We start from the raw sequence: 277,873 nt of genomic DNA on the forward strand, positions 1-277,873 counted from the left end.
AATCCCCCATGAGGAGATGGGCTGCCCAAAACCCTGTCAGTTCTGACTTTAACTGCCTACTTTTTTTTGCGATAGTGGCCCTTTAAGATATGGCCACTCATTGATTAACTGAATAGGAAGGGAGAAAAAATTCTGACTGGTGTTGACTAGTCTTCATGTGGGATTCTCAGGGCTTTCTTGCTTTGTTTTTCTAAAAATCAGTTTCTCAGTTTAACTGGCAAAATACAGCAAAATCCCCGTTATCCAGATTTCAGACGAAGTCTAAACTAACCGCTGTGCCTGCGGGGATAATGGGGACTGTGTTTTGAGGGTTTTGCAGGGATTCAAATACTTTCCATGCCTCCAGCGCCATAATCTAACCTTCCTGCAGCTGCTAGTGACTCCAGTCTCCGGCATCCGTACCCGGCTCTCAGTGCATCACGTGACCCTACCCAGGTCAGGTGACAGGCCCGGAGCCGCACACAGTATGCTGGAAAGCCCGGGAGCTGCAGGAACGTTAGACAGCGGCGCGGGAGGCTCGGTAAGTATTTATTGCTGTACAGGGGGGGGGGGGGGGGGGAGGTTGGTACTGTAAGGCCTGACAGGTTATGTTCCCAGTCAGTCTCTATGCCCAAATCTAGTGCTGCAGCTCTGAGCTCGGCACACATATTCACCTATAGACAAGTCCACGCTTGAACAGGACTCGTTATTTGTCTCCTGACTTTGGTTACCCCCAGGTCTTAATGTGCAAGACATGCAAACTGAAGTAGAGGAAACAACAACCTGTCAGAACCCCAATGAGGCTAGTAACACAGTTCAGATAGTTCATAAGTATCACACAGGGTGATTACCTTGATTCATGAGGATGAGGCCCTCTGCGTCGATTGCCAGTAATGACAGATGTATGAGGGTCAGGCAGTGACGGACTCAGGCAGATTAGCGAGAGTTCATGCAAGACCACATGCAACATTATTCAACAGATGGTGAATGTTCCAGGCAAGGAGAGAGTTCATGCAAATCCACATGCAACGTTATTCAACAGGCGGTGAATGCTCCAGGCAAGGAGAGAGTTCAAGCAAGGATCACATGCAAGGTTATTCAACAGGCGGTGAATGCTCCAGGCAAGGAGAGAGTTCAAGCAAGGATCACATGCAAGGTTATTCAATATGCAAGGATTAGTTCAGGCTTACTCAGAGTGTCCAGTAACTTAGCAAAGGTCAGTCCAGGCAGCAAGCAAGGGTTATCCAGGAAGCAAGGCAAGGGTTAATCACAGCAGACAGGAATCGTCAATACAAGCCAAAGGTCAAGATCCAGTAATATCAATAAGTGAGTGTGAACCAAACAACTAGCCACAGCTATGCTTATCACGAGCGATGACTGGGAGCACTCTGCAGGTTTAAATACAACTTTCAACCAATCAGTGGACAGCCACACTCTGCACATCCAATCACACAGTGTTCAGCCTACCTAGGTGTCAGCTGTAACGTCAGCTGACACCATGCTGTCAGCTGACCGAAATCAGCTGACTATTGCTTACATTTGTAGAAGGCGTATTGCGGACTCGTCCTCCGCCTATCAGCATGTGCGGTTTGCGTCTCAGCAGTGACGTCATCAGTGGGGAACAAGCGCCGAGACCTGGAAGCGAAGGATTCCACCCGGGTCTCGGCGGAAACTTCAAGAGCAGGCAAGTTCCTTATAGGTGCTTTTTAGTTTGGTTGCCCAAGCAGCCGGCAAGCACATGTTTGGCATCAGGCGATCCCCACCAGTGCCGGGCATCAGGGACATTGCTGTAGTGTGCAAGCGAGTAGGAAGACCTGCGGGCATCTTTGTATTGATCCTTTCCAGGGAGCGCTTTTGCAAAAAATTAGGGAAATACTAAAAATCCCCATGAGGAGATAGACTAGTCCAAATCCTGTCAAATTTTTACTACCTAAAGTAAGCGACAGGAACACCGAAAATAAAAGTAATTCATAGAGTATTTTACTCTGGGAGAAACATGCATCTTATATATATGTATACACGTGTTTTTTTGTAAGTTATTTGTGTCGCAGTGGCCCTTTAATAAGGGAGAGATCAGGGAAAACTGTTTAAGTATTTGTGAAGCCTGATAAATTCCATTCAGAAGAAAGTTAAATTCCTTGTACTGTATCTGATGATAATATACACTCATACAATAATACTTAAAGGACTTACGAGGCTTGTTTGCTCCCAAAAAAATAAAAAAAGTGAGATACCTGTGTCAGCTTGTGAGGCACGGAGGACGCCGTCCGCGCCCTCCGTGCCGTTCCGCCGGGTCCCCGCCGCTCAGTATCCCCCCGAACGTCCCCCGACCGCACGGCCCGGGTCGGGATCTTCAGCCTCCACAAATATGGCCGCCGCTGCGCAGTCCGCATAGCCGCGAGTGCGGCTGCGCAGCTCTAAGGCCAACCCCCCGATCCACGCTACAGGAAACAGCCTGTTACGTGGATCGGGGGGTTGGCCTTAGAGCTGCGCAGCCGCACTCGCGGCTATGCGGACTGCGCAGCCACGGCCAGCTCCGGCGGACATCTTGGTGAAGGTTGAAGAGCCCGACCCGGGCCGTGCAGTCGGGGGACGTTCGGGGGGATACTGAGCGGCGGGGACCCGGCGGAACGGCACGGAGGGCGCGGACGGCGTCCTCCGTGCCTCACAAGCTGACACAAGTATCTCACTTTTTTTATTTTTTTTGGGAGCAAACAGGCCTCGTAAGTCCTTTAAGTATTATTGTATGAGTGTATATTATCATCAGATACATTACAAGGAATTTAACTTTCTTCTGAATGGAATTTATCAGGCTTCACAAATACTTAAACAGTTTTCCCTGATCTCTCCCTTATTAAAGGGCCACTGCCACAAAAATAACTTACAAAAAAACACGTGTATACATATATATATATATATATATAAGATGCATGTTTCTCCCAGAGTAAAATACTCTATGAATTACTTTTATTTTCGGTGTTCCTGTCGCTTACTTTAGGTAGTAAAGATTTGACAGGATTTGGACTAGTCTATCTCCTCATGGGGGATTTTTAGTATTTCCCTAATTTTTTGCAAAAGCGCTCCCTGGAAAGGATCAATACAAAGATGCCCGCAGGTCTTCCTACTCGCTTGCACACTACAGCAATGTCCCTGATGCCCGGCACTGGTGGGGATCGCCTGATGCCAAACATGTGCTTGCCGGTTGCTTGGGCAACCAAACTAAAAAGCACCTATAAGGAACTTGCCTGCTCTTGAAGTTTCCGCCGAGACCCCGGCGGAATCCTTCGCTTCCAGGTCTCGGAGCTTGTTCCCCACTGATGACGTCACTGCTGAGACGCAAACCGCACATGCTGATAGGCGGAGGACGTGTCCGCAATACGCCTTCTACAAATGTAAGCAATAGTCAGCTGACTTCGGTCAGCTGACAGCATGGTGTCAGCTGACGTTACAGCTGACACCTAGGTAGGCTGAACACTGTGTGATTGGATGTGCAGAGTGTGGCTGTCCACTGATTGGTTGAAAGTTGTATTTAAACCTGCAGAGTGCTCCCAGTCATCGCCCGTGATAAGCATAGCTGTGGCTAGTTGCTTGGTTCGCACTCACTTATTGTTATTACTGGATCTTGACCTTTGGCTTGTATTGACGATTCCTGTCTGCTGTGATTAACCCTTGCCTTGTTTCCTGCTGCTCCGCTGTGATTAACCCTTGGCTTGTTTCCTGCTGCTTACGAGGCCTGCTGCTCCGTGCCTCACAAACTGACACAGGTATCTCACTTTTTTTATTTTTTTGGGAGCAAACAGGCCTCGTAAGTCCTTTAAAGGACCTCTGTCTGTCACGAAAATCTTACAATTTTAAATACATGTAAACACATACAAATAAGAAGTACGTTTCTCCCAGGGTAAAATGAGCTATAAATTACTTTTTTCCTATGTTGCTGTCACTTACAGTAAGTAGTCAAAATCTGACATTACCGACAGGGTTTGGACTAACCCATCTTCTTTTGGGGGGTTCTCAGAGTTTTATTTTTAAAAGCACTTTCAACTGCTCCTTCCAACTGCCAAATTAGTGTACAGCGAGCAGGCAGGCTGGCCAGCATCTTTGTATAAATCTTTTTTTCAGGGAATGTCTTTATAAAGAATAAAGGCCATGCTGAGAATCCCCCATGAAGAGATGGACTAGCCCAAAACCTGTCGCTTCTGTCAGATTTCTACTACTTACTGTAAGTGACAGCAACATAGGAGAGAAGTCATTTATGGCTCATTTTACTCTGGAAGAAATTAACTTCTTATTTGTATGTGTTTTTAATTTTAAGATGTTCGCGACGGTTCCTCTTTAATAATACGGAAGGAGATACATACCGTCTCTCCCCCAGAATATAAGACACTGTCTTATATTCTTTTGCGGTGAGAAATATGTACTAGGGTTTATTTTCAGGGGGGAGTGGCTTATTCTCCAGAGAGGGGTAGACGCTTTGTGTATGGGGAGGGGTGTGGTCTCTTGCCACACCTCCCTTGTGGCTCCGTCCCTCTCCGTTACGAGTAACTTCTCCGGTGTATCGGCGGCATAGTACTGATGCTGTAAGGGCGCCCTTTGACCCTTATGCTGACGCTACATGCAGTAGGCTAGTTCGGCTCTGCGCTGGCGCTCTCCTCTTGTCATAATCAACGTGCACCTGGAACGCATCAGCCGGGCGCACATGATTACGACAATAGCACAGCACTAGCGCAGAATCCGCCTTGCGTACTGCGTCAGCGTGAGGGTCAAAGGTGGAAAAGTAACAGTAGAATCCCTTTATAAGTAAACAGTTCACTATATCAGGGCCCTTGCACACCGAGGCAGGGTGGTGCGGTAAGTCTATGGAGACTTTCATACTGCCACGGTACAGTGTGGTGCAACAGAAGTGACGTTCTCGCCACATCCCCAACGCTGGTCCAAAACTACGTTACCTTGCGTCTTCTGCTGCCGACGGTGTCGGCCCGGAAGTCATGTTAGTTTATGGCGACTCGTGGATTTTTAAAAAAATGACGCATGCACGGAAGCGTATTTTTAAAATATGCTTCCGTGCACTTCCGGATACCGCGAAGCAGGAAGTGACGATGGCGTAGTGGTTAGCGCTCTCGCCTTGCAGCGCTGGGTCCCTGGTTTGAATCCCAGCCAGGTCAACATCTGCAAGGAGTTTGTATGTTCTCCTCGTGTCTGCGTGGGTTTCCTCCGGGCACTCCGGTTTCCTCCCACATCCCAAAAACATACAGATAAGTTAATTGGCTTCCCCTAAAATTGGCCCTAGACTACAATATATACACTACATGATACATACAGAGACATATGACTATAGTAGGGACTAGATTGTGAGCCCCTCTGAGGGACAGTTAGTGACTAGACTATATACTCTGTACAGCGTTGTGGAAGATGTCGGCGCTATATAAATACTAAATAATAATAATAAAGTGATCTTAAACGCACATCATTTCCTGCTCGGCCCAATGACAGATGGGGAATACCGCATAGTAACGCGGAATTCCCCCAATGCCTGTTTTTGGCGGTGCGGTGCACTACCTGTGAAAAACAGTGCAGAAAACCAATGAAGCTCCAGCTATTGCATTGCAGCCATGCACAAGCAAGTCACAGATGATAGGCCGTTCCCTCAGTTCAGCAAGCGAGCACAGACAGCGTCTAAGCTAGATCACAATCATGTTTAATAACTTACTGCATTCATATTGCCATCAGTTCTGCCCAAATTTCCTGTGGCCTTGTAGCTCACACATCCCCAAGACATCAGCGATCCACCACCATGTTTCACAGTCGGCATTGTGAATCTTTCATCATAGGCCTTGTTGACTCCTCTACAAATGTGGCGGTTATGGTTGTGGCCAAAAAGATCAATTTTACCTTCATCACCCCAAATGACTTTGTGCCAGAAGGTTTGTAGCTTGTCTCTGTGCCATTTTGCTTATTGTAAGCGAGATACTTTGTGGCATTTGCATAGAAATGAGTTTCTTCTGGCAGCTTTGGCCATGCAGCCCACCTTTTTTCTTATTGTGCGTCTTGAAACTACCACACTACATTTTTTTTTTTTAGTCCTGTATTTCACCAGTTATTTGTGGAGTTTTCCTTCCACCCGAAACAACTTTTCTGACAGTTGTGGCTGAAATTTTAGTTGATCAACCTAATTGTGGCTTGGTTTCAACAGAACCCATAATTTTCCACTTCTTAGAGTTTGAACACTACTGATTGGCATTCTCGATTCCTTAGATATTTTCTTATATCCCTTTCCTGTTTTATGTAGTTCAACTACCTTTTCCCGAAGATCCTTTGACATTTCTTTTGATTTCCCCATGACTCCAGAAAACATCAGTGCAGCAGTGGATGAAACATGCAAGGGTCTGTCAGGACTCAGGAGTCCAGAAACTTAGTGATCTTTAATACAAACCCACTAATTGCAAGAAAACAGATCACAGGTGAACAGCAAGAAGTTGGCAGTGCTAGCCACAAGTAGGCTTACATATTTGTACAACAGGAGCAAATGGCAGCGCTTTCAAATATATGAAGTGAGGGCCAGTGCACACCTAAAAGCACTAGTGTAATCGCAAAACGCTCAGCGCTTTTAGAAGTGATTTTTTTCTAGTGATTCTAGGCATGTGCCTAGCGACTTTCTATTTAAGCCTAGCAATTTTGGGAGCGTTTTGGTGTAGCGATTTTATATTTTAAATACAGTAGAGCTGCAAGTGTACTTGTTTTGTATAAAAAAATGCTTGGTAGATCGCTCTGATCTAGCGATTTTCCACTTTCCTATACTTAACACTGAGGCTGAATTGCCTCGGAAATCAGCAGAAATGCTGCAGGACCTGCGTTTGCGTTTGTGAAAAAATCACATCGCTCTGGTGTGCTCAGGGCCGTATTTGGACTTTTTATCGCCCAAGGCCAATGTCACCAGCCGCCCCCTTTCAGTATAGGTAGCGAGATGACTCCTCCCCCTTCCCTCCAGTATAGGTAGCCAGATGACCCCCCCCCCCCCTCCAGAATAGGTAGCCAGATGATTCCTCCCCCCTTTCCCTTCAGTATAGGTAGCGAGATGACTCCTCCCCCTTCGCTCCAGTATAGTTAGCCAGATGACCCCCCCCCCCTCCAGAATAGGTAGCCAGATGACCCCTCCCCTCTTTCTCTTTAGTATAGGTAGCCTGATTACCCCTTCCCCTCACCCTCCAGTATAGATAGCCAGATGACTCCCTTAATCCCTCCCTATCACACTCCCCCATTTTATTACAGCTTGCCTCCACACCGCAGCAGCCATCACGTCTCCAGTGTAGTAGCTTCCTCTTTCCCTCCATCACCAATGCTGCCCAAGTCCGTAGCCGCCGGCCACAATGCCAACGTGCACAGAGCACAAGGTGGCTGTTGTACAGGTGGCTAGCAGCAGAGTACCGCGGTCAGGTGCTCACCTGATCTCCCTGCATTGCAGCATTTGTATGCTTGCAAATGCTACACCAGTTTAGTCTGGTGCTTCGGTGCCATTGCTCCTGTGGTGCCCTAGGCCATGGCCTAGGCCTAAATCCGGCCCTGGGTGTGCTCCATCCCATTCAAATACATTAGCCAAGCGCTTTTTAAAAGCGATCAGAAGCGCTCTCTGTGTGCACCAGCCCTCAGGATGCTATTGCGGAGGGAAAGGCGAAGAAGGATACGCGTGGCAAGGCCCGCACAGGCGCAGTGGTCTGCCAACTTTAAGTGGGTGAAAACGAAACTAGCTGGTGGCGAGAGATTGGAGGATCATGGAGGACCGGCGTGGGACAGGACGGCTGCAGGGGGCTGGTAGAAGCCCTAGGTAAGTGAAACTCTTTTTTTTACTTCTCTTTAGATTTCCTTTAAAGTGGTCTGAAAGTCAGCATTTCTACTAAGTTCTAAAAGATTCCTTACAGCTTTAAAGCTACTATCCCAGAAGTAAATTGTAGCAGAACATCACTGAAATGGTTAACTACTTTCGGACCGAGCGAGTGCGAATCTACGTCGGGCAGGGGGCGCTGCGGTCCTGACCGGACGTAAACTCTACGTCCCATTGACCGCGCGCCCCTGCCCGTCTCCGCCGCTCGGTCCGCTCTGCCCCCGCCGCAATGTGCTGCCCTGCCGCCTCTATGTCGGCAGAGCACTGTGAGCCGGGCAGGAGCCGCTTTCATTGGTTCCTGGCCCTGTCATTCATGTAAGCCGTTCCCATTGGCTTACATGGAGTGACAGGGTCAGGAGCCAATGAAAGCGGCTCCTGACCGGCGCACAGCGCTCTGCCGTCATAGCGACGGCAGAGAGAGCAGCCTGCGGCGGGGACAGGGCGGCGTGTTCATCGGGAGCGGCGGATCATTGCGGCGATTCGCCGGGAAGCGGCGATTTACGGGACCAGCACCCTCTGGTCCTTAAGGGGGCAGAGGGTGCTGGTCCAGAAAGGGTTAAACAAAATACTTTGTCCTGCTATTCAGCTTCAAATCTGCATCCAAACTGGAGATAACATTGTCTTTTTTACTTGTTAAATTCAAATGTATCAACACTGGAATGTAAACAAACACTCTCTGAGAAGCTGTCTCTGCTTCAGTCACACACAGAGTTCAGAACAGCTCATTAGAAGATTTTCATATATAATAAAAAGCAGTTATAATAGAAAAATAATAAAATGCAATGACAACTTTCAGGGCAAGATAAACTACACTTTGGAAACGTGTAATTTGTAAACAGACAATACTATTTATGCACAAAAGTAAATATGATAACTGTATGAGTAATAAAAGGTAGGAAAACACATTTTTATTGAATGTTATGTCAGAGTTTCCGACCACTTGAAACGGACGCGGTTTCCTTGATCGCAGTCTCTCCGCCTTGTGTGCCCTGAGGAGGCGATGTCCCCGTGTCTCTGTGCTGCTGCCAGAGGTCTGATAATAATAATCTGATAATCCCTCCAGCTGCAGGTTGGTATTTTTATCCCCGCATGCCGGAATATAACAATGTGCGGCGTATCGGAACACCCTGACCTCCGGCGATGTCTGGACATCGTGTATCGCCGGTGAGGATCGCGTTCTGTGCGGCGCTGGCATAATGATCAGATGTGAGGGGGTCGCCCGGCGCTGTGTGGCGCATGACCCTGGCTGGGGCGCAGGCTGCTCTCATTGTGTCTGAATACTGCAATTATTGCCCAAGAGGCTCATCTCATTATTATCAGAGGAGGGAAGCTGAAGATGGATTCCTGAAAGCAGAGGAGGCCTCTGACAATACTCATGTCACAGAGTTCCCTCTCATTCAGCAAGAGTACCTGTCTCTACAGCAAGCAGACGTGACCAGCAGACACAGGGGAAGTCAGTCTGTATCACGGCTACTTTATGATGGTACTAGATGATGGCCCCGGCGTTGCCCGAGTATATATTTGGCTGATGTTGGCTCTGCCCACTTTTTCTTTCCCAGATCCACAGGTTCTAATAATCTAGTCATACCCAGAGTCCACCTGGACACTTTTGGTCCTAGAACCTTCAGTCATGCCGCTCCTACATTATGGAACTCCTTACCTCAGCAGATCAGGACAGCTCCATCTCTGGATGTGTTTAAAGGGGCACTATGGCGAAAATTGTAAAATTTAAATAAGTGCAAACATCTAAAAATAAGAAGTATGTTTTTCCAGAGTAAAATGAGCCATAAATTACTTTTCTCCTATGTTGCGGTCACTTACAGTAGGTAGTAGAAACCTGAAAGAAGCGACAGGTTTTGGACTAGTCCATCTCTTCATAGGGGATTCTCAGGGATATATTTATTTTCAAAAGCACTTAGTGAATAGCAGTTGCTGCGTCCAACTGCCAAAAAACTGTGTAGCGAGCAGGGAAGCTGTGCAGCATCATTGTTTAAATCCTTTTTAGGGAATATCTTTATAAAGAATCACCTCTCCTGCTTTGCTCTGGTCTGCCTGAATTCCAGAGATCCCTGCATCTCTCTCACTTGTGCAACGTGTGTGTTATGTCAGCATCTGTCACCTGATGATACTGTCCTCTATATGATGAGAGGGGACAAGCATTCTGCTGTGAGAAGAAAAATATACGGGCTCAAGTAGCAGAACTCTTGAGTTCCCGATTAGTTTTTTTCATGCAGCACGCATTCATGGGCAGGAATTAGCAGCTTTCCCCCTCCCTGACTGATGTTAGTTTATTACTAGTAGGTCAGTGCTGTTAAAGACCTCAGATCTGTTAAATTTATGGCTTGTTTTTATTCTCCTAGAGAATGACAGCAACATTCTTTGTGCTACAGTTTAACTCTTTCCTGGCTTTTTTTTTGCCAGCAAAACATTGTACTGTGTTAGCCATCAGTGAAAGCAGAATGTTTTGAAACAGAATGACAACTGTGTTACATTTATTTATGTTTACAAAACAATCAATGCATCTCCTGCTGACTTTATCTATAGCTGTGTGCCTTAACATCTTGTATACAGGAACAAAGCCTAAATACCGCTCAATAGCCAAAGGCTGACTGTTTTTCTTTTGTGCTGCTCTATGTGCCACTAGTCAGGTCTTCAGTAGACCAGACTAGCCGCGCACAGAGTAGAGCTCCCTCCAGCAGCTGGAAGAACGGCGGTAAGTCTACGCCCGCTGTTAGTCGCCGAAATTTCAAAATACCAAAGGGGAGAGCCAGGAAGGGGGGCCCCAAGGTGAGGGAAGGTGGGGAGACTTCTCCCCTTCCCCACGCCGTGCACACCGCCCCCTTCACTGCGCTCCTCCCCTCCTGGGGGACACCTATACACCTGGCTACATACTGGGGACTCCTATAGACCTAGCTACATACTGGGGACACCTAAAGACCTTTGCTGCATATACTGGGGACACCTATAGACCTGGCTATACTGGGGACACCTATACACCTGGCTACATATACTGGGAACACCTATACACCTGGCTACATATGCTGGGAACGCCTATAGACTTGGCTGCATATACTGGGGACACCTATAGACCTGGCTATACTGGAGACACCTATACACCTTGCTACATATACTGGGAACACCTATACACCTGGCTACATATGCTGGAAACACCTATAGACCTGGCTATCTATACTGAAGACACCTATAGACCTGGCTACCTATTCTGTAGACACCTGTAGACCTGGCTATCTATACTGGGGACACCCATAGACCTGGCTACCTATTCTAGGGACACCTATAGACCTGGCTATCTAAACTGGGGACACCTATAGACCTGGTTATCTATTCTGGGGACACCTATAGACCTGGCTACTTATACTGGGGACACCTATAGACCTGAATACCTGTACTGGGAACACCAGTACACCTGGTTACTTCCACTGGGGATACCTTTAAACCTGTTACCTATACTGGGGCACCTATTTTTGGGAAACTGCTGCCAGATTAACTATTTTTGGGGAACCGCTGCTGCCAGATTAAGTGTATTTTGAGGAACAGCTGCCAGATTATGTGTATTTTTGGAGAACCGCTGTCAGATTGTGTATATTGGTGGAACTGCTGCTTCCAGATTATGTGTATTTTGGGGGAACCACTGCTGCAAGATTACATGTATTTTGGGTAATCCGCTGCTAGATTATGCATATTTTTGGCAACCGCTGCCAAATTATGTGTATTTGGGGGAACCGCTGCTGCCAGATTATATTTTGGAGGAACGATTGCCATATTATCTGTATTTTGGAAGAACCTCTGCCAAATGGTGTGGATTTTTGGTGGTGAAACGCCAGACCTTTAACACCACTGCTAAGGTCATGTATATTTTGCCCCACCCATGACCACGCCCACATTCTGTTGCGTGACCACACCCATTTTTCAGGAGGTTTTTGTAAACTGTATAAAATATCTGTTGTCAGTAAATTGTTATATATATATATATATATATATATATATATATATATATATATATATCTTACTCTGTAAAAAAATAACATGAAATGTGGGCGACATTGGTAAGGGGCCCCATAATCTCCTATTGCCCGGGGGCCCCATGAGTTGTCAACCCAACCTGCCTTGATTAATTGGGAACAGCTGTTTTAATCAACTCAACAGGTGAAAAATAGCAGCTCTCTTTAGTTGGTTTCTGGACAGTCATGGCTAGAGGTGGGTACACATGTCAGATAAAAGTCTTTGGAAAATGAAAGATCACAGACCAATTTTATCCCCTTCCATGTAGTATGAGAGCCATACTCTACACAGTCTATTCTATGGAGCTGAACTCCCCATCAGACAGAAATCTTTGCAGAGGAAGACTTCTGGTCTTCTGTGTTATGATCAGATGAAACAAAAATTGCATTGTTTGGTCACAATGCTGTTTACTTCATTTGTTGTAAAAAGGAGAAGCCTTCAACACAAAGAACACCATCCTCACTGTCAAACATGGTGGTGGGAACCTAATACTTTGGGCGTGGTTTTTCAGCCAATGGACCAGGGAACTTAATCACAGTAAACGGCACCATGAAAAAAGAGCAACACATGAGGATTCTCAAACATCAGGCAGTCTGTCGAGAAACTTGGCCTAGAGTCCAGTGGACATTTCAGCATGACAATGACCCAAAACACACAGCAAACGTGGTGAAGAAATGGTAAGCAGACAACAACATAATGGTTTAGAGTGGCCCAGCCAGAGTCCTGACTTGAATACAATTGAGAATCTGTGAAGGGGGCTAACGATCAGGTTGACGGCTACCTGAAAGATTTGGAGTTTATTGCTAAAGATGTATGAACAAAAATACCTGTGGAGACATGCAAAAAGCTGGTCTGCAATTATAGTCATGTCACTGACTGTCCTTAGAGGAGCTCACAATCTAATCCTACCAAAGTCATATGTCCTACGATATTATTATTATGAATTTATATAGCATTGACATCTTCTACAGCACTTTACAGAGTACATAGTCATGTCACTGACTGTCTTCAGAGGAGCTCACAATCTAATCCTACCATAGTCATAGTCTAATGTCCTGCCATATTATTAATATTATCATTATTATGTATTTGAATAGCACTGACATGTTCTGCAGCACTTTACAGAGTACATAGTCATGTCACTAATTGTCCTCAAAGGAGCTCACAATCTGCTGCTATTTATCCTCTTAGCAGGAAAGCAGAGCCACAAGGGGGCAGGCTTGGGCTTGAAAAGACATCACAGAAGATTGACTAAGCTATAATCATTGCAGGCAAAGCCAGACTGAATGCTCAGTCGGGGATTCTTATCAGGGCTGATAACAGGCAGATTTAGCAGTGAAGAATGAAACAGAGAGCAGGGTAGGTGTTTACTGTCATGCCCCCATTGATATATATGGTAAAATACATGAGGGTGCATCATCTCTGGTTCTAAGATTGTGATTTGCCATGTGGGGGCAGAGGGGAGTGAGGGTTGCCCAGTAGGTTTGCCCAGTATGGAGCCCAAAAAATTCTGATGCCGGCTCTGAAAGATTTTTTCCAAGGAGCAGTGCCGCACTGGGAGGTGGAAAAGCTGAGGAAATCCACCTTCTGGCCAAGCAGCAGTAGCCCTGTGTTATCTCTCCCAACAGAAAACTGTGGCAAGTCTTCACTGTGAGCAGCAACACCTGATTACTGCTGCTTGGCCAGCAAGTGGATTTCCTCAGCTTTTCCACCTCCTAGTCTGATACTGCCTAGGAGAAAACTTATAAGAATATGTGATTTGAATAAGGGCCAGTACTTCTTTCAGCCACAAGGTGGCAGCTTCAGTGCCGATGAAAATAAGACAGAAATCAGCTGTAGGAAGAAATAACAATGGCAAGGCTCTATATTCAGTGTGTGTGTTACTGCAAGCATACAGAAAACTTGTAAAGGGCTCAGGATAGGGGTAATAGAATACCAGTAGTGTTACAGATATTCTACTACATTGATATAGTAAAATATTGGTAATATTTATTGATATTTTACTACAACCTAATCCAGGCATGGACAAACTTGGCCCTCCAGCTGTTATTATTATTTATTGTATTTATAAAGCGCCAACATATTACGCAGCGCTGCACAATACATGTATGCAATGATAGAAGGATGACAGACATAGGGTTATACACATAGAACAAAGTTATACATGCAAATTGTACAAAATACATGATCATGTGATATGGGCTGGTTAGGTAGGCCCAGTAATACAAGTTCAGGCTGTCATAGGACAGGAGCACATGATCCTGTAGATTACACTAGGGAGTGGAGGACCCTGCCAGAGGCTTACAATCTAAAGGGAGGGGTGGAAACACTAGGTGGGGCTGTTAAATATTCCTTAGAGAGTTACTGTGTGGTAGGAGGTGGGTAGGCCATCATAAAGAGGTGGGTTTTGAGGGCTTGCTTGAATGTGTTGAAAGAGGGAGCAAGTCTAATGGGTGCTGGAAGGGCATTCCAGAGGGTGGGGGCAGCTCTTGAGAAATCCTGCAGGCGGGCATGGGAGTGTAAAATGCGTGGGGTGGTGAGGCGAAGGTCGTTGGAGGATCGGAGGGGGCGACCTGGTGTATACCTGTGAACAAGCTCACAAGAACTGTTATGAACTACAAGTCCCACAATGCATTTGCCTTTATGAGTCATGACTGTGGCTGTCAGACTCCTGCAATGCATTGTGGGACTTGTAGTTCCTTAACAGCTGGAGGGCCAAGTTTGCCCATGCCTGACCTAACCTCTCCCTACTCTCACACAGAACCCTCCCCTGGTGGTGCCTAACTCTTAACCCCCCTCCCCCCCCCTCCCCATTGGTGCCTAAGGGCTGGTTCACAAGGGGCGTTTTTGTGGAGTTTTTGTGGCGTTTACGTAGCGTTTCAGATGCAGCGTTTTTGGGATCTACCGCCGTCCCATTCAAGTGAATAGGAGTGTTTAGAGCTGGCTTTTGCAGGCTTTCATGAAAGCCTGGCGGTAGATCCCGGCGTTGCGTCTACTTCGAAAGCAACATGCTGCTTTCAGAGGCAGTAAACGCGAGGAAACAATAGCAGAGACCAGAACTGCTAGCCTTGAACGCTTCCAAAAAGCCTTTAAAAGCTAGCTTTTAAACGCTGGCGTTTAAACGCGGCGCCAAGAAAAAGCTCAGCAGACGCCCGTGTGAATCAGCCCTAACTCTTAACCCACCTTGTATCCCTTAGGGCTGGTTCAGACAGGCGTTTTTGTGGCGTTTAACGCGGCGTTTCAGACGCTGCGTATTTTGGGATCTACCGCCGTCCCATGCAAGTGAATGGGAGCGTTTAGAGCTGGCTTTTGCAGGCTTTCATGAAAGCCTGGCGGTAGATCCCGGCGTTGCGTCTAGTCTCGAAAGCAACATGCTGCTTTCAGAGGCGGTAAACGTCAGGAAACAATAGCAGAGACCAGAAATGCTAGCCTTGAACGCTTCCCGAAAGCCTTCAAAAGCTAGCTTTTAAACGCTGGCATTTGAGCGCAATGCCAAGTGAAAGCTCAGCAGTCGCCCGTGTGAACCAGCCCTTAGTGCGGTATTCCCCTTCTGGCATCCGGTCAAACAGGAAATGACACGCGCTTCCGGTCACTTCCTGTTTCCGAAATACAAAAGTGCATGGAAGCGTATTGTAACAATACGATTCCCCGCAATGCGCGTTGCAACGTCGCCGCGTCCAACATTTTTAAACTGACTGCGTCGCCATAGACTTAAATGACTTCTGGTCCGCCGCACGTCAATGCAGAAGTGCGTCAGATTGAGCACTTCCGGGGGACCACACCACACGTTATATGAAAGCACCCATAGGCTTTCATTACCCTGCAGTAGCAGTGCGGTAAATTGCCGCAACGCACTGCGCCAGTGTGAAAGGGCCCTGAGTGTCAGCAGTTTCTTTAAATCTTTACTTAAAGAGACTCTGTAACAAAATGTTTAGCCTTATTTCTTCTATCCTACATGTTCCTATAGCTGTTCTAATGTGCTCTGTCTTACTGCAGCCTTTCCTAGTTGCACAGTGGCTGTATTATCTCTGTTTTATGATCTAATCTTCTCTCCTCTGTCGGCTCTGTCGGGCTGAGGCAGTCAGGCTGAAATGTGCTGTGCTGCTTGTGATTGGATAGAAGCCTTACACACCCTCTCCAGGCCCCCTGCACACTCTGTATGATTCACACACTGAGCTACTCACTTGCTATGTCTTTTGTTTGTAAACACTGGATAAAAATGGCAATTACAAGCCAGGATTGCAGCAGGGAGAGGCAGAAACAGCACAGAGGGGATCAGGAGAACATAATGAATAGAATGGTATGCTTTTTATTGTAAGAATTTTACAGTACAGATTCTCTTTAAAGCCCTGGTACACCATCATGAATTTCTATGCCACTGCTCACTCAATTTCATATTTGATGCAGCTGTTCTAGAGAAATCCCCTTTGGAAAGTCAGTCACATGACCCAGAGATCTGTACACAGAGTATCGGGCTGCCAGGAGAGTTTGAGCCCCGGTACAGTGGGGTTGAGGAGGTTCCGGGAAGTTTCAGAATTATCCTGCCTGTTCAGTAAGCCAGCACCTATTCAGTAAGAGACCTTAGGCAAGTTTCCCTAACACTGCCACTGCCTATAGAGCGCGCCCTAGTGGCTGCCGCTCTGACACTTTGAGTCCACCAGGAGAAAAGCGCAATATAAATGTTATTTGTCTTGTCTTGTCTATCCAGAGGATTCCCTCTACTGTGGTATTTATTATTCTTTCTTTCTTTCAAAATAGGTTCACTTTAAGGCTTTAAAGAGGAACTCCAGTGAAAATAATGTAATAAAAAAGTGCTTCATTTTTACAATAAATATGTATAAATAATTTAGTCAGAGTTTGCCCATTGTAAAATCTTTCCTCTCCCCCATTTACATTCTGACATTTATCACATGGTGACATTTTTACTGCTGACAGGTGATGTCACAGGAAGTAGCTGCTGCTTGCTTTTTTGGCAGTTGGAAACAGCTGGAAACAGCTGTTATTTCCCACAATGCAATGAGGTTCACAGACAGGAAACTGTCAGGACCATGGTCCTGACATCACACAGTGGGAGGGGTTTCACCACACTATTAGCCATACAGCGCCCCCTGATGATCCGGTTGAGAAAAGGAAAATATTTCTCATGGGAAAAGGGGTATCAGCTACTGATTGGGATGAATTTCAATCGTTGGCTCTGGTTTCTCTTTAAAGCAGATTTAAAATAAAAGGGACATCATTATCCGCATCTTGTCTTTAGGATCATTTTAAAAAACTCCGCAAGTTGAAAGGGGTTTGGCTATCTCCCCTACTGATTTTAGTGGTTGTACAGAAATCTTTCCGCACAAAGTATTAAACTGGCGGCCACTATAATAGCGGTTACTATTTGTAGCCACTATTTTCTATGTGACTATGACTAAAGACTAGACTTGTCCGAAACATCTCAGCTGGTGGTTACACTCTCCCAGCCATCCTTGTGTGTGCTAGAAGCAGCTGGGAGGTGATGGCACAGACACAGACCTTCCTAGCGTTGTAATGGATCCATTTTCACAGATCCGTTACCTAAAAAGTGCCAATTTTGAGGGAGCGATTAAAGATATCAAAGGCTGGAGAGTGACAGATGAGTAATTGTTGAATAGGTTTTACCTGAATCGTGTCCTTCTTCACAATTTCCCCTTCTGGTTAAAAATTCTGCCAGGACAATTGATCATTAATCCAAACCTCAATGTGAGGAGAACCTGTCTGGAGAGAGATCTCCACTTACATACCCATAATAATACCAACAATATTTGTAGAGTGCTTTCCCCCCACAGGTCAATAACTGGTGTGTGTGTGTGGGGGGGGGGGGGGGGGATCAAAAAGAAAATGTCTAGGACCGCCTAGGAAATGTCTAGGACGCTGATGGGCGTGACTGCGGCGGCAGCCCCAGGACCGCCTAACGCCAATTCCTGGGACGTCAAGTCCTGGGGCCGGCTACTGCAGGCAATCGCGTATGTGCATGCATCTGCGCTTGGGAGGCGGAGCTCCGACCCGCCTTCAGTCTCCCAGCGGCGATCGCCGCTTGGGAGACTGTAAGACGGCGAAACCGCCGTCATTTTACTTAGTACAGCGTTGCGATCTGCAGCAGCGATGTACTGGGGACAGCCGTGTGACACGGCTGTCTTCTCCATAGGTTGAAGCCTATGGCAGCCGATCACGCTAATTGGCTGGCGGGGGGAGGGAGCAGGGCAAAAAGAGAAAAAAATACACACATTTATTTAAAAAATAAAGAGATAAATATTTATCAAAAAAAAAAAAAAGCATCTGGGGGGCTACCAGGCCCCACCAACAGAAAGCTCTGTTGGTGGGGAGAAAGGGGGGAAGGGTGTGCTGAGTTGTGCGGCCCTGCAGCTTGGCCTTAAAGCTGCAGTGGCCTATTAAGCAAAAAATGGCCTGGTCACTAGGGGGGTTTAGCACTGTAGTCCTCAAGAGGTTAAACACCTCCAGGGATGGAGCTGTCCTGGGCTGACTGAGTGTGGGACAGAATCTGACTCTGAAGGTCTTGAGGTGGATTCTGGGGATGTCCAGATCATTAGATCCTCCTAATGTAAAGTTGTGGGTGATATGATGCAACTCCAACAAACGTTTCAGTTTGTCACAGGCTAAATTGTGTTTGGAAGTGTTTTCTAGTTTGGAAAAAATTATTGTCCTCTAAAGGCCCATCTACACCATACAATTTTTTGTCCGATTCGATTCAATCCAACATGTCCGATCGGGATTCGATTCGATTCAATTTGCCATTGCAAAACAATGGCAAACTGAATAGAATCGAATCCCGAACGGAGATGTCAAATTGATTCGAATTGAATCAATGAATCGAATCGGACAAAAAAATTGTATGGTGTACCAATATCTAGATATAACTGTATTCCATTTCTGCATGGTTTTTTGCTTCCCTGATTCAACACAGTCTCCAGTTCAGCCCTCCTCTTTCTGGGATCCAAAATAAAAGTTCATGGCTAGAACCAAAAAGAAAAAAAATGAAGTAGACAAAGATCAGGAAATTCTTCTTGGGCTGTTTTGGGAATATCCCTCCCCCCAACCCCTTTGTGGCTGGAAAACGTGCGCGTGAGTGAAGAGATCGCTCGCCACTTTCAAAACATCCGCACATTCCAGATGTTACTGATTATATTGTTTTTAAAGCAAAGTATCCGGAAGTCTGGTAGGGAAGAGTGATGGACAGCTGTGCCAAAGGCCTGCAGCCGTGATGGGGAGGCCTGGTGCATTCTGGGCCAGATGGTGCTGAGAATAATCTGGTGGAGGCACTAGTTCACCAGCTATCTCCCATTGTTTTGCCACATTTTTCCAGATTTGCTGCTACATTTCTCTCTCCTTTGATGTCCTTTTAAAGGACCACTGCAGCGGAAAAAAAAAAGTAAGCAGGTAAAATCTGACAGAACCGACAGGTTTTGGACTAGTCCATTTCCTCATGTGGGATTCTTGGGATTCTCTTTGTTTTCAAAAACATTTCCTGAACAGCAGTTTAACTGCCAAAATAGTAAGACACCAGCCAGCTTTCCTACTCACTTGCACACTAATGTGTCAGTTAGACAATTGCAACTGCTGTTCAGAAAATGCTTATAAAAACAAAGAAAACACGTAAAATTCCCCGTGAGGAGATGGACTAGCTGAAAACTTGTTTTTATCATATTTCAACTGCTTACTTTTTTCCCTGGAGTGGTTCTTTGAAAAATGGTGGAAGATCAACTTATATAAAAGACTGGCAGGATACAAGAAAGAGGGCACAGCTTATAGCCTTCTGTTTTCCTTATAAGGGAAATGCATTATGCCAAATCAAGGACAGTGGATTTCGAACGTAATTTCCTTGTGTTACGCAATGACAATAAAGTGCTTGAATCTTGGAAATTAACACCAAAACAATGAAACATTAATAAGTAGGCTTTATAATTTAGTGAAATGTTTACCTAAGGGCTGGTTCATAGATTTTAGCTCTGGCATACTTCAATGCATGTGTCATTAAGCAGAGACAATGAAATAGTAAAAACTTTAAAATTAGATTTATATATATATATATATATATATATATATATATATATATATATATATATATATATAGTCATTTTTAGAAGAAGGAGTATAGATACAATTGTTTATCTCATCATTTTTCCAACTCGGATGTCCTTTAAAGGATACCCGAAGTGACATGTGACATGATGAGATAGACATGTGTATGTACAGTGCCTAGCACACAAATCACTAGGCTGTGTTCCTTTTTTTCTTTCTCTGCCTGAAAGAGTTAAACATCAGGTATGCAAGTGGCTGACTCAGTCCTGACTCAGACAGGAAGTGACTACAGTGCGGCCCTCACTGATAAGAAATTCCAACTATAAAACACTTTCCTAGCAGAAAATGGCTTCTGAGAGCAAGAAAGAGGTAAAAAGAGGAATTTCTTATCAGCGAGGGTCACGCTGTAGTCACTTCCTGTCTGAGTAAGGAGTAAGAAGTAAGCCATTTTAATCATTACATTATTTTCACTGCAGTTCCTCTCCTATGCAAAAATGCATATTCCCTTAAAAATCACTCTGAAAACCGCAATGCAAAATTTCAATGGCTGCGCGTTTAGCAATTGTGGTTTGCAATGTGAATCCGGTCAAAAGGTTGCCACACACAATACAATAATGGTTATTTATTAAAGGGGGACTCCCAGATGCATCCATAACCCCCCCCCCCCCTCCTCCCAGGTATTGTTGGTCTCCACTTCCTCCCCGGGCACCGGAGGTGGTGAAGAACGCTTTGTCAATGGATTGGACAAGGGCTCTGGGAAGTGGCGTAGCAATAGGTGGTGCTGAGGTAGCGACCACATCGGGGCCCCTGTACCGGAGGGGCCCAACTTCATCCATCCTTGTAGCTTTTTATTGGTGCTATGCTGGTAGTGAACACCTCTATATGTGCATTGCATTGTGGTAGTCCTTAACCAACTGTTTCCTTACTCTAAAAACACCTCTCTAACACTGCAGCTGTCCTTGATAGGATTTGGGGCTCCATATCAATAGAGTGCATAGGGCCCCATGTAAAACTCCCACTGGGGCCCCAAGCTCCTTACTTACCGTACTTAAGCAACTGGTTCTGGGGGACAAGGGGAGGCTTGGCCGCCCCTCTCCTCCTGAGCTGCCCAGACCCATACCATGGATCATGCGGGCTGGTATAGCTCAGGGTACGAAGCCCCATGCAACCAGGGCTCTGCATTCTGGCTATCCCAACCTGTATGGGGGCAAGAGGTTAAAGAGGCTTGGGAGAGGGAACTGCATGTCATTTTTTTTTTATTTCCCACAAAAAAAAAAAAAAAAAAAAAACATGGTCCAAAAAAATAGGTAAAGTTGCCAGGGATCCTTATACAGCCATATTGTGGCTGTATAGCGATCCCTGGCCAAAGCGTTGCCGCTTCCACAGGGTTTTCAGGGGGGTCAGTATGCACTGCGTATGAACCTCCTAAGAAACCACGTCATGAAATTCATTTCTCCTTTTTTTGACACATGTAAATTTACACTACCGTTAGGTTTGCTACATTATCTGTCATTTACCGCATTTAGATATATACGTTTTTCCTACTGTAATTTTAAAATCGATTTTCTCCAAAACTATTAGGTCTTTTTGCAAAAAAAAAAAAGTTTTCTTCTTGTTCTCAATGTCCTCCTTAAGGGACCACTATCGTGAAAATTGTACAATTTAGAATACACGTAAACATATACAAATAAGAAGTATGTTTCTTGAAGTGTAAAATGAGCCATAAATCACTTTTCTCCTATTTTGCTGTCACTTACAGTAAGCAGGAAAAATCTGACAGAACCAACAGGTTTTGGACTAGTCCATCTCTTCGTGGGGGATTCTTCGCATGGCCTTTATTATTTCTAAAGAGACAATCCCTGAAAAGATTTATATAAGATGCAGACCGGCCCCCTACCTGTTTGCACACTTTTTTGGCAGTTGGGCAGAGCAACTGCAATTCACTAAGTACCTTTGAAAATAAAGAAAACCCTGAGAATCCCCCAAAAGGAGCTGGGCTAGTCTAAAAACCTGTCGGTTCTGTCAGATTTCTACTACCTACTGTAAGAGACAGCCGCATAGGAGAAAAGTAATTTATGTCTCATTTTACTATAGAAGAAAGTTACTTCTTATTTGCATGTGTTTACGTTATTTTAAATGTTTATGATTTTCGCAATAGTGGTCCTTTTAGGAGACACTGTAACAAAAAATTCATCCTTTTTTCTACTATTCTACAAGTTCCAAAACCTATTCTAATGTGCGCTGGCTTACTGCAGCACTTTCTACTATCACCGTCTCTGTAATAAATCAACTTATCTTTCCCCTGTCGGATTTGTCGCCCTGTGTCTGGAAGGCTGCCAACTCTTCAGTGTTGTTGATCTGTTATGTACGCTCCCCTTTATGCACACTCCCGTGTGTGTTATTTAGATTAGGCAGCATCTCTGCTCTCTTGTCAGTGAGAGAAGAGAGCTGCCTTTTACAAGCTGGATAAATCGTCCTCTGAGCTGGCTGGGCTGTCACAAACTGAGGAATTACAGACACCGGCAGAGCCGTCTGCAGGAAGAAACAATCAGCCTGTCACTCTTCAGTGGATGAGAGCTGCAGGGGGAAGAAGGTAAACACACAAATGATCTCTTGAGATTCAAAAGGAAGGCTGTATACAGCCTGCTTGTGTATGGATGTATTTTCCATGTGTGGACATACTGTACATCAACCTACGTCCGGTTTTAGTGGCCATTTTCTTTGTTCATAAACAAACTTTTTAAAACTGTTTTTGACTACTTTTAATGCGGCGGGGAGCGGCAAAATTGTGTCAGAGGGGAATAGGAGATGTCCCCTAACGCACTGGTATGTTTACTTTTGTGTGATTTTAACAATACAGATTCTCTTTAACATACCCTGCAAATTTGGTATTTCTAGCACGTCCGGGGGATTTGCAATTATCTGCTATAGTCGGCAGCCATTGACTTTAATGCTAACTGCTAATGGCGAACTGTTCTGGCCATCACTAATCCTGATATAAATGTCCTCGCTCATTTTTTCTCCTAGAAACTGCACTGTCATATCTAGCTTGCATTGTAAACACGTGAGCACAGCATCAATGTATTTCAGAAGCTTTTTGTAATGATCTGCTCAGCTGCCTGTGCAGGCAGGCAGCTTTTTGACCATTGTTCAGGTCTGCATTCTGCAGGTCTCTGGAAGAGAGACCTTTTGTCAGTTTTTCAGCTTGCTGTTGCTGAGGAATGTGCATACGTTTGTCATGCAAATTGCCTAGCCACATCCCTTGTAGGCTTGCTCTATATATACCATGTGATATCACAGACCTTGGCTGGTCATAAGGATTCTTCCTGTGAAACACTCTGGAGAGTGTCAGCCTTGCTCATTGTTTGAATATCAGCTTAGAGTAATTCCTGGGACAGCCCTCGGCAGGTTCCCTAGTGCAGTTAGGATTGCTTATCTGTTTTGTTTGTCTGTTGCGATTGTCCTGTCCCAGCGGTGGTCGACAGGAAATCGTTCTGTGTGTCTGGGTGCTAACCAGAACAGCGGTTGTTACTGGTAGCCCCTTCTGATCTGTCTTCCTGGATCGCACTGGCCTCTTTTCGCTGGTGCTGTGGATCCTTCTGGTCTGCTACTCTGTACTTGGATCTCACTAGCATCTTGCGCTAGCGCTGTGGATCCTTCTGTTCTGTCTTCCTGGATCACACCAGCCTCTTGCGCTAGTGCTGTGGATCCTTCTGGTCTGCCACTCTGTACTTGGATCGCACTAGCATCTTGCGCTAGCGCTGTGGATCCTTCTGTTCTGTCTGCCTGGATCGCACTCGCCTTGCGCTAGTGCTGTGGATCCGTCTGATCTCCATCTCTCTGTCTCCCTGGATCGCACTGGCCTCTTTTCGCTAGTGCTGTGGATCCTATCTCCCGCCTGTTCCTGTTTTCGTGTGTCTGTCTTGTCTGCTACGAACGCTTGCTGGAGGCTCGGTGAGGTAACCGTTAAGCAAGCGCTCGCGTCCTCTGTTTCATGTTTGTCTGTCGGTGGTTAGTTAGGCGTGCTTGTCTGTATTGTGCTTATCACGTGGAGACCGCGCATAAATGCGTGCACTGTTGCGAATGAGTGCGGTGTTAGCGTTTAACTAGCGTTTGTTATTTTCTGTATCTCCTCATTGTATGATTTGCTGTGCCTTTGCTACTCTCGTGCTCTGCCTTGCTGTAGCCTTGTGTCACGTCTGGCGATCGCACCTCTCGTGATCGCATTCCTACTTCATATCTGCTGTGGTGTGTGCACCGTCGACTAGTTTGGTGCACACACTTACAATCTGTCTCTGTGCTCATTCTCAATCGCCTCTCTTGCGATTGCGTTTCTTCCAATCGTACAATTCCTGTCTGGCGTGTGTGGTAGAGCAGAGGAGCTGTTCCTCTGCACTCCACAGCTCCACCTGCCGACAGGAATTTCCTTTGCACCTCCATTGCACCTTCTGCTGGGTTCCCGCAAATTATACGTTTGTGGAGGATTTCCGCAGTGTCAGCGCACATCCTGTGCGCTGATCACGGAGAGAATTCCACAATCGTTACAGTATGACCAGCCAAACCAAAATTCCCAGTGTAGAGGGAATTTCTGATTTGTACGATTTTGTCGAGTATGGGTCCTGTGTCTTTAAGAGCTTTAAAAGGCTAAACTCAGAGACCAAAGCGGAATGTCTCTCTGAATGTGTGAGGTTTTGCCTGAATCCCACCTTTCAGATTACTGATCCGTCCACGTCGGCTCTTCAGTTTGCCTATGTGCTCTTAAAAGGCGATTTGTTCACCTGGGCGTATGATGTGCTAAAAAACAATTCTTGGAATGATAATCTGTATCAGTTTCTTGCAGTGATATTCTCTCACTGGTTTAAACTGCCTGGCTTACCACCTGCTCTGATTGAATGTGTAGCTGCTGATAAGTCAGCTGATCTTTCCCTACCATATGTTAATGAATTGGTGCTTGCAGGCCAATCTGCTGATTTGGCTTGTCAGCCAAAAGATTCGTTGCCCATAGCAACCACAAATAAAGAGGTTATTTCTGTCAAGTCTGAAATGTGCAAAACCATTCAGTATGAAAATGATGTTTACAACGATGTTGTTCCGTCTCCGGGTTTTTTGCCTCAATACAAAGCTTATGTGGATCCTACTATAGGTAGGATCGCACACTATATTAAAGCGGTTAAAAAATCTGTTCTTGTTCCTGAAATCCACCCATATGGAGATTATCTGGATACTGGCCTGTTTGAACCTCCATTTGCCTCATGGGACATTGGGGCCTTGATGGAGGAATTTGATTTTGATTGGAAAGCCTTTTGCGATTTTTACATCGCAAAAAGCGAAGATGTCTTGAATGATTGTCTCGATTCTATGTACCTTTTGATTGATTCCGATGAATGTGACGAGGGTGATGTGGATCTGATGATTTATGTATGGCAGACGATTTTGGATGAGTTGCACACACACCAACCAATTGATTCCAATAAAGAGACATCGTTGTCGGATGATTGTTCCTGCCTTTCTGGGGTAAAGCATGTGAGTCGTGACATTGTTCGATCTGAAGTGAGTGGGTGTGCCACTGTGGTTGATTCCTGTGCGAATCCTGGAGGATTCTCTCCTGACTGTGTGCAGTTTGAATCTGTGCGATCTGATGCCTGTTTCTCTGATGTTCCTGCAGATTGTGATCAGCATGAATGTGCCAGTTTTCTCAAGGATGTGTGGGACCCTTTATCATTTAGAGACAGACCTTTAAGATCTTCCATCTGTGATTCTGCCATGGGGAAAATTCCTAAATTTTGCAGCATCAAAAGTAAAATGAATATGTCTAATAAAGTTTTTCCTGATGTTGTCGCTATTTCTACTGCAGATGCGTCTTTGTCTCACCCTGTTCACACCTGTAAGGGCTCGTTGCCTGGTGACAGTTGCTCCAGTATTTCTGTCCTGAACACCTTACAGTCTGCCCCGCAGATCGCGGAGGTTTGTGCTATGGAAGTGTCAGTTTCACAACCTAAAGCGATTTTTGATTCGCAGGTTTTACGTTCTGTCTCCTCGGATTCAACATCGTTAGTCGAGTCTAAGAGTGAGACAGCGCTTCGGTTTTGCAAATCTGACTCTGAAACATCTTTGCTGGGTCCAGAGAAGCTTTCTCTGAGCCTGCCCTGTACCATGAATAACAATATGATGTCCAATCACACTGACATTTGTGAGTCCCTTTCTTGTTCTGAGGAAAATGCTAATTCTGCACCCTGTACTCTGGATGAGTTAATATGGCCTTGTTTAGAGTCTCCTGCAGTGTCCCTAGAGGCTCATCTAGGTATTGCTACTATACTCACCTGTTTTTCTGCAGTTTTTGAGTTGCAAGCTAGTTTGACTGCTACGCAGACTTCTGGGTGCAGTGAGATTAAAGTTAGGGAGTCAGTGTGTGTTCCAGTAAATATTCCTGTACGTTCCGCTCATGATGATGAAATTCAGTCTCAGTTTATGGTGGAACCTTCCCTGGGACATCTGCCCTGTCCACAAAATAAAGTTCCAGTTTTGCCCTGTAACATGGATAGTTCAGAATCCTTCTCAGAAAACTTGAAAAATGATGTTCCTGGGGTCTTGTCTGATGTCCTGGAGACCTCCGAGTTCCTCCCAAAGGGTGCAGAACTTGTAGGAGATGTCTCCTGCCCCCCAAGTCCTTCTGAGGTGTTGCCCACTTCAGTAGGCATTGCTGTTGTGCTAAAAACAGGGAACACCAAGAGCCCCAATAGTGTAATTTGTACTGGACAAGGTGGCAATAAGTTTGTATTGCTAAATACTCACAAGTCAGGGTCACCAGCAGGCAACCACTGTAAAGGCAGGTGGGGAGATTGTCCGGACCCCACTCAGGATTAAGAAGTCGCTCTCTGTAGACAGGAAGATAGGGTAGCAACCCTCCACCAAGGGTGAACTCAAAATTGTATACAATGAACAGAGGCGCCAAAAGTAGAAGATTAGATTAAATGAGCTTAAAAACCAACTTAACCACCCTGGCGTTCTGATTAAATCGCCAGGGTGGCTGCGGGAGGGTTTTTTTTAAATAAAAAAAAAACTATTTCATGCAGCCAACTGAAAGTTGGCTGCATGAAAGCCCACTAGAGGGCGCTCCGGAGGCGATCTTCCGATCGCCTCCGGCGCCCAGAATAAACAAGGAAGGCCGCAATGAGCGGCCTTCCTTGTTTTGCTTATATCGTCGCCATAGCGACGAGCGGAGTGACGTCATCGACGTCAGCCGACGTCCTGACGTCAGCCGCCTCCGATCCAGCCCTTAGCGCTGGCCGGAACTTTTTGTTCCGGCTACGCTGGGCTCAGGCGGCTGGGGGGACCCTCTTTCGCCGCTGCTCGCGGCGGATCGCCGCAGAGCGGCGGCGATCAGGCAGCACACGCGGCTGGCAAAGTGCCGGCTGCGTGTGCTGCTTTTTATTTGATGAAAATCGGCCCAGCAGGGCCTGAGCGGCGACCTCCGGCGGTGTTGGACGAGCTGAGCTCGCCCAGACCGCTCAGGTGGTTAAAGGGAAGGTTCAAGCAAAATAAAAAAATGAGTTTCACTTACCGGGGGCTTCTACCATCCCCATGCAGCCATCCTGTGCCCTCGTAGTCACTCACTGCTGCTCCAGTCCCCCGCTGGCAGCATCCTGACCTCGGAGGTCGGCGGGACGCATTGCGTACATTTTTACGCATTCCCGATAGTGCAGGAACATTAACGCATTCATTTTTACGTGTTACTGGTTCAATGCGTACATTTTTACGCATTGAACCAGTAATGCGTAAAAATGTATGTGTTAATGTTCCTGCACTAGCAGGAATGCGTAAAAATGTACGCAATGCGTCCCGCCGACCTCCGAGGTCGGCAAGCTGCCAGCAGGGGACTGGAGCAACAGTGAGTGACTACGAGGGCACAGGATGGCTGCATGGGGCTGGTAGAAGCCCCCGGTAAGTGAAACTCATTTTTTTATTTTGCTTGGACATTCCCTTTAAATGGCAAAATTGAAGCAGGAAGTGGTGGTCTTACCTCCCTCAAACAGACACGACAACGACTGCGATTCAGACAGTCAAACACATTTATTAGGAACTCCAAAAAGAAATGCAACGCGTTTCGCAGGTTCAACCCCGCTTCATCAGGCAATATAGGGAGGAGTATCAAACAATCTGCACAAGGATTCAAATTAAGCGCCTCTGTTAGAGGCGCTTAATTTGAATCCTTGTGCAGATTGTTTGATACTCCTCCCTATATTGCCTGATGAAGCGGGGTTGAACCTGCGAAACGCGTTGCATTTCTTTTTGGAGTTCCTAATAAATGCGTTTGACTGTCTGAATCGCAGTCGTTGTCGTGTCTGCTTGAGGGAGGTAAGACCACCACTTCCTCCTTCAATTTTGCCATTTAAGTTGGTTTTTAAGCTCATTTAATCTAATCTTCTACTTTTGGCGCCTCTGTTCATTGTATACAATTGCTGTTGTGCTGACTACCTTTGCAGCTCTGATGGAGCTTCACGCATGTGTAGTCAATGATGATATTGCAGTCACAGAAATTTCTGAATTTGAGTCCAAGTCTTCTTTTAAAAGACCAGTGCCTGTGGCCCCTACTCGTGATGAATTTATACCCGGTCCTGGCTTTGGTTTTCTCGTATCAGACTCTGAGGTTGGCAGTTCCCCAACATGTCCTGAGGTTTCTCCTGTGCTGGTGTACCCCAGTGTGCTCTGTGACCCAGAAAGCCCAAGTGTGCCTCGGTTACCAGCGTACTCAGATGCTTCCTCAGTGGAGACATGCTCTGATATGGCCTGCCTGGTCGCATGCCCAGAAGTGGTCCCGGAAAGTCCTGATCTTGATGGGTGTCTGGGTAATTCTGAATCTAGAATAATCATTGGTTCCATAGGGGTTCTTGGCGGTTCTCCATGTGAGCCTGGTGAGCGTTCTGGCCTCTTGGGATCTCTGCAGGGCTCCAAAGGGTTTTGGGAGATTCCGGGAGAGATTTTGCTTGATACCCTGGATAGGATCAACAGTGGCTTTTGTTTTGAAAGAGACACTTCGAACAGGTATTGTGGCAGGTATGGTATCTTTGGACGCTCCTTGGAAGGTGGTGGGTATGGTCTGGAGGGTGTCGATGGCTTCTTCTCTGGCATTCACAGTCCTGATGGGTGTTATACTGAGACTGGTAGTACTGATGGGCATGTTTCGGTGGCTTCTGCTTCCGATGAGGTCGGTTTCGGGTGGACTGACTCTGGAATTGGACCTTGTCGGGCTGTCCCGACCTTCATGAGTCTTCGGTTGGAGTCTTTTGCTAATAGCAGTTTTGAGGGTCGTCTGGAATTCGACCCTGGAGGGGGGGGGGGGGGGTACTGTAATGATCTGCTCAGCTGCCTGTGCAGCCAGGCAGCTTTTTGACCATTGTTCAGGTCTGCATTCTGCAGGTCTCTGGAAGAGAGACCTTTTGTCAGTTTTTCAGCTTGCTGTTGCTGAGGAATTTGCATACGTTTGTCATGCAAATTCCCTAGCCACATCCTTTGTAGGCTTGCTCTATATATACCATGTGATATCACAGACCTTGGCTGTTCATAAGGATTCTTCCTGTGAAACACTCTGGAGAGTGTCAGCCTTGCTCATTGTTTGAATATCAGCTTAGAGTAATTCCTGGGACTGCACTCGGCAGGTTCCCTAGTGCAGTTAGGATTGCTTATCTGTTTTGTTTGTCTGTTGCGATTGTCCTGTCCCAGCGGTGGTCGACAGGAAATCGTTCTGTGTGTCTGGGTGCTAATCAGAACAGCGGTTGTTACTGGTAGCCCCTTCTGATCTGTCTTCCTGGATCACACTGGCCTCTTTTCGCTGGTGCTGTGGATCCTTCTGGTCTGCTACTCTGTACTTGGATCGCACTAGCATCTTGCGCTAGCGCTGTGGATCCTTCTGTTCTGTCTTCCTGGATCGCACCAGCCTCTTGCGCTAGTGCTGTGGATCCTTCTGGTCTGCTACTCTGTTCTTGGATCGCACTAGCATCTTGCGCTAGCGCTGTGGATCCTTCTGTTCTGTCTGCCTGGATCGCACTCGCCTTGCGCTAGTGCTGTGGATCCGTCTGATCTCCATCTCTCTGTCTCCCTGGATCGCACTGGCCTCTTTTCGCTAGTGCTGTGGATCCTATCTCCCGCCTGTTCCTGTTTTCGTGTGTCTGTCTTGTCTGCTACGAAAGCTTGCTGGAGGCTCGGTGAGGTAACCGTTAAGCAAGCGCTCACGTCCTCTGTTTCATGTTTGTCTGTCGGTGGTTAGTTAGGCGTGCTTGTCTGTATTGTGCTTATCACGTGGAGACCACGCATAAATGCGTGCACTGTTGCGAATGAGTGCGGTGTTCGCGTTCAGTTAGCGTTTGTTATTTTCTGTATCTCCTCATTGTATGATTTGCTGTGCCTTTGCTACTCTCGTGCTCTGCCTTGCTGTAGCCTTGTGTCACGTCTGGCGATCGCACCTCTCGTGATCGCATTCCTACTTCATATCTGCTGTGGTGTGTGCACCGTCGCGGGTTGGCGACTAGTTTGGTGCACACACTTACAATCTGTCTCTGTGCTCATTCTCAATCGCCTCTCTTGCGATTGCGTTTTTTCCAATCGTACAATTCCTGTCTGGCGTGTGTGGTAGGGCAGAGGAGCTGTTCCTCTGCACTCCACAGCTCCACCTGCCGACAGGAATTTCCTTTGCACCTCCATTGCACCTTCTGCTGGGTTCCCGCAAATTATACGTTTGTGGAGGATTTCCGCAGTGTCAGCGCACATCCTGTGCGCTGATCACGGAGAGAATTCCACAATCGTTACACTTCTGCAGAGGGGTGAGATGTATTTCCTTTCTCAGCCTCGCATCACACTGAACTGCCCTCAGCCAATGAGCGAGGAGCAGGAATGTAAAGGGGAAATAACAAGCTTCCCTCTCCTCTGCAATGTACCAGAATAGAGCCAGGACGACTGAAATAAGATTCATTACAGCAGAAACATTTAATATTGGAGTGCTTGCAATGCAGACTGCATGTAGACTACATAATAAACACAAAGCAGTAGGTAAATAAAATTTGATTTTGTGTCTGACATTCCCTCTTTAACCTCCTTGCCGGTTTTCCCGACCTGAGCTCGGGGTAGAAAAAAGAAGCTATTAGCGGTGATCCCGAGCTCAGGTCGGGGTATGCATTGCAGAGCTTTACCTTTAGTTGTGGAGTCCCGCACGCGATCTCGCTGCGCAGCAGGACTCCAGCCTCTCTCCCCGGCAGTGTGGGGTCTTTCCCTGGCCGCCGGGATCCCCCATGTCCCCGCTATTCTTCCGGGGACCCAGCAGCCAGTTAGAGCAGCGCAGCCGTGGTGGTGGCAGCAGAGCGGTGGTGGCAGCGTGACGTCATCGGGGGCGGGGCTAATATTGAAAACGAACTTCTCTATATTAGAGAAATATAGAGAAGTTCGTTTATATGTATATTAGCGCCATCTTGTGGGCAAAGAGAAAACTGCAGCACAGGAGCCCAGGAAGGTACATTTTTTTTTTATTTTGCTGCAGATCTCCCTGCCAGAATGATTTTTTTCAGGTTTTAGGGTCTGAAAGAGTGGAAAAAAATTGCACCGCTTTTAGACCCTAAAATCTGGAAAGAATCAGACCGCCAAGGAGGTTAAATAACTTAGTAATGTTTCATTCAACAGCTGAGATCTAATTGGATGCTCTGGGCAAGCCTTCCATGCTTGCTATAGCTGGCCTTGGACAGGTGATGATAAATTAGCTCTTCAGTCTTTCGGGGAGCAGAAAATGTTGTGTTTCGTGATCTTTCAAAACAAAAACACAGGGAAAGGACAAAGAGTGTTTGAAAATTAAATTTCCAAAGCTAAAAAAATAGGTGGATACGTTTAATTGATGTACCGCGGAGTCCCCCTTTACCATCTCACCTGGCAAGAGAGAGAGGCTCTCCTAGCCCCCAAGATAAATGCCATAGATGTTTGGCGTCCTGAAATTAGGAGGAAAATCTGTGATTCTGTTATTTGCTTGTTTTTTTCAATGACCGGTTCTCAGATCTGAATGAAGATAAATAATTACTGTAAGGGCTTTCAGAGCATCCGGAGCAATTACCCACAAGAGCTGACAAACACTCTCGGGCCGCTCTCGCTATCCCCGGCGACGTGCGGCGCATGCCTCAGCGGCTCAATATTAATCCTGCGCCACCAAAATGAGTCATTTTCTATTTGAAAGGCGGAATCCTCAGCGGGAGCTGACTCACGGCTGGAGATCTGGCTGCAAGCTGGGAAAGCTGCCGGAGTCAAAACCGCACAAAAGGCTGAGAGGCGGCGGCCGGTCGGGACTGATCTGCAAATGTACGATATCTAATTATGTAAAACAGGCTGACGGATCACGAGGCCTTTTACAGAACCAACTGCCTTAAAGGACAGATGTGCTGGCGAGTCGCGTGCTACGAATAGCCGCATAAGTAGCCCACAAACGGTAACGGTGGCCGTACATCAGGCTAGTGACATCACCTCCGCTGCCCGATAAAAGATATACTGTATAAGAAGGCGACGGATCTCCTTAGTTTACTTAGTTACAGCACAGAGCCCGGCCTGAACCCGAAGCCTGATCATGCTAGTGTTGGTCATATGCATACGGGGGCAGTTTTGAAAACTATAAAGTTGCATTTAGCAGATCACCTGACCCGCCCATTTCCTCCCTCTACTGAAGACAGATCAACTCTTTGTTGCCAGCACTGGAGATATAGCATCATCTTCCTGTACCAGTTCCATCCAGCTTAGTGATTAATCATGTAATACAGCATTTAACCCATCCCACATCCTCTCCAGTGTTATTTAAAAACACCCCAATTAACTCTCATCACCCTGCTTAGCCTGCAGTGACAAACCATTTCTCACTGTTCTTTAATTTAACAGTTATTAGAAATGGAAGGTGTGAGAAGGGTTAAATACTTTACTACAATCCAAACTTGTGCGGGACTGGACAGAACATGAACATAAGACTCTGCTGGGCTGTTGCGGCAGAGTTAATCACAAAGAAGAGGTGGGGTGGACTATAACTACAGGAACATAAATCATCCGCTTGCCTGGAAATGACCATAATTGGTAAGCCCTGCCTCTGCATTGTAGTTTGTTGCTCTGTTCCAGCCCCCGACTGTGTTGCTGTGAACTGCTGGGGTTGGCCACAGATCTCCAGACTTCTCGGCAGGCTTCAGGAAAAAAACACTGTTGAGAGGTTTTTTTTAACGGGGGCAAGGTTTACCGATTATGGTAATTTACCGGCAAACAGAAGGGGAGGTCCCCTCCTGCTTCAAAAGGTCCACAATCATACCAGTCCCCAAAAAACCAGGGAACACGGAGCTCAACAACTTCAGACCTGTAGCTCTGACCCCCATCATCATGAAAGTATTGGAGAGGCTAGTGCTGGCCCACCTGAAGCACTCCACCAGCTCCCTCCTCGAACCACACCAGTTTGCCTACAGGGAAAACCGATTAGTAGACGATGCCATCAACGTCAGCCTGGAACACATCTCGGAACATCTTGACAGACCAGGGGCCTATGCTAGGGTCCTTTTCCTGGACTTCAGCTCAGCTTTTAACACCATCTGTCCAGACATTCTGATCGACAACCTTGCACATCTTGGGGCAGACTCCCTCCTCTGCAGATGGGTAAAGGACTTTCTCTCCAACAGAACACAACGGGTCAAGCTTGGCAGTCGCATCTCCAGCGAGAGAACCACCAACGTTGGTGCACCGCAGGGATGCGTGCTGTCTCCACTACTGTTCTCTCTGTATACTAACAACTGCACCTCGGCCTCTGACTCTGTCAAAGTTATCAAATTTGCAGACGACACCACGCTTATCGGCCTCATCGACAGAAACGGGGAGGACGCTTATCGAAATGAAGTCACGAAGATCTGCACTTGGTGCAAGGACAACAATCTCGTTCTCAATACTGCAAAGACCGTGGAACTGATCGTGGACTTCCGAAAACTCCACCCTGCACCCCTACCTGTGTTCATCAATGGGTCCGAGGTCTCCAGAGTTCAAAGTGTACGGTTCCTAGGCACAACCTTAACAAGCGACCTCAAATGGGGACACAACACTACCAGAACTCAGAAGAAAGCACAGCAGCGGTTATTCTTCCTACGCCAATTGAAGAAATTCGGCATGTCACGGGAACTGCTTACCAGCTTTTACACCGCGACCATCGAATCCATCCTCTGCTGCTCCATCATCGTCTGGTATGCCGGTGCAACTGCTAAGGATAAATACAAACTCCACAGAGTGATAAATGCAGCAGAAAAGATCATCGGCGCCCACCTGCCCTCGCTAGATCTCCTCTACTCCACGAGGATGAAGACAAGGGCCTCCAAGATCTTACTCGACCCCTCCCACCCGGGAAGACGCTACTTCGAGACCCTTCCACTGAAACGCCGTTTCAGATCCATCCCCTCCAAAACCACTAGGCGCATGAACACCTTCTTCCCCCAAGCAGTTCTCCTGTTGAACTCACTGAACTCAGGACGCTCTGGCCCCCAGAGCATCCCTCTCTCACAGCAGTAAACTCTGACTAGAAACATGGACTGTCACATCTGTAAACTCTGACCTCCCAAGACTCTAATCGTTGCTCTATACGTTTGTTTGTTTGTTATATGTTCCTGAACTGCCACTTGCTCTATACGTTTGTTGTTATATGTTCCTGAACTGCCATGCCATGTGAACCACAAGCAATTCCGGGCACACCTAGCGGTGTGCTTGGCGATAATAAAGATGATTCTGATTCTGAACAGCTGATTAATATTCCCGTTCATTCACCAAACCCTAAAGAGGAACTATAACTAAGGATTGAATTTCATCCTAATCAGTAGCTGATACCTCCTTACCCACCTTTTCTCAAATAGATCATCACGGTGGTCTGTATGGCTGATATTGTGGTGAAATCTCTCCCACAGTGTGATGTTCTGAGGTTAGGTCCATTTTAATAAAAATATAATTTAAATAGGGGGTGGTTTCTCCAAAATGACAACTATCCTGGTATGTCAGACTTTCAATTTGGTCACGACCACTACCAGGCTCAACTCAAGGCTTCAGGAGCCGGGTCTGGTCGCACTTGTGACTGCTGCGACCTTGGGCCCTTTGCCCTGATGTCCCATAAGTATAAACCTTTTCCATAGAATTGGTGGCCAGATGTGCACCTAGTAAAGTTAGCAACCTATAGGTGCCCAGTATAGCTACTCAGGTATAGTTGCCCCCAGTATAAGTAACCTGGTGTAGGTGCCCCTACTATTGGTAGCCAGGTATAGGTAGCTGAAAGGCTGACTATAATGGAACAGGAAAAAGGGTGGGGTGAGCTGAACGCTTTAAGGGGCCCATACACCTAACGATTTTCCTGCCGATATACAGCAGATTCGATCACTGTGATCGAATCTGCTGTGAAATCGTCGCACAAACGCTGACAGAACGATTGATTTCCATCCGAAATCAAACGTTCCCGTCGATCCGTCCGTGCGGAAGATTTTTCTCGATCGCTGGAGGGTCGGGAGTGCGTCGATAGCGGCGTTCGAATGCCCAACGACCGACACAATACAGCGGAGATACATTACCTGTTCCGGCCGGCGCAACTCCCCCGGTCTCCGCTGTCTTCTTCTCCGCCCCCGGGCTCCAGCCTCCTTGAACTTCCTGTCCCGGCAGGAAGTTTAAACAGTAGAGCACCCTCTACTGTTTAAACTTCTCCTGGACAGGAAGTTCAGTCAAGCAAGCCAGACGGACCGGAGACCAGCGCGGAGAAGAAGACAGCGGAGACCAGGGGAGTCGCGCCGGCCAGATCAGGTAATGTATAGCTGGCGGGTGGCAGCTTCAAAGATTGTGATCGGTTTCATGCTGAAATCGATTCACAATCTGTTTGCAGTAAAGGCAGCCATACGATCCTTCTCTGATCAGATTCGATCAGAGAGGGATCTATCTGTTGGTCGAATCTGATGGCAAATCGACCATTAGTGGGATTTGCAATATAAGTGGAACGATGACCCAGGTAGGTAGGTGAATTGGGTTGGGTAGGGAAGTTGCTTGAATGTACTTGGACGGACAGGTATATGGCATGGTAAAGCAAAATGGACTGAAGGGGTTTGTAAATTGGTGGGATGAGCCAGGTAGCTTGGTGAGGTCAGGTAAATAAATGGGACTTGCCAGGTAGGTGGGGTCAAGGGAGAAGGTGGGATAGGTGAAGAATGTGGGTAGGTGGGGCCAAGAAAGTAGGTGCACAGGCTTGAAAAGTGAGTAGGTGGAACCAGGTGAGCAGATAGGATGGACGAGGAAAGGGCATAGGTGGGGCCATATGAGTAGGTGGCATGGACAAGGAAAGCCAGTAGGTGGGACTAGGAGGCAAGGGACAGGTATGTAGAAGGGATGGACCAAGAAAATGAATAGGTGGCTGCAAGGGAGTATCTGCAATGTGTGTAGATGGAAGTGACCAGAAAAGTAAATAAGCAGGGCCTGAAAAGTGGGAAGAGTGGCTATCTGAGTAGGCATAATGAGTAGGTGTAAAAAAACTGGATGTGGGAACAAGTGAGTAAGTAGGATGGGCAAGGTAGGTGGGACTGGATGAGTAGGCGGGTCACACAAGTAGGTAGCATATGATGCATGAAATTTGGGTGCCGGAGAGCCGTGGAAATTTGACCACCGCCATAGGCGCCCACAGAAATATTGTATTCAGAAGGAAATTTGGGAGCTTGAAGCACCCAATGAATGGCAGGCCAGGGCCACCCACTAGGGAAACTGCGGTTATATAAAGTGGGTGCTTGCAGTCTCCAGTTTCCCCAACTCCCAACAAATTTCCTTCTGAAACCGATATTTCTAAGGGCGCCGATAGTTACTATTTTTTGGTGGCAGGTTTGCTGCGGGTGTGGGAGAGGCGGTTAAGGCTAGGAGTCAGGAAGGGAGTTTGTGCATGGGGATGGTTAAGGATAGGTATGAGGAAGGGGGTTTGCATCGGGAGATCTATTTAAGGTTAGTCGTAAGCAGGGCCGGCCCTTGGCAGAGGCCAGAGAGGCTCCAGCCTCAGAGCGCAGTGTAGGAGGGGCGCACAACTCACTCAGCTATCGTTCCCCCATTGTGTTTTAAGCAGAGAGAAATAAAAAAGGGCACACATGGCAGTGACTGCAAGCCAGATAACTAGAGATTAAGATGTTAGGGGTGTAGAGGCCCTGGGGCGCCTCTTAGTCTAGTAGCAGTGTGTGATGGCTGGCCTGGGAGGGATGGAGGGGCGCACTTTGGTATCTCAGCCAGAGCAGGGACAAGGTCCTCCAGCACCCAAGGCTGAGACACCAAAGTGCGCCCCTCCATCCCTCCCACCCCAGCTGTCACACACTGATTGCTATTAGACTAAGAGGGCCACAGGGCCCACAACCTCCCCAACACCTTAATATCTAGTTATCTGGTGTGCAGTCACTGCTATGTATCCCCTTTTCTTATTTCTTTCTGCTTCATACACAATTAGGAATGACAGCTGAATGAAATGTGCACCCCCTCCTACACTGCGCCCTGAGGCTGGAGCCTCTCCAGCCTATGCCTCGGCCCGGCCCTGATCTCAGCCTTGGGTGCTGGAAGACCTTGTTCTGGCTCCGGGCGTCAGGAAGGCTGTCTGTATGTGTTGGGGTGGAGCAGTTAAAGTTGGGTGGGGAGGTTTTGCTGTACTAAAATATTGCTGACATTTCCCACTGTAAAATAGTAGAATATCGGTAAGTGTACGGATATTCGACTGTTTCCCAGCGCCCAAATGTCATGGCGCCTTTATTTTGCGTATGCGGTAGCATAAGCCAGGTAATGGGTATTTGTTACAAATTAGCGGTCACGACCAAATTGCAGTGGCCGCGTTGGTCTATAAAGTTTCCCGCTGCATAACCTCGACTAGACCAGTGCCTAAATCTGTCTCCTCCCACCCACTTTCCTGGAGTTGTACTAATGAACCTATGAACTTCACCCTCCCATCATTCCAGAGACAGGAGAGGCCAGTCCTACCAATGGTATATACAGAGCCGGGACAAGGTCCTCCAGCACCCAAGGCTGAGACACCAAAGTGCGCCCCCCCATCCCTCCCCCCAGCCATCACACACTGATTGCTATTAGACTAAGAGGCGCTTCAGGGCCCCCAACACCTTAATCTCCAGTTATCTGGCTTGCAGTCACTGCCATGTTTCCCCTTTACCTATTTCTCTCTGCTTCAAACACAATAGGGGAATAATAGCTGAGTTGTGCGCCCCCTCCTACACTGCGCCCTGAGGCTGAAGCCTCTCTCGCCTCTGCCTCGGCCCTGGGTATATATAGAGTGACCAGATTTTTGTAGGTCCAACCTGGGACAGGGAGGGTGGGTGCAGGGGGGGGGGGGGGGGGGGGGGGCGGCGAAAAGTGGGGAGGACTGAAGAGTGCACAGCGATGAAGCCTGGGGGCGTGGCCATAACATTGTATGGGCGGAGCTAACGTAATTATGTAACACCGAGGCATAAGAAAGCAGTGTTTATGCCATGATGTGGACAAACGAGACTTTGCATCATGGGTGTGCAGAAACTGTGTGATGCTAATAGTATACCGTAACCACAAAGCAGCAAACATAGCCATCTATGACCATTAAATAATAAATGCAGTAACAGTTACCCCGGACACCAGAAACTAAATGCAATGGGCAACATGTCAGCACAAAATAAAAGCAATGCGGGCAAACATGTCAGTACAAAATAAATGCCATGCGGGCAACATGTCAGTACAAAATAACGCAATGCGGGCAACATGTCAGTACAAAATAAACGCAATGCGGGCAACATGTCAGTACAAAATAAACGCAATGCGGGCAAACATGTCAGTACAAAATAAACGCAATGCGGGCAACCATGTCAGTACAAAATAAACGCAATTCGGGGAACATGTCAGTAAAAAATAAAAATGCAATGCGGGCAAACATGTCAGTACAAAATAAACGCAATGCGGGCAACATGTCAGTACAAAAACGCAATGCGGGCAAATATTTCACCAGAAAAAACTGCAATGCGGGCAAACATTTCACCAGAAAATTACTGCAATGCGGGCAAACATTTCACCAGAAAATTAACGCAATGCGGGCAAACATTTCCCCAGAAAAGAAACGCAATGCGGGCAAACATTTCCCCAGAAAAGAAACGCAATGCGGGCAAACATTTCCCCAGAAAAGAAACGCAATGCGGGCAAACATTTCACCAGAAAAGAAACGCAATGCGGGCAAACATTTCACCAGAAAAGAAACAATGCGGGTAAACATTTCACCAGAAAAGAAACGCAATGCGGGCAAACATTTCACCAGAAAAGAAACGCAATGCGGGCAAACATTTCCCCAGAAAAGAAACGCAATGCAGGCAAACATTTCCCCAGAAAAGAAACGCAATGCGGGCAAACATTTCCCTAGAAAAGAAACGCAATGCGGGCAAACATTTCACCAGAAAAGAAACGCAATGCGGGCAAACATTTCACCAGAAAAGAAACGCAATGCGGGCAAACATTTCCCTAGAAAAGAAACGCAATGCAGGCAAACATTTCACCTGGAAAAGAAACACAATGCGGGCAAACATTTCACCTGGAAAAGAAAGCATTTACTCACCTGGCAGAAGTCTCCGGCCTCTGGCGCGCTGCTCCCGGGACCACCTTCCTCCTGCTCTTCTCTCCCGCGCTGACAGGGCTACGGCAAGATGGCGCCCAAAGCCCTGTACTGGAGACACAAATAGTCTCCAGTACAGGGCTTCGGCAGCCATCTTGCCGTAGCCCTGCTCGCCTGCCGGTGTCGGAACAGACACCGGAAGAGGAGACTGGAGCGGGGCTGCGGGCAATGAACTGGCACGGCGTCTATAGACGCCGCTGCCAGTTCAGGAGTATAGAGTGGCCAGAGTCCCGAGGCCGGGACGTCCCGCTGCTGAAAGCGGGACGTTTCCTGGGACATCATGCTGCCTGGGACAGCGGACCCCGAATCCGGGACACGTCCCGGGCAATCCGGGACGTCTGGTCACTCTAGTATATAACACTCTCCAACAGCCTCTGCTGCTCTGACACCTGTTGCGACGTCACAGAGAACTCCCCCGAGGAAATAACGAGCTGACAGCCTCTGCTGCTCTGACACCTGTTGCGACGTCACAGGGAACGCCCCCGAGGAAGTAACGCGCTGTGCTGCCTCTAACAAGCTTCTGTCATCCCAGCCTGAGGCCACGCCCCTTTCACGATCCTCCTCCCCTAAGACGCGCGCTTGCCCCTCTGCGTCACGCCCCCTCCGCCCGGCTCTCTTGTCTCCTCTGCCTGCTGTCACCGTCGGGACACGCCCACGCCCCGCCCTCTCCTGGCGCCGCAGCCGGGCAGCTGATTGGGCGAGAGCGGTGGGCGCGCTCCCGTGCACGCGGTGCGGGGATCTCCTGAGTGTGGCGGGTGACGTCACGGTGACGCAGCGGTCGGTTTCCATGCTGCCCGGGTGACGGCGGCCGCCATATTGGCGGAGAGGAGGAGGAGGAGGGATGAGGAGCCTCTCCGAGCGGCCGGGGCTCAGCATGGAGCGCGCCGGACAGGTACGGCCCCGGAGCTGTGCGCGTGCCCGCGTGTGCGTGACCCCCTCCCCCTCCTGTGTGTGCGCGCCGTATACACATCCATCACCCCTGTGCTGCACGGCTGTGCCCCCCTCTCCAGACAGACCTGTCCTGCTGTCCCCCTGTGTGTACATATGTGTCTGTCTGCCCCCTCCATGCCTGTGTGTACAGTATATATGCCCCCTCCCCCCTATACATACATACATCAGCCCCCCTCACCTGTATATGTGTGTCCCTTCATACATACATACATGCCTGCAGTCACCTGCTGCCCCCCTGTGTGTACATATGTGTGTCCCCCCTCCATGCCTGTGTGTGTACAGTATATATGCCCCCTCCCCCCCCCCCTGTACATACATACATCACCTGTATATGTGTGTCCCTTCATACATACATGCCTGCTGTCCCTGTGTGTACATATGTCTCTGTCCCCTCCATGCCTGTGTGTACAGTATATATGCCCCCTCCCCCCCCCCTGTACATACATACATCACCTGTATATGTGTGTCCCTTCATACATACATGCCTGCTGTCCCTGTGTGTACATATGTCTTTGTCCCCTCCATGCCTGTGTGTACAGTATATATGCCCCCTCCCCCCCCCTGTACATACATACATCACCTGTATATGTGTGTCCCTTCATACATACATGCCTGCTGTCCCTGTGTGTACATATGTCTTTGTCCCCTCCATGCCTGTGTGTACAGTATATATGCCCCCTCCCCCCCCTGTACATACATACATCACCTGTATATGTGTGTCCCTTCATACATACTTGCCTGCTGTCCCTGTGTGTACATATGTCTCTGTCCCCTCCATGCCTGTGTGTACAGTATATATGCCCCCTCCCCCCCCCCCTGTACATACACACATCACCTGTATATGTGTGTCCCGTCATACATACATGCCTGCTGTCCCTGTGTGTACATATATCTCTGTCCCCTCCCTGCCTGTGTGTACAGTATATATGCCCCCTCCCCCCCCCCTGTACATACATACATCACCTGTATATGTGTGTCCCGTCATACATACATGCCTGCTGTCCCTGTGTGTACATATATCTCTGTCCCCTCCCTGCCTGTGTGTACAGTATATATGCCCCCTCCCCCCCCCTGTACATACATACATCACCTGTACATGTGTGTCCCTTCATACATACATGCCTGCTGTCACTTGCTGTCCCTGTGTGTACATATGTGTCTGTCCCCTCCATACCTGTGTGTACAGTATATATGCCCCCCCCCCTGTACATACATACATCACCTGTATATGTGTGTCCCTTCATACATACATGACTACTGTCCCTGTGTGTACATATGTCTCTGTTCCCTCCATGCCTGTGTGTGTACAGTATATATGCCCCCTCCCCCTCCCCCGGTACATACATACATCACCTGTACATGTGTGTCCCGTCATACATACATGCCTGCAGTCACTTGCTGTCCCTGTGTGTACATATGTGTCTGTCCCCTCCATACCTGTGTGTACAGTATATATGCCCCCTCCCCCCCCCTGTACATACATACATCACCTGTATATGTGTGTCCCTTCATACATACATGCCTGCAGTCCCTGTGTGTACATATGTCTCTGTCCCCTCCATGCCTGTGTGTACAGTATATATGCCCCCTCCCCCCCCCCTGTACATACATACATCACCTGTATATGTGTGTCCCTTCATACATACATGCCTGCTGTCCCTGTGTGTACATATGTCTCTGTCCCCTCCATGCCTGTGTGTACAGTATATATGCCCCCTCCCCCCCCTGTACATACATACATCACCTGTATATGTGTGTCCCTTCATACATACTTGCCTGCTGTCCCTGTGTGTACATATGTCTCTGTCCCCTCCATGCCTGTGTGTACAGTATATATGCCCCCTCCCCCCCCCCCTGTACATACATACATCACCTGTATATGTGTGTCCCTTCATACATACATGCCTGCTGTCCCTGTGTGTACATATGTCTCTGTCCCCTCCATGCCTGTGTGTACAGTATATATGCCCCCTCCCCCCCCTGTACATACATACATCACCTGTATATGTGTGTCCCTTCATACATACTTGCCTGCTGTCCCTGTGTGTACATATGTCTCTGTCCCCTCCATGCCTGTGTGTACAGTATATATGCCCCCTCCCCCCCCCCCTGTACATACATACATCACCTGTATATGTGTGTCCCTTCATACATACATGCCTGCTGTCCCTGTGTGTACATATGTCTCTGTCCCCTCCATGCCTGTGTGTACAGTATATATGCCCCCTCCCCCCCTGTACATACATACATCACCTGTATATGTGTGTCCCTTCATACATACATGCCTGCAGTCACTTGCTGTCCCTGTGTGTACATATGTGTCTGTCCCCTCCATGCCTGTGTGTGTACAGTATTTATGCCCCTCCCCCCCCCCTGTACATACATACATCACCTGTATATGTGTGTCCCTTCATACATACATACATACATACATACATACATGCCTGCAGTCACCTGCTGTCCCTGTGTGTACATATGTGTCTGTACCCTCCATGCCTGTGTGTGTACAGTATATATGCCCCCCCCCCCCTGTACATACATACATCACCTGTATATGTGTGTCCCTTCATACATAAATACATACATACATACATACATACATGCCTGCAGTCACTTGCTGTCCCTGTGTGTACATATGTGTCTGTACCCTCCATGCCTGTGTGTACAGTATATATGCGCCCCCCCCCCCCCCCCCGTACATACATACATCACCTGTATATTGGTGTCCCTTCATACATACATGCCTACAGTCACCTGCTGTCCATGTGTGTACATATGTGTCTGTACCCTCCATGCCTGGGTGTGTACAGTATATATATGCCCCCCCCCATACATACATCACCCCCTCACCTTCATACATACATACCTGCAGTCACATGACCTTACCTGTGTATGTACAGCATATATATGTCTCCCTACACACACACCCACACCAGCCCACACGCCTTATACCTGTGTATGTATATATGTGTATGTATATAAGTGTAACAGGAGCCTCAGTCTGTATATCTCTGCTGCAAAGTCAGGCATTCCCTCCATGTTGTACCGCACAGGCAAGGGTGACATCCAACTCTGTGAATTTGTGACTTTATGATGTAGATATCACGTGATTTCTTTGCTCCATGGGAGCTGGAATTAGCAGGGACTGGACTGGAACCAGGCACAAGGATAATTCGGTATAATAGGAACCTTAATGATTATCTGACGGCTTTACTAATAAATCATCACTTTTCCCAGTCTTAGTAGCTCCCTGCAAAGTTCTGGTTTTGCCCCCCAATTTCCATTTACAAATGTATTAAAACCCAGCAGTTCAAGAGGGCGCTGTCTACCAAACCATGTTAGTGGATCCCTGCGGACTTTCTTGCCGGCTCACCTCAATTATACTAACGCCAATAAAGGCATAGAGTGAGAGCTTGCACATTTAAACACAACATATGATCCAATATAAATATACAACATATGATCCAATATAAATATATAACATTGCCTAGGATATAGTACACCAATGTAATCCAAGAAAAAGATATCCATGTAGCAAAGCAATAGAATAATGCTGACGTACTCTCAAATAATCAATAAGTAAATGTTTATTGAACAGGGACGCGTCCCATAAAAACAATTAAAAACAGATAGCCGGCAGGGCTCAGTGGCTAACAATACCATATAACATGAATAGAGTCATAAACCAAGACTGGGACAAACGGGGTAGTCTATATATATATATATATATATATATATGCATCACCATCAACAATTGCCATAAACCTAGGGCGCAATATATATAATACAAGTCACTGACCAGTGAAGCATGAACAATGAGAGAATAAGCAAAAAGATCTGCTAATAGGTGGAAAACGTTACACCTAGGATAAGACAGCAAAGGATCCCCCAGAGAAGGGTAGGAATTATTATAAAGGTGGCCACACACCATACAATTTTTTAAATATCTGTTCAATTTAAGAATTGCAATCAATTTTTCTGACTGATTGTAACATTTCAAAAATCTGACCAATGTACCACACACCTATGTTCAGTTTTTCCCCAATTATGATAAAAATGATTGGAAACTCTGACAAAATTGCTTGGGTGTGTATATTAATAAATTGGCAATCTAACACACACCATACAATCTTTAGAAAGATTGAAGAAAAATATCTGGCATTCCGGATCGATAAAAATCAAAGGAAACGGAAAATCCGATCAGATTTTTCAGTTGAGTGAAAAAAAAGCTTTCGATTTTTTTTTTTCGGGAGGTCCGATCGTTTTTTATCGCATTGCCATAAAATCGGATCATTTTATTGTATCGTGTGTGGCCACCTTAAAGTGAACCAGAGACGAAGCGCCCTCTTACCATATAAATCTGTGGCAACATTAGAGAAAACACACACCCTGCTCTCTGTTTCATTATTTACTGTTCAGATTGCTTCTAATCAGCCCTGATAAAATCCCCGACTGAGCATTCAGTCTGGCTTTGTTCAGCAATCTTTATAGCTGAGTCTGTCTTCTCTGATGTCTTTTCAAGCCCAAGCCTGCCCCCTTCTGGCTCTGCTCAGGAATTATTATAGCTGAGTCATTATAGCAAAGCCAGACTGAATGCTCAGTCAGGGATTTTATCAGGGCTGATTAGAAGCAGGCTGAACAGTAAATAATGAAACAGAGAGCAGGGTAGGTGTTTTCTCTAATGTTCCCACTGATATATATGGTAAAATACATGAGGGTGCTTCGTCTCTGGTTCTCTTTAAGACTTACCGCAGATGTCCCAAGTAACCAACAACAGTGCCGCCCCTCACATGTATCTCAAACTACATTGCTTCATCAGAGCGTTTTATCCTATCTTTTTGCTTATTCTCTCATTGTTCATGCTTCACTGTTCAGTGTCTTGTATAATATATATTGCGCACTAGGTTTATGGCAATGGTTGATGGTGATGCAATATTAGACTACCCTGTTTGTCCCAGTCTTGGTTTATGACTCTATTCATGTTATATGGTATTGTTAGCCACTGAGCCCTGCCGGCTATCTCTTTTGAATTGTTTTAATGGGACATGTCCCTGTTCAATAAACATTTATTAAATATTTGAGAGTACTTTGGTATTATTCTATTACCGGAACTTTGCTACACATTTAAACCCTCTATTTCATGAAAAATATGGCAAAGATGACACAGTAAATGTTGAAGCTGAGAAATGAGTTCCTATTTCTGAAAAATGGATGCTTATTTTGAATTTGATGCAACATAAAAAAGCAAATTTCAAATAAGAAGCAGCAGCTAACTGTAAGGGCTCGTTCACATTGCGTTCCGCCTGCAGTAGCGGTCGCATTGGGGTTTTTCGGTCGCAATCTTTTTTTCAAGTCCCGGCGCTTGGGTGGGCGTTCCGTTTCTGCGATGAGCGCTTTTCCCGAGTAATTTTTTTAATTCACTCTCTGACGCAAGTCAGGAAGTGAACTCTTTGACCCGGAAAATAATAAATACAATGTATTTATTCTTTAAAACGTGAATGCAATCGCTCCCCAAAGCAATTTTGTGAGCGTTTAGCGCTCTTCCTATACCTTCCATTATAGCAAAATCGCCCCAAAAATGGTCCAGGCACCGCTTTGCTGAACGCACAGCGCACAAACCGCGCTGATATATCTTACAGACATTCATTGCACAAGCGTTTGGGGGGCAATTTTGAAAATCACTTGCGCTTGAAAAAAAGGGCAAAAACGCCCCCTGGTGTGAACGAGCACTAAATGTTTAGAAATGCTAAAAATAAATAAATAAAATAGACACCTGGAGGAGCATCTCACAATTGTTTTATTTGGCAACAAGTCAGTAACATGAAAGTGCATAAAAAGAGCTCCCCAAAAAGGGCTGCGTGTTTCAATGCTAAATGTGGGGAAGGGTACACCAGTCTGTGAAACCCTAGGCAGGCAAATGCTGCAACTATGTAATATATCATACATGGCAACCCAATAACAGAATAATAACCTTTAAAGCGGAACTGTAGAGTGAAATTAAACACATTGTTTCACTTGCTTCCCCCAGCAGCTGTCCTGTCCTGCGCCAGTCCTGCCCAAGCCTCCGTTCTCCCGCCGCCGCTCCGTCCCGTATCTCGACTTGTAAGTCGAGGCCAGCGCAGCCCCGCCAAGTCTATCCTTTCTTCGTGTTCCCCTCTGCAATAGCGGGGAACGTGAAGAAAGGATACGCATGGCCAGAGCCGCGCAGGCGCAGTGGCCCGGCGGCGAAACCGAAAGTAGCTGGCGGCGGGAGAACGGAGGCTCGTTGAGAAGCAGGGCGGGACAGTACAGCTGCTGGGGGCTGGCAGAAGCCCCAGGTAAGTGAAACAATGTGTTTATTTTCACTGTACAGTTCCGCTTTATATAAAAACATTTCCTTTGTTATAGCTGATACAAATCCTGCAAAAAATCTGCAGTGTGTCTACTTCTTGCTTTCATGGAAGCAGACATAGGGTTAACATCCTGAGTTTACAAATTAGCTGCTCTGCCAAGGCAGTCAGCTGACACAGCTGAGAGATCAAATTACATGTGTGATTAGTCACAGATGAGGGTGGGATTAAATAGTCTAAACTCCCTAAATACATACAGGGTGCCTTTCTCTCTGTTTTCCTTCTGTCCTGTGCAAGAGTTCAGGTCCACATTAAAAAGTTTAGAGCCTAGGTTCTTAACAAATGGTAGGCATAACCCAGGGGGTACTTTGCTTGGGCTCGGGGGTAATTGAATTTGTCATTGTCAATCCCTAGCTATAGCTTTTGATATTAGAAACAAGATACCTCATATGTCAACACATCTGTATAAGTAGGTGTAGTTAGTTAAAGGATGCCCAAGGTGACATGTGACATGATGAGATAGACATGTGTATGTACAGTGCCACATCCTCTGTTTTGGAATCATACCTATGGGCACTGTACATGTATGCACAACAATCGCCCGCAAAATATGACAAAATACACACATGACCCTTCTGTGCCTCATATGTCCCGGTGTGAGTTTCTTGTCTGTCTGTCTGTCTGTCTCTGTCTGTCTCTGTCTGTCTGTCTGTCTGTCTGTCTCTGTCTGTCTGTAACTTTAAGGGACAACTGAAGCCAGAGAGATATGGAAGCTACCATAGTTATTTCCTTTAAAGAAATACCAGTAACCTGGCTGTTCTGCTGATCCTCTGCCTCTAATACTTTTAGCTAAAGACCCTGAACAAGCATGCAGCAGATCAGGTGTTTCTTAGCTGCATGCTTGTTTCTGGTGTTATTCAGACACCACTGCAGCCAAATAGATCACCAGGGCAGGCAGGCAACTGGTATTGTTTAAAGGATACCTGAGGTGACATGTGACAAGAGATAGACATGGGTATGTACAGTGCCTCGCACACAAATGACTGAGCTTTGTTCCTTTTTTTTCTTTCTTTGCCTGAAAGAGTTAAACATCAGGTATGTAAGTGGCAGTTCCTGTCTGAGTCAGGACTGGGTCAGACTACAGTGTGAAACTCACTGATAAGAAATTACAACTATAAAACACTTTCCTAGCAGAAAATGGCTTCTGAGAGCAGGAAAGTGATAAAAAAGGGTCAATAGTTTATGGATTTTAGCTCTGGCATACTTCAATGAATGTGTCATTGAGCAAAAACAATAAAAACAGTAAAAAACTTAGAGACTCCGTAACAAAAATTGCATCTTGTTTTTTATCATCCTACAAGTTCCAAAAGCTATTCTAATGTGTTCTGGCTTACTGCAGCACTTTGTACTATCACAGTCTCTGTAATAAATCAACTTATCTCTCTCTTGTCAGACTTGTCAGGCTGTGTCTGGAAGGCTGCCAAGTTCTTCAGTGTTGTGGTTCTGCTATGAACTCCCCATTCCAGGCCCCTCTATGCACACTGCATGTGTGTTATTTAGATTAGAGCAGCTTCTCTCTTCTCTCTTATCTTTTACAAAATGGATAAATCGTCCTCTGAGCTGGCTGGGCTTTCACATAGTGAGGAATTACAGACAAGGGCAAAGCTGTTTGCAGGAAGAAAAGAGCAGCCTGAAACTTCAGTGCATGAGAGATGCAGGGGGAAAAAAACACACAAATGATCTCTTGAGATTCAAAAGGAACGCTGTATACAGCCTGCTTGTGTATGGATGTATTTTCTATGTGTGGACATACTGTACATCAACCTACTTCCTGTTTTGGTGGCCATTTTGTTTGTTTATAAACAAACTTTTTAAAACTGTTTTTAACCACTTTTAATGCGGCGGGGAGCGGCGAAATTGTGACAGAGGGTAATAGGAGATGTCCCCTAACGCACTGGTATGTTTACTTTTGTGTGATTTTAACAATACAGATTCTCTTTAAAGTAGATTTAAAGAGGAACTCCAGTGAAAATAATGTAATAAAAAAAGTGCTTCATTTTTACAATAATTATGTTTAAATGATTTATTCAGTGTTTGCCCATTGTAAAATCTTTCAAATCCCTGATTTACATTCTGACATTTATTAAATAGTGACATTTATACTGTTGGCAGGTGATGTAGCTGCTGCATGTTTTTTTTGGCAGTTGGAAACAGCTGTAAACAGCCATTTCCCACAATGCAACAAGATTCCCAGACAGGAAACTGCCAGGAGTACCATGGTCCTCAGAGTTTCTTGTGGGAGGGGTTTCACCACAATATCAGTCATACAGCGCCCCCTGATGGTCTGTTTGTGAAAAGGAATAGATTTCTCATGTAAAAGGGGGCATAAGCTACTAATTGGGATAAAGGTCAATTCTTGGTCGGAGTTTCTTTTTAAACATAAAATAAAACTATGGAATATTTAAAAAGTCATTTTTAGGAGAAGGAAGATAGATACAATCATTTATTTCATTAGTTTATTTTCACCCCGGGAAATAAATATGGCAGCCTCCGTACTCTTCTTGCGTCAGTTGTCCTCTAAGTCAATACAGCAGGTGTAACTTTGCTAGGGATGCTTGCTGGCATACTAATAATATCAATCTTAATAATTTTCAATCCAAATCAGTTTGGTTTGGAGATTTTTGTTCATTGGTGATCCCAAACGATCATTTCTGATCATTCATACGAATAATAGTATGTAAACGATCGTTCAGCAAATTGTTGTACAAAATTGCACCACAGTGTTATTCAGACGGCGGACAATTGGAAGTCTAGGCAGTCTCGCCTGCGGGCAGAGACTGACGATTTGGTGCAGATTCAGGCTGCATTTGGCCCTAGTGGAAATGGGCCCTAAGGGCCATGGTCTGCATCGGTGTGTCCAGACACACCCTCTGTGATGTAATACTACATGGGTCGCTGGTGTAATGTCTGATTGCGCTGCCCGGAAGCTCCCTTCCACACTGAGTAGCACGCATGCTCAGTGTGAAGTTAATGATGCTGCTGGAGGTAAAATACTTAATATCTCTGCTTCCACACATCATATACTCCCCAAATTTTCAGGGTAGGGAGGGACCCCCTAGATTACAGAAACCTATCTGGGGAGTGTAGGATGTGTGGAAGCACTTTACAGAGTACATAGTCATGTCACTGACTGTCCTCAGAGGAGCTCACACTCTAATCCTACCATAGTCATAGTCTAATGTCCTACCATATTACTATTATGTATTTATATAGCACTGACATCTTCTGCAGCACATTACAGAGTACATAGACATGTCACTGACTGTCCTCAGAGGAGCTCACAATATAATCCTACCATAGTCATAGTCTAATGTCCTACTATATTATTATTATGTATTTATATAGCACTGACATCTCCTGCAGCACATTACATAGTACATAGTCATGTCACTGACTGTCCTCAGAGGAGCTCAACATCTAATCCTACCATAGTCATAGTCTAATGTCCTACCATATTATTATTATGTATTTATATAGCACTGACATCTTCTGCAGCACATTACAGAGTACATAGTCATGTCACTGACTGTCCTCAGAGGAGCTCACAGTCTAATCCTACCACAGTCATAGTGTAATGTCCTACCATATTATTATTATGTAGTTATATAGCACTGACATCTTCTGCAGCACATTACAGAGTACATAGTCATGTCACGGACTGTCCTCAGAGGAGCTCACACTCTAATCCTACCATAGTCATAGTCTAATGTCCCACCATATTTTTATTATGTATTTATATAGCACTGGCATCTTCTGCAGCACATTACAGAGTACATAGTCATGTCACTGACTGTCCTCAGAGGAGCTCACAATCTAATCCTACCATAGCCATAGTGTAATGTCCTACCATATTATTATTATTATGTATTTATATAGCACTGACATCTCCTGCAGCACATTACAGAGTACATAGTCATGTCACTGACTGTCCTCAGAGGAGCTCACACTCTAATCCTACCATAGTCATAGTTTAATGTCCTACCATATTATTATGTATTGATATAGCACTGACATCTTCTGCAGCACATTACAGAGTTCATAGCCATGTCACTGACTGTCCTCAGAGGAGCTCACAATCTAATCCTACCATAGTCATAGTCTAATGTCCTACCATATTATTATGTATTTATATAGCACTGACATCTTCTGCAACACTGTACAGAGTAGAGTACACTGTCGTGTCACTGACTGTCCTCAGAGGAGCTCACAATCTAATCCCTACCATAGTCATATGTCTATGTATGTGTCCTGTAGTGCATGTATCGTAATCTAGGGCCAATTTAGGGGGAAGCCAATTAACTTATCTGTATATTTTTGGGATGTGAGAGGAACCCGGTGTGCCCGGGGGAAACCCACACAGACACGGTGAGAGCATACAAACTCCATGCAGATACCGGTAGTGCCCTGGCTGGGATTGGAACCGAGGACCCAGTGCTACAAGGCGAGAACTCTAACCACTATCACAGAGCCAACATGCTGCCATTTGATGTTTTCGTGTTGGAGAGGTTTACCCGCTTCCTTTCAAAATGGTGACATAAACATCAATAAAACCCAGAAGCAGACACAGTGGAGACTCTAGGAGGAAGGGTTCCATGGCATGGAGGGTGAGCGTGCATCTGCTGTCACTACACACAGCAGCACTCCGCTCGGATGTGATCCAGGCCTTATATAACGCGCGCATGAGTCTTATTATCCTGCCATTCCTTCCCTGTATACACGGAGCACATGTGGCGGTACATCCTCCTCGCGGCTGATAATCGCGGCGTTACAGAGCGCAGAAGTGTCAGGCGACACCCTCACCCTGTTATGTCGGTGTTGTCACACTGTTACCTAACGGGGTCAGCAGAGTGTCAGCGCTGTGCAGCCTTATTCAGCGGCTTCTGCCTGCCGTCTCCAATTCCCTGCAAACTCCCTGACAGATTATTAAAGAGTGCCTCCGGAATAAGAGACAGAGATTGTCATGTAAAGCTCTGCCTAAATGTCCATACACCAGTCGACCTGCCAACCAGTTCTGAGCAGAGCAGTTATATTCAGTGCAGGAGATTTGGGCGCAGCCGGCGCCACCATAGGCCGAAATAGGAATTACGTCTATAGTGGCGTTCAGTGAGTAACTTTGGCGCCGTCAGAAGACGGAGCAGAAGTTACATTTTAACACAATAATTCGGCCTCCAGCAATAGCAGGAAATGGAATTACATCATTCCTCCACTATCCATGGCGGTCTGGAGGGAGAATAGTATTTAATGCCGCCAGGACTTGTGCAGGAGCAGGGTAAGCCGTGTAACGGCTGTATCCTGCGCCCAAGTCTCCCAGCGCCACATACATATGTCCGCGATCTGAGAGGGATCTACACTGCACACACTGCACTTTGATTTCCAATAGATTTCAGCATGGAATCTATTGAAAATCGTCCCGCTGACATCTCTGTGCCCGTGTGCAGTATTAAAGGCTAACCTGTCACACTGGCAGAAATCCTGGCCGCCTCTTGTGTCCGAGTTCACAGCGAGCACCTGTACCATGTGACGCCGGCTAATGTAGTGACACGGGGAGGCCGGGATTTGCACCATGTGGAAGATGAGCCTTTAACACTGCACATGGGCACAGAGGGGACACATATACACTTGGGGGGACACCAGCTGGGGGATCCATCAGTCGTCAGGAAATTAAGTCTCTGAGATTTGGTGCTGTACAGAGAGTCACTGAGATTTGGTGCTGTACAGAGAGTCACTGAGATTTGGTGCTGTACAGAGAGTCACTGAGATTTGGTGCTGTACAGAGAGTCACTGAGATTTGGTGCTGTACAGAGAGTCACTGAAATTTGGTGCTGTACAGGGTCACTGAGATTTGGTGCTGAGAGTTACTGAGATTTGGTGCTGTACAGAGAGTCACTAACATTTGGTGCTGTACAGAGAGTCACTGAGATTTGGTACTGTACAGAGAGTCACTGAGATTTGGTGCTGCACTGAGAGTCACTGAGATTTGGTGCTGCACTGAGAGTCACTGAGATTTGGTGCAGTACTGAGAGTCACTGAGATTTGGTGCTGTACAGAGAGTCACTGAGATTTGGTGCAGTACTGAGAGTCACTGAGATTTGGTGCAGTACTGAGAGTCACTGAGATTTGGTGCTGTACAGAGAGTCATTGAGATTTGGTGCTGTACAGAGAGTCATTGAGATTTGGTGCTGGACAGAGAGGCACTGAGATTTGGTGCTGTACAGAGAGGCACTGAGATTTGGTGCTATACTGAGAGTCGCTGAGATTTTGTGCTGTACAGAGAGTCACTGAGATTTGGAGCTGTACAGCGAGTCGCTGAGATTTGGTGCTCTAGAGAGCGGCACTGAGATTTGGAGCTGTACAGAGAGTCGCTGAGATTTGGTGCTCCAGAGAGCGGCACTGAGATTTGCTGCTGTAGAGCGATCACTGAAATTTGGTGCTGTACATAGTCACTGAGATTTGCTGCTGTACAGAGAGTCGCTGAGATTTGGTGCTGTACGGGAGAGTCTTGTGGTTACAACCATGGTGGCAGAACACAGCTTCTCTGAGGAATTTAGTTAAAGGGCAACTGAAGTTAGAGGGACGTGGAGGCTGCCATATTTATTTTCTTATAAGAAATACCAGTAGCCTGATTATCCTGCTGATCCTCTGCCTCTAATACTTTTAGCCATAGCCCCGTAACAAGTATGCAGCAGATCAGGTGTTTCCGATATTATTGTCAGATCTGACAGATTGGCTGCATGCTTGTTTCTGGTGTAATTCAGACACTACTGCAGCCAAATAGATCAGCCGGGCTGCCAGGCAACTGGTATTGTTTAAAAGGAAATAAACATGGCTGTCTCCATATTCTTCTCACTTCATCTGTCCTTTAATGCTTGCCATATGTACACATTTTAAAAGTCTTCCTAAACTGTCAATTTAAAAATGTTCCTTTTTGTTTCCATGTAAATCTTCCAGCTACCGACCTCGATAAAATCCATCAGTTAGAGTTGGATTTTTGCACAGATTTTTTTTTTTTTTTTTTTAGCTTGTCTTGGCTCCTGTTGCATGCAACAGGAGTCCCGGTCTGCAAGGCTATTAGCCCCGTGCACGGAAAAAGCGTAAGTGCCCTAAAGCACCCCCACAAAACGTGCACGAGTAGCCACGGGCCCCACAATACAGCAGGGCCCTTCCGGTTGTTCCCCGAAGGGAACCTTCCCCCTTTGCCATCGGCTCAGGGGGTGGCATCCTCCAACACCCGAGGGGTTGAAGGATCCTGGAGTCCTCCGAGGAGGACCCCTACTGTGCCCAGTGGTTACCCACAGGGCCTGGCCATGTGGCATCCCACATGGTCGGTGGCTCCCCCGAGAGGGAGCCGGGTGGGAACCGAAGTCCCCGGTGCCAGCAAGCTGGCCCCGACCTTGCGGCCGGAGTGATAAAAATTCCGCACTCTCCCTAGCCAAAAGGCCGGGGAGCTGCGTTAGTCAGCAATGCATATGGGCAGTACAGACCAAAGCACCTTACTCCGCCTAGGATCTGCCACATCCTAGGTTTTTTCAGGTGCACCTGGAGCGCCACTTCCAGGGGCAGTACGCCTAAGCAAAGCCCTCAGCCCTTCAGCTTCGATCATGGTAGATCCATTCAGTGCAGTTTCTAGGCTAAAATGCACCCAGGGCGAGGGTGTAAAAATTGCGCCCCCCCCTAGGTTAGATAGGTAGGTGCCTCTCAGTATAGGCTAGATTAGGTAGGTGCCCCCTAGTATAGGCTAGATTAGACAGGTGCCCCCCAGAATAGGTTAGGTTAGGTAGCTGCCCCCCAGAATAGGTTAGATAAGGTAGCTGCCCCCCCAGTATAGGTTAGGTAGGTGCCCCCCAGTATAGGTTAGGTAGGTGCCCCCCAGTATAGGTTAGATAGGTAGCTGCCCCCCAGTATAGGTTAGATAGGTAGCTGCCCCCCAGTATAGGTTAGATTAGGTAGCTGCCCCCCAGTGTAGGTTAGATAGGTAGCTGCCCCCCCAGTGTTGGTTATATTAGGTAGCTGCCCCCCAGTGTAGGTTAGATAGGTAGCTGCCCCCCAGCGTAGGTTAGATTAGGTAGGTGCCCCCCAGTGTAGGTTAGATAGGTAGCTGCCCCCCAGCGTAGGTTAGATTAGGTAGCTGCCCCCAGTATAGGTTAGATAGGTAGCTGCCCCCCAGTGTAGGTTAGATTAGGTAGCTGCCCCCAGTATAGGTTAGATAGGTAGCTGCCCCCCAGTGTAGGTTAGATTAGGTAGGTGCCCCCCAGTGTAGGTTAGATAGGTAGGTGCCCCCCAGCGTAGGTTAGATTAGCAGCTGCCCCCCAGCGTAGGTTAGATTAGGTAGGTGCCCCCAGAATAGGTTAGATAGGTAGATGCCCCCAATAATGGAGGGGGGAGCCGCAGGGAGGGCAGCCCGACCTCTCCCTCCCTCTCCTCTCCCGGGCGCCCTCCGTGCTCCCCCCTCAGATGCAGAGTTCGTGAGCAGCAGGGAAGCGCTGTTTAGAACTCACCGGCTGCCTGGCTCCAAGCGCTGCTCTCTCGCCGCTGGTCTCCTCTCTCTGTATACATACTGATACACGCTGCTTCCGGCTACAGGAAGCAGCGTGTATCAGTACGTATACAGAGAGAGATAGAGGAGACCAGCGGCGAGAGAGCAGCGCTTGGAGCCAGGCAGCCGGTGAGTTCTAAACAGCGCTTCCCTGCTGCTCACGAACTCTGCATCTGAGGGGGGAGCACGGAGGGCGCCCGGGAGAGGAGAGGGAGGGAGAGGTCGGGCTGCCCTCCCCGCGGCTCCGGCTCCCCCCTCCATTATAGCGCCCCCCTCCCAACAGCGCCCCGGGCGGCGGCACGCTCCGCACGGGGCAAGAAACGGGGCTGGATCCATTCAATCAGCCCCTGAGAATTATGAACCAGGACGGACACCTTTACTAGAGGAGCTGAGGGGTAGTCCAGGCCCTCTGTTCAACTCGTTCAAGGCGTCCTCCCCGGGAAGGACGAGCCCGGGTTCCCAGTAACATGCCTCCCAAAAACCTCAAGAACAGATACTACACTTGATCTTAGCCAAAAGGCCGAGAAGCGATTTTTGCACAGATGCTGTCCTTGTACTCGATCTCACGATTGCAGATGAAGTGTGTGGCTAGCACGATGATTGCTGTAAATTGGTGTAAGCTGACCCCGTCAGTCCCTTGTGTGTGGAACCCGCCGCGCCATTGGCTACAAGTGAAATGTACTCTGTAATGATCCAATAAGGATGCTCAATGGGATGCTAAGAATTCTGAGCCGATGCCAACTTTAGGCAAATGTCTGCAGCTTAGTGGCGGACTAGTCAGGTGCAAACTGAAAACATTTACATACAATTAGCATATCATTTGAATTAAGTTGAAACAATTAGCATCTCACTGACCATTCTTCTCCTATGCTAGGGCCTGTACACACTGCTGCGCTTGCGTTGCGTTTTTAAAAACGCAAGGTCTTTTGAAAAAGAATGAAAATCGTGATGACTTGTACACACTGGTGCGATGCGTTTTTAAAAAAACGCAAACGCAGTGCCTGCTGCGCTTTTTTAAGCGCAGCGCATGAAAAACGCATTAAAAAGCGCTTGCGTTTTTGCCTGCGTTTTTCAGAAGTCAGTATCCCAGAAGACTCTGCAATGTCCTGATTCCTGTTGAAATGTAAACTAGAAAAAAAAAAAGGATTCTTTAGCCAATCAGCAATTACAAGAAAAACGCAAACGCACAAAAAACGCAGGCAAAAGCGCATGCGTTTTTAAAACTACAGGCACTTTAAAAACGCATGCGCTTGCGTTTTTGCCTGCGTTTTTCAGTGTGTACAGGGAACCTAAACTGAGAAGGATATGGATTCTTCCTCTTAAAGGGAACCAGAGAGGATCAAGTATACATACCTGGGGCTTCCTCCAGCCCCATACGCACGGATCGCTCCCACGCCGCCATCCTCCGCTTCCTGGATCCGCCGGTACCGGGCCCGTCACTGCCGGCGGATGCGGCCAATTCTCCGCATCACAGGGGGCTATCTCCATACAGTTACGCGTGTGGCTGCCTACTGTGCAGCCGCATGCGTACGGGTATGGAGGGAGCCCCTGTGATGCGGAGAATTGGCCGCATCCGCCGGAAGTGACGGGCCCGGTACTGGCGGATCCAGGAAGCGGAGGATGGCGGCGTGGGAGCGATCCGTGCGTATAGGGCTGGAGGAAGCCCCAGGTATGTATAAAATCTTTTTCTATTTTAAAAATGCATTCCTCTCTGGTTCCCTTTAAAATAATACCAGTTGCCTGACTCTCCTGCTGATCCTGTGTCTCTAATACTTTTAGCCACAGCCCCTGAACAAGCATGCAGATCAGGTGCTCTGACTGACGTCAGACTGGATTAGCTGCATGCTTGTTTCAGGTGTGTGATTCAGCCACTACTGCAGACACAGAGATCAGCAGGACTGTTGTTTAAAAGGAAACCACCATATCGCTCTCAGTTAAGGTTGCGTTTAATAGACACCATTTGGTGGGGGAATTCATCGTGATTTGGTCTCAATGAATAGATTGTCAGTGTTCCCAGAATCCTCCTTGTCTGTAGGACAGGTTCTCTTGTGCGTTCAGCCAGAACTCCCACATTAGGCTTCACTTTTCTATTTCGGCCAATCCCCGGAGATCCCCGTCCTTACCGCAGCCATACTCCATCATGTGCAATCAGCGTAATGATCGCTTGTACAACGACGAACGAATGATATTGGCACGATGAGAAAATCCAACAGGACGGATCATATTGAACGACAATCTTTACAAAACTATAGTGTGTACAGTTATCTGCCGCGCACGATCGTTCTAAGGGTCAATGTGCCTGCGTTGGATTTTGCCCAGTTTCCATACTTCCTGTGTAGCGCGGCCCGTAACGATTGTTACATTACAAATTTCAAATAAACTTTTCTTGCAAGTTAACTATCATATATTTGTATTTATTGTAACCCCATGTTTGTGTTGTTTTTTTTTTAAATAAATATGTACGCAACATTTCCCTCTGATCGTTCTTTTCTGCGAGAACGATCGTTAAAATGTGTATGATGATTGCTGCATCCCATCGTTGCATTCCAATCGTTCCAATGTTGTTCGTCTGGTAACTATTGTTCCTTGTAAACAATCGTTATCGTAAGTGTGTACGTACCATAACTCTCCTCTGCCTGATTGCGTATGCATTGCCCACCCTTCACTATAGAAAGTGCATGATCTCAGCATGAGAAATACTGGCCAATCAGAAAGGAACAGAGGTGTGTAATTGGAAACCGGAGAGTAAAATGCTTCAGCCAATCAGGCTGCATTAGTGAAGTCTGAGGGGAAGTAGAGAAGCAAAAAAGGACAACCCAGCATGCCCTACAACTTCCTTTTTGTGTACCAAATTTTCTGTGTACCAAATAAGAGTCAGGTAAACTGGGGAATGATCATTTATACACAAGAAAAGTAATAGAGATTTTAATATTTGGATTGCCTAGTTAGCATCCTTATTACTTGTTTACCAGATAAAAATAAAGAATTCATTTTTTATTTTATGCCCGACAGTTACACTTTAAAACAGACCTCGAAGTGCCCAATCACCATGAGATGCGCGCCGCTGTAGTGTTTGCCGCCGTTGCTCCGTGCAGCGATCTGATGGTACATCTGTTTACATTACAGCGAATCTTCTTTATCATATGAGAGGTGTCTGATTTCTCAGGCAGCTGTGAGCTCCCCCTCCCTGATGACACGTGTGTGTGTGTGTGTGTGTGTGGGGGGGGGTTAATGACCTACGTGGGGGGGGGGGATCGCAGGTAAGAATGTGAGATATTTCTTCCGTTCCTATCGCTCATTAGCATTTATCAAAGTGCCGAAAAGGAGAAAAAAAATCTTCTGTAAACTGCAGAGCTGTGGAGCCTGTTGTCTTGCGCTGATGTTATCTCTGCTCAGAGCTTCTGCGCTGCGTCTAACTGACAAGACGGACGTCTCAGACAAAGGGAACTATTTATATACAGTACATCAGGCAACTGTAGATGGCAGCTATAGATCTGGCTTTCTCTGCTACAAACAAAGCAAAATAAAACGCATGACAAAATCTTCTTCCCTGTATGCCAAGCTGCTGCAGACATCGATCATAAGATCCTAAATTCATCCGATCCTTAAAGGACAACTGTAGTGAAAGGTTTATAGAGGCTGCCATATTGATTTCCTTTTAAACAATGCCAGTTGCCTGAATCACACACCAGGAACAAGCATGCAGCTAATCTTGTCAGATCTGACAATAATGTCAGAAACACCTGATCTGCTGCATGCTTGTTCAGGGGCTATGGCTAAAAGTATTAGAGGCAGAGGGTCAGCAGGGCTGCCAGGCAACTGGTATTGCTTAAAAGGAAATAAATATGGCAGCCTCCATATACCGTTCACTAAATTTGTCCTTTAAAGGGGTTCTGTAGCACTTTCTAAAAACAAAAACTGTTACCTGGGGCTTCTACCGGCCCCCTGCAGAAATCTTGTCCTGCGCCAGTCCTCAAGAATCCTCCATTCCCCACCGCGGGTCACATCCAATTATTCGTCTGACTAGACGAATGTCACTGCAGCTGCGTGGCCATGGCCGCATGCGTCCTCGCTTCCGCTTGCATCTCCAGGAGCTTACCGCGCAGGCGCAGTACGAGAAAAGACAAATTCTCGCCTGATCTCTGACCCCTTACCCTTATTCTGGAATAATCTCTGACCCCTTACCTTAGTGGTAGTAAAAGTGCAGTGAAACAATCGCTTTTTTTCTTCTGACACTTGCGAACATCCCAGAGTGAAGTCAGGTGATAATTGTGGTCTGTAAGATAAGCTGTTGTATATTTATACATCCAGTACTCATGGTGACAAAATTAGTTTCCTTCAAATTCAATTAATTAGTATTAGTCTGTATGATTTCACGCCAACATCAGGCCTGTGTGAAGGTAAAAGTCACTAAGCCGTGGCGCGACACTGAGACTGAGAACACCAGAATGTAAACCATGAGACGAACCGGCCGGTGATGGGCTTATGGACTGTGCCATGGCTGGTCACTGAGACTGAGGACACACAGGCCGGTGATGGGCTTATGGACTGTGCCATGGCTGGTCACTGAGACTGAGGTCACACAGGCCGTGGTGGGCTTATGGACTGTGCCATGGCTGGTCGCTGAGACTGAGGTCACACAGGCCGTGGTGGGCTTATGGACTGTGCCATGGCTGGTCGCTGAGACTGAGAACACACAGGCCGGTGATGGGCTTACGTACTGTGCCATGGCTGGTCACTGAGACTGAGGTCACACAGGCCGTGGTGGGCTTATGGACTGTGCCATGGCTGGTCGCTGAGACTGAGAACACACAGGCTGGTGATGGGCTTATGGACTGTGCCATGGCTGGTCGCTGAGACTGAGGACACACAGGCCAGTGATGGGCTTATGGACTGTGCCATGGCTGGTCGCTGAGACTGAGGACACACAGGCGGTGATGGGCTTATGGACTGTGCCATGGCTGGTCGCTGAGACTGAGGATACACAGGCCGGGATGGGCTTATGGACTGTGCCATGGCTGGTCGCTGAGACTGAGGACACACAGGCCGGTGATGGGCTTATGGACTGTGCCATGGCTGGTCACTGAGACTGAGGACACACAGGCCGGGATGGGCTTATGGACTGTGCCATGGCTGGTCACTGAGACTGAGGACACACAGGCCGGTGATGGGCTTATGGACTGTGCCATAGCTGGTCACTGAGACTGAGGTCACACAGGCTGGTGATGGGCTCATGGACTGTGCCATGGCTGGTCGCTGAGACTGAGGACACACAGGCCGGTGATGGTTTATGGACTGTGCCATGGCTGGTCGCTGAGACTGAGGACACACAGGCCGGGATGGGCTTATGGACTGTGCCATGGCTGGTCACTGAGACTGAGGACACACAGGCCGGGATGGGCTTATGGACTGTGCCATGGCTGGTCACTGAGACTGAGGACACACAGGCCGGTGATGGGCTTATGGACTGTGCCATGGCTGGTCACTGAGACTGAGGACACACAGGCCGGTGATGGGCTTATGTACTCTGCCATGGCTGGTCACTGAGACTGAGGACACACAGGCCATTGATGGGCTTATGGACTGTGCCATGGCTGGTCACTTATACTGAGGACACACAGGCAGGTGATGGGCTTATGGACTGTGCCATGGCTGGTCACTGAGACTGAGGACACAAAGGCTGGTGATGGGCTTATGGACTGTGCTATGGCTGTTCACTGAGACTGAGGAAACACAGGCCGGTGATGGGCTTATGGGCTTTGCCATGGCTGGTCACTGAGACTGAGGACACACAGGCCGGTGATGGGCGTATGGACTGTGCCATGGCTGGTCACCGAGACTGAGGACACACAGGCCGGTGATGGGCTTATGGACTGTGCCATGGCTGGTCACCGAGACTGAGGACACACAGGACTTTGATGGGCTTATGGGCTGTGCCATGGCTGGTCACCGAGACTGAGGACACACAGGCCTTTGATGGGCTTATGGACTGTGCCATGGCTGGTCGCTGAGACTGAGGACACACAGGTTGATCATGGGCTTATGGACTGTGCCATGGCTTGTCGCTGAGACTGAGGTCACACAGGCCGTGGTGGGCTTATGGACTGTGCCATGGCTGGTCGCTGAGACTGAGAACACACAGGCCGGTGATGGGCTTACGGACTGTGCCATGGCTGGTCACTGAGACTGAGGTCACACAGGCCGTGGTGGGCTTATGGACTGTGCCATGGCTGGTCGCTGAGACTGAGAACACACAGGCCGGTGATGGGCTTATGGACTGTGCCATGGCTGGTCGCTGAGACTGAGGACACACAGGCCAGTGATGGGCTTATGGACTGTGCCATGGCTGGTCGCTGAGACTGAGGACACACAGGCCGGTGATGGGCTTATGGACTGTGCCATGGCTGGTCACTGAGACTGAGGACACACAGGCCGGGATGGGCTTATGGACTGTGCCATGGCTGGTCGCTGAGACTGAGGACACACAGGCCGGTGATGGGCTTATGGACTGTGCCATGGCTGGTCACTGAGACTGAGGACACACAGGCCGGGATGGGCTTATGGACTGTGCCATGGCTGGTCACTGAGACTGAGGACACACAGGCCGGTGATGGGCTTATGGACTGTGCCATGGCTGGTCACTGAGACTGAGGTCACACAGGCTGGTGATGGGCTCATGGACTGTGCCATGGCTGGTCGCTGAGACTGAGGACACACAGGCCGGTGATGGTTTATGGACTGTGCCATGGCTGGTCGCTGAGACTGAGCACACACAGGCCGGTGATGGGCTTATGTACTCTGCCATGGCTGGTCACTGAGACTGAGGACACACAGGCCATTGAGGGCTTATGGACTGTGCCATGGCTGGTCACTTATAGTGAGGACACACAGGCAGGTGATGGGCTTATGGACTGTGCCATGGCTGGTCACTGAGACTGAGGACACACAGGCCGGTGAAGGGCTTATGGACTGTTCCATGGCTGGTCACTGAGACTGAGGACACAAAGGCTGGTGATGGGCTTATGGACTGTGCTATGGCTGTTCACTGAGACTGAGGACACACAGGCCGGTGATGGGCGTATGGACTGTGCCATGGCTGGTCACCGAGACTGAGGACACACAGGCCGGTGATGGGCTTATGGACTGTGCCATGGCTGGTCACCGAGACTGAGGACACACAGGCCTTTGATGGGCTTATGGGCTGTGCCATGGCTGGTCACCGAGACTGAGGACACACAGGCCTTTGATGGGCTTATGGACTGTGCCATGGCTGGTCGCTGAGACTGAGGACACACAGGTTGATCATGGGCTTATGGACTGTGCCATGGCTTGTCGCTGAGACTGAGGTCACACAGGCCGTGGTGGGCTTATGGACTGTGCCATGGCTGGTCGCTGAGACTGAGAACACACAGGCCGGTGATGGGCTTATGGACTGTGCCATGGCTTGTCGCTGAGACTGAGGACACCCAGGCCGGGATGGGCTTATAAACTGTGCCATGGCTGGTCACTGAGACTGAGGACACACAGGCTGGGATGGGCTTATGGACTGTGCCATGGCTGGTCACTGAGACTGAGGACACACAGGCCGGGATGGGCTTATGGACTGTGCCATGGCTGGTCACTGAGACTGAGGACACACAGGCCGGTGATGGGCTTATGGACTGTGCCATGGCTGGTCACCGAGACTGAGGACACACAGGCCTTTGATGGGCTTATGGGCTGTGCCATGGCTGGTCGCTGAGACTGAGGACACACAGGCCGGTGATGGGCTTATGGACTGTGTCATCAGCATTTCACGTCTGTACACTAGGAGGAAAGGTGGACAGATACATTGCAGGATATACAGTCTGTCCAATCTATGAATCAGTAGAGACGATTGTAGGTTGGAGCTCCTATGACACCAGCTAGAGCAATAAGAAATCAGAATAAAATCACAGCGTTTGTGTTTGTGTAGGTAGCTCGTCTTGTATCTGTATGTGTCTCTGTTTGGCAGCAGGGAGAGAACTGGCACAAGGTGGCAGCAGTGAGAGAAAAAACATCATGGCCCATCTGCAATACATTTTTTCATCCAAGTGATCTCCTATGAGGTCATTTTCATCTTCTCTTTTAAATAACTTTTAAGACTTTTACAATTGAAACAAATGCCCAAAAGATGGTAAACAAGTTCTATCAATTTTATTTGGAGTATATTCTTGCTTGCTGCTGGTTTAAAATACTTTTTATGGCAAAGTGTGAAAATATCTCCTAGGAGAAAAGTTAGGAGAAAAAGCGAATCGCATATGGGCCCAGGCGGCAGAGAGACTTGGCACCAGGTGGCGGTGGGAGAAATGGCACCAGGTGGCAGAGAGACTTGGCACCAGGTGGCGGTGGGAGAAATGACACCAGGTGGCAGAGAGACTTGGCACCAGGTGGCGGTGGGAGAAATGGCACCAGGTGGCAGAGAGACTTGGCACCAGGTGGTGGTGGGAGAAATGGCACCAGGTGGCAGAGAGACTTGGCACCAGGTGGCGGTGGGAGAAATGGCACCAGGTGGCAGAGAGACTTGGCACCAGGTGGTGGTGGGAGAAATGGCACCAGGTGGCAGAGAGACTTGGCACCAGGTGGTGGTGGGAGAAATGGCACCAGGTGGCAGAGAGACTTGGCACCAGGTGGCGGTGGGAGAAATGGCACCAGGTGGCAGAGAGACTTGGCACCAGGTGGCGGTGGGAGAAATGACACCAGGTGGCAGAGAGACTTGGCACCAGGTGGCGGTGGGAGAAATGGCACCAGGTGGCAGAGAGACTTGGCACCAGGTGGTGGTGGGAGAAATGGCACCAGGTGGCAGAGAGACTTGGCACCAGGTGGTGGTGGGAGAAATGGCACCAGGTGGCAGAGAGACTTGGCACCAGGTGGTGGTGGGAGAAATGGCACCAGGTGGCAGAGAGACTTGGCACCAGGTGGTGGTGGGAGAAATGGCACCAGGTGGCAGAGAGACTTGGCACCAGGTGGCGGTGGGAGAAATGGCACCAGGTGGCAGAGAGACTTGGCATCAGGTGGCGGTGGGAGAAATGGCACCAGGTGGCAGAGAGACTTGGCATCAGGTGGCGGAGGGAGAAATGGCACCAGGTGGCAGAGAGACTTGGCATCAGGTGGCGGAGGGAGAAATGGCACCAGGCGGCAGAGAGACTTGGCACCAGGTGGCGGTGGGAGAAATGGCACAGTTCTATTGTTCTGGTTTCTCCTAATTTCACCAGGTGATTTGGAGCTTTGTGTGGCCTGTATCAGTGTGAGGTGTGGATGGCTATAGCTCCATTGCAGGAGAAGTAGAGGTGTTCTATTGTAGAGAGACAGAACTACCATGAGTTCTGTAGAGGGAGGAACCGGACAAAATGTCTCCCCTACTGATAAAGATTTGGCAAGTATACTTAAACTCGATACCCGAAGTGACATGTGACATGATGAGATAGACATGGGTATGTACAGTGCCGTTTTATTTTTTTTTCTTTCTCTGCCTGAAAGAGTTAAATATCAGGTATGTAAGTGGCTGACTCAGTCCTGACTCAGACAGGAAGTGATTACAGTGTGACCCTCACTGAAATAGAATAGAAATTCCAACTATAAAACACTTTCCTAGCAGAAAATGGCTTCTGAGAGCAAGAAAGAGGTAAACAGGGGAATTTCTTATCAGTGAGAGTCACACTGTAGTCACTTTCTGTCTGAGTCAGGACTGAGTCAGCCACTTACATACCTGATATTTAACTCTTTCAGGCAGAGAAAAAAAAAAAGGAACACAGCATAGTTATCTGTGTGCTAGGCACTGTACATACACATGTCTATCTCATCATGTCACATGTCACTTCGGGTATCCTTTAAAGAGGAGCTGTTAGGTATAAGGTCTCAGAGAAAATAAACACATATATCAGTAGCTAAAGATTGGCTGTACTTACATTACATATGCATTTCACTGTCCACGTTTGGATTTCACAGAATTTGTATATAGTATATGCAGAGATAGATGCTCCTGACAGCTCATGGCAGGCTCCATGTTTTTCTGTCAAATGTGTCGTCATGTCCTGCCTGCTTCCTGATCACAGAAAAGCTCGTACTGAATAACACAGTGTGCAGTGAATATTAATGAGCCATGTGGCTAGGAACAATAGCTGACTCCTGCAGTGTACTCTGCCCAGAGATTTATCAGTGCTACGCGCTGGACTGATTACAAGCTGCTGTAACGTCTCATTAGCAGCCGAGGGGAGGGCCCCAGAATGCTTTGCAGTATAGTATGCGGCTTGTGTCCTCTTGGGTCTATAACAGCTTTGCTGATAAGCACACATCAAAGGTAACTGAGATTTTTATCTTCACTAATGGCTTTTTGGCTTCCTTCTAAACTGTTTAACACAGGAGAATAGAGGTTTAAATTAGCTTCTGCCGGCGGATCGTTGGTAACCAGTCTTATCACCCGAACGATAGTCTGTACACACGTCGGATTTGACACGAAAACGTCCGAACGACGGAACGTTCAAACGACGGGTTGTTCGCTAAAATCCGACGTGTGTATGGGCCTTTACTCTTTAAAAAAAAATCCAGGTGGGCATACATGGTGCAATCAAATTGTTGGATTCTTATGATCAATCAAATGATTGAATAGTAAAATCCAGCAAAACTGTTTTGAGAGGTGAAGACAAGTATGGCCATCCAATATACCATTATTTCCTGTGCTTAGAAAGTGCTGATCGGAGCAGGATCATCCAACAGGCAACCTAGGCAGGTGCCTGGGGCCTAGTGGGTGTCAAGCGGCCCACCTGCCAACTTCCCTGACCTCTGTCCACGTTAGCTTGCCAAAAGGCCCACAAGGGGGTACCAAATTTACTACCTCGCCTAGGACCCCGTCTCTGGTGCTGATATCTTGTACAGCAAATCGAGTATTATTATTACCAATATATTTTAATATTATTATGGGATATCTTCCTACCAAATAAACATTTTCACCTCGGTGGAAATGTGGGCACACTGCCCCAACCTGCTTTCTACGTAGCTGGCAGTCAGTCGGAGTTTCCCATGTTCCTATAAATAGTTATGTGGGAGTTAATTCCTGAGGTCATGCTATAGAGAGCTGCCTCCGTGATCACATCCGGACAGCAGGTGTACCGCCGATAGCATCCGCTCGAGCCCTCACCTTCACACGTCGGCTATTTTCAGCCGATAGTGTCTGCTCGAGCCCTCACCTTCACACGTCGGCTATTTTCAGCCGATAGTGTCCGCTCGGCCCTCACCTTCACACTTCGGCTATTTTCAGCCAATAGTGTCTGCTGGAGCCCTCACCTTCACACGTCGGCTATTTTCAGTCGATAGCGTCCGCTTGGCCCTCACCTTCACAAGTCGGCGATTTTTAGCCGATAGCATCCGCTTGACCCTCACCTTCACACGTCGGCCATTTTTGGCCGATAACTTCCACTCGGCCCTCACCCTTGCACATCGGCTATTTTTAGCCGATAGCATCCGCTTGGCAATAACACGTCGGCTATTTTTAGCAGATAGTGTCCGCTCGTCCTTCACATGTCGGCTATTTTTAGCTGATAGCGTCCGCTCGGCCCTCACCTTTACACGTCGGCTATTTTTAGGTGATAGCGTCCGCTCGGCCCTCACCTTCACATGTCAGCTATTTTTAGCCCGTCTTTGAACTTGTGCAGACATATTCTTATATCTCCTTAGTCACAGATCCCAGGAAAATGACATACATGAGGCTTTGGGTGTATCCAGTGTGTCGGCGTTGTTCAGGGAGAGGAGGAGTAGATACTTGGAACGGTTACAGGGCCGCACTTCCCCTGGCTTGCTGAGATCGCGCTGAGACGGGTTCCCCGACAGGTGGGTGATCAATCGATAGACCTCGTTCAGCCGCGGCTGCCTCTCTCCGGGATTCACTACCTCAGGTTGTTGTCAGTGCGCTTTGCTGCTCGTTCGAAGCTTTTAGGACTGGAATAATTTTCCCTGCTTTTGCTATTCCATCCGATGGAATAATTAACTTTTTATATGCCACAAGAGGGATTGCAGGTTTGTTTTAATCAGTCGTAGGCCTGGGAGCCGCTAGTGGCCTTCCAGCAGAGATTTATGCTTTCTAGGAATTGCGATTCAAAAACGCTTGGCATACTGGAAGTAAGGAGCGCAGTAGCGATTACTTAAAGGGGCACTACAGCGAAAAGCTGTAAAATATGTGCAAACATATAGAAATAAGATGTACATTTTTTTTCCAGAGTAAAATGAGCCATAAATGACTTTTCTCCTATGTTGCTGTCACTTACAGTAGGCAGTAGAAATCTGACAGAAGTGACAGGTTTTGGACTAGTCCATCTCTTCATGGGGGATTCTCAGGGATATATTTATTTTCAAAAGCACTTAGTGAATAACAGTTGCTCTGTCCAACTGCCAAAAACTGTGTAGGGAGCAGGGAAGCCGGCCAGCATCATTGCTTAAATCCTTTTTCGGGAATATTTTGATAAAGAATAAAAGCCTTGCTGAGAATCCCGTATGAAGAGATTGACTATTCCAAAACCTGTCAGTTCTGTCAGATTTTTACTGCCTACTGTAAGTGACAGCAACATAGGAGAAAAGTAATTTATGGCTCATTTTACTCTTGAAAAAATGTACTTATTTGTATATGTTTGCACATTTTAAATTTTCCAAGTTTTCCCTGTAGTGCTCCTTTAAGGGCTCATTCACACTTGCATGCGCTGCTGTCAGTCGTGACGCACCGCACATATTTTCCGCAATGCATGATCCATAGACTTTCATGTTACCATTCTCACTATAGCGTGTGTTGTAACGCGGCCGGGAACATCCCTAGTGCGTGACGTGCGTATCTTCCCATCGTGGTCGATTGCATTGAAGCCGACCACGTATGTCATTTAGCGCACTGCGACGCATGCTTCTGTGCATTGCAGTACACACACAGTCGCCTTCCTACAAGCATTACTCCACTGTGAGTGAGCCCTAAGGGAGAGCAGAGCTCAAAATCACTCCGGAAAGCTTTCCATTTTTATGTGGCAAAATAGATCTCAAAATAGGTAGTGTTTTTGAGTGTTTTGCAATTGTAAGTGGGCCGCAGACTACAGTATAGTGTTTTTAACATGAGCATTTTTAAAGGGGAACTGAAGAGAGAGGTATATAAAGGGTGCCATGTTTATTTCCTTTTAAGCAATACCAGTTGCCTGGCAGCCCTGCTGATCCTCTGTCTCTAATACTATTAGCCATAGCCCCTGAACAAGCATGCAGCAGATCAGGTGTTTCAGACTCTAAAGTCAGATCTGACAAGACTAGCTGCATGCTTGTTTCTGGTGTTATTCAGATACTACTGCAGAGAAATAGACCAGCAGGGCTGCCAGGCAACTGGTATTGATTAAAAGGAAATAAATATGGCAGCCTCCGTATACCTCTTACTTCAGTTCCACTTTAAGATCATTTGTAGTTTTTTGTATGTTTGTGTGTGTGTATATATGTGTGTATGTATATATATATATATATATATATATATATATGTATATATGTATGTATATATATATATATATATATATATATATATATATATATATATATATATATATATATATATATATATATATGTATATATATATATATATATATGTTATATATATATATATATATATATATGTTATATATATATATGTTATATATATAACTTTTAGTGTTCATACATAAACTGCACTCTGTTTTACTAATAATTTGTAATCGCATTAATCCATTTAGTAGTGGTTGTAGCTAAAGTTAGCCATACACTTAAAGGTCAACTGGAGCGAGAAGAATATGTAGGCTGCCATATTTAATTCCTTTTGAACAATACCAGTTGCCTGGCTCATCTATTTGGCTGCAGCAGTGTCACACCAGAAACAAGCATGCAGCTAATCTTGTCAGATCTGATAATAATGTTAGAAACACCTGATCTGCTGCATGCTTGTTCAGGGTCTGCGGCTAAAAGTATTAGACGGAGGATCAGCAGAGCTGCCAGGCAACTGTTATTGCTTAACAGGAAATACATATGGCAGCCTCCTAATCCCTCTCAGTTCAGTTGTCCTTTAATGTGCTCATTCATTACTAAATTTTCTCTTATGATCGACCAAACCATTCGAACATTTGATTGGATTAAGGAAGAATCGATTATGTTCTGCTTGATCAATGGAAATTGGCCAATATCTGGTCGAATCAACCAATTTGTCTGATCGGGCAGGATCAGGGCCGGATTTACCATAAGGCACTATAGGCACGAGCCTACAGGCGCCTGATGATGGAGGGGCGGCTCACTCCCCTCCCTGAGCTCCTCCCTCTCTTATTCCCTATGCAGAGTCCTGATGAGGGCAGGAGGGAAATGAGATGTTACTCACCCTGCTCTCGGCATTCCACTGACGAGCTCTCCCTTCAGTCAGGGGCACCTCTAGCTACTTAATACTGAGGGTACCTCTGGCTACCTAATACTAAGGGACAAGTGTAGCTACCTATGACAGGCAAGGGAAGTGGAGAAGTGACAGCTGGGACAGCCAGCATGCTTGCGGTGCGGTTCGGCGGGTGTTTGTAGGTGCATGGAGGGCAGAGTCTAGGATGCCAGGACATCTGTGCCTATAGCTCCTGTGATGTAAATCCGGGCCTGGACAGGATGGAAGATATTGGTCGATCAGAAAGGAATCGGCTACGGTTCTCACGAGTTTGATGGACACAGAATCGATTTTTTAGTATGAAGGCACAACATCATTCAGATCAGTAGTGAAGGAGCATTGCATGGGATCTCGCTTGTAGCATGTGGGCCTCTAGTCAATCGACTTTTAATCAACTACGCTGTGGTTTATCGCCCCAATAAAGTCAACTACTTATTTGCTTGATAGGAAATCAGGTAATGTATGGCTGGCTTTTCAGATTGCTACCCAATGAGATCACAATCTGATCAATGAGAGGTTTTTTAAGGAAAAGGTTCCTAGCAGATGAATTCAAATCTGCATGGAAATTAACAAGAAAATGAATGAGTTTATATCTTAAAGTGTACCCAGAGTGGTAATATTAGCTTCCCTCCATCCTAACAATGAACTGTAGTAAAAATAACATTGAATATATTTGCTGATTGTCTACAGTATTCATTTATAAATGATTTAGTCCGTGTTTGCTCATTGTAAGATTTACATTCTGGAATGTATCACTGGTGGTGACATATTTTGTCCTGCCAGGTGTTCTGTACAGAATGTTCATTACTGAGAGTTCTATGCACACAGGGGGAGATACTGCTTGCTTGGCAGTCGGAAAGCCATTATTTCCCACAATGCAACGAGGTTCACAGACAGCAAACTGTCAGGACCATGGTCCTGACATCACACTGTGGGAGGGGTTTCACCACAATATCAGCCATACAGAGCCCCCTGATGATCTGTTGGAGAAAAGGAAAAGCTTTCTCATGGGAAAGGGGGTATCAGCTACTGATTGGGATGAAGTTCAATAATGAGTTAAAGGGACCTCGAGGTGAGAGGGACACGGAGGCTGACCTGTTTATTTCCCTTTAATTAATGTACGTTGCCTGGCTGTCCTGATGATCCTCTGCCTCTGATATTTTAAGCCATAGCCCATGTTCAAGCATGCAGATCAGGTGCTCTGACTGAAGTCAGACTGGATTAGCTGCATGTTTGTTTCAGGTGTGTGATTCAGCCAGTATTGCAGCCAAAGAGATCGGCAGGACTGCCAGGTAACTGGTATTGTTCAAAAGGAAATAAATATGGCAGCCTCCATAGTTTTCACACCTCAGGTTTTTTTTAAAGTTCCTCTTAAAGAGAAACTCCAACCTAGAATTGAACTTTATCCCAATCAGTAGCTGATACCCCCTTTTACATGAGAAATATAATGCTTTTCACAAACAGACCATCAGGGGGCGCTGTATGACTGATTTTGTGCTGAAACCCCTCCCACAAGAAGCTCTGAGTACCGCGGTACTCTGGGCAAACTGCCACAATGTAACAATGTTCACAGACAGGAATTAGCTGTTTACAGCTGTCTCTAACAGCCAGAACAGCTAGGAGCAGCTCCATAACCTGCCCACAGTAACAATGTCACCATGTAATACATGTCAGAATGTAAATCGGGGAGAGGAAAGATTTTACAATGAGCAAACACTGACTAAATCATTTATACATAATTATGGTAAAAATGAAGCACTTTTTTTTACTACATTATTTTCACTGGAGTTCCTCTTTAAAGGTTGGGAAAAAAAGCTAAGATTAACTGTTTAACGACTGCTTAACGCCGATCGGCGCGAGCAGCGCAGCAGCCTCAGGACCACTAGGGGCGGAGATTGCAGGGGATTCCGCACGCCTAAGCTCCGCTCCATCATCAGCCTCCCAGCGGCAATCGTCTCTAGGGACTGGCAGACGCCGAAACCGCCATCTAATAACACTGTACAGCGCTGCGATCTAAGGCAGCGCTGTACTGGGGACAGCCGTGTGACACGGCTGTCCCCCTGGGTGGCAGAAAAGTGATGGCTGAAGCCTATGACAGCCGGTCACGCTGATTGGCTGGCGGGGGGAGGGAGGGCTATAAAAATAAAGAAGAAAAGACCAAATTTATTTAAAAATAAAACTAATAACTATTTATAAAAGTAAATAAATAAACATCCTGGGAGCGATTATAGCTTACCAACAAAAAGCTGTGTTGGTGGGCAGAATGGGGGGGACGGACCCACTTGTGTGCTGAGTTGTACGGCCCTGCAGCTTAAAGCTGCAGTGGCCTAATTAGCAACAAATGGCCTGGTCACTAGGGGGGTTTAAAGGATACCTGAGGTGACATGTGACATGATAAGATAGACATGTGTAGTACAGTGCCAGGCACACAAATAACTATGCTGTGTGTGTTCCTTTTTTTTCTTCTCTGCCTGAAAGAGTTAAATATCAGGTATGTAAGTGGCTGACTCAGTCCTGAGTGTGTCCCTCACTGATAAGAAATTCCCCTTTTTACCTCTTTCCTGCTCTCAGAAGCCATTTTCTGCTAGGAATGTGTTTTATAGTTGGAATTTCTTATCAGTGAGGGTCACACTGTAGTCACTTCCTGTCTGAGTCAGGACTGAGTCAGCCACTTACATATACCTGATACTTAACTCTTTTAGGCAGAGTAAGAAAAAAAGGAACACAGCCTAGTTATTTGTGTGCTAGGCACTGTACATACCCATGTCTATCTCATCATGTCACATGTCACTTCGGGTATCCTTTAAGACCGCGGCCCTCAAGAGGTTAAAACCCGCCATCCACTAGGTGTCCTTTAACCTCTACATTACATTAGATATATTTCTGCATTCTATGTATCGTAATCTCCTGAACAATATTATCGGTGTAATCTCTATTCGCATTTATGATTGGTTTGTTCCCGGGTTTAGTGATTGTTGATGTTAGCGCTGTAATGATGTAGAAGTTGAATGAATGCGGCATTCGTTGCGGTGAGGCCGTGCGCAGGACGTTGTTTGTTCATCAGAGAAACATCCACCTCACTCTGCGCTTATCAAACAGTCCTTGTCTCCAGGCAACAGCCGAATACTGTGACAGACAAGCTAAACAAAATTCTCTAGTTGCCATAGAAAAAGTAATTAAGAGTTGGGTGAAGGTAAATGTGACAGGCTCATTGATTCGTACAGGATGGAAGCTTATCAGTCTCTCCCATCGAGGGCGATCGCTGAGCTGCCTCTACATGCCTGTCAGCGATGGTAGAAACATGTGACAGTGTCCTTGTCTAAAGAGGCAGAACTGTAAATCTGCATGGGGCAATTTGATTTGGGGATTACAGATCAGTTAAAAAGGAAGCTGCCTATTAATTCATCTACTGGAAATTGATTATTATTATTTAGTATTTATATAGCACCAACATCTTCTGCAGCGCTTTACAGAGTATATATATAATGGCCTCAATTCACTAAGATCATGCTGGAGATAATAAGGCAAGAGAAAACTACCTCCACACAGTGAGAGAGTTATTTTACCTCTTAATTTCTTACGTTACCTCCTCTGTAGTTAATTTACCTCCTCTGTAGTTATTTTCACACGCAGTTCATTAACAGCCTGCCTTTAACTCTGGAGTTATTTTAAGGATTGGAGAGTTAACTTAAAGACAGAAGAGTTAACTTTAGGCTTGCCTGAGGTAAAATGTTTCCTGAATACTACATGCCTTATCACCATGGTGACAACTCTAGAAGAGTTATTACAGGCAGGAGATAAGCTTAGTGAATTGAGGCCATTGTCTTGTCACTTAACTGTCCCTCAGAGGAGCTCACTATGTCTGTATGTATGGTGTAGTGTTTATCGTAGTCTAGGGCTAATTTAGGGGAAGCCAAATAACTTATCTGTATGTTTTTGGGATGTGGGAGGAAACAGGAGTGCCCGGGAAAATCCACACAGACACGGGGAGAACATACAAATTCCATGCAGATAGTGCCCTGGCTGGGATTCAAACTGGGACCCAGCGCTGCAAGACGAGAGCGCTATCCACTACATCACCGTGCTGCCTAAAAGCACTGACTCCAAATACCCCAACATTTCTCAGACTCCACAGCCTGAGCAGGGCTGCCAGGCAACTGGTATTGTTTAAAAGGAAATAAATATGGCCGCCTCCATGTACCTCTCAGTTTAGGTTCACTTTAAAGGACAACAGTACTAAGAGGTATATGGAAGCTGCCATATTTATTTCCTTTTAAGCAATACCAGTTGCCTGGCAGCCCTGCTGATCTTCTGCCTCTAAAACTTTTAGCCATAGACCCCGAACAAGCTTTCAGATCAGGTGTTTCTGACATTATTGTCAGATGTGACAGGATTAGCTGCATGCTTGTTTCTGGTGTTATTCAGACACTTCTGCAGCCAAATAGATCAACAGGGCTGCCAGGCAACTGGAATTGTTTAAAAAAAGAAATAAACATGGCAGCCTCCTTATTCTTCTCACTACAGTTGTGTTTTAAAGGACACCCGAGGCAAAAATAAAGTAATGTAATAAACCATTTTATCTATCTTCCTTCTCCTACAAATGGCTATTTAAGATATTCCACAGTTTTATGTTTAAATCTACTTTTTAAGTTTTAACTGTTTTATTATTTTTGCTCAATGGCACATTCATTGAAGTATGCCAGAGCTAAACTCTATGAACTATTGAACCTTTTTATCTCTTTCCTTCCCTCAGAAGCCATTTTCTGCTAGGAAAGTGTTTTATAGTTGGAATTTCTTATCAGTGAGGGTCACACTGTAGTCACTTCCTGTCTGAGTCAGGACTGAGTCAGCCACTTACGTGCCTGATATGTAACTCTTTCAGGCAGAGAAAAAAGAAAAGGAACACAGCATAGTTATTTGTGTGCTAGGCACTGTACATACACATGTCTATCTCATCATGTCACATGTCACTTCCGGTATCCTTTAATGTTCTCCCGGTATTTTTTTTCCAGCCACGTGCAAGTTTGATTGTCCTGTTAAGGTGCACATTATACGTTTTGGCATGCATATTTGTAATGTGCGACACGCACATAGCAAGTGCATAAAGCGCGCGCTGTCTTATATTCAGACTAAGTGCGCTATGCAGCAGTGCAATACGCTATCGCGCTGCTGCATGCATTTTTCGGCGCAGCACAAGTAGTAGTGAGTGGGATAATCAGCGCAACGCACGGCAGCACAGATGGCGTGTGATCACAGGCGTTGTATTACAAGCACACAGCCATCTGCGCATTGGTGTGTGAATGAGGCCTAACGATACAATATTTCCCTCAGATGCGAAAAGCCTCGATTTGCAGGATCGAATTGCACAGAAAACCACACAGCATGTGGTTAAAATTAAGGTGAAACGATTCTATGGTCCATTGGAATACAGAATTATGTCGATCAGATTGCTTGATTTTACAATCGTATCTGAAGAGAGAAGGAGTCTTTGAATCAGCATGATACTGTTTACTAGAGACCATGTAGCTGAAGACAGGAAGCGCTCTAATCCACCCATTTAAGGGAACAATCGATAATGACCTTTCCAATTACTCACAATCCTGCAAATCTGATCGAATGATCGCATCCGAGGAAAATATTGTACTGTTAATAAGAAGCTTTAGCACCACGTCAGTTTCTCCTTTCCTATTGAACTGTAATTTTGTGTATTTTTTTGTATCATCTATGGCAATTTAAAGTGAACCAGAGACGAAGCACCCTCATGTATTTTACCATATACATCAGTGGGGACATTAGAGAAAACACCTACCTTGCTCTCTGTTTCATCCTTCACTGCTCAGCCTACTTGTTACCAGCCCTGATAAAATCCCCCACTGAGCATTCAGTCTGGCTTTGCTCAGGGATCATTATAGCTGAGTCTGTCTTTGATTATGTCTTTTTAAGCCCAAGCCTGCCCCCTTGTGGCTCAGCTATAATGATTCCTGAGCAAAGCCAGACTTAATGCTCAGTCGGGGATTTTATCAGGGCTGATAACAAGCAGGCTGAGCAGTGAAGAATGAAACAGAGAGCAGGGTAGGTGTTTTCTCTAATGTTCCCACTAATATATATGGTAAAATACATGAGGGGGCTTCGTCTCTGGTTCACTTTAAGGCTTGAAATGTTATATTTCTGAGAAAATAGACTTGTTCAGGGGCTATGGCTTAAAGCATTAGAGACAGGATTAGCAGGACAGCCAGGCAATGGGCATTATTTGAAAGCGAATAAACATGTCAGCCTCCATACACCCCACACTTCGGGTTCCTTTTAGACAATGATCCTCTGCCTCTAATACTTTTACCCATAGCCCCTGAACAAGCATGCAGCAGATCAGGTGTTTCTGACTGAAATCTAACTGGATTAGCTCATGCTTGTTTCAGGTGTGTCATTCAGCCACTACTGCAGCCAAAATGATCAGCAGGAGGGCAAGAAAGGAAAGTGGTATTGATTAAAGAGAACCTGAGGGGGTTCTTGGGTGGGGGCAGATGGGAAACAGAGGCATGTTTTCTGCCTCATGACACGCCTCTGTGTCCCCCCACTGCTTCTCTTTACTCCCCCCCCCCTTCCCACTGTGCTATAGCCACCCCTCCCTCCCCCAGGCGACATTATTTGTCGCCATCTCAGAGGTAAACACGGGGTGAGGGATTTCCTGTTCAAAATTCCCACCAGGGGCGTTCCAGTTCCTTGGCCACTCCCCCGCCTCCCTGCACGCTGTGAGAGACGCACAGTCTCTCAGCGCAGCGTCTTGACCCAGAAGTCACAAAAGTGAAAGTGGGCCATTGCGGCCCACAGGAGCGGCCGAGACTTGCGTTTTCTGCGGCTATCTGATCCACTCAGCCAGTCAGTTCTACCTAACCTTAGAAGGATTGGATTTTTCCTTTTAAAATAATACCAGATGCCTGACTCTTCTGCTGATCCTGTGTCTCTAATACTTTTAGCCACAGCCTCTGAACAAGCATGCAGCAGATCAGGTGCTCTGACTGAAGTCAGACTGGATTAGCTGCATGCTTGTTTCAGGTGTGTGATTCAGCCACTACTGCAGCCAAAGAGATCCGCAGGACTGACAAGCAACTGGTATTGTTTAAAAGGAAACATCCATATCCCTCTCAGTTTAGGTTCCCTTTAACAGTTATAAGAAATGATGAGAAGATTTTTAAATACATTTCTTTTGATAAGTATGCTTCTAGATGTGATATCCATTTTTTTTCCTTTTAGTAAAACAAACCCCATAAACTGCATTCTAGTCCTTCATCATGGGTTGAGTTGAAACATATATCTTCGAGGTTAACGCGCCTTATAATAGTTTTATACTTTTTACCAGCAGTAATTACAGTGATATATATACATAGAGGACACTGGCCTAATAAACGTCATGGTTACTAAATATAAGCAGTAGGTGGCATATTCCGGGCGGAGGGACGATACACATGCAGCACTTATTCTGCTGTCACGGACAGTGGCTCACACTCCAGGGACAGATTGGGTGTTCCTCTTTTGGAACACTTGTCAGAAGCACTCCCATTCCCTGTGCGCTCCCATTTCCTGTGTGTTTGCATTTCCTGTGCGCTTCCATTCCCTGTGCGCTCCCGTTCCCTGTGCTCTCCCATTTCCTGTGCTCTCCCATTTCCTGTGCGCTACCATTTCCTGTGTGTGAGCAGTGTGGCTGCCTGCGCTGAGACCTACACATCACTTCTCAGCAGGTGTTCAGCGTTTCCTATAGTGTGGAATTTGGGGACACCATGTTAATGGACACCTGAACGAGAGGTATATGGAGGCTGCCATATTTATTTCCTTTTAAAGAGACTCTGTAACAAAATTTTCAGCCTTATTTCTTCTATCCTATAAGTTCCTATACCTTTTCTAATGTGGTCTGGATTACTGCAGCCTTTTCTAGTTGCACTGTCTCTGTCAGGGAAGAATGTGCTTCCTCTGCTGTGATAGTGAGAAGTTATGCACGCCCCCTGCAGGCCCTGTGTGTGAGAGCTTTGTTTATCCCTCACAGACAGGTCTCTGCTCTCAATTTCAGCATGTCTGAGGGGGAGGGAGCTGCCCATGCTGAGAAACTGTAAGAATTCCTGACTGGAGTGCAGAAAATTGTAATAAAAACTTGTAGTATACTGTAACATGATCGCTAAATAGATAGATAGATATCACTTCCTGGTTAGCAGCCATGTTTTTTGTTTGCAAACACTGCCTAAAACTGGCGATTAAAAGCCAGGATCACGGCGGATACGGCAAAGAGGGATCCAGGAGATCACAGTGACTCGATTGGTATGTTTTTTTATTGTATAAATCGACCAGTACAGATTATCTTTAAACAATGCCAGTTGCTTATTGCGCAAAAGGATCAGCGCATCACCAGGCCGCTTCCAAATGGCCTACAATCAGAGGTGCGCTGAGCCCCCCCAGAAACGGCAAACGCACCTTGAACCCGCACCTGGTGATGCGCTGATCCACCTTTTGCGCAGTTTTCAATATTCGATTTACTTGGTAGCGCACCCAGGCTATGCATATACATAGGTTAGGATTTGGTTAGTGTTAGGCCCCTCCCATATGAGGATGACTTCTCCGCAGTGGGAGGGACGAGTACTTAAAGAGAACCCGAGGTGGGTTTCAAGAATATTATCTGTATACAGAGGCTGGATCTGCCTATACAGCCCAGCCTCTGTTGCTATCCCAAACCCCCCTAAGGTCCCCCTGCACTCTGCAATCCCTCATAAATCACAGCCACGCTGCTGACAAACAGCTTGTCAGAGCTGGCTGTGTTTATCTCTATAGTGTCAGTCTGCTGCTCTCCCCGCCTCCTGCAGAACTCCAGTCCCCGCCTGCCTCCCTTCCCTCCCTGCTGATTGGAGGGAAGGGACGGGGGCAGGGACCGGAGCTATGCAGGAGGCGGGGGAGCAGCTGAGACTGACACTACAGATGTAAACACAGCCTCACAGCACGGCTGTGATTTATGAGGGATTGCAGAGTGCAGGGGGACCTTTGTGGGGTTTGGGATAGCAACAGAGGCTGGGCTGTATAGGCAGATCCAGCCTCTGTATGCAGAGAACATTCTTTAAACCCACCTCGGGTTCTCTTTAAAGAGAACCAGAGATGAAGCAACCTCATGTATTTTACCTTATAAATCAGTGGGAACATGACAGTAAACACCTAATCTGCTCTTTGTTACATTGTTCTCTGTTTAATTTGCCTGTTATCACCTCTAAGATAAGAATCCCGACTAAGCAGTCGGTCTGGCTTTGCTACAGAATAATTATAGCTGAGACTGTGTTCTTTGCTGTCTTCAAGTCCAAGCCTGCCCCCTGCTGGCTTTGCTCAGGAATCATTATAGCTGAGTCATTATAGCAAAGCCAGAATCAATGCTCAGTCCGGGATTCTTATCTCAGCTAGATAACAGACACTTTTAGCAGTGAGGATGGAACAGAGAGCATGGTAAATGTTTTCTCTAATGTTCCCACTGATTTCTATGGTAAAATACACAAGGGTGCTTCGTCTCTGGTTCACTTTAACAAGTTGCATGCAAGCTGTTACAGGAAACCAACATCCTCCAGTGGTAGACAGGTTATGTGTATGCTCGGTGTGTATTTTATCTCACGAGTGGGGCTTGCACTCTTTTGCAGGTAGGCACTCGTCTGTTTTTAAGTAGCGCTGTTCATTTCTTTGCCCAATACCAGTTGCTTGTCAGTCCTACTGTCATACTGGCTGCAGTAGTGTAAGAATCACACACCTGAAACGAGCATGCTGCAAATATTGGTAGGTGTTTGGCAGAAACATCTGAAGTGTATGCTTGTGTAGGGGCCATGGCTAAACGTATTAGGCTACATTCACACCGGCACTCAAAGCATTACGTTTTGTGTAACAGAACGAATCCTACCTAAAGCATATAGAATCCGTTGACGTCTGTCCATTCGGAATGGATCTGTATCAGCTATTCCGACAAGCTGAATGCGTGATAATTCCAAGTCAGCGGGACTGAGCAGATGTCATTGGATGCTGACGGAATCAGTGGTAGCCTATGAGGATGTACGGCGTCCGTTCTTGCTAGGTTGCTTGTCGCATACGGATCCTTCGCCGCTGCTGTCACCGCCACCATTTGGGTCCCTGCATGGAAGACATGCCGGTATCCCGCTCCCTGACCTCCATCGGAAGCAGCAGGCTCCTGTTGGTTTGCAATGAACCAATAGTAATTGTCCCTCCCAAGGAAGGATTTTCATTGGTTCTCTGAGTGGTGGAGGATTCCTATTGGTCTTTTGTAAACCTATGGGAGCCTGATATGTCTCATTAGGGCTCTGGGATCAGTATACAGGCGTTTCTAGCATGCAGAGTACCCGAGAGGCGAATAGCTGCGAATATGACGAGAGCAGCATGAAAACCAGATGAAAAAATGATGCCAAACTTAAAGGACCACTATCCCGAAAACTGTACAATTTAAAGCCCACCTGAAGTAAGAGAGATATAGAGGCTGCCATATTTATTTCCTTTTAACCACCCTGGCGTTCTGATTAAATCGCCAGGGTGGCTGCGGGAGGGTTTTTTTTAAATAAAAAAAAAACTATTTCATGCAGCCAACTGAAAGTTGGCTGCATGAAAGCCCACTAGAGGGCGCTCCGGAGGCGATCTTCCGATCGCCTCCGGCGCCCAGAATAAACAAGGAAGGCCGCAATGAGCGGCCTTCCTTGTTTCGCTTATATCGTCGCCATAGCGACGAGCGGAGTGACGTCATCGACGTCAGCCGACGTCCTGACGTCAGCCGCCTCCGATCCAGCCCTTAGCGCTGGCCGGAACTTTTTGTTCCGGCTACGCTGGGCTCAGGCGGCTAGGGGGGCCCTCTTTCGCCGCTGCTCGTGGCGAATCGCCGCAGAGCGGCGGCGATCAGGCAGCACACGCGGCTGGCAAAGTGCCGGCTGCGTGTGCTGCTTTTTATTTCGTTAAAATCGGCCCAGCAGGGCCTGAGCGGCAGCCGCTGGCGGTGTTGGACGAGCTGAGCTCGTCCAGACCGCTCAGCTGGTTAAGCAATACCAGTTGCCTGGCTGCCCTGCTGATCTTCTGCCTCTAATACTTTTAGCCATAGCCCCTGAACAAGCATGCAGCAGATCAGGTGTTTCTGACATTATTGTCAGATCTGACAGGATTAGCTGCATGCTTGTTTCTGGTGTTATTCAGACACCACTGCAGCCAAATAGACCAGCAGGGCTGCCAGGCAACTGGTATTGCTTAAAAGGAAATAAATACGGCAGTCTCCATAACCCTCTTGCTACAGTTGTCCTTTAAAATGTATGTAAACACAATCAAATAAGAAATAAGTAAAATTACTTTTCCTCTACGTTAGTGTCACTTCTAGTAGGTAGTAGAAATCTGACAGAACCGACAAGTTTTGGAGTAGCTCATCTTCTCATGGTGGATTCTCAATGTTTTCTTTATTTTCTAAAGCACTTAGCGAACGGCAGTTGCTCTACCCAACTGCCAAAAAAGTGTCAAGCCAGCTGGGAGGCTGGCCAGCATCCTCTATAATAAAACTCAAGTGTCTCTGCATCCCATGTCCCTGTGTGTGTGTTTTGTAGCACTGCGCATGTGCAGGGAGGGACGCAGAGACACTTAAGGGGAGTCTGTGAATGCGAGTGCGTGCGTGCAGTGGACGGGCACGCTCAGCAGGCGGGGTGCGCGCGCGCAGAGACAGACCCAGCCCATTTTTAAACGGGCTAAGGTCACTAGTCTTTCTATAAATCCTTTTCAGGGAGTGTCTTATAATGGCCAAGCTGAGAATCCCCCATGAAGAAAGGGACTAGTTCAAAACCTGTCAGTTTTGTTACATTTCCACTACAAACTATAAGTGACAGCAACATAGAAGAAAAATAATGCATGCCTACTTCTACTCTGAAAGAAATATACTTCTTATTTCCATGTGTTTACATGCGTTTTACATTTTACATTTTTTTGTGATAGTAATCCTTTAACAAACTGATCCATTTAAATGGAAAACTGATCAGTATTCTTGGGTCATTTTGTCATCCGGTTCAAGTGTGTATCCAGCCTTAGAAGCAGAGGATCAGCAGGACAGCCAGGCAATGTGCATTGTTTAAACTGAGATAAATATGGCAGCCTCCGTATCCCTCTCACTTAGATGTCCTGTAATGTATTCTAGTGCTGGGATCTCTGCTTCTCCGGGTTCCCAGCTCTTTCACGTTCCTCTGCCCTGCCACGTGTGGGATAAATGCACCGTCATCTCTTTGTCACCGGACCGTGGGTTGTGGCTATCGTTCATTGCGCTCTGCTGGGTGGAGATGATTGGATAATTGCACACTGACATCACACTGCATCCTGGTAATTAACTGCTTCATTGCCAGGGAGCAGTATGCAGAACTGTCACTTACTGCCATTGTGGCAGACAAAACGCAGACCGTGCTGGCCACTCATCTCCTGCAATCTAATCACACAGCAAAGCGAATTGTGGAAAGACATATTCACCTAATATTGTGTCACCGTACCTGCCACAGAGGGGGACACCGTACATTTATTTCTGTAATTCAACTTAAAGGACAACTTAAGTGAGAGTGATCTGGAGGCTGCCATGTTTATTTCCTTTTAAACAATACCAGTTACCTGGCTGATCTATTTGGCTGCAGTAGTGTTTGAATCACACCAGAAACAAGCATGCAGCTAATCTTGTCAGATCTGACAATAATGTCAGAAACGCCTGATCTGCTGCATGCTTGTTCAGGGGCTAAGGATAAAAGTATTAGAGGCAGACGATCAGCAGAACAGCCGGGAAACTGGTATTGTTTAAAAGGATAGTTAATTTCCGACAGGTCCGATCTGATTTTGATCGTTTTTTTGATTGAGTTTCTTATAGAAGTGAATGGAAATTGATTAGAATAACGATCTGAAAATCGATTGGCCAGTAAATCTGCCGAAAAAACTAATTGTGTATTCCCATCCTACATGAAATAGGAACGCTTTGCAGGTGTTTTGGAAGAATTCGCTGATCAGAATCTGACACTTTGAGCCGAGAACAGTGATCTGCAGACTTGGCTCTCCAGCTGTTAGGGTGCGTTTCCACTTAAACGGCGGGTGTCTGCGAGACGCGAGCCGGCTCTTCCGGGTCTGCAGGGAAAGCACACGAGTCCCATCAGCCGTCCCATGCATGGCTATGGGATCCGCAGTCTCCCGTGCCGATTCGGATGCAAAAGCCGGCCGAATCGCTAGCGGCAGCGATTCGGCCGGCGTTACCATTGCACCCTATGGCAGAGTTTCCCCACACTATTCGCCTGCGGGGAAACTGCGGATTCGCGGCTGTTTCCGCTGAAGTGGAAACGCGCCCTTAAAGAGAACCTGAACTGAAAATTAAAAGCCAAAATAAACATACAGAAGTCATACTTACCTCCCGTGTAGTCTACTCCTCAATCTATTTTTCCTCTCCTGCGTCCTGTTTGTCCACTGTGATCAATGGAATTCTCCATCCTCCATTTTGAAAATGACCATTACACCATAACAGCTTTCTGGTCAGCACACAGTTAAACTGTAACATCGCCCACTTGAGCCATAGGGAAACATGGACACATCAGTTCTCCTCTCAGCTGTAACTGACAGCAACTGATATATAACTGACAGCAACTGATATATTTCAGTTCTGACAAAATGTTGTCAGAACTTGAAGGGATCACTGTCAGAAGAAAATGGTGAGCTTCTGAGAGGAACTGACAGCGAGGTAACTATGTATGTTCATTTGAAGTTACCTCATGTGATTATTTTAAATAATTTCACTCAGTACAGGTTCCCTTTAAGGAACTACAAGTCCCACAATGCATTTGCCTTTTTGAATCATGACTGTGGCTGTCAGACTCCTGCAATGCACTCTGGGACTGGTAGTTCCTTAACAGCTGGAGAGACGAGTTTGCAGATCACTGGCCTAGAATATTGACCTTTTCACAATAGTCTAATGCTTTGAAATTCTGATTCTGGGGTTCTCATAAGCTCTGCTGTAAGCCATAACCATCAAATGTATAACAAATAAAGGCTTGAAATATCTCACCTTGCATACAATGCGTCTATTTCATATATTAGTTTCACCTTTTGAGTAGAATTGCTGACATAAATGGACTTTTGCGCGATATTCTAATTTTTTTTCGAGTTTCACCTGTATGTCTCATGCTGGTTCCGGCGCTCTGGTAATCGTCTGCTTTATACCCCTCAGCTGCAGCCCTCATTAGCATAACACGTCTAGCACTGATATACCCATTTCCATTAACCGGATATAATACACCCTCTACCTCTCAGGTTAACAAGTATAAAGACATAATGAGGATAACCAGGGTGACTGTAATAACATAAGCACTGGAAATAAAGACTCCGTAATTACCCATAATCGCTCGCTGCATATAGCTATCCCACGGATATTTCTGTACTATAAATCACATTCATATGTAACACTGCAGTGAATATCCCTATGATTGGGGTGGTTATACCTTCCCTGGAAAAGGGTCATTGGCCAGCGTTTGACGGGTTTTAGGAAGCTGCCGGAGGGGGAGGGGTGAATGAAATATTGTTAGGTGGAAATGGAGTCCGCCAAGCTCATCGCACCCCCCCCCCCCCCCCCCCCCCAGCTACTGCAACACTTTTATATTTGGTATTGCAGGGACAGGGCCCCCAACTCTATCGTCCATCATGACTCCTCTATCCATCTCAAAACTCATCTGCTTCTTCTTTGGGAAAATCTCTACAAGGGCCCCTACCACCACGCTCCATGTGCTGCTTCTCTCTGCAGACCTGAAGACTGGCCCCTCCCACCACGCTCCATGTGCTGCTTCTTTCTGCAGACCTGAAGACTGGCCCCTCCCACCACGCTCCATGTGCTGCTTCTCTCTGCAGACCTGAAGACTGGCCCCTCCCACCACACTCCATGTGCTGCTTCTCTCTGCAGACCTGAAGACTGGCCCCTCCCACCACGCTCCATGTGCTGCTTCTCTCTGCAGACCTGAAGACTGGCCCCTCCCACCATGCTCCATGTGCTGCTTCTTTCCGCAGACCTGAAGACTGGCCGCTCCCACCATGCCCCATGTGCTGCTTCTCTCCGCAGATCTGGACACTGGCCCCTCCCACAACGCCCCATGTGCTGCTTCTCTCTGCAGACCTGAAGACTGGCCCCTCCCACCACGCTCCATGTGCTGCTTCTCTCCGCAGACCTGAAGACTGGCCCCTCCCACCATGCCCCATGTGCTGCTTCTCTCCGCAGACCTGAAGACTGGCCCCTCCCACCACGCTCCATGTGCTGCTTCTCTCCGCAGATCCCGAGACTGGCCCCTCCCACCACGCTCCATGTGCTGCTTCTCTCCGCAGACCTGAAGACTGGCCGACTGGCCCCTCCCACCACAATCTATCTGCTGCTTCTCTCCGCAAACCTCAAGACTGGCCCCTCCCCTTCACAATCCATCTGCTGCTTCTCTCCGCAGACCTCAAGACTGACCCCTCCCACCACTATCTACCTGCTGCTTCTCTCCGCAGATCTGAAGACTGGCCCCTCCCCATCACAATCCATCTGCTGCTTCTCTGCGCAGACCTCAAGACCCTACCACACCACACCTCTACACTGCCTGCTCCCATCGCTCCTTCTCTGCTGCCCCTCTCTGTACATCTCTACACTGACTCCTCCCACCATTCCTCATCTGCTGCTGCTCTATGCAGATCTCTTCTCTGCCTCCTCCCACTGCTCCTGCATGATTATGTTTGGAAATAGAAAGTGGGGTTGGGTGGGAGTGACTTGGCCTACTGTATTTATATGAAGGGATGTTCTTTTCAAAGTGGTGGGAAACTCTGCCTAAGTATTCTATTTATATTTGAAGATGTAATGTGCGTGTGTGTGTGTGTGTGTGTGTGTGTGTGTGTGTGTGGGTGGGGGGGGGGGGGGGGGAAATGTTTTGCCTAATTATGTTGGGGATTTGGAAGGTCACTTTGAAGTTGCTTGCTAGGCAAAATAACAGATACCCCTGCTTTAGATCGTCATCTGGATTGCCCTGTGTTATACTTTATACATAGATTTGCCATTTCCACTGGCTGTTTTTTCTTTCCCACTAAAAAACGTAATGTGCTTTATACTGCATTGTTGTAATTATTCTGTGGCTGCTGAGAGCAACTGGCAGTAAACCATTATCAGCTGCAGTATGATGGCCTGTCTGAGTGGCACAATATTAAGCTGCAAATGTCTGTAGTGTAAGAGCTGGTGCACACTCGAAGCGCAAATCGCTAAAATTGTGATTTTGCCGCTATTTCTCATTCCGGTTCGAGAGAACGAGAATCCCATCACATATACTAGCTGATGGCCCGGGTGGGTATTTGGCTGGTGTTGGCTCCGCCCACTTTTTCTAACCCTAACACTCAATTATTCAATTACTCAATGACCTAGTTTGTGAGCTTTGCGGCCTTTGGCATCAATAATTTGCATTGAAATGAAACAAATATGATTGCTGTGGCTCCACCCCCTTTCTGAATTTGTACCCCTGTTACCCAATGACCAATTGTACCAGGTTTGAGGCCTGTGTTATTAACGGTGCAAGAATGGCAGCAATGAAATATTTCCCTCGAGAATCAACAGGTAAATTTTGATTGGCTTTTGAAGTCTCCACCCACCTTTCTGAATATTAATCCCAGTCACCCAGTGACCAACTGTGCAAAGTTTGAGAACCCTGCCATTAACAGTGTAAGAATGGCTGCTGTTTATATTTTCCAGTGAAATTTGTATTTGTCTCCGCCCACTTTTTGGTTATGGGAATAAAAAGGTACACACACACACACACACACACACACACACACACACACACACACACACACACACACACACACACACACACACACACACACACACACACACACACACACACACACACACACACACACACACACACACACACACACACACACACACACACACACACACAATTCCGGGGTTCCCCTGTAGCATGGTCTCCTTCCTGTTGGAACACAGTATAGGCTGACAGATATGTGCTGGTTCCGGGGTTTCCCTGTAGCGTGGTCTCCTCCCTGCTGGTACACAGTACAGTCTGGCAGATATGTGCTGGTTCCGGGGTTACCCTTTAGCATGGTCTCTGCCCTGCTGGCACACAGTACAGTCTGGCAGATATGTGCTGGTTCCGGGGTTTCCCTGTAGCGTGGTCTCCTTCCTGTTGGAACACAGTATAGGCTGGCAGATATGTGCTGGTTCCGGGGTTTCCCTGTAGCGTGGTCTCCTCCCTGCTGGTACACAGTACAGTCTGGCAGATATGTGCTGGTTCCGGGGTTACCCTTTAGCATGGTCTCTGCCCTGCTGGTACACAGTACAGTCTGGCAGATATGTGCTGGTTCCGGGGTTACCCTTTAGCATGGTCTCTGCCCTGCTGGCACACAGTACAGTCTGGCAGATATGTGCTGGTTCCGGGGTTTCCCTGTAGCGTGGTCTCTACCCTGCTGGTACACAGTACAGTCTGGCAGATATGTGCTGGTTCCGGGGTTCCCCTGCAGCGTGGTCTCTGCCCTGCTGGCACACAGTACAGTCTGGCAGATACGTCCTGGTTCCAGGGTTACACTTTAGCATGGTCTCTGCCCTGCTGGCACACAGTACAGTCTGGCAGATACGTGCTGGTTCCAGGGTTCCCCTGTAGCATGGTCTCTGCCCTGCTGGCACACAGTACAGTCTGGCAGATACATGCTGGTTCCGGGGTTCCCCTGTAGCGTGGTCTCCTCCCTACTGGCACACAGTACAGTCTGGCAGATACGTCCTGGTTCCAGGGTTCCCCTGCAGCGTGGTCTCTGCCCTGCTGGTACACAGTACAGTCTGGCAGATATGTGCTGGTTCCGGGGTTACCCTTTAGCATGGTCTCTGCCCTGCTGGCACACAGTACAGTCTGGCAGATATGTGCTGGTTCCGGGGTTACCCTTTAGCATGGTCTCTGCCCTGCTGGTACACAGTACAGTCTGGCAGATATGTGCTGGTTCCGGGGTTTCCCTGTAGCGTGGTCTCTACCCTGCTGGCACACAGTACAGTCTGGCAGATACGTGCTGGTTCCAGGGTTCCCCTGTAGCACGGTCTCTGCCCTGCTGGTACACAGTACAGTCTGGCAGATACGTGCTGGTTCCAGGGTTCCCCTGTAGCACGGTCTCCTCCCTGCTGGCAAACAGTACACTCTGGCAGATACATGCTGGTTCCGGGGTTCCCCTGTAGCATGGTCTCCTCCCTGCTGGCACACAGTACGATCTGGCAGATATGTGCTGGTTCCGGGGTTACCCTTTAGCATGGTCTCTGCCCTGCTGGCACACAGTACGATCTGGCAGATATGTGCTGGTTCCGGGGTTCCCCTGTAGCATGGTCTCCTCCCTGCTGGCACACAGTACGATCTGGCAGATATGTGCTGGTTCCGGGGTTACCCTTTAGCATGGTCTCTGCCCTGCTGGTACACAGTACAGTCTGGCAGATATGTGCTGGTTCCGGGGTTTCCCTGTAGCGTGGTCTCTACCCTGCTGGCACACAGTACAGTCTGGCAGATACGTGCTGGTTCCAGGGTTCCCCTGTAGCACGGTCTCTGCCCTGCTGGCACACAGTACAGTCTGGCAGATACGTGCTGGTTCCAGGGTTCCCCTGTAGCACGGTCTCCTCCCTGCTGGCAAACAGTACACTCTGGCAGATACATGCTGGTTCCGGGGTTCCCCTGTAGCATGGTCTCCTCCCTGCTGGCACACAGTACGATCTGGCAGATATGTGCTGGTTCCGGGGTTACCCTTTAGCATGGTCTCTGCCCTGCTGGCACACAGTACAGTCTGGCAGATACGTGCTGGTTCCAGGGTTCCCCTGTAGCACGGTCTCCTCCCTGCTGGCAAACAGTACACTCTGGCAGATACATGCTGGATCCGGGGTTCCCCTGTAGCACGGTCTCCTCCCTGCTGGCACACAGTACGATCTGGCAGATATGTGTTGGTTCCGGGGTTCCCCTGTAGCATGGTCTCCTCCCTGCTGGCACACAGTACGATCTGGCAGATATGTGCTGGTTCCGGGGTTACCCTTTAGCATGGTCTCTGCCCTGCTGGTACACAGTACAGTCTGGCAGATATGTGCTGGTTCCGGGGTTTCCCTGTAGCGTGGTCTCTACCCTGCTGGCACACAGTACAGTCTGGCAGATACGTGCTGGTTCCAGGGTTCCCCTGTAGCACGGTCTCTGCCCTGCTGGCACACAGTACAGTCTGGCAGATACGTGCTGGTTCCAGGGTTCCCCTGTAGCACGGTCTCCTCCCTGCTGGCAAACAGTACACTCTGGCAGATACATGCTGGTTCCGGGGTTCCCCTGTAGCATGGTCTCCTCCCTGCTGGCACACAGTACGATCTAGCAGATATGTGCTGGTTCCGGGGTTACCCTTTAGCATGGTCTCTGCCCTGCTGGCACACAGTACAGTCTGGCAGATATGTGCTGGTTCCAGGGTTCCCCTGTAGCATGGTCTCCTCCCTGCTGGCAAACAGTACACTCTGGCAGATACATGCTGGTTCCGGGGTTCCCCTGTAGCACGGTCTCCTCCCTGCTGGCACACAGTACGATCTGGCAGATATGTGCTGGTTCCGGGGTTCCCCTGTAGCATGGTCTCCTCCCTGCTGGCACACAGTACGATCTGGCAGATATGTGCTGGTTCCGGGGTTACCCTTTAGCATGGTCTCTGCCCTGCTGGTACACAGTACAGTCTGGCAGATATGTGCTGGTTCCGGGGTTTCCCTGTAGGGTGGTCTCTACCCTGCTGGCACACAGTACAGTCTGGCAGATACGTGCTGGTTCCAGGGTTCCCCTGTAGCACGGTCTCTGCCCTGCTGGCACACAGTACAGTCTGGCAGATACGTGCTGGTTCCAGGGTTCCCCTGTAGCACGGTCTCCTCCCTGCTGGCAAACAGTACACTCTGGCAGATACATGCTGGTTCCGGGGTTCCCCTGTAGCACGGTCTCCTCCCTGCTGGCACACAGTACGATCTGGCAGATATGTGCTGGTTCCGGGGTTCCCCTGTAGCACGGTCTCCTCCCTGCTGGCACACAGTACAGTCTGGCAGATACGTGCTGGTTCCGGGGTTCCCCTGTAGCACGGTCTCCTCCCTGCTGGCACACAGTACAGTCTGGCAGATACGTGCTGGTTCCGGGGTTCCCCTGTAGCACGGTCTCCTCCCTGCTGGCACACAGTACAGTCTGGCAGATGCGTCCTGGTTCCAGGGTTACCCTTTAGCACGGTCTCCTCCCTGCTGGCACACAAAACAGTCTGGCAGATGCGTCCTGGTTCCAGGGTTCCCCTGCAGCGTGGTCTCTGCCCTGCTGGCACACAGTACGATCTGGCAATATGTGCTGGTTCCGGGGTTCCCCCTTAGCGTGGCAGTCTGGCGGTGGTGTGGGGGTTTGCTGTAATGTTATCTTGTGTGACTCATTGATTTCCAAGCATAGTAATCTCCTGATTTATTGCGGCATAGTGAGATTGCTAATGACCATAATTTGCTCTGCAGGTGAACGGTATGAAGATGGTGGATGAGCCGATGGAGGAGGGGGAGCCGCTGTCGCCCTTTGTGAGTAGCAACAAGTCCCTGGCACATATTTTCCTATTTAAACAGGCATATATGCACTTAAAACAAAATGACTGGGTAAGGTGTGCTTTTGAGAAACGTATTTATACCTTGACGAGTCCCTAGTCTCTAGCAGCAGGTATCCGCTGTATAAAGCAGGCTTCTACTGACCAATGATGGATGTGGTCACATGATCACTGTCTTCCTGCTACTTAAAGGGAACCAGAGAGGTTGGGGGGAAGCTTTAATACATACCTGGGGCTTCCTCCAGCCCCATAGGCACGGATCGCTCCCACGCCGCCGTCCTCTGCTGCCTGGATCCGCCGGTACCGGGTCCCGTCATTGCCGCTAGTCGGCCAGTCGGCCGGCGGACGCGGCCGATTCGCCGCATCACACGGAGCTCCTTCTATACAAGTACGCATGAGGCTGCCTGCTGTGCAGCCGCATGCGTACATGTATGGAGGGAGCCCCTGTGATGCGGACAATTGGCCGCGTCCGCCGGAAGTGACGGGCCCGGTAACGGCGGTTCCAGGAAGCGGAGGATGGCGGCGTGGGAGCGATCCAGGCTTATGGGGCTGGAAGAAGCCCCAGGTATGTATAAAGGCTTGTTCTTTTTTTTTCAGCCCGTTCCTCTCTGGTTCCCTTTAATCAAGGAGGGGACAGTGTGTGCTGTCAACAGGCAGGCACTGCATCTGCTTCATGCTTGAAATAGGGTGGGGCCTTCAGGCTGCTGCACACAGTAAGTCCCCTTTTTTTCCCTCCATAGTTGTACATTGTGAAAAAGCTTCAGTTTTTCAGCGTATAGTGTGAAAGAGGCCATAGGGAAACATGGGCACTGGACTGCGCATCAGTTGCCCTTTCAGTTACAACAACTAACAGCAACTGATATAGTGTAAAAGGACCCACAACACTGGCCTCTGGGTGGAGCATCTGAGCTCTGAATCATAGGTAACCACCCACTGCTCTTCGGGTGTTGTGCTCCCATCATGCTTTGCAGTGTAGCAGAAGCAAGTCTGGACACCATTGCAGTATATTCAACAGGCCTTTACTGCTTATGTGATAAATCTGGAAAATGGGGCCAAATGACAGACCGGACACCAGGTGGAGTCTTGATAAAATCACTATTTGGAAAAGGTGTAGGGCTGTGGAGTCGGTCCAAAAATCCACCGACTCCGACTCCTCAGTTTAGGATTCCTCCGACTCCACGACTCCGACTCCTCTAATTTGCATATTACAATTTTGTTGATTAAAAGTATGTAACATGAAATTCGTCTCTTAACTGCCAACGCTTAGGAATTTTACAAGACAACTGAAGTGAGAAGGATATGTAGACTACTATATTTATTCCCTTTAGACTAAAACTAGTCCTTGGTAAGAGTACTTGTAAAAGGTACAAACCGGAACAAAGAACATCTATCAGGCCCTAGGCAATGTAAGTGTGGGTACATGTAAGCATGATGTGCAGGTACTCTACAGGGGAATGAGGAGATTGTAAACAGACAACACCTCTGTGTTCAATGTGCACAGCATTCTCAGTGGATTCCCTGAAGCTCTGTGGGGAGTGCATATGTAGAGTATAGTACTACTGTGTAACAAAGTAAACCTGAGACAGATGAAATTAAAGTTTTATACATACCTGGGGCTTCCTCCAGCCGCCTTCAGGATAATCAGTCCCTCGTTGTCCTCCTCCACCACCTGGATCTTCTGCTATGAGTCCAGGTACTTGAGCCAGTCAGGCGCAGTGCGCATGCACACACTCCGCCGCCAGGAGCATACTACACCTGTGCAGCACTATTGCGCAGGTGCAGAATGTTCCTGGCTGTGGGAGCAGCATGCGGCCGGACAGCGCTGACTGGCTGAATTACCAGGACTCATAGCAGAAGATCCGGGTGGTGGAGGACAGTGAGGGACTGATTAGCCTGAAGGGGGCTGGAGGAAGCCCCAGGTATGTATAAAACTTTACTTTTCATCCGTCTCAGTTACCCTTTAATTTGTAGTCACCAAACCAAATTTTAACAACATATCAAATTATTTGATTTCATCAGCAAAGGGAGTGCATACATTTGCATAAATCAGCATCAATGCAGAATTATTTCCATCTCGTTGACCATCTCTATTAGTGACACAGCTACACATCAGGCTTTATTCTTACAGCATAGATGTTATTTAGTATATATGTTACGGTCAGAACCCGAAGTGTGGCCACTTCGCGTTCTGGCCAGCCACTTCGGGTTCTGGCCGGCCAATGTGCGAAGTGGCCGCAGCGCAGCGGCCAATGTTAGAAATGGCATGATGACACATAAGTTAAAATGTATTTTATGGCCGTCACGCTGCGGCCAAATGTATTAGAAGTCTCGCACTGCCTCCTCTCCTCCTCCCCCCGCCTCTCTCATCTCCCTGCCTCTATACAATATACGGAGCAGCCGGCGGGGACACGCGTATCCCCGAGAGTCGTTCGTCGCGGCAGGGGAATCCTGCCGTTCCTGCAGAGCGGGTGCTGGCAGAAGCAATGTCTGCAGCCTCCCCACTCTGCTGCCCTGCTGCAACGAACGACTCTCCGGGACCCGCGTGTCCCCGCTGGCTGCTCCGTACGTGGTATAGGAGGCAGGGAGAGGAGAGAGGAAATTGACCAACTTCCGCGTGTGTCCCCGCCGGCTGCTCCGTATGTGGTATAGGAGGCAGGGAGAAGAGAGAGGCGGGGGGAGGAGGAGAGGAGGCAGTGCGAGACTTCTAATACATTTGGCCGCAGCGAGACGGCCATAAAATACATTGTAACTTATGTGTCATCATGCCATTTCTAACAGTGGCCGCTGCGCTGCGGCCACTTCGCACATTGGCCGGCCAGAACCCGAAGTGGCTGGCCAGAACGCGAAGTGGCCACACTTCGGGTTCTGGCCGTAACATATATAAGAGATTCCTGTGTACACATCATATATACAGTCACAATCAGATATGTATATCTGTCCTTAAAAATACGGGGACTGCTTTTTTTGAAGCAGCACAAGTAACTAATTTTGATTGGTTTATTTCATTTTTGTGGACTAAGCACAGCTATTACTGTATATATACTGTATATATACATTATTTTTAATGACTATTATCTGAGAAATAGAACATTTTATCATATTTTCTATTTTAATTACAGTTACAAATTCATTAGGAGTCGGAGTCGGTGCATTTTTTCCCGACTCCGACTCCTACTCCAGGCACCCAAAATTGCACGACTCCGACTCCACGACTCCGACTCCGACTCCACAGCCCTGTGTGTGTGTGTGTGGGGGGGGATGGAAGAGTTGAAACCACACAGGCGTCTAGCATAGTTTTAGCTTTGTTCCTCCTTGCACTCTCGTCTTTACCTGACTTTATGAGCACCTGTCACTTCCTCCTCCTCTCCTGATAACTGTCTCCTGTGATATCTGTCCCTCCCCCAGGATGAGGGGACTGTGAAGGAGATCCAGATCACACACCATGTGAAGGAAGGCTGTGAGAAGGCGGATCCGGCACAGTTTGAGCTCCTCAAGGTCCTCGGCCAGGGATCGTTTGGCAAGGTAACCTGCTGCAAGCTGACTGCTCATTGGCTTCTGTTCCCTCCAATCAGTGCTGGAGATATCAGTAGTGCTGACTGCAGACATGCAAATCAGGCACCAGGGAAATGTGGTCACCAGAAAGAGCGCTGGTAGAATACTGGTAAAATTACGGACTATTGGGCAGTGGTAATTCTGATAGTGAAATATTACATTTTACCGATATTACTAATGCTAGACTCAACTCTAGTCTCACACGAGCGTTCCTTCTACAGATGCCTAACCCTAAATGCCCTCCCCCCCTCCCTCGACCGATTCCTAACCAACTCCCTACCCATACTTAACACTAACCGCCCACCCTCACCAATTAACTCTAATTGACCCCCCATCCATACCTGACCCTAACCACTCTCCCATTTCCCCCCCCCTTCACCAATCCCCCCACTTATGCCACACCCTAACCACTCCCCCCTTCCCTAACTGCCCCCCACCAATTCCTAACCGACTCCCCCAACCCATGCCTAACCCCTCCCACCACTGATTCCTAACCAACCCCCCCACCCATGCCTAACCCTAACAACTCCCCCCCCCCCCCCACCAATTCAATTGCAGTATACGTCCAGTGTTTGTACTTCCATACACGTGTAATTACCTCTATTATGACTACATACTGAATGGATGAATGTGAGCAGACGATATTGCTGAGGAGCTGGGCAGGCAGCAGAGATTGCAGGGACGGTAGCTGGGAGTGTCTGTACATCATCAACGTTGGCTTGTGAAAGTGAAATTTGTTGTCACTTGTACTCATTTTATTATATTGGCTCTGTAGAGATGCTCATTGAGATGCTGATATTTCTGCCTTGCATTAAAATATAATGCAAATCATATGTGGCATGGAGCCGGGCCGATCAGGGGCAGTCCTTGCCGATTTTGATTAGTCCTGTTACAAGCTGCTGACGTGGCAATACTTTGATAGGACAGGAGTAGTTTCACCTTCCATTTGGTTCAGTTGAACTTTGCAGAAACATCAGGTGGCCCAGGTTCTGAAATACTTCTTCTGCATAAGCATTTGGGCTCTGGTGGGTGAGTCAGAGTACAGGGGACAGGAACCTTTTTGGCTGAGAGAGCCATAAACGCCACATATTTTAAAATATAATTCAGTGAGAGCCATACAATGTTTCAAACTGGCACAGTCCGCATGCGCAGCAAAAGGCTCACGTCCCTGTTGCTATGGTGATGTGTACACAGTTGATCCTCCGGGCAGCGGAAGTGTCAGACACGTCTTCAGCTTCGCTTGGGTTTCAGCAACATCCGCAATTTCCCTGAGAGCCAGACAGGAGAAATACAGACTAACAGCTTGTACAATTAGCTAGCTGACATGGTTAATTCACTTTGTAGGACGAGGCAGCCTATTGGGCCAATCAAAGTGCAGGGTACTTGTCCTACAAATTCACTGGACCTGACAGGATCCAGAGTGGGACAATGGGAGCAGCCGTTAGTTTGGGGTAGTGTTAGTAAGTTAATAGCACATGCTACAGCACTATCGTGCCTACTTTGAAAATTGTACTTGCGCTGCCACACTAATTAAAGGAATACTATCGATACCCAAGTGTTCTAAAATGACAGTGTGCAAATAATGTCTAAGTAGCTGTGTAAACATTTTCCTACTTTTCATGTTAAATATCAGAGGCAAAAGCTGTAATTTATTGAGGGTAGGATTTAGCTATATTGGGACAAATCAATTGCAGAAGGGGTGTCTGCTTCAATGCACAGCCAGAGTTGCAGATCAGACTACAGAAAGCAAATATCAAACATATCAAACTCTGAAAGCAAAAACAGTATGAAAAGCTGTGACAATTAGTTACATTTCCTCTGCTCTCTTCAGACAGGTCAGTCAGAAACACAGGACACAGGAGCTGCAGCTGTTGGGAGCTCTCTTCTCTGTCACACACAGAGCTACACAGAGTTAACTGATCAAGTGTGAGGGGAATGTCCCCTCTCCTCATGGCTCAGTCAGCTGTCAGTTTTGGCGTCAGTAAAGATTGAAAGTATTTTTATAAGTAAACAAAGAAGTTGCTACTAAAATGTATACACCAGTACTTAGCAGCACTTCCCAAACAATTCCTGTGTCAATTGAAAAAAAATTTGTGAATCGATAGTATTCCTTTAAGAACCATTGTGTGTTTGAAACATGTTAGCAGTCATGTTTTACTGCATCAGTGAACATTAGTTGCTGGATCATTGAGCGGAACATCACTTTTCTGGATATCGGTTGTTCGAGGTTGAGTTGCCTCGTTCCTGCTCTTACCCTGCAGAGTGGTTGGTTGAGCTGACTTCACTTCACACATTCGCTGCCACACTAACCTGTAGCTGCTTGAGCAGTGTAGCTTAGGGAATCTACCCCTACTGATTTGTCTGTGAGCCAGATGCAGCCATCAAAAGAGCCACATCTGGCTCCCCAGCCATAGGTTCCCTTCCCCTGCCTGGACCGCTCAGGGTGACCCAGAACCACTAGGAGAGTATAAGGGGCTAAAAGAGCCTGAAAAGCCCTCCTACTATAAATCAACACACTGTATAATTTAGCATTTTTAAAACAGAAGGTATTTGCAATAATGCAACTTTAAAGAAGAACCAAGGATTGAACTTCATCCCAGTCAGCAGGGGTGTAGCAATAGGGGTTGCAGAGGTTGCGACTGCATCGGGACGCTTGGGCCAGAGGGGCCCCGAAGGGCCCTCCCTCAAGTACAGTATTATTGGTCCTGTGCTCATAATAATCACTTCTATAGATACTGTGAATGGTGGTAATCCTTAACAAACTGTTCCCCGTCCCTTTCTTGCACCTCTGACACTGTAGTTGCCATTGGCAGGTTGTGGTGCGCCGTATCAATTGTTATGTATAGAGTGCGTCTTTTGAAACGTTAGGTTTCTTCTTCGGGCATTATACAGAACTGTACAAAAGTGAATGTAACGTATAGCAACTTGTATATATATCAGTTTGATGTCTTCATTTCAATTCCTCTTGAAGTGAATGTTAACCGCATTTACAAAAATGAGACAGATACTTACCCAAGGAGAGGGAAGGCTCTGGGTCCTATAGAGCCTTCCGGCTCCTCTCCTGGTCCCCACGTTCCGGTGCTGGCTCGCCCGGTAGCAGTATTTGACTAAATTAGTCAAATAATTCTTTACCCGGGAGAAGGAGGCTTCAGAAGTCTTCAGGGAGCCCGAGTGCTCCTGAAGAAGGGCGGCCCTGTACTGCGCCTGCGCAAGCACGCTCTCTTGCACGCTCACGCCTGTGCAGTATGGAGCCGCACGTCTTCGGGAGGACACGGCTCCCGAAGACTTCCAAATACCCTTTCGGTGGGGGATTGAATTGAAACGGGGGGGCAGCATAGGATAGAGAGCACCGAGAGAGGAGACGGAAGGTTCTATACGACCCAGAGCCTTCCCTCTCCTTAGGTAAGTATTTGCTTCATTTTTTTAAAATGCGGTTCCCATTCACTTTAAAGTGAGCAGCTGATGTTTCCCATGATGAATCGCTCCAGAGCATGAGGGAGGGTGGGGGGAGAGAGTGAGAGTGGGGAGGAGGGAGTTATACAAGTAAGTTCTGGTCTAATCTGTTACTTATCAGCTGTACATTTGTTGCAGGTTTTCTTGGTACGCAAAACAATCGGACCCGACGCCGGCCAACTTTACGCTATGAAAGTACTAAAGAAAGCTTCGCTAAAAGGTGAGAGGCAGAAGAACTGGCGTTTGCGTTTACTGTCATGGCTCTACCCCCACTGGGGTTCAGGAGGGCTCCGAGCTCACGTGACGACTTCTCAGAGTCACGTTTCAGGCAGTTTTATACTCGGAGAGACCGGTAGTCTTTGTATTCCAGAGAAATGTTTGATAATGTTTATAAATGTTGATGTTAAAAAGTCAATTGCCTCATTTTGCACCTTGTGAATTCGCTTTAACGTTTTCATTTAAAGAAGCTTTATTTGTACTTCACATTTCCAGTAAGAGACAGAGTCCGGACAAAGATGGAGCGCGACATCCTGGTAGAAGTCAACCACCCGTTTATTGTAAAGTTGCACTATGGTGAGTGTCAGCTCTGTGGCCAAGCTGTGATGAATTGTCTGTGTTTATTTTGATGTGGGTATAGGTGGGGTTAGGGCTGATGCACACCAGCGCTTCTGAGCACTTTTTTAAACGCTTAAAAAGCGCTTGGCTAATGTATTTGAATGGGATGGAGAACACCAGAGCGATGAGCTTTGAACCCAAACGCAAACACGGGACCTGCAGCATTTTTGCTGATTTTTGAGGCGATTCAGCCTCAATGTTAAATATAGGAAAGTGGAAAACGCTAGATCAGAGCGGTTTTCTAAGCGTTTTTGTTGCAGTAGCTGTTCAGTTACAGCTGTACTATAGCAAAAAATAATTAAAAAAAGAGCTACACTAAAACGCTCCAAAAATCGCTAGGGACATCCCTAGAAGCTAATCCCATCAAAGATAGTGTACTGGTTAAGGGCTCTGCCTTTGACATGGGAGACCAGGGTTCGAATCCTGGCTAGGTCAAGTATCTATTCAGTAAGGAGATCAAGGCAAGACTCCCTAACACTGCAGGGTGGCCTCTTGAGCGCGTCCCAGTGGCTGCGGCTCTTAAACGCTTTGAGTCCGAAAGGAGAAAAGCGCTATACAAATGTTCAGATTATTATTTTTCTGTGGATAATTTATCGCTCAAGTTTTTCATTGCTGTACTATTTCTGTAAAAAATTTCTTGTGAAATAAAAAAAAAAATCTGTTTTTATTATTTTTCCCGCTCAGCCTTTCAGACAGAAGGGAAGCTGTATCTGATTCTGGATTTTCTCAGGGGAGGAGACGTCTTCACGCGATTATCCAAAGAGGTAACTTTGCTTTTACATTATTCCGCATCTTGTTACGGCGCTCTCACCGTATGCAGCGCACTGCCGCTCTGTCCTGGCGAGTTTCCTATCCTCAGGTTTCCTTTAAAGCGGAGACTGTCAGCCAGAAAATAACATTCCATTTACCCACTGCTCTGTGTTTATTATGCAGTCTACAACCTGACCCTGCATTGCAAGCATTCCAATATAATCATAAATGTTTCTGCTGTAATGAATCTTATCTCAGCCTGGTATTCTGGTACATTGCCGGGGAGAGGGATGCTTGTCATCTTCCCTACCATATTCCTGCTCCTCACTAATTGGCTGAGGGCAGTTCAGTGTGACACGAGAAGGGAAATACACCTCACCTCTCTGCAGAAGCTGCTGAAATATGATCTATGCTGAGCTAACATGTGTTTACAAAGTAAGCTAGATATGACAGTGCAATTTCTAGGAGAAAAAAAAAGAGTAAGGGAGGAAATTACATCAGGATTGGCTTCAGTCAGAGGCAGTAAAGATGGACAATGCCTGGAACAGTTTTCTCTTTATTTACGTTATAAAATTCACTGAAATATATAAGACTCACTGAAAACAAAAAGTGAACAGTAAAATATAAATGTTATGTTAGTAGAAAAAGGATTTATCTACTTATATATGTGTTTTGTTTTGTTTTCTTGGGATAGAATGGCTGTCCCTGGTGCTTTGAAGTATTAGACAAGATTTCTTCTAATATCGATCTCACCACTACATGCTTTATACTTCCTGATGCAGTACATAGTTATGGAAAACCTTGTTGTAGTGCTGTTGATGCCTGTGTAGTTCTACTTTTTTAAAGGGAAACTGAAGTAAGAGGTATACGGAGGCTGCCATATTTATTTCCTTTTAATCAATACCAGTTGCCTGGCAGCCCTGCTGGTCTATTTCTCTGCAGTAGTGTCTGAATTACACCAGAAACAAGCATGCAGCTAATCTTGTCAGATCTGACATTAAAGTCTGAAACACCTGATCTGCTTCATGCTTGTTCAGGGGCTATGGCTAATAGTATTAGAGGCAGAAAATCAGCAGGGCTGCCAGGCAACTGGTGTTGCTTAAAAGGAAATAAATATGGCCTCCATATACCTCTCTCTACATTTGTCCTTTAAAGTTAACTTGAACTGAGAGGGATACGGAGGCCGCTATATATATATAAAAAAAAAATAAATATATATATATATATATATATATATATATATATATATAGATATATATATATATATATATATATATATATATATAAAAAATATATATATATATATATATATATATGTAAAAAAAAAATTAAATATATATATATATATATATATATATATATATATATATATATATATATATATATATATATATATATATATATCCTTTTAAACAATACCAGTTGCTTGGCAGACCTGCTGGTCTTTGGCTGCAGTAGTGGCTGAGTCACACACCTGAAACAAGCGTGCAGCTAATCCAGTCCCACTTCAGTCAGAAACATCTGTTCTGCATGCTTGTTCAGGGGCTATGGCTAATAGTATTAGAGGCAGAGGATCAGCAGGACAGCCAGGCAACTAGTATTGCTTAAAAGGAAATAAATATGGCAGCCTCCGTATACCTCTCATTTCAGTTGTACTTTTAAGGACAACTGAATCGGGAGGGATGTAAAGGCCACCATATTAATTTCCTTTTAAACAATGACAGTTGCCTGGTAGCCCTGTTGATCTATTTGGCTGCAGTAGTGTCTGAATCACACCAGAAACCAGCATGCAGCTAATCTAATCAGATCTGACAATGTCAGAAACACCTGATCTGCTGCATGCTTGTTCAGGGGCTATGGCTGAAAGCATTAGAGGCAGATGATCAGCAGGGCTGCCAGGCAACTGGTATTGATAGGAAATAAATATGGCAGCCTCCGTATCCCCCTCACTTCAGTTGTGCTTTAAGTGACAGGAGGCAGGAGATGCGCTTTGAAGTTTGGCTGCAGCCGGCTGACACATCTGACGCCATCCTGCTAAAAATAGCCAGAGAGATTCACAGAGAGACTTCCACTGTCATAAACTGCGGAGGTATTTTATGCGGGCGAGAGGGCCCCACCCAGCCCGGGGCGTTCCCAGACTCCACCCGGCCGCTACGCTTTGAAGCTCAGAAGAACAATGTGATCATCGTGCTAGAAAAATGTGTAGGCTTAACCAGAAACTCCAAATAATAGCAGCTCTGTGAACGGTGATCTCTGCATAGCGCCAGGATTTACACTTCTGCCAGATGTTTACCTGCTTCTGCTAAAGTGTACCGGGCAGCATTAATATAAACAACAACAAAAAGGATACTGACCTAGGAAGAAGGGGGGAGGGGCTAGAAGGAGGTTTAGGAACCGGGATAGGTGGGGTGTTTGAGACATTAGTGATTTGGGTGGGGCTTTAGATACCCTGGGCGGCTTGAAAAGGAGAACTGGAGTGGGTGAGGGCTGGGATTGGTGGGTTACTGAATGGTTGCGGATGGTGCGGTTTCAATTCATACCCTAAGAGAAGGAGTCGGAGAAGGAAGCATAAAAAAGAAACTAAATAGTGGGATGAAGCCCTTGTAGACTGCAATATGATGTGGTGGTACCACCCTCTGGCAATATAATGATGTGGTGGTACCGCCCTCTGGCAATATAATGATGTGGTGGTACCGCCCTCTGGCTATATGATGTGGCGGTACCACCCTCTGGCAATATAATGATGTGGTGGTACCGCCCTCTGGCTATATGATGTGGCGGTACCACCCTCTGGCAATATAATGATGCGACGGTACCACCCTCTGAAAATATAATGATGCGATGCTACCGCCCAGTGGCTATTTAATGGGGCAGTACCGCCCTCTGGCTATATGATGTGGCGGTACCACCCTCTGGCTATATGATGTGGGGGTACCGCCCTCTAGCTATATAATGTGGCGGTACCACCCTCTGGATATATAATGTGGCGGTACCACCCTCTGGCTATATGATGTGGCGGTACCACCCTCTGGCTATATGATGTGGCGGTACTGCCCTCTGGCTGTATGATGTGGCGGTACCACCCTCTGGCTATATGATGTGGCGGTACCACCCTCTGGCTATAGGATGTGGTGGTACCACCCTCTGGCTATATGATGTGGTGGTACTGCCCTCTGGCTGTATGATGTGGCGGTACCACCCTCTGGCTATATGATGTGGTGGTACCACCCTCTGGCTATATGATGTGGTGGTACCACTCTCTGGCTATATGATGTGGTGGTACCACCCTCTGGCTGTATGATGTGGCGGTACTACCCTCTGGCTGTATGATGTGGCGGTACCACCCTCTGGCTATATGATGTGGTGGTACCACCCTCTGGCTATATGATGTGGTGGTACCACTCTCTGGCTATATGATGTGGTGGTACCACCCTCTGGCTGTATGATATGGCGGTACTACCCTCTGGCTGTATGATGTGGCGGTACCACCCTCTGGCTATATGATGTGGCGGTACCACCCTCTGGCTATAGGATGTGGTGGTACCACCCTCTGGCTATATGATGTGGTGGTACTGCCCTCTGGCTGTATGATGTGGCGGTACCACCCTCTGGCTATATGATGTGGTGGTACCACCCTCTGGCTATATGATGTGGTGGTACCACTCTCTGGCTATATGATGTGGTGGTACCACCCTCTGGCTGTATGATGTGGCGGTACTACCCTCTGGCTGTATGATGTGGCGGTACCACCCTCTGGCTATATGATGTGGTGGTACCACCTTCTGGCTATATGATGTGGTGGTACCACTCTCTGGCTATATGATGTGGTGGTACCACCCTCTGGCTGTATGATGTGGCGGTACTACCCTCTGGCTGTATGATGTGGCGGTACCACCCTCTGGCTATATGATGTGGCGGTACCACCCTCTGGCTATATGATGTGGTGGTACCACCCTCTGGATATATAATGTGGCGGTACCACCCTCTGGCTATATGATGTGGCGGTACCACCCTCTGGCTATATGATGTGGCGGTACCACCCTCTGGCTATATCATGTGGCGGTACCACCCCCTGGCTATATGATGTGGCGGTACCACTCTCTGGCTATATGATGTGGTGGTACCACCCTCTGGATATATAATGTGGCGGTACCACCCTCTGGCTATATGATGTGGCGGTACCACCCCCTGGCTACATGTGGCGGTACCACCCTCTGGCTATATGATGTGGTGGTACCACCCTCTGGCTATATGATGTGGCGGTACCACCCCCTGGCTACATGTGGCGGTACCACCCTCTGGCTATATAATGTGGTGGTACCACCCTCTGGCTATATGATGTGGCGGTACCACCCTCTGGCTATATGATGTGGTGGTACCACCCTCTGGCTATATGATGTGGTGGTACTACCCTCTGGCTATATGATGTGGCGGTACCGCCCCCTGGCTATATGATGTGGCGGTACCACCCCCTGGCTACATGTGGCGGTACCACCCTCTGGCTATATGATGTGGCGGTACCACCCTCTGGCTATATGATGTGGCGGTACCACCCTGTGGCTATATAATGTGGTGGTACCACCCCCTGGCTACATGATGTGGCTGTACCACCCTCTGGCTATATGATGTGGCGGTACTACCCTCTGGCTATATGATGTGGCGGTACCGCCCCCTGGCTATATGATGTGGCGGTACCACCCCCTGGCTACATGTGGCGGTACCACCCTGTGGCTATATGATGTGGCGGTACCACCCTGTGGCTATATGATGTGGCGGTACCACCCTCTGGCTATATATGATGTGGCGGTACCACCCCCTGGCTACATGTGGCGGTACCACCCCCTGGCTACATGATGTGGCGGTACCACCCTCTTTCTATAGGATGTGGTGAAGGAAGGAGAGCTAGTCTGGTTGGAGATACAGGTCCCCTATGTGGAATCGGCTATATATTTGGCTTGAATCCGGCTTCCTTTCTCCGCTGACACTGCTGCCGGATAGAGATGATAATGATGGCGGAGGGATTGGCCACTGTACAGATGCAGATTGAACTGGTCCATAGAAGAATCTCCTCATTAATTCAGACACTGCAGATATGGCTGGCATTCAGTATAATGGAGAAGAAATGTCATCAAGGATTAGACTGCATCGGAGCGGCCAAGCGGCTCTGTACTCTGACCTGCCAGATGGTGCATCGGTGACCGCAGCCTCCGCGCTGCAAATCCGAGGAAATAACAACTTCAACATCCAGCCATCCATCAACTTCAGCCCCACAGAAGCCCAGCTGTTTTATCCAAAGGAGGCAGCACGACCCCTTTCCTAATGTTATTGTAGATCACATGACTACCCCCCCCTTCCCTTGTCCTTTGGTGCTTGGGATGAAAAGTCGACTATACCAGTATTATGTGTACACACTTTTCTTAAGGGCTCTTTCACACCAGAGCCCTCTTTTGGCGTTTTAACGCAAAGTCTATACTTTGCGTTAACCAAGGTAAAAGGAAAGTCCATGGACTTTCATTTTACCTTTCACACCCGACGGTGCGTTTCAATGCGTTGCGGTACGACGCATCCCGGCAAATTTATCGTCGGGAATCGGCGCTTCCCCTTCGGGTAAATTAACTACTGCCGCCGCTACTCAGCGTCGCACCGCAGATTCCGACGACACGCCGCAACGCCTGCAGGAGCCGTTCTCCTGCACGTTTTGAGTGTGTAACCGGCCTAAGTATGGAAACAGCCTGTCATTCAAAGTATACCACACATAAATACAGTATAAGTTTTTAGAGTACACCAGATTTGGGGAAAAACCTATTGATTGACGTACATAGTGGGATACATTTCCTCTTACTTAGTGTCCTGGCGCTGCCCGTTGTCTTCAGGAATCTCCCTTCACCGTGGACGAGCGCTTGCTTTTTGTGTGCTTGCACGGTTTGGAAACTGTGCCTACGCAGTCTTGAGTCATGCGCCATTGCGGGGGATCTTCTAGGTTTCAGTATTTGTTGACTGGAGGATCCTGGCAAATATGTAGAGGTAGGGGGAACAGGGAAGGGGGGGGGGGGGGGCAGTTTGAGGCCAACGAGCAGTGTCGGGTAATCAACTAAGAGGTAATCTAGCCAACCACGGGCTTCATTCGTTTTTGTTTTTTTTTGTCCTTGGGTTCAGGAGTACTTTTAAGTCTGTCCACAAAAAAGCCACACTGGTGGACAAACACTCACAAATTAGACAGAGGACGGCTGGAAGGAAGTCTTATGGACAAATGAATCAACGTTTGAAGTTTTTGACCAGAGAGGAACTTGTGTTGTTCCCAGAATTTGTCCTAGCCCCGATCCCACATCGAGGTGCAAGTGTTTGGCTGTTTACATGGGGGACTACAGAACAGTAATGGTGGCCATTCCACATTGCACAATCAGCCAGCCTACATCTTCTTGCTGCCAACTTAACCTCCCACAACACAGCCATCACAAACATCCTTCCAAGCTGTACACAGAGACCTGGCCAAGAAGCCTCTATTACGGAATAACTGCCCAGTTCTATAACTTCTCATCTTCCCAGAATGTCTTTTGGAGGGTTTACAGGAAGCACAAGAAAAATATTTTATCTGGAGAAAAAACGTCAAATATCGGCAAATCAAGAAGCACCAGGGTCTAAAGAAGAAACTAGAGTGGAAGGTCAATGAGATCCCAGTTGGTGGAAGGAGTGTGACTTCACAGCTGGGAGAGTTACTAACAAGTCCCAGGAAAAACATCAGAGCTCTCTGTCCAAAAGAACGCAGTGCTAGGAACAACTAAGATAGCACAGATAACCCTCAAATTTCCAGGCCGATCCAAAGTTGAGGAAGATTCATACCACTCAAACAGAGTTCAAAAAGGAAATTAATTAAATCCACTTTGCTAAAAATAGGTAGGCCATAAAAAACCCCGGACCCATCAAGCCACGGACTCTACAAGACTTCTGGAGGTATTAAGGTGTACTCTGTTGTCTGGCACCGAGACAGTAGAAGCAGATCCTAGAAGCTGTTTGTTGGGGCCTCCATGGATCAACCTTGTTTGTTCAGCACATATTTTAAATGCTTGTAGTGAGATCTGAGACTCTCTGGAGACCATATAACACAGCATTCGTTAGACTAGGCCTCCTGCCCTCCTCTTTCCATTGCTCCACCATCCAATTCTGACAATCATGTGTCCATTGTAGGTTGTAGTGGACAAAGATTAATATGGGCATTTTCACTGCTCTATGGCTATGCAACCTCAACCCCATGTGTTCTGGTATCTTTCTCTTATAACCTTCATTACGTTTTGTTAGCAGTTTGTGCTTCGGTACCTGTGCCAAGGGATCAGGCCATATGGATAGCCTTCATTTCCTTGCAATGATTAGTCAGCTTCCGACACCCATCACCCTGTCTCTGGTTCACCAGTTTTCCTTCCTTGGGCAACTTTCAGGTAGATACTAACCGCTGTGTACTCAGAACAACCCCAACGCTGAAGACGGACCATTTTAGAGACTTGACGATCCAGTCATCTAGCCGTCACAAATTAGTCCTTGTCAGTCACTCAGATCCTTAAGCCTAATACGCACACTAGATGAAACTCGCTGAGGTGGCCGATAATTACCTCTACTGCCAAGAATCAAGTGTGTGTATCAGGGGTGGACCTAACATGGAGCCACCTGAACCACGTGATTCAGGCGGAAAAATCTGGGGGGGGGCGGCATTAGGACTAACAGTTTGGGCCACCTTGGTCCTGCCTCCTCTCCGCTCTCCCGACTGCCTTCCTGGAACACACACTGCCCTCCTCATCCACACATCCCCATATCCACGTCCTCATTCATCCGATGGCACCTGCCATGACCAATCAGGCAGGGATGCGCGCACCAGACTGGCCAGTCAGTCACCCGCTGTTCCTTTTGCTGGCTGGTGCCCATGGTCTCGCGGGTGGGACCACGGTATTGTCATTGGGCCTGTTCTGCATGTATAGCGTGTGTGTAAAGCGGTAGCCTGGATAACTCAGCCTGTTGGGTTACATCAATACTTGAAACGCCGCTCTTGAGATGGCCACCTTCTCTATTACCACAGTGATCAGAGAATGGCTGTTATTTCAGTGAGCAGAAAATGAATTTCTTCAGTATCATTGTGGCTTACAGGGAGGGGTCCCGGCGCATTCGTCATCCCCCCGCAGGGTACAGAGAGTGGCCATCACCTTTGTCCAGCCATGTGACAGCGCTGTAGATCACTCTGTGGCGGCCGCTGTCCTTGGTGGAGCTCCACGTCTCTCTACGATCTCTCAGGCCACGTGGTGCTGCTGGATATATGTGTAATGTGTCTGGAATTGGAAAAGAAATGGCTCTGTCACATCCTATTAGGGCTGAGAGCGGCTCCTGTGGTGTCGGGCGGCGGGAGAACCGCGGCGGGTCCAGCGCGGCTCACAGGGACTTGTTTTTCTGCCTGTGTTTGACCTTCTGTCTCATGGAAATGTTGTCTTCTGAGCAAAATAAAACTCTCAAAGAGGAACTCCAGCCTAAACAAACATACTGTCATTAAGTTACATTAGTTATGTTAATTAAAATAGATAGGTAATATAATCTCTTACCCACCCTGTTTTAAAAGAATAGGTAAATGTTTGATTTCATGATGGCAGCCATCTTTTTGGTTGAAAGGAGGTGACAGGGAGCAGAATACACAGTTCCAACTGTCCTCTGTCCTGAGCACCTCTCCCAGTTGCTAGGCAACATGAATAACAACATAGGAAATCCCATCATGCTCTGCACAGCATCAGAGAAAAAAGCCCGGGCTTTTTTTTTTTGTTTGATGGGTGGAGCTTAGGTAAAAATGCAGCTACAAATGATGCTTTGGTAAGAAAAACAAAGTTCTGATGCTGTGAAACTGTTAAAGAAACACCAAGCCTTTTCAGTTCTGCTGAGTAGATTTTTAGTCCGGAGGTTCACTTTAACATATAATAAATATTGCGGCAGTATTTTTAATTGCTTCTATTCTGTGGGTCGTGACACAGCCTATTCCAGAGCCTTCCCTGAAATATTTCAGGAGTGCAAAATTCAAGCTGCCCACACATCTGGCAACTTTTGTGGTCCAATTGGCTATCCGATTAGATATTATCAAATCAGATGATCATCGGTGCCTCAACAAGTATGCCGTTTCCACTATCGCGAATCCGCATGCGTTGCCCGCATGCGGATTCGCACAGTCAGTACAAGTGGATGGGACTGTTTCCACTTGTGCGTTTCCCCGCACGTTTTTCTGTGCAGAAAAAATCTGCAGGGTAGGGGCCTCAGAATTCGCCTGCGTGTGGAATGCAGGCGAATCGCACGCAATGTATTTAATAGGGAAATCGCATGCGTTTTCCCCATGCATTTTTTGCCGCGATTTCGCATAGGTACCCATGTTAATTCACACAGGCAGTGACATGGTTAAAATCGCATACAGCCTTACCTATGCGAAATCGCGGCAAAAACCGCATGCGGAATCGCACCCGCATGCGATTTGCCTGCGGTGATTCGCCGGCGATTTCGTAACGCTATAGTGGAAACGGGCCCTTAGGGCCTGAAACAAATGCATCGTTCAAGCAACCTTGGAAAATCTCGGTCCGACGTGGGCGATCTGGTGTGCCGCAGTAATGGCGTGCGACCACCAATAATTGCGGCAGACTTCCAGGATTCGAACTGATGGACTCCTCGGTTTGTGATGGACTTTGAAGGGTATACGGGATTGGGTTCTTTGTTTTTTGAGGGGGATATAAAAGAAAATTTTCAATAAAAATTCCCTTAAAGTGTAACTGTCGGGCGTCAAATAAAAAAACTATTCTTTATTTTATCTAGTAAACCGGATGTATACCAGGCAATCCAAAAGTTAAAATCTCTATCACTTTTCTTGTTTATAAATGATCATTCCCCAGTTTACCTGACTCTTATTTGGTACATTGCTGCACAAAGGAAGTTGCAGGGCATGCTGGGTTGTCCTTTTTTGCTTCTTTATTTCCCTTCAGACTTAACTAATGTACAGAAGTAAAAAGGGACAACCCAGCATGCCCTGCAACTTCCTTTGTGCGGCAACGTACCAAATAAGAGTCAGGTAAACTGGGGAATGATCATTTATTAACAAGAAAAGTAATAGAGATTATAACTTTTGGATTGCCTGGTTAGCATCCTTATTACTTGTTTACCAGATAAAAATAAAGAATTGATTTTTCATTTTATGCCCGACGGTTACACTTTAAGAAAATAAAAAAACCTCCAGCCACCTTGAATGCTAATGTCGTCTTCCCCCCCACCTTTGCCCATGCTTAGTAAATCTCACCTGTCCAGTATCTCCCTCATGGTCTCCCCCGATCGTTGTCAGGCATGTGTGAGTGATGTCACAAGTGCCATGTGGTATAAACACTGCTGCTTGGTGTGACAGGAGTGTGAAACAGACCGGGTCTCTGTGCAGTTGGACAGGGTAGATTTACACCGCACGGGTACCAGGGGTTGGGAGAGGCAGGTGGGCGCAATAGGTGGCATTGCAAAGCTGATTCTTGAGGATTTCATGCTGATAACGTTTGGTTATTGGCTTGGGGTGTACGGGCAGCCAACAGATCTCTCACCAATCAGATTCAGTTAGAGAGAAATCTGTCTCTTGGTCCATCTGCCTAAACATCGCTAAATGTATGGGCACCTTCAAGTTTCAGGGTTGTCATAAACAACACTGGGGCAGATCTATCAGAACCGAAGCAAGGAACACTGGAGCAGAACTGGTGCAACAATGGATGCCTCCCTCTGTACAGGGTGATTAGTGTCTCATCACTCTTATAAATTGGAAGTGATTGGATGGTTGCTGGTCGCCCCCGGCGATTCTGTCACATGCTGCTCTCACCATTGTGCATTTGTAGTTTGGTTACTTAATGGTTAAGTTTGGATTTCCATTCTTGGAACATCTCTGAACACCCACAACGCGTTGTGCAAACGTGTGATTCAGCTGCCGTGTCATCCAGATGAGGAGGAGGATTCTGGTCCGCGTGCACTCGCCCCGATTGTTTACATTGCCGCACAGAAAGCTGTGCGATGAGACCGGGAGAAAATCTGCTCTGCGTGTCTGTAGTGGCATTGAGCATATACAGATTTAGGGCCGGTTCACATGGACGCTTGGCGGCGATTACCGCAGGCATCTGATACTATGCTCCCATTTAAGTGAACGGGAGCAATTATATCAGCCGTTTACCGTCGTTTACGCAAAAGCGGCGCTCCAATCCCAATTTTCCCCGTCGTTTCAGGCAACCCTGGAAGCCGCATCCGCTGCGTCTTCATGTCCCTCTGTGGGACGCCGCTGAAAGCCCACACAAGCACCCGAACAAGATGCTGCAGAACAGGATGCTGGAAGACAGACATCTGAACCAACCCTAACTCCAATATTTTAGAGGTTTTCCAGCAGAAAAAGCAAAAAGGTTTTACGCTTGGTGAAATCTGTTTTTTTTTTGTTTCAATCGTTTTTATTGAATTTTATAGAATAGAACATGAACATAAATCTGCACAGACTAACTAGATATTGGCAAATGGTTGGGTTATAAGGAGGCTTACAGTCGTGTACAGGAATTGACATCAATAACAAATATAACAGAAATAAAAGGAATGAACATCATCGAGTGTTAGGGTTATTATTGACTGGCACTCTTGAAACAACCAGAGGGTTGCAGTGATTCGGGGCGTTGTCTTTGCTGCGTTGCGAAAAGAATAGTCAAGGTGGCTATAGCTGCAACAAAATGTCTCCTGCCCATTCATTGAACCAGTTGTTGGCTGGGCATGAGCCTATTTTGTTCAGATGACATGGTTAGCTTTTGCTGCCCGTCTCCCAGTGGAGGCGGGAGTGGATATCTGATAAACGCGTTTATTACTAGATAAAGAGTGTAGTAGAGAGGGAAAGGGAAGAGAGAGGAATAGAAGACGTAGGGGTAGAGAGGGAAGTAAGGTAGAGTATGGGACGAGGAGAGAGCAAGCTGTTGCAATGTTGCATAGGCAGCGGAAGTTAGGGCGACTCCAGGATGTCAGACCGCACCGATCCTATTGCTGTAGTCAGTCCCCAATAGGTATTCCATGTAGGAGGACCACACTTTATTGAATTTAGTCATATTATCTTCTAGTCTGGCTCGCAGTTTCTCGAAAAAGAGGATACGGCTTAATCTGCTTTTTACCAGGTCAAAGGAGAGGAGATTAGTGTTCCATGCTGCGGCTATCGTCAGTTTAGTTGCTGTAAAGATATAATTTACCAGGGTATTTTGTGATTTGGTAAGATTTGGGTACGGGAGGCCCAGCAAAGTGTGCAGTGGGTTTCTAGGTATCGGTTGGTTAGTTAACGAGGAGGTCCATGTACACACTCTTAGCCAGAGTCGGCGTACTTTAGCACATTTCCACCAGGTATGAACATGTGTTCCAGGGGTAATACAGCCTCTGAAGCAGTTTGGGGATGTGTTGCTTTTAAACTTGGCCAGACGGGAAGGAACCAGGTACCATCTAAAAAGTAACTTGTAGTTGACTTCAACTAGGTCAGCGTTGATAGAGGTTTTGGGGATATTAGTCCAAATGTCAGATAAGTCTTCAGGGTCGATTGAGATATTTAAGTCTTTCTCCCAGTCAACTATGTAGTTTGGTTTATGTTTGGATTGTGCATGGGTTAATGCCTTATATATGAGCGAGACAGAACCAGGTGAGAGTGGGTCTGAGGCGCAGATATGTTCAAACGGGGTTCTGGTTAAAGGGGAATCTGTGTGAGAGAGATGAGACTTAACAAAATGTGAAATTTGCATGTATCGGAATCTTTCGGTGGGGGGGAGTTGTTTATGTTCATGTAGGAAGGCTAAGGTTTTCATTCCTGTGCCCGAAGATAAGGAGTAAACCGTGGTGAGGTTGGAGTTAATCCACCAGCGAAAGCTGGCCGATGAGGTTAGGGCTGCGGGGAAAGAGGGGTTCCCGAGAAAAGATGTCAGGGGCCTATGTGGAGATAATAGATTTCCGGAGGTGAAATCTGTTTTAAAGGATACCCTAGGTGACATGTGACATGATGAGATAGACATGGGTATGTACAGTGCCAAGCACACTAATAACTAGGCTGTGTTCCTTTTTTTTCCTTCTCTGCCTGAAAGAGTTGAATATCAGGTATGTAAGTGGCTGACTCAGTCCTGATTCAGACAGGAAGTGACTACAGTGTGACCCTCACTGATGAGAAATTCCCCTTTTTATCTCTTTCTTGCTCTCAGAAGCCATTTTCTGCTAGGAAAGTGTTTTATAGTTGAAATTTGTTATCAGTGAGGGTCACGCTGCAGTCACTTCCTGTCTGAGTCAGGACTGAGTCAGCCACTTACATACCTGATATTTAACTCTATCAGGCAGAGAAAGAGAAAAAGGAACACAGCATAGTTATCTGTGTGCTAGGCATTGTACATACACACGTCTATCTCATCATGTCACATGTCACTTCGGGTATCCTTTAAAGAAAAAAGTGTTTTTGCAGGCTAAATGTATTGACAATGGTATAGAGAGTAGACTCAAAGATCTGGGCACCAGAATTATTCCAATATAAGAATCACCTATTTATTCCATCCTCAGCAATAAACAGATACAGACCAAGGCTCTGTTCCCACTTGCGCTAGATCACGAGCCACCAGCAGGAGCGGAGGGTGTAGCGTCCTCTGTGGTCTGGCTGGAGTAAATGTGTTACCCCCATAGGCTACATTATCGCAGACTGAACAGAAGTATTGGACCCCCCCCCAAGGTTTGAGCCTGGTCGACAGCTCGTCCACACTGCGGAGTAGCATGAAGCATCTTGGACTCCTCTTTTCCCACCGAGCCCAAGCGGTAGGTCGGTGCTGCTGCCCATGTGTGAGCTGTCCTGCTCCTGCACTCATTCACGTACGGGAGTGCGGCCGCGAGCTTCGGGGTCCCAGCACTGGAACGGCGAGCTAGAGGAAGTCGTGGGAGGCCTTTGCTGGTTCCATAGGCTGCCCCCTGCTGAGGTGAGTATACAACGCTTCCTATTGTAATGCCACAAGTTTATTTTACATGACAGAATGATTGGGAGGTAGAGTTCCTTATTCATTAATGTAACTCTATCATTCCAAAGCATTTGAATTAATAGGCAGTGCCACCCAATATGCAGGAAGCCAGCAGATGATTGTTGACATAGAGCTTGCTTTAGTGTGGGCAGGACCTTTGTGGTGTATAATAAACCTGATGATACCATTTAAAGTAGTAGTATGTACTGCTTGTTTTGAAAGATTATTTACAGCATAAAATGTACTTCCACAAAAAAATTGTAGCTGAACAGCATTTAAATAGTCTTTTATCTTCAGTGGGCTGATAAAAACCGCCACTTATCTGGGGCTTCTATCAGCCCCCTGTAGCAGTAATGTCCCACACCATCCTCCTCCGATCCGCCGCCGGCTCCGGTCTAGCGCAGCATGCCGTCCAACTGCGGCTGTGCGACCGTGCCGCCTGCTTGCTCCCGCCCGCGTCATCGGAAGCTTACTGCGCAGGCGCAATTCAAGAAAACTTTGTTTCCGATGCATTATTTGTCTTTGTCAGACAAATAATTGCCCTGTGCCGGCAGCAGGGAATGGCGGATCGGAGGAGGACGGTGTGGGACATTACTGCTACATGGGGCAGTAACCCCTTTAAGCCTCATCTAGACGGTACAATTTTCCATCAGATAGAGGGATCTATTAGATAGATCTAATAAGAAATTGCATCATGTGTGGACGTCCACATTGTTTCAGATCAATTTTGTGATAGATTTTGCTTTGACAAGTACCCCAAATCTATTGCAAAATCTAACGCAATCCGATTGGACCAGTTGGATATTATCTAATAGATCTGTCTAATAGATCCGATCTGGTGGAAAATTGTACCATGTAGATGAGGCTTTAGTTCTTCATTGGAAAGCGCCTTGCTTCAGTGAAAAGCTTCTGACTGCATCCGAAGAAGTGATAACATTATCTTTTGTTTACATTCCTTTGTCAGATACATTTGGTAAACATTAGCAAAGTGCTTAAAGTGACTCCAAGCTCATAAAAAAAAATGAAAGTTGTACTCACCTGGGGCTTTCTCCAGCCCAGTGCTGGTCGGGAGGTCCCACGACGACGTCCTGGCTCCTCTCCTTCTCCCCGCTCCGGAATGGCTGACAGGCCGCAGCCCGGGCGACACTCGCCCGAGTGTCGGGCTGCTCCTTCAGTGTATGACGCGGATTACGTCACACGCCGGCCGCCTCGCGTCATCACGGCGGCCGGCGTGAAAGTACTGCGCATGCGCGATTAAAGCGCGCATGCGCCGTACTGCCTTGCCGGCCGCCGTGATGACGCGAGGCGGCCGGCGTGTGACGTAATCCGCGTCATACACGGAAGGAGCAGCCCGACACTCGGGCGAGTGTCGCCCGGGCTGCGGCCTGTCAGCCATTCCGGAGCGGGGAGAAGGAGAGGAGCCAGGACGTCGTCGTGGGACCTCCCGACCAGCACTGGGCTGGAGAAAGCCCCAGGTGAGTACAACTTTCATTTTTTTTATGAGCTCGGAGTCACTTTAAGCTGAGCTGCAGTGAGCTGAGAAGCAGAAAGAGCTAAGAAGTGATCACTAGATAGATAATAATAATAATCTATAATATATTGTAAATTATAATAATATAAAATATATTAATATAGCAGCTATGCAATAAAACGAAATGGCAGCTTTCAGGGCAGATAAACTGTACTTTAGTAACTTGTCATCTGTAAACAAACAATATTACCTGTGCACAAAAGTGAATATGATAACTGTATGGGTAATAAAAAAAAAATAAAAAACACATTTTTATTGAATGTTATGTCAGAGTTTATGTATGCGCTTGGTTACTCTAGAGATGTTTGCCTGATATCCACAGATTTCTGTCTGTACAAAATCCAAACATTACAACTTGTATGAGTAGCGACTTCTTGCTGCTTTGTGACTTTAATTAGATGGTGTCACCCAGCTAAACCCGCATAGAAACGCCCTCCTTCTGCCCCTCACATTACTTCATTCATTGTTTGTTGTTCCGCTAACACTTTACATTATTACATCATTTGCACAGAGATGGTTTGAGCCGCCTGACTTAGCATTTCCTGTGACCGATTTTATGTCTTCCCTCATTTCCTGTGACCCGTTTTATGTCCGCCCCCATTTCCTGTGACCGGTTTTATGTCCGTCACCATTTCCTGTGACCCGTTTTATGTCCGCCCCCATTTCCTGTGACCGGTTTTATGTCCGCCCCCCATTTCCTGTGACCAATTTTTATGGCCGCCCCCATTTCCTGTGACCGGTTTTATGTCCGTCCCCATTTCCTGTGACCGGTTTTATGTCCGTCCCCATTTCCTGTGACCGGTTTTATGTCCGTCCCCATTTCCTGTGACCGGTTTTATGTCCGTCCCCATTTCCTGTGACCGGTTTTATGTCCGCCCCCATTTCCTGTGACCGGGTTTATGTCCGCCCCCATTTCCTGTGACCGGTTTTATGTCCGCCCCCCATTTCCTGTGACCGATTTTTATGGCCGCCCCCATTTCCTGTGACCGGTTTTATGTCCGTCCCCATTTCCTGTGACCGGTTTTATGTCTGTCCCCATTTCCTGTGACCGGTTTTATGTCTGTCCCCATTTCCTGTGACCGGTTTTATGTCTGTCCCCATTTCTTGTGACCGGTTTTATGTCTGTCCCCATTTCTTGTGACCGGTTTTATGTCTGTCCCCATTTCCTGTGACCGGTTTTATGTCCGCTACCATTTCCTGTGACCGGTTTTATGTCCGCCCCCATTTCCTGTGACCGGTTTTATGTCCGCTACCATTTCCTGTGACCGGTTTTATGTCCGTCCCCATTTCCTGTGACCGGTTTTATGTCTGTCCCCATTTCCTGTGACCGGTTTTATGTCTGCCCCCATTTCCTGTGACCGGTTTTTTGTCTGTCCCCATTTCTTGTGACCGGTTTTATGTCTGTCCCCATTTCTTGTGACCGGTTTTATGTCTGTCCCCATTTTCTTGTGACCGGTTTTATGTCCGCTACCATTTCCTGTGACCGGTTTTATGTCCGCTACCATTTCCTGTGACCGGTTTTATGTCCGTCCCCATTTCCTGTGACCGGTTTTATGTCTGTCCCCATTTCCTGTGACCGGTTTTATGTCTGCCCCCATTTCCTGTGACCGATTTTATGTCCGCCCCCATTTCCTGTGACCGGTTTTATGTCTGTCCCCATTTCCTGTGACCGGTTTTATGTCCGTCCCCATTTCCTGTGACCGGTTTTATGTCCGTCCCCATTTCCTGTGACCGGTTTTATGTCTGTCCCCATTTCCTGTGACCGGTTTTATGTCTGTCCCCAGAGTCTTGGGCATCCTTTCTCCCCTCCCGAGCCCGATCTTCCCCAGCATTCTCTGCAGACCAACAGCATTAGGCCTCGTTCACACTTGGGACATTGCGGTACGCTTTTTACAGCTGTGCGCTTTGCTAGGTACAACTTTGTCCAATTGATTCTAATGTACCACATTCACATCTATGCACTTTTACTGTCTGTTTGAGAAATGTGGTGTTGCACTGTGAAGCGCACAGCAAAGCAAGTGAATGGGTGCGCTTTTTTTAGCACATAGAAGCTAAATGCGCTTTGACGATGCAAATTTTACCTCTAATTGAGAAAAAAAAAATTCAAATGAAAACAATTCTTTATTGACAACTGCTATATCAAATAAGCAAAACGCATGCTGAACAAAGGCGCGTTTAAGCACATGTAAAACGCATTGGTCTGCTTTACAAAAGCGCAACACAATGCACTGAAACGCGTTACGAAATGCACATCAATGCTTAAAGTGTTCCAGAGATAATCCACTATGCTAATTTATACTTACCTGGGGCTTCCTGCAACCCCACAAGTACTTTGGCTTACCTCGCTGTCCTCTTCAGCCTCGCCGTTCTGGCGCTACGACTCCCGGTAATCCGGTCAGTCGCCACCAGTCAAGGGCTCCTGCACTGGCTTGGCCGGGAGCACGCCCCCACTGCCTTGGAGCATCCGCACCTGCGCAGTACTACTGCGCAGATGGAAAATGCTCCAGGCGCGGGAGCACGACGAGGGGTGCGCACGCGGTAGAGCCGCTCATGGGCAGAGGGCTTCTACTGACCAGACTACCAGGAGTCATAGCGGCTTAACTGAGGGGCCGAGGAGGTCGGCGCGGGAGGCCACGGCACTTATGGGCCTGAAAGGAAGACCCAGGTAAGTATAATTTAGCGCTAGTGAACCATCTCAGGTTCACTTTAAATACATTTCTGAATGCACCCAATGTGAGGGTGGCCTTACATAACAAAGGGCCTCCAGCTTGCCACAAATATTACAGAGAATCACTGCCAATAAGAAAAGCCTCGGTAGATGTGTTCCTGAATGGCGGAGGAAGCTCCTCCTCCAACCCCCTCGTGCCGTGGCTCTTCCACTGCCCCTCTGATTGCGTCTCGGCGGTCTCTCGTTACTGGAACGGTGACGGGGTTTGCCAGGAAACAGAATGAGGTCACCCCCCCGGTCTACGGGGAGAAAACGTTGTGCACGCCGCCTGATGTTTGTTAGTGTGATGTAAAATCAATGATAGATCATGAAGTAAATCTATACAGTTCTTATCAGGTTATGTTTACAGAGGAAGATGTGAAATTCTACCTGGCAGAACTGGCACTGGCCCTGGATCACTTACACAGCCTGGGCATCGTCTACCGGGACCTGAAGCCTGAAAAGTAAAGTAAAATCAGCTTGTTTCATTCACTTCTTCTTTTGATTCTTCCTATTGACATTATGTAGATATATAACGTACATGAACTTACGTCCTCTGATGCTGAGGTTAGTAAGACTTGTAGCTTATTGCCTCTTTGTTAGCATTAACCTCACAAACACTGGTTCTCACGACAGCCGGGGGTCCTGGGCTCTCTCACTGGCCAGGGCCCCCAAAACACCATGCGATACCTAGAGGGAAGTGCGGGTGGGCCCGGGACCTCTCGCCACCAGGGAATTCACCCCCGCTGCCTCTAAACTGAATGCTAACTGTAACACACACTATTGCTCTCTCCCAGCAATTTCCTACCTTTATTTGGTCAGCAGGCGCCAGTCAGCCAATCAGGTGTACTGTCATTCACCCTTTGCCTGCCATACCAAATCAAGCAGGAATTGCATAAATGAGCATTCAGGTGGGAGGCTTCGGTTGGACACAATCGTTGATTGCATCTATTACAGGGACGTCCCGTGTAGGCACATCTCCCACACGGTCCCCTCCCTAACCACTCACCTGTCAACCACATCCTGGAAGCTGCAAAAAAATAAATTTTAAATCACAAACACTGGTTCACACGACAGCCGGGGGCCCCAGGTCTCTCTCACTAGCTGGGGCCCCCAAACCACCATGCGATACCCAGAGGGAAGTGTGGGCAAGCCCTGGACCTCTCACCTCCAGGGAACTCACCCCACCACCTCTAAACTGAATGCCAACTGCAACAAACACAATTGCTAACTCCCAGCTAAAGCAATCTCCTGCCTCTATCTGGCCAGCAGACGCCAGTCAGCCAATCAGGTGCACTGTCATACACCCTTTGCCTGCTGTACCAAATCTAGCAGGAATTACATAAATTAGCATTCAGGTGGGAGGCTTCGGTTGGACACAATCGTTGATTGCATCTATTACAGGGACCGCCACGTGTAGGCATCTCCCACACGGTCCCCTCCCTAACCACTCACCCGTCAACTGCATCCTGGAAGCTGCAAAAAAGAAATTTAAAAATCACAAACACTCTTTCGCACGACAGCCCGGGGGCCCCAGGTTAGCATTAATAACCTCCCTGGTGTCAATTTCCCCAGGATTTCTGTGCAAAAAGTGATTCAATTAATTTTCATAACCTTTTTTTCCTGTAACTTGCCTAGATGTCAAGCAAGGGTCTAGTATACAGTGCAGTAGAGTATTGACGTGTATGCACATCAATACTGTTCTCAGCCTGTTTTGTATTGACGTGTATAACCGTCACTGCCACTAGGGAGGTTAAAGGGAACCTGAGGTGAGAGGGGTATGGAGGCTGCCATAGTTCCTGGCAGTCCTCCTGATCCTGTGTCTCTAAGGCTGTAGACACGGTGAGCGCTTTCCGAACGCTTTTCTGACTATCACCGCTTTCTGAGAGCTCTTTAAAAAAATGCTCCCATTCACTTACTTTAAAATCGGGGTAAAATTGAGTCAATTTGTTTGAAAAATTGTAATCCCGGTAATTTCACTGCAATTTTAATGTAAGTGAATAGGAGTGTTTTCTTTAAAAGCACTCAGAAAGCACGGATAGTCAAAAAAGCGCTCAGAAAGCGCTCACAGCGTGGCTACAGCCTTATAGGCCCCATTCACAGTATAAATCGCATAACTGTTTTGCGTAAGTGATTTTACCGACTCCGAGCAGTAAATAAAATCAAAATCTGAACTTACCTATTTGTGTATAAATTATTTAGCTAGTACTTGCCCATTAACCTTTTGGGGACCAAGTACGTTGAATCAACGTCCAGCAGGTGGTGCTACTGTTCTGACTGGACGTTCATTCAGCGTCCGCGCTAACGAACCGTCCCGACGCGATCGTGCGCACCGGAGAGGGGAGCTTAAAGCCAATAGGTACCAATCTAAAAATAAAAAGTCAGTTACTCACCTAAGGAGAGGGAAGGCTTGGTCCTAATGAGCCTTCCCTCTCCTCTCCCGGTGCCCTTGGTGCTGCGCTGGCTCCTCCGTTCGCGTCCGCCGCTGCAGGGACTTCGGAGGTCTTCGGAAGCACTCGGGCTTCCGAAGACGGGCCGCTCCATACTACGCACGCGCGAGTGCGTCATAGAGGGCGCTCGCGCATGCGTAGTATGGAGCCGCCCGTCTTCGGGAGCCCGAGTGCTCCCGAATGCTTCCGAAACATCTCTTCGGCATGCGGAAGCGCCAGTATTTGACCGAACTGGTCGAATACTGCTACGGGGGATCCTGCGCGGGACCGGGCACCGGGAGAGGAGAGGGAAGGCTCATTAGGACCGAGCCTTCCCTCTCCTTAGGTGAGTATCCGACTTTTTTATTTTTGAAATGGTAAACACTCACTTTAAGCTGTCATATGACAGCTGTCATCTCCCCTCAGTGATCAGCAGCCAATGCGTATGGCTGCTGATCACATGATCACTACGATCGCCGTCGGATCATAGTGATCAATTTGACAGCTGCGGCGGTAGGGGGGAAAGAAGAGGATCCACTCACCTCCCTGCCGTTCCCGCGACGATCGGCGCCCCCCCCCCCCCCCCCCACCGCTCTTGCCGGCATTTCTGCTCCTTCTGACGTCCGCACCGGGTTCCGGCTCGATGACGTCATCAAGCCGCGACCCGGAACTGAGCGGCAGTAGGAGCTGAGATGCCGGCCGGAGCAGAGGGATCTGCTGCGGCTCGTCGCTGGAGCCTGGAAGGTGAGTGATTGCTGATGACAAGGGGGACACCTGGCCACACAGGGGGAAGACAGCCCAGCCAGGCCCTGCAGGGATCCGGCTGCCTGACCCCCCAAACGCCCCCCCCCCCCCTTCTTCAAAAATGCCTGGTCCTGAATCCTGAAGGGGGGTTAGGCGGCCGGTCCCGAAAGGGTTAATCTTCCCTCTCCCTGATTTATGTTTTGAAATTTATCACAGGGGGCGACATCTTCAGTCCTGTCAAGTGCAGCTCTGTGGAGAATATGTCACTACAGTGCCTCTTAATTGCATCCTCCTGATACATAAGGCAATAAACTCTAACTCTGCATGCACATCTAATGTTTTATGTAAGATCTCTTGTTCACTTAGTAGGCATACTCTGACAATTAAGACCTGACTTGTGCTATTTTCATATAGGACTTTGCATCCTCTAATATTTAGGATACTAGACCCACACTCTGATGAGCTGTTCTGTATGCTTGCTTGACTTGCATCCTCTGATACTTAGGATATTAGGACCACACTCTGTTGAGCTGTTATTGTATACATGACTTGCACCCTCTGATATTTAGGATATTAGGTCCACACGCTGTTGAGCTGTTATTGTATACATGACTTGCACCCTCTGATATTTAGGATATTAGGTCCACACTTTGTTGAGCTTTTACTTTATGCTTGCTAAACTTGCACCCTCTGATATTTAGGAGATTAGGCCCACAGAGCTGTTACTGTATATCTGCTTGAAATTCACCCTCTGATACATAATGTAAGAAACTTTCTGATACAAATGGCACTTGGCTCACACTTACTTATACTTATAAGAAGACCTCTGTTTCTTTATCATTACAAACTCCTTTCCTTTGTTTTCCTTCTTTGAAATTTGATCTCTTCTGTCAGATGTAAATATATTTATTTGTTCTGCCTTTCAGCATTTTGCTGGATGAAGCCGGACACATCAAGCTAACAGGTGGGTGTACCTTGTAAATGTACTGAAAGTCATCATTCTGTAATACGAGGTGTTTTTTTACTTTCCTTCCATTCCAGTATATTTTTCTTAATCTGCATTAAAATTCTAACAGTGCTGTTATTATTATTTATTCCAACTTATCCCGCAGCGCTGTAGAGAGTATATTGTCTAGTCACTAACTGTCCCTCAGAGGGGCTCACAGTCTAATCCCTACCATAGTCATATGTGTATGTATGTATCGGGTAGTGTATGTATCCTAGTCTAGGGCCAATTTTAGGGGGAGGCTAATTAACTTACCTGCATGTTTGTAGGTTGTGGGAGGAAACCAGAGTGCCTGGAGGAAACCCACACAGACACGGGGAGAATATACAAATTCCATGCAGATATTGCCCTGGCTGGGATTCCAACTGCAACCCCAGTGCTGCAAGGCGAGAACGCTAACCACTACGCTTCTGTACTGCCCAACAATGTTGTTTATTAGTACTGCTCAACAAACTATATTGGTGCCCCTTATATTATGTACCCTTCTGAACCAGTGTGTCTTTCGCAAGCTACATTTCTGCATTTGTATTTAAATAGCACTGACATCTTCTGCAGCACATTACAGAGTACATAGTCATGTCACCGACTGTCCTCAGAGGAGCTCACAATCTAATCCTACCATAGTCATAGTCTGATGTCCTACCATATTATTAATATGTATTTATATAGCACTGACATCTTCTGCAGCACTGTACAAAGTACATAGTCATGTCACTGACTGTCCTCAGAGGAGCTGACAATCTAATCTTACCATAGTCATAGTACAGTGTCCTTCCATATTATTATTATTATTATTATTGCACTGTTATGCTTTGTTGAAGGAAAATGCCACTTTTGTTATAAAATGAACACCAGAATAGATCTGTGTTCTTGTAACAGAGAGCAAACGTGTAAGGGTTGGTTCACACTACTAACACTTTCCTAGGTGCCAGTAATTTGAAAAGCGCTTGCTTATGTAATGCTATGTGTGATTATTTATTTTTAAATCAAATCCCTCAAGTGGGATCACACCCATAGCATTACATTAGCAAGATTTTTTCAAATCACAAAGCGCTCCGAAGAGTGCTTACAGTTTGAGCTTAGAGGGAAGGTCCGAGGTGATTAAAAAACAAAAATCTACTTACCTCAGGCTTCCTCCAGCCCTCGCCGCAGTTCCGGTGGCTCCCGGTCCCCACCGGTCGCACTGGCGTCCCCCGAGCAGAACAGTCCGGATGATGTCAGCGCGAGTCCGTGAGCTGCACGCTGTAGCGCAGTAGGCGTTTTTCATCGGAGGTGGCCTCCGGCAGGGAACGGAGCTGCGGCGAGGGCAGAGGAAGGCTGGCAGGGGCTGGGGGAGGCCACAGGTAAGTAGATTTTTGTTTTTTATTATCACACCGGACCTTCCCTTAAAGCAAACCTGAAGAGAAAAAAAGTATAATACAATGAATTGTTTGTGTAGTACGGATAAGGAATAGAACATTAGCACCAAAGAAAAGAGACTCATTTTTTTTTTAGTTATATAGCTTGCTTTTTTAATTTATATATATATATATATATATATATATATATATATATATATATATATATATATATATATATATATATATATATATATATATATATATATATATATATATATATATATATAACCACACTCTGTCTTTTACACTATTAAACAAACCAGAAATAATGGCCCTTTGAACTTTCCTGCAGAAAAACCTTTTCTCAAGCTGTCTCTCGCCGTTTCTTGTCTAAGTGCTTCAGAAAGCAGGATTGTATTCCACCCAGTGGATCGAATAGCTCAGAGAATCTCTTTTGCATAGATACCAACTCTTCCTGTACTAGAAAACAATAGGAGACTGTTTTCTTTGCTGCTAATGTTCTATTCCTTATCCATTCTACACACGCAATTTGGTCTGTTTGTTTTCACTTGAGATTCGCTTAGAGGAAAAGAAGTAAAAGATACATACCCCAGTAGAGGGATTACCCCATGTACATCTCAACCCCACCACTGCCAGTTGGGCCATTTCCCAGCCACTCCGCCGTCCATGTCTGAGCGCTTCCCTACTGCTAAGATGTGACTATGGTTACGCCTGTAGGATGAAGCCTTTCACACGCGGAACAGCTGTGCACGAGCTGCTTTGAGCCGCTGCGCAGGCACGGACTGTACTTGGGTATGAAAGTACCACCCCTCTCATCCATGCCCAGCCAGTGTAATAGCTTCCCCTCCATCCACCTTCCCTGGGAGAAAGGCATCAGTGCATCCTAGGGGTGAGTTTGGCCTCTGGGGTGAAGCTGAATTTCCTGCTTCTTGGTCTACACTTGGGAGTTGGGGGACAATTCCTGGGGGGTCTGAGGTGTAGGAAAGAAACCTGCAGACCCTACAAAGGCCGCTGGGCCTGGCTGGTTGGCTTTGATTGTAGCTGTGCTGTTTTACATATATGCCTTGTGTTGCAGATTTTGGACTGAGCAAGGAGTCCGTGGACCACGAGAAGAAGGCCTACTCATTCTGCGGTACGGTGGAGTATATGGCGCCGGAGGTGGTGAATCGGCGAGGTCACACACAGAGCGCCGATTGGTGGTCATTTGGTGTCCTCATGGTACGTCATCTGGCTTTTTGCTATTTGCTGTTAGTGCAGTAGGGAAATTTACCATCACACAATTTTTGTTACCATAAATCTATACAAGCTCTTTTTTTATTTTAATTTGAAAAATGACCTCTCCATTTCAGTTTGTTGGCCTGAAAACATGACTTGCACCCACTTGTATTTAGGATACTGAGTGCTAGAAATTACTGTCCAAATGCTGTACATGACTTACACCCTCTGATACTGAGTGGCAAGAGATTGCTGTCTGCATACGGTACATGATTTGCTCTCTCTGATACTTAATATACTGAGTGCTGAGAAATTGTCACCAAGAAATTACGATCTGCATAATGTACATGACTTGCACCCTCTGATACTTACCATAGGATACAAAGCACTAAGAAATTACAATCTGCATACTGTACATGACTTGCACCCTCTGATACTTAGGATACTGAGCACCAAGAAATTATGATCTGCATGCTGTACATGACTTGCACCCTCTGATACTTAGGATACTGAGCACCAAGAAATTATGATCTGCATGCTGTACATGACTTGCACCCTCTGATACTTAGGATACTGAGTGTCAAGAGATTACTGTCTGCAAACTGTACACGACTTGCACTCACTGACATTACTTGCACACTCTGTTATTATTTACATCATAGAACCTCACCTAATTATTGTTACATGCATCATTGACTCACACCCTTTTATTTTTTGGATAATAAGAGCCCTTGCTCTCATTCTGCCTGCATTCATGGCTTGAACCCTCTGATATTTAAGATTTAAGAGCCATCACTGATTCCTCCTGCATTCATGGATTGCACCCTCTGGTACTTATGATAATAAATATTCTATGCTGATTCCTTCTGCCTACATGACTTGCACCTTCTGGTACTGAGTGTTGAGAAATGACTGTCTAAATACTGTACATGACGTACACCCTCTGATACTAAGTGCCAAGAGATTGCTGTCTATATACTGTACCCGCTGATACAATACTGAGAACCAAGAAATTACTATCTGCACAGTGCACATGACTTGCACCCTATGATACTTAAAGGATACCCGAAGTGACATGTGACATGATGAGATAGACATGTGTATGTACAGTGCCTAGCACACAAATAACTATGCTGTGTTCCTTTTTTTCTTTCTCTGCTTTAAATAGTTAAATATCAGGTATGTAAGTGGCTGACTCAGTCCTGACTCAGACAGGAAGTGACTACAGTGTGACCCTCACTGATAGAAAATGGCTTCTGAGAGCAAGAAAGAGATAAGGGGAATTTCTTATCAGTGAGGGTCACACTTTAGTCACTTCCTGTCTGAGTCAGGACTGAATCAGCCACTTAGATACCTGATATTTAACTCTTTAAGGCAGAGAAAGAAAAAAAGGAACACAGCACAGTTATTTGTGTGCTAGGCACTGTACATACCCATGTCTATCTCATCATGTCACATGTCACTTCGGGTATCCTTTAAGATACTAAGTGCCTACATACTGTACATGAGGTGCACTCACTGGCACTACATTGACATAACTTGCGCTTCTTTTTTACATGCATCATTAAAGAGACTCTGAAGTGTCATAAAATTCACCTTTTTATTTTAAAAATCTCTTTTACACCACTCTCCTAACTAAATCGCCGCGGCTGAACACTAAGTAAATCCCCCCCCAAACTCCCCCCCAACGCCCCCCCACAAAATCCACGACTTTCTTGGTGGTGGATTTTGCTGCTTTAGGAGGCAGAGCCTTCAGCTGCAGCTCTGCCTCTCCACGCGTCTGTCAGCACGTATCTCCGCCTCTCCCCCGCCCCTTTCAGTGAAGGAAGACTGAGGCGGGCGGAGGCGGCAATTTGTGCTGACAGACGCGTGGAGAGGCAGAGCTGCAGCTGAAAGCTCTGCCTCCTACAGCAGCAAAATCCATTTAGTTAGGAGAGTGGTGTAAGAGAGCTTTTTAAAATAAAAAGGTGAATTTTATGAGACTTCAGAGTCTCTTTAACTCCTACCCACTAAGTTTTAGAATAATAAGAGCCCTTGCTCATTCTGCCTGCACTCATGTCTGGCACCCTCTGATATTTAGGGTAATAGGAGTAAACACTGATTCCTCCTGTATTTATGGCTTGCACCCTCTGATTCTTGGGGTAATAAGACCTGTAGCTCTTTTTTCTGTATTATTTGTATTATTGACTTGCATATTCTGGTATCTTAGTAAAATAATTAAGTGTTTCTATTTACATTTATGACTTAAACCTTCTGGTATTTAAGGTATTTAGGCGTATGGCCCTTTTTGCCCGTATTACAGACTTTTTCAGCCTCTAATGGCTGATACCACTAACTTTGTAACATTTGGATACCTGACTTGCACCCTCTATGTGAATTCTGCACCCCCCAGGAATCAGCACCTGCAAATCCTCACCCCAGTGATGTAACCTTCAGCATCTACAGAAAGCCGAAATGTTGCCTATGTGGTTGATGGACCCTTGGATATATGATAGCTGATGGTTCCTCAGAGTTACTGGGGTCACCTAGGCATGCATACACGCAAAAGAGGCACTTGGAAAAGACGGGTTTGCCCCAAGTAGAATATTGCTAAAATTAGTGATATTCTACTACTGAATTCTGATAAAATATCCGTAAAATATCAGTCATATTTACTATTTACCAATATTTTACCATGGCTAAACCCAGCCCTACTCTCACACTGAACCCTCCCTCTACCGACGCCTAACCCTAAGACTCCCCCTGGTGGTGCCTAACCCTAAGACTCCCCTGGTGGTGCCTAACCCTAAGACTCCCCCCTGGTGGTGCCTAACCCTAAGACTCCTCCTGGTGGTGCCTAACCCTAAGACTCCTCCTGGTGGTGCCTAACCCTAAGACCCCCCTGGGGATGCCTAACCTTAAGACCTCCCCCTGGTGGTGCTTAACCCTAAGACCCCCCAGTTGGTGCCTAACCCTAAAACCCCCCCGGTGATGCCTGACCCTAAGACTCCCCCTATTGGTGCCTAACCCTAAGACTCCCCCTATTGGTGCCTAACCCTAAGACCCTCCTGGTGATGCCTTACCCTAAGACTCCCCCTGGTGGTGCCTAAACATAAGACTCCCCCTAGTGGTGCCTAACCCTAAACCCCTCTAAACCTTTCCTCCCCCCTCTACCGCAAATCCGCAATGGGCGGCAAGCAATGTTAATTTCAGCATCTGGAGGTGCCTATATAGGGTAATGATTTGAAATATATCGGCGTGATAGAATCCCGGGTGCCGGGGGTTTGCGGAAATGTTAATAGCGGCATTGCATAGCAGGTGCGGAGCTAATCGGGCACCTCTGAGCACTGAAATTTACCCTGTTTGCCACATATCGCTGCCATGATAAAAGTCGCAATTTGCGGCAAAGCAGGTGCATTTCAGTGCCCAGGTCTGCCTGATAGCAGTCGCCGCCGTGCGTTCAAATTCCCTTTCTTAGCCGCTAGTTGTGGCTTTTAGCGCCGTAATTTCCGAAAGTCCTCCTGCACTAGTTTTTCCTGCTTCGCCTAGGCACATCCTGCTGTCTTATGAAATAAGCCCATAAAAGTTTACACAGAAATGTCCTTTAAATCTTCCCCGCCTTCTGTAAGCAGCCTAAAACTCTGCGTTCTGTTTAATTGCTTGACTATTAGCCTGTCGTCTCTCCCTCTCCTCTTACATAATCTGCCACTTCTCTGATCACTTTGAAATGCGTGTTTTACAAAGTGACATGCTTACCTCATTGGTCGTCTTGGCAACGCAGAGGGGGGAAAAAAACAAAAAAAAAGCACCGCGCTGCTTCTGCCGCTGTATGAGAACTTAATTTGTTCATTTGTGTCTTTTAGTTTGAAATGCTGACGGGTACGCTTCCCTTTCAAGGCAAAGACCGCAACGAGACCATGAATATGATACTGAAGTGAGTACGTGTCCTGCCCGCCACCTGGTTTCGCCAGCGCCATTGATACCTCGGGGGAGACAGTGTTCTCCCCAGAATTTTTTTCCAGCCGGGTGGCATGAAATATTAGCCGGGTGGCATGAAATATTAGCCGGGTGGCATGAAAAAATAGCCGGGTGGGGCGAGATGAGAGAATGCAGGGCCGGCGCTTCTCTGCACAGCTCTGCTTACAGCATAGGAGGAGGTGAGCCGATGACAGCCGGGTGCTCACCAAAACTAGCCGGGTGGAGTACCCAGCTAAAAGAGCCTGGGGAGAACACTGCGAGAAAAAAGAAGGGGCGTGGCCAGGAGGGGGCAATCACTGGCTAATTACGAATTATTCTAATGATAAAAGACGGGTTTACACAAAATGAATCGATTTGGAGCAGGTTGTCCTCCCCTTCTCCCTGCTAAACTAAGCTGGATGTCACACAAGAATCGTTCTGGGAATGATCATTGTACAAACGCACAGCTTGACTCCCCTATGGAAGGTTTGTTAACTGTGTGGGCTTTTGGGGTGCAGCAGATTTTATACTTACCTACGGGGGGGGGGGGTGTTAACCAGGAACAACCCCCCCCCCCCTGCTTAGAGGTCTCCATTATTTAATGGAGGCTTCCATATAAACAGTGGGGGGGTTTGATTAGGGGTGCTGTTAAGTATATGCACGCATAGAGAACGGGGCTGTTACGGGAGAATCTAGGAGGATTTAGACCGCGGTGAGGGAGCGATCTGTGTGAAGGGGCTGGGGGAAGCCCCAGGTATGTGTAAATCCTTTAGGCCTCCTTGTCTCAGTTACACTTTAAAGTGTCTTTTTTTTATCCTAGTCTTGTATCCAGCCATCTTCAGCATTAAATTCCAAGCTGATTCGCTGCTTTCCCGTGGCAGACGAGATGAAATAGCCCAGCAAGGTTCTACGACTTGTGAAGTCGCAGATTTTGCTGCCCGGGAGAGGCAGAGCTGTGCGCAGTAGCTCTGCCTCTTATCCAGTCAATCTCCGCCCCTCTCGGTGAAAGAAGACCGAGAGGGGCGGGGAGAGGTGGAGATTGACTGGATAAGAGGCAGAATTACTGCCCACAGCTCTGCCTCTACCAGGCAGAAAAATCCTGGAAAGTGTGGAACTTTCCTAGGCTATTTCTGGGGCATAAATCACCCGTTCTGCCGTGACGAATCAGCTTGGAATTTAATGCTGAAGACGGCTGGATACAAAACTAAGGTTAAAAAAGACACTTTGGTGTCTCTTTAAATGATGGTATAACCGATGACGGCCACACAGCCAGTATCTGCACGTTATGTCGATTTCCTGTCTGTACATGTGTTCTGATTGTGGTGACATTAACCTTTCTCGCAGGTCCAAGCTGGGCATGCCGCAGTTTCTGAGCCCCGAAGCGCAGAGTTTGCTGCGAATGTTGTTCAAACGAAATCCTTTAAACCGATTAGGTGAGTATCGTTCAGGAGAGATCTCTCAGCCCAATCTTCCCGCCAGCGTTCCTCCCCCCTGTCCGGTGTTTACACTCGCAATCACATTTGGAGGAGCGTTGGTCGGTACATTGGCTGCGCTGATTGCTCTAATCAAAATGTTATTGTCACTGAAGTAAGAGGAATTGCCTGGCTCGCTTTCTAAAGAGATAACACTTATAGACGAGAGCCTTTCCTTCTGCCAGCAGAAAATATTGCCGCATTGTGCGTGTTTCCACAAATCCGAAAATAAGGGGCTGTTCATCCTTCAGAGCTACAGCAACTGATACAACCTAAATATCCAGCTATTTATCCAACTGTACCTCCAGATCTGCTGGTTTATAGCACAGATACAGCCTAAATATACAGCCATTTATCCAACTGTACATCCAGATCTGCTGGTTTATAGCACAGACACAGCCTAAATATACAGCCATTTATCCAACTGTACCTCCAGATCTGCTGGTTTATAGCACGGATACAGCCTAAATATACAGCCATTTATCCAACTGTACATCCAGATCTGCTGGTTTACAGCCCAGATACAGTCTAAATATACAGCCATTTATCTAACTGTACATCCAGATCTGCTGGTTTATAGCCCAGATACAGTCTAAATATACAGCCATTTATCTAACTGTACATCCAGATCTGCTGGTTTATAGCACAGATACAGCCTAAATATACAGCCATTTATCCAACTGTACCTCCAGATCTGCTGGTTTATAGCATAGATACAGCCTAAATATACAGCCATTTATCCAACTGTACCTCCAGATCTGCTGGTTTATAGCCCAGATACAGCCTAAATATACAGCCATTTATCTAACTGTGCATCCAGATCTGCTGGTTTATAGCACAGATACTGCCTAAATATACAGCCATTTTTCCAACTGTACCTCCAGATCTGCTGGTTTATAGCACAGACACAGCCTAAATATACAGCCATTTATCCAACTGTACACCCAGATCTGCTGGTTTATAGCACAGATACAGCCTAAATGTACAGCCATTTATCTAACTGTACATCCAGATCTGCTGGTTTATAGCACAGATACAGCCTAAATATACATCCATTTATCCAACTGTACACCCAGATCTGCTGGTTTATAGCACAGATACAGCCTAAATGTACAGCCATTTATCTAACTGTACATCCAGATCTGCTGGTTTATAGCACAGATACAGCCCAAATATACAGCCATTTATCTAACTGTACACCCAGATCTGCTGGTTTATAGCACAGATACAGCCTAAATATACAGCCATTTATCCAACTGTACATCCAGATCTGCTGGTTTATAGCCCCGATATAGCCATTTATCGAACTGTACATCCAGATCTGCTGGTTTATAGCACAGATACAGCCTAAATATACAGCCATTTATCCAACTGTATATCCAGATCTGCTGGTTTATAGCACAGCTACAGCCTAAATATACAACCATTTATCTAACTGTACCTCCAGATCTGCTGGTTTATAGCACAGATACAGCCTAAATATACAGCCATTTATCCAACTGTATATCCAGATCTGCTGGTTTATAGCACAGCTACAGCCTAAATATACAACCATTTATCCAACTGTACCTCCAGATCTGCTGGTTTATAGCACAGATGCAGCCCAAATATGCAGCCATTTATCCAACTGTACCTCCAGGTCTGCTGGTTTATAGCACAGATACAGCCTAAATATACAGCCATTTATCCAACTACCTCCAGATCTGCTAGTTTATAGCACAGATACAGCCTAAATATACAGCCATTTATCCAACTGTACATCCAGATCTGCTGGTTTATAGCACAGATACAGCCTAAATATACAACCATTTATCCAACTGTACCCCCAGATCTGCTGGTTTATAGCCAGATACAGCCTAAATATACAGCCATTTATCCAACTGTACCTCCAGATCTGCTGGTTTATAGCACAGATACAGCCTAAATATACAGCCATTTATCCAACTGTACCTCCAGATCTGCTGGTTTATAGCACAGATACAGCCTAAATATACAGCCATTTATCCAACTGTATCTCCAGATCTGCTGGTTTATAGCACAGATACAGCCTAAATATACAGCCATTTATCCAACTGTACCTCCAGATCTACTGGTTTATAGCACAGATACAGCCTAAATATACAGCCATTTATCCAACTGTACATCCAGATCTGCTGGTTTATAGCACGGATACATCATGTGCTGTGTATAATTATATCCAGTGATTTCTGTCTGATTCAGGTGCCGGTCTGGATCGAGTAGAAGAAATAAAGCGACACCCATTTTTTGCAACAATTGACTGGAATGTGAGTTACTTGCAAGTTTCATGCTTTTGTGATGTGTATATTTGTGTGATTTGCACTGGAATGCAAAGCTGGGCTCACTCCACTGAACACCTGAAGTGAGAGGGATAGGAAGGCTGACAAATGTATTTTCTTTTAAACAATGCAGATTGCCCGACTCTCCTGCTGATCCTGTGTCTCTAATACTTATAGCCACAGCCCCTGAACAAGCATGCAGCAGATCAGGTGCTCTGACTGAAGTGTGACTGGATTAGCTGCATGCTTGTTTTTGGTGTGATTCAGACACTACTGCAGCTAAATAGATCAGCAGGGCTGCCAGGACATTTGTTAATAAATATGGCAGCCTCCATATCCCTCTCATTTCAGGCTGGTGTTCCCACCAGTCACAAATACAGTATACTCCTATTATACATGCATTTTTGACTGTAGACTCAGGATGTATGGAAGGGGGAAAAAAGTACTTTATTTGTGAGCGACGTAGCTTTTGTCGGTTTTATTTGCCGCTTGTGTTCCCGTTGGAGGGATTCTTAAAGAGGAACTCCAGTAAAAATAACCTAATGGAAAAAAGTGCTTCATTTTTACAATAATTATGTATAAATGATTTAGTCAGTGTTTGCCGATTGTAAATTCTCTCCTCTCCCTGATTTACATTCTGACATGTATCACATGGTGACATGTTTACCGCTGGCAGGTTATGTCAGTGGAAGGAGATGTTGCTTGCCTTTTTGGCAGTTGGGAACAGCTGTTATTTCCCACAGTGCAAAAAGGCTCCCACAGTGTGATGTCAGCACCATGGTGCTGACATCACACTGTGGGAGGGGTTTCACCACAATATCAGTCATGCAGCGCCCCCTGATGGTCTGTTTGTGAAAAGCAATAGATTTCTCATGTAAAAGGGGGTATCAGCTACTGATTGGGATAAAGTTCAACTGTTGGTCACGGTTTCTCTTTAAACTTTCCTCAATAGGATCCTAGATCGCAGGAACGCCAGTACACTTATGGCCCATATGCAATTCACTTTTTCTCGTGAGATTTCTCCTAGGTTAATATTTTCACATCTTATCCTACAATGCATTTTAAGCCCCCAGCAAGCAATAGGATACTCAAAATAATTTTGATAGCACTTTTTCACCTACTTTTAGGTACTTTTTTTAATTGTAAATTGCTTAAAAAGATGAACATTATCTCCTAGGAGATAACTCGGGAGAAAAAGGTGAATTGCATATGGGCCTGTGTCTCTTCCGTTTGCCATGCACAATTATACAAAGCCTAGTATTGGGGCTCCAGCTTGTGAAGTGTTGTGTCCATCTCACTGCAGGAAACAGCCGCCCTGATTGCACACACTTAGGACTGGGGCCCACTGGAAATAGCGGATTGCAATTGCCGATCCTAGGTGCCCTCTCTAGAAGATCGCTAATCGCACTCACAATCGCTTAGCGTTTTTTGCTAGCTTGTTGTACACCGATTTTAGAGTGGTTTCCCGTGATTTTTTGAATCCAGTTTGTTTCAGTGCGTCTGCAGAGCGATTGCGATTTTCTGTTGTTTTTTTTTTCTTTTTTCAGCTCAGTTAGTAAGATTGCTTTTGTATAGCGATGGGAAAGCGATTTTTACAGACTTCCTGTCTTTTGTATTAGAGCGCATTGGCTCCAAAAATGCAGCGATTGCAAATTCCCTAATCGTAATCTGTCCTTTGGGTTTTCCTCCATTGACTTTCATAGGCCTTTTGAAATTGCCAGCGATTATCGCCAATCTTAAAACGCTACTAGTGGGCCAGAACTCTACAAGCTTTTTGTAGTGATTTTAGCAGGGTTTTCCAGAGCGATTTCTGGTGATTTTAAATGCTTAGGGATTAGTACAGCGATTTCTCTCTTATTTATTTATTTTTTTCTTGTGGTTCTGGGAAGTAAAATCACTGCAAAGTCGCTTTTGTACAGCGAATGAAAAGTGATTTTGCAGCAGTCCTATACTCTATACTGCAGGGAAACTGTCCGACAGTGCTGCAGGAACCGCACTAGGGATTTGGGGAAATTTCAATCGCTCCTGTGAAATCACTCCAATTGCCTTTCATAAGCCTAGCGCTTTTAGAATTGCTGGTGAATCCAAATTGTTTGAAACTGCTTCCATGGGTCCTAGCCCTCATGGGGGTCAGGAGTGGGGGTGGGGCTCATGTCTCGTTAGTGACCTCGAAGTGAAACCGAGGTAAAAATAAACTGATGAGATAAACAATTATATGTGTTCTTCTACTCCTAAAAGTTACTTTTGTAAGTATCCCATGGCTTTCTTATATAGTTAAACATTCATAAAGTAGGTTGGATGTGTTATTTTTTTTCTAATCAGTAGTAGCCTATTAACTGTCCCAGAGTGAAAATAAATAATCTATTGACTTTGTTTTACCTGTCCTCAGAAGTTGTATTCTGCCAGGAAAACTTTTATGGCAGTAATGTGTTTATCAGTGATGGTTACTATATTCCTGACAAGGTACTGACAAGACAGAAGCTGTCACTTCCATGCCTAGAAATTAACTCTTTCAGGCAGCAAAATAAAACAAGTAAAACAGCCTGCTTATGAATATGTTTAATACTGAACATACACGTTTATCTCATCATGTCACACATCACCTTGAGTACGCTTTAAAGGGAACCAGAGATGAAGCACCCTTGTGTATTTTACCATATATATCAGTAAGAACATTAGAGAAAACACTTACCATGCTCTCTGTTTCATCCTCACTGCTAAAAGTGTCTGTTATCAGCTGTAATAAGAATCCCTGACTCAGCATTCACTCTGGCTTTGCAGGGAATGATTATAGCTGAGTCATTATAGCAGAGCCACAAGGGGGCAGGCTTGGGCTTGAAAAGACACCAGAGAAGACAGACTCAGCTATAATCTTTCCGTAGCAAAGCTAGACTGAGTGCTCAGTCGGGGATTCTTATCAGAGGTGATAACAGTCAGATTAAACAGCGAACAATGAAACAAAGAGCAGATTAGGTGTTTACTGTCATGTTCCCACTGATTTATAAGGTAAAATACAAGAGGGTGCTTCATCTCTGGTTCTCTTTAAAGAGAACCAGAGATGAAGCACCCTCATGTATTTTATTACATGTATCAGTGGGAACATGACAGTAAACACCTACCCTGCTTTTAGTTTCATTCTTATCTGCTTAATTAGTCTATTAGCAGCTGTGATAAGAATCCCTGACTGGCTCAGTCTAGGTTTGACCTGGAATCATTATAGCCGAGTCACTCTTCTGTGGAGTCTTTTCAAGCCCAAGCCTGCCCCCTCCTGGCTCAGATTTCCTGCTTTGCATACTGAGAGCTGTGATGACATGGGAGGGGCTGCTGCTGCTGAGAGAGAATCTCTGAAACAGACAAGTGTGGCTGCCTGCAATATGATCTGTGTGCTTTGAGTGCACAATAATGATGATGACTGCAGTTTCATTCCTATGAGAGACACTTCCTACAGGCAGCTGCACATAATACCAAAATGAAAGCACACAGATAGCCTAGATAGCAGCCTAGTCTCATATAGCCTAGATAGCACATCCAGAACAACTCATAACCCGGAAGCAGAAGGGATATGAGCCAGCGGCCATATTTGATTTTTTCCTGGAGCAATAATGGATAAAAAACACTAAAAAAGGCACACCAGAGCGGCGAAATTATCAGGTAGAGCATTTATTCTTTACAAGCTATCGACTGATATGTTTATTTTGTGTGAAACGTTCATCTCTGGTTCCCTTTAAGGATGCATTATCAGACCCCCGTTTCTCCGCTCACACAGCGTTTCTCTTGTCTCGTGTTTGCAGAAGCTGTACAGACGGGAGATTCAGCCGCCGTTCAAACCAGCGTCTGGAAAACCCGAGGACACGTTCTGCTTCGATCCCGAGTTTACAGCCAAAACTCCCAAAGGTTGGTGGGTGAATGTTCTGCGAAGTGTGTATGAGGACAGCTTGCCGGAGAGCTGCCTGCTGTAGGGAGCATCTGGTGTTGTTGAATAGCAGACTGATGAGGGTGTGATCTCCATTCACTACAGCATCAAATAAAGGCAGACAGGCATAGAAACACGCCGATCAGAGGGGACTATTACTGCAGGGTCTACATTGATACAGTTTAGGTGGGGAGAGATGGGAGACGGGCAAAACTGCAAACTAAACTCTAATTCAGCAAAACTAAAATAGTCAGACTGCCAGTATAGGTAGGATTCCCTCTCCCCCCAGTATAGGTACTGAGAGAATCCCTTCCCCCCCCATATTGGTACCCAGAGATTCCCCCCTCCCCCCGTATTGGTACCCAGAGATCCCCCCCCCTCTCTCCTGTATAGGTTCCCAGAGATCCCTCCCCCATAAGGGTACCCAGAGATTCCCATATAGGTACCGAGAGATTCCCCCCGATATTGGTACCCCGCTCCCCCCCCCCCACCACCGTATAGGTATCCAGAGATTCCCCCACCCCTGTATAGGAATGTAGAGATTTCTCCCCCTGTATAGGTTCCCAGGATGTTCCCCCCATCCTGTATAGGTAGCCAGAGATTCTCCCCCCCCCCCCATATAGGTACGCAGATATCTCAGCCCCCAATCCCCCCCCCCCCCCGAATAGGTACCCAGACAGTCAACAACCCCCCTCTACACACACACACACACACACACGCGTGGCCCGGGACTGCAGTTACCCACTAGTCCACGATGGTGAGTCACTAACTGGCTTAAATTGCCTAGATCAGATTAATAGGATAAACAGGAGTTCTCCCTCAGCAGGCCACGACAGGAACTAGTGCAGCAGTCCAGGGGTTTTAAACGCAGCATGTTGTTGAGGAGACAAAGTGGTTAGCGCTCTCGCCTTGCAGCGCTGGGTCCCCGGTTCGCATCCCAGCCAGGTCAACATCTGCAAGGAGTTTGTATGTTCTCCCTGTGAGTGCGTGGGTTTCCTCCGGGCACTCCTTTTCCTCCCACATTCCAAAAACATACAGTTAAGTTAATTGGCTTCCCACCTAAATTGTCCCTAGACTACGATACATACACTACACAATATAGTCATATGACTATGGTAGGGACTAGATTTTGAGCTTCTCCGAGGGACAGTTAGTAACAAGATGATATTGTAACGATTGTGGAATTCTCTCCGTGATCAGCGCACAGGATGCGCGCTGACACTGCGGAAATCCTCCACAAGCGTATAATTTGAGGGAACCCAGCAAAAAGTGCAATGCACCTGTAGAGGGAAATTCCTGTCGGCAGGTGGAGCTGTGGAGTGCAGAGGAACAGATCCTCTGCCCTGCCACAGACGCAAGACAGGAATTGCACGAAGGGAAGAAACGCAGGGCAAGATAGCCCTGAAAGAGAGAGATCAAAGCGACAGAGGGTATGTGTGTCCACCAATCTAGTCGCCACCCTGCGACGATGAACACACAAACATAAAGATCAGGTGAGAAGGCAATCGCCAGAGATGGCGATTGCTAACAGCGACACAAGACTGAATAAGCACAGATGAGGAATGTATGTATGTCCACCAATCCAGCCGCCAACCTGCGACGGCGGACACACAACGGAGGAAACCAAGTGAGAACGCAATCGCAAGAGAAGCGACTGCGAAAGAGAACGAGCACAGGGACAGAATGTATGTATGTGCCCCAATCCAGTCGCCAACCCGCGACGGTGCACACACAACAGCAGAAACGAAGTATGAACGCAATCGCGAGAGAGGCGATTGCCAGAGGTGACACAAGACTTAAGCAAGACAGGGCACGAGAGTAGCAAAGGCACAGTAATCATACAATGAGAAGATAAGGAAAATAACAAACGCTAACTAAACGCGAACACCGCACTCATTCGCAACAGCGAACGCGTTTACTGCGCGGTCTCCGCGTGTTAAGCACAACAGAGACAAGCACGCCTAACTAACCACCGACAGACAAACATGAAACAGAGGACGTGAGCGCTTGCTTAACAGTTACCTCACCGAGCCTCCAGCAAGTGTTCGTAGCAGACAAGACAGATACACGAAAACAGGAATAAGTGAGAGATACGATCCACTGCTCTTTCCGTCAGAGCAAGTGCGACCCAAGTATAGCAACAGAGCGAGCTGGATCCACTGCTCTTTCCGTCAGAGCAAGTGCGATCCAAGTACAGCAAGAGAGTTGCAGACCAGAAGGATCCACAGCCGCTACTGCTAGGGGCTAGTGTGATCCAAGCACGACAGACAGACAGAACAGGCAATACAGGCAATACAAATAATACAATCCTGACTGCTCTAGCAAGGATGCCTAGTGCAGTCCCAGGAATTACTCTAAGCTAATCTTCAAACAATAAGCATGGCTGACACTCCAGGAGTGTTTCACAGGACAAACCCTTATGACCAGCGACGTACTGTGGAATCACATGGTATATATAGAGCAAGCCTACAAAGGATGTGGCTAGGCAATTTGCATGACAAACGTATGCAAATTCCTCAGCAGCAGCAAGCTGCAAAACTGACAAAAGGTCTCTCTTCCAGAGACCTGCAGAATGCAGACCTGAACAGTGGTCAAAAAGCTGCCTACCTGCGCAGGCAGCTGAGCAGATCATTACAGTACCCCCCCCCCCCTCTAGGGTCGGATTCCAGACGAGCCTCTAAACTGATATTTGCAAAAGACTCTAACTGAAGACTCATGAAGGTCGGGACAGCCCGACAAGGCCCAATTCAGACCTGAACAGTGGTCAAGGCAGCTAAGCGGATCATTACAGATATACTCTGTACAGTGCTGCGGAAGATGTTGGCGCTATATAAATACTAAATAATAATAATGTCAGGTGACATATTTACTTTCACTAGATTTTCACCAGAGAGTACCAAAAACACAGCTTTAGAGTGAAAGACTTGTGTCTGAGTGAGCCCAGTCAGCAAGATTTAGGGAGAGGCGTCTTCTAGTGGTTTCTGGTGGTATTGCATGCTGTGATAACTGGTTGCCTTATATGAAATATCCCTTTTCCACAAACAAGGATTTATCTCCGGTTAGCCATGGGGATGCTTACTTGACAGGCAGAGATCTACTTTAAAGTGTACCCGTCATACTTGCCTAAGGAAAGGGAAACCACTGCATAGAGGCTTCCCATGCCGTCCTCTGGGTCCCCCGTTGCCAAGTGCGGGACACCCTGAAGAATTCAAACAAGGACTTGTTGGCAATCACATCAGGGCCGTGTTCTTAATCAGGCACCTGAGCGAGTACGGCCGTGTCTGCGAAGTAAGCCAGAGCCGCTCAGGTGCCAGAAGAGCACAGCCCAGACGTGCAGGAGGGTTCCAGGGGGTGGAGGAGGACAATGTGGGTGGGGCTTCCTTCTTCTTAGGTAAGTACTTACTTTTTATTTTTGCCTTGGGTTCTCTTTGAGTAAAGCTGGCGTTTTGTTCTGTCCTGCAGATTCCCCGGGAGTTCCCCCCAGTGCCAACGCTCACCAGCTTTTCAAAGGTTTCAGCTTTGTGGCTCCAGCCTCCTTAGAGGATCATAAAATGCCCTGTGTGACCGCCACGTTGCCCATTATACAGGTGAGCGACTGATTCCTCAGGGGATGAGGGGGATACCCGGATGGTTCCACGCCCCGAGGACACCGCCCTCACTCCCCAGTAACCATATCTTCTTTCCACAGCAATTCCACGGCGGCAGAGCTCAGTTCACCGACATCTACGACCTACGAGAAGATATCGGCGTCGGGTCCTATTCTATCTGCAAACGCTGCGTTCACCGGGCCACCAACATGGAGTATGCCGTCAAGGTACGGGCATTAAAACAGTAAACTGTGCCATATAGTAAAACCTCTGGTTTATAGTAAACTCATGGGCCAGGTCCCGACCAGGCGCCTGTATGAAAGTAGAATGCATGACAAATTGTGATGAAGTAAACTTCTGATGTAGTAAACTAAGTGACCAGGTCCCCCATATGCAGTTAACTTTCTCTCATAATTGGTCTCCTAGGAGATCATATTTCATCTTAAAATAACTTTACAGCATTTTGCAATTTAACCATTTCAGCCCGCGGGGATTTTTCACCTTATGCATCAGAGCAATTTTCACCTCCCATTCATTCCCTAATAACTTTATCACTACTTATCACAATTCATGATCTATATCTTGTTTTTTCCGCCACTAATTAGGCTTTCTTTGGGTGGTACATTTTGCTAATAATTATTTTTTTATAAATGCATTTTAACAGGATTAATAAGAAAAAAAATGGAAAAAATTCATTATTTCTCAGTTTTCGTCCATTATAGCTTTAAAACAATCCACGCTACCATAATTAAAACGTATGTATTTTATTTGCCCGTTTGTCTCGGTTATTACACCATTTAAATTTTGTCCCTATCACAATGTATGGCGCCAATATTTTATTTGGAAATAAAGGTGCATTTTTTCCGTTTTGCGTCATCACTATTTACAAGCTTATAATTTAAAAAAATGTTCGTAGTATACCCCCTTCACATGCATATTTAAGAAGTTCATATCCTTAGGTAACTATATATGTCCTTTTTATTTTTTTTTATTTTTTTATTGAATTTTTTTTTTTGATTAAAAATAGTATTTGGGGTATATTTTGTTGTGGGAAATAAACAGTTAATCTATAATGTTATTATATGTGTAAATTGTAATGTAAAAAATATCTAGAAGTTTTTTCCCCTCCTTGTGCTTCTCGCTAACCGGAAGCACAAGGGGGATCCGGAAATTTTGACGTGCAGAAAGACTGAAGCCTCTTGTAAGAGCGTTTCAGTTTTTCTGCTGGGGACACGGATCGGTGATCGGGAACCATGTTCCCGTTCACTGATCCCAGGGCTACCGGGGGACACCACGGGGGCGCACCCGGGAGCGCGCCAAAGCGCGGCAGAGCAGCCGCCCGGACGTGAGCTTCACGTCCGGGTGGCAGAAATGGTTAAAAAGTACCGAAAATAGGGCAAAAAGTACTGCCAAAACTATTTTAAAGAGAGTCTGAAGCCTCAAAAATTAACAGTTTTTATTAGCCAGACCTCTTTAGTATTAACGCCATAGCTAAAATGCTGCATCCCCGCGGCAAAACGAGGCCTTAATCACCCCAAAATCCCAGGGCAAAAATCCATGACTTTCCAGGTCGTGGATTTTGCTGCCCAGGGGAGGCAGAGCTTAGCGCTGTAGTCATGCCTCCAGTTGCATCAATCTCCACCTCCTTCCGCCCCTCTCAGTGAAAGAAGACTGAGAGGGGCGGAGGCGAGGCGGAGATCCGTGGGGATTGATGCAAATAGAGGCAGAAGCTCTACCTCTTCCAGGAAGGAGCCCCGAAATTTGCCCTGGGGATTTTGGGGTGATTAAGGCCTCGTTTTGCCACAGGGATGAGGCATTTCAGCTGTGGCATTAATGCTGAAGATGTCTGGCTAATAAAAACAGGTAATTTTTGAGGTTTTAGTCTCTCTTTAATATTTTCTTTCTTGCTGGTGGTTTAAATGGCTTTTTATTGACAAGTTGGAAAATGTCACTCAGGAAAAACTCAGGAGAAAATGCTAATTGCCTATGGGCCCAGGTCCCTTGGAGTTTACTATAAAAGGATTGTACTGTTATAAATAAGCTCCATAATTTTTCCGCATTAGACCTGCTGTCTCTAACACTCTCTCTTGCAGATTATCGACAAGAGCAAGCGGGACCCCTCGGAGGAGATCGAAATCTTGATGCGTTACGGACAACATCCGAATATCATCACCCTGAAAGATGTAAGCTCTGCGGTGATCCCTTACCTACATCCCCTCCAATGCAGAGTCCTGTGATATCTGTTACACCCTGGACACCAGCGGCCATATGTGCCTGCTGCTGTCCATAAAGCGGCCATACACCCTGCATAATGTACACAGCACGCTACCTTCCAGAGACTTCAGTCTAAAGCAAACATGTCAAACTCCGGCCCGTGGGCCAAATCTGGCCCTCGGAGCCATCAGATTTGGCCCTCAGGTGGTTTACCAACTTTGCATTATGTTTGGCCCACTCTACACCAACAGGGAAGCTTTATTGGAGGGTAAGCCCTAGATCACTGGGGAAGCCATATGGGGAAGGGGACAGCACTAGACACCAGGGAACTGCATAGGAGAGGGAAGGGGGGGGTGGCACTAGACACCAGGGAACTGTATAGGAGAGGGAGGACCACTAAACAACAAGGAACTGTATAGATGAGGGAGGGGGGACCACTAAACATCAGGGAACAGTATAGGGGTTGGATGGGGGCTATTAGACACCAGGGAACTTTATAAGGGAGGGAGGTGGTCACTAGACATTGAGGTCGCCCCCCGAAACTTGGTCCCAGAGCTCAATTTCAGCTCACTTTGTATTTGAGTTTGACACCCCTGATCTAAAATAAACATTCTATGTATACCCTTCTCTTAAAGTGGACCTGAACTCTTGCACAGGACAGAGGGAAAACATAGAGAAATGCAACCTGTTTGGATGTAAAGAGTTTAGCCTGTCTATTCCCCCCCCCCCCCATTTGCGTCTAATCACAAGTTGAATCTGATCTCTCAGTTGTTTCCGCTGGCTGCCTCGGCAGAGCAGCTAATCTGTAAACACAGGATGTTATCCCTATGTCTCCTGTGAAAGCAGGAAGTACACACACTGCAGATGTATTGCGGGATTTGTATCAGCTATTACAAAGAAGTGTTTTTCTTTAAAGGTTATTATGCTGTTGCTTATCTTTTAGAGCAAGAGGAAGTTCTGATTTCAAATCCGCTTTAAAGGAACATTATCAAAGTTTACGTTTTTTCCTGAATCCCTTTAGGAGTTAGAAAGGACTTTGTAATGGCAGATAGTGGTAGTAAAAGAAAAAAAAATTACCGTAGCAGATCTTTCGTAGTGCTAGGACAGTGCAGTGGTGATGGGTGATGGGTTCTTCTATCCAGTGTCAGGATTCTCCCTTCACTGTGGCAACAGGAATATGTCTCTTAACCTCAACACACACCATACAATCGTGGTTGTTCAATCTTACCACTTTCATGTAGTATAAGAGCTTATCCAATCAATCATTCAAGGTATTTTCAATCTGTTGGCCCTTATACTACATAGATTTGGTAAATCTGTACAACCAAGATTGTATGGTGTGTGTTGAGCTTTACTCTGCACTAGCCTTCCCAGACATACATAAAAACTCCATGCTGTGCTGACAGCAGAGAGGCCTTTTCACGTACTGTAGTGAGAAATTCACTGATCCAATCCTGCCTGCAGCTTCTACTGATGGAAGTCTCCGAGCATGCATTGCAACAGCAAAAAGACCTCCTCACCCCATGGAAAAAACGATATTTAATCGTCTAGCCGGTTCTCAGTGCCTAGCAGGTACACCACGCCTGCAATTCCATAGACAAGTAGCGAAAGAAAGACACGGCACTCAAGAGCTGTGTGCAGCAACAAGCTGTATTGGAGCAGACGATAGCATTACATTTTTCGGGCGGAGCCTTTCCTCCCACACCCGAGGAAGGGCTCCGCCCGAAACATGTGCTATCGTCTGCTCCAATACAGCTTGTTGCTGCACACAGCTCCTGGGTGCCGTGGTTTCCTTTTGCAGCGTGCATTGCAGTAGGCTGCTTCCTGTAGGCATAATCATGTGATCAATCGCTTGACCAGAGGTTTTAAGCTATTTTTACCATTTAAGTTAAGGGAAAAGTTAAATAAAAGGAATATGCAAACTGTAACTTTTATTATTAAGCGAGAGGTTACTTTTCTCCCGCCCCCTTTTTACTTGAACGAAGTTCAGTTCCAACGGTAACACTTATGCAGGGCTGTGGAGTCGAGGAGTCAGAGCAGTTTTTGGGTCCCTGGAATCAAGAATCGGAGGTTTCATAAAGTGAGGAGTCGGAGTCTGAGGATTTTTGTGCAGACTCCACAGCCCTGGTAAGTATAAATGTCTGTTTCCATCAGCGAATGGGAGGTGAAGGGCTGCTATGCCGCTACGCATCACTTCCGCTTCCATTCACGTCACTTTCCGCTCCCATTCACGTCACTTCCGCTCCCATTCACGTCACTTTCCGCTCCCATTCACGTCACTTTCCGCTCCCATTCACGTCACTTTCCGCTCCCATTCACGTCACTTTCCGCTCCCATTCACGTCACTTCCGCTCCCATTCACGTCACTTTCCGCTCCTATTCACGTCACTTTCTGCTCCCATTCACGTCTCTTCTGCTCTCATTCACGTCACTTCCGCTCCCATTCACGTCACTTCCGCTCCCATTCGCGTCACTTCCGCTCCCATTTGCGTCACTTCCGCTCCCATTCGCGTCACTTCCTCATCGGGAGATGCAGCTGCCAATGGGAGGAGATGGGACGTTGAGGCAGCAGTGTGAGAATGTGTAGCATGCTGCAGATTCTCAGATCGCTCCTCACCGCTCGGCATAACCAGCACGCAATGGAAACCGTTCCATTGCGTGCATTGGTTTCAGTACAGCCGCGGTGCAATACGTCTATATAGCCGCATCGCACCCCGTGTAATGGAAACGGGCCTTAAAGGGAACCAGAGACAATCTAAAGAAAAGATGTTATACATACCTGGGGCTTCCTCCAGCCCCATCTGCTCGGATCGCTCCCACGCCGCCGTCCACCGCTGCCCGCATCAATGAGAACCTTCTCCCGGCACTGATGTCATCGGAGCCAGGCTACGCAGGAGCAGTGCGCCCTCTATGTATCTATCCAGCGGCTGATGGAGAGATAAGCAAAGAACGCACTTCTCCTGCGCTAGACTGGCTCCGACTGACGGCAGAGCGGGGAGCCGGTTCTCGTAGTTGCGGGCAGCGGTGGATGGCAGCGTGGGAGCGATCTGTGCATATGGGGCTGGAGGAAGCCTAATGTATGTATACAATCTTTTCTTTAGACTGTCTCTGGTTCTCTTTAACCTCCTTAGCAAGCCGCCGGAGGGTGCCACTCAGGCCCTGCTGGGCCGATTTAAATAATTTTTTTTTTGCTGGACGCAGCTAGCACTTTGCTAGCTGCGCCAGCACCCCGATCGCCTCCGCCGCGCGCCCGATCGCCGCTATCCGGTGCGGCGCGCGGCCCCCCCCCCCCAGACCCCTGCGCTGCCTGGCCAATCAGTGCCAGGCAGCGCCAAGGGGTGGATCGGGTCTCCCAATGACAGGGGAAGCCCTCCAGGAAATCCCGTTCTTTGAATGGGATTTCCTGATCGCCTATCGCCGGAGGCTATCATGTAACGAGCCCTGGGCTCGCTACATGATTAAAAAAAAAAAATTTTTTTAAAAACTGCTGCGCTGCCCCCTGGCGGTATTTTTCATACCGCCAAGGGGGTTAAGGTGGCCACACACCATACAATTAAAAGATCCAATTTTTCAGAGAATTTTTTTTTTTAGATTTTTGGAGATTGAGAATGTTGGAAATTTAAGACGAACTTTATCAAGAATTGTATGGTGTGTGATGGATTGTCAATTACTTGATGTACAGTTCCAATCAATTTTTTCTAAGCTTTCAATCATTTTATTCATGATTGGGGAAAAATCCAACATAGGTGTGTGGTACATTGGTCAGATTTTTGAATTGTTACAATCAGTCAGAAAAATTGTTTGCTATTCTTTAATTTTAACAGATATTTAAAAAATTGGGTACTGTTCCGTTAGCCGGGCGCATCCACTAGGTGGCGATAAAACTCCACCAGAATTACATCTTTCCCTACTATTCCTGGTGGCCTGGAGGGGGGATTAGTAATTAACGCCACCTAGTGGATGCGCCCGGCTAACGGAAAAGTACCAAAAATTGTATGGTGTCTGGCCACCTTTAGACTAAGACCGGATCCACACTATAAGCGCTTTTGTGAACGCTTGCGTTTGATTAGCGCTTTTTGCTCCCATTCATTTTCATTAAAATCGCGGTAAAAAATCACGTAAATTTGTTTTTAACAAACGCTAATCAAACGCAAGCACTCACAAAAGCACTTATGGGGATCCGGCCTAAGGCAGTGATTCTCAAAGCTGTCCTTGAGCATCCACAACGGTGCATGTTTTGCAGGCAGCCTCCCCTATGCACAGGTGGGGTAATTAGTGTCTCAGCTACATGGAATCCACCTAGCTGAGACACTAATTACCCCATCTGTGCATAGGTGAGGTTGCCTGCAAACCATGCACCGTTGTGGATTCTCAAGGACAGCTTTGAGAATCACTGCCTTATGGTGCCCATACATGGTACAATAAAAACACTAGATTTTCCCGTTTATTCAAATCGAATGAAAAACATGCACCGTTGTGGAGTAACAAGGACAGGTTTGAGAAACGCTGGAGTAGGGAGTCAGAGTTGAGGAGCAATTTTGGGTACCTGGAGTTGGTGGTTTCATAAACTGAGGATCAGAGGATTTGTGACCCCTCATCCCTGCACTTATGATTGGTAATCATGATTGCTTTGAGAACGTACCTAGTTGAAGTTTGGTTTTACTTGGGCAGTAAATGACCCAAGGGAGCAGACTTGTGACATGCCACTCGGCAGGGCTGTCCTCTCGCGGTTATACAAATGAGAATATCCGAGCACATATAGGGTATTTATCTGCAGTAGGGATGGTCTATGAGATGCCAAGAATTCTGAGTTGGCGCAAATCTTACTCTAATTTATGCAAATAGTCATTTTGGTTCATTTCCAAAATGTGCGTAGCTAGAAAAGAGGCCCTTAGTTTCCTGTGACATCATCATCCTAGTGTGTGATTGGCAGAAGATTGGCATCATAGTGTGTGATTGGCAGAAGATTGGCATCATAGTGTGTGGCAGAGGATTGGCATCATAGCGTGCGATTGGCATAAGATTGGCATCATAGTGTGTGATTGGCATAAGATTGGCATCTTAGTGTGTGATTGGCAGAAGATTGGCATCATAGTGTGCGATTGGCAGAAGATGTGTTCCCAATAGTGATTGAATGACAAACTCACTGGGATCGCCTTGTGTTTTCTGAATGACCTCAGAGATAGAGCGGACCATTACTGGACTCTGTATGAAGTTCTTCTTGCTCTGTGTGTGTGTGTCCTGGAGGAGCTGATCCCTTCGGTTAGGCTTGCACTGCTGACAAGAGAACCTGTCTTGTGTTTGACATGTGACCTCAGGTGTATGACGATGATAGCCGATACGTTTACCTCGTTACCGAACTCATGAAAGGCGGAGAGCTGCTTGACCGAATACTCCGACAGAAGTTTTTCTCCGAGAGAGAGGCCAGCGCCGTGCTCTACACCATCACCAAGACTGTGGACTACTTGCACTGCCAGGGGGTGAGTGTCCCCACGCTATAACGTCTTCACCACTAAACCGACATGTTTTCATGATTTACACGTAAGGAGAGGGGAGGAGACACAAGTTACTGCAGGGAGAACTCAGCATTGTGGGAGGGGAGGAGACACAAACTACTGCAGGGATATCTCACCATTGTGGGAGGGGAGGAGACACAAACTACTGCAGGGAGATCTCACCATTGGGGGAGGGGAGGAGACACAAACTACTGCAGGGAGATCTCACCATTGTGGGAGGGGAGGAGACACAAACTACTGTAGGGAGATATCACCACTGTGGGAGGGGAGGAGACACAAACTACTGCAGGGAGATCTCACCATTGTGGAAGGGGAGGAGACACAAACTACTGCAGGGAGATCTCACTATTGTGGAAGGGGAGGAGACACAAACTACTACAGGGAGATATCGCCACTGTGGGAGGGGAGGAGACACAAACTACTGCAGGGAGATCTCACCATTGGGGGAGGGGAGGAGACACAAACTACTGCAGGGAGCTCTCGCCATTGTGGGAGGGGAGGAGACACGAACTACTGCAGGGAGATCTCACTATTGTGGAAGGGGAGGAGACACAAACTACTACAGGGAGATATCGCCACTGTGGGAGGGGAGGAGACACAAACTACTGCAGGGAGATCTCACCATTGTGGGAGGGGAGGAGACACAAACTACTGCAGGGAGCTCTCACAATTGTGGGAGGGGAGGAGACACAACAAGCCATTTAGAAGTACCTTTTAATAATACACCACATTCCTTTGTTGGGAGACCTGAGGTCTGTTATGGGAGATATATTGTCAATGTGACCATGTGATTTACACCAAGCCTTTCCTCCCAGCGCTGTAACTCTGTTTCCCGCTCTGTGTCCTGCTTCTCTCTTCTGATAGGTGGTTCATCGAGATCTGAAGCCCAGCAATATCCTCTACATGGACGATTCCAGCAACGCGGACTCCATACGGATCTGCGACTTTGGGTTCGCCAAGCAGCTGCGGGGAGAGAACGGGCTGCTCCTCACGCCGTGTTACACCGCCAACTTTGTGGCGCCCGAGGTGAGAAGCGCGAGGTTATGGGGAAGAAGCACGGCTTCATTTATGAGGTTACACGTCCACCAGTATGTAAGGTCACATGACCACTCCGTTTATAAGGTCACATGACCACCAGCAGGGACTGTCGAGGAGAGATGGTAGTAATATTGAGTTGATAAAGGATTTATCACATTTAGGTAAATGGGATGATTCCTGGTGGTTGAGACACCAACCGCCAAGGATCTGCACTGAGAGCGACCAAGAGCCCGATGGTGCAGTATCATTAGGTAAAATAGGTATGAGTAGGATAATAAGCTATACTCACAAGGGTGGTTTGCACTCCTGCAACCACTGACAGAGCTTACCATTTCCGTTCAGTATCCCAGATCTGCTTGGCAGGTGCTGGTCGGTCGCTCTCCTTAGGTATTTGGACACGTGGTGTACCATATACTACCCCGAAGTGTTGGACTACAACTAAGAAAACTTGTTGAAGGCGCCCAGAATATAACTCTCTTAAATCATAAAGTATAGGAGTAAATCAGTGTGGATCCGAGATGAACTTTTGCTCATCGCATAATTGTGTTCCTTTGCTATTGTTTATAGGGCATTCCTCAAGCCAAATACTTTTTTGTTTTTGTTTTAATACTCTAATTCCCTATAAACTAAACAAGCCTCGCCCACAGCTTTTCAGAGAGCCTTGGCATTTTCAGACAGTAAGGGCTTACAGGAGCTGAGTCTGGGCAGGAGGAGGAGGAGGTGTTACTAGCCAGAGATTTCAGAGGCAGAGGGGAGGAGGGAGGAGGAGAGGGTTTAGGTTTTTTTCACAGAAGATGCATATAAGCCTGCCTCTGTGTAATGTTTACAAACAACATGGCTGCTGTCATTGTATCACAGGAAGAAATAATCATATTCTATTAAAGCTGTTTGCAGCTAGATTTGTTGTGTAAACTATCTAAACTTTAGATAAGATATATAGGCAAGTTACTTGTTATAGTTAGTTTTTCATCTCGGATCCACTTTAACTCCATAAACGGACAAACCATATAAGTAAAAGTTTTTAACGATGCACAAATAAGACAACGCGTTTCACGGGTACTGGCCCGCTTCCTCAGGTCATTTACAAACTGCCCAAGTCTGTAGCAGTCACAGCTGTGGGCACCTCTTTTGACTCACATTTAGGCAAATGAATGTAGCTTGGAAGTGGACAGATAGCTTTTTTTTTTTAATAACCTTGCATCATTCTGTCATGTTTGCAGTTTAGTGAAATTTGCCTTCTTAAAACAGAAGGAAATTAGCAATAATTGGTTACCCACAATGCACCACTACTGAATATGCAAATTATCTATTTTCGCCCTTGTAAGCCAGGCAAGCATCCAGAACCGCTGGCTGGTGTATAGCTAGACTATAGCTCTAAATATTACACAGCCACACCAACCCCACATGTAGACAGCCTGTTTTGGGCTTTTGGTCCTCATCAGTACATGGCAGGGATTGATATGGCTGTATGGGGATAGGGACTTGGACGAGTACAACAGAGTAACCAAGCAGCTCGGGGTGACCCAAACTACTCGGAATGTATAGGGGGGATGAAAGAGACCGAAATGCCCCAGCATTGCTTATTAGTAGGAGGGCTTTTTGGTCCCTTTTATCCCCCTATACATTCCTAGTGGTTTGGGTCACCCTGAGCTGCTTCGTTACTCATTTGCAGTTTAGAAACAACACTGTGGCCCACATGCAATTCACTTTTTCTCCTGGGAGATAATTTTTCTCAGCATTTTGCAATTGAAAGGTAACAAAAGGTAGGTGAAAAAGTCCTGTCAAAATTATTTTTAAAAAAACATTTTTTTGCTTGCTGGTGGTTTAAAAGGCATTTTATGACAGGTAGTAAAATATCACATAGGAGAAAACTCAGGTGAAAAAGTGAATGCATATGGCCCCTCATCTTTTAAAGAGAACCAGAGATGAAGCACCCTCATGTATTTTACCATATATATCAATGGGAACATGACAGTAAACACCTACCCTGCTCTCTGTTTCATTCTTCTCTGCTAATTCTGCTTGTTATCAGCCCTGATAAGAATCCCCGACTGAGCATTCAGTCTAGCTTTGCCTGGAATGATTATAGCCGAGTCAGTCTACTGTGATGCCTTTTCAAGCCCAAGTCTGCCCCCTTGTGGCTTTGCTTTCCTAATATGTATCCTCTTAGCAGGAAAGCAGAGCCACAAGGGGGCAGACTTGTGCTTGAAAAGACACCACAGAAGACTGACTCAGCTATAATCATCCCAGGCAAAGCCAGACTGAATACTCAGTCGGGGATTCTTATCAGGGCTGATAACAAGCAGAATTAGCAGAGAAGAATGAAACAGAGAGCAGGGTAGTTGTTTACTGTCATGTTCCCATTGATATGTATGGTAAAATACATGAGGGTGCTTCGTCTCTGGTTCTCTTTAAGTGCTTCAGAAAACAGGACTGTATTCTACCCAGTGGGTGGAATGGCTCAGAGAAGCTCTTTTGCATAGATATCAACTGAAGTTTTTTTTAATTATTCCTGTACTGGAAAAGAATATGAGACTCTTTCCTTTACTACTATTTCTTATCCGTACTATGTGGTGTGATTGCCTTCTTAAATCAGAAGGTACTTGCAATAATTCAGTTTAAGTGAACCTCTGTGGTTACCCACAATGCACCACTACTGAATATGCAAGTGCCTTCTGTTATAAGAAGACAAACTACACTTAGCATTGCTTTTTAGTGGGAGGGCTTTTCAGTCTCTTTTAGTCCCCTACAGTTTCCTAGTGGTTTTGGAGCTGCTTGGTTACTCTGTTATCTGTACTACACATACAGTTCATTATCTCTGCTGTAATGTGCTTGTTGTGTGTTTCAGGTCCTCATGAGACAAGGCTACGACGCTGCCTGCGATATCTGGAGCCTCGGAGTGCTACTTTACACCATGCTGGCGGGGTAACTAGAGGCTCATCTGCCCTTTATCATTCAAATGCTTTCACCACTTAAGGTGGGTACACATATCAGATAAGTCTTTGGAAAATGAAAGATCACAGACCAATTTTACCCCCTTCCATGTAGAATGAGAGCCATACTCTACACAGTCTATTCTATGGAGCTGAACTCCCCATCAGACAGAAATCTTTGCAAGATGCTGCACACAAAGATGCTGCACACATGCAACAGATCAGTATCTGCAAAAGATCTGTTCCTGCCAAAGATCCGTTCCTGCAAAATGCATTCATAGTCTATGAGATCTGCAGATCCTCATACACACCTTGTTTAACAGACATTCATCTGCAGATCTGACAATCATCTGCAGATCTGAAGATCCATCCTGGTGGATATGATCTGCAGATGATTATCCGTTAAACAAGGTGCGTACGATGATCTGCAGATATCATAGACTATGAATGCATTTTGCAGGAATGGATCTTTTGCAGGAACTGAACTTTTGCAGATACTGATCTTTTGAATGTGTACAGCATCTGTGTGTGCAGCATCTTGCAAAGATTTCTGTCTGATGGGGAGTTCAGCTCCATAGAATAGACTGTGCAGAGTATGGCTCTCATACTACATGGAAGGGTGGTAAAATTGGTCTGTGATCTTTAATTTTCCAAAGACTTTTATCTGATGTGTGTACCCACCTTTAACCACCCTGGCGTTCTATTAAGATCGCCAGGGCAGCTGCATGAGGGTTTTTTTTAAATAAAAAAAAAAATATTTCATGCAGCCAACTGAAAGTTGGCTGCATGAAAGCCCACTAGATGGCGCTCCGGAGGCGTTCTTCTGATCGCCTCCGGCGCCCAGAATAAACAAGGAAGGCCGCAATGAGCGGCCTTCCTTGTTTTGCTTAGATCGTCGCCATAGCGACGAGCGGAGTGACGTCATGGACGTCAGCCGACGTCCTGACGTCTGCCGCCTCCGATCCAGCCCTTAGCGCTGGCCGGAACTATTTGTTCCGGCTGCGCAGGGCTCAGGCGGCTGGGGGGACCCTCTTTCGCCGCTGCTCGCGGCGGATCGCCGCAGAGCGGCGGCGATCGGGCAGCACACGTGGCTGGCAAAGTGCCGGCTGCGTGTGCTGCTCTTTATTTCATGTAAATCGGCCCAGCAGGGCCTGAGCGGCACCCTCTGGCGGTAATGGACGAGCTGAGCTCGTCCATACCGCTAAGGTGGTTAAAGAAGAACCGCAGATCAGAATTGAACTTTATCTCAATCAGCAGCTGATACCCCCTTTCCCATGAGAAATCTTTACCTTTTCTCTTATTAAATGGGTGCGCGAGCACACGGTGGATTTTAGCGCCATGGGAGGGGTTTCACCACAATATCAACCATACAGACCCCCCGATGATCGCATCGGGGGGGGGGGGGGGGTCTGTATGGCTGACACTGTGGTGAAATGAAACCCCTCTCACAGTGTGATGTCATGACCATGGGCCTGACAGTTTGCTGTCTGTGAACATTGTTGCATTGTGAGAAATAATGGCTCTTTTCAACTGCCAAGCAAGCAGTATCTCCCTCTGTGCATAGAACTTTCAGTAAAGGAACATTCTGTACAGATCACCTGGCAGAACTAAAGATGCCACCACCAGATTCCAGGACATGAAACTCCCGTCCTGCGCTAAAAGCCACCACGCGCTCGCGCACCCATTTAATAGCGCATATTCACTGCCATAGCAAATACCAGAAATAATTCATGAAAAGTTACACTACAAAATGAAGTTGTTTGTTTTCCTGTAGTGAAGTTTTAACCTTTATCTAATTCATTAAAGAGAATCTGTATTGTTAAAATCGCACAAAAGTAAACATACCAGTGCGTTAGGGGACATCTCCTATTACCCTCTGTCACAATTTCGCCGCTCCCCGCGCATTAAAAGTGGTTAAAAACAGTTTTAAAAAGTTTGTTTATAAACAAACAAAATGGCCACCAAAACAGGAAGTAGGTTGATGTACAATATGTCCACACATAGAAAATACATCCATACACAAGCAGGCTGTATACTGCCTTCCTCTTGAATCTCAAGAGATCATTTGTGTGTTTCTTTCCCCCATGCACTGAAGTTTGAGGCTGCTTGTTTCTTCCTACAAACAGCCCAGCCAGCTCAGAGGACGATTTATCCAGCTTGTAAAAAAGAAGAGAGAAGAGAGAAGCTGCCCTAATCTAAATAACACACAGGCAGTGTGCATAGAGGGGCCTGGAAGGGGGAGTTCATAGCAGAACCACAACACTGAAGAACTTGGCAGCCTTCCAGACACAGGCCGACAAGTCTGACAGGGGAAAGATACATTGATTTATTACAGAGACTGTGATAGTAGAAAGTGCTGCAGTAAGCCAGAACACATTAGAATAGCTTTTGGAACTTGTAGGATGATAAAAAACAGGATGCAATTTTTGTTACGGAGTCTCTTTAAGTCCTTGTGTCACCTAAACTTGGCCTGAAAGGATAAGCGAGGTGACAAAATTCATCTTTACTTACCTGGAGCTTCTTCCAGCCCCTCGAAGTCAAATGTGTCCCCCGCCGCAGCTCCAGTCTTCTGCCCGGTCCTGCTGACAACCTCTGAAGTGTCGCTGATGGGTCGGCTTCTGCGCATGCGCCCACATCATCAGGGTAGTGCTGCGCAGGCGCATAAGTACCAGAAGTACGCTATATTCTGGCGTATAAAACTACTTTTTAACCCTTGAAAATCTTCTGAAAAGTCTGGGGTGGTCTTATACGCCGGGTGATAGACGATGCTGATACGGGATATGTGTACACGACATGCTGATGATTAATTACCGGGTGCTGGAGATGCGACGGTCGCTGCATATGCTGGAGGGAGCTCACCGCTCATGCTGCAAGATCTGGGACGCCCAGTGTATGGAAGAAAGAGACACGCTGTGCCCATAAAACACGCCTCCTCCACCCGTCTGCCCCGCCCTATCCTGGTACTGACTCTCAGATCTCGCTGCTGAGGACTGTAGTGAAACGGCGCAGGCGCACATGTGCGAGAACTGCGAGGCGGAGAAGGAGGTAAATAGGATACAAGGGCGGGGCCAGAAGGGTGAAAGAGGCGTGTTTTATGGGCAGAGCACAATCTATTCTTCCATACTGCTCTGATAAAAACGATCAGATCTCCCGAAAAAAATCAAAAACTTTTTTTTCATTCGACTGAAAAATCCAATCGGATTTCCTGTTTTCTTCGATTTGAATCGATCTGGAATGCCAGATATTTTTCTTCAATCTATCTAAAGATTGTATGGTGTGTGTTGGATTGTCAATTTATTCATATACACACCCTAGCAATTTTGTCAGTTTCCAATCATTTTTATCATAATTGGGGAAAAATTTAACGTGTGTGGTACATTGATCTCATTTTTTAAATGTTACAATCAGTCAGAAAAATTGATTGCAATTCTTAAATTTAACAGATATTTTAAAAATTGCATGGTGTGTGGCCGCCTTTAGGGCAGTGTTGCCAACCGTCAGTAAATTTACTGACAGTCAGTAAAAAACGAATCTGGGCTGTCAGTAAAGTCCATGAAAAAATTTGTGGTGTCAGTAAAAAAAAACCCTCTCTCTTTCGCAGAAGATCCCAGCACTTACTGCTTATCAGTTCATGTATCACTCTGGAATGTACACTGCTCTAGCTAAAGGTGGCCATACATCTGTAGACGTGGCGGCCGTTCAACCATCAGATAAGACAATTATTGATATTATAAAAATCAGTGCCATCAAGAGCATGCCTAGTTGACAATCAAACCATTTTCGGGCCGAAATCGGTTGCATGCATCGATTGCATGTATCAATCGGACATGCTGGAAAATCTCAGGTTGGAATGCTCGATAAAGTGTGCAGCGGCAAGGGTTGCAAAAATTGAGAAAAAATGTGACGGAAACCCCTGGTAGCATCCCCCAAATGTAAATATATCAAAGTGTGTGTCCCCCCCCCCCCCCCCCCCCCCAGATGCCGTGCATTATAATGGCCCATACTCACGAGGGACTTTTGTCGCGCGCGTGTTGCGGCGACAGGTCGCCCGTGAGTATGGGCCGTCGCACGCGCGCGCACCCCGAACTGTCGCCCGTCGCTCATGTCGCCATGCGATTGAAAGTTTCAATCGCATGGCGACAGTCGCCGCCGCACCTCCCCCGCAACTGTCGCTAGTCCGCGTGAGTACGCGGACTAGCGACAGCAACCTCCATTGTGGTAAATGGAGCTTCCGGCGGGGGGAGGAGGAACGTCGGCGACAGCTTCCGTCTCGCCGCTGGTCCCTCTTCCGCGTGTGTACGCGGAGGGACCTGGCGAGGAGCTGTCGCCGGCCTGTCGCTAGCACGCTCACGTGTGCTGGCGACAGGCAACATTTGCAGCCCGTGAGTACGGGCCATTACTTCACCTGTCCGGTGTCCGCCACTGCACTCTTCTTCCTCATTTGCGCCCCACGTGGTTGCCGGTGTATTGCACGTGGGGCGCATGTGTGATATCTTTCATTTAATTTCAATAATATTAGATGTCAGTAAAAAAAGTGTTCTGTCAGTAATTTTTTTGTGCTTTGTCAGTAAAAATGTATTTCCAAGGTTGGCAACACTGCTTTAGGGAGAGGGAGAGTTGACCAATCCAACCAGTCAATGGTCTATATACTGTTATATACTGGGTACCACATACAGTACAGCACCAGTATCTGTTCATACACAGCACCAGTATATGAGTTTTTTTAAAAAAAAATTTTGGGGGTTGTGCACTGGAAGAGGGGTAGTCTTATACACGAGTATATCCCAAACTCTGTATTTTAAGTGGAAAAGTTGGGGGGTCGTCTTATACACCCTGTTGTCTTATACGCCGGAATATACAGTACCAAAAATGTTTATTCACAATGCTGTAATGCATTGTGACCACCAGAGGGAGCAGTCATCCAGAACATCGTACAGCTACATGGCAAGAAAGGCTAGATATACCCAGAAAGCTGCAGGCTTATTTAAAGGGAACGTGCAGGGATTGGAGACGAACACGTTGTATCCAGCGCAGGACATTTGGGCGCAGCATAGACTGTAATAGGAGTTACGGGTATAGCGGCACACAGTGAGTAACTTCAGTGCCGTCAGAAGACGTAGCTGAAGTTACTTTTAAAACACTGTAATTCAGCCGCCAGCAACAGCTGGAAGCCAAATTTCATCATTCCCCACCATCCACGTGGACCTGGAGGGGGAATAGCAATTAACGCCGCCGGGACTTGTGCAGCAGCAGGGTGAGCCGTATATCGGCTGTATCCTGCGTCCAAGTCTCCCGGCAGCGATTTCATACATACTCATTGGAGATGTGATTGTAAGATGAGTGATGTCATCAGGAAAAGTGTTTTAAGGCCAGTATAACTGAGGCATGTTAATATGGTGGAGGAGAACATTGTTTTGCAGTCGTATGTTTTCTTCACAGCTAGGCTCACGCTAGTGTTACACCATCAGGAGCGGGGAGACATATCAACATTTCCTCGTGCTCCACCCCCAGCAATAGTGCAGTGTCCGTTTTTTACATGATAATTTCCGTGGTTCGTCTTTTTGAGGGTTTAAAGGATACCCGAAGTGACATGTGACATGAGATAGACATGTGTATGTACAGTGCCTAGAACACAAATACCTATGCTGTGTTCCTTTTTGCTTTCTCTGCCTGAAAGAGTTAAATATCAGGTATGTAAGTGGCTGACTCAGACAGGAAGTGACTACAGTGTGACCCTCACTGATAAGATTTTCCCCTTTTTATCTCTTTCTTGCTCTCAGAAGCTATTTTCTGCTAGGAAAGTGTTTTATAGTTGGAATTTCTTATCAGTGAGGATTACACTGTAGTGTCACTTCCTGTCTGAGTCAGGACTGAGTCAGCCACTTACATACCTGATATTTAACTCTTTCAGGCAGAGAAAGAAAAAAAGGAACACAGCCTACCGGTAGTTATGTGTGCTAGACACTGTACATACCCATGTCTATCTCATCATGTCACATGTCAGTTTGGGTATCCTTTAAAGAAAGGTGGAACAATAGCCCTCGCAATTGCAGGGGAGCTTTGGGGGTCCCCACCTCCTCCCACCATGCAGAGTAGCACAGGGAACTTTATAATTACCTGCTTCTAGCTCTGCCGATCTCCACACATCACAGCAGCAGCACTCTCTGCTTCCCTTGGTGAGCTCCTGATCATGTGACTTGCTCCAGTCATGTGATGGGGAGCTGGCGAATGGCAGCAGAGAGAGTGTGCACTGATAGACAGAAGAGACCCTCTGTGATGATGGCAGCTTCCATGTACCTGTCACTTTAGTTCCCCTCAAGCAACACCTACAAGTTATTTATGTCCGCAGTATGGAGAGGAGCAGTTGGGCCTTGTCTCTGTCCTGGCGTTAGCAGGAACGCCTCTCTCATCACCACATCTTGTATCCGCACAGATGTTGGTCAGCCCCTGAGAAATCCCCCATGAGGCGATAGATTAGTCCTAAGCTGGTCAGGTCTGTCATATATTCACTGCCTACCATAAGTGACAGCAACATAGGAAGAAGTAATTTATCGTGCTTTTTACTCCACACTTCATTGTACTGTACTTCTTATGTTTTTAAATTTAACATTTTTGTGTGTGTGTGATAGTTGTTCTTAAACTTATCTTGTTACAGAACTTCACACCATTTTTCAGTTGCAAAACATTTTCCGCTTTCCTTTTGTGATTTAAGGTACACGCCATTTGCTAACGGCCCCAACGACACGCCGGAAGAGATCTTACTGCGGATAGGAAGCGGGAATTTTTCCTTGAGTGGCGGCAACTGGGACACTGTGTCAGATGCAGCAAAGGTGGGTGGAGCTCATTTTCCAGAAAGTTGACAGATGGCCTTCAAAATAATCCCTTTAAGGGACACTTAAACCTTAACCTCCCTGGCGGTAAGCCTGACACAGTGTCGAGCTAGCCGCCGCAGGGGATCGCATGGCCCCGGGAGGATTTTTTAAAAATAAAAACTGTTCAGTATTCTTCAGCTAGCACTTGGCTAGCTACCTATGCCCCCTCAAGTGCCTCCACTCCCCCCCTGATCCCCGCCGCAATACACACCCCCCAGGGATCCCTCGATGGCACAGCCTCCCAATCAGCTCCAGGCTTCGCTATGGGGAGGATCGGGACTCCGCATGACGTCATGTCCAATCGTCGCCATGGCGACAGTGAAGCTGCGGCTCTTGCGGGATCCCGGATGGGTGAGTGTTGCCGGCGGCGATCGGGGGGAGCAGATAGGTGCCGGGGGACTTGAGGGCCACAGGTAGCTAGCCTAGTGCTAGCTACGAAGGTAAAAACAACGTTTATTCTAAAAATCCCTCTCGCGGTCGCAGCCTCATAAACTGTGTACCGCCAGGCAGGTTAAAAAAAAAAAAAGAAATTTCCTTGGAGCTTCTTGCATCCCCCTGCATGCTGTGCCCACCCCGTCCTGCCAAGACCCTCCGGCCAGCAGCAGCAGCAGCGACCCCTTTAAAGCTGGCCAGTCGGAGGCTACTGCACATGGGTGGTCATGAGCTGCATGCACACTGATCAGAGTCCCCTTGTCTGGATTGATCTGTGCATGCGCAGTAGCGATATTTTCCCACACTGCACAAGCGCAGAACACTGCCATGCACAGCCACATAATTAGGAGACGTGTGGCGGTCCAGCTTGCAGTGGGTTGCTGCTGCTCGTTGGGGGGTCTGGAAGGACAGTGCAGGGACAGGATGACTGCAAGGAGATGCAAGCCCCAGGTAAGTTCAGTTTTTTTTTATAATTTGAGGCTTAAAGTGAACCAGAGACGAAGCACCCTTGTGTATTTTACCATAGAAATCAGTGGGAACATTAGAGAAAACATTTACCATGCTCTCTGTTCCATCCTCACTGCTAAAAGTGTCTGTTATCTAGCTGAGATAAGAATCCCGGACTGAGCATTGATTCTGGCTTTGCTATAATGACTCAGCTATAATGATTCCTGAGCAAAGCCAGCAGGGGGCAGGCTTGGACTTGAAGACAGCAAAGAACACAGTCTCAGCTATAATTATTCTGTAGCAAAGCCAGACCGACTGCTTAGTCGGGATTCTTATCTTAGAGGTGATAACAGGCAAATTAAACAGAGAACAATGTAACAAAGAGCAGATTAGGTGTTTACTGTCATGTTCCCACTGATTTATAAGGTAAAATACATGAGGTTGCTTCATCTCTGGTTCTCTTTAAGTATCCCTTAAAGGGATCATTTTAGATTTCCTTTAACCTCCTTGGGACAGGATGGTTCTGGCCCCAGAGCCATCCTTTTTCTGTTTTAGCCTATGATTGGTTCACAGTAATCATGGGGTCAGAAGCCAATGATACGGAATATGGAGCTCTGCTGTCACTGTGACAGCAGAGCAGATGGGCTGCTATGTGCAGCAAGTTTGTAGTGAGCCTGGGCGTGAAATGTGCGCAGTAAGCCTGTGTGGTATGTTTGCAGTGATCCTGTGTGCACAGTGAGCCTGGGTGTGACGTGCGTAGAGCCTGTGTGTGTGTGTGCAGTGGGCCTGTGTGTGTGCAGTGGGCCTGTGTGTGTGCAGTGGGCCTGTGTGTGTGCTGTGTGTGTGCAGTGGGCCTGTGTGTGTGCAGTGGGCCTGTGTGTGTGCAGTGGGCCTGTGTGTGTGCAGTGGGCCTGTGTGTGTGCTGTGTGTGTGCAGTGGGCCTGTGTGTGTGCAGTGGGCCTGTGTGTGTGCAGTGGGCCTGTGTGTGTGTACAGTGGGCCTGTGTGTGTGTGTGCAGTGGGCCTGTGTGTGTGCAGTGGGCCTGTGTGTGTGCAATGGGCCTGTGTGTGTGCTGTGTGTGTGCAGTGGGCCTGTGTGTGTGCAGTGGGCCTGTGTGTGTGCAGTGGGCCTGTGTGTGTGCAGTGGGCCTGTGTGTGTGCTGTGTGTGTGCAGTGGGCCTGTGTGTGTGCAGTGGGCCTGTGTGTGTGTACAGTGGGCCTGTGTGTGTGTGCAGTGGGCCTGTGTGTGTGCAGTGGGCCTGTGTGTGTGCAGTGGGCCTGTGTGTGTGCAGTGGGCCTGTGTGCGTGCTGTGTGTGTGCAGTGGGCCTGTGTGTGTGCAGTGGGCCTGTGTGTGTGTGCAGTGGGCCTGTGTGTGTGTGCAGTGGGCCTGTGTGTGTGTGCAGTGGGCCTGTGTGTGTGTGTGCAGTGGGCCTGTGTGTGTGTGTGCGCCGTGGGCCTGTGTGTGTGTGCGCGCACAGTGGGCCTGTGTGTGTGTGCGCAGTGGGCCTGTGTGTGTGTGCGCAGTGGGCCTGTGTGTGTGTGCGCAGTGGGCCTGTGTGTGTGTGCGCAGTGGGCCTGTGTGTGTGTGTGCAGTGGGCCTGTGTGTGTGTGTGCAGTGGGCCTGTGTGTGTGTGTGCAGTGGGCCTGTGTGTGTGCGCAGTGGGCCTGTGTGTGTGTGCGCAGTGGGCCTGTGTGTGTGTGTGCAGTGGGCCTGTGTGTGTGCGCAGTGGGCCTGTGTGTGTGTGCAGTGGGCCTGTGTGTGCGCAGTGGGCCTGTGTGTGTGTGCGCGCAGTGGGCCTGTGTGTGTGTGCAGTGGGCCTGTGTGTGTGTGCGCGCAGTGGGCCTGTGTGTGTGCGCGCAGTGGGCCTGTGTGTGTGCGCGCCGTGGGCCTGTGTGTGTGCGCGCCGTGGGCCTGTGTGTGTGCGCGCAGAGGGCGTGTGTGTGTGTGTGTGTACAGTGGGCCTGTGTGTGTGTGCGCGCAGTGGGCCTGTGTGTGTGTGCGCGCGCAGTGGGCCTGTGTGTGTGCGCGCCGTGGGCCTGTGTGTGTGTGCGCGCACAGTGGGCCTGTGTGTGTGCGCGCCGTGGGCCTGTGTGTGTGCGCGCCGTGGGCCTGTGTGTGTGCGCAGAGGGTGTGTGTGTGTGCAGAGGGTGTGTGTGTGTGTGTGTGTGTGTGTGTGTGTGTGTGTGTGTGTGTGTGTGTGTGTGTGTGTGCAGTGGGCCTGTGTGTGTGCAGTGGGCCTGTGTGTGTGCTGTGTGTGTGCAGTGGGCCTGTGTGTGTGCAGTGGGCCTGTGTGTGTGCAGTGGGCCTGTGTGTGTGTACAGTGGGCCTGTGTGTGTGTGCAGTGGGCCTGTGTGTGTGCAGTGGGCCTGTGTGTGTGCAGTGGGCCTGTGTGCGTGCTGTGTGTGTGCAGTGGGCCTGTGTGTGTGCAGTGGGCCTGTGTGTGTGCAGTGGGCCTGTGTGTGTGTACAGTGGGCCTGTGTGTGTGTGCAGTGGGCCTGTGTGTGTGTGTGCAGTGGGCCTGTGTGTGTGTGCGCGCACAGTGGGCCTGTGTGTGTGTGCGCGCACAGTGGGCCTGTGTGTGTGTGCGCAGTGGGCCTGTGTGTGTGTGCGCAGTGGGCCTGTGTGTGTGTGTGCGCAGTGGGCCTGTGTGTGTGTGTGCAGTGGGCCTGTGTGTGTGTGTGCAGTGGGCCTGTGTGTGTGTGTGCAGTGGGCCTGTGTGTGTGCGCAGTGGGCCTGTGTGTGTGTGTGCAGTGGGCCTGTGTGTGTGCGCAGTGGGCCTGTGTGTGTGTGCAGTGGGCCTGTGTGTGCGCAGTGGGCCTGTGTGTGTGTGCGCGCAGTGGGCCTGTGTGTGTGTGCAGTGGGCCTGTGTGTGTGTGCGCGCCGTGGGCCTGTGTGTGTGTGCGCGCCGTGGGCCTGTGTGTGTGCGCGCCGTGGGCCTGTGTGTGTGCGCGCCGTGGGCCTGTGTGTGTGCGCGCAGAGGGCGTGTGTGTGTGTGTGTGTGTACAGTGGGCCTGTGTGTGTGTGCGCGCAGTGGGCCTGTGTGTGTGTGCGCGCGCAGTGGGCCTGTGTGTGTGCGCGCCGTGGGCCTGTGTGTGTGTGCGCGCACAGTGGGCCTGTGTGTGTGCGCGCCGTGGGCCTGTGTGTGTGCGCGCCGTGGGCCTGTGTGTGTGCGCAGAGGGTGTGTGTGTGTGCAGAGGGTGTGTGTGTGTGTGTGTGTGTGTGTGTGTGTGTGTGTGTGTGTGTGTGTGTGTGTGTGTGCGCGCGCGCGCGCAGTGGGCCTTTGTGTGTGTGCAGTGGGCCTTTGTGTGTGTGCACTGGGTGTAACATTTGTGCAGTGGACCTGTGTGTGCAGCATGTGCACAGTAACTCTGTTTGCTCAGTGAGCCTGTGTGACGTGCACAGTGAGTGTGCGGTGCGTGTGCAGTGAGCCTGTGTGTGTGATTTGTGTGCAGTGTGTGCACAATGGCCTGTGTGTGAGTGCAGGAGAGGTGCACTGCCTTGCTGTGTGAAGGAGACGGGCGTGTGTAAAGTAAGCCAGGGATAGTGAGATGCTTTATAATGACGGCAGTGATGTCCCCCCAGGATCTGTTATCGCACATGCTGCACGTGGACCCCCATCAGCGATACACAGCCGAGAAGGTGTTGAAACATTCTTGGATCGCGTGTAGAGACCAGCTCCCCCTCTTCCAGCTCAACAGGCAGGACGCCCCCCACCTGGTCAAGGTAACACATCCGATAGCCTCACTGAATGTTTTATAAAGATGACCTGTAATGAAGCAGAAAATACTGTATAAGGATTGGAACTGAGCCCAATAATTGTATTTATACATTTACAGCAGGTCCATAAATATTTGGACAGAGGCAACTTTTTTTCTGATTTTGGTTCTGTAAATCAAACAACTCGGATGCAGTTGAAGTGCAGACTTTCAGCTTCACTGGGACGAACAAAACAATTGCATAAAAATGTGAGGCAACTAAAGCATTTTTTTCACAATCCCTTTATCCTAGAATGTACCAGACTGTATATTTTGATACTCGTAATATTGTAGCAATTTCTTGGATTTTTTTTTCTGTTTTTGCAGCTTAAAGTGAACCTCCGGACTAAAAATTTTCTCAGCAGAAGTGAAAGGTTTTGGTGTTTCTTTAACAGTTTCACAGCATCAGAACTTTGTTTTTCTTACCAAAGCATCATTATTTGCTGCATTTTTACCTAAGCTCCACCCATCAAAGAAAAAAACCTGATACTGTGCAGAGCATGATGGGATTTCCTATGTTGTTATGCACGTTGCCTAGCAACTGGGAGAGGTGCTCAGGGCACAGGACAGTTGGAACTGTGTCTCATGCTCCCTGTCACCTCCTTTCAACCAAAAAGATGGCTGCCATCATGAAATCAAACATTTGCCTGTTCTTTTAAAACAGGATGGGTAAGAGAATATATTACCTATCTATTTTAATTAACATAACTAATGTAACTTAATGACAGTATGTTTGTTCAGGCTGAAGTTCCTCTTTAAGGGTGGCTTCTTTCACCTGCGTAGCTCATTTGACCGCATGTTGTCTCTGTTCACAGCAAAATCTTCCTCATGCAAGCGCCACACCTCAAATCAACTCCAGACCTTTTATCTGCTTAACTGATAATGGCATAACGATGGACTTGCCCACACCTGCCCATAAAATACCCTTTGTGTCTGTTGTGTAATCACTTAAGAGCCCCTGAAATGAAAGGATTGTGTTAAAATTGTTTTAGTTGCCTCACATTTCTATGCAGTTGTTTTGTTCACCCCACTGAATTAAAGTTGAAAGTCCGCACTTTAACTGCATCTGAGTTGTTTGATTTAAAATTTATGGTGGTCATGTACAGAACCAAAAAGCTGTCTCTGTCCAAATATTTATGGACCTAACTGCTTGAGCTTTGCCTGCCTCCACTACTGTGGATGACTCGGTTACTTGCATGGGATTTATGTTCTGCTTTTTAAAGGAGTTATCAGGCAAAAAAAAAAGTTTCACTTACCTGGGGCTTCTACCAGCCCCATGCAGCCATCCTGTACCCTCGTAGTCACTCACTGCTGCTCCAGTCCCCCGCTGCCAGCTAGTTTTGCTTCTACCAGCCCCATGCAGCCATCCTGTGCCCTCCTAGTCACTCACTGCTGCTCCAGTCCCCCACTGGCAGCTAGTTCTGCTTCTACCAGCCCCATGCAGCCATCCTGTGCCCTCCTAGTCACTCACTGCTGCTCCAGTCCCCCGCTGGCAGCTAGTTCTGCTTCTACCAGCCCCATGCAGCCATCCTGTGCCCTCGTAGTCACTCACTGGTGCTCCAGTCCCCGCCACCAGCTAGTTCTGCTTCTACCAGCCCCATGCAGCCATCCTGTGCCCTCGTAGTCACTCACTGCTGCTCCAGTCCCCCGCTGCCAGCTAGTTCTGCTTCTACCTGCCCCATGCAGCCATCCTGTACCCTCGTAGTCACTCACTGCTGCTCCGGTCCCCCGCTGCCAGCTAGTTTTGCTTCTACCAGCCCCATGCAGCCATCCTGTGCCCTCCTAGTCACTCACTGCTGCTCCAGTCCCCCGCTGCCAGCTAGTTCTGCTTCTACCAGCCCCATGCAGCCATCCTGTGCCCTCCTAGTCACTCACTGCTGCTCCAGTCCCCCGCTGCCAGCTAGTTCTGCTTCTACCAGCCCCATGCAGCCATCCTGTACCCTCGTAGTCACTCACTGCTGCTCCGGTCCCCCTCCGCCAGCTAGTTTTAGTTTTTGCCGACCCATTGCGTACATTTTTACACATTCCTGCTGGTGCAGGAACATTAACACATACATTTTTTTTTGCGTTAGTAGTTCAATGCGTAATTGCCCGCCGACCTCGTGTCGGCAAAAACGACACAAGCTGCCAGCGGGGGACCAGAGCAGCAGTGAGTGACTAGGAGGGCACAGGATGGCTGCATGGGGCTGGTAGAAGCCCCAGGTAAGTGAAACTCATGTTTTTTTCCTGATAACTCCTTTAAAGGATACCAGAGCCCAAATGAGTCTGCCCCTCCAATCCTCCTAAATGCCCTCCGGCACCCTCTTCCTGGTCGGCCATCATTGTGCCTGCAATGCCCCAGCTGCACGCTTCCTACAGCACGCGACTGCAGGCGGAATCGCTCTGGTCATGCACATGATGTCACTGACGTCCTGCACAGAGAACTTCCGGACGTTATCACGCGCTTTAGGGCGTGCAGCTAGGCCAGCGCAGTGATGCCCGACCAGGAAGAGGGTGCCGGAGGGCATTTAAGAGGATCGGAGGTGCAGATTGGAGAACGGGGGGAGCGGTGAGCATCAGAACAGCTCACCATACATGCCTGCTCCCCGTTTCGCATACTCATTTGGACTCTCGTATCCTTTAAGCTTTTGAGCAGTGATTGGGTCAGATGGTTGTGTGCTCCTTATTTTAGTCCAATATAGACATTTTTTTGTATGTTTTAAATGTATGTAATGAAAGGATTATATTTTTACTAAAACCAGTATAGATATGTAATTTTTTTATAGATTTCCTGTTAAAACATTTTATGTGACGTGTCAGTGTTAGATCATGTGACTTTGTGTCGGCTTTACCAATGGTCATTTCAGACATGGTGAATTCTGCTAGATGGTGTCTTACAGAACAGAGAAACAAAAGTTTGCTTTCTTAAAACAGAAAGAATTTGCGATAATTCAGGTTGGAGTGAGCTCGAGATGTCTCCCAGTGCATTACTGCTGAATATATGCAAATTAACCATTCTACCCTTAGAAGCTAAACACACCTCCAGAACCGCTGGAATGCAATGATGTGTCAGCTTGTTAATATGTACAGAGCCATAATAATCCAACATGCATACAGACTGTTTCAGATTGTTTGATCCTCATCAGTGCATGGCATGGATTAATTTGGCTCTATGGAGTAGGGCTTGTAAATCCGAGAGGCACAGACTAACCAGCAAGCTCATGGTGACCCAGAACTCATTGGAGTGTGTAAGGGACTACAATGGGCTCTGTACATATTAACAAGCTGACACATCATTGCATTCCAGCGGTTCTGGAGGTGTGTTTAGCTTCTAAGGGTACAATGGTTAATTTGCATATATTCAGCAGTGATGCATTGGGAGACATCTCAAGCTCACTCCAACCTGAATTATCGCAAATTCTTTCTGTTTTAAGAAAGCAAACTTTTGTTTTTCTTAACAACTTAGTAAGGGGGCTTTTAGGACCATTGTAGTCCCTTACACACTCCAATGAGTTCTGGGTCACCATGAGCTTGCTGGTTAGTCTGTGCCTTACAGAACAGAGCATGGCAATAATAATATCCTCTCTCTCTATATACCTCCCCTTCCCCCCCTCCCCTCTCTTTCTCTGCCCTTTTTCCCTCTTTATACCCTCCTTTTTATATTTCCCCCTCTCTGCCTCTTCTCTCTATTTCTTGCTCTCTCTCTCTCTGCTCCAATCTCTCTCTTCTCCTTTTCTCTGCCTCCCTTTCCCTTTCTCGAACTCTTTTTACCCCTCTTTCTGGCTCTTTTCTCTGTTCTCCCCTTCTCTGCCCCCCCCCCCTTGTCCCCTTCCCCTTTTCTCCCTCACTCTGACCCCCTTTTCTCTACCCCCATCTCTCTCCCTCTCTCTCTCTGCTCCCCTTTCCCTCTTCTCCCTTTCTCTGCCCCCCCCCCCTCATTCTCTCCCTTTCTCTGCCCTCCCTTCCCCTTCTCTCCCTCTTCTTGCCCCTCCCCCCTCATTCTCTCCCTTCCATCCCCTCTCTCTCCCTTTCTCTGTCCTCCCTTCTCTTTCTTTCCTTCTCTCTGACCCCCGTTCCCTCCCTTTCTATGCACCACTTGCCCACATCCATCCCTCTCCCTGCCCCCCCCCCCCCCCCCCCCAACACACACACACAAACAAACCTTCTCTTTTGCTTTTCCATTTTTATTTGCCCTTCTCTTCCTCTCCCTCCATCCCCCACCACAACCACATTGCACCTTCTCTCTGTATCTCCTCTATCTCTTTCCCTCTCTTCTTTTTGACCCTGTTCTATTTCTCTTCCTGGTTTACCTTCCCCTCTTTCTGCCCTCTCTTCCCTTTCTCTCTCCCTTCTTTGCCTCTCCCCCTATCTCACCTTCTCTCTGTTTTTCCCTCCCCTTGTCCTTCTCTCTCACCCTTTCTATTTCCCTCTCTCTTCCGCTCCCCTGCACATACTCTTTCCCTTTCCGATCCTTGCAGGGTGCGATGGCTGCCACATACTCTGCACTAAATCACAAGACATTTCAGCCGGTACTGGAACCTGTCGCAGCCTCCAATCTGGCTCAACGCCGCAGTATGAAAAAGCAAACTTCTACGGACTTGTAGGAGGGGACTGCGCCTTTGCTGAATACTGGGGACGCCTGTCCGCGGCGTATCAAGACTCTGGAGTTTCTACATTACTTGAATATCTCGGACACATCTCTTATGGAATTCACAGTCCGTGAGCTTCATACTTTCGTTCCTCATCTGGGTTATTTTCTTGTCGTTCGTTTTAAATATCAGGGTACTGGTATCACCGGCTTCCTTCACCGCAAACGCCTCCAGTCCTCATTGCGGAGGGGTCCACATTACGCTGTAGATTCCGCTGGGTTTCCTCATTGCCTTTGGTCTGACAGCAAGAGGAACATTCCTCGGTGTGGCCGAACGTTCCAAATACCGAAGCAGGTTCCAACCTCACGAAACATGAGCGTTCTTGAGCACGGTACGAACTCGTCTTCTCACCACCGCTGTGTACGTCTTGTGGCTGCGCTAGTTCTTTAGAAACGCAAAAGGTTTAAGGGAATGGCCCGAAAGCAAAGCCTGTCGTCTGTCATCCAACCCTGCCTTTTTATTTTCGAACAAACACGCTGTACAGACCTGCGCTGCCTATCCTGGTGTCAACTCCCGCGCCTCGCCGCCCGTGCCTGCCGCCATCACGATGGGAGACCGCGAGGACCCCGGATTACTTCATCTTGGGTTGAGCTGTATATAATCCTGTTTTATTAAGTTTGTATCTATTGTACACATGGATTCGATATCTTTATTTTATTTTTTATTTTTCTTTCTTTTATTTTCATGGTACCATTGACTAATTTTTACCCAGTAGGTCAAATTTATATTTTTGTAGAACTGATCATTTGAAAACCAAAATATCAAATTTGAATTCTTGGCTCACGGGGATGGGGGCTTGGGGAGGAGGGTGGTACTAGGTCTTGGGGGGGTGGGAACGAGGGTGGAGTTTAGTAGCCAAATTTTATTTGTGGCTAAAGGAAAAAAAAAAAGCTGAAAAATGCAAAAATATCTTCACACATTCTTGTGCACCGTGTAGGAGGCGTCGTGTTGGTCTATAGTAGAGTCGAGTTGTTTGTGGACGTTCGGAGGGACTCCGGGTCTTAGTTTCGTGTAATTCTGTGGAATAGTTTAATTTTGTCTGGAGAAGAAAAAATCTGTAACAAACGTCGTAGCTGAGGGTTTTAGGTTCTGGCGGGAAGAGCATGGAGGAATTCCAATCAAAATGCAACCCATGTCTATCAGAGTGGAGCACAAGGCTGTGCGGTTAGAGATGGACCATTTTCCAATTTCCCTCAGCTTGTCTGTTTATTCTTTTGTTGCTGCAGAGATTTCTGAGTAGTGTGTGTGATCCCCCCCCCCCCCATTGATGCACCCACGCCCTCTCCATGCACCCATCCATACACTGGCCCTTGCCAACGTATAGATTCCGAATACTCTCAGCTTGGACTACTTATGGCTGTAATGTTCGCATTACAAAGTTATTCAGTGAATTGGTGCAAGAGCGTCACATCTGTGCGAAGTATGCTTTCCTGGCAATGATGGTTTCAGCTGATCACACGTGATGCCATTTAATCCTGCTGACTCAAAACAATTAGAAGAAAAATCTGCCAGATGTATGATTTTTTGGAGGGAATGGTACAAAATCGATTAAAACGCAACATAACTCACTTTTTTTTAATTGTTTTTTATTTTGCTCCACCCCTCTCCATAGTATGGTACAGTCTGCTCCCCCCTTCGGGTAGTACAGGATATGCTGCTCCTCCTCCACCACCCTTCTTCACAGTACATGCTGTCCCTGCTGGTGAGGCCCGCAGTGCACTCATCACTCATACCCCGCACTATCCCAGCTGGTGAGGCAGTGCCCCCATCACTGATACCCTGCACTGTTCCAGCGGGTGAGGCCCGCAGTGCCCCCATCACTGATACCCTGCACTGTCCCAGCGGGTGAGGCAGTGCCCCCATCACTGATACCCTGCACTGTCCCAGCGGGTGAGGCCCGCAGTGCATCCCTCACTGATACCTCGCACTGTCCCAGCGGGTGAGGCAGTGCCCCCATAGCCGGTTGTGGACTGCGGCTGTTCCAGACTCTGCAGCGTCATGTCGTGTTTGCCGGTAGAAATCTGTGTCTCCATATTTGTTGTTTAAATATACTTGAAAGTTTTCTCAAGGGCTGTTTATTGGAACGTCGTATGTAGGAAATTCTGTGACCTCCAGTATTGATGTGTGTGTGTAGGGCGCCAAAATGCTTCTTCCATACCCAGTGCATCATCCCTCATCGCCCCATCATCCTTCTCACCGACCATTGTCAGTCATCCCTCACCACCCATTGTCCGTCATCCCTCTCACCGCCCATTGTCGGTCATCCCTCACCGCCCATTGTCGGTCATCCCTCACCGCCCATTGTCAGTCATCCCTCGCCGCCCATTGTCGGTCATCCCTCTCACTGCCCATTGTCAGTCATCCCTCTCACCGCCCATTGTCCGTCATCCCTCTCACCGCCCATTGTCCGTCATCCCTCTCACCGCCCATTGTCCGTCATCCCTCTCACCACCCGTTGTCCGTCATTCCTCTCACTGACCATTGTCCGTCATCCCTCTCACCGCCCATTGTCCGTCATCCCTCTCACCTCCCATTGTCCGTCATCCCTCTCACCGCCCGTTGTCAGTCATCCCTCTCACCTCCCATTGTCCGTCATCCCTCTCACCGACCATTGTCCATCATCCCTCTCACCGACCATTGTCCGTCATCCCTCTCACTGACCATTGTCCGTCATCCCTCTCACTGACCATTGTCCATCATCCTTCTCACCGCCCATTGTCCGTCATCCCTCTCACCGCCCGTTGTCCGTCATTCCTCTCACTGACCATTGTCCGTCATCCCTCTCACCGCACATTGTCCGTCATCCCTCTCACCGCCCATTGTCCTTCATCCCTCTCACCGCCCGTTGTCCGTCATCCCTCTCACCACCCATTGTCCGTCATCCCTCTCACCGCCCGTTGTCCGTCATCCCTCTCACCGCTCGTTGTCCGTCATCCCTCTCACCGCCCGTTGTCCGTCATCCCTCTCACCGCCCATTGTCCGTCATAATCCCTCTCACCGACCATTGTCCGTCATAATCCCTCTCACCGACCATTGTCCATCATCCCTCTCACCGCCCATTGTCCGTCATCCCTCTCACCGCCCATTGTCCGTCATCCCTCTCACCGACCATTGTCCGTCATCCCTCTCACCTCCCATTGTCCTTCATCCCTCTCACCGCCCATTGTCCTTCATCCCTCTCACCGCCCATTGTCCTTCATCCCTCTCACCGCCCATTGTCCGTCATCCCTCTCACCGCCCGTTGTCCTTCATCCCTCTCACCGCCCATTGTCCTTCATCCCTCTCACCGCCCATTGTCCGTCATCCCACCATTGCTGTGCAGCACAGAGCTTGCTTTGTGGCATTAAACATTTAAAGTGCATCTTCAGGCAAAGGAAAAACAAAATGTTTCCCTCTGTACAGAAGAACCCGGGACAAAATGTAACAAAAAACCCCAGAACCTGAGCGCATTGTCACCATATAGGCGTGAAGCAAAACGGACAGGGATGACTGGACTGTGCCCGGCGGGTTTCCTATTTGCCAGGCTTTGGACAGAGAGCAGGCTGAGAACTTGTCAGTAATGCTAGTTATATCTAGAACTCATGGAGAAGCAGGTGATTTGTTTGATCAGCTGATAGATTTGCAGAGCTCTGATTTGCTGTGATCACATCCTGCTTCAGCACATGATCTCATGACCAGCCAATCAGAGACTTACATATCTGTCACCTGACCAAACTGATCACATGCTTCACCATCAGTTCTTATAGACATTACTATCACTACTTGTCAAGGTTGCCTGGGGGCATTAGTAAATTATACACTTTGCTTTGCCAAACAGTACAAAGTAGTACGAAATAAGACAGGAAATTTTTCAATTTTTTTTGTAGCTTATGGATGAATTAAATGACATAATAAAAACTAAAAAGGATGAAAGAGGGAAAAGCAACAGTTGAACATCTTGCATTGCACCTGATATACGGTGGAGGCAACTACTTTATCATTTATATTATATTATTAATTATATTAAATACCTAAGTTATATTGTATCATTTAAAAGAGGGCGGGCTTCTCTTTCTATGGTTGGGGTGGTTGTCTGCTGAAGGGAATTGAGCACATTGTTTCCCCCTTAGCCAAAATATGGAAAATTGTCTACGGGAATATCGGCCTCCAAAATGGCTCTAAATGTGACAAAAGTGGTGAATATGTGCAGAGGCAGGAGGCTACTGTCCTATGGAGAGGGGAGGGGAGGCAGGAGGCTGCATGTACTGTCCTATGGAGAGGGGAGGCTGCATGTACTGTCCTATGGAGAGGAGAGGCAGGAGGCTACTGTCCTATGGAGAGGGGAGGGGAGGCAGGAGGCTGCATGTACTGTCCTATGGAGAGGGGAGGCTGCATGTACTGTCCTATGGAGAGGAGAGGCAGGAGGCTGCATGTACTGCCCTATGGAGAGGGGAGGAGAGGCAGGAGGCTGCATGTACTGTCCTATGGAGAGGGGAGGGGAGGCAGGAGGCTGCATGTACTGTCCTATGGAGAGGGGAGGCTGCATGTACTGTCCTATGGAGAGGAGAGGCAGGAGGCTGCATGTACTGCCCTATGGAGAGGGGAGGAGAGGCAGGAGGCTGCATGTACTGTCCTATAGAGAGGAGAGGCAGGAGGGTGCATGTACTGTCCTATGGAGAGGAGAGGCAGGAGGCTGCATGTACTGTCCTATGGAGAGGGGAGGAGAGGCAGGAGGTTGCATGTACTGTCCTATGGAGAGGGGAGGAGAGGCAGGAGGCTGCATGTACTGTCCTGAGGAGAGGCAGGAGGCTGCATGTACTGTCCTATGGAGAGGAGAGGCAGGAGGCTGCATGTACTGTCCTATGGAGAGGGGAGGGGAGGCTGCATGTACTGTCCTATGGAAAGGAGAGGCAGGAGGCTGCATGTACTGTCCTATGGAGAGGGTAGAGGAGGCAGGAGGCTGGATGTACTGTCCTATGGAGAGGGGTGGAGAGACAGGAGGCTGGATGTACTGTCCTATGGAGAGGGAAGGCAGGAGGCTGCATGTACTGTCCTATGGAGAGGGGAGGAGAGGCAGGAGGCTGCATATACTGTCCTATGGAGAGGGGAGGCAGGAGGCTGCATGTACTGTCCTATGGAGAGGGGAGGAGAGGCAGGAGGCTGCATGTACTGTCCTATGGAGAGGAGAGGGGAGGCAGGAGGCTGCATGTACTGTCCTATGGAGAGGAGAGGCAGGAGGCTGCATGTACTGTCCTATGGAGAGGAGAGGGGAGGCAGGAGGCTGCATGTACTGTCCTATGGAGAGGAGAGGCAGGAGACTGCATGTACTGTCCTATGGAGAGGAGAGGCAGGAGGCTGCATGTACTGTCCTATGGAGAGGGGAGGAGAGGCAGGAGGCTGCATGTACTGTCCTATGGAGAGGGGAGGAGAGGCAGGAGGCTGCATGTACTGTCCTATGGAGAGAGGATGAGAGGCAGGAGGCTGCATGTACTGTCCTATAGAGAGGAGAGGCAGGAGGGTGCATGTACTGTCCTATGGAGAGGAGAGGCAGGAGGCTGCATGTACTGTCCTATGGAGAGGGGAGGAGAGGCAGGAGGTTGCATGTACTGTCCTATGGAGAGGGGAGGAGAGGCAGGAGGCTGCATGTACTGTCCTGAGGAGAGGCAGGAGGCTGCATGTACTGTCCTATGGAGAGGGGAGGAGAGGCAGGAGGCTGCATGTACTGTCCTATGCAGAGAGGAGGTATTTATTTTCCTGTCGGCCTTTTTGTGCTCGAATTACAAGGCCAAACCGCAAAGTGCTGATTATATATCTTTACAAAAAGAATCCTTTCCTTCTTACTGCTTCAAAGCTGAAATAAGACTTAGAAGTAAGGACTGTGTTTCGCGACCAACTTTATAGCAGAGACTTGTAGCAGCTACAGTATATGTCTGTACAGCTACACGCAAGTGCTGGGGTGACATAGTTATTAACGGCTGTATTAGGGGACATTAGCGGAGCTGGAGATTTGTAGCAGAGACTTGTAGCAGTTACAGTCCATGCCTGTACAGCTACAAGCTGCTGCTGGGTGACATAGTTATTAGCGGCTGTATTGGGAGACATTAGCAGAGCTGGAGATTTGTAGCAGAGACATGTAGAAGTTACAATACATGTTTTTACAGCTACAAGCTACTGCTGGGTGACATAGTTATTAGCAGCTGTATTGGGAGACATTAGCAGAGCTGGAGATTTGTAGCAGAGATTTGTAGCAGCTACAGTACATGTCTGTACAGCTATAAGCTGCTGCTGGGTGACACAGTTATTAGCGGCTGTATTGGGTGACATTAGCGGAGCTAGAGATTTGTAGCAGAGATTTATAGCCGCTACAATACATGTCTGTACAGCTACAAGCTGCTGCTGGGTGAAATAGTTATTAGCAGCTGTATTGGGGGACATTAGCGGAGCTGGAGATTTGTAGCAGCTACAGTACATGTCTGTACAGCTACATGCCGCTGCTGGGGTAACAATTATTAATGACTGTATTAGGGGACATTAGCGGAACTGGAGATTTGTAGCAGTTACAATGCGTCTGTACAGCTACAAGCTGCTGCTGTGGTGACATAATTATTAGCGGCTTATTGGGATACATTAGCGGAGCTGGAGATTTGTAGCAGAGACTTGTAGCCACTACAATAAATGTCTGTACAACTACAAGCCGCTGCAGGGGTGACACAGTTATTAGCGGCTGTATTGGGGGACATTAGCAGAGCTGGAGATTTGTAGCCACTACAATACATGTCTGTACAACTACAAGCCGCTGCAGGGGTGACACAGTTATTAGCGGCTGTATTGGGGGACATTAGCAGGCCTGGAGATTTGTAGCCACTACAATACATGTCTGTACAACTACAAGCCGCTGCAGGGGTGACACAGTTATTAGCGGCTGTATTGGGGGACATTAGCAGGCCTGGAGATTTGTAGCCACTACAATACATGTCTGTACAACTACAAGCCGCTGCTGGGGTAACATAGTTATTAGCGGCTGTATTGGGTGACATTAGCAGAGCTGGAGAATTGTAGCAGAGACTTGTAGCCACTACAATACATGTCTGTACAACTACAAGCCGCTGCAGGGGTGACACAGTTATTAGCGGCTGTATTGGGGGACATTAGCAGGCCTGGAGATTTGTAGCAGCTACAATACATGTCTGTACAACTACAAGCCGCTGCAGGGGTGACACAGTTATTAGCGGCTGTATTGGGGGACATTAGCAGGCCTGGAGATTTGTAGCAGCTACAATACATGTCTGTACAACTACAAGCCGCTGCAGGGGTGATACAGTTATTAGCGGCTGTATTGGGATACATTAGCGGGGCTGGAGATTTGTAGCCGCTACAATACATGTCTGTACAACTACAAGCCGCTGCAGGGGTGACACAGTTATTAGCGGCTGTATTGGGATACATTAGCGGGGCTGGAGATTTGTAGCCGCTACAATACATGTCTGTACAACTACAAGCTGCTGCTGGGGTGACACAGTTATTAGCGGCTGTATTGGGTGACATTAGCGGAGCTGGAGATTTGTAGCCGCTACAATACATGTCTGTACAGCTACAAGCTGCTGCTGGGGTGACAGTTATTAGCGGCTGTATTGGGTGACATTACCTGGGCTGGAGATTTGTAGCCGCTACAATACATGTCTGTACAGCTACAAGCTGCTGCTGGGTGACATAGTTATTAGCGGCTGTATTGGGTGCGTGACATGCCCCTCCCCTAGCACGTGCTCAACGTGTCCCTCCCCCAGCACGTGTGGTGTGCCCCTCCCCTTACACGTACGTGGTGTGCCCTTCCCCCCCAGCACATGTACGGCGCGCTCCTCCCCCCGACACGTGCGCGGCGTGCCCCTCCTCATCATGTGTGTGGCGTGCCCCTCCCCTCATCATGTGTGCGGGGTGCCCCTCCCCTCATCATGTGCGCGGCGTGCCCCTCCCCTTATCATGTGCGCGGTGTGCCCATCCCGTAGCGATAGGTTTCCTTGCACTGACGCAGATCTGGCTTCTTATTGGCTATCGTTCAACCATGAAAGGGCATTATGTACAAATGTTTAAGTGCAATGCAATTCTCTGTGTCACAGATACTGTTCATACTGTAAGTATCACAGGCTCCTCTGTATGCATATTGTGCATTTTGTACCATAAATTGTATTTAATTTATTTTTATTTTTAGAATGTTTTCAGATGTTTGTTTTAAAGCTATGTATATATGGTCATTAAAATTTGCATTATACTATATTCTTTCCCCGTGTTGTTTACTTATTTTTGTTTTAAAACACATACAGAGGAGGTGAGAAAGGAAAACTGCATCTCCCCAATCGGCATTTGGTTAGTGCTCAGTCAGGTTAGCAGCAGGGCCAGTCCTAGACTTTTTGCTGCCTTAGGCAAACTTGTGAGGATGACCCTCCGGGGTCATGTGACTGGTTAGTGTTACAAGGTCTCAGGTGTGACTGGGGAGCAGGAGGTGTGTTACATTTGGTGTTATCGCTCTCACACTCTCTCATACTGGTCACTGGAAGCTCAGCATGGCTCCTCATGGCAGAGAGCTCTCTGAGGAGCTTATAGAAGAATTCTGCCCAATCAGACATTTTCCCTCCCCGGGGTCATGTGACTGGTTAGTGTTATAAGGTCTCAGGTGTGACTGGGGAGCAGGAGGTGTGTTACATTTGGTGTTATTGCTCTCATACTCATACTGGTCACTGGAAGCTTAGCATGGCAGAGAACTCTCTGAGGAGCTTATAGAAGAATTCTGCCCAATCCGTCATTTCCCTCCCCGGAGTCATGTGACTGGTTAGTGTTACAAGGTCTCAGGTGTGACTGGGGAGCAGGAGGTGTGTTACATTTAGTGTTATCGCTCTCATACTCTCTCATACTGGTCACTGGAAGCTCAGCATGGCTCCTCATGGCAGAGAACTCTATGAGGAGCTTATAGAAGAATTCTGCCCAATCACACATTTCCCTCCCCGGTCATGTGACTGGTTAGTGTTACAAGGTCTCAGGTGTGAATGAGGAGCAGGTGTGTTACATTTGGTGTTATCAGGAGGGTACAGAGGCGCCAACAGAATAAAAATAGTGATACCAATTAAAACCAATTAAAATGTGGGTGGCGAGGGTGGACTCATCTCCCCAACAAAAAACACAACCGCTGTGTGTGGTGCAACAAATTTAATCAAATTTAGTTAGTACTCCAAAAACAACTGCAACGCGTTTCATGGGTCTCAAGCCCGCTTCCTCAGGCAAAAATGCAACAGGAGTAATAGCGCAGTGGTGTATGCTAGTGTAGCGCCTTTGCCTGAGGAAGCGGGCTTGAGACCCGCGAAACGCGTTGCAGTTGTTTTTGGAGTACTAACTAAATTTGATAAAATTTGTTGCACCACACACAGCGGTTGTGTTTTTTGTTGGGGAGACGAGTCCACCCTCGCCACCCACATTTTAATTGGTTTTAATTGGTATCACTATTTTTATTCTGTTGGCGCCTCTGTACCCTCCTTATACATTGTGATCCACCTGGTGGATGGGTGTGTATACCCCTTTTTCTTTTCTACGGAGAGCGACTCTCTTAGCCTGAGTGGGGACAGGTCTAATTTCCCCATACGCATTGAGAGTGGTTACCTGAGGCCGGCAACCCAGACTTGTGAGTAAAATTTCATCTACTACTATTTACACAACTTGTCCATCAGTAATACACTATTGGGGGCTCTCCATTGTCTTTCTTTCTTTTTTCTACATTTTGTGTTATCGCTCTCACACTCTCTCATACTGGTCACTGGAAGCTCAGCATGGCTCCTCATGGCAGAGAACTCTCTGAGGAGCTTATAGAGGAATTCTGCCCAATCAGACATTTTCCCTCCCCGGGGGTCATGTGACTGGTTAGTGTTACAAGGTCTCAGGTGTGACTGGGGAGCAGGAGAGGAGGTACATTTGGTGTTATCGCTCTCACACTCTCTCATACTGGTCACTGGAAGCTCAGCATGGCTCCTCATGGCAGAGAACTCTCTGAGGAGCTTATAGAGGAATTCTGCCCAATCAGACATTTTCCCTCCCGGGGTCATGTGACTGGTTAGTGCTACAAGGTCTCAGGTGTGACTGGGGAGCAGGAGGTGTGTTACATTTGGTGTTATCGCTCTCACACTCTCTCATACTGGTCACTGGAAGCTCAGCATGGCTCCTCATGGCAGAGAACTCTCTGAGAAGCTTATAGAGGAATTCTGCCCAATCAGACATTTTCCCTCCCTGAGGTCATGTGACTGGTCAGTGTTACAGGTCTCAGGTGTGACTGGGGAGCAGGAGGTGTGTTACATTTGGTGTTATCGCTCTCACACTCTCTCATACGGTCACTGGAAGCTCAGCATGGCTCCTCATGGCAGAGAACTCTCCGAGAAGCTTATAGAGGAATTCTGCCCAATCAGACATTTTCCCTCCCTGGGGTCATGTGACTGGTTAGTGTTACAAGGTCTCAGGTGTGACTGGGGAACAGGTGGGGTACATTTGGTGTTATCTCTCTCACACTCTCTCATACTGGTCACTGGAAGCTCAGCATGGCTCCTCATGGCAGAGAGCTCTCTGAGGAGCTTATAGAGGAATTCTGCCCAATCAGACATTTTCCCTCCCTGGGGTCATGTGACTGGTTAGTGTTACAAGGTCTCAGGTGTGACTGGGGAGCAGGAGGTGTGTTACATTTGGTGTTATCGCTCTCTCACTCTCCCATACTGGTCACTGGAAGCTCAGCATGGCTCCTCATGGCAGAGAACTCTCTGAGGAGCTTATAGAAGGATTCTACCCAATCAGACATTTTCCCTCCCCCAGGTCATGTGACTGGTTAGTGTTACAAGGTCTCAGGTGTGAATGGGGAGCAGGAGGTGTGTTACATTCAGTGTTATCGCTCTCACACTCTCTCATACTGGTCACTGGAAGCTCAGCATGGCTCCTCATGGCAGAGAACTCTCTGAGGAGCTTATAGAGGAATTCTGCCAAATCAGACATTTTCCCTCCCGGGGTCATGTGACTGGTTAGTGCTACAAGGTCTCAGGTGTGACTGGGGAGCAGGAGGTGTGTTACATTTGGTGTTATCGCTCTCACACTCTCTCATACTGGTCACTGGAAGCTCAGCATGGCTCCTCATGGCAGAGAACTCTCTGAGAAGCTTATAGAGGAATTCTGCCCAATCAGACATTTTCCCTCCCTGAGGTCATGTGACTGGTCAGTGTTACAGGTCTCAGGTGTGACTGGGGAGCAGGAGGTGTGTTACATTTGGTGTTATCGCTCTCACACTCTCTCATACGGTCACTGGAAGCTCAGCATGGCTCCTCATGGCAGAGAACTCTCCGAGAAGCTTATAGAGGAATTCTGCCCAATCAGACATTTTCCCTCCCTGGGGTCATGTGACTGGTTAGTGTTACAAGGTCTCAGGTGTGACTGGGGAACAGGTGGGGTACATTTGGTGTTATCTCTCTCACACTCTCTCATACTGGTCACTGGAAGCTCAGCATGGCTCCTCATGGCAGAGAGCTCTCTGAGGAGCTTATAGAGGAATTCTGCCCAATCAGACATTTTCCCTCCCTGGGGTCATGTGACTGGTTAGTGTTACCAGGTCTCAGGTGTGAATGGGGAGCAGAAGGTGTGTTACATTCAGTGTTATCACTCTCACACTCTCTCATACTGGTCACTGGAAGATAAACATGGCTCCTCATGACAGAGAAGTCTCTGAGGAACTTAAAAAACATCATTGTTGCTCTTCATAAAGATGGCCCAGGGCTATAAGAAGATTGCTATCATGAAGATGCCATGAGCTGCAGCACAGCGGCCAAAACCATACAGCGGTGTAACTGGACAGGTTCCACTTAGAACAGGCCTCACCATGGTTGACCAGAGTTGTTGAGTGCACCTGCTTGGCATCATATCCAAAGGTTGTCTTTTCCAAATAGATGTATCAGTGCTGGCAGCATTGCTGCAGAGGTTGGAAGGGGTGTGTGTGTGTGTGGGGGGGGGGGGGTCGGGGGGAAAGGGGGTCATTCTGTCAGACCATACGCTGTACACGGCATCAAATTGGTCTGCATGACTGTCCTCCCAGAAGGAAGCCATTTCTAAGGATGGTGCACAAAAAAGACCCAAAAAGCTTGCTGAAGACAAACAGACCAAGGACAAGAGATACTGGAAGCACATCCTGTGAATTTATGAGACCAAGATAAACTTCTGATGGTGTCAAGCGTGAGTGGTGGTGGCCACCAGGTGAGGAGAACATTGACCATGCCTACCCAAGAGTACCTGAAAATTAGAAAAGTTGCTGGGGATTGGGGCAACACAGCCTCACCAACTGTGTCGGAATGTGGTTCTTAGATCTCAGAGATGAGTCCTCAGGGAGCTTCAGGCCGTGGGCAAGGCCTTCCTGGGAACAGGTGCAGTAAGACGTATGCAACAGCCAACTGCATTAATAGAGGCCCTCTAAGTTTTACCTCGTATATTAATCATTGGGTGGAAGGAAAGGTGATGTGAATCTCGGTGGTACACCTCATAGGACCTTTAAACAAGGAAGGAAACTTTTTAAATCCTTGTTCAAGTCAGCAGTGGAAGCTTAAAGAGGCACTGAAGCGAAAAAAAAAAAAAAAGATGATATAATGACTTGGTTGTGCAGTATGGATAATTACTAGAACGTTAGTAGCAAAGCAAATAGTCTCATATTTTTATTTTCAGTTATATAGTGTTTTTATTATAACATTGCATCATTCTCTAATATTTGCAGTTTACACACTACTCAGCATTCTAAATGATTTTACAGAGCAGGATAGTGACCTTTGGAAACCTTCTCTGCAGAGAAAAAGAAAATACGACCGACAGTTGAGATAACCAGCTTCAGAAGACAGAGCTCTCTGCAACTTTGAAAGTGGTGGAGCTCAATGGCTCTTTTGCATGGATAACAACTGGAGTTTCTTAACTCTTCCTGTACTGGAAACATTATTAGACTTATGTCTCTGCTCCTAATGTTTTATTTCTTAGCTGTACTCCGCATACAAATCATTATATCATCATTTTGTTTTCGCGTCAGTGTCTCTTTAAAGGGAAGGTCCAAGCAAAATAAAAAAAATGAGTTTCACTTACCTGTGGCTTCTACCAGCCCCATGCAGCCATCCTGTGCCCTCGTAGTCACTCACTGCTGCTCCAGTCCCCCTCCGCCAGCTAGTTCTGCTTCTACCAGCCCCATGCAGCCATCCTGTGCCCTCGTAGTCACTCACTGCTGCTCCAGTCCCCTGCCGCCAGCTAGTTCTGCTTCTACCAGCCCCATGCAGCCATCCTGTGCCCTCCTAGTCACTCACTGCTGCTCCAGTCCCCCTCCGCCAGCTAGTTCTGCTTCTACCAGCCCCATGCAGCCATCCTGTGCCCTCGTAGTCACTCACTGCTGCTCCAGTCCCCCGCTGGCAGCTAGTTCTGCTTCTACCAGCCCCATGCAGCCATCCTGTGCCCTCGTAGTCACTCACTGCTGCTCCGGTCCCCCGCTGCCAGCTAGTTCTGCTTCTACCAGCCCCATGCAGCCATCCTGTGCCCTCGTAGTCACTCACTGCTGCTCCAGTCCCCCGCTGGCAGCTTGCCGACCTCGGAGGTCGGCGGGCCGCATTGCATACATCTTTACGCATTCCCGCGAGTGCAGGAACATTAACACATACATTTTACGCATTAGTGGTTCAATGCGTAAATTTTACTGTGAGGGACCAATCAGGCCAAAGGAGCCTGGAGGAAGCCCCAGGTATGTATACCCTTTTTTTTGTTTGTCGCTATCTTGGATTTGCTTTAAGAAGGGCACAGCTGCCGGATGGAACAGAGTAGAATGACAGTGAGGGGCCAGGAGGACTGCAGGGGGCTGAAAGCTACGTGGTCCAGCCAACGTCATCAGCATCGTACTGTGCAGGCGCAGAACTACTGCACCTACGCAGTAGGATGCTGATGACATTGGCCGGACCACGTGACCCGCACCGTGCAGCGCAGAAGATGCCGACTAGGAAGCCGACCTCGCCAGGTTGGCTTCTGCAGCGTGGGACAACGGGAGGCACTGGAGCTGCGGCGAGGGCACAGGACAGCTGCCAGGGGCTGGAGGAAGCCCCGGGTAAGTGGATTTTTTTTTGTTAGCTTGGACCTTCCCTTCAATGGGAAGTAATTTGGGTTAGTTTTCGGGACTGTGAAGGCCTTGTACAGACTTGGGATACATTTAAAACAGCATGTCAAGACTCTCACAGCTCTCACAACACTGTACAAGGCAAGACAAAATCAGCAGGGGATCTTAATGCTACAGGTGAGGCCATTTTATGGTCAAGGGAACGAGACAGATTTTACGAACACAGTGAATCCAGCGCAGGAGACTTGGGCGCAGCAGTGAGTAACTTTGGTGCCGTCAGAAGACTGAGCTGAAGTTCCTTTTAAAGCACACACAATAATTCATCTTCAAGCAATTGCTGGAAGCCAAATTATCATTCCCCAGCATCCATGGCAGCCTGGAGGGGGAATAGTATTTAACACGGCCCGGACTTGTGCAACAGCAGGATCAGTCATATACCGGCTGTATCCTGCGCCCAAGTCTGCTGCGCCGATTCCTCTCATATGCCAGATTTTATACAGGCCTCCAAGGAGAGGCAGGGAGGAGCCAGAGGCGGCTCCTCCAGTCCCAAACTTAGGTGCCAGGCTTCAGCGCTCCATCACTGTCGTCATTCAAACTGCAACCTACTCCAGTAGCCCATTGTGTGGCACCGCTGGTGCGTTCCAAAAATTGGTTTTCGGCGTCCATGCATGGCTCCTGGCGTCTCACCTGACCCAAGGCGGCCAGGAGTCGTACACAGAGGATGCCGGAAAACCCGCTGGGAGCTACAGGAGGTGCGGAGGATCGCGCCCGAAAGATCGGTAAGTAGTTCCATACCTCCCAACTTTTTAAGATGAGAAAGAGGGACACTTCAGCCACGCCCCTTCCGCACCCCTGATAGCCGCCGCCACACCCCTAGTCACGCATACCATAAAGATTTCATAAGAAAAATATGTTGTTTTATAACTCAAAAAACTCCTTTCTGTCCTGGTTCATTTTCCTTCATATTAAAGTGGATCCAAGATAAACTTTTACTCATTGCATAATTGTGTTCCTTACTTATGATTTATAGGCCATTCCCCAAGCCAAATACTTTTTTTGTTGTTATTTTAATACCCTAATTCCCTATAAACTAAACAAGCCTCGCCCACAGCTTCTCCAAAACGCCAAGGCACTCAGACCTATGTAGCAAGGGCTTATGGGAGCTCAGTCTGGGCAGGAGGAGGTGTTACTAGCCAGAGATTTCAGGGGCAGAGGGAGGAGGAGAGGGGACAGAGTTTTCACAGGCTGGAGATACAGAGCAGCTTGCCTGTGTGTAATGATCACAAGCAGAACATGGCTGCCCTCGTATCACAGGAAGAAATAATCATATAGGGCTGGTGCACACCAGAGCGGTTCTGAAGCGTTTTTTAAAACGCTTGCAGGGGGAAAACAGCTTGGCTAATGGAAGTGAATGGGCTGGTGCACACCAGAGCGGTTCGTATTTTCCACAAACGCAAACTCGAGGGCTGCAGCATTTTTTAGATTTCTGAGGCGTTTTTGCCTCAATGTTAAGTATAGGAAAGTGGAAAACTGCTCTGAAAAGCGCTAGATCAAAGTGGTTTTCCAAGCATTTTTGTTACAGAAGCTGTTCAGTAACAGGTGTTACTGTAACAATATTTGAAATCTGCTACACAAAAACGCTCCAAAAAACGCAAAGCATGTTTAGAAAACTTCTCTAAATGGGCCCATACACTGGTCGATTTCAGCCATCGATCGATGGATCGATTCAATAGAATCAATCAGAAATCGTTTCCTTCAAATTCCCAAATCGATTTGCAGACAATTTTGATCGATCTGAGAGGATGGAAAATCTAGGTCGATCGCTGGCAGCAGATTCATGGCCCATAGAGTTGCATTGGATCTAATGGTCCAATAATGCATATAGATCGATTTCCAATAGATTTAATTCTGAAATCTGTTGGAAATCTGTTCCTAGTGTGTGACACACATCAGATAGATTCTACTTGACAGGCATCTGACAGAAATCTATCTGATGGTCGAATCTGCTGTAATTCTATAAGTTTATAGCCATCTTAAACATTCCTAGAATCAGAGCCGGGACAAGGTCCTCCAGCACCCAAGGCTGAGACACCAAAGTGCGCCCCTCCATCCCTCCCACCCCAGCCGTCACACACTGATTGCTATTAGACTAAGAGGGCCACAGGGCCCACAACCTCCCCAACACCTTAATATCTAGTTATCTGGCTTGAAGTCACTGCTATGTATCCCCTTTTCTTCTTCTTTCTGCTTCATACACAATTAGGAATGACAGCTGAATGAATTGTGCGCCCCCTCCTACACTGCGCCCTGAGGCTGGAGCCTCTCCAGCCTATGCCTCGGCCCGGCCCTGCCTAGAATCGCTCTGAAATCTGCTTCAAAAACCTCTAGTGTTTTGCAGATCTGCTAGAGGGTTTTGGTGTGCACTGGGCTTAACTGTTGAAGCTGTTTGCAGCTAGATTTGCTGTGTAAACTATCTAAACTTTAGATAAGATATATAGACAAGTTACTTGTTATAGTTAGTTTTTCATCTCGGATGCACTTTAACATTTGAAAATTTGAAATATATCAACACATTTTTCAGCAGAGAAATACATATATTTATATAGAAAGAGGGACAAATGAGGACAGGGCTCCTCCAAAAAAGGGACAGTTGGGAGCTTTGTAGTTCTCCTGCAGGGGGTCAGGAGGGGTCGTTGGTGGCAGATTTGTGCTATTTTCGTGGAACCGGCCAGCACACGTATCCGGCATTGGGCAATTCCCGCCTGTGTCGCATGCTGGGGACTTTGTTGTGTTTTGCAGTGTAAGCAGCAGGATCTGCCCTATTCGGAGGTCCCTGCATAAAGCACTGTGTAGAATCGCAGATGCCTCCTGAAAACACAGCAGCCCCATAGTAAATTTGCCACTACTGATAGTAAGAACTGTGTTTGCTCAATTGCTTGAGGTTGGTGTTTGTGTTGTAAGTAATAAGTAGATCTGGATGAGGTCCTGCACTTCCCCAATGTCACCACATGATGGCAGTGTTGCTCTTCATTATAAAGAGATGTAGTAAGATGTCGGGAATCTGGCTGGTTGTTTGGTCTGCAGAACTTGCTATAATTATTGGTCTGTAGCTGCCTAATTATAACTGCCTGTTACTCCTCAGGCATGCCGGCCACACAAGTGGGGGCTGGGACACCCCTAATTACACCTAATCTGCTGCTTGTTATATGATGTGCTATTCTTCATGTCTCCTTATCTTGTAGAATAGGGGAAATGACAGCATTAAAAGGACCAAGACAATTTTCAAACTTCTGCAATGCCTTCGCTTAAAGCAGAACTTTAAAAAAAATAAGAGTTTCACTTATCTAAGGCTTTTGCCAGCCCCCTGCAGCTGACCTGTGCCTACACCGTTACTATACGATTCTCCATTCCCCCGCTACAGATCACTTTTCTTCTCATAGTGGAAGGCAACTTCTAAGTCGATCTCCACTGCGGCCCGGGCACGCATATCCTCGCACTCATTCCTGTGGCCAGGAGCATCCTGTGCATGCGCCGACAGGAGCGTGAACGAGGATGCACACGGCCACGCAGGCGCAGTGCACACCCACTGTGTGACGTGAAAGTGAGCCGTGGTATGGGAACTGCCAGCAGTAAAGATGTCGCCACCTGTGCTAAATGTCAAAATGTAAATCAGGGAGAGGAAAGATTTTACAATGGGTAAACTCTGACTAAATACTGTGTTTTTTGGACTATTAGTCTCACTTTTTCTTCCCCAAAAGTAGTGGAAAAAAAAGTAACTGTGTCTTATAGTCAGGGCCGGCCCGCCCATGAGGCGGGGTGAAACGTTTGCCTCAGGCGGCGCTTCTGAGGGGGCGGCACCCGCCCGTCCGTGGGTGTGGAGTGCCGCCCGAGCTGGAGGGAATAGCGGGCAGGAAGGGGGTATTGGGCCTAGCGGCGGGGAGGGGGGTCGGACCCCCCCTCCCTCGCCTGGGTCCCCCGTCCTCCGCTCCCCTCCAGCTTGTTATGCGCGCTGGCTGGCTGGCTGCAGCTGTAAGAGGCAACGGGCGGGGATCACTCACCTCTTCCTCGTTCCAACGTGCGCTCCACTGACGTCACTTCCTGCGGCGTAGCAGGAAGTGACGTCAGTGGAGCGCAGGCTGAACGAGGAAGAGGTGAGTGATCCCCGCCCGTTGCCTCTTACAGCTGCAGCCAGCCAGCCAGCGCGCATAACAAGCTGGAGGGGAGCGGAGGACGGGGGACCCAGGCGAGGGAAGGGGGGGGGCCGACCCCCCTCCCCGCCGCTACTAGGCCCAATACCCCCTTCCTGCCCGCTATCCCCTCCAGCTCGGGCGCCCCCCCCCACACCCACGGGGGGGGGGGGGGGCGCAGCGGCGATTTCTTTAAAGTTTGCCTCAGGCGGCAAATGATCTAGGGCCGGGCCTGCTTATAGTCCTGACTTGTGAATGCCTGCCAATACGAACCTCCAACCCGCTGCAATGTCGGGGACTCCCTGTACTGTGCCCATGCAGAGGATGACACAGGGGGACAAACAGAGGACACAAAGGGGCATAGAGGAGGCCGCAGAGAGACACAAGAGGTACAAGGGAGCATGAAGTACAAAGGGGATATAATCCACAGGATGCCCCTTCACCATGGATGCACCAGATTCAGTATATATTATTCCCCTGGTTTATGTCCTCTAAATCTAGGTGGGTCTTATGGCGAGGAGCGTCTTATAGTATGAAAAATATGGTAGTTTATAAATATTGCAAAAAAATATATATAAATAAGCTATTCTATTCATTACGCATTTTCACTACAGTTCCTCGTTAGATTAATTCTACTTAGAAAAAGGTTTTGAACGTGTATTTATTTATATTTCTTTAGAAAAATAGAGGAAATGCCGGCTGCATCAATCCACAGACCTCAGCTCCTCTGTGACCTGCTGATGCCTGCTCATCTCCAGTCAGTCTGTATTAATATTATTAGTGTTTATATAGCGTGACATCTTCTGCAGCGCTGCACAGAGTATATTGTCTTGTCGCTAACTGTCCCTCAGAGGGGCTCCCAATCTAACCCTTACCATAGTCATATGTCTATATTGTGTAATGTATGTATTGTAGAGGGAAGACAACATATCTGTATGTTTTTGGGATATGGGAGGAGACCAGAGTGCCCGGAGGAAACCCACACAGACACGGGGAGAACATACAAACTCTGTGCAGACAGTGCTATGGCTGGGAATCGAACCGGGGACCCAGCACTAGCAAGTTGAGAGTGATGACCACTATGCCACCGTGCTGCCCATCACTTTCAGTTTAGTCACTTGGCACTTTGATCAGTTTGCGGTCTGGTGGTACTTCCCCTGATCTTCCCCTGATCCCGGACTGCAACCGTGCCTAGTGTGGACCTTACTGTAACAATGTATGAAATCTGCTACACAAAAACGCTCCAAAAACGCTAGGCATGTTTAGAAAACGTCTCTATACAGGCCTAGAATCGCTCTGAAATCTGCTCCAAAAACCTCTAGTGTTTTGCAGATCTGCGAGAGGTTTTTGGTGTGCACTGACCTGAGTTTTTCTTTTCTTACAAAACAGTTCTATTAAAGCTATGGCAGAGTTATCATTTTAAATGTATTCAGTAGACAAAATTAAAAACTAGAACTAAAAGTTTTGCCACAAAAAAAAAAAAAATACAATTACATTTTGTGCAGACGGAAAAATAACTTTTTTTCTCTTTTAGAATAAAGAGATAAATGACCTGCTGCACCAATTTATAGATCCTCTGCGAATACTACCTGCCTGCTCACTCCAGCCACTCCTTTCCTGCCAGTCTAATCCTACTCCCCTGCTAGACATTGTCAGTTATGATAGGTGACAATGAGGGAGGCGTGGCTTCATCAGACTAAGCAATCTCTTTCTCTACTGTGACTACGGACTGCTGGGGAGTAAGCAGGTAGCTGTAGGTCATCCAGGGAGGAATGTGGATCTAGGAATTGGTGTATTTATTAATTTTTTTTGTAATCTTACGCGGTGCTGTACAGTATATATATATTGTCCTGTCACTAACTGTCACTCAAAGGAGCTCACAATCTAATTCCTACCATTGTCATATGTCTATATTAAGTAGTGTAAGTACTGTAGTCTAGGACCAATTTAGGGGGGAGCCAATTAACTTATTTGTATGTTTTTGGGATGTGGGAGGAAACCGGAGTGCCCGGAGGAAACCCACACAGACACAGATAGTGCCCTGGCTGGGATTTGAATATATCTATATATACAGGATCTTCTCAAAAATTAGCATATTGTGAAAGTTCATTATTTTCTGTAATGTACTGATAAACATTAGACTTTCATATATTTTAGATTCAAATACACACAACTGAAGTAGTTCAAGCCTTTTATTGTTTTAATATTGATGATTTTGGCATACAGCTCATGAAAACCCAAATTTCCCATCTTAAAAAATTAGCATATTTCATCCGACCAATAAAAGAAAAGTTTTAAAACAAAAAAAGTCAACCTTCAAATAATTATGTTCAGTTATGCACTCAATACTTGGTCGGGAATCCTTTTGCAGAAATGACTGCTTCAATGCGGCGTGGCATGGAGGCAATCAGCCTGTGGCACTGCTCAGGTGTTATGGAGGCCCAGGATGCTTCGATAGCGGCCTTAAGCTCATCCAGAGTGTTGGGTCTTGCCTCTCTCAACTTTCTCTTCACAATATCCCACAGATTCTCTATGGGGTTCAGGTCAGGAGAGTTGGCAGGCCAATTGAGCACAGTAATACCATGGTCAGTAACCCATTTACCAGTGGTTTTGGCACTGTGAGCAGGTGCCAGGTCGTGCTGAAAAATGAAATCTTCATCTCCACAAAGCTTTTCAGCAGATGGAAGCATGAAGTGCTCCAAAATCTCCTGATAGCTAGCTGCATTGACCCTGCCCTTGATAAAACACAGTGGACCAACACAAGCAGCTGACATGGCACCCCAGACCATCACTGACTGTGGGTACTTGACACTGGGCTTCAGGCATTTTGGCATTTCCCTCTCCCCAGTCTTCCTCCAGACTCTGGCATCTTGAATGACATGTAAAAGTTGCTTTCATCCGAAAAAAGTACTTTGGACCACTGAGCAACAGTCCAGTGCTGCTTCTCTGTAGCCCAGGTCAGGCGCTTCTGCCGCTGTTTCTGGTTCAAAAGTGGGTTCATGCTTCCATCTGCTGAAAAGCTTTATGGAGATGAAGATTTCATTTTTCAGCACGACCTGGCACCTGCTCACAGTGCCAAAACCACTGGTAAATGGTTTACTGACCAAGGTATTACTGTGCTCAATTGGCCTGCCAACTCTCCTGACCTGACCCCATAGAGACTCTGTGGGATATTGTGAAGAGAAAGTTGAGAGACGCAAGACCCAACACTCTGGATGAGCTTAAGGCCGCTATCGAAGCATCCTGGGCCTCCATAACACCTGAGCAGTGCCACAGGCTGATTGCCTCCATGCCACGCTGCATTGAAGCAGTCATTTCTGCAAAAGGATTCCCGACCAAGTATTGAGTGCATAACTGAACATAATTATTTGAAGGTTGACTTTTTTTGTTTTAAAAACACTTTTCTTTTATTGGTCGGATGAAATATGCTAATTTTTTGAAATAGGAAATTGGGTTTTTATGAACTGTATGCCAAAATCATCAATATTAAAACAATAAAAGGCTTGAACTACTTCAGTTGTGTGTATTTGAATCTAAAATATATGAAAGTCTAATGTTTATCAGTACATTACAGAAAATAATGAACTTTATCACAATATGCTAATTTTTTGAGAAGATCCTGTATATATAAAATCGTATGTATGTATGTATGTATGTATGTGTGTGTGTGTGTGTGTGTGTGTGCCTGTGTATGTGCCGCAATCACTCGAAAACGCCTTCACCAGTTTGAACGAAACTTGGTACACAGATCCCTTACTACCTGGGATGATATGTTCTGGGGGTCTCGCGGCCCCCCTGCACACATGGGCGGAGCTACAAACAGCAAATCAGAGTTCACCTATTCAAGTCAATGGAAAAAATGTAAAAGGCTGCCATTCTCACAGTAATCAAGCCAGAGTCCCCGCACTTGGCACAGTTGGTCACTTGGTGACCGAGGTTACAAATCCAGGAAAAGTGGGTGGAGCATAAAACAGCCAATCAAATTTCAGCCGTTCATTTTAAATGGGAAAATATAAACTGCAGCCATTCTTAGATTAATTGCAGGTTTCTCAAACTTGGCACACTTGGTCACTGGGTGAATGCAATTAAGATTCAATAAAATGGGTGGAGCCTACAACAGCCAATCAAAATTCACCTATTGATTTTCTGCTATTTAAACTGCTGCTATTCTTACACTGTTAATGGCAGAGGCTTCAAACTTGCTACAGTCTGTCATTGGGTGACTGGGGTCCAAATTCACTAAAGGGGCGGGGCCACATACAGCCAATCAGATTTCCTTGGTGGATAAACTGCTTCCATTCACACATTTTTGATGCCAGGAACCTGAAAGCTCACAAACGTGGTCATTGAGTGACTGTGTGTCAAGGTTACAAAAAGTGGGCGGGGCCAAAACCAACTTTTACTGGGAAAGTATAAACTGCAGCCATTCTTACATCGTTAATGGCAGGGTTCTCAAACTTTGCACAGTTGGTCATTGGGTGATTGAGATTAAGATTTTGGAAGGTGGGTGGAGCCTACAACAGCCAATAAAAATTCACCTTTTGATTTTCAAAGGGAATATTTAAGCTGCTACCATTCTCCTATACTGTTAAAAGCAGATGCCTCAAACCTGGTACAGTTGGTTACTGGGTGACTATGACCCAAATTCAGAAAGGGGTGGAGCCACAAACAGCCAATAAGATTTGTTTATTTTTAAATGGGAATATACAAAGTATTGATACCAAGGACCCCAAAGCTGATAAACTTGATAATTTAGTGACTGTATGTCAAGGTTAGAAAAAGTGGGCGGTGCCAACAACTACATTTTTAACATGGCAGGGTTCCCAAACTTTACACAATTGGCCACTGGGTGACTGGGATGAAACAGCCAAACACAATTTACCAATTGATTTTCAAGGGGAATATTCACATTGCTACCATTCTTACACTGTTAGTGGCAGAGGCCTCAAACCTAATACAGTCAGTCATTGGGTGACTGGGGTCCAAATTCACTAAAGGGGTGGAGCCACAAACAGTCAATCAGATGTGTTAGATTGATTTCAGCCATTCTGTTATTGGCAGGGTTCTCAAACGTCACACAGTTGGCCACTGGGTGACTTGGACTAATATTCAGGAAAGTGGGTGGAGCCTACAGCAGCCAATCAAAATTCACCTTTTGATTTTTAAGGGAAATATTGAAACTGCAGCCATTCTTACACTGTTAATGGCAGAGGCCTCAAACCTGCTACAGTCGGTCGTTAAGTGTCTGGGGTTCAAATTCAGTAAAGGGGTGGAGCAAAAAACAGCCAGAATTATTTGCTGGATAAACTGCTTACATTAGCACAATTTTGATGCCAGGAGCCCAAAAGCTCACAAACTTGGTCATTGAGTAGTGACTGAGTGTCCAGGTTACAAAAAGTGGGTGGAGTTAAAAACAGATTTTTCGAGGAAATTGTAAACTGCAGCTCTTCTTCACTGTTAATGGCAGGGTTCTCAAACTTAGCATAGCTGGTTACTGGGTGACTGGGATTAATATTCAGAAAAGTGGGTGGTGCCTACAAATGCCAATCAAAAATCACATATCTCTTTTCAAGTAGAATATTAAAATTGATGCCATTCTTGCACTGTTAATGGCACAAGCCTCAAACCTGGTACAGTTGGTCATTGGGTCACTGGGGATCAAATTCAGAAAAGGGAACAGAGCCACAAACAGTGAATTAGATTTGTTTCATTTCATGGGAAAATACAAATTATTGATGCCAAGGACCCCAAAGCTCACAAACTTGGTCATTGAGTGACTGTGTGTCTAGGTTACAAATAGTGGGCGGAACCAAAACCAAATTTCACTGGGAAAATATAAACTGCAGCCCTTCTTACACTGTTTATGGCAGGGTTCTCAAACTTTGCCCAGATGGTCACTGGGTGACTGAGATTAATATTCAGGGAAGTGGGTGGAGCCTATAATAGCCAGCAAAATTCACCTGTGGTTTTTCAAGTGGAATATTTAAATTGCTGCCATTTTTACACTGTTAATAGCAGATGCCACAAACCTGCTACAGTTGGTCATTGAGTTACTGGGGTTCAAATGCTGGAGAGGGGCGGAGCCACAAACAGCCCATCAGATTTGTTTAATTTCTATGGGAATATAAAAATTATTGATGCCAAGGACTCCAAAGCTCACAAACTTGGTCATTGAGTGTTTGTGCGTTAGGGTTAGAAATGGGGTGGAGCTAACACCAGCCAAATACATACCCGGGCAACGCCGAGTCATCAATGGGTGGAGACAAATACAAATTTCACTGGGAACATGTAAACTGCAGCCATTCTTACACTGTTGATGGCAGGGTTTTTAAACTTTGCACAGTTGGTCACTGGGTGACTGGGATTAATATTCAGAAAAGTGGGTGGAGCCTACAAAAGTTAATCAAACTTCACCTATTGCTTTTCAAGGGGAATATTTAATTGCTACCATTCTTGCACTGTTAATGGCACAGGCCTCAAACCTGGTACAGTTGGTTATTGGGTGACTGGGGTTCAAATTCAGAAAAGGGGGTGGAGCCACAAACAGCCAATCAGTTTTTTTTTTTCATTTCAATGCAAATTATTGATACCAAATACTGCAAAGCTCACAAACTTGGTCATTGAGTAATTGTGTGATATAGAAAAAGTATGCAGAGCCAACACCAGCCAAATACCTACCAGGGCAACGCCAGGCAATCAGCTAGTGTGTATGTATATATATATATATATATATATATATATACACACACACACACACACACACACACACACACACACACACACACACACACACACACACACACACACACACACACACACACACACACACACACACACACACACACACACACACACACACACACACACACACACACACACACACACACACACACACACACACACACACACACACACACACACACACACACATACATCACTTCCTGGTTAACAGCCATAGTTTTTGTTTTCTGCCTAAAACTGGCGATTAAAAGTCAGGATCGTGGCAGAAACAGTAAAGAGGGATCCAGGAGATCACAGTGACTCGATTGGTATGTTTTTTTTTATTGTACAAATCAGACAGTACAGATTCTCTTTAATGTAAAATGTGCCCCCCGTGCAGTATGCTTTACCTGTCCATGTCTGCCGATGGCTCTGGGCTCCACCGCAAACCGTGTACAAGCGCCCCACATGCTGGAGTAACGTGGGCATGTGTGTCACAAACGTTGGCCACGTTACCCCAGCAACCATGTGTAAGCGGATTGCGGTGCTGCCCAGAGCCAGTGCCGGATATATATACTGCCAGAGGGGGCGACAGCGCAGGGGATTGCAGATGCTGCATCACAAGGATGATTACTGAGAGACTTCATGCTGAAATCGCTCAGGAATCGGCCTGTGGTGTATTGGCAGCCGACAGATCTCTCTCTGCGATCAGATTGGATCAGAGAGGGATTTGTCGCTTGGCCGATCTGCCCATACATCGTCTGACACCATCAGAGGCCTTTAGTTAGCTGCACAGCCCAGATTGCCCTATGCACAGTCCGGGGCCCCTCGGTGGGCCTCGGGGAGTCACAGTTCAGTCTGCTAATTATTGACAGAGAATTAACTCCAAATAAACATATTAAACAGCTGCTGGCGATATTAATATGCGGCGGCTCCGGCTGGTTCGGGCTCCATGTTGTATTTGATTTTTCTGCACAAACATCATTCTCAGCCCAAGGGGGAAATAAATTGAATTTTCTCGGTACTTTAATTATCTGTGAGGCAGATTTTAAACAAGTGAATAAATGGAGGCTGAGGTATTAATTCGGGGTGAAGTGATTTGTGGTTTTATTCCTTCCAATTGTACCTTTCTCCGGCAGAGCAGCCGTTTCCAATCCACAAACACAGAACATACAGGCAGCAGCCTACGGAGCGCAAGAAGAGGGGGGATCCCCAAACACAGAACATACAGGCAGCGGCCTACGGAGTGCGAGAAGAGGGGGGATCCCCAAACACAGAGCATACAGGCAGCAGCCTACGGAGCGCAGGAAGAGGGGGGAGGATTTCCCAACACAGAACATACAGGCAGCAGGCTACAGAGTGTGAGAAGAGGGGGGGCTCAGACACAGAGCATACAGGCAGCGACCTACGGAGCGCAGGAAGAGGGAGGGATCCTCAATCACAGAACATACAGGCAGCAGCCTACAGAGAGTGAGAAGAGGGGGGATCCGCAAACACAGAACATACAGGCAGCAGCCTGCGGAGAGCGAGAAGAGGGGGGGATCCCCATACACAGAACATACAGGCAGCAGCCTACGGAGAGTAAGAAGAGGGGGGATCCGCAAACACAGAACATACAGGCAGCAGCCTGCGGAGAGCGAGAAGAGGGGGGGACCCCCATACACAGAACATACAGGCAGCAGCCTACGGAGCGCGAGAAGAGGGGAGGATCCCCAAACTAAGTCATCTCCTTCAGCTGCAAACACAACTTAAAGTACAACTAAAGTGAGAGGGATATGGCGGTTGCCATGTTTATTTCCTTTTAACTCATTAGCAGCTTCAAAGGAATTATCTCGTTTGACCTCATCAGGCAGAACTTGTACTGTAAATTCTTGGAATGCTTTGATGTCTTGCTGCTAGAGGATATAGGAACCAGTGTTGCCAACTCATCCCTTTAATTACTGACACATCTAAGTTATACAAGTTCTACGGCTATTTGCACATAATCAGTACCTTAACTGCATCTTCCTAGCCACAAAACCTGTATAATTCATATGTGTCCATAATTTAAAGGGATGAGTTGGCAACACTGATAGGAACTGAAAGAAGTCCTCTGTTATTGTCACACACTGCCCCCTAGTGACAAATGGTCATAAATACACATTACAGCAGTGCTAATTAGAAGCGGGGAAATGTAACAAGAAATAAAAAAGTGATAAAATAAATTGTCCTGGAGCACTTGCAAGCTTCTAGATGAATTGGCTGCTGTAGAGTTAAGCCGGGCGTCCCTGTGATGCGTGGTGTTCAGTGCTGTTGGCGCCGTGTCGTTCCTCAGTTTCCCCGTAGCCGCGGTGGACAGGTTAGGATAACAGGGCTGCGTCTGGCTGGTGGCCGGGGCTGTTGGCTCGCGGCACAATCTGGCTCTGTGACCCGCTGAACAGTGCCCTTGTGATAAGGGGCAGCCGAAGGCGAGTAAATAAACGCGTCCGCGCTGAACTGTTTATATGCGCGGTGTGATGGGAAACCGCGGAGCTAAACCCAGAAGTCCTCTCTGCTCTACATGCTACAGCATAATAACCTTTAAAAGGGCACTATGGCGAAACATTGTAAAATTTGTGCAAACATACAAATAAGAAGTATGTTTTTTTCCAGAGTAAAATTAGCCAAAAATTGCTTTTCTCTCATGTTGCTGTCACTTACAGTAGGTGATAGAACTCTGACAGAAGCGACAGGTTTTGGACAAGTCCATCTCTTCATAGGAGATCTTCAGGGAGATTTTCAGGGATTTATTTATTTTCAAAAGCACTTAGTGAATGGCAGTTGCTCTGTCCAACTGCCAAAAATCTTGAGAAGCGAGCAGGGAAGCTGGCCAGCATCATTGTTTAAAGAGAACCTGTACTGAGTAAAAATATTTAAAATAAACACGAGGTAACTTCAAATGAACATTACATAGTTACCTTGCCATCAGTTCCTCTCAGAAGCTCACCATTTTCTTCTGACAATTATCCCTTCCAGTTCTGACAATATTTTGTCAGATCTGAAATATATCGGTTGCTGTCGGTTATAGCTGAGAGGAAAACGGATGTACCAGGTAATGTCCATGTTTCCCTATGGCTCAAGTGGGCAATGTTACAGTTTAACTGTGTGCTGACCAGAAAGCTGTTATGGGGTAATGGCTATTTTCAAAATGGAGGATGGAAAATTCCCTTGATCACAGTGAACAAACAGGACGCGGGACAGGAGAAAGACACTGAGGAGTAGACTACATGGAAGGTAAGTATGACTTGTGTGTGCTTATTTTGACTTTTATTTTCAGTACAGGTTTTCTTTAAATCCTTTTCAGGGAATATATTTATAAAGAATAAAAGCCTTGCTGAGAATCCCCCATGAAGAGATGGACTAGTCCAAAACCTGTCACTTCTGTCAGATTTCTACTACCTACTGTAAGTGACAGCAACATAGGAGAAAAGTCATTTATGGCTCATTTTACTCTGGACAGAAACGTACTTCTTGTTTGTCTATGTTTGCACATATTTTAAATTTTACGATTTTTTTGCTATATTGCCCTTTTAAATAAAAAGAACATTTCTTTATTAAAGCTGATGCAAATCCTGAAATAAATCTGCAGTTTCTACTTCCTGATTCATGGAAGCAGACATATGGTTTACAGCCTGTGCTTTCAAATGAGCTTAGTTGCCATCTCCGCCATAGGCAGCCATGTGACACAGCTGAGAGATCAGATTACAACTAGTGATTAGACATACATGAGAGGGAATTAGACAGGCTAAACTCTCTAAATACATACAGGGGGCATTTCTCTCTGTTTTCCTTCTGTCCTGTGCAAGAGTTCAGGTCCACTTAAACCCAACCAAGGCTGCTACATCCAGTAATCCACCGCGTGGCAATCCGGCAGCCGGTGATACCATTATCCAGCAGATGCCAGAGATAGTACCGCACGAGCTGCCTCTGCTGATATGTGTACAGTGTGCTAGTTGTTCGAGCATCATACTTATCCTACGTCTTCATCACGGCAGATTTGTATCTGACTTCCCACGGTGGTGCCTCTGCCAGAGCTCCCAACTGTACCACTTTTAGAGGGACAGCCCCTCCTTGGTGACCCAGTCCCCGTCAGAGGCGTAACGCCCGGGGCATTTTTGCTCCCCCTCCCCTGGACAAAATGGGCGTGGCCACACATCAGTGGTTGTGGTCATGAGTGGAGTCAAATGTTGTTTAGATTGCCTCTGGTCCCTCTGTCACTCTTTCTTACTCATCTGTCTGTCCCTCCTTCAGTACTGATGTACAGATCTGTGTAAATAGATGTATTTTATGTACTGAAAAGGGTGTTTAATTGACTAAACTTTATTCCCATCGATACATTTCTTATTTTCATGTGTTAATATGAAGGAAAATGATCCAGGATAGAAAGGACCAGTGTGGTTTGAATTATGTAACATCTTTTTTTTTTATGAAATCCTTATGGTATGCGTGACTAGGGGCGTGGCAGGGTGTGATTAGGGGTGTGGCTTAGGTCTTCCCTCTTTCTTATCTCAAAAAGTTGAGAGGTATGGTTTGTGGATCGCAAACCCACTTATTTACTCTCCCTTGCTTATATACACTCACACATATACAGTATTTACATACACATACGTACTGACACACATGACATTTTCTCTACTATGGTGTAGACACAGAGGCGCCAAAATAGGATAACCACCCCCCACCCCCACCCCCGTAAACCAAACAGACACAATTCTGTTATTTCATACAAAAAACAGCATTAATAGGTACTCCAAATTACAACACGTTTCGCAGGCACAATCCTGCTTCATTAGGCAAAACAAGGAGAGCACACTAGTAAGGGTCTGGTATACAGCCAAGCGCCTCTCAGAGCAGGCTCATCCACCAGGCACCCTAGGCAGGTGCCTGAGGCCTAGTGGGTTCAAGTGGCCCACCTGCCACCTTCTTAGGCACCACCAGGGGGGTTAGGCACCACCAGGGGAAGTTTAGGGTTAGGCACCACCAGTGGGGGGTCTTAGGGTTAGGCACCACCGGGAGGGGGGGGGGGGGGTTAGGCACTACCAGGGAGTCTTAGGGTTAGGCACTACCGGGGGAGTTTTATGGTTAGGCACCACCTGGGCTAGGCACCATGAGTCCCCCACTAGGGGGGGGTTAGGCACCACCAGGGGGGTTTAGGGTTAGGTACCACCAGGGGGGGGTCTTAGGGTTAGGCACCACTGGGGGGATCTTAGGGTTAGGCATCACTGGGAGGGTCTTACGGTTAGGCAGCACCAGGGGAGTCTTAGGGTTAGGCATCACTGGGAGGGTCTTACGGTTAGGCAGCACCAGGGGGGTCTTAGGGTTAGGCACCACCGGGGGGGGGATCTTAGGGTTAGGCACCACCAGGGGGAGTCTTAGGGTTAGGGCATCGGTAGAGGGAGGGTTCTATGTGAGAGTAGCATTAGGTTTAGTTGTAATAAAATATTAGTAATATTTACCAATGCTTTTCTATGTTTATTTTGACTGTAACTATATTTTCATTTTCATTGCTATAGACGATATTTAGCGATTTTATAACCGTTATTTTAACATATTTATCATTCCATCTCAGACAAAGCTGAATAAACGATAAAAATAGTTACGGACAATATCTTAAGATTTTAGCTATATCCCGCTCCCTTATTTGATGTATGCCCCCAAATGTACTACCTTGAGCATACGAGAGAAATCACCGCCAGGAGATTTGGGCGCAGGATACAGCCGATATACGGGTCACGCTGCTGCTGCACAAGTCCCGGCTGCATTAACTACTGTTCCCCCTCCAGGTCCACGCCGCTATAGCCGTCATTTCTATTACAGCCTATGGTGGCGCCGGCTGTGCCCAAATCTCCTGTGCGCTAATTGACATGCGGGCCCATTACATCTCCATCCATCTCTGCTCCGATTACACCTTCCCTATGTGTTTACAAACTTTCCCCAACATTCCTGTGCGCAGCGTGCACCAAACTGATAGTCATAACAATAGTAAATGCTTTATTGTGATAATCCAGTGCTATTTTTGAGAAATCACTGTGGTGACTGTTTTGCCCGCTTGCGCAGCCTCTCGTGGCTCAGGGCTGAGGCGACTGCGTTTTGTGATGTGTAGAGTGTCAGCTCTTGGGACCTGAGCTGCCTGACACAGGTCCCCTTTGTTCCCGGTTTGGGGACGAAGCCACAGTAAGCAGCGAGTGAGGTTCAGGTCTTGGCGCTGTCACGGCGGGCGCTCCCAGGAGTCATGCGGCTGCTCGCGGGAAGAATGACGCTAGTCTTCCTCGGCGTCCGGGCAGCGCGCCCTGCGATGAAATGCGAAGCTATCTCAGCCGCCAGCTCGCTCGCCCTTCACGGGAGAGAATGTCACCAGACCACAAGGCCTGACAGAGATTTATTACCGCCACTCGGCCGTCGATGCGCCCGCCATGACTCAGATGACCCAAATATTGTGCGGATGTCACGCTGTCACCTCCACTTACGTGACAGCGGAGGAGATTCCCCCAGAGTGTGGAGCGATTCCAGGAACCTCCCCACCTCTGTGCTCACCCCGAGGAGCAAAGCCAGCAAATCGGAGAAAATGCAATCCAAAAACCTGCGCCCCTCAACTCGCCTAAGCAAAGCTTCTGACTGGGAGTGTCCTCTGTTCTCTCCAGTGCTCCAGAGTCCCTTCTCCCCTTCCACTTCACTGTACTAAAGTGAGTGATATGGAGGCTGCCATATTTATCTCCTTTTAAACAATGGCAGTTGCTTGGCAGTCCTTTTGATCTTTCATGCATCAGTAATGTCAGAATCACACACAGGGCCGGTTCTAGACTATTTTCTGCCTGAGGCATATTTGTGAGGATGCCCCCCACCCCCAATTTGCAATGATCACACAGCACCTGACAATTGCTGTGCAAGTCAAATGAGACACTGCTGCTCCCCTGCCTCCCCTCTCCTCACTCACTGTCAGACTCCTCACACAGCACAACAAGCTGCTTTTCCCCAATGATGCTCTCCTGCCTCCCCCCTCCTCACTCACTGTCAGACTCCTCACACAGCACAACAAGCTGCTTTTCCCCAATGATGCTCTCCTGCCTCCCCCCTCCTCACTCACTGTCAGACTCCTCACACAGCACAACAAGCTGCTTTTCCCCAATGATGCTCTCCTGCCTCCCCCCTCCTCACTCACTGTCAGACTCCTCACACAGCACAACAAGCTGCTTTTCCCCAATGATGCTCTCCTGCCTCCCCCCCTCCTCACTCACTGTCAGACTCCTCACACAGCACAACAAGCTGCTTTTCCCCAATGATGCTCTCCTGCCTCCCCCCTCCTCACTCACTGTCAGACTCCTAACACAGCACAACAAGCTGCTTTTCCCCAATGATGCTCTCCTGCCTCCCCCCTCCTCACTCACTGTCAGACTCCTCACACAGCACAACAAGTTGCTTTTCCCCAGTGATGACCTCTTCACCTTGCTCTCCTCTCGCGTCTCCTTCTACTCTGACTGCATGCTGTTAGTGTAAACACAGTTCAAACATGCTGCCCATGTAATCTCAGCACCCTATGCAAATGTTTCACCTTGCTTCATGAGAGAACCGGCCCTGACCACACACATGAAACAAGCATGCAGCGAATCTAGTCATACTTGAAAGTCAGAAACACTGGATCTGCTGCATGCTTAATCAGGGTCTAGGGCTAAAAGTATTAGAGGCAGAGAATCAGCAGGACTGCCAGGCAATGTGCATTGTTTAAAAGGAAATAAATATGGCAGCCTCCATATCACTCTCACTTTAAGTGTCCTTTAAAGGAAAGGTCCAAGCAAAATAAAAAAATTAGTTTCACTTACCTGGGGCTTCTACCAGCCCCATGTAGCCATCCTGTGCCCTCGTAGTCACTCACTGCTGCTCCAGTCCCCCGCCACCAGCTAGTTTTGCTTCTACCAGCCCCATGCAGCCATCCTGTGCCCTCGTAGTCACTCACTGCTGCTCCAGTCCCCCGCTGGCAGCTTTCCGACCTCGGAGGTCGGCGGGCCGCATCGCGTACGTTTATACGCATTCCCGCTAGTGCAGGAACAATAACACATACATTTTTACGCGTTACTGGTTCTATGCGTACATTTTTACGCATTGAGCTAGTAATGCGTAAAAATGTATGTGTTAATGTTCTTGCACTAGTGGGAATGCGTAAAAACGTACGCGATGCGGCCCGCCGACCTCCGAGGTCGGAAAGCTGCCAGCGGGGGACTGGAGCAGCAGTGAGTGACTACGAGGGCACAGGATGGCTGCATGGGGCTGGTAGAAGCCCCGGGTAAGTGAAACTAATTTTTTTATTTTGCTTGGACCTTCCCTTTAACCACCTAATAGAGTGGCTACAGTATATCTACACCCCTGGAGACTTCATCTTAGCTTCAGTAGCTCGCAGCAATTCCCCCCTGCGCACTTGTTTGCACCTGCTCCGGATAGTACACTGATCGTTGATTGGGAACATGTGTGAGATGCTGTTGGTCATTCTCAAAGTGAAAGTAAAAACATACACACAACCAGGGAAGATCAAATTTTTTCTCATAGGAGAAAACTCAGGTGAAAACGTGAATTGCATATGGCCCCTGGTGTGCAGAAAACGCACCCCCAGAATCAGCTTATCACACTCACTCTGTCCATCTCAGATGCAGACTTCTCAAACAGCACTACAGTACAGAGCACTTAGGGAAGGGTTAAGAGGTTGGGGCTAGGCTCTGTACACAAGAGCCTGCTGCACACTGAATAGGGACTGTCTACAAATATTTGTCTGCAAAACTTTGTATGATTCCTTATCAGTGGCTGAGCAGTTGCATTCATTAGAGCAATTGTACAGAGAGCAGAAAGTTTTTTCTCTCTCCGTGTTCCTAGTTGTCAGTCTCTTAGGACAGGAAAAAAAAATTCTCCCTCCCCCCTTGGCTGCATCCCTTGCAGGGTCTATTGTTACACCCCTGAGGTTGAAAATGGACCAATCAATTTAAACCCAGGTTTAAATTGATTGATCTATATTCAAACTGCATACATTTGCATAAAAATTTGCATCAACTCGGAAGAATTCGCATATCTTTGATCATCCCTAACTCAGACCTTAGTATTAGCGGTGTGAACCGGGGACTGCACCGTCAGGGCCGGGACAAGGTCCTCCAGCACCCAAGGCTGACACACCAAAGTGCGCCCCTCCATCCCTGCCACCCCAGCCGTCACACACTGATTGCTATTAGACTAAGAGGTGCCACAGGGCCCACAACCTCCCCAACACCTTCATCCCTAGTTATCTGGCTTGCAGTCACTGCTATGTATCCCCTTTTCTTATTTCTTTCTGCTTTAAACACAATTAGGAATGACAGCTGAATGAATTGTGCGCCCCCCTCCTACACTGCGCCCTGAGGCTGGAGCCTCTCCAGCCTATGCCTCGGCCCGGCTCTGTGCACCGTCAAAAACAGGCCTCTTTTTGGAGACACACAAGGTCTGGCACCCGGACAAGCTTTCCTGTGGCTGAAGCGTATTGCGAAAAATATGCTTCCGCGGATGCGCGATGCTTAAAACTTGCGGCGGGATCTCACACGCACCTGCATCGCCGTAGACTTACATGAGTTCTGGTCTGCCCCACGTGGCCGCAGAACTGCGCGGTAACGTAGCTCTATCATGGCGTCGGGGATGCGGCAAAAAGTCACTTCTGTCACATTGCGCCACATCGCATCGCTATGAACGGCTCCGAAGACTTTCATTGGGCTGCGGTGGGTTGCGGTACAATTACCCCGCTGCACCAGCCCAGTGTGAACGGCCCCTGAAAGTGTTTGTTCTATCGGCTGCGTTGAGAGAATGCAAACGAGCTGCATGCAGTTGTTTTGTGATAGTGTGACCCCAGCCTAATTCACCAGGACTAGTAGTGGCTGGATAGTGTACTGGTTAAAGTGGACCCGAACTCTTGCTCAGGACACAAGGAATGCATAACAGAAATGCACCCTGTATGAATTTAAAGAGTTTAGCCTGTGCAATTCCCCCTCATTTGTGTCTAATCTCTAGTAGTAATTTGATCTCCCCCCCCCCTTTGTCACATGACGGCCTATGGCACATCAGCAGATAAGCCTTATTTCAAAGCACAGGCTGTAAACAATATGTCTGCTTCCATGAATCACGAAGTAGAAACAGTGCAGATTTATTTTAGGATTTGTATCGGCTGTAACAAAGAAATGTTTTTTTGTTTAACCACTTAGGTCTATCTGGACGGATATATCCGTCCAGATAGCCTGCCCCAGAGCCGGGACAAGGTCCTCCAGCACCCAAGGCTGAGACACCAAAGTGCGCCCCTCCATCCCTACCACCCCAGCCATCACACACTGATTGCTGTTAGACTAAGAGCGCCACAGGGCCCACAACCTCCCCAACACCTTAATATCTAGTTATATGGCTTGCAGTCACTGCCATGTATCCCCTTTTCTTATTTCTTTCTGCTTCAAACACAATTAGGAATGACAGCTGAATGAATTCTGCGCCCCCTCCCACACTGCGCCCTGAGGCTGGAGCCTCTCCAGCCTATGCCTCGGCCCGGCCCTGGCCTGCCCTGCTGCCGCTGAGCCTAGCGCGTGATCACGCATGCTCCCGCCACCTTCCGTTGTCCCGGAGATCAATGAATGGGAACACAGTTCCTATTCATTCATCTAAGTCTCCGTATGAAAGACCGACACTGTCAGCGAGACGGCTCCGTCTTTCATAAATCCCCTTCCACGCTTTACTTCCGCCTGCGTAGTGATACTAGGCGTGCAGAAGTAAGCTCCGAGGGCATCTTGTGGCCAAATAGTAAAATTACATCTGGAAATAAAAATGTCCAGATAACATTTTTTTTACTGTTAAAGATAGTCCCTTACCTTCCACACTCCTCAGTAGCTACACCAACATTTTTTTGTAAAAAATAAAATAAAATAAAAAATACATAAAAAGCTACCTTTGGGACTAAACTTCTCCAATATGTAGGTAGTAAGGTATATTAATGTTGTTGTTTTTTTTTTTAAGATAATCTGTACTGTGAAAATCTTACATAAATAAACGTACCAGCCTGTTAGTTGTCGTCTCCTAGCCCCCTCTGTGACATTTTCGCCGCTCCCCGTTGCTTTCTTGGTGATAAAATCACTGGTTTAGGCCTGTTTCACCGTGCGACGTTAAAGTCGCATGTTAGGAAATGTTTTAACGTGGACTAATGCACAGCAATATTAAGTCTGTGTGACATTCACAGTGCACACATTGCGTTGTGTGCAACGTGTAGCAATATTAGAAAGTGCTGCATGCTGTGCGTTTAGCAAGAAATCTGCTGTGTTATGTGTGTTGCACATGCTCAGTAATGTTTTTTTTTTTTTTAATGTAACGCATGCGCCGTTTTCGTTCCATCACATTGCGACGAAAACGGCGCACCAAACGCAGGGCTAAAGAATGTACTATATGTCAAAGTTATAGTCGTTCAATGCGTTGCATTAGGGGAATGTTATGCAACCTTAACGTCGCATCAAACGCACCGTCCCACTGTGAAAGAGGCCTTATTCATTGTTTTTGTAAACAATGAAGATGGCCGCCAAACAAAAAATACATCTTCAGCGCCGGTGCCTGTTTGCAGAGGCTCCTCTCAAACGTGATTTGATTGCTTGAATGTTACTCCCACTTGTTGCCTTAGCTGCTTGTCTGGGCTCTGCACTAATCTTTCTGCACTCACAGCTGTTCACAAGGTCACAGCTCCTGAGCCTGCAGACGCTGGCTGTGAGCAGAGACCTTGTCTGACTCATACACACAGCACACACACAGAGCCTGCAGGGGGCGTGGAGGAGGTGTGTATAACTTCTCCCTATCACAGCAGAGCAGTGCATTCCTCTCTGCCTTGACAAGGCTTGACAAAGAAAAGATTAGATTTATTACAGACACAGTGCAACTAGAAAAGGCAGCAGTAATCCAGAGCACATTAGAACAGGTATAGGAACTTATAGGATAGAAGAAATAAGGCTGAAAATTTTGTTACAGACTCTCTTTAAATTATGGGCTTGTAATAAGTGATGGACGCAAAACTGAAAAAATGCACCTTTATTTCCAAATAAAATATTGGCGCCATACATTGTGATAGGGATATAATTTAAACGGTGTCATAAACGGGACAAATGGGCAAATAAATTAAATGGGCTTTAATTACTGTAGCATGTATTAATGTCAAACTATAATGGCCAAAAACTGAGAAATAATTTTTTTCCATTTCTTTCTTAATCTTCCTGTTAAACTGTATTTAGAATAAAATAAATCTTAGCAAAATGTATCACCCAAAGAAAGCCTAAATGGGGGCAGATAAAACAAGATATAGATCATTTCATTGTGATAAGTAGTGATAAAGTTATTGGCGAATGAATGGAAGGTGAAAGTTGTGCAAATTTGGACAGAGGCGCCAGGCAGGTTAAAATGATCTAAAAACAACTAAAAAGGAGGAGTACAGGTGGACTTACCTCCTGAAATGATGGACAATCAAGATTGTTCAAATCGCAAATAACAATTTATTTTGGCACTCCGCAACGCGTTTCGCAGGTATAACCCGCTTCATCAGGCAAGGAGTGCAAGCTCAAAAAGGTCCAATAGTGGCAATGCGCCTCTGTCCTCTGACAGAGGCGCATTGCCACTATTGGACCTTTTTGAGCTTGCACTCCTTGCCTGATGAAGCGGGTTATACCTGCGAAACGCGTTGCGGAGTGCCAAAATAAATTGTTATTTGCGATTTGAACAATCTTGATTGTCCATCATTTCAGGAGGTAAGTCCACCTGTACTCCTCCTTTTTAGTTGTTTTTAGATCATTTTAACCTGCCTGGCGCCTCTGTCCAAATTTGCACAGTATATAGTCCACCTTGGGTGGAGGGGACTGTCCCCTTCTTTCTATCTACAGAGAGCGACTTCTTAAACCTGAGTGGGGTCAGGTTCTAATACTCCCCACCTGCAGTTCAAGTGGTTGCCTATGTGGTAACCCGTGTTTGTGAGTATATCCACATCTGTTAATTATTTCGCCAACAATTGTTAGACTTACTGCACTATATTGGGCTCTCGGTTTTTCTTTTTGTTTCAAGTGGAAGGTGAATGTTGCTCGGATGCATAAGGTGAAACAACACGGTAGGCTGAAGTGGTTAAAAGTGATTATGCTGCTGTGTATCTTTTAGTGCAGAGAGGAGTTCTGAGTCCAGGTCCACGATAAGAGCACCGCCTTTGACATGGGAGACCAGGCTTCGAATCCTAGCTAGGGTCAGTACCTATTCAGTAAGGCAAGACTCGGGCAAGACTCCCTGACATTGCAGGGTGACCTCTTGAGCGCATCCAAGTGGCTGCGGCTCTTGAGCGCTTTGAGTCCGAAAGGAGAAAAGCGCTATACAGATGTTTGGATTATTATTTATTATAGGACTCGTAAAAGTATCTTTGACGTCTAAAAGTAAATTGTGGAGCCGTTTGCTGTCGAATATCCTTCATGAACCAAAGCGGTTTTCTGTAGGCGATGAGGGATGTGAAATTTGCCCTTTGCGGAGTAGATTTCGGATCTGCGAGCGTGGGCTGTTGTGACATTTCGGTCGGATGTTGATCTTGGCGTCCCCCCGATGTGACATAATAAACAGCGCCGGCGTTGCGGGCGATAAAAAGCTGCCCTGCGAGGCTGTCGCTCCCCGAATCTTCCGCCGTAAACATGAAAAACCTCTGGTGTCTGGGAGATCTGCTGCTGACGAAGCTCCTCCGCCCGCCGCCCGGGGATGGCGGGATACGTAAATACGCATAAAACCGCCATAAAAACGCTGAAATATGTCGGGCAATTAAAATGCAGAAAAATGGAGAGCAAATTTGCTGTTTTGTTTTATCGTTACGGCTGCAAAGTGGTCGCCCTAACAATAATTTATCGCGCGGCGCGTCTGCGCGAGGAACCAGCACAGATGGAAGTAACTCATTACTCAGCCGTCCTGTATGGTTACCAGTGGCAGTAAAATACAGACGTGATACCGGGGCGACAACCTCCTACACCTTAACCCCTGTGTGCCCTGAGCCTCTACACAACAGACTCCCACCTTTTAACCCGCCGCCGCCGCCCGTGAATGTCATGTATAGGAGGCAGCACAGTGGCATAGTGGTTAGCGCTCTCGCCTTGCAGCGCTGGGTCTCCGGTTTGAATCCCAGCCAGGACACTATCTGCATGGAGTTTGTATGTTCTCCCGGTGTCTGTGTGGATTTCCTCCGTGCCCCTCCAGTCTCCTCCCGCACCCCACAAACATGCGGGTAAGTTCATTGGCATTGTTGGGACTATAATACATGCACTACACAATACATACACATAGGACTATGGTAGGGATTAGATTGTGAGCTCCTCTGGGGACAGTCAGTGACATGACTATGTACTCTGTAAAGTGCTGCAGAAGATGTCAGTGCTATATAAATAAATAATAATAATATGGTAGGACATTAGACTATGACTATGGTAGGTATTAGAGTGTGAACTCCTCTGAGGACAGTCAGTGACATGACTATGTACTCTGTAATGTGCTGCAGAAGATGTCAGTGCTATATAAATACATAATAATAATATGATAGGACATTAGGCTATGACTATGATAGGATTAGATGGTGAGCTCCTCTGATGACAGTCAGTGACATGCCTATGTACTCTGTAAAGTTCTGCAGAAGATGTCAGTGCTATATAAATACATAATAATAATAATATGGTAGGACATTAGGCTATGACTATGGTAGGATTAGATTGTGAGCTCCTCTGAGGACAGTCAGTGACATGCCTATGTACTCTGTAATCTGCTGCAGGAGATGTCAGTGCTATATAAATACATAATAATAATATGGTAGGACATTAGACTATGACTATGGTAGGATTAGATTGTGAGCTCCTCTGAGAGCAGTCAGTGACATGCCTATGTACTCTGTAATGTGCTGCAGGAGATGTCAGTGCTATATAAATACATAATAATAATATGGTAGGGAATTAGACTATGACTATGGTAGGATTAGACTGTGAGCTCCTCTGAGGACAGTCAGTGACATGCCTATGTACTTTGTAAAGTGCTGCAGAAGATGTCAGTGCTATATAAATACATAATAATAATATGGTAGGACATTAGACTATGACTATGGTAGGATTAGATTGTGAGCTCCTCTGAGAGCAGTCAGTGACATGCCTATGTACTCTGTAAAGTGCTGCAGAAGATGTCAGTGCTATATAAATACATAATAATAATAATAATATGGTAGGACATTAGACTATGACTATGGTAGGATTAGACTGTGAGCTCCTCTGAGGACAGTCAGTGACATGCCTATGTACTCTGTAAAGTGCTGCAGAAGATGTCAGTGCTATATAAATACATAATAATAATATGGTAGGACATTAGACTATGACTATGGTAGGATTAGATTGTGAGCTCCTCTGAGGACAGTCAGTGACATGACTATGTACTGTGTAATGTGCTGCAGAAGATGTCAGTCCTATATAAATACATAATAATAATAATAATATGGTAGGACATTAGACTATGACTATGGTAGGATTAGACTGTGAGCTCCTCTGAGGACAGTCAGTGACATGACTATGTTCTCTGTAATGTGCTGCAGGAGATGGCAGTGCTATATAAATACATAATAATAATATGGTAGGACATTAGACTATGACTATGGTAGGATTAGATTGTGAGCTCCTCTGAGAGCAGTCAGTGACATGACTATGTACTCTGTAATCTGCTGCAGAAGATGTCAGTGCTATATAAATACATAATAATAATATGGGCGGACATTAGACTATGACTGTGGTAGGATTAAGGTGCCCATATATTAGAACGAATATGGCCAGATTCGACCAAGAGACAAATTTGTCTCTAATCGAATCTGCCCATACACTACAGGCCGATTCCCATCCGATTTCAGCATGAAATAATCATGGAATCGGCTGAGCCGCTGCCCCCAAAATGTATAAATGTATGTAGTGTAGTGCATTTATACACTACCTGTCCTGTAGCAGCTTCCGCATGGTGTCCGTCCATCTCGCCGGGTAAGCCGCGGACACGGTAGCAGCGCATAGCGTCTGACGTCAGCCGCTATGCGCCTTCGTGATGTCAGAGCGCCGCCGGCGTGTATGCGGAACTCGGAGATGGACGAAAACCGCGTGGAGGCCGACACCGGACAGGTAATGTATACACACTGCATACATTTATACATTGTGGCGGCAGCGGTGGGGATTTCGTCGTCTCGTCGCTCGTTCGCAATTCGGCTGCCGTACTGCCTCGCACCTGACCAACCGACCTCGGCCCGACATTTTCCAACATGCGCGATCGACTGTGCAGCCAATTTCTGTCCCCAAATTGGTCACTTTGTCGGTCGGGCATGCACTATCCAATTCGAATATAATAATCGAATTGCATGGTCGATTGGTTGGTCGCCTAGTGTATGGCCCCCTTTAGCTTGTGAGCTCCTCTGAGGGACAGTCAGTGACATGACTATGTACTCTGTACGGCGCTGCGGGAGATGTCAGCATTATATAAATACATAATAATAGGGCAGGCTGGATGTAAGGGTGTCGGGCTGGATGAGTCTGCGAGATTTAAAGGATATTTGAAGTTGGGAAGTTTGTTTCAAAACAGAAAGACATGGCTAAACTTACACAACCCTCCAGAAAAGCAAGACACAAAACTGCAAAAAAAATAAAAACGGTAATGGCAATATGTCCTTCGCCCTGTCCCTCTGCCTGGGTGTCACCCTCTATTCCCCCCCCCCCCACCCCCCCCCCCCCCACTTCCACCAGCAGCCTCCTGGTCCATGCTCTGGTCATCTCCTGTCTGAACTACTGCAATGCCATCCTCCCCAAACTTACTGAGACCAGACTCCACCCCTTGCCATTGCCTTTGAACTCCCCCCCCTCCCCCCGTCCCTTCACTGGCCCCTTCAGAGTTGCATTTACACTGCTCTGCCTGGCATACAAATCCATCCACCATACCTCCCCTTCATACATCTCCAATCTCTTCCGGAGATACTCCCCAACCCGCGCTCTTTGCTCCTCCCACCCCTCGCATCACTTGCTCATCCACGAGGCTCCAGGACTTCTCCTGAGCTGCCTCTACTCTATGGAACTCCCTCCCTCCACCGATCGATCGATGGCTGAAATCGACCAGTGTATGGGCACCTGTAGTTTTCTCTTGCCTTATTATCGTCAGCATGATCTTAGTGAATTGAAGAAATTAACGATTAAGCAGGGCTGTGGAGTTAGTCGGAGCAATGTATAGGTACCTGGATTTCGAAATCGGTGGTTTCATAAACTGAGGAGTCGGAGTTGGATGATTTTTGTACCGACTCCACAACCCTGCAATTAAGGAGCGATCAATCATGAGTTAAAGGACACCCAAAGCGAAAATAAACCAATGAAATACATGATTGTATCTATCTTCCTTCTCCTAAAAATGACTTTTTAAGATATTCCACGGTTTTATTTTAGGTTTAAATCTACTTTTTAAGTTTTAACTGTTTTATTGTTTTTGCTCAATGACACATTCATTGCAGTATGCCAGAGCTAAAAATCTAAGAACCATTCACCCTTTTTATTTCTTTCCTGCTCTCAGAAGCCATTTTCTGCTAGGAAAGAGTTTTATAGTTGGAATTTCTTATCAGTGAGGGCCGCACTGTAGTCACTGAGTCAGGACTAAGTTAGCCACTTACATACCTGATATTTAACATTTTCAGGCAGAGAAAGAAAAAAAGGAACACAGCATATTGCTGGCACTGTGCATACTCATGTCTATCTCATCATGTCACATGTCACTTCCGGTATCCTTTAAGGAGAAATAAATTGTGAGTTAATATGTAAGGTGAAATAATTCAACAGAAAAGCTTTGTGAAGCCCCTATTAGTGAACAGCATCAGGAAATAAGAGAAGGTGATTACCTCCACCAACATAACTCAAAACAAAACTCAAATTATGATTTTTGGTTGGGGCTCAAGTATGATTTTCCTAGGATTTCCCATCTATAATCTGGCTTTGTCCACTCTGATGAGTTTCCTGCAAGGGGGGTGTTTTGTGGACCTCCGCAGAGGTCGTAGACCCCCGGATAAAAGATTGTGTCTGATTGAAGAACGTTTCTGCCCGTGATTTGTGCGCCTTTATGGGCAGGCGTCGCTGATCTCTCTAGAATCGCTCATACTGTGACAGGCAATAAAAATTCTGGCCACCTCCAACCTCCAGAGCCCTGACATGTCATATCTGAGAAGCGCCGGACGTCCTTGTGTGATTGGGAAGAAATTGGCCTCTGCAGAAGGAGCGTTCCTGGCAGAGAAGTGCGTCTGAGTCATTTCAACCTGACGAAAGCTCCTCCGACCCCCCGAGAAGAAAGAATCGGCGACGGATCTGCGGCACGTCTGTTTATTTAGGGTGTAGGATGCATCCTAAGAGGGTCTCCTGCGATGACTTCATTTCTGGGCTTCCTGGGGGGGGGGCTCCGGCCATGTCAGCGCCTTCAGCTGCGTCCCGCTAATCCTCAGAAAGGGGTTTTCCTCTATTTGCACGCTGCTCATTCTTGCCGCAATTTCCGAATCTCTTTCCTCGTCCGATGACGCCTCTACCTCCGGAGGGAAGATCTGCAAAGGAAACGGGGAAGAGATGGGGGGGATTAGTGACAATCTTGAGCAATTTCCACGACCTGCTGGCATAATTCTTCTTCTACATTACTTTACACTGGGAAGTCTAAAATGCCCTAAAAAAATCTAGCAGCCCACCCCCCTCCCTGCCTCCCCATCCACCAAGCTAAAAAGTTTAAGTATTTGCAGAGCTTTCTGTAAGTTTTGGCATGACGTGCCTCGCCCAAGATCTCTGAACACCATCCATATTACCTGATCATACAATCAGTGGCGTAGCTAAAGAGCTATGGGCCCCGGTGCAAGGTTTACATTGCCCTCCACCCTCCAAGCGCTCTATACATAACAATTGAGGCGGAGCACCAAAACCTGCCAAGGACAACCCCAATGTTAGAGGTGCAAGGAGGGGATAGGGAACAGCTTGTAAATGATTACTACTTATAAAAGCACTTATAGAAGTGATTATTACCAGCATAGGACCAATAGAGAGCTAGTACTGTGGTTGAGGGTGGGCCCCTCTGGCCCAAGGGCCCTGATGCAGTCGCTACCTCTGCACCCCCTATTGCCACGCCACTGCATACAATGCGTCCTCTGTCATTTAATGGTACTAATATGAATGATCCCCCTCCTTTCCACCTCATCACCGTCAAGGGGTACAATTCCCTCCCCCATCGTCTAAGCGTAAAGTGCCCCTCCCCTTTCATCTGACCACACAATGCTGCCTCCACCGTCTAATGACACAATGTCTTTTCCCACCACTCAATGCTGGGGGACCCTTCCCCCAGCCTCCAATCACAGACTGTCCTCCATCATTATCTGACCGAACAAAGCTTCCCCTAGTATCTAATGGTAAAGTGTGATCCCCACCACCTGATTAAACAATGCCGCATCTCACACACCAACCCCCCCCCCCCCCCAGCCCCCACCCCCACTAGCTATTGGGAGAATGTGCCCCCCTCACCCCATCAAATCAAATAATGGCAAAATTCCCTCCTCCCATCAGTGCTTTACAGAGTACATAGTCATGTCACTGACTGTCCTCAGAGGAGCTCATAATCTAATCCTACCATAGTCATAGCCTAATGTCCTACCATATTATTATTATTATGTATTTATATAGCACTGACATCTCCTGCAGCACATTACAGAGTACATAGTCATGTCACTGACTGTCCTCAGAGGAGCTCACAATCTAATCCTACCATAGTCATAGTCTAATGTCCTACCATATTATTATTATGTATTTATATAGCACTGACATCTTCTGCAGCACATTACAGAGTACATAGTCATGTCACTGACTGTCCTCAGAGGAGCTCACACTCTAATCCTACCATATTCATAGTCTAATGTCCTACCATATTATTATTATGTATTTATATAGCACTGACATCTTCTGCAGCACATTACAGAGTACATAGTCATGTCACTGACTGTCCTCAGAGGAGCTCACACTCTAATCCTACCATAGTCATAGTGTAATGTCCTGGTTCGTCTGTCGTCATGAGAGCGTGGCCCAGACTGTTGGAGGAGAGTGGCTTGCGGTGTAGCGCTGTCGGAACGGAAGGGAACCGCCGACACTCTATTGGTTCCTGGTCCGGCCGCTCAGTATGGGAGGAAGTGACGCCTAGCCCTGAGACATGCGCACAGGATGGCTCCCATCTGACTGGAGGTTTGCCGACAACGCCGGGAGGGATTGCAGGACAACTCAAGCCGCAGTACAGGGAGATGGTAAGGGATCTTCTTAATACCTCAGATATCGCCCCTGCTACTCCCCGCGCGGCTAACTCGGACTCCCCTGGCACAGCTTGTGCTCCTCTCCCCCACGCACCCCCTGAGACTGGTTTATCTATGGGGGATGGGTCCTCAACTCAGGGAGATGTGAAATTACCCCTTGCTAAGGATAATGGCCCACATACTGTGGAAGTCTCCCCTGGCCTTGTTCATGCTGACATTTTGCGTACTGGCAGCACAGACACAAATGTTTGTACGAGGGAGAAACATATTATTCCTTTAGGGAGTCTGGCATATGATCAGGACCGTTGCCACAAATTTGCTACAGTTTTCTCTAGAAATTTGAATGTGTCAGCTCTAGACCCTGATTTAAATATGAGGACTGCCTTTCTACGGTTGGAGGACATTTTGGCAAAAGAAACTAAAGTATGGTGGGACTTGTCTAGCCTAAAACAGTATGTGGCTGAGGGGATAATTCCCCGGGGACTTCGTATTAAAAAAGTCCCAACTACAGTATACTCTGACCAATTTGTCATCAAATGGAACGAAATATTGACTGATTGTTCTCTAAAATTGATGCGTCTTATTATATCCTATGAAGAAAGTAAACTTATTGAATTAAAATTGAAAGTAGATGATATTAAGACCACTATCTGTAAATCGCATAACATAGAAATGTATGACACACTAAATAAGCAAATGTTAGATAATATTATGAAATTGGAAATCATGATCACGGATATGAAACGCACCAAATATATCAGAGATACTGATGACTATGCCAAAAATGTTGTTTATGAGTGGGGACGTTGGGAGGGTGCACCCAAGTCACCAGGGTTTCACCGCCCAAGGTCACGGTCCCGCGACAAACGTAATAGGCGCAGGGTCAGTTTTAGCTCCCCAGAGGTTACGGAAGTTCATGACACACCTGTGGCTGCTGTGGATAATTCCCAGATAGGGGCTCAGCCACAAAATGGGGGTTACCATTTGGAGCAGTCACCACAGTCAAAAAACTTGCTGGGTCAACCCTCCTACTACAGGAGACACAGATACCACAGGAAGAGGGGGGGGCGGCCGAGGAGGAAAACGCGGAGGGCAGGTGTAAAAAACCGGAATAAGCACTCTGCACCCTCCCATAGTGGTGAATCACTGAATAATGTTGTCAATTTGTCCAAATATGTTTTGAGTGATGCAGAAATAAAAATTCTTTCTAAAGGTTTGTCTTTTGCACCTACCTGTCACTTAAACGTTTTTGAGACTCTCTTGGATGTAAATAAATTTGTTAGGTCACTTTTATTAAGAAAACACTTTGACCAAGGAACTAACACTTCACAGGTCGGATTTTCTTTGCAGACTTTGGACATACCCAATATTGGGGACTTCAGCGATACCCGTGCTAGGTGGACATTAGACGCTTTGTCGTCTGATAGCACGGGTATAGTAACTCTGAATGATGCCAAACTGATCTCCATAAAAAATCCAGACTTTTACCCAATCATGGAGAGGACATCACATGTTGACAACTTTCAGGAATTGGTAGAGAAAGATCTTCTTAAGCTGGCCAGCAGCTTGGATGGTGCCTGTCCATCTAATATCACTGCTGTAGAGCGATCAGCCCTGAGGAGTCTGCGTAATAATGACAAAATTGTCATCAGAGACGCGGACAAAGGGGGATCTGTGGTCGTTCTCGACAGTGATATGTACAGAAATGAGGCTCTAAGACAGCTGGGGGATAGTGATACTTATATGGTCTTAAAGACCGATCCCACTATGGATTTCCAGCAAAAATTATTGAGCCTTTTGTCTTGTGGTGAAAGTATGGGCATTCTTGATCATAAGATGACGGAATATTTGGGGGTAAAATCCCGTGTTGTGCCCATCTTTCACCACTTGCCTAAAATTCACAAGTCGAGCTCCCCTCCCGAGGGGAGGCCCATTGTGGCAGGCATCGGTTCATTGGGGGAACGTCTGGGTTGTTGGGTGGATTCTTTGTTACAGCCCTTAGTCAAACGGTTACCTGGATATGTAAAGGATACCAAGCACCTGTTAGCTAGTTTGGAGGCCTTTCAGTGGCAGGAAAAACACTCATGGATTACCATAGATGTTAAATCCTTGTATTCCTGCATTCCCCATAATTTGGCGTTACAGGCATTGGAGTTTCATCTCACCCGCTACTCAGACTACCCGGCTGACCTTTGCATGTTTATTCTGATGGCCGTAGAGTACCTCCTGGCCCACAACTATTTCATGTTTGACGGCAGGTTCTTCCTCCAGAGGCGGGGTGCCTCTATGGGTGCTAAATTCTCACCGTCCCTTGCCAATCTCTACATGGGATGGTGGGAGGAGCGCTTCGTATTTGGAGGAACCTGCCGTCTCCTGGATGATGTTGTGTGGTACGGGAGGTACATAGACGATCTGCTACTCATTTGGAGCGGTGATACCTCGGAGGTTAAATCTCTGGTTAATTATTTCGGCAATAACAACCAGAACCTTGAGTTTACCTATTCTGCCAGCAAGGAATCTATTAGCTATCTAGATCTCACTCTGAGGGGGGATCCCAGTCGGGGTATCATTGTAACCTCCACCTACAGGAAACCATGTAGTGGCAATACTCTTTTGAGGGCAGACAGTTGCCATCCTGGGCATACCATACGTGGCATACCTGTGGGCGAGTTTATAAGAGCTAAGCGCAATTGTTCTGACCCATGCGAATTAGAGCAAGAACTGGATATGGTAGAGGCTCGCCTCAAAGCAAGGGGATATCCAGGTTGGTGCATCAAGCGGGGTAGAGCTAGGGCAACTAGAAGGTCCAGGATGGACCTTGTAAATCCGTTAAAACCCCGACAACAGGAATCCTCCAAACCTATCTTTGTGACAATGTATTCATCTGAATACAAGAAAGTTGTTGAGATCATCACCAAGTATCTCCCAGTTCTGCAGGCAGATGGCGGTCTCATGCCAGTTTTGAAGGATGGTATTAGGTGTTCAAGCAGAAGAGCCCCAACCTTGGGACAGGTTTTGTCCCCCAGCCTATTCAATTCCAGGCCATTGGTCAAAAATTGGTTGTCGACTGTTGGTTCCCACAAATGTGGCATCTCGACTTGTAAATATTGTCGAGTACACAGTAAAACCAAGACTGCTGTCTCTCTCTCAGTGGGCCGTAGCTTTAATATTAAACAATTCATAAATTGCGGCTCTAAAAATGTAGTGTACCTCATTACTTGCGGGATATGTTCCCTGCAGTATGTGGGTTGCACTATTCGGCCCCTGAGAGAGAGAATAGCGGAACACTATCTGGGTGCAGGTTGGCACACTTCAAAAATTAGCAATGTGGCGAGACACTTTCGGGAGGTCCACGGGGGGAACATGACTGGCTTTTCCTTCTGTGGCATTGAGAGAGTTACTCCATCACATAGAGGTGGAGACCTGTATAAAAAATTATTGCGGAGGGAAGCCATGTGGATCTTTGAATTAAATACTAGAATCCCACATGGATTGAATGCTAGATGGGATCTTGCCACTATCACCTAAAATCCACCTTACTTATCTCCATGAGAAATTGTTCTGACTTTTTAAGAATTAGTCCCTTTACACTGACAATTGAGAACGCTGTACTTTGTGTTTTTATTTTTGCATTTTTTGCATTTTTATTCTTGTATATTTTGTATATGTGTTTTAATTTTGCATTTAAGCCTAAATTGACTCCTCCCTGGCCGGGCGGAGTCATGGGCGGGCATTCTACACACATATTCCTACATATATGTCTAGATGGTCATTTGTCTAATAGCTATGATTAAGGACGGTTAGTCCGAAACATGTCAGCTATGTGATGTGATGCCCTGGATGTTTTGGATATGTCCATCAATAAAGGATAACGTCACTGACAAGTGCGGACCGTTTTCTTTCTTGCGACTTTTGGAATTGCTGGCCAGGTCGTGCACTGTCGTGGGTTTTGGTGGGATGCAGCGGTGTTCACTCTACACAAGTATACATTACAGAGTACATAGTCATGTCACTGACTGTCCTCAGAGGTGCTCACACTTTAATCCTACCATAGTGATAGTCTAATGTCCTACCATATTATTATTATGTATTTATATAGCACTGACATCTTCTGCAGCACATTACAGAGTACATAGTCATGTCACTGACTGCTCTCAGAGGAGCTCACACTCTAATCCTACCATAGTGATAGTCTAATGTCCTACCATATTATTATTATTATGTATTTATATAGCACTGACATCTGCAGCACATTACAGAGTACATAGTCATGTCACTGACTGTCCTCAGAGGTGCTCACACTTTAATCCTACCATAGTGATAGTCTAATGTCCTACCATATTATTATTATGTATTTATATAGCACTGACATCTTCTGCAGCACATTACAGAGTACATAGTCATGTCACTGACTGCTCTCAGAGGAGCTCACACTCTAATCCTACCATAGTGATAGTCTAATGTCCTACCATATTATTATTATTATGTATTTATATAGCACTGACATCTGCAGCACATTACAGAGTACATAGTCATGTCACTGACTGTCCTCAGAGGTGCTCACACTTTAATCCTACCATAGTGATAGTCTAATGTCCTACCATATTATTATTATGTATTTATATAGCACTGACATCTTCTGCAGCACATTACAGAGTACATAGTCATGTCACTGACTGCTCTCAGAGGAGCTCACACTCTAATCCTACCATAGTGATAGTCTAATGTCCTACCATATTATTATTATGTATTTATATAGCACTGACATATTCTGCAGCACATTACAGAGTACATAGTCATGTCACTGACTGTCCTCAGAGGAGCTCACAATCTAATCCTACCATAGTCATAGCCTAATGTCCTACCATATTATTGTTATGCATTTATATAGCACTGACATCTGCAGCACATTACAGAGTACATAGTCATGTCACTGACTGTCCTCAGAGGTGCTCACACTTTAATCCTACCATAGTGATAGTCTAATGTCCTACCATATTATTATTATGTATTTATATAGCACTGACATCTTCTGCAGCACATTACAGAGTACATAGTCATGTCACTGACTGTCCTCAGAGGGGCTCACAATCTAATCCTACCATAGTGATAGTCTAATGTCCTACCATATTATTATTATGTATTTATATAGCACTGACATCTTCTGCAGCACATTACAGAGTACATAGTCATGTCACTGACTGTCCTCAGAGGAGCTCACACTCTAATCCTACCATAGTCATAGCCTAATGTCCTACCATATTATTATTATGTATTTATATAGCACTCACACCTCCTGCAGCACATTACAGAGTACATAGTCATGTCACTGACTGTCCTCAGAGGAGCTCACACTCTAATCCTACCATAGTCATAGCCTAATGTCCTACCATATTATTATTATGTATTTATATAGCACTGACATCTTCTGCAACACATTACAGAGTACATAGTCATGTCACTGACTGTCCTCAGAGGAGCTCACAATCTAATCCTACCATAGCCATAGTGTAATGTCCTACCATATTATTATTGTCTATTTATATAGCAGTGACATCTTCTGCAGCACTGTACAGAGTACATAGTCATGTCACTGACTGTCCTCAGAGGAGCTCACACTCTAATCCTACCATAGTCACAGTCTAATGTCCTACCATATTATTATTATGTATTTATATAGCACTGACATCTTCTGCAACACATTACAGAGTACATAGTCATGTCACTGACTGTCCTCAGAGGAGCTCACAATCTAATCCTACCATAGTCATAGTCTAATTCCCTACCATATTATTATTATGTATTTATATAGCACTGACATCTTCTGCAGCATATTACAGAGTACATAGTCATGTCACTGACTGTCCTCAGAGGAGCTCACACTCTAATCCTACCACAGTCATAGTCTAATGTCCTACCATATTATTATTATATTTATATAGCACTGACATCTTCTGCAGCACTTTACAGAGTACATAGTCATGTCACTGACTGTCCTCAGAGGAGCTTACAATCTAATCCTACCATAGTCATAGTCTAATGTCCTACCATATTATTATGTATTTATATAGCACTGACATCTTCTGCAGCACTGTACAGAGTACATAGTCATGTCACTGACTGTCCTCAGAGGAGCTCACCATCTAATCCTACCATAGTCATAGTCTAATGTCCTACCATATTATTATTATGTATTTATATAGCACTGACATCTCCTGCAGCACATTACGGAGTACATAGTCATGTCACTGACTGTCCTCAGAGGAGCTCACAATCTTACCATAGTCATATATCCATTGTAGTCTAGGGACAATTTAGAGGGAAGCCAACCAATAAACTTATTTGCATGTTTTTGGAACTATGCCCTATATTTTCCAATTATCTGATGACACAACTCCCTCCCACATGGCACATTCTTGTCTTAGTCATGTGATCAAATAGCACCCGCCCCCATCATGTGCTGTCACGGCCGTAATATCGCTTCATGAATAAATTGAGGTTTTTATGTTAATAAATAAGAAATTATATGACACAGATTTGGAAATGGTAATTAAAGTAGAAGTGAAATGAGACAAGGCCTATATAGAGAGACACACTCACCGCATTCTCCTGGATCAGAATCACTCCGCTGGGTTTGTGGCTCTTGTGGGGTCCGCGGGGCTTCCTGAAGGGCAGTCGATATTGTAGGAGGTGCAGCGGAGGTTGTGGCCCAAAGATGGTGTCCAGGACTGAAGAGAGATGAGGAGGAGGGGTTAGTCAATCCAAAATGGCTGCCAGAGTAGCATTATCTGCTGCCTGTGCTCAGCTTCAGCTGTTTTGCTACTGGAATCCCTGGATTTATTCACGTAAGCCGCACTGAATTATGGGAACTCTCCAGGAAGTGTGATATAGAATTATTACTTATTTTAAACCCATCTTTTTAAGGAAGTACATCAACAAGATGCAATTAATTCCAAGTAACATAAATAAGTACAGTGGAACCTTGGCTTGCGAGCATAATGGGTTCCGGAAACATGCTTGTAAACTAAGGCTACTTTCACAGTGGGACGTTGCGTTTTGATGCAATGTTAAAGTCGCAACACAAAATAACAACGCAACGTCCCAAAAATGTCACAACACAACTCTATGCCCTGTTATCGTCGCATACAGTAGGCATACAGGCAATGAAAAGTATGCTTCCAGGTCATTACTGAGCATGTGCGAACAGTCTACCGCAGTTAAAGGGAACCAGAGAGGAACGAAAAGAAAAAGCTTTTATACATACCTGGGGCTTCTTCCAGCCCCATAAGCCTGGATCGCTCCCACGCCGCAATCACCTGCTTCCTGGATCGGCGGTACCGGGTCCCGTCACTTCCGGCGGACGCAGCCAAATGTCCGCATCACAGGGGCTCCCTCCATGTATGTACGCGTGAGGCTGCGCAGTAGGCAGCCTCACGCGTACATACATGGAGGGAGCCCCGTGTGATGCGGACAATTGGCCGCGTCTGCCTGGCCGACTGGTGGCCATGATGGGACCCGGTACCGGCGGATCCAGGCAGCAGAGGACGGCAGCGTGGGATCGATCCGTGCGTATGGGGCTGGAGGAAGCCCCAGGTATGTATAAAAGCTCTTTTTGGAGGCCTCTGGTTCCCTTTAATAACGTGTATAACGCACAGCATGCAGCACTTTCTAATAACGCTACACATTACACACAATCGCAATGTGTGCACTGTGAATGTCGCACAGACTTCGTATTCCTGTACGTTAGTCCACGTTAAAACATTTTCTAACGTGCGACTTTAACGTTGCACTAGGAAAGAGGCCTAAAGCACTCTTATATCAAAGCCAGTTTCCCCAGAAGGATTCCTGGAAACTCAGGTGATTCGTTCCACAATCCAAAAACATTTATAGAAAAATCTTTATTATGAACTACTGCACTGGATAAAGTAAAAATGTTAAAAAAGACTTTCACTATAACTAACAGAATCATTGCCCTCTGTTTAGCTCTCACCAACCTTTTTCTGTGTGTAGCTTTATCAAGGAACTTATCCAATGATAGTTATTTTTTGCCTACTTTTAGGCTTCTTGCACACCAAGACGTTGTGTTAGGTGCCACGTTAAGGTCGCATAACGTGCACCTAACACAACGTATGGTGCTGCAAAAGCCGACGGTAGAGTAAGCCGCGTTCAGCTGCTTGATTCCTATAATGTCTCCCAGAGTGGCGCTGATTGGCCAGCGGGACCACGTGATGCAGAGCGAGACACTCCGCATCACGTGGTCCCGCCGGCCAATCAGCTGCCGCCAGTGCAGTGAATATTAAGTAGCCATGTGCGCGGCTACTGTAGCTGGCTCTCCCCGCCTCCTCTCCGCCCCCCACTGCGCATGTGCAAACAGTCTAACGCGGCTATAGCCGCTCCAACGCCGTAGCATGCTGCACTTTGCACCGAACGTGCAGCATTACATGTAACGCAACGTGGGCTGTGTGAACAGCCCACTTGTGTTACATTGCTGTGCGTTGGGGGAGCGTTACAGGCGCACTAACGTGCGCCTGTAACGTCTTGGTGTGTAAGCAGCCTAAAAGAGGAACTCCAGTGAAAATAATGTAATAAAAAAATGCTATGTATAAATGATTTAGTCAGTGTTTGCCCATTGTACAATCTTTCCTCTCCCTGATTGAAATTTATCACATGGCGACATTTTTACTGCTGGCAGGTGATGTCACTGGAAGGAGATGCTGCTTGCTTTTTTTGGCAGTTGGAAACAGCTGTTATTTCCCACAATGCAACAAGGCACCCACAGTGTGATGTCATGACCTCAGTGCTGTGAGGCGCTGACATCATTTGTGGGAGTGGTCTCACCACAATATCAGTCATACAGCGCCCCCTGATCATCCGTTTGTGAAAAGGAATAGATTTCTCATAGGAAAGGGGGTATCAGCTACTGATTGGGATGAAGTTCAAATCTCGGTTACGGTTTCGCTTAAGGATTTCACAGAAAAGTGACATTGTACAGACATTCCAATCCAGGGGCGTAACTAGACAGTACCGGAGCTGCAGGCAGAGGAGGACGGCGGTGTGGGAGCGATCCTTGCCCATGGGGCTGGAAGAAGCCCCAGGTATTTATAAAAAAGTAAGTATATACTGGCTCTGATACACTTTAAGAATGGCAGAGATCTCATCACCAGAGTCCCCGAGAATAAAAAGAAAAAACAGCCATATTGTCTTTGGACGCGATCACCCGTCAGCACAATTATAATGTTCTGTAATAAACGATCGGAATGGGGTGGGCGTGGCCAGCCAGAGTCGCGCCTCTGGTGAAATATGAAGATCTCATTCTCGCTGTCAGCCTGACAATTATCTGCTGTCAATTTCCTAAATGAAATAGGGGGCCCTTGGATGGAAGAGATTGCGCGGCGTGACAGACATGAAGCCCGCCGTCGCCCAGGATATCGGCGCGGAGGGGGGGCCAGGCTTCTGTGTTGATACTTTGTGTCAGTTTCCATTTATCACACTTTGTTATAAAGTGCCGATTGTCAAACTCCATCAGCGGAAGGGAGGCGAGAATCGGGCGGGAGAAGATCGAGCAATCACACGCAGGTGTCAGGAGCGTTCCGCGACACAGATATAAAATATAACCCATCATCTCTCTCTCTCCGCCACTGTATGGAAATCCAGATCTGCAACTCTGACTGTGCGACGGGGGCCACGGACTCATACAGAGGTTATAGGGGGGCTCTGCTCATAATCCTATCAATGCAAGATTTAAAGGGGAACTTTTGACTCTGAGAAAATCACTAATACACATTCTTGAACCACCACTGATTAGAGTCACTTTAAAACTTTTGGAAAATAAAAGTTTGCTTTCTTAGAACAGAAACATCTGCAATAATTCAGTTTGGAGTGAGCCTCCGAGATATCTCCCACAATGCATCACTGCTGAAATATGCAAACCTGAATTTTCACAAATACTTTCTGTTCTAAGGCAGCAAACTTTTGTTTTCCATAGCATTTTAGTAAGGGGGCTTTTAGGTCCATTGTAGTCCATCACACACTCCTGGGAGTCGTGGTTCACCATGAGCTTGCTGGGTACTCTGTACCTGTGTGTGTTTCAAGTGCTACCCCATAGAGCTATGCTAATCCATACCATGCACTGATGAGGATCAATCAATCTAAAACAGTCTGCATACATGTTGGATTATTGAGGCTCTGTAATATTAACAAGCTGCAGATCCGGGACAAGGTCCTCCAGCACCCAAGGCTGAGACACCAAAGTGCGCCCCTCCATCCCTGCCACCCCAGCTGTCACACACTGATTGACATGAGACTAGGAAGCGCCCCCCCCCCCCCAACATCTTAATCTCTAGTTATCTGGCTTGCAGTCACTGCCATGTATTCCCTTTTCTTATTTCTCTCTGCTTCATACACAATAGGGGAATGATAGCTGAGTGAGTTGTGCGCCCCCTCCTACACTGCGCCCTGAGGCTGGAGCCTCTCTCGCCTCTGCCTCAGTCCAGCCCTGACAAGCTGACACATCAGTGCATTCCAGCGGATCTGGAGGCGTGGTTAGCTTACAGTGACAACAATGGGTGATTTGCATATTCAGCAGTGATGCATTGTGGGACATCTAAGAGCTCACTCCAACCTGAATGATCACAAATACTTTCAGTTTTAAGAAAGCAAAGTTTTGTTTTCCATGGCATTTTAGTAAGAGGGATTTTTGGTCCATTGTAGCCCCTCACACACTCCTGGGAGTTCTGGTTCACCATGAGCTTGCTCAGTACTCTGTAGCTTTAAAACTTTTGAAAACTTAGCAAGCCTGAAGTGAAAAAATAAACTTATGTGATATAATGAATTGTATGTGTAGAACAGCTAAGAAATAGAACATTAGTCGCAAAGAAAATAGTTTCATATTGTTTTCCAGTACAGGAAGGAAAAAAAACTTCCGTTGTTATCTATGCAAAAGAGCTTCTCTGAGCTATTCGAACCATTGAGTGGAATACAGTCCTGTTTTCTGAAGCACTAAAACAGCCAAGAAACAGTGACAGACAGCTTGAGATAAGGTTTTAGGGCTCGTTCACACTTGAGTGGGAATTGCGCGATTCCCGCTCACTGCAAACCACTAGCGGTTTTGTAAGCCGCGTAGCTAATGTTTCCCTATGGCGGCAATCGTGGGCGTTTTGCAAATAGCATAAATCACAAATGCGTTACATGCAGCATTTTGGCATTGATTCCGGAGCGTTCGCAATTAGCATGCATAGAAACGCTAATCGCTCCCAAAACGCTACTCCGTACAGTGATTTTTCCGCGTTAATCGCTAGCATTTTGGGATTTAAGGTGTGAACGGGGCCTTACTGCAGGACAGTTCAAAGGGTTATTTTTTCTGCTGTATTTAATAGTTTAAAATACAGAGTGTGGTTTCTAAACTGCAAATATGACAGAATGATGTAAATAAAGCTATGTAACTGAATATATGAGACTATTTTCTTTGCTACTAATGTTTTATTCATTATCTACACACTACACATACCATTCATTATATCATACGTTTTTTGTTGTTGTTTTTTTAGCTTTAGGTCTGTTTTAAAGCTTACAGGTCCCTTAATGTGCACCTAAACTGAGAGGGATATGAATGTTTTCTTTTAAACAATACCAGTTGCTCGGCAGGCCTGCTGATCTCTTTGGCTGCAGCAGTATCTGAATCACACACCTGAAACAAGCATGCAGCTAATCCAGTCTGACTTCAGTCAGAGCACCTGATCTGCATGCTTGTTGAGGGGTGTGGCTAAAAGTAGACACAGGATCAGCAGGAGAGTCAGGCAACTGGTATTATTTTAAAAGGACAAATCCATATTCTTCTCGGTTTAGGTTCCCTTTAAAAGTCCATCCAACCTAATGTTACAGTCCAATTCCTCCCCTATACTCTCATCTGAGAGACTTCATCATTAGAGCAACGTGAGTGAATGCCAGTGATTATATACATTTGTTGCTTCAATTCTTTCTCCTGATGAAGTGAACTCTGCTTCATGAAATGCATCGCGTGGTCTCTGGGTATCTCTGTGATCTTTGTCCCTGGTGTGCGGGTGTATTTGCTGTTTTGGCTATGGGTTTTATATCACTCTAAGGGCCCGTTTCCACTATCGCAAATTCACATGCGTTTGCCGCATGCGAATTCGCATAGCCAATACAAATGGATGGGACTGTTTCCACTTGTCAGTATTTCTGAGCATTTTCATCCGCGGTAAAAATTCGCATGGCAGAGCCACCAGAATTCTCATACCACTATGCGGGTGTATGCGAATTTTCATGCGAATCCGCACACAAATTCGCATGGAATCAATGGAAAAGCACACAGGCACTGCCATGGTTAAATTTACATACAGCATCATTCATGCGAATTCGCATGAAAATTCGCATACACTCGCATGCGAAATTCGCATCCGCATGCAAATTTTTTACCACGGCGATTCGCACTGCACAAGTGGAATGGGCCCTCAGTGATATAACATTTGTGAGTGTCAGTGGATATATACGTTTGAATTCCTTCCCCTGATGAAGTGAACACTGTATCACGAAACACGTTGAATGTTAAGTGCTTCAGCGTCTCCTGCTTACTGCACAGTGATGGCTGTTCTCGCATGAAGATCACCACAGCCCGGATGTCCAATCCGACAAGCTGTTGGCCTGAAGGGGGCTGGAGAAAGCCCAGGTAAGTATAAATGCCCTGTTATTATTCACTTCAGGTGCACTTCAATGCTTATTAGACCGTTTCCCCGCCAGCTTTGTGTTACGTCAGCATCTTATTGAACATTTCTAGACGGCAGTAATCAGGGGTCAGTTAATATAACGCACGTTCTGTGCTCGTCCGTAACTCCGTCACGTCCTCCCGACAGTCATAGAATACGTCAAACGATTCGCCCAAAGCTTCGTAAAACATTTCATTGTCTTCGCTGTCGCAGCGATGAAGGTGCTTTGTATCTCCTGCGTTCGCCATCGCTCGTGTCGTATTCCGATCGTATCTCTGTGTGGGGAAAATGGGTACAATACATGGGAGATATCATAAAAGGACAAACGATGTGAAAGTAAACTAATGTAATAAACTATTGTATCTATCTTCTTTCTCCCAAAAAGTTTTAACTGTTTTATTGTTTTTGCTCAGTGACACATTCATTGAAGTATGCCAGAGCTAAAATCTATGAACTATTGACCCTTTTTACCTGTTTCCTGCTCTCAGAAGCCATTTTCTGCTAGGAAAGTGTTTTATAGTTGGAATTTCTTATCAGTGAGGGTCACACTGTAGTCACTTCCTGTCTGAGTCAGGACAGAGTCAGCCACTTACATACCTGATATTTAACTCTTTCAGGCAGAGAAAGAAAAAAGGAACACAGCCTAGGTATTTGTGTGCTAGGTACTGTACATACACATGCCTATCTCATCATGTCACATGTCACCTCAGGTATCCTTTAAGGCGCCCAATAACGAAACAATTACCCTGAATGATGGATGGTTCAATTGGATCGTTATGATCGATTATAAACAATCTTTTGGGCCCACTAATGGGAGGAAAACTGCCAATTAGATCAGATTAATAGAATCGATCCGATTTTTGAACAGATTGCATCAACCTGATCAGATTGGTTGGCAGTTTTCCTTCTGTTAGTAGGCCCAAACAATCGTTTCCGTTGATCAGATGATCAGTCGTCCAGGGAATTGTATTGATAATGGGCACCTTTACTGTAATGTTATAGCACAACAATATGCTAAAAGTGGACCTGAATTTCGGCAGTCCTCGGCAGAGTAGCTAATTTGTAAACGCAGGATGTTAACAATATGTCCGCTTCAATGAAAGCAGGAAGTAGACACACTGCAGATTTATTGCAGGATTTCTATCAGCGGTAGCAAAGAAATGTTTTTTTCTTTAAAAGTTATTATGCTGTTGCTTAGCTTTAAAGCGGATATGAGATGAAAAACTAACTATAACAAGTAACTTGTCTATATATCTTATCTAAAGTTTAGATCCACTGTAACTAGATCTAGCAAATATAGCTGCAAACAGCTTCAAATGTTTATGATTATTTACTCCTGTGATACAATGAGGGCAGCCATGTTCTGTTTGTCACATTGTCACAGGCTGTGGGCTGGAGATGCTATCAGCTTGCCTGTGTGTAAATTCAGTCCCCTCTCCTCCTCCCTCCTCCCCTCTGCCTCTGAAATCTCTGGCTAGTAACCTCCTCCTCCTCCTGCCCAGACTGAGCTCCCATAAGCCCTTGCTACTGTCCCAAGGCACAAAAGGAGCTGTAGGCATGGCTTGCTTAGTTTATAGGGAATTAGAGTATTAAGGGAAAACAAGGAAAGTATTTGGCTTGAGGAATGCCCTATCAACTATATGAAAGGAGCCTAGGCTTCATGTTGAAAGTTTTCAGTTGCAGAGGGATCAAAAGTTATTGTAGATCATACCTGTCATGTCAAACATGTCAAATCCCAACCCGCAGGCCACACTACTGCAGCCAAATAGATCAGCAAGGCTGCCAGGCAACTGGTATTATTTAAAAGGAAAAAAAAATATGTCAGCCTCCATATACCTCTTGCTACAGTTGTCCTTAAAGTCCTCAGAGGTAGATACATTTGTAATACCTCCCCCTGCACCCCATACAGCAAATCTCACAGCATTACTCAGCCTACAGATGAGCTCCATTAACATAATAGGTGACAAGAGAGGACAGTCGGAATACGGGGATTGGAGCCAATCGAGAAACGACATGGAGTGTCAGGTCAGCTCCGCCATTGTACGATGGCCATGTTATAATTGTGTTACACATCCTCTGGTAGAAGGGACAGAGAGCGGAATACATAGTGAGTGTAATAGTCGCCATTTCTAACATTCTCTACTCCGGGAAAGCGTCCAAGTCGTGGCGGTCTGTGTGTCGCACGCTATCGCCCAATGCCAGACGGTGAGAGAGACTTGGAAGTCCTGTCGCTGCAGCCAGAAGGGGCGCCCCTTGTCCCCCGTCCAGCAGCCGTACACTGCCCTCTTTGTCACACGACTCCCGCGCCAGCCAGAGAAAGCGGAATCCGCTCGTCTTGTGCAAATATCGGGCGTGGGGCCATCGCGGGCGAACGCTGTTTAGTTTAATCCGTGTTTGTGCCGGCGGAAAAGTTCTGAGGCTTCACCCGAGTGTTTGTGTCGCTGGAAGCGCTTCTTACCAATCGCAGATAACGGTCTGCAAATAGCCAGCCACCCAGCGCGACCAAAAACCGCTGTATTTACTGACCGGGGTCACCCAGGCAAGCCAATTACCGCTACCTTTCCTCTGCCGCTTTCTCTGCATAACTCTCGGAATAAACACTGATCAGCCAAAGCATGTGATATACAGCAGGCCCTTATTCAGCTCACTGTTTCTCCTACGTTTTCTCCTAGGAGATAATTTTTCAACTCCTGTTAAAAACAAACCTGAAGCATAAAAAAAAAACGTACGAGATAATGTATGTGTAGTACGGATAATGAATAGAACATTAGTAGCAAAGAAAAGACTCATATTTTTATTTTCAGTTATATAACCTTTTTTTTTTATATAACATTGCATCATTCTGTCATATTTGCAGTTTAGAAACCACAATCTGGTCCATATGCAATAAACTTTTTCTCCTGAGTTTCCTTCTAGGGGATATTTTCAAACTTGTCAGTAAAATGCCTTTCAAATCACCAGCAAGCCAGAAAATACTCAAAATATTTTTGATAGTATTTTTTTTTCAACTTTTTTGTACTCTTTCAATTGCTAAGTGCTGAAGAGTTATTTTCAAAGTGAAAATGAAAAAAATATCACCTAGAAGAAAAAGTGAATTGCATCTGGGCCTCTGTCTTTTAGGCTGCTTTCACAGTGGGACGTGAGAGGCGCACGTTAGAGCAGCCTGTAACGCAGCCCACCGCACAGTAATGAAAAATCAATGGGCTGTTCACAGTGCCCACGTTGCGTTACAGTGTAACACTGCACGTTCTATTGAAGTGCAGCATACTGTGCGTTCTAGACTGTTTGCATATGCTCAGTGATGTTGGAGGAGGAGGTCTCCCCTCCTCCTCCTCGGCCAGGCACATGGCTAATTAATATTCACTGCACTGTGTGACGTGCAGTGTTTACTTCTGGAGCGGCCGCTCTGTGCGGCGATTGGCTGGCAGGAACACGTGATGCCGCATGCGCTCAAGAGTACGCAACACAGCATCACAGGACGCAAGCAGAGACGCTTAACACGGCTCAATGTAACGTCCAGCTTCAACCCCACTATGCGTTGCGTTAGGGGCACGTTATGCGACCTTAAGTTTATTTTCATTTCAGGCGTGCTTTAAAATAACTTTTCTGCATTCTGCTTTTGAAACAGTTCCAAGGAGTAGGTAAAGATTGTCAAAATTATTCCGATTTTTCTTGCTTGCTGTTGGATACCCGAAGTGACATAAGACATGATGAGATAGACATGTGTATGTACAGTGCCTAGCACACAAATAACTAGGCTGTATTCCTTTTTTTCTTTCCCTGCCTGAAAGAGTTAAATATCAGGTATGTAAGTGGCTGACTCAGTCCTGACTCAGACAGGAAGTGACTACAGTGTGACCCTCACTGATAAAAAAAAATCCCCTTTTTACCTCTTTCTTGCTCTCAGAAACCATTTTCTGCTAGGAAAGTGTTTTATAGTTGGAATTTCTTATCAGTGAGGGTCACACTGTAGTCACTTCCTGTCTGCGTCAGGCCTGAGTCAGCCACTTACATACTTGATATTTAACTCTTTCAGACAGAGAAAGAAAAAAAAGGAACACAGCATAGTTATGTGTGTGCTAGGCACTGTACATACACATGTCTATCTCATCATGTCACATGTCACTTCCGGTATCCTTTAACCCCCGTGGCGGTATGAAAAATACCGCCAGGGGGCAGCGCAGCAGTTTTTTTTTAATTTTTTTTTTTTTTAAATCATGTAGCGAGCCCAGGGCTCGCTACATGATAGCCGCTGCTCAGCGGCATCCCCCCAACCCCGCCGATCGCCTCCGGCGATAGGCGATCAGGAAATCCCGTTCAAAGAACAGGATTTCCTGGAGGGCTTCCCCCGTCGCCATAGCGACGGGGCGGGATGACGTCACCGACGTCGGGACGTCAATGGGAGACCCGATCCACCCCTTGGCGCTGCCTGGCACTGATTGGCCAGGCAGCGCAGGGGTCGGGGGGGGGGGGGGGGGGGGCGCGCGCCGCACCGGATAGCGGCGATCGGGGTGCTGGCGCAGCTAGCAAAGTGCTAGCTGCGTCCAGCAAAAAAAAAAATATTTAAATCGGCCCAGTAGGGCCTGAGCGGCACCCTCCGGCGGCTTACCCCGTGTCACACACGGGGTTACCGCTAAGGAGGTTAAAGTGTACTTCCAATGTCAGTCTCTGTCTTAATGCCGCCATTATTGGGCTAATAACTTACCTGCTTGAGCGTTATTCATTATACAGGTGACACCCCGCCCCCCTCTCCCTCGGAACAGACGTCTTGGCTTTTTTTTTTTAAAGCAGAACTTTAGTGAGAGTTATATGGAGGCTGCCATATTTATTTCCTTTTAAGCAATACCAGTTGCCTGGCAGCCCTGCTGGTCTATTTGGCTGAAGAAGTGTCTGAATCGCACCAGAAACAAGCATGCAGCAGTGCTGGTCGTAATGGAAAAATCTACGCTTACGGATCATTACGCGTAATTTTACGCTATTACGCATTACGCAATTACGGTTACGGCGTAGGAAATTATCTACGGTACATCACTGTAATTACGCGTAAACGTACGCAATTACGCGTAAGGATACCGTAATGAAGGCGCTTACACTACGATGTTACGCGTAGTGCCGTAATACCCATTAATGCGTATTTTTTGACGCATGCGGACGATATGTACGCAATAGCCGTCAATGTGACAGTTATTGCGTACATATCATTCGTATGCGTCAAAACGTACGCTTATACTGAAGGGCGGGAGAAGATACTATTGGTTGCTTAGGATGTTGACTGATTGGCTACTCTTAGAAAATGGAAGATTTTACGTTAGTAATTACGCGTAAAATTACGCGTAAGTGTTCGTAAAATTACGCATGCCTAGCAATTACGGTAGACAGTGTAATTACGATACCACTTACGGCCTTACGCGTAAATAATTACGCGTAAGACCGTAAGCTACGCGTAATTTCTGCCCAGCACTGGCATGCAGCTAATCTTGTCATATCTGTCAAAATTGCCAGAAACCCCTGATCTGCTGCATGCTTGTTCAGGGCCTATGGCTGAAAGTATTAGAGGCAGAGGATCAGCAGGGCTGCCAGGCAACTGGTATTGCTTAAAAGGAAATAAATATGGCAGCCTCCATACACCTCTCACTACAGTTCTCCTTTAAAAGTCTGTTGAAGCTCTGGCCACCCCCACCTGCATTGCAGGGGCCCGCCCCCAGCTCGGCAGAAGCGGCCTAATTGGTGGTGGCTGCTGAGCTGGGGGGGGGGGGGGCAGGGGGCGGTATCGCTGCAACGCAGGTGGGGGTGGCCACTGAACTTTGAAAAAAACATAGAAAAAAATGGCTGTGGCTGTCTTGCTGCTGGAGGAGGTGGAGCTATCACCTGCCTAATGAATTACAAGAGAGCAGTTACCTTGAAACCCGCCGATATTGCAGCATTAAAGGGGTTCTCCAGTACCTATAAAAAAGCTAAAACTGACACTTACCTGGGGCTTCTATCAGCCCCCTGCAGCTGTAATCAAGTACAACAAGAAAAGCGTCCAAGACATATCCAAATCACTGAACAACCAGCTCTATATCAAAACATAAACCTTTAATTAAAGGAGTTATCAGAGAAAAATGAATAAAATAAGTGCTACTTACCGGGCGATTCCTCCAGCCCCAAACTCCCAGCATGTCCCTTGCCGCAGCTCTGCCGTCAGACGATCGCCGCAGCTCCGTTCCGGTCCCCGGCGATGATGTCAGGCCGACCTCCAGGTCGCTCTGTACTGTGCCTGCGCGAGCGGTGCTGTCAATCACCGCCACGTGGGCCGAAGCGGACTGCGCAGTTGCAGTAGTTCTGCACCTGCGCAGGCCCATATGGCGGTGATTGACAGCGGAGGAAGCCCCAGATAAGTAGCACTTATTTTATTCATTTTTTTCCCTGATAACTCCTTTAAGGATTTCACAATAAAACACCATTAAAACCAAGAGGCGACAAAAGGGTCTAACACGAGTGCGGGGGTAATAGGCAATAAGATACAGTATTTATATGCAATATTCCTTCAATAATAATATTGTACCCACCTATGTGTCTCATCCCACTAGGGGCGGTGTATACACAATAACAGAACAATGATACAAGAGGTGAGTGACAGATGAAGTAGCTACCAGCCTGTCTATACAGATTCCGCCTAATACAAATAGTATAAAAATACGTATGTATGTATGCTCAAATATCAGTTCGTATACTCGCCCACAAGACCCTTTTGTTGCCTCTTGGTTTTAATGGTGTTTTAATGTGAAAAGATTTATATTTTGTTGTGGAGCTGGTTGTTCAGTGATTTGGATATGTCTTGGAAGCTTTTCTTGTTGTACTTGATTAATTTACTTGTCCAGAGACATGAGTTTTGGTTATAGTATTTTGGTACTCTATCTTGTCTGGTTTAGTTTTCCTGCAGATTTAGGGCTGGTGCACACCGAGCGGCTTTTTCAGCGTTTCTGCAGCCGCTTGCGTCTGCGGATACGCTTGGTCAATTTATCTCAATGGGTTGGTTCACACCAGAGCGGGAGGCGTTTTGCAGAAACGCATACTCCCGGGGTGAGGGAGGCATTTTTTGGATTGTGGATGCGTTTCTGCCTCAATGTTAAGTATAGGAAAACCGCAAACCGCTCTGAAAAATGCTAGATCAGAGCGGTTTTGCAGGCGTTTTTGTTACAGTAGCTGTTCAGTAACAGCTTTACTGTAACAATACATGAAATCTGCTACACAAAAAACGCTTCACAAAAACGCAAAATGCTAGCTGAAACGCTACAGAAAAAGAAGAAAAAGTGTTTTAAAATCTGCTAACATTTTGCGGATCTGCTAGCGGTTTTTGGTGTGCACCAGCCCTTAATGTCCCGTGCCTTCCTCCTCCGATGCTCTGTTCCCTACCACCAGTAATGTAACTAGACAAATAGAACTGCGCGCGTCAGCGGGAGCTTACTGCGCAGTACAAGAAAACTTCATACTGTGTCTGCGCAGTAAGCTCCCGATGACGTGCGCAGCCACAGCTGTGTGCGTCTAGTTAGACAAATAATTAGCAGGTTACCGGCGATGGGGAACGGAGCATCGTAGGAGGACGGCGCGGGACATGACAGCTGCAGGGGGCTGATAGAAGCCCCAGGTGAGTGTCAGTTTTAGCTTTTTTATAGGTATCAGAGAACCCCTTTAAAGGTGGTCACACACCATACATTTTTTATAATATCTTTCCAATTCAAGAATTGCAATCAATTTTTCTGACTGATTGTAACATTTCAAAAACTGACCAATGATGCCACACACGTGGTAAATTTTTTCCCAATTAGGATAAAAACGAGTGAAAACTCTTGAGAAAATTGTTTGGGTCTACATATTAATAAACTAACAATCTACCACAAACCATTCAATTTTCATAATAATTGGCCAGAAAAATCCACCACTCCCGATCATCTTCTATCAAATAAAAACAGGAAATCTGATCGGATCTATGTGAGCTTGTGAGCCCCCCTGAGGGACGATTACGTGACAAGACAGTATATTCTGTACAGCGCTGCGGAAAATGTAGGCGCGTTATAAATGCGAAATAATAATAATACATATTGCTAGCATTGTTATTGCCTGCTTAGTTTATCAGCACAGCCATTCCATAATGTTTCCAGCAGAGGGCGCCAGTGCCTGACAGCTACATTGGTAGTAGTAGTATAGGCATGAGAAATGGGTGAGAAGGACTCCTGCTCACAGAGGAAGGAGAGATTTTCTATGCAGTTCATATTGCAGCAAGAGTGCAGTCTCCTCGGTTATCCAGGACAGGGCGGTTCCAGAGACACGAGTACGGTAGCCTTACCTGGACACTTTTTAGGTTCTGCAAGGCGATTTGACGTTCGTATCGGTCAATTTCTGCAGTCCAGATTGAAGGAAATGCGGAGGAATTTATAAGCACAGATAATCTGCTTGCATGAGCTATCGGACTCGGATAACTGACTCTCAACTGTCTGGCTAACTGACACTCAACATGGAGGTGTTAAATGACAACTGAATTGGGAGGTATATGGAGGCTGCCATATTTATTTCCTTTTAAGCAATACCAGTTGCTTGGCTGTCCTGCTGATCCTCTGCCTCTAATACTTTTACCCATAACCCCTGAACAAGCATGCAGCAGATCAGGTGTTTCTGACATTATTGTCAGATCTGACAAGATTAGCTGCATGCTTGTTTCTGGTGTTATTCAGACACTACTGCAGCCAAATAGATCTGCAGGGCTGTGGAGTTGGTACAGAAATCATCCAACTACGACTCCAGGTACCCAAAATAGCTCAGACTCCTCGACGCCGACTCCTTAGTATAATACTTACCAGGGCTGTGGATTTTGTACAAAAATCATCCGACTCTTTAGTTCATGAAACCTCCAACTCCAGGTAGCCCAAATTGCTCCGACTCCACAGCCCTGCAGGGCTGCCAGGCAACAGGTATTGTTTAACAATATGGCAGCCTCCATATTCTTCTTACTCCAGCTGACCTTTAACATTGCGTCGCATACAATTTGCATTTAATATGCATGCAATTCATCATGATTTGTTTCTCCGTGACTATTTCTACTGGATATGGGCCCTGTTTCTATTGTTGGTAGTAACATTATTACCTAACCTCCAGTATAGTAAAGCAGCCACAAGATGTCCCTGTCTGTAAAGTGAGGTGATGATCTCTATGGTATTGTGATTTCCTGTATTCTCTCTGTTCTATGTAAGCTGCATTACCTGATGGGGGTGTACGATATATCTCTGCATGTTTTTCTTCAGTAAACAGTTCTTACTTGTTATACTGGTTGCCTATCTGCATGTACAGACCACACACTCTGCTCCATCAGTTATTGGCGCACAGTCTGCGCTGAATTCTTGAAGGTGGAATATGATTTCTCGCTGAGGACTGTCAGTCAGTTGGGTTTGCTGTATAATTCCTCTGGTTCTCTGTGTTACAGTGCCCATCATTCTCCTCCTGTTCTCATCATGTCCAGAATCCTCCTGAACCCTGATTTACATCACAAACGACCTTTACTGGAGAGCAGTGCAATGATGTGTGAGCTGTGCTCAGGGCTGGCTGAGGCTTTCCTGGAAATCGCAGACTGCGGCGTGTCTGCTGCCTCTATCACTAGGGTGATTTGTGGGAGCCTTTTACCTAGCTCTGCCTTACCAAGCTGATGTTACATACATGTCATGCGCTGTGGATGTTACAGTCATGTGATCACTGTTACAGTCATGTGATCACTGCAGTCACAGACACACAGGGCCCAGACCTCCACTCTGGCCACAGACACACAGGGCCCAGACCTCCACTCTGGCCACAGACACACAGGGCCCAGACCTCCACTCTGGCCACAGACACACAGGGCCCAGACCTCCACTCTGGCCACAGACACACAGGGCCCAGACCTCCACTCTGGCCACAGACACAGGGCCCAGACCCCCTCTCTATCCACAGACACACAGGACCCAGACCTCCACTCTGGCCACAGACACACAGGGCCCAGACCTCCACTCTGGCCACAGACACACAGGGCCCAGACCTCCACTCTGGCCACAGACACACAGGGTCCAGACCTCCACTCTATCCACAGACACACAGGGCCCAGACCTCCACTCTGGCCACAGACACAGGCCCCAGACCCCCTCTCTATTAACAGACACACAGGACCCAGACCTCCACTCTCACCACAGACACACAGGGCCCAGACCTCCACCCTGGCCACAGACACACAGGGCCCAGACCTCCACTCTGACCACAGACACACAGAGCCCAGACCTCCACTCTGGCCACAGACACACAGGGTCCAGACCTCCACTCTGGCCACAGACACACAGGGCCCAGACCTCCACTCTGGCCACAGACACAGAGGGCCCAAACACCCACTCTATCCACAGACACACAGGGCCCAGACCTCCACTCTGGCCACAGACACACAGGGCCCAGACCTCCACTCTGGCCACAGACACACAGGGCCCAGACCTCCACTCTGGCCACAGACACACAGGGCCCAGACCTCCACTCTGGCCACAGACACACAGGGCCCAGACCTCCACTCTGGCCACAGACACAGGGCCCAGACCCCCTCTCTATCCACAGACACACAGGACCCAGACCTCCACTCTGGCCACAGACACACAGGGCCCAGACCTCCACTCTGGCCACAGACACACAGGGCCCAGACCTCCACTCTGGCCACAGACACACAGGGTCCAGACCTCCACTCTATCCACAGACACACAGGGCCCAGACCTCCACTCTGGCCACAGACACAGGCCCCAGACCCCCTCTCTATCCACAGACACACAGGACCCAGACCTCCACTCTCACCACAGACACACAGGGCCCAGACCTCCACCCTGGCCACAGACACACAGGGCCCAGACCTCCACTCTGACCACAGACACACAGAGCCCAGACCTCCACTCTGGCCACAGACACACAGGGTCCAGACCTCCACTCTGGCCACAGACACACAGGGCCCAGACCTCCACTCTGGCCACAGACACAGAGGGCCCAAACACCCACTCTATCCACAGACACACAGGGCCCAGACCTCCACTTTGGCCACAGACACACAGGGCCCAGACCTCCACTCTGACCACAGACACACAGGGCCCAGACCTCCACTCTGGCCACAGACACACAGGGCCCAGACCTCCACTCTGGCCACAGACACACAGGGCCCAGACCTCCACTCTGACCACAGACACACAGGGCTCAGACCTCCACTCTGGCAACAGACACACAGGGCCCAGACCTCCACTCTGGCCACAGACACACAGGGCCCAGACCTCCACTCTGACCACAGACACACAGAGCCCAGACCTCCACTCTGGCCACAGACACACAGGGCTCAGACCTCCACTCTGGCAACAGACACACAGGGCCCAGCCCAGACCCCGATTCTATCCACAGACACACAGGGTCCAGACCTCCACTCTGGCCACAGACACACAGGGCCACCCCCACTCTGGCCACAGACACAGAGGGCCCAGACACCCACTCTATCCACAGACACACAGGGCCCAGACCTCCACTCTGGCCACAGACACACAGGGCCCAGACCTCCACTCTGGCCACAGACACACAGGGCCCAGACCCCCACTCTGGCCACAAACGCAGAGGGCCCAGACACCCACTGTGTGACTGTGAGCGGTACTTATTTTTAGAAGCATAATTGTCATTGTAGCTCGAGTGTTTCTTTTAGTATTGACTAGTGTAAAGGCCCGCCCCTCAAAAAACGGGTACTAGGCCTCGGCCCCCTCCCCCTGCAACGTGCACACACACCCGTCCTCCTGAGCCTGTCCTCCTGTGCTGGCCGAAGTCCGTCCGCGTGCCGTGCATGCTTGCCAGGCCCATGCACAGACACAGGAGGAAGCAAGGGAAATTATTATATAGGATTGCAGAATTCTCATCCTTGGTAGGTAGGGTATATGGGTGGAGTATTGCTTTAAATGCCCCCCCCCCCCCTTCCTCTCAGTCATGACTGACAGCCTGGCGAATAGGTGCCGGGGGGTATCTAGCTGGGAGGGGCCCCCCTCGGTCTCTCTTCTATCTGCAGAGCTTTCATCTTCCCGGAAGCCGTATAACCGTTTAGTAACAGATGGTAATTTCTTCAGGTTGGGAATTGCCGGCGAGTTTGGCTGTGAGCGGCGCGGAGGAGACATCTGTGAAGAGCAATAAATATCTGCGGAGCACTTCAGCAACTGAGCGGCCATAGTTATCTATAGGTAAGAGCGTGGTGAGCATACCCTGCCAACATATGTGCCATATCTATAGGTAAGAGCGTGGTGAGCATACCCTGCCAACATATGTGCCATATTTATAGGTAAGAGCGTGGTGAGCATACCCTGCCAACATATGTGCCATATCTATAGGTAAGAGCGACTCCCGGCACCCTCTGTACACGTAACACGCACCTGATTCTATAGGTGAGCATACCCTGCCAACATATGTGCCATATTTATAGGTAAGAGCGTGGTGAGCATACCCTGCCAACATATGTGCCATATCTATAGGTAAGAGCGTGGTGAGCATACCCTGCCAACATATGTGACATATCTATAGGTAAGAGCATGGTGAGCATACCCTGCCAACGTATGTGCCATATCTATAGGTAAGAGCGTGGTGAGCATACCCTGCCAACGTATGTGCCATATCTATAGGTAAGAGCGTGGTGAGCATACTCTGCCAACATATGTGCCATATCTATAGGTAAGAGCGTGGTGAGCATACCCTGCCAACATATGTGCCATATCTATAGGTAAGAGCATGGTGAGCATACCCTGCCAACGTATGTGCCATATCTATAGGTAAGAGCGTGGTGAGCATACCCTGCCAACGTATGTGCCATATCTATAGGTAAGAGCGTGGTGAGCATACCCTGCCAACGTATGTGCCATATCTATAGGTAAGAGCGTGGTGAGCATACCCTGCCAACGTATGTGCCATATCTATAGGTAAGAGCGTGGTGAGCATACCCTGCCAACGTATGTGCCATATCTATAGGTAAGAGCGTGGTGAGCATACCCTGCCAACGTATGTGCCATATCTATAGGTAAGAGCGTGGTGAGCATACCCTGCCAACATATGTGCCATATCTATAGGTAAGAGCGTGGTGAGCATACCCTGCCAACATATGTGCCATATCTATAGGTAAGAGTGTGGTGAGCATACCCTGCCAACGTATGTGCCATATCTATAGGTAAGAGTGTGGTGAGCATACCCTGCCAACGTATGTGCCATATCTATAGGTAAGAGCGTGGTGAGCATACCCTGCCAACGTATGTGCCATATCTATAGGTAAGAGCGTGGTGAGCATACCCTGCCAACGTATGTGCCATATCTATAGGTAAGAGCGTGGTGAGCATACCCTGCCAACGTATGTGCCATATCTATAGGTAAGAGCGTGGTGAGCATACCCTGCCAACGTATGTGCCATATCTATAGGTAAGAGCGTGGTGAGCATACCCTGCCAACATATGTGCCATATCTATAGGTAAGAGCATGGTGAGCATACCTTGCCAACATATGTGCCACATCTATAGGTAAGAGCATGGTGAGCATACCCTGCCAACATATGTGCCATATCTATAGGTAAGAGCGTGGTGAGCATACCCTGCCAACGTATGTGCCATATCTATAGGTAAGAGCGTGGTGAGCATACCCTGCCAACATATGTGCCATATCTATAGGTAAGAGCGTGGTGAGCATACCCTGCCAACATATGTGCCATATCTATAGGTAAGAGCGTGGTGAGCATACCCTGCCAACGTATGTGCCATATCTATAGGTAAGAGCGTGGTGAGCATACCCTGCCAACGTATGTGCCATATCTATAGGTAAGAGCGTGGTGAGCATACCCTGCCAACGTATGTGCCATATCTATAGGTAAGAGCATGGTGAGCATACCCTGCCAACATATGTGCCATATCTATAGGTAAGAGCGTGGTGAGCATACCCTGCCAACATATGTGCCATATCTATAGGTAAGAGCATGGTGAGCATACCCTGCCAACGTATGTGCCATATCTATAGGTAAGAGCATGGTGAGCATACCCTGCCAACATATGTGCCATATCTATAGGTAAGAGCGTGGTGAGCATACCCTGCCAACGTATGTGCCATATCTATAGGTAAGAGCGTGGTGAGCATACCCTGCCAACATATGTGCCATATCTATAGGTAAGAGCGTGGTGAGCATACCCTGCCAACATATGTGCCATATCTATAGGTAAGAGCGTGGTGAGCATACCCTGCCAACATATGTGCCATATCTATAGGTAAGAGTGTGGTGAGCATACCCTGCCAACGTATGTGCCATATCTATAGGTAAGAGCGTGGTGAGCATACCCTGGCAACATATGTGCCATATCTATAGGTAAGAGCGTGGTGAGCATACCCTGCCAACATATGTGCCATATCTATAGGTAAGAGCGTGGTGAGCATACCCTGCCAACATATGTGCCATATCTATAGGTAAGAGCGTGGTGAGCATACCCTGCCAACATATGTGCCATATCTATAGGTAAGAGCGTGGTGAGCATACCCTGCCAACATATGTGCCATATCTATAGGTAAGAGCGTGGTGAGCATACCCTGCCAACATATGTGCCATATCTATAGGTAAGAGCATGGTGAGCATACCCTGCCAACATATGTGCCATATCTATAGGTAAGAGCGTGGTGAGCATACCCTGCCAACGTATGTGCCATATCTATAGGTAAGAGCGACTCCCGCCACCCTCTGTGTGTACGAGTAACACACACCTGATTCTATAGGTGAGTATACCCTGCCAAGATATGTACTATATCTATAGGTTAACATACCCTGTCAATGTGTGTACCAAATCTATAGGTGAGCATACCCTGCCAACATATATACCATATCTATAGGTGAGCATACCCTGCCAATATATATATATATATATATATATATATATATATATATATATATATATATATATATAGGTGAGCATACCCTGTCAATATATATATACCATATCTATAGGTGAGCATTCCCTGCCAACGTGTACCATATCTATAGGTGAGCATTCCCCTCCAATATATATCATATCTATAGGTGAGCATGCCCTGCCAACATAAGTACCATATCTATAGGTGAGCATACCCTGCCACAATATGTACCATATCTATAGTTGAGCATACCCTACCAACATATGTATAATATCTGTAGGTGAGCATGCTCTGTCAACATATGTATCATATCTATAGGTGAGCATGCTCTGTCAACATATGTACCATATCTATAGGTGAGCATACCCTGCCAACATATGTATCATATCTGTAGGTGAGCATGCTCTGTCAACACATATGTACCATATCTATAGGTGAGCATGCCCTGTCAAAACATATGTATCATATCTGTAGGTGAGCATGCCCTGCCAACATAAGTACCATATTTATAGGTGAGCATACCCTGCCAACATATGTACCATATCTATAGGTGAGCATGCCCTGTCAAAACATATGTATCATATCTGTAGGTTAGCATGCCCTGCCAACATATGTACCATATCTAGAGGTGAGTATACCCTGCCAACATATGTACCATATCTGTAGGTTAGCATGCCCTGCCAATATATGTATCATATCTATAGGTGAGCATACCCTGCCAACATATGTACCATATCTATAGGTGAGCATGCCCTGCCAACATATGTACTATATCTATAGGTGAGCATACCCTGCCAACATATTTTCTATATCTGTAGGTGAGCATACCCTGCCAACATATGTACTATATCTGTAGGTGAGCATGCCTGGCAACATATGTACTATATTTATAGGTGAGCATGCCCTGCCAACATATGTACTATACCTATAGGTGAGCATACCCTGCCAACATCTGGACCATATCTGTAGGTGAGCATACCCTGCCAACATATGGACCATATCTGTAGGTGAGCATACCCTGCCAACATATGGACCATATCTGTAGGTGAGCATACCCTGCCAACATATGTGCCATATCTATAGGTGACTATACCCTGCCAACATGTGTACCATATCAACATGTGTACCATATCTATAGGTGTGCATACCCTGCCAACATCTGTACCATATGTATAGGTGAGCATACCCTGCCAACATATGTACTATATGTATAGGTTTACATACCCTGTCAACATATGTACCATATCTATAGGTGATCATACCCTGCCAACATATGTACTATATCTATAGGTGATCATACCCTGTCAACATATGTACCACATCTATAGGTGAGCAGCATACCCTGCTAAAATACCGTTATGGCCAAAATTGTTGGCACCCCAGAAATTTTTCTAGAAAATCACAGAAAAGTATTGCAGTAACACACGTTTTGCTATACACATGTTTATTCCCTTTCTGTGTATTGGAACAAAACAAAAAAAGGGTGGAAAAAAAGCAAATTGGACATAATGTCACGCAAAACTCCAAAAATGGACTGGACAAAATGATTGGCATCCTTAACTTAATATTTGGTTGCACACCCTTTGGAAAAAATAACTGAAATCAGTGGCTTCCTATAACCGTCAATAAGCTTCTTACACCTCTCACCCGGAATTTTGGACCACTCTCCCTTTGCAAACTGCTCCAGGCCCCTCTTATTGGAAGTGCGCCTTTTCCCAACAGCAATTTTAAGATCTCTCCACAGGTGTTCAATGGGATTTAGATCTGGACTCATTGCTTGCCACCTCAGATCTCTCCAGCGCTTTGTTGCCATTCTTTTCTGGGTGCTTTTTGACATATGATTGGGGTCATTGTGCCGGTTGGCTGGAAGTTGGTGAGTCGGTTGCCGCTGAGGCGATCTCACCTGTTCCCGGTAGCCGCTCATCTCTTTGATTTTTTCTGTGCGCCCGGCGCGGGGATATCGCACGCTCAGGTGCTAATTTATTTACACCAATTAATTTCAGTCCCCCGATGTCAACCAATTAGTATTCCCGGCTTAATGGAGTCATTAGCTGTCAGATTAGCTTCTCGAAATGCTTGTCAGAGCGACAGGACCAAACACGGGAAATCGCCTAATAAAACCAGAGGAATTAATGGACTGAACAGCACAGATAATGAGCTAATGAAGAGCAGATAGGGCAGGATCGCCTCCGCCGTTTATCCGCAATGGAAGATATGGAGGCGGCGTTCCATAATGCCTGGAGAACGTATAGAGGAGGTGAGGGGGAGGGGAACAGGGCCGGTTCTCTCATGAAGCAAGGTGAAATATTTGCATCAGGTGGCAGAGATCACAGGGGCAGCATGTTTGCACTGTGTTTACACTAACAGCATGCAGTCAGAGTAGGAGGAGAAGCAAGAGGAGAGCGAGGTGAAAAGGTCATCATTGGGGAAAAGCAGCTTGTTGTGCTGTGTGAGGAGTCTGGCAGTGAGTGAGGAGGGGGGAGGCAGGAGAGTATCATTGGGGAAAAGCAGCTTGTTGTGCTGTGTGAGGAGTCTGACAGTGAGTGAGGAGGGGGGAGGCAGGAGAGCAGCATTGGGGAAAAGCAGCTTGTTGTGCTGTGTAAGGAGTCTGACAGTGAGTGAGGGGGGGGGGGGAGGCAGGAGGTCATCATTGGGGAAAAGCAGCTCGTTTTGCTGCGTGAGGAGTCTGACAGTGAGTGAGGAGGGGGAGAGGGGAGGCAGGAGAGCAGCATTGGGGAAAAGCAGCTTGTTGTGCTGTGTTAGGAGGCTGACAGTGAGTGAGGAGGGGAAGGCAGGAGAGCAGCAGTGTTTCATTTGACTTGCACAGCAGGAGGGAGGAGGTGGCACTGCTGTCCTGACACAGGAGGAATGGAGTAGCTGAGGGTGAGCAGTTTGTTTGTCACAGACTCACAGCCAGCCCGAAAAGTGGGGAGGACTGAAGAGTGCACAGCGATGAAGACCGGGGGCGTGGCCATAACATTGTATGGGCGGAGCTAACGTAATGATGTAACACCGAGGCATAAGAAAGCAGTGTTTACGCCATGATGTGAACAAACGAGACTTTGCATCATGGGTGTGCAGAAACTGTGTGATGCTAATAGTATACCGTAACTACAAAGCAGCAAACATAGCCATCTATGACCATTAAATAATAAATGCAGTAACAGTTACCCCGGACACCAGAAACTAAATGCAATGGGCAACATGTCAGCACAAAATAAACGCAATGCGGGCAAACATGTCAGTACAAAATAAACGCAATGCGGGCAACATGTCAGTACAAAATAAACGCAATGCGGGCAAACATGTCAGTACAAAATAAACGCAATGCGGGCAAACATGTCAGTACAAAATAAACGCAATGCGGGCAACATGTCAGTACAAAATAAACGCAATGCGGGCAAACATGTCAGTACAAAATAAACGCACTGTGGGCAACATGCCAGCACAAAATAAAAGCAATGCGGGCAAACATGTCAGTACAAAATAAATGCAATGCGGGCAACATGTCAGTACAAAATAAAAACGCAATGCGGGCAACATGTCAGTACAAAATAAACGCAATGCGGGCAAACATGTCAGTACAAAATAAACGCAATGTGGGCAACATGTCAGTAAAAAATAAAAATGCAATGCGGGCAAACATGTCAGTACAAAATAAACGCAATGCGGGCAACATGTCAGTACAAAATAAACGCAATGCGGGCAAACATTTCACCAGAAAATTACTGCAATGCGGGCAAACATTTCACCAGAAAATTACTGCAATGCGGGCAAACATTTCACCAGAAAATTACTGCAATGCGGGCAAACATTTCATCAGAAAATTAACGCAATGCGGGCAAACATTTCCCCAGAAAAGAAACGCAATGCGGGCAAACATTTCCCCAGAAAAGAAACGCAATGCGGGCAAACATTTCCCCAGAAAAGAAATGCAATGCGGGCAAACATTTCCCCAGAAAAGAAACGCAATGCGAGCAAACATTTCACCAGAAAAGAAACGCAATGCGGGCAAACATTTCCCCAGAAAAGAAACGCAATGCGGGCAAACATTTCCCCAGAAAAGAAACGCAATGCGGGCAAACATTTCACCAGAAAAGAAACAATGCGGGCAAACATTTCACCAGAAAAGAAACGCAATGTGGGCAAACATTTCACCAGAAAAGAAACGCAATGCGGGCAAACATTTCACCAGAAAAGAAACGCAATGCGGGCAAACATTTCACCAGAAAAGAAACGCAATGCGGGCAAACATTTCACCACAAAAGAAACGCAATGCGGGCAAACATTTCCCCAGAAAAGAAACGCAATGCGGGCAAACATTTCCCTAGAAAAGAAACGCAATGCGGGCAAACATTTCACCTGGAAAAGAAACGCAATGCGGGCAAACATTTCCCTAGAAAAGAAACAATGCGGGCAAACATTTCACCTGGAAAAGAAACGCAATGCGGGCAAACATTTCACCTGGAAAAGAAAGCATTTACTCACCTGGCAGAAGTGTCCGGCCTCTGGCGCGCTGCTCCGTCCCGGGACCGTCTTGTTCCTCCTGCTCTTCTCTCCCGCGCTGACAGGCCTACGGCAAGATGGCGCCCGAAGCCCTGTACTGGAGACACAAATAGGTCTCCAGTACAGGGCTTCGGCAGCCATCTTGCCGTAGCCCTGCTCGCCTGCCGGTGTCGGAAACAGACACCGGAAGAGGAGGCTGGAGCGGGGCTGCGGGCAATGAACTGGCACGGCGTCTATAGACGCCGCTGCCAGTTCATGCGGAGAGAGTGGCCAGAGTCCCGAGGCCGGGACGTCCCGCTGCTGAAAGCGGGACGTTTCCCGGGACCTCATGCAGCCTGGGACAGCGGACCCCGAATCCGGGACGCGTCCTGGGCAATCCGGGACGTCTGGTCACTCTATCTAACCCCACAGCTGAACTCTGGTCCCCTACCTTTCGTGGCTCCTCATGGCAGAGAACTCTCTGAGGAGCTGATAAAAGTAATTGTTTCTCTACACAAAGACGGCCTAGGCTATGAGATTGCCAACACTCTGAAACTGTGCTGCTGCATGGTGGCCAGGGCCATACATGGGTTTAACGGGACAGGATCCACTTAGAACAGGCCTCGCCGCGGTCGAACAGAGAAGATGAGTGCACCTGCTCAGTGTCCTATCCAGAGGTTGTCTTTTGCAAGTAGACATGAATGTTGGCAGCATTGCTGCAGAGGTTGGAGGGGTGGGGCCGGGGGGTCAGCCTGTCAGTGCTCAGACCATACGTCGCCAGGGCCGGATTTCTGGCAAGGCCACATAGGCCATGGCCTAGGGCACCAGAAATTTATGGGCGGCTCAGTGAGGGACAGTAAAGCTGTTTCATGCAGCCATCCCTATCTACAAGGACAGCTTTAACCTTTGAACTCTCTGTCCTGTACTTGTGTCTTCCCTGCAAGACCTGTAAGCTCTATCCTGCAGGTACACGTCGGCCTAACTCTCATGGTGACACAATGGGTCCATCATTAATGAGATGGCAAACATAGCGTAAAAGTTCTTAAGGAAAATATAACTTATAATTTATATGCGTATTACTGAAATAGTTATCGTCTGTGACATCCAATGATGTAAGTAGAATTCTCATTGGGGCACACGGAGATAACAACCATACAGACGGTATAATTGGCCTTGGGCGGTAAAAAGTACAAATCCAGGCCTGTACGTCGCACCAGGCATGAGCTTCCGAATTCCGCGGAAGCTAAAATACCGAAATTCCGCCGGAATTGGGGTTTCCGCATTGTTCCGCGGAATCCGGAAACGTCAAACCAGAATGCGGAATTCTGGCAAAATCGGAATTGGAATGAATTGACCAATCAGGAGATGCGGAATGAGTTGACCAATCATGACAACAAGCTCATGGACGCGAAATTCCGCCTGGGCGCCACCCCCCAAACAGTGCGCATATAAAAAAAAACAGCATTTCTGAAAAAAAAAAAAGGCTGAAATTTACGTAAGTACACTTTTCAATCACGTTTCCGTAATATACAACAACTTTATTGACAATAGACAACATAGACACAATCATTCGAAAATTACGGAAGTCCGGATAAAAATTACGGAAAATACATGCGGAATACCGCCGGAATGTGCCGGTATGCGGAATTTCGGTATGACGGTATGCGGAATTGTCCCGGAAACGGAATTGGGCTCTTCCGATCATGCCTGCGTCGCACTCGCACACTGCACCATACAGAATTTGTCTATATGGCTTCATTACCAGCATTAGACCAATGAAAAGCATATAAGATGGATGAAGGACCACCCTAGTGGGTCCCTCTAATTCAGGGGCCCTGGTGCGGTCACAACCTCTGCATCCCCGATTTCTACGCCACTGTGGACTGGACAAAATATTAGACACCCTCTAATAGCGAGTTGGTCCAGCTCTGATCACAGCCGATATTCTTCTTAGCATGGACAAGATACTAATACCGTTGCTGAGGAATGTTGGCCTATGCTGACATAATGGCAGCTCTAAGTTGGGTCAGATTGGATGGTGGTGTTTCCAAGCTTTGAAGTGATCTTTCTACTTCGTCCCACAAATGCTCAATAGGATTGAGGTCAGGGGACTCAGCTGGCCATGGAAGAAGGTTAAACTCCTATTGATGTTCCTTAAATCAATTTGAGACTGATTGAGCACGGGGGTAAGGGCACACAACAGGCGTCATTTCCTACTTTTTTGTGATACCTAAGGCACTCTTGATTGTCTCCTGCTGCTAAAGCCCATCTTTTGCAAAGTCCACCTTGTGGGATATGCTTTATGATGCACCTGCATTGAATTCAGCTGTAATTTGACGTGGTGTTGTTACCCTTCTGCAGAGATGGCCCGAACCTCCGATTTTCGGTTCGCGAACGTCCGCAAAAGTTCGGTTCGCGCGACTTCAATGGGGAGGCGAACTTTGAAAACTAGAAACACTTATGCTGGCCACAAAAGTGATGGAAAAGATGTTTCAAGTGGGCTAACACCTGGAGGGGGGCATGGCGGAGTGGGATAGACGCCAAAGGTCCCGGGGAAAAATCTGTATTTGACGCAAAGCAGCGTTTTAAAGGGCAGAAATCACATTGAATGCTAAATTGCAGGCCTAACATGCTTTCAAACATCTTGCATGGGTATACATCAATCAGGGAGTGTAATTAGAGTACTGCTTCACACTGACACACCAAACTTACTGTGTAACGCACCGCAAACAGCTGTTTGCGTAGTGACGGCCGTGCTGGACTGGTGCGCACAATGGCCAGAGTGTAGGCCATGGCGGTTTTCAAGCCCATATGGTCGCCAGGCTGAGGTAGCTCAATGATAGAACAACAGTGACTGTCAGGTAGGTATATGCAGTGATGGGTATTATAATGTGCACCTGTCACACACAGACAGGCAGGGCCGGCCCTAGACTTTTTGCCGCCTGAGGCAAAATTAGAAAAAAAAATCGCTCCCCCCCCCCTCCCCCGTGGGTGGGGGGGGGGGGGTGGTGCCGCCGAGCTGGAGGGGTAGCTAGCAGAAAGGGGGTATTGGGCCTAGCGGCGGGGAGGGGGGTCGGACCCCCCCCCTCCCTCGCCTGGGTCCCCCGATCTGCGCTCCTCCTCCAGCGTAAAGTACCAGCCAGCCTGCATATGAGAAGAGGCAACGGGCGGGGGAATCACTCACCTTCCGCGTTCCATCGTGCGCTCCACCGACGTCACTTCCTGCAAGGCCGTCCACTTACAATACAGTGGGCGGCGTTGCCGGAAGTGACGTCAGTGGAGCACGCGATGGAACGCGGAAGGTGAGTGATTCCCCCGCCCGTTGCCTCTTCTCATATGCACGCTGGCTGGTACTTTACGCTGGAGGAGGAGCGCAGATCGGGGGACCCAGGCGAGGGAGGGGGGGGGTCCGACCCCCCTCCCCGCCGCTAGGCCCAATACCCCCTTTCTGCCCGCTACCCCTCCAGCTCGGCGGGCGGCCCCAGCGTCCATGGACGGGCGGGTGCCGCCCCCCCAGATCTGCCGCCTGAGGCAAATGTTTCACCCCGCCTCATGAGCGGGCCGGCCCTGCAGACAGGTACCGGACAGGCACAGTGACACTGCGCGCGCTCACATGGGTAGGTGGGTGAAGTTTTTTGAAGTTTATTGTCTCCACTGCCACTCTGTAAACACCCGAGATACTGTCGGGGAGAAAATCCTAAAACTGTCGTCATTTCAGAGATGCTGCACCAGCTCTTCTTGCGCCGATGATCATCCCTCGTTCAATGTCACTTAAATCTTTTGTCTTACCCATTTTGACATTAACTTCCATGATAACTACGTCATCCAAAGCTGAGCGCCTCTTATATAAGCAACTCTGCGTTGTTATGTCACTCTGCGTCACTGCCGGACTGGTTTACTTTCAAATAAGCGGTGTCTATAATTTTTGGGGCCACTCAGTGTATATATTGCAGGAGTGACATCACTGCTCTCCAGATATAGGTTATATATTACAGCAGTGACATCACTGCTCTTCAGATATAGGTTATATATTACACGAAAGGGCACACCCTGGATCTTATATTTCATTCCGGACTTTTAATATCACACATGGATATAAACCCAGTGGTATGGTCAGACCACCACACCATCCACTTCTCTCTGACAGCACCAGCGATAAAACACAGAGGGAAAGAAGTCATAAAATACCGTTCATTGAAAGCACGTTCAGAATATCCTCAACTTCGACGCATTAACCAATCATTGCGCAGACCCAGACTCCATGGTCCTGATTTACAACCATGCAGTGTCATCTGCCTATGACGCCCTTGCTCCAGTCCGCATCAAACGATCTACACCACTTCACCATGCACGGTGGTTTGACAGCTCACTAAAGGACATAAAGAAAGAAGTGCGCAGACTAGAAAGGAAGTGGCGAAAATCTCAGAATTCAAAAGATAAACATACCCTTGTCTCTCACCTGGAAAGCTACCAAAATGCGATCACCAAGAAAAAATCCTTCTACCTATCACAGGAGATCGCAAAGGCCGCCAACAGACCAGCCCAACTATTCCGCACAGTTGATAGACTATGTAATCCATCCTGTCTAAAACCCACTATAACTCCCTCAAAGGAGCTATGTGAGAAATTTGCCTGCTACTTTGCTGACAAAGTATCTTCTATTCGGTCTCTCATTCAGTCCACAGCACCCAAGACTCATGCAACTAATGGAAATAGCTGCAAAAACAACCTAACACCCTGGACTGACTTCAAAAGTATTAGTGAGGAAGAGATCTCAGACATCCTCCGCCGCCTCTGCCAGACAACCTGCGACCTGGACCCTGGACCAACTAAACATATGCTGAAATGCCCTGACCTGCTTGGTCCAGCATTTCACAAAATAATAAATTGCTCTCTGCAAGCAGGGAGGTTTCCTACCTCTCTAAAAGAAGGAATCATCAAGCCCCTTCTTAAAAAACCTTTCATGGTTCCAGATGCTATGAGCAGCTACAGACCTGTCTCCAACCTCCCCTTCTTAGGTAAAGTTATTGAAAAGGCTGTCTATCTGCAACTTGAAACCAGGCTGTCAGTAAACAACATCCTGGACCCTCTACAATCTGGCTTTAAGAAACACCACAGCTGTGAAACAGCCCTCATCCAAGTCTGCAACGATCTGCTCATGGCAAGGGACAGAGGGGAATGCTCCATCCTAATCCTGTTGGATCTCTCAGCTGCTTTTGATACAGTTGACCATAAAATCCTGCTTAACAGACTGCAGGAGTACTGTGGCATCAGTGGATCAGTCCTCCAGTGGTTCAGATCATTCCTGACTGACAGAACACAGAGAGTATCCCTAGGACCTATAATGTCCAAACCTGCACCTCTACAATTCGGAGTGCCACAAGGATCAATCCTATCCCCTCTGCTGTTTGCAATCTACATGTTGCCACTCGGTACACTTATCCAACGACATGGCCTGACGTACCACTGCTACGCCGATGACACACAGCTATACCTGTCCTTCAAACCTGGTGAAACAGACCCTACCCCAAAAATAAACTCTTGCTTAGCTGAGCTTCAGGCATGGATGAATGATAACTGGTTGAAACTGAATGCTGACAAAACTGAGGTCCTGTTTGTCCAAAGCCAGTGCTCGCCATCAAAACAGCTCTATCCTAAAGCAACACCAATCAGGATTGGGAATTCAGACATAAACAGCTCCAACCTTGTGCGCAGCCTTGGCGTACTAATCGATGGGGAATTGAGTTTCAGAAACCAAATTTCATCTGTAGTTAAATCTTCCTTCTTTCATCTGAAGAACATTGCAAAGATTAAACATCTGATTCCCCCAGAGGATCTTCCAACCCTAGTCCACGCCTTCATCACATCACGGCTGGACTACTGCAATGCCCTTTATGCTGGCCTCCCCAAAAAGGACCTGCGTCGCCTGCAATTAGTGCAGAATGCTGCTGCCAGATTGCTAACAAACCAGCCTCGCCACTGTCACATTACACCGATCCTTCGCTCACTGCACTGGCTACCAGTAGAATGGAGAATACTCTTCAAGATTGGACTGCTGACATTCAAATCCCTGCACAATCTGGGCCCTGGATACATGAAGGACTTGCTGAAGCTGCACCACACCTCTCACAACCTCAGATCAGCAAGTTCTATAAACTTGGTCACTCCCAGAGTGCACCTCAAAAAATCTGGAGACAGAGCCTTCTGTCATGCTGCCCCTACTCTTTGGAACTCCCTGCCACACTCAGTAAAGACAGCACCATCCCTGGAGCTATTCAAATCCAGACTGAAAAGCCACCTGTTTAGCCTGGCATTTCCAGACTTATAAAATTCTTCCTCTGTACCACGATGGTCGGAGCCATGCTTATGCGCTTTGAGTCCCACGGGAGAAAAGCGCTTTACAAATGTTATTTGTTGTTGTTGTTGTTGTTATATATTACAGCAGTGACATCACTGCTCTCCAGATATAGGTTATATATCACAGGAGTGACATCACCGCTCTCCAGATATAGCCTATATATCACAGAAGTGACATCACTGCTCTCCAATTACAGGGTATATATTACAGGAGTGGCATCACTGTTCTCCAGATATAGATTATATATTACACAAGTGACATCACTGTTCTCCAGATATAGGTTATATATTACAGGAGTGACATCTCTGCTCTCCAGGTGTATACAGTGGGGTGCGAAAGTTTAGGCAACCTTGTTAATCATCATGATTTTCCTGTATAAATCGTTGGTTGTTACGATAAAAAAATGTCAGTTAAATATATCATATAGGAGACACACACAGTGATATTTGAGAAGTGAAATGCAGATTGTTGGATTTACAGAAAGTGTGCAATAATTGTTTAAACAAAATTAGGCAGGTGCATACATTTGGGCACCACAAAAAAGAAATGAAATCAATATTTAGTAGATACTCCTTTTGCAGAAATTACAGCCTCTAAATACTTCCTGTAGGTTCCAATGAGAGTCTGAATTCTGGTTGAAAGTATTTTGGACCATTCCTCTTTACAAAACATCTCTAGTTTATTCAGATTTGATGGCTTCTGAGCACGGACAGCTCTCTAACTCACACCACAGATTTTCAATTATATTCAGGTCTGGGGACTGAGATGGCCAATCCAGAACATTGTACTTGTTCCTCTGCATGATTGCCTTAGTGGATTTTGAGCAGTGTTTAGGGTCGTTGTCTTGTTGAAAGATCCAGCCCCGGCACAGCTTCAGCTTTGTCACTGAATCCTGGACATTGGTCTCCAGAATCTACTGATACTGAGTGGAATCCATGCGTCTCTCAACTTTGACAAGATTCCCAGTCCCTGCACTGGCCACACAGCCCCACAGCATGATGGAACCACCACCATATTTTACTGTAGGTAGAGGGTGTTTTTCTTGAAATGCTGTGTTCTTTTTCCTCCATGCATAATGCTTCTTGTTATGCCCAAATAACTCAATTTTAGTTTCATCAGTCCACAGCACCTTATTCCAAAATGAAGCTGGCTTGTCCAAATGTGCTTTAGCATACCTCAACCGACTATTTGTGCAGTGGGCGGAGAAAAGGCTTCCTCTGCATCACTCTTGCATGCAGCATCTCCTTGTGTAAAGTGAGCCGAATGGTTGAACGATGCACAGTGACTCCACCTGCAGCAAGATGTTGTTGTAGTTCTTTGGTGCTGGTCTGTGGGTTGACTCTGACTGTTCTCACCATTCGTCGCTTCTGTTTATCCGAGATTTTTCTTGGTCTGCCACTTCAAGCCCAAACTTGAACTGAGTCTGTGGTCTTCCATTTCCTCAATAAGTTCCTAACTGTGGAAACAGACAACTGAAATCTCTGAGACAGCTTTCTGTATCCTTCCCCTAAACCATGATGGTGAACAATCTTTGTCTAGGTCATTTGAGACCCCCCATATTGCTACTCTTCAAAGAAAATTAAAAGAGGAGAGAAACTTACAGTTGACCCCCTTAAATACTCTTTCTCATAATTGGATTCACCTGTGCATGTAGGTCAGGGGTCGCTGAGCTTACCAAGCCAATTTGAGTTCCAATAATTAGTTCTAAAGGTTTTGGATTAAATAAAATGATGCACCTGCCCACATTTATGCACCTGCCTAATTTTGTGTAAACAATTATTGCACACTTTCTGTAAATCCAATAAACGTCATTTCACTTCTCAGATATCACTGTGTGTGTCTCCCATCCTACCTAATAAAAGGTAAGTGTCCCTGCGTCCCATGTCCGTCCGTCAGTTCTTTTTGTGCACTGCGCATGTGCAGGGACGCAGAAACACTGCCGAGAGCCGGAGGAGGAAGGGGCGGGTGTGTGTGCGCGCATGCGACGGGTGTGCGGTGAGTGCGCGCATGGCGCATTAGGGACAGACCTAGCCCGTTTTTAAACAGGCTAAGTCACTAGTATGATATTTTTAACTGACATTTTTTTATCGTAACAACCAATGATTTATAAAGTAAAACCATGACAATTAACAAGGTTGCCCAAACTTTCACACCCCATTGTATTGCAGGAATTAGATCACCACATTCTGAATATAAGTATTTTATAGTAAATCACTTTTATTTATGTATATGGAGTATGCTAGTGTAGCAAAGTGACATCACCGGCCTCTCCCAGGGATCACCCAGCCACTCTCACATCCCAGCAGGCATCCACAAGCCGGAGTGGACATTAATGGTGGGTGGAATAGACTCCCCTGATGTCCCAGCCTGCCAGCATTCCACCTGTTATTCTCCAGTGTGGCCACCAGGGGGAGCTCCGATTTTGTGTTTCAAGCAGCCCAATTTTTGCTTCTTTATCTTGAGAAAATGTGTGGAAGAATTTTCCCCATTATGCAGGTTGCTCTGAGCACTATCCTTGCTCAGTTTTCATTGTAGTGTGATTGAATTAAGATTGGGCCAATTTATTTACAAGATTTCATCAGTATTCACCTCCCCCATTATTATTTTTTTTGTATGAACTATAAAAATGTGTTCTATACCTGACATAGTTGTCTCTATGCCTTGTTTACTTTCTACTAGGGATGCTCAATGCCATGCAAATAATTCTAAGTTGATGCAGGTTTATGCAAATTCTGTATGCAGATATATACAGCTTGGCAGGAATATGATTAGTATATTTTCACGTTGCATACATTTGCATGCAAAATTTGCATAATTGACTTGTAATTATTTGCTCCTCATTGTCCATCCCTAATCTAATTCCTACCATAGTCTATGTCTATGTATGTATCGTGTAGTGCATGTATCGTAGTCTAGGGCCAATTTTAGAGGGAAGCCAGTTAACTTATCTGTATGTTTTTGGGATGTGCGGGCCAGGAAGCACTTGTGCTGTGACAGGAAGCTAGAAAACCTGCGGCTGGTTTTCAGAGTAGGGGCCTAAGAACAGCAGAGATTTTACCACCACAATAGAGCTGGGACAAGGTCCTCCAGCACCCAAGGCTGAGACACCAAAGTGCGCCTCTCCATTCTTCCCACCCCAGCCGTCCCACACTGATTGCTATTACACTAAGAGGCGCCCCAGGGCCCCCAACACCTTAATCTCTAGTTATCTGGCTTGCAGTCACTGCCATGTATCCCCTTTTCTTATTTCTCTCTACTTCAAAAACAATAGGGGAATGATAGCTGAGTGAGTTGTGTGCCCCTTCCTACACTGCGCCCAGAGGCTGGAGTCTCTCTTGCCTCTGCCTCGGCCCTGCCCTGCGCCCCCTCCTACACTGCGCCCTGAGGCTGGAGCCTCTCTCACCTCTGCCTCGGCCCGCCCTGGCCCCTCCTACACTGCGCCCTGAGGCTGGAGCCTCTCTCACCTCTGCCTGTCTGGCCTGAGAGATAGCAGAAAACTGTAGGGGAAGCAACTGATAAAGCATGCAGAAGGGGTGTGCTGACCTAGAAACCCAGGAGACCTCGTCACCACTTACCAGAGTACCTGAGAGACTACTGTAGAGTGCAGCGGGTGAAGGATGCCTTTATTAATGGGTGCAGTATCTGTGCGAAGCTGTGGACTCAGGAGTGGAGAGATCTCACCACCAGAGTGTTAAAGGATACCCGAAGTGACATGATGAGATAGACATGTGTATGTACAGTGCCTAGCACACATACAACTATGCTGTGTTCCTTTTTTATTTCTCTGCCTGAAAGAGTTAAATATCAGGTATGTAAGTGGCTGACTCAGGCCTGACTCAGACAGTAAGTGACTACAGTGTGACCCTCACTGATAATAAATTCCCCTTTTTATCTCTTTCTTGCTCTCAGAAGCCATTTTCTGCTAGGAAAGTGTTTCATAGTTGGAATTTCTTATCAGTGAAGGTCACACTGTAGTCACTTCCTGTCTGAGTCAGGACTGAGTCAGCCACTTACATACCTGATATTTAACGCTTTCAGACAGAGAAAGAAAAAATTTAAACCAGCATAGTTATTTGTGTGCTAGGCACTTCACATACACATGTCTATCTCATCATGTCACATGTCACTTCGGGTATCCTTTAAAGAGCTAGAATACAGCAGGGAGAGTGAACCCCTTGGTAATGAGTGCAGGGGATGTGCACAGCTGGGAACTCAGGAGGACAAAGATCTTTCCTCCAGAAGCTCCAAAAAGTAGAAGAATGCAGCAGGGAAAAAGCCTGAAAACAGGTTCAGCAGGTGTGCAGAGCCGGGAACTCAGGAGCACAAAGATCTGCACACGGCAGTCCCTGGGAGCAGAAGAATCCAGCAGGGGGATGGGGAAGCCTCTATTGATGAGTGCAGCAAGTGTGTAGAGCTGAGAACTGAGAAGCACAGATATTTCATTCCTGTATTCCCCAAAAGACTGAAGAATCCATCCAGAAAGAAGAGATCCTGTCAATGGCTGTGAAAAGTAGGCAGAGCTGGGAACTAAGGATGCAGAGATTTCACTATTTCAGTCATCAAGCAATAGAAAAAACCTTTAGCGGTTTGAGTCCCCAGAATCCCCCATGTTTAGGAATGTCAGTTTTGGGTGGAGTAACCCTTTTACTTTGCCTGCTACACCGGTAGGATGCCACGTGGTTGGTATGGGTATGACTCAGACAATAAATGGTGCCTAGGATTTGAGACCTATAGTAATTAGTATATATACTCATATATTTGTCAATAGCTTCGAGGCAACTGGTGTTTTCAGTTTTGCTGGCCCTTTAAGCAATCAGTAGCTGTAGTTCCTTCGTGCTCCAGTGAGGTTTTGCTTCATTAATCTTGTAGACGGGGGTGATAAAAGGTCAGCGTCGCGGCAACCACCTCCTAAAGATCTCTTGCGCAATCCCTGCAACCTCACGGTTTCCCACCAACCCACATGTTCAGACGTATCTCGTTATCTACAGGCAGCAATCTGAGGTGGACAAGGCGGACTTCTGTAGACGCAGCTGGAAATCTGTCTCTAGGGGCTTATTTCATTTTGGATTTCACCTTTTTGGGTTTTGTAAAAAAAATTTTTAATTTTTTATACTGCTGAGAGCAAGAGAGGAGCGCCCCCCTCAGGTTACATCAGAGCCTATGTTGCTTGCTTCCCCTCAAACGTGGAACCTCTGGAGACACCAAGAGAACAACCTCAGCCACGTTCTCCAGCTCTGTGACTGCTCAGCATATTAATGAGGACGGGTCTAGCATGACTTCTCGGCAAATGAAGAGCGCCTGTAGAAAATGAGAAAGGGACAACTTCACGGAGCCGTCAACCATGACCCATCCACTAAACATGATCGCAGTACAATTTTATTACGTGCTATACACAGAACACGAAACCTACAGCACAACCTAAACCCTGGTCAAGATCATAACACTATACACAGAACATGAGACATCCAGCATGACCCAACCACTGGCCAGGATCATAACACCATACACAGAACATGAGACATCCAGCATGACCCAACCACTGGCCAGGAGGATCATAACACTATACACAGAACACGAGACCTTCAGCATGACCCAACCACTGGCCAGAATCATAACACTATACACAGAACATGAGACATCCAGCATGACCCAACCACTGGCCTGGATCATAACACCATACACAGAACACGAGACCTACAGCATGACCCAACCACTAGCCAGGATCATAACACCATACACAGAACATGAGACATCCAGCATGACCCAACCACTGGCCAGGATCATAGCACCATACACAGAACACGAGACCTACAGCATGACCGACCCAATGGCCAAGATCATAACACTATACACAGTACATAAGATGTTCAGCATGACCCAACCAATGACCAGGATCATAATGCTTTACATAGAACACAAGACATCCAGTATGACAACCACTGGCCGGGATCATAACACTATACACAGAACACGAGACCTACAGCATGACCTAACCCCTGGCCAGGATCATAACGTTATACACAGAACATGAGACATCCAGCATAACCCAACCAATGGCCAGGATCATAACACCATACACAGAACACGAGACCTACAGCATGACCCAACCACTGGCCAGGATCACAACACCATACACAGAACATGAAACATCCAGCATGACCTAACCCCTGGCCAGGATCACAACACCATACACAGAACATGAGACATCCAGCATGACCCAACCACTGGCCAGGATCATAACACCATACACAGAACATGAGACCTTCAGCATGACCCAACCACTGGCCAGAATCATAACACCATACACAGAACACGAGACATCCAGCATAACCCAACCAATGGCCAGGATCATAACACCATACACAGAACACGAGACCTACAGCATGACCCAACCACTGGCCAGGATCACAACACCATACACAGAACATGAAACATCCAACATGACCTAACCCCTGGCCAGGATCACAACACCATACACAGAACATGAGACATCCAGCATGACCCAACCACTGGCCAGGATCATAACACCATACACAGAACACGAGACCTTCAGCATGACCCAACCACTGGCCAGAATCATAACACCATACACAGAACACGAGACATCCAGCATGACCCAACCACTGGCCAGGATCATAACACTATACACAGTACATGAGATGTTCAGCATGACCCAACCAATGACCAGGATCATAATGCTTTACATAGAACACAAGACATCCAGTATGACAACCACTGGCCGGGATCATAACACTATACACAGAACACGAGACCTACAGCATGACCTAACCCCTGGCCAGGATCATAACGTTATACACAGAACATGAGACATCCAGCATAACCCAACCAATGGCCAGGATCATAACACCATACAAAGAACATGAGACATCCAGCATGACCCAACCACTGGCCAGGATCACAACACCATACACAGAACATGAAACATCCAGCATGACCCAACCACTGGCCAGGATCATAACACCATACACAGAACACGAGACCTTCAGCATGACCCAACCACTGGCCAGAATCATAACACCATACACAGAACACGAGACATCCAGCATGACCCAACCACTGGCCAGGATCATAACACTATACACAGTACATGAGATGTTCAGCATGACCCAACCAATGACCAGGATCATAATGCTTTACATAGAACACAAGACATCCAGTATGACAACCACTGGCCGGGATCATAACACTATACACAGAACACGAGACCTACAGCATGACCTAACCCCTGGCCAGGATCATAACGTTATACACAGAACATGAGACATCCAGCATAACCCAACCAATGGCCAGGATCATAACACCATACACAGAACACGAGACCTACAGCATGACCCAACCACTGGCCAGGATCACAACACCATACACAGAACATGAAACATCCAGCATGACCCAACCAATGGCCAGGATCACAACATCATACACAGAACATGAAACATCTAGCATGACCCAACCACTGGCCAGGATCACAACATCATACACAGAACATGAAACATCCAGCATGACCCAACCAATGGCCAGGATCATAACACCATAAGCACAACACGAGACATCCAGCATGGTCCAACCACTGGCCAGGATCATAACACTACACAGAACACGAGACATCCAGCATGATCCAACCACTGGGTGGTCTCAATACAATTCTTTTATTTGAGCGGTTGCTCAAATTTTGCCTCAGTTAAGCTTGGGAGCTATGAAATCATACTGGCCTTAAAAAAATTCAAGAGCCAGTAGGTCACAATCCAAACTTCGCTGAAGTTAAATGTAGAACAAATTCTGGAGGTTTCTTCTTGTGTTTGTAAAGGCCCACACCCACTATGTGATTTTCACAGGGATGTTTTTTTGAGCAATGAGCTATCATTTCCGTGATCTCATAAAAGTGTGTGCAGGCACGTGATCACGCGAATTACGTTTAGCAAAGCATGTTGATAACAACCATCATGGCAGATTGGAACTTTAACCACCTCCCGACCGCCCAACGCCGATGGGTGGTGGGAGAGTGGCTCGCTGGGGACCGCCTAATGCCGATTGGCGTCAAAGTGCGGTGGGTGGGATTAGCAGGGAGCACGCATTCCCTGCTAGTTAAACAAAGCGGGGATCCATGATCAGCCTGCCAGCCACGGTCAGAGCTGGCAGGCTGAACTACAGGAAAACAACAAAACAAATATTTGTAGGGACAGCCTCGTCAATGAACTGTCCCACCCAACGGCTGACAATCTAATCCCTCTCATGGGCCAATGCCTGTGAAAGTGCACTGTAGTGTATGGGTCGCAGTCTAGGGACAATTTAATGGGAAGGTTTAAATAAAAGAAATAGGGGGTTTATTTTAAAAAATAAACAATTTTAATTAATTAAAAAAAATAAATCACAGCAGCAATCAGAGACCACCATTCTCATTCTCTATTAGTGAGAAGAAAAGGAGGTAAAATTAATTTGGGTGGTAAGTTGTGTGACTGAGCAAGAAACCGTTAAAGTGGTGAAGTGCTGAATTGTAAAAAGTCACCTGATCACTAGGGGGCGATAAACCTCTGGAGCTCAAGAGGTTAAGATTTATCACATGGTGACATTTTTACTGTTGGCAGGTGATGTAGCTGCTGCTTGCTGTTTTGGCAGTTGGAAACAGCTGTAAACAGCTATTTCCCACAATGCAACAAGGTTCACAGACAGGAAACTGCCAGAAGTACCTGGGAGGGGTTTCACCACAATATCAGCCATGCAGCGCCCCCTGATGGTCTGTTTGTGAAAAGGAATAGATTTCTCATGTAAAAGGGGGTATCAGCTACTGATTGGGATTAAGTTCAATTCTTGGTCGGAGTTTCTCTTTAAGTCAACTTAAAGAGAACCAGAGATGAAGCAACCTCATGTATTTTACCTTATAAATCAGTGGGAACATGACAGTAAACACCTAATCTGCTCTTTGTTACATTGTTCTCTGTTTAATTTGCCTGTTATCACCTCTAAGATAAGAATCCCGACTAAGCAGTCGGTCTGGCTTTGCTACAGAATAATTATAGCTGAGACTGTGTTCTTTGCTGTCTTCAAGTCCAAGCCTGCCCCCTGCTGGCTTTGCTCAGGAATCATTATAGCTGAGTCATTATAGCAAAGCCAGAATCAATGCTCAGTCCGGGATTCTTATCTCAGCTAGATAACAGACACTTTTAGCAGTGAGGATGGAACAGAGAGCATGGTAAATGTTTTCTCTAATGTTCCCACTGATTTCTATGGTAAAATACACAAGGGTGCTTTGTCTCTGGTTCACTTTAAGTCAACTAAACTGACCAAACACTTGCACCACCACAAGGCTGAGGAAAATTGTGCTGTTTTAAAGGACAACTGGGATATGGAGGCTGCCATATTTATTTCCTTTTAAGCAATACCAGTTGCCTGGCTGTCCTGCTGCACCTTTGCCTCTTTTACTTTTAGCCATAGCCCCTGAACAAGCATGCAGCAGATCAGGTGTTTCTGACATTATCCTCAGATCTGACAAGATTAGCTGCATGCTTGTTTCTGGTGTGATTCAGACACTACTGCAGCCAAATAGATCAGCAGGGCAACCAGGGGACTGGTTATGGCTAAAAGGAAACACATATAGCAGCCTCCATATTCTTCTCACTACAGTTGTCCTTTACCAGAGCACCTCTAGAACTCCCTTATTCTGGTTGTATTCTGGGGCTGCATTGAAGATGCTTTTGGGAAAATAAAAACTGGAACACCTGCCACCTGCTGGTGATATGAGTTAATTATGAAAATATTCAAATTGCATATTTCATGGCTTTGGTTTTAATATTGTGTGTGTGTGTGTTAAAAAAATCCTTCATGGAACAAATCATTACTAAGAAAGATGTCCTGTTTGTACAAAGCTTTGGACGTCTCATGTATCTGTGCTCCCCACTATTTGTTTTGTACATCGCTACAGAAGATGTTGGTGCTATATATATAAATAAATAATAATAATAACAATCATTACTAAAAATAGGTATGTGAGAAATGTTCCTCCACACCCCCCTGAATTGTGCGCGGCTTCTCCGGGGAGCCCCCATGCTCCGGCGGCCGTGGAAGAGCAGCGATATCGGTAAATAACGGTGACTCATTACGGGCGGATCAGGCCGCGTTCCCCGCTGACCTGTAATTTTATATAAACAACACGTTCAATAATGAAATTCAATATCCGTTTTTCACACAAGCAGCCGAGACGCAGGTAGCGTCTGGGAAGCGCTGGGCTGGCGGTGATGTGAATTGAATTTAGAAGATGACAGAACCTTTCAATTTCTCTTAATTGTGCCTGTGTGTGATCCCGTGACCCGGGGGGTGAAAGGGCCTGTTTGCTGCTGTTGTGCCTCCCACGTGAGCTGGGAACCAATATCCCAGCAACCTCTGTGTGAGCGCCTGTGTCACTCGGCAAGGGAAGCGCCCCTCCTCCCTCACACACCATATTGTGTCCTCTTATTAATTGTCTCTATCTGCAAGTGTGATTGAATGACATTAGAGCGGTGCAGGCTGGGTGCGATACATCTGCCTCAACACCATCCCCATGCCAGACAACCAGCTCTGCCTGCACAATATCACACCTAAAGCTCCGCAAATGTCCTAAACATACCCAGCGTATTCCACAGCTCTGTACAGAGATCCCTTCCCATCAGCCTCTGCACCAGAGGAGCTTACACTCTAATGTCCTCACCACAGTCACACACTATTAAGCGCTGTACAGAGATCACTGATCCATTCCCATCAGTCTCTGCACCAGAGGAGCTTACACTCTAATGTCCTCACCACAGTCACACACTATTATTACTATACATTTATATAGCTCTGACATATTCCACAGCACTGTACAGAGACCACTGATCCATTCCCATCATTCTCTGCACCAGAGGAGCTTACACTCTAATGTCCTTACCACAGTCACACACTATTATTATTATACATTTATATAGCTCTGACATATTCCACAGCGCAGTACAGAGATCACTGATCCATTCCCATCAGTCTCTGCACCAGAGGAGCTTACACTCTAATGTCCTCACCACAGTCACACACTATTATTATTATACATTTATATAGCTCTGACATATTCCACAGCGCTGTACAGAGATCACTGATCCATTCCCATCAGCCTCTGCACCAGAGGAGCTTACACTCTAATGTCCTCACCACAGTCACACACTATTATTATTATACATTTATATAGCTCTGACATATTCCACAGCGCTGTACAGAGATCCCTGATCCATTCCCATCAGTCTCTGCACCAGAAGAGCTTACACTCTAATGTCCTCACCACAGTCACACACTATTATTTTTATACATTTATATAGCTCTGACATATTCCACAGCGCTGTACAGAGATCACTGATCCATTCCCATCGGTCTCTGCACCAGAGGAGCTTACACTCTAATGTCCTCACCACAGTCACACACTATTATTATTATATATTTATATAGCTCTGACATATTCCACAGCGCTGTACAGAGATCACTGATCCATTCCCATAAGTCTCTGCACCAGAAGAGCTTACACTCTAATGTCCTCACCATAATCACACACTATTATTATTATACATTTATATAGCTCTGACATATTCCACATCACTGTAGAGATGAGTGTTACTTAGGTGTATATTTGGCAATTGGCATGTATTTGCCCTTTATACCCCAATGAGTGGACACATAGATGCGTGTTAAGCTGTAGATGGATGTGAGGTCTCTGGTTGTTCTGTAAAGCTCTGTGGCCAGAGATATATAAATATTGGGAATAAGTACTTTGTGCAGATATACTGCAGTGACATAACAATGTGTGATTTCTGGGGACATTCTTTGGATGATTCTCAATGAATTAAGCTTCTTGCCAGCGATATTACTTAATGTTTAATTTTCTGGTGTGTTTGGAAATGGCTCTACCTACAGGGCAATTATTAACCGAGATTGTTTCTCTGATGTGTTGCGCATAATAATGAGACCGCTGGCCGATAACGCAGAGATAAGGCGGACTCTGACGTCCTCTGGAGAACAGGAATTTGGGAGAGTAAGAGCACTGTTGTACGAGGAAGATATATCAAGAGTAGTGATGTCACCTCTGTTAAATATAATCTATATCTGGAGAGCGGTGATGTCATTCCTGTATTATATCCTATATCTGTATTACATATACAGTATATTCTGTATATCTGTATTATATCTTACTAGCTGATTGCCCGGCGTTGCCCGGGAATGTATTTGGCTGGTGTTGGCTCCGCCCACTTTTCTAACCCCAACGCACAATGACTCAATTACCTAGTTTGTGAGCTTTGCAGAGTTTGGTATCAATAATTTGCATTGAAATGAAACAAATCTGATTGGCTGTGGCTCCACACTCTTTTCTGAATTTGAACCCCAGTCACCCAATGACCAACTGTACCAGGTTTTAAGCTTGTGTCCTTAACAGTGCAAGAATGGCAGCAATTGAATATTCCCCTTGAAAAGCAATATATGAATTTGGATTGGCTTTTGTAGGCTCCACCCTCTTTTATGAATATTAATCCCAGTCACCCAGTGACCAACTGTGCAAAATTTGAGAACCTTATCGTTAACAGTGGAAGAATGGCTGCAGTTTACATTTTCCCAGTGAAATTTCTAATTGTCTCCGCCCACTGATGACCCAGCATTGCCTGGGTATGTATTTGGCTGGTGTTGGCTATGCCTACTTTTTCTAACAGTAACAGACAATTACTTAATTACTCAATGACCAAATGTGTGAGCTTTGCAGTCTTTGGCATCAATAATTGGCATTGAAATGAAACAAATCTGATGGGCTGTTTGTGTCTCCACCCCTTTTCTGAATTTGAACCCCAGTCACCCAATAAATAACTGTACCCAGTTTGGGGCTTGTGCCATTAACAGTGCAAGAATAGCAGTAATGAAATATTCCCCTTGAAAATCAATAGATGAATTTTGATTGGCTTTTGTAGGCTCCATCCACTTTTATGAATAATAGCTGATGAATCGGCGTTGCCCGGGTATGTATTTGACTGGTGTTGGCTCCGGCCACTTTTTCTAACCCTAACACACAAATACTCAATGATCAAGTTTGTGAGCTTTGGGGTCTTTGTCATCAATAATTTGTATATTCCCATAGAAATTAAACAAATCAGATAGGCTGTTTGTGGCTCTGCCCCTCTCCGGCATTTGAACCCCAGTCACCCAATGACCAACTGTAGCAGGTTTGAGGCATCTGTTATTAACATATCAAAAATGGAAGCAATTTAAATATTCCTCTTGAAAATCAACAGGTGAATTTTGATTGGCTATTATAGGCTCCACCCACTTCCCATAATATTAATCTCAGTCACTGTAATGCTTGGTGGTGTATCCTCCACGGTCAGCGTGCAATGCACACCCTGACGTGAAGCAGACATGCACGCAAGCATAAAGCAAGGAACAAGGATCTCCCCAGTTATAGTGCAAACGCACTGGTGGAGGAGAGGACTGATTCCAGTAGGAGATGGGGCGCACAGAGCAGGCATAGTTCCGAGCAACCACAAACTACACTTAAAGGTTGCTCAGCGTAAAAGCAGCACTGAGCGTTCTTAACCAGAACCCAGAGAGAAAAGGACAGACTGACAGAATGAATGCTTGCTAATCTAGTCACTCCACAGTGACAGCAAGCATTCACAAACAGGACAGACTGGAACGAGGCAGCCACTCGGGACTGCAGCGATGGCTTACCTCGCAAGAACAGGACTGGAAGGATTCGCTGCTCCTCCGCAGGAGATAGCGCAATCCACAAGACAAGACAAAGGCAGAGCAAGAAACCAGTAAAGGAAATACACAAATATATACAGTAATCCGCGTCGCAATATGGAAAATAACAAACGCGCTAGTATGCGTATATATTGGCAATGAACCAATATATGACGCAACACTAACTAAGATGCAATAATCCGCGATGCAATATGGAAAATAACAAACGCGCTATGTAATGATCTGCTCAGCTGCCTGCGCAGGTAGGCAGCTTTTTGACCACTGTTCAGGTCTGCATTGTGCAGGTCTCTGGAAAGGAGACCTTTTGTCAGTTTTGCAGCTTGCTGCTGCTGAGGATTTGCATACGTTTGTCATGCAAATTGCCTAGCCACATCCTTTGTAGGCTTGCTCTATATATACCATGTGATATCACAGACCTTCTCTGGTCATAAGGGTTAGTTCCTGTGAAACACTCCCGGAGTGTCAGCCTTGCTCATTGTTTAAAGATTAGCTTAGAGTAATTCCTGGGACTGCACTAGGAGATTCCCTAGTGCAGTTAGGATTGCATATCTGTTTTGTTTGTCTGTTGCGATTGTTCTGTCCCAGCGGTGGTCGACAGGAAGTCGTTCTGATCTTTGTTCTTGGAGTATAGCTGGAGCAGCGGTTGCTACCAGCTATCTCATCTGATCTGTCTTGCCTGGATCGCACTCGCCTTGCGCTAGTGCTGTGGATCCGTCTCTCTCACTTATTCCTGTTTTTCGTGTATCTGTCTTGTCTGCTATGAACGCTTGCTGGAGGCTCGGTGAGGTAACCGTTAAGCAAGCGCTCGCGTCCTCTGTTTTATGTTTGTCTGTCGGTGGTTAGTTAGGCGTGCTTGTCTCTGTTGTGCTTATCACGCGGAGACCGCGCATAAACGCGTGCACTGTTGCGAATGAGTGCGGTGTTCGCATTTGTTATTTTCCTTATCTTCTCATTGTATGATTTGCTGTGCCTTTGCTACTCTCGTGCTCTGCCTTGCTGTAGCCTGTGTCACCTCTGGCAATCGCCGCTCTCGCGATTGCATTCCTACTTCATATCTGTTGTTGTGTGTGCACCGTCGCGGGTTGGCGACTAGTTTGGTGCACACACATACAATCTGTCCCTTTGCTCAATCTTATTCACAATCGCTTCTCAGGCGATTGCGTTCTCACTCGGTTTTCTTTGTTGTGTGTCCGCCGTCGCAGGTTGGCGGCTAGATTGGTGGACATACATACATTCCTCATCTGTGCTTATTCGGTCTTGTGTCGCTGTTAGCAACCGCCATCTCCGGCGATTGCCTTCTCACTTTATCTTCCTGGTTGTGTGTTCGTCGCAGGGTGGCGACTAGATTGGTGGACACACATACCCTCTGTCGCTTTGATCTCTCTCTTTCAGGGCTATCTTGCCCTGCGTTTCTTCCCTTCGTGCAATTCCTGTATTGCGTCTGTGGCAGGGCAGAGGAGCTGTTCCTCTGCACTCCACAGCTCCACCTGCCGACAGGAATTTCCCTCTACAGGTGCATTGCACCTTTTGCTGGGTTCCCTCAAATTATACGCTTGTGGAGGATTTCTAGAGAGAATTCCACAATCGTTACACGCTAGTATGCGTATATATAGGCAATGAACCGATATATGACGCAAGACTAGCAAAATAAGAAATCTAACTGAGATACGAATATACTGGCGAACCAATATATATGCACGTATCAGGAACTAACTACGGTCCCGAAGGACACACATAAACAAGGACTGAGACAAACGGAATGAACTCTTGATAAACCAGTCACTGCCTCAGCGACAGCAAGCGTTCATACGTAGACAAACACACAGGAGTGAGATAGTCAATAGCAACCGCAGCTATATGACTAATCTCCAGGAACAGGACTGGAAGGATTCACTGCTCCTCCGCAGGAGCCAGTGCAATCCACATGAGACCCAGGAACAGAGGCCCAGGAGTAACAGCTTAGACAGACTGAGACTGAAACTATGACAGGGCAGGGAGCACAGCAGGAAGCAACTCTTTATGCTGAGGTCATCCAATGGGAGTGGACATACACAGGTGAGTGGCAATCAGTCACAAGCTGACAACAGGAAAAGGCAGACAAAACTATGCAACCTGCATGAAAGGAATTGCAGCTCAGCTGCAACAGGCAATGTTTGAATTCACAAGAGCATCTCAAGCTGCCATGAACTGCAGAGCTATTGCAGATGGAATCGCCACTTAATGTGAGTGCAAGCAAAACTATGCAAGCAAATGCATGTAAAGAAATCAGAACTGCTTGGCTGCAGTACAACTGCAGCCAGCAGTACATGCTGCAGAAGCGATCATGGCAGTCACCTAGTGACCATCTGGGCAAAGTTTGAGAACCCTGCCATTAACAGTGTAAGAATGGCTGCAGTTTATATTTTCCTAGTGAAATTTGTTTTTGGCTCCGCCCACTTTTTGTAACCTTGACACACAGTCACTTAATGACCAAGTTTGTGAGCTTTGGGGTCCTTGGCATCAATAATTTGTAATTTACCAGTGAGATGAAACAAATCTGATTGGCTGTTTGTAGCTCCACCCCTTTTCTGAATTTGAACCCCAGTGACCCAATGACCAACTGTACAAGGTTTGAGGCTTGTGCCATTAACAAAGCAAGAATGGCAGCAATTTAAATATTCCCCTTTAAAATCAATAGGTGAATTTTGATTTTCTTTTTAGGCTCCACCCACTTTTCTGAATATTAATCCCAGTCACCCAGTGACCAAGTTTTAAGCTTTTGGGTTTCTGCCATCAAAATTGTGTGAATGGAAGCAGTTTATCCAGTAAAGTAATCTGATTGGCTGTTTGTGGCTCCACCCCTTTAGTGGATTTGAACCCCAGCCACTTTATGACCGACTGTAGCCGGTTTGAGGCCTCTGCCATTATTAGTGTAAGAGTGGCAGCAGTTGCAATATTTCCCTTAAAAATCAAAAGGTGAATTTTGATTGGCTGTTGTAGGTTCCACCCACTTTCCTGAATATTAATCCCAGTCATCCATTGACCAACTGTGTCACATTTGAGAACCCTGCCAATAACAGAATGGCTGAAATCAATCTAACAAATCTGAATGGTTGCTTGTAGCTCCACCCCCTTTAGTGAATTTGGACCCCAGTCACCTATCAGGTAAGAGGCCTCTGCCATTAACAGTGTAAGAATGGTAGCAATGTAAATATTCCCCTTGAAAATCAATAGGTGAAAATTGATTGGCTGTTGTTGGCTCCACCCACATTTCTGAATATTAATCCCAGTCACCCAGTGGCCCACTGTGTCAAGTTTGGGAACCCTGCCATTAACAGTGTAAGAATGGCTGCAGTTTATATTTTCCCCTGGAATAAAATGTAGTTGTTGGTTCCGCCCACTTTTTCTAACCTTAACACACAGTCACTCAATGACCAAGTTTATGAGCTTTGAGGTCCTTGGTATCAATAATTTGTATATTCCCACTGAAATTAAACAAATCTGATTGGCTGTTTATGGCTCCGCCCATTTACTGAATTTGAACCCCAGTCACCCAGTGACTAACAGTACCGGGTTTGAGGCATCTGCTATTAACAGTGTAAAAATGGCAGCAATGTAAATATTCCCTTTGAAAATCAACAGGTGAATTTTAATTGGCTGTTGTAGGCTCCACCCACTCTCTTGAATATTCATCCCATTCACCCAGTGACCAACTGTGCAAAGTTTGAGATCCCTGCTAGTAACAGTGTAAGAATGGCTGCAGTTTATATTTTCCTAGTGAACTTTATTTTTGTCTCTGCCCACTTTTTGTAACCTTGACACACAGTCACTCAATGACCAAGTTTGTGAGCTTTCAGGTTCCTGGCATCAGAAATGTGTGAATGGAAGCAGTTTATCCACCAAGAAAGTCTGATTGGCTGTTTGTGGCCCCGCCTCTTTAGTGAATTTGGAACCCAGTCACCCAATGACCGACTGTAGCAAGTTTGAAGCCTCTGCCATTAACAGTGTAAGAATGGCAGCAGGGGAACTGAAGTGAGGCCCAGTGCACACCGAGCGGTTTTTGGAGCGATCCGCCGGCCGCATCCGCCTCTAAAAACGCTTGTCTAATGTATTGCAATGGGATGGTGCACACCGGCGGTTTGCGGTTTTTGCCAAGCCGCAAACGCGCCTCCTGCTGCGCGTTTGCGGTTTTCGGAAGCGTTTCGTCCTCAATGTAAAGTATAGGAAAAACGCAAACCGCTCTGAAAAACGCTAGTTTAGAGCAGTTTGCAAGGCATTTTTGTTACAGTAGCTGTTCAGTAACAGCTTTTACTGTAACAATATGTGTAATCTGCTACACAAAAACGCACGCAAAACCGCTAGGTATGTTTAGAAAACCTCTCTAAACATACCTAGAATCGCTCTGAAATCAGCTCCCAAAACCGCTAGCGTATTGCGGATATGCTAGCGGTTTTGGTGTGCACTGGGCCTAAGAGGTATACGGAGGCTGCCATATTTATTTCCTTTTAATCAATACCAGTTGCCTGGCAGCCCTGCTGGTCTATTTCTCTGCAGTAGTATCTGAATAACACCAGAAACAAGCATGCAGCTAGTCTTGTCAGATCTGACAATAATGTCAGAAACACCTGATCTGCTGCATGCTTGTTCAGGGGCTATGGCTAATAGTATTAGAGGCAGAGGATCAGCAGGGCTGCCAGGCAACTGGTATTGCTTAAAAGGAAATACATATGGTGGCCTCCATATACCTCTCTCTTCAGTTGTCCTTTAATATTCCCCTTGAAAATCAATAGGTGACTTTTGATTGGCTGTTGTAGGCTCCACCCACTTTCCTGCATATTAATCTCATTCACCCAGTGACCAAGTGTGGCAAGTTTGAGAACTCTGTGATTAACAGTGTAAGAATGGCTGCAGTTTACATTTTTCCATTTAAAATGAATGTCTGAAATTTCATTGGCTGTTTTATGCTCCGCCCACTTTTCCTGGATTTGTAACCTCGGTCACCAAGTGACCAACTGTGCCAAGTGTGGGGACTCTGGCTTGATTACTGTGAGAATGGCAGCCTTTTCCATTTTTTCCATTGACATGAATGGGTGAAATCTGATTTGCTGTTTGTAGCTCCTCCCAGGTGTGCAGGGGGGACGCGAGACCCCCAGAACATATCATCCCAGGTAGTAAGGGATCTGTGTACCAAGTTTCGTTGAAATCGATAAAGGCGTTTTCGCGTGATCGCGGCACATACACACACACACACACACATACACACATCCGATTTTATATACTGTAGATATCTGAAGAGCGGTGATGTCACTCCTATGTCACTATACAGGTGCTTCTCAAAAAATTTGCATATTGTGATAAAATTCATTATTTTCTGTTATGTACTGATAAACATTAGACTTTCATATATTTTAGATTCATTACACAACTGAAGTAGTTCAAGCCTTTTATTGTTTTAATATTGCTGATTTTGGCATACAGCTCATGAAAACCCAAAATTCCTATCTCAAAAAATTAGCATATTTCATCCGACTAATAAAAGAAAAGTGTTTTTAAAACAAAAAAAAAAGGCAACCTTCAAATAATTATGTTCAGTTATGCACTCAATACTTGGTCGGGAATCCTTTTGCAGAAATGACTGCTTCAATGCAGCGTGGCATGGAGGCAATCAGCCTGTGGCACTGCTCAGGTGTTATGGAGGCCCAGGATGCTTCGATAGCGGCCTTACGCTCATTCAGACTTTTGGGTCTTGCGTCTCTCAACTTTCTCTTAACAATATCCCACAGATTCTCTATGGGGTTCAGGTCAGGAGAGTTGGCAGGCCAATTGAGCACAGTAATACCATGGTCAGTAAACCATTTACCAGTGGTTTTGGCACTGTGAGCAGGTGCCAGGTCGTGCTGAAAAATGAAATCTTCATCTCCATAAAGCTTTTCAGCAGATGGAAGCATGAAGTGCTCCAAAATCTCCTGATAGCTAGCTGCATTGACCCTGCCCTTGATAAAACACAGTGGACCAACACCAGCAGCTGACATGGCACCCCAGACCATCACTGACTGTGGGTACTTGACACTGGACTTCAGGCATTTTCGCATTTCCCTCTCCCCAGTCTTCCTCCAGACTCTGGCACCTTGATTTCCGAATAACATGCAAAAATTGCTTTCATCCGAAAAAAGTACTTTGGACCACTGAGCAACAGTCCAGTGCTGTTCCTCTGTAGCCCGGGTCAGGCGCATCTGCCGCTGTTACTGGTTCAAAAGTGGCTTGACCTGAGGAATGCGGCACCTGTAGCCCATTTCCTGCACACGCCTGTACATGGTGGCTCTGGATGTTTCTACTCCAGACTCAGTCCACTGCTTCCGCAGGTCCACCAAGGTCTGGAATTGGTCCTTCTCCACAATCTTCCTAAGGGTCGGGTCACCTCTTCTCGTTGTGCAACGTTTTCTGCCACAATTTTCCTTCCCACAGACTTCCCACTGAGGTGCCTTGATACAGCACTCTGGGAACAGCCTATTCGTTCAGAAATGTCTTTCTGTGTCTTACCCTCTTGCTTGAGGGTGTCAATGATGGCCTTCTGGACAGCAGTCAGGTCGGCAGTCTTAGGGCTCGTTTCCACTATAGCGAATCCGCATGCGGGCACTGCATGCGGATTCGCATACTTAATGTTAGTGGATGGGGCTGTTTCCACGTGTGCGGCGGCGGCGTTTTTCAGTGCGATGAAAATCTGCACGACAGGGTCGTGCAGATTCGCGTGCGGCAGGAATGCGGGCGAATCGCCGCTAATGTATTCAATAGGGAAATCGCACGCGGCTTTGTCATGCGGATTTCCCCGCGATTTCGCATGCGATTTCGCATGAAAGCCAATGGAACTTAACACAGCTCAGCGACATGGTTAAATTCGCATGGCTCCTTGCCATGCGAAATCGCATGCGAAATCGCGGGTAAATCTGCATGCGGAAACGCAGCCGCATGCGATTTCTTCAGCGGTGGAATCCAGGCGATTCCGCACCGCTACAGTGGAAACGAACCCATGATTGCGGTTTTGAGTAATGAACCGGGCTGGGAGTTTTTAAAAGCCTCAGGAATCTTTTGCAGGTGTTTAGAGTTAATTAGATGATTCAGATGATTAGGTTAATAGCTCGTTTAGAGAACCTTTTCATGATATGCTAATTTTTTGAGATAGGAATTTTGGGTTTTCATGAGCTGTATGCCAAAATTATCAATATTAAAACAATAAAAGGCTTGAACTACTTCAGTTGTGTGTAATGAATCTAAAATATATGAAAGTCTAATGTTTATCAGTACATTACAGAAAATAATGAACTTTATCACAATATGCTAATTTTTTGAGAAGGACCTGTATAACCTATATCTGAAGAGCGGTGATGTTACTCCTGTAATATATAACCTATATCTGAAGAGTGGTGATGTAATTCCTGTAATATATAACCTATATCTGAAGATGAGATAAAGCTAGTGGAGTGTTCCTCTGACCAGTCTGACCATTGCTCTGGATGGAGTAGTGAAGGCCCAGTAGTATAACATGGAAGGTCTCAGGCCTTCCAGCTGCAGGATGTATTAAAAACAACTCCACGTAGTTTGAGAGCCCACCTCCCGGATCCTGGTGCTCCGACTCCGTAAGTTGCAGAGGAATGAAAATTTGGATTAACAAAGGTTAACAATGAAATAATGCAATACAGAGACCACTGGACTGACTACAACACTATCTCGGCACCTACCTCTGTGAGACTGCAGATAAAACATGGTGTGTCAGTGAGGCAAAGCTGGTTGGCCAGGCACCTCGGGAATGCCCGAAATCATTCAGTTTGTGCCGAGTCGACACACATTGGACAACAAACATGTCACCTTAGATGAGTTGGAGCCATCAGTTTCCGGACAGTAATGACCTACAAGCCATCGTAACACCCCAAAGAATGGTTTCCTCAGGCAATACAGACCTTCCTGCAAAAATGGCAGCGGTGCATCCACCTCCAATGGGAATGTTTGAAAAGGGTCGGAGTCTAAAAACAAGCTCCGTGTATTGGGCCAGTCTACGCCATTTTTCTACAACTCTTCTTTAAAGTGAACCTCCGGACTAAAAATCTACTCAGCAGCACTGAAAAGGCTTGGTGTTTCTTTAACAGATTCACAGCATCATTAGGTGTTTTTCTTACCTAAGCTAAGCCTAACTTTTAGCTGCACAGAAGAAAAGTGCCCAGGCATTTTTCCCCTGATGCTGTGCAAAGCATGATGGGATTTTTGATGTTGTTCTTCTTCTGCTGTTTTGGTGCAAATTTTTTTTTTTAATTTTGAATTTGAGATTTGAAGATTCGCACGCAGCTGGGAGGGGTGATCAGGACACAGGACAGTTGGAAGTGTGTCTCATGCTCTCTGTCACCTCCTTTCAACCAAAAAGATGGCTGCCCCCATGAAATCACAAACATTTGCCTGTTCTTTTAAAACAGGGTGAGTAAGAGATTATATTACCTATCTATTTTAATTAACATAACTAATGTAACTTAATGACAGTATGTTTGTTTAGGCTGAAGTTCCCCTTTAAAAAAAAATCTACTTACCTAGGACTTCCTCCAGCTCCTTGCAGCCGTCCTGTGCCCTTGTCGCAGCTCCGCTCTTATCCGGTGGCCCGGGGTCCCCTCCGGTGCAGATGCCAACCTTGCCAGGACGGCATCTACTGTGCCTGCCTGAGAGCCTCTCACGGCCGCACAGATGTCATCTGGAGTGTTTAACCTCCTGGGGGATACAATTATATCGCCCAGGAGGTGGCGCAGCACTATTTTTAATTTTTTTTTATTTTTTAAATCATGTAGCGAGCCCAGGGCTCGCTACATGATAACCGCTGTGCAGCGGCATCCCCCCACCCCCTCCGATCGCCTCCGGCATACAAAGCAAACAGGAAATCCCGTTCAGAACGGGATTTCCTGTTTGGCTTCCCCCGTCGCCATGGCGACGATCGGGATGACGTCATCGACGTCAACGACGTCGTGACGTCAGAGGGAGTCTCGATCCACCCCTCAGCGCTGCCTGGCACTGATTGGCCAGGCTGCGCAGGGGGTCTTGGGGGGGGGGAGCGGCACGGCACGGCGAGTAGCGGCGAATCAGCGTGGAGCGGCGGCGATCGGTATATACACGCAGCTAGCAAAGTGCTAGCTGCGTGCAACAAAAAAAAATTATGCAAATCGGCCCACCAGGGCCTGAGAAAACCTCTGTGGCGGCTTACCCCGAGCTCAGCTCGGGATTATCCCCCAGAGGGTTAAAGAGAACTACTGCTCCTGCGCAGAACACTCCAGGTGACGTCAGTGTGACCGCACCGGAGGGGACCCCGGCTAGAAGCGGAGCTGCAGCAAGGGCGCAGGACGGCTGCCAGGGGCTGGAGGAAGCTCCGGGTAAGTTGTTATTTTTTAATTAGCTCGTACATTCCCTTTAAAATACCACACCAAAGAGGGTTCTCTGCCTTTTTCTTTCTACCTTCACAAGCCTAGTGCGAACGGACACTGTCTATTCCCATAGCCTAGCACTGATTCTGTTGGCCCCATCGCCATTTGTTTCACCCGGCCGGTCTGAGAAAATCATACTTGTTTTCCGCTCATTGGAATGGACCGAACAGATCTGTTACCAATGGACTGATTCAATATATTGAATTAACAGTTGCCCTCCCCTACTTTTCCTATCCATAGGCTTTCTGCAATTCTTAAATGACGCTACATGCACATCCCAATGAAAAATGTAAAGTTCTTGTAGAGTGCGCTACCCTTTTCCAAATGTTTATACGATAGTCCCAATGGTTCCTACTGTATTAGTCCTCATTTAGTGCATCCTCCACCGCTCAGAGACCACTTGTTATTCAGACGCTCCAGGGGATTCAGTCATGAAGGACAGAAGAACAAAGGTAAAACAAAAGAAAAGAAAATTATAGTGCGATCTGTCTGGGATCACCTCCGTCACCATGAGTAGTAGCCAACGAATGGCACGCTCACCTTGCTGCGAGGCTGCCCTGCTCCACAGGCAGCAACTGCGCTTATGAGTTTAACTGGCTCTCTTCCAGCGATCTTGGTATATTCACTCTCAAATAAAACAACAAAACATCATAGTTTCAAAACACTGGGTTCTAGCAGTAATCCACACCTATTGTCTCCTGCTCACCCTTTGCTGCTGCTGCCCACCCTCACAGACAGCTGTCCTCACTTAATAGGTGTGCAATCACAGCCACAGTGCTTCCAGATAGTATCCTCCTCCAAAGTCACACACAGTCTCGAGGCAGATTCGGGTATATATCTAGGGCTAAAGGTGCGTACACACATGCGACTATAGTCGTTTGTAACGATCGTTCCCCGATCTTTACCAACGACGATCGTTACAAAAAAACGAACCACCGACTATTAAGGCAAACGACGAACGAGCCAAATCGCTACAAAAGAAAGTTCTGTCTCGGTGGATTTTAACCAACGACGATCGTTTGCAAAAGTAGTACATCGTTGGAAACGGTCGTTCGTACTAGGCTTGACATGCGCATTTCACTATTTATCTGTGAAACTTCTCATTTTTATGCGCAGGCGCAATAGTTGCTTTACGTGATGTAACGTTCGTTCTAACGATCAGATCGTTACACACCTTTTAAAACTATCTTTACTTAGGTCGTTCTTTCATCAATTAAAAGTTCGTTCGTCGTTCTCAACGAACGATCGTTGTCGCATGTGTGTACGTAGCACAAGAAACCTCCAATAGTGTAAAACCAGTGATTTATTAAGTAAAATCAAGAATTATACTCACATATGAATGGACTGATTGCTTTGCATATGATCTGTTTACATCCGGCCAATGTGAACCCAGTTTTAGGGCTCAAACCCACCAGCAGTTTTAGGGCTCAAACCCACCAGCAGCCTTTTCTAATCACTAGTGATTTGAAAAAAGCTCTTGGTAATGCAATGCTATGGGTGATTTTTATAAAATCTCATCGCTCAAGTGGGATCACTCCCATAGCATTACATTAGTAAGAGTTTTTCAAATCACAAAGCGCTCCTAGTGGCCTGGAACTCACTACAAATCGCAATTCGCTAGTGCAATCGCTATTGTTTTTAATGAGCATTTTGTAAGCGATTTCATGCGCGTTTTCTGGTGCTTTTCTGAGCGATTTTAAAAAGTGTAAGATGTTTGCCAGCGATTGTGTAGAGATTTGCGATTAGCGACTTAATTCTGATTGGTCCTTTCAATGTATCATAATTTTATTTACAGTCTGCAATCGCACTCAAATTGCTATGTGTAGCGATTTGCCTGTGCTTCAATACTTTACATTGAATCGCAAACGCTACCAAAATGCCACATGTCCTGCGATTGCGATTTTGCTAATCACAATCGCTACTGTGAAATTTGTTACATTTAGTTATATTGGCAGAGCATTTAGGGAAAGCGCTAGCGATTTAAAGCACTCCCTAAACGCTCAAAAAATCACTCTAGTGGGTTCCAGCCCTTAGGGATTGTGCACACTACAAGAGCTTTTTGAGTATTAGTGATTTTGAAAAGCTCTTGCTAATGCAATGCTATGGAGGATTTTTACAAAAATCACATGGCTTCAGTGTGCACACACACATAGGATAACATTAGTGAGAGCTTTTAAAATCACAAAGCATTTAGAAAAGCTCTTGTAGTGTGCACCAGCCCTAAATGTTGAATTATAATAATCATAATAATAATAATTCCAACATTTTCTCCTGGCGGACTCAAAGCGCCAGAGCTGCAGCCGCTAGGTTCGTGCTCAGTAGGCAGTAGCTGTGTTAGGAAATCTTGCCCAATAACTCCTTACTGAATAGGCACTACCTTGCTGAATAGGAAAAGCCGAGATTTGAACCCTTGCTCTCCTAAGTCAGAGGCAGAGCCATTAACCATTTTGCTGCAAAACTTTGCAAAAGTAAACAAACAAGCCAACAAAAAAAATCTCAAGTTACCACAGCAGAGGTGATTGCACGACTGGCAGCAAGTGCCCAGTCTGATGATCATGGCGGAGATACGGTAATCCCAGCATACACACCCTCTGCTGCCACCCATACTGTAAAACCCCAACAGTGTCATAAGGCAATGCTGTAAGGGGCTATGTATAATAATAATAATAATATAATAATAATAATACATTTAATCTGATCCCTTTAAAAAAAATAAAATAACACTCCCTGCCTGGCAGTTCTGCTGATAGGAGAGTCAACAAGATGCAAACTATTCTAAATTACATGAAGCTTTTGATTGGGTGAGTCAAAATCAACAGGGAGTTCTGATGTCTGATTGGCCTAAATCCAGGCTGAATACAATTTGCATGAAAGCAAAGGAATATTAGCATCTCACTGACCATCTTTAGCTCTAATCCTCTTTCCTTAAAGGACATTTGAAGAGAAAGAGAGATGGAGGCTGCCAAATGTATTTCCTGTTAAACAAGACCAGTTGCCTGGCTGCCCAGCTGATCTATTTGGCTGCAGCAGTGTCTGAATCACACCAGAAACAAGCATGTGGCTAATCTTGTCAGAGCTGACTGTATTGTCAAAAACACCTGATCTGCTGCATGCTTGTTCAGGGGCTATGGCTAAAGGTATTACAGGCAGAGGGTCGGCAGGACAGCCAGGCAACCGGTTTTGCTTTAAAACTGGAGTGTCAAACTCAAATACAAAGTGGGCCGAAATTGTACACTGGGGCCTAATTGAAGGCCAAACCGCAATGTCTAGTGGCCCCGTTCCTACCTTATAAAGTTCCCAGGTGGCCCCCCTCCCTCCCCTATACAGTTCCATGGTGTTTAGTGCTTCCCGGGCCAGGGTGTTCTAGGGCTTCACCTCCAATATAGCTTCCCTGGTGGTCTAGAGGGAGCCAAACACAATGCAAAGTGGGGAAACCACTTGAGGGCCAAATGTAATGGCTCTGAGGGCCAGATTTGGCCCGCAGGCCGGAGTTTGACATGCATGCTTAAAAGGTAAGAAATATGTCAGCCTCCATATCCTTCTCGCTTCTGATGTCCCTTAGGCCAGGGTCGCACTTAGCAGAAATGCATGAGTTTTCCTCCATAGAACATATTGGAAAACTCACGCGATTCTACTCACGTGATTCACACTTGTCCACGCAGAAAAGCATCTGTTTTCTGCCATGTACGTTTCCATATTTTTATCCAGCGTTGGTGGTTTTTTTTTCCATTTTCAGGTTGCGTTCTACGTGCGCTTTTTTGTGCGTATCCATTATGTGTTTTTAATGAATATTCATACTGGGCGAGTGAAAAAATAATTTTCAAATACTTTTTTTCAAAAACAAAAAACAAATGCATATCA

General features: G+C 46.9%; 1 protein-coding gene and 1 pseudogene across 1 annotated transcript; one reads left to right on the forward strand and one right to left on the reverse strand.

Moving 5' to 3' along the window:
• The first annotated feature begins 40,341 nt into the window (after nt 1–40,341).
• On the forward strand, nt 40,342–167,729 carry RPS6KA6 (ribosomal protein S6 kinase A6). The gene is made up of 22 exons (XM_068249264.1): nt 40,342–40,494; nt 90,444–90,503; nt 93,932–94,048; nt 97,670–97,751; nt 98,024–98,104; nt 98,831–98,910; nt 117,516–117,622; nt 121,258–121,295; nt 123,774–123,916; nt 127,756–127,826; nt 129,194–129,282; nt 131,542–131,606; nt 135,410–135,512; nt 138,994–139,118; nt 139,220–139,345; nt 141,212–141,301; nt 146,651–146,812; nt 147,713–147,874; nt 150,735–150,811; nt 157,532–157,649; nt 162,154–162,294; nt 166,784–167,729. The coding sequence occupies exons 1-22, from the start codon at nt 40,444–40,446 to the stop codon at nt 166,907–166,909; spliced, it is 2,214 nt and encodes a 737-aa protein (XP_068105365.1). The 5' UTR covers nt 40,342–40,443; the 3' UTR covers nt 166,910–167,729.
• LOC137529173 (U2 spliceosomal RNA) lies at nt 55,866–56,007 on the reverse strand (annotated as a pseudogene).
• Nucleotides 167,730–277,873: the final 110,144 nt, after the last annotated feature.

The sequence above is a fragment of the Hyperolius riggenbachi genome, chromosome 8 (assembly GCF_040937935.1).
Source record: "Hyperolius riggenbachi isolate aHypRig1 chromosome 8, aHypRig1.pri, whole genome shotgun sequence".
In the NCBI taxonomy this organism is placed as follows: domain Eukaryota; kingdom Metazoa; phylum Chordata; class Amphibia; order Anura; family Hyperoliidae; genus Hyperolius; species Hyperolius riggenbachi.

Coding starts and splice junctions, on each gene's coding strand:
- RPS6KA6 (XM_068249264.1), top strand. CDS start 40,444: ATGAGGAGCCTCTCCGAGCGGCCGGGGCTCAGCATGGAGCGCGCCGGA. Junction 123,917..127,755: donor GGTCATTTGGTGTCCTCATG/GTACGTCATCTG, acceptor TGTGTCTTTTAG/TTTGAAATGCTGACGGGTAC. Junction 141,302..146,650: donor ATATCATCACCCTGAAAGAT/GTAAGCTCTGCG, acceptor ATGTGACCTCAG/GTGTATGACGATGATAGCCG.